General features: G+C 38.8%; 4 protein-coding genes across 11 annotated transcripts; 2 read left to right on the top strand and 2 right to left on the bottom strand.

Moving 5' to 3' along the window:
- Window positions 1-24,222: 24,222 nt before the first annotated feature.
- On the top strand, window positions 24,223-93,105 carry NGEF (neuronal guanine nucleotide exchange factor). Of its 2 annotated transcripts, none has more exons than XM_063306892.1 (16): window positions 24,223-24,392; window positions 38,531-38,864; window positions 42,670-42,799; window positions 53,977-54,219; window positions 54,886-55,028; window positions 62,723-62,997; window positions 72,949-73,109; window positions 74,180-74,332; window positions 78,274-78,403; window positions 78,851-78,925; window positions 81,080-81,169; window positions 82,224-82,387; window positions 87,734-87,889; window positions 90,264-90,343; window positions 90,820-90,924; window positions 91,328-93,105. In XM_063306892.1, the coding sequence occupies exons 2-16, from the start codon at window positions 38,600-38,602 to the stop codon at window positions 91,498-91,500; spliced, it is 2,343 nt and encodes a 780-aa protein (XP_063162962.1). In that variant the 5' UTR covers window positions 24,223-24,392; window positions 38,531-38,599; the 3' UTR covers window positions 91,501-93,105. The 2 variants fall into 2 exon arrangements, with proteins under 2 accessions (XP_063162962.1, XP_063162961.1); XM_063306891.1 differs by having other exon boundaries at window positions 38,528-38,864.
- Window positions 93,106-94,993: 1,888 nt separating this feature from the next.
- On the bottom strand, window positions 94,994-103,501 carry SNORC (secondary ossification center associated regulator of chondrocyte maturation). Its single transcript, XM_063307792.1, has 3 exons — window positions 103,496-103,501; window positions 97,984-98,227; window positions 94,994-95,555 (listed from the first exon to the last, which is right to left on the bottom strand). The coding sequence occupies exons 1-3, from the start codon at window positions 103,499-103,501 to the stop codon at window positions 95,446-95,448; spliced, it is 360 nt and encodes a 119-aa protein (XP_063163862.1). The 3' UTR covers window positions 94,994-95,445.
- Window positions 103,502-114,131: 10,630 nt separating this feature from the next.
- GIGYF2 (GRB10 interacting GYF protein 2) lies at window positions 114,132-212,128 on the bottom strand. 6 transcript variants are annotated; one of them, XM_063306882.1, is made up of 28 exons: window positions 212,043-212,128; window positions 196,209-196,266; window positions 187,829-187,958; window positions 177,791-177,886; window positions 172,310-172,418; window positions 169,632-169,743; window positions 168,413-168,453; window positions 148,769-148,948; window positions 145,406-145,623; window positions 145,159-145,321; window positions 144,882-145,094; window positions 143,729-143,913; window positions 138,830-138,989; window positions 137,876-138,042; window positions 128,838-128,929; window positions 127,396-127,503; window positions 126,597-126,691; window positions 125,747-125,847; window positions 124,938-125,096; window positions 121,799-121,957; window positions 120,925-121,158; window positions 118,899-119,021; window positions 118,487-118,687; window positions 118,157-118,365; window positions 117,239-117,393; window positions 116,504-116,664; window positions 116,035-116,182; window positions 114,132-115,185 (listed from the first exon to the last, which is right to left on the bottom strand). In XM_063306882.1, the coding sequence occupies exons 2-28, from the start codon at window positions 196,247-196,249 to the stop codon at window positions 115,118-115,120; spliced, it is 3,828 nt and encodes a 1,275-aa protein (XP_063162952.1). In that variant the 5' UTR covers window positions 196,250-196,266; window positions 212,043-212,128; the 3' UTR covers window positions 114,132-115,117. The 6 variants fall into 6 exon arrangements, with proteins under 6 accessions (XP_063162952.1, XP_063162954.1, XP_063162955.1 ...); XM_063306884.1 differs by having other exon boundaries at window positions 144,882-145,079; XM_063306885.1 differs by having other exon boundaries at window positions 144,882-145,076.
- KCNJ13 (potassium inwardly rectifying channel subfamily J member 13) lies at window positions 161,989-164,398 on the top strand. 2 transcript variants are annotated; one of them, XM_063306889.1, is made up of 2 exons: window positions 161,989-162,488; window positions 163,334-164,398. In XM_063306889.1, exons 1-2 carry the CDS (start codon window positions 162,011-162,013, stop codon window positions 163,951-163,953), a joined length of 1,098 nt encoding a protein of 365 aa, XP_063162959.1. In that variant the 5' UTR covers window positions 161,989-162,010; the 3' UTR covers window positions 163,954-164,398. The 2 variants fall into 2 exon arrangements, with proteins under 2 accessions (XP_063162959.1, XP_063162960.1); XM_063306890.1 differs by having other exon boundaries at window positions 161,989-162,252; window positions 163,334-163,454.
- Window positions 212,129-215,587: the final 3,459 nt, after the last annotated feature.

The following is a 215,587-nucleotide window of genomic DNA, read 5'->3' as shown; positions in this document are numbered from 1 at the left end:
ATTTCAGCATCCTTTTGTTTTACAAAAGACCTCAAAGGGATTCAGCAATAGGCCAGATTATTTAGGTGCCAAGATAACTACTATAGATTATTTTTGGAACAGTGTGTGATGATGGAAGTTAGAAAGATATTTCCCTCCTGTTGCCATTGCGCTGGATATGTGCCATCCAGCAAAATTATTATTCTTTCCAACCCAGTGGAACGTTGGAAAGAAACTATGAAGGGGTGTTTGAACTCTGAACACAATAATTTCCTGAAAACTGAACAGAATCAAATTTGGCGTGGAGGGAGAAACTGGCAAAAGAAAGATTGAGTTAACAATGGGGTGGGTCAGGCCAGGGCCTGCCCAAAAAAGGGCGTTGGGGGCTGAAACATTCCTCCAATGAATCCCCCTGGGACAGGCTCAAACTGTTGTGACTCCTCCATTCTAAGCTTCCCGTCATTCTTCCCTCCTGGTCATACAACAGGGAGCAGAGTTGCCCCATGCTTTCCAGTGCATGCATACAGACACGAACAGATGAAACACAAAAAAGAGCAGGAACAAACATACAGATGCAACATATTACTTTATAACATAGAAGAAAATACAGGTAACTCCTATGGCCACTCTTGACAGAGGATTGGAAAGATTTCCAGAAGCCACAGCTGTGTGGTTTCCCCATCTTGTTCTAAACTGTGCAAAATTTGATAGATTTAATGGGCCCCTTTTACCGATGAAACTAATACCTGACTTCTGCATCCACCCATCACACAGTCAGTACAATCTGGTTAATACGGCTCAAAGTAAAGATGGAAAGGGCAATCCAAACCACCACTTACTGTATTTTTCTTGGCTTGAGTAAAAAATGCATTTCTCACAGTGAGTTAATGCTATGAAGAATCCAAATGAAGACTGTTTAATTTCTTACTTGAGAGGTCAGGTGCATCATAATATTACCTAGATTTTGGATTGGGTTCAAGCACAGTATTGAGTTGGTAACATGAACTTTGGCTGATGTTTATCTAAAGGTTGAGGTCAAAGGCTGTACCTGCAATTCTCTTGCATTTGTTGCCAGACCTTCAGTGATACAAACTAGGACCAAGAAATGGGCAAGCTGCTTGACAAATGTGTTCCAAAGTGTATAGTGGGGGAAAAAAGCTTGTGCTATATTTGGTAAGAAAGCTGACAGGTCAATAGTATTTGCATAACTGTAAAATCTGTGGTTTCCTGTCTGCAGTGGATAGCAACTATGCCAGATACATTGTCCCAAGTGTTTCAAACAGGGGTTGCAAGGCATGGAGTAAAATTAATTTTAAAAACACTGAATGGTTGGGTTTTGCCATCACATCTATATATTCAAGGGCCTGTATGTTCTAAAAAAGTGTTTTCTGAACATCTGTACAGGGACAACAAATAAGGAACCTTGTTATTATTCTGTATTTTGAGAATAAGAAAAGATGTGTCACCTCAGGATGTCTTGCAGTTGCTGTTGTTGTAGTTTCAGTAGTATAAAGCTGTATCAAGTACTGTAGTAGCACAGGCCAAAGAGACGAAGTTCCATAAGGCTTCCATGGAGTTAGGATATATAAAGAAATAAATGGAATAGATCTGTTGAACAAACAAGTATATTAGTGTTTAAGATCTACAACCTTCTACTGTTGGCTGGTTGTATCCATAATCATACAAGGGGGTTCTTCGAACTAATATCTAAGGTATATATATGGCCTATTTGTTCAACCTTCTGAGCTGGAATTTCTTTTAGGTTTATGCTGTCCTACTGGCAAAACTGATTATGGCCTGCTGATTAGAGTACAAAAAGAACTGGATATCTAGTTTGATTTCAGCACAGGATATTGTGTCACTTTCGTGTGGCTTTACTTGTAGCCACTTATACTAAATGATTCTGTTTCATTTCATTTCCATATTAACTTTCTCCACTGAGATAACTTCCTGCTTTATAGATGGCTTATGGCAGGTGTTTATATTACCATGCAATCAATAAAATACATGTGATATTTTAAACACTTCCTACAATTAAACAACTATCCATTGGCCCACGGCACTTCATCCCATTATAGAATGGATATGAGGTTATATTAACTGACATATGTTTGTTTATTTATTTTATTTATTTATTAATCAAATTTATCACCGCCCATCTCCCAAAAGGGATTCTGGGCAGTTTACAATAAAACATAGATAAAAATATAAAAATATAAAACCCTATAATACAAATACAATAAATATAATAAAAACCTCGATGGCTAAAAGTTCTTTATGATTTGCAGGTAGAGCTGGGTCCATCTAAGAAACTAACCATCCCCAAGAATGGCTACTCTCCCTCCCGCCCCAGGCATAATTACAGAACCAGGTCTTTAGCTGTTTCCTAAAGTCCAGGAAGGAGGGAGCCAATCTCACTTCTGGGGGAAGGATATTCCAAAGGGCAGGTGCTATTGCAGAGAAGGCCCACCTCCTGGACCCCGCCAGATGGAATTCTCTTGCAGACGGGGTCCGTAGCATGCCCTCTCTACACGACCGGGTGGGATGGGCTGATGTGATGGGGAGGAGATGGTCACTTAGGTAACCTGGACCCGTGCCATGTAGGGCTTTAAAGGTGATAACCAACACCTTGAATTGGACCCGGAAGCATACTGGTAACCAATGCAGCTCACAGAGCAAAGGAGTGACGTGTGCTGATCTTGGGAAACCCAAGATCACCTGTGCAGCTGCATTTTGCACCAGCTGTAGCTTCTGGATACTCTTCAAGGGTAGCCCCATGTAGAGCACATTGCAGTAGTCTATATGGGAGATAACCAGGGCATGAGTGACCGTTCGAAGGGCCTCTCACTCCAGGAAGGGGCGTAACTGGCGCACAACACGAAGCTGCACAAAGGCCCTCCTAGCCACGGCTGCCACCTCCTCTTCGAGCAGGAGCTGTGAGTCCAGGAGGACCCCCAAGTTACGCACCGGGTCTGTCTGGGGCAGTGCAACCCCATCCAGAACTAAAGATGACAATTTCCCAGAAATCGAGGAGCCATTAATCCACAGCCACTCCATCTTTCCCGGGTTCAGCCGCAACCCATTGTCCCCCATCCAGGCCCCCACAGCCCCCAGGCACTTGGAAAGGGTGGCCACAGCATCACTTACTTCACCCGGGATGGAAATGTATAATTGGGTATCATCTGCATATTGATGATGCCTCACCCCATAGTGATGGATGATCTCACCCAGTGGTTTCATGTAGATGTTAAAAAGGAGTGGAGAGAGTACCGAACCCTGCGGCACCCCACAAAGGAGGGGATGCAGGCTGGATCTCTCGCTCCCTATCAACACTGACTGGGACCAACCCTGGAAGAAGGAGGTGAACCAGCGCAGAACCGCACCACCCACCCCAACTCCCTAAGTCAGTCCAGAAGGATACCATGGTCGATGGTATCGAAAGCCGCTGAGAGGTCAAGAAGAGCAACGATGGATGCACTGCCTCCATCTCGCTCCCACCAGAGGTCATCCATAAGTGCAACCAATTTCGTTTCCATCCCATAACTGGGCCTGAAACCTGACTGAAAGGGGTCTAGATAATCTGTTTCATCCAGAATCCTCTGGAACTGCAAAGCCTCCACTTTCTCGACCACCTTCCCCAAAAAGGGGAGGTGGGAGACTGGGTGAAAATTGTCCAGTATAGTAGGGTCCAGCGATGGTTTCTTGAGGAGGGGGCGCACCAGCGCTTCCTTAAAGGCTGCTGGGAACACCCCCTCTCTCAAGGATGTGTTTACCATCGCCTGGACCCAGGAGGGGCATGGGTCTAATTGGCACATGGTAGCATTTATAGTCCGAAGGATCCTGTCCACTTCCTCAGGTTCAACAGGATCGAACTGGTCCCAGATAACCTGGTAAGTACATTCCCTGGGTATCTCCTCTGACTCTGTCTCACACTTGGAGTCTAACTTGGTCCAGATCGGACCGATTTTATCCTGCAGGTGCCCCGAAAATTCCTCCACATGGCCCTGTAGATGGAAGTCTGACTCCCCTTTCCCTAAAAGGGATCGGGTAATCTTAAACAGGGCCGCTGGGTGGCAATCTGCGGATGCAATAAGAGCGGAGAAGTACTGGTGCTTCACCGCTCTTACCGCCACAAGGTAGGCCTTAATCATGGCTCTAGCTTGTGTTCAGTCGGGTTCAGCTTTTGTCTTCCTCCAGCGGCACTCTAGGCGTCTTTTAACCCTCTTCAAAACCCTCAGCTCCTCCGTAAACCACAGGGAGTGCCGGGTTTGGGTGGGCAGGAGAGGCTGCACAGGCGCGATCCTGTCCAAGGCTCCGGCTGCCTCCCTATTCCAGGCAGCAGCCAGGGCCTCCACTGGACCGTGCAGGAGAGACTCAGGTATAACCCCCAGCTCCCTCTGAAATCCAGCCGGGTCCATCAGTCGCCGGGGGTGGACCAATCAAATGGGTCCTGCCTCCCTGCGGAGGGGGGCGGCACAAGAGAATCTCAAGGCCACCAGGGCATGATACGACTATGACAAAGGGGAAAGCTGTAATTCTCCCCTCAGATCATCTTGCCACTGCTCCGACAAGAAAACTAGGTCCGGGGTGAGGCCACTGTCTCTAGTTGGGTCCTGAATAATCTGGAACAGGCCCATGGCTTCCATGGTAGCCATGAACTCCCAGGCTGCTTCCAAGGCCCGCCCCAGGGAAGGCAGATTGAAGTCCCCCAACAGCATAAGCCTGGGGAACTCCACTGCCAAACCTGAGACAGCCTCCAGCAGCTCAGGCAGGGAGGTTGCTACACAGCAGAGAGGCTGGTACAGTAGCAGCACTCCCAACTGTTCTCAAGAACCCAGCTTGAAGAACAGGGTCTCACACCTGGCCACTTGTGGAGCAGGACCCCTGACAACCACTAGGGATTCTCGGATGACAACAGCCACCCCTCCTCCCCTGCCCTGAGGTCACGGCTGATGTCAGACTCGAAACCCAGCTGGGCATATCTCCGAAAGAGCAACACCTCCTTCAATGCCCAGCCAAGATTCAGTAATACATGCCAGGTCTGCCCCCTCTTCTGTGATCAAGTCACATATGAGGGGGGCCTTGTTGTTTATTGACCTTGTTTATTGGCATTACAGACCAGCAGCCGAAAGTCAGGACAACCACGAGTCTGCTGTCCAGGGCCTGGGTTCGAGCACAGAGGGCCAGAACACGCCACAGGTAACAAGCACCGGGGGCGTCTTCCTCTATGATGACCCGCCCTCTGGCTCCCGTCAAATCGTCCCCTATCTGTCACCACCTCAATCACCTGTCCCGCCCTACAACCCCCGGGATCTCAAGGTCCATTAGCCCCCACTCCTGGACTCCTAAGATCGCTGGTTAAGGATAGGGACCCTTCCATTCGTTCACACAACCACACCACAACTCAATCACAGGGCAATGGTGGGCCCCCCCAGTGCACCAGCTCACGCTCTCAGCACTGGTAGAGCCCAACCACCGCCTACACTCACACACTGTGCCCCCCCTCAGCTTCTCTCACTAGTCAGCAGGGGGGCTACCTGTTCAGTGAAATACTAGCAAACAAGATAGGCTTCAAATTATTTCATTAACTTGTATGGACTACTTTATGCTGTAATGCAGAGAGGCTGCATTTCAAGAGAAATAGATCTAATGATGCAAATTAGGAAAGATTTCTCAGGAAACCATATTTCTCCACCATGTATTGCCAAACATGCCAATTTTATAAGAACTGATGCCCTTAGTTTAGAAGATAATGTACAACTATGCCCAACTAAAAAACAAACAAACATCTACTTTAACATCAGATGCCTTCTTCCTGAGACTTCTACTAATAATTTCATTCTACCTTGCCAGAACTACAAAGGGAAGCTATCCTTTTGCAATGGTTCCTAAGCAGAGACCTGCAAAAGGAGGTCATGGCCCAGAACAGAAATATAAGTTCTCCAGGTGCCTTGCAATGAGAAGTGGATGGGACTATCCCATCGTTCCAAAAAATTCATACAAGCATCTATGTAGGAGTTCAGGTCTCTATGGAGCAATCCTTTACATCACACATTTCAGCTGATAAGCCCAATATCAGCATCATGAGGCCTCTCTCTGCTGGCAGTCTCATGGTGGAAGTAAGGGAATGCAAATGTTCCACTGAAAAGAAAATATCAGTATTGGTGCAACCATTATATGAAATACAAATGAGATATATAAAAACATTATATAGTAACAGTGTTCACACATCAAACTAAGCCATTCTGTCATGCAGTATGATATGTGAACCTACCCATTGTGGTTTGTAAGACATGATTTATTACAGTATAGTTCCTGCTGCTATAGTTTCTTGATTCTTAACAAACCATTGTTAAAAGAATCCTGCTTTGCATGATGTATAAATGCTCTCTATAGCTGGACATAGTTATTCCATTCTATTCCTATTTATTCAGTTTTCATTGCCCTGATTCCGCCTAAGGCTACTAATAGCTTCTTTGTGTAAATGACACCATCTGAGCTTATACAAGGAGCTACATGTATTTCTGAATAAAGATAACTAAATAATCACACAACTGCCCTTAAAATATTGTGCCATTTCTCTTATATTCCTATAGAATCTGATTTTTGTTTTTTATTCTGCACACATCTTCCCCACATTTGTTTGCCTAAATGGCATCCCTGCTGATGCCATTTTTATTTAAAGAAATTGAGGAGGTTCCTCTGACCCATCGCTTTGCGTAGACAATCTCACACGAAGAGTATAAAGCGATACATTCAGGGTACAGGAAGAGCACTGTTTTAAGAATTTCAGTTTCTAGTCACAGTTCAAATATTTGCAGATAGATTTGGTTTACCTCAGATAAACCAGTACTGAATAATACTATTCAGTTCTCCCAACAACCCCTGTTCTCTTAGCATCCCTTGAATGATTACTCCATCCTTTTTTGCATGTTTAAGAGGTACATCTAATCCAGTGTTTGTCAATAATAATCCTGCTCCCACTTTCATTGTTTTTGTCTGTGATTCATGTTTAGAAAGAAAAAAGCAAGCTACAGAAAACAGTAATAACTAAGGTGAGAGAGCAATCTTTTGATTTCCTTTGGCAAATAAATTATTGTTGCTTAGGGAAAAAATGGAAATATCCAGAATTTTAATGTACCTATGATGGGAATAGTGTGTTCCCCCCAAAGCAATAATTAGTTAAAAAGACAAGAGTTCTTGGGGGATTTTTTTCTGCTTCAGATTTAATTTCATGGCAAATTGGTAATATTTTAGTGTCATTCAGCCTCATGCCACGTAGTTGCAAGGAAGCTATTAAGTTGACTGAAGCAGTCACATGGATAGCAGAGAATGAAAGATAAGAATAGACTAATTGATGTACAGAAAATTAGGGCTGCTAGTGACAGAAATATACAAATGGATATATTCATACTAAATTGGGGATATTTATGTTAAAGGCTTAAATAACTTTTGCTCAAAAAAAATGGGAAGCAGACTGGTACAGAGAATAATGTTATGGTTATTAAGAGACATACCACAATTAATGCTGTCTTCAAATTCTGCTTGCTTTTCAACAATTTAATACTGAATTTGTCCAAGCAAAGGCATTTGGATTTTGACTGCTGCAACAACCTGTCTGAAATACCAGGCATATTCTTACATCAAATGTAATATGCTCAGATTAGTATGAAAGATCTACAGTAAAAAAAAAACCCTGATCAACAACTAATAAAATTTGAGCTATTTGCACGATTTTGTTAGGTCTTGGCAGTTTTTTTCCATTTACTGCCAGTTCATCACATAGATAAGGACTAACTTTCCTGACAGTCTCATTTCATACCATTTGCCTTCTGATTATTATGTTTATGCTAGACATCCCTGTAATTGGTATTCCTGGGTCTGTAGCTCATATCTGGGTTTGTCTGTCTCATAAACCTCACTATAGGCTATGAATCCTCCAGCCAAGGACTTGCACTCCTACGTACAATACATTCAGATAGCAACAAATAAAACCTCGGTTCTATAAATACCTTGTTTTAGACATATTTAGTTTTAGAGGATGAGCGTCAGCAAAGAACACACTTAAGTATTCTTTTTTTAGTTGACTGAAATAATTTTGCAATGTTTGCACAATAAGCATGCAAGTTATAACAAATAAGTAACAGCAAGAAAAGTTACAAGCATAAGAATATACCTAGATGCAGATACAAGTGTCAGATGGCCAATTCTGCTTATAAATCACCTTGTAAATAGTTTGTTTCTGTTTCATAAAATTGCTAAATAACACCAGTAATTAGTGTCACATATCATGGTTCAACATTTGGTAGAGACAACACAGAGCTAATCAGTCCAAGTCAATTCTAGTACCAAACAGAAAGAGAAAAAGAAATATGTATCAAATACCATTCAGATACAACTAGGGTTACCAGATATCTGAACAGGTGAAGGAGGCAATGGACAATTGGAAAGAAGGACAAATGGGGGGGAAAAGGAGGACACGCTAACTGTTTAACTTTCTTGGCATCCATGACAAAAATTACAGTGAAAAACTGCCAGAAAAAAAAAATTAGGTCTACATGTGTATGAGATTATTTTTTCCAGTATCAGAAAGACTGGTTTTTCAATTGCAGGAATGTTCTAGAGAGGTTAGGAGGTCAAAGCCTAGACCTCATATGTACTATACATATAGTACTATGAAAGCAATATCAAATGCAAGCAAGCCTAACAATGTCATGTTGTCACAGGAAGAAAACACGGTTGTTGTGCCTTTTTCTAGGCCTACTATATCTGGGTTACAAAAATCCAGATGACTGCTAGAAATCATTAAAAAGATACAGAAAATGATAACACTTTCCTGCCAACTAGTTGTCACCCAGATTTCTACAGTCCAGATATGGTAGGCTTAGTTTAAATTTTATAGTAGGCAGAGACTTCCAGTGGGAATATGGCAGTCTGAACAGCTGTGCTCATGGGCCCTGTGAGCAGAGCTGACAACACGGCAATTTTTGAGCTTGGGCATGTTTTCCCTGAAGCTCAGGAGCACTTTTCTGGAGAGAGGAAAACACTCAGAATCACCCCATCTGTCCTTGGGAAGGCTGCTTGCAGCCAGAAAATTGCAAACAGCAATTGACTGGTAAGAGCAGCTGGGAGGCTGGGGTGTCATCATTTCCAAGCAGCGCTGTAGCCTTAAAGGGACATTAAGACTGGCCACCCCATTTCTAAAACACCCAATTTATTTTTCTGTTAAGATGCTGATGCTAGGGAGAGTGGAAGGCAAAAGGAAGAGGGGCCGACCAAGGGCAAGATGGATGGATGATATTCTAGAGGTGACGGACTCGTCCCTGGGGGAGCTGGGGATGTTGATGACCGACAGGAAGCTCTGGCGTGGGCTGGTCCATGAAGTCACGAAGAGTCAGAAGCGACTAAACGAATAAACAACAAATGTGTACCATATGAGAGGCTTTCTACAGCAAGAAGAAATGTGTTCTCTTGGTGCTTATTGTTATTTTTGTGATTAATTTCTTTTTTAAAAACTCTTTTAAGTATTGGATTTTGCTTTCCATCCAAATATTAAGGAAGGTTGAGAGTATGTAATCATCTCCCTGTTATTATTTTTGTAGTAAATTTGAAGATTGTAGCATTTTCCTACACACTGAATCTGCTTTTCTGAACTTTCAGCTTTCTGCTGCTACTTTCCCTGGGGAACTGCCTGTTATCATACTTTCACTTGTATAAACATGTCTTAGAATTTTTCTATTATCTCTCACTTGTGCTGGTTAAGTACCTAGGGGGCGCCATAATCTACTGCATGAGACATGGAGGATTTCAATCAGACTTTTTTGGATTTCCACCGAGACCTTAAAAAGATTCTTTTTGATTCCTGTCAAGTTTTTATGCAAGGCATTCAGGACATTGTGGAAAATATGAGGTTTAAAATGTGTAATATGATTGGGGATGTCATGGAAGAAATTGAAGAGCTTAACAATGATAGAAATGTTTCTTCTAACAGCGAGATCAGGGCTTCAGTTGAAATGGTAGATGAAGAGTGGATAGTCGAGTTGAAGAAATTAAAGGGACAGACTGAGTTGCAAGCCATTAGTGAAATTGATTTTCTGATGGAATGTTATGGAAAAGAAGAGGTTATTATGTATCGGAGGCTTTCTGTTGAGAAGTCGGATTTTTTAAGGGGGCCAGTTAGGCTGTTTGATTTCTTTATGAAAAAAGCTCTGTGTATATTGTAGGTAAAGGTAAAGGTTTCCCTTGACGTTAAGTCCAGTTGTGTCCGACTCTAGGGGGCGGTGCTCATCTCCGTTTCCAAGCCAAAGAGCCAGCGTTTGTCCATAGACACTTCCGTGGTCATGTGGCCGGCATGACTAAATGGAATGCCGTTACCTGCCCGCCGAAGCGGTACCTATTAATCTACTCACATTTGCATGTTTTCGAACTGCTAGGTTGGCAGGAGCTGGGACTAGCAATGGGAGCTCACCCCGTCACGCGGATTCGAACCACCGACCTTCCAATCGGCAAGCTCAGCAGATGCTTTGGTTTATTTTGAAGTGGGGTAAGGGTTTAAGAATATTTATCTGGATTGCTTCTAGGGGTTGTTTGACTTCATTCATCTTTAATTATTTGGATTAAGATTAATAAGGTAAAATAATAAATGCTTGGTTTTATGCTTAATATGATTAGGATTATTATAATTGTTGTATTATTAATCATAATGGCAGACAATTTATATGCTATTTAGTTTGATTCTTATCATAGTAGACAGAAAGGTATGGAATATTAGTAGGAAGGAAATAATTAAATAATTGTTATCTTTGGGGGGGAAGTTGATTAGGAGGTATATATATGTATGTATGTATGTATGTATATATGTATGTATATATTTCTTCTTTTTCTTTTAATATAAGGGGATGGAGCAACTGTATTTAGTGATTTTTATAATATGCCAATGGAATGATTTACAGAAATAATGTGATTTTGGTTTAATATAGAGTAAGGGATTGATTATGGAAAATTTGTTGTATATCCTTGATGTTAAAAATCAGAAGTCACCTCTTCTTGTAATCTTTTAAAAAAAATTCTCTTGTGTTTTTCACACTTTTTTAGTTTTAGTTTTTTCTTTTTGTAGTTTTTTGTTTTTTGTAGTTTTTATCTTTGTCTTAAATCTAATAAAATTCTTTTAAAGGAAGTTTTATAGTAGGCAGAAATGCAACAATTAAGCCTTTTTTTTCTAAACAAGACAATGTGAAAAGCTTCATTCTATATTTCAGACAATTCATATACATACAACTTGCCAATTGGTTTTTTTTAATGTTGGTTAATTAATCTCCATTGAAAAGATAAACCCTTTCTTCATGTATATTGAAATACGAAGCTGAAATAGGCTTCAGAGGCCACCTGCTCTGGTCAGTCTTCTGCACCTTGATCAGATGTAATTCTATTTAAATTATAGTCCCTATTCCTAATTTTGCATACATGCACTTATGAATTTAAATATGCATTCCTAGTTTATAATTCATCATAACACAAGGTCATATTTTATTTTAACTGACTTGAAAGAATAAGGCCATATTTAGGTGACAGAGAAGAGAGCTGAGGTAAACAATTCAATATACAGTGTGAGTTTGCTATTGAGCAAATGACTAGAACAGTGTTTTTCAAACTTGGCAACTTTAAGAAGTGTGGACTTCAGCTCCCAGAATTCCCCAGCCGGCATGCTGGCTAGGGAATTCTGGGAGTTGACGTCCACACATCCTGAAGTTGCCAAGTTTGAAAAACACTGGACTAGAACATGTATTTGCTATAAATATTCATTTACATTAAATTAAATTATTGAAATATCTGAATCCCACATCTGATGTAGGTCTGTACAATGCACATAAAACAGCTAGTTGAGTGACTATTAGTATGCTAACAGATTAAAAATACTCTTGATGTTATCTTTAAGATAAGGCTATCTGATCTGGGCTGCAGAAATCTAGATGGTCACAAAATGTCAACAGAAAGTTTGCTTTCTGTATTTGTTTCCTGCCTTTTTGTGGTCATTTATATTTTTGCAGCCCAGATCTGATAAACCTATGTAAGAACTAAGGACCAGGTATGTATATGGGGTGTGTGTGTGTTTTGTTTTGTTTTGTTTTGCTTTTGTCTGTGTTTGCTTGTGTGTGTGTGCCTTTGAGTCAGTCTTGAGTCCTCATGACTTCATAGACAAGTCCATGCAGTTTTCTCGGCAACATTTTTCAGAAGTGGTTTGCCTTTGCCTTTTTCCTAGGGCTAAAGGAGAGTGATTGGCCCGAAGTCACCCATCTGGCTTTGTGGCTAAGGCAGGACCAGAACTCTCCTGGTTTTTAGCCCACTGCTTTTAACCATTATACCAAACAGGCTGTCTAAGAATGTGTTACTCCAAGAAAAAGCTTCAAATGGTCCAGAATGCAGCCACACGAGCAGTTATTGGTGCCCCAAGATCGGCACATGTGACACCACTGTTGCACGAGCTGCACTGGGTACCAGTTTGCTTCCAGGTCCAATTCAAGGTGTTGGTTATCACCTTTAAAGCCCTACATGGCATGGGGCCAGGTTACCTGAGGGACCGCCTCATCCCCATAACATCGACCCATCCCACCCAGTCATGCAGAGAGGGCATGCTACGAACCCCACCGGTAAAGGAATTGCACCTGGCGGGGTCCAGGAGACGGGCCTTCTCTGCAGTGGCACCCTCCCTCTGGAACATTCTTCCCCCGGAGCTGAGACAGGCCCATTCGCTCCCAGACTTCCAGAAGAACCTAAAAACCTGGTTCTGCCACCTCGCTTGGGGTGGGAGAGGCACCAGTTCATCTTGGGTGTGGCTATTATAGATCTCTCCCCAACAAACAAGATCTACACTGCTGGATTTTATATTTTTTTGTCTATATTTATTTTATTTTTATAGAGTATTTATATTGTAATTTATGTGTTTTTAATTTTGATTGTAAACCTCCCAGAGTCCCCTTTTCGGGGGAGATGGGCGGTGATGGAAATTTGAAATATAAATAAATAAAATAATACACAAAATTAATCAAGCTGATTCTGAAATAGGTATGTGCTACAGCTATCATTAATTTTAATAAAAGACAAGTACCTAGATATAATTAAACAGATATATATGAAATAGATACTTTAAGATTCATAGTGGCATTCTATTTTAACATAAGATTAAATTAATCTCAACATTAATAGGTAAGAGAAGACTTTACTAGTATTTAAACAGCCATTGTGCATTTACGGTATATGCAGGCCTTGGCAATAATGAGTTGACCACAAGAGGGCATTCTGGTCTTTGCCCATATATGGAAAACTACCAAAATTAATTTAGCAAAGGAGGGTATGAGTAATTTCTCACCCAGCTTAGCTGATTAGTGGTAAGGTAATTCTGGACTTTCAACATTTGCAGTATAGCTTTGGTTGAAGGACAGGAAGCTAGTTCTGGTTTATTTGGATTTAATTTATTTTTATTATAATTGAATTTCTGAGTTTCCTTCTCCAGTGTCATATTTAGTCTGATTCTTTGTCTATAATCTGCTGATATTGATGGAAATGGTAACACTCCAGTGTTCATAACTAGGACAATGTCAACATAATACTAGAAGATGAACTTCTCAAGTTAGAAGTTATAAGGTATCTAATGAACTACTGAATAAAACTAGAGAGGAAGTATGAATTACACTGCTGCTTATGCAGTGGCAGGATTAAAACTGTAATGACGTCTAGTTGTTGATGAAAGGCAAAACATTAAAAAAAATTAAAATGATGCTGCAAAGATACATATACTTTTGGTACATGGAACATCAGAACCATGAACTAACACAGACTTAATGTTGTCATAGCAGAAATGTCAAGAATGAGCATTGATATTCTGACAATCAGTGGACTGAAATAGACTTTCACTTTTCATCAGAGTAACATCAAAGCTTCTACTGCAGAGAAGAAAACTGAAGAAATGGAGAAATGAAACAGCTTTCTTCACAGAAGAAATGAAACAGCCACCATTATTAACAAAAAGGGGTGCTCAAATACAATTCTTCAAATGATAGAATGATTTCAGTTTGAGTTCAAGACAAGGTAATCAGCATTTTATTTTATTTTATTTTATTTTATTTTATTTTATTTTATTTTATTTTATTTTATTTTATTTTATTTTTTTATCTATCTATCTATCTATCTATCTATCTATCTATCTATCTATCTATCTATCTAATTTATCCCTGCCCATCTCCTCCCATCGGGGGACTCTGGGCGGCTTACAACAATTGATTAAAAACCATAACCATAAATACACAAAATAAAATACAGTAATAGATAATACAAATAGAGGTAAAAATAAAGAATCCAAGTGGTGAAGAATCTAAAACAGTCCAAGTGTGGGAGGAGTGGTCTATAACAGCCATCCCCATGTAGATCTATTCCCCTCTCCACCCCAAGCGAGGCGGCAGAACCAGGTCTTCAGACTCCGCCAAAAGGCCAGGAGTGATGGGGCCAATCTCACCTCCGGGGGCAGCATGCTCCACAGGGCGGGAGCTACTGCGGAGAAGGCCCGCTTCCTGGACCCCGCCAGATGAAATTCTCTTACAGTATCACAATGAACTATGTCTATGCCCCAACCTCAAAACTAGAGGAAGAAGAAGCAGAACAGTTCTATGACAATTCACAGTACCTGGTCAACAGAACACCAAAAAAGATGATACGTCTATTATAGATGATTGAAATACTAAATTTGGAAGTAGGCAGCATTTGGAATATTGGGAATATTTTGTCTTTGGTGTAGAAAATTAAGCAGGAGACACATACTAGAGTTCTTCCAAGAATATTCACTGTTTCTAGCAAAAACTGTCTCCCAACAACCAAAAAGGTAATTGTGCATGTGGACATCATTGGATGGACAACACTGAAATCTGATTGACTGGGTACTTAGCAAGCAGAGATAAAGAAGCTCTATTCAATCAGCTAAAATAAATCTGATACAAAATAACAACATGATACAATCTCAGCAATATTACTCATAATAATGCAGTGAAAGTAGATAATACTTTAGTGGATTAGATTTGGTAAACAGAGTTTCTGAAGAATTCTGGGCTGAATTTTGTTTCATTAAAGATGAAGCAAACAAAAATATCCCAAAGAAGGTGAAAAGGCTGTCTGCTATAGTATGTTGGTGAACATTTTTTTTAAAAAACACACAAGTTCTCCTCTGCAAACCTCAATGAACTGAATTACGGTGGTATAAAAACATCACAGAATCTTGCAACAGACAGAATGCCAAGCTTGAACACCCACAGGTTTATTTGCACAAAATAGTGAACTGCAATTTTAGCTTAGCATGTCATTGTCATGCGCTGCCTGCCTCTGAATAATGCTCAGACACTGGTTCGATGGATCAGGCTCTGGTTTATTCACAGCGCAGTTACAGCGTCGGAAGAAAAAAGCTGAGAGTGACAGGAGCGCGCCGGTGCGGGGTTTAAATACCCCGCGCCGGTCAGCGCCCCCTCACTCGCGGTCACGTCACCCCCCTTTGTCCAATACGTTGCCCTGCCGGTGGGTGAGGGGTTGTGAGGCCCCGCTGGCGTTCCGGGATCGCCCATCATCGGGTTTTCTATTCATCCGGTGATTGCTGTCAGCTGGGCGATCTCCGTTGTATTGGCGCTGATGGCTTGGGTGTGCTCCGTGATCCGTTTAGTTATTGTTTGTTGGCCGTTAGTCGTTGTGAGTTGATGGCTACTTATCTTGAGCCCCTTCTCCTGTTTCCTTGCTATTGTCATGTGTGCCATTGCGCTGATGACTTCAGCTCAACGGCACTCATGACAGTCATGACCAAATAGTTAATGTTTCAGTATGTCATGTGAACATATTAGGTAATCTTGGGTGTGTCATGCAAACACAGTCACTCTACTTTGAAGCTTTCCAAGAGACTTCGAACAAGTCACTGTTACCTTAATCTTGTATGTCTTCTGCCATCTCCATTGTTAATATCATTTTTGGTCATTTGTTTATGGCATCACTAAACAGCATCTGGAAGACCACAAAGACAAAGGTAAATTCCCCAAGAAATTACAAGCAGAGGTGCAAACTGTAACCTGAACTATTATTGTAACACCTTATTGTGTCATGTCCCCCGTTGCAATGCATACATGCATCACAACGGGGAACATGCCTTTCCGGAGAAGGGAAGGAAAGAGGAAGGAATTAGTGATAATCCTTTAAGCACTAAAAACCAGACACCAATAAAAGACAAAGGAGCTATACCTTTGCCCTGACCCAAGAAGCCATCACCCTATCTCCCTGACACCTCTACATTACCCCGGGGGACACACCTGCACCGGACACGGGAAGAGGACAGAGGCGACCAGCGCTAATCCTCCTGATCGCCCATCAAGACTCCGGAATCGCACCCTGATCGCCCATCAAGACTCCAGATCAGGACTTTGAGACAATGGGGGGTGGAGAAGGGCCAGGTCTGCACCGCAGGTATTTACCAGCTACCTTGCACACCACGTACCCATTCCTGTCTTTTTCAGTGTATGCATTCTGTCCCCAATAAACCGGAAATCCTTAGACCTAACTAAGTGAGTCCGTGTCTCTTTGGGGATAAGGCAACCATCACATATTGTCTATTCCAACAGAAAACATTTTTGTTCTCTTTTGTGTCAGTTAATTCACCCCAAAAATCTCTCAGTTGTTCTCCACCTGACCCATACATTCTTTCAGTGTGTGCTTTAGTCAACTCACTTCCCAGATTTCTCTTTCTCAGATTTATTTATTTATTTATTTATTTGTCCGTCCGTCCAATTTGTCCCCGCCCATCTCCTCCCATCGGGGGACTCTGGGTGGATTTGGTGTCAGCTAGGCCAACATACCTGCTAAATGTCTCTTTTTGTGTTTTTGTCTCCATATGTAGCTGGATGTGCTTCTCTGTGTGTGTGTATGTATATATATAGATATAGACATAGATATATATGTCCTGACAAACTCATTCTTTCCCTGCATTGTTAAATGGGGGAGCAAGTCCTGTCCTTCCCATTACCTTTTCCCCATCTTTTGGTGGTAGGGAGCTTCTATAATCCTATTCCACTTCATTCTCTCTTTCCCCTACTTTTCCTCCTTTTTAAAATTTATTTTTATTGCATTTATTTATCTATCTATCTATCAATCAAATTTTATCACTGCACATCTCCCTCCCAAGGAGGGACTCTGGGTGGTTTACAAATAATTGAAATAATAACAGAAAAAGAAAAGAAAACACAGAAATAATTCCTCCTTGAGTCCTAGGTACCCAGGCACAGCTTAACCTGACTCACTCCTTCTCCGTGTCCTCCAAAAGCCAGGGGCTGTGCAAGCAGGATAGAAGTAGATTTAGGCAGAAAAGATCATGTGGAAACCAACAAGCAGCAGAGTTGCTGCATAGCCAAAGAGACCATTTTAGTCAAGGCTCCCCAAGGACATGCTGGATAATATAGTAAAGAAACTTGGGGAGGGGTAGGGTGATACAATTTTTCATCTATAGTCTCCCAGCAGAACAATCTAAAATCAGCCTATAGAATCAGTACGACAGTGGAGACAGGCTTAAGACACAATCCAGCCCTCTGTTTTTGTGTCTGCCACCACCTAAAAATGCATGGTGAAGTTTTCTTGCTGAGAACATTCTTCTCATCTTTCTTCCCCTATTATTCTGATGCATGAGCAGATCGGCCTAGATTCAAAGCATAACGAGGCTCCTCCACTTGGATCAAAGTTTCCCTTCTATGGTAGTCATAGATTTTTTTGTGTGGTGGCAGAAATGCCCCAGGATTTGGCATTTCAGAACCTTGAGAGAATGGCAGGTAGATGGGAATGTGGGGCAGGAAGACAGCCAATTTTCCAAAGAGAAATTATTCCAGGGTTCACATAATATGAGGGAGGGAGGGAGGGACGGAGGGAAGAGACAAACACAAAGTATTGACATGAATGTACTGAGATAAGACAGAAATTTTAAAAATGTTGTTAAAGCACTGATGAATTTTGTTACATTTTACTGTATCAGCATGGCATGCAGCAAAGAAAATTGAGCAATATCTAGAGGACATTGAGACCATTTTATCATTCAGAAGGCTCTACTATTGCTAGGGCACCATTTCTATCTATAAGATACCACTTGGACACAAAATTTAGGGGTGCCCTGGCCAACACGCACAAAACTCTGGACCAAAGCAACTTCCCTGCATATGCCCAAATTCTGATGCAGGTAAAAGATATTGACAAATTAAGCACATTCGTCACATTGTTTGCCTGAACTCATATTTAATGTAATTAACTGAAAAGGTGGGAAGTGACCACTAGTTATCTCATTTCTTTTGAAGCAGATGTGTTGTTCTGCTCATAAATCTTGATCTTTTGTACTATGGGTTGATGCATTTTTTATGGGAACTAATCTGAACCAAACTGAGTTAAATGCTACATCTTTATTTTTTATGCACAAGGAAAAATTCCATTGGGATTAAGTAACTCTGAAAACAGGCCAGGCATTTTAAATCATACTGAGACTAAGAACTCTAAAATGCATCTGTGATGGATATTTTGAATCAGACAATGAAAATGATTGATCATGACTAACTATTCCAATGATTTTTTTAAAAAGTATCCTCTTGTATCTTTGTATAACATTTGCTTTAATTGGTTATGCTCTTCTTTAGCTCCCTTTAAACTGTTTCCTTACTTTTTTAACGGGTATAATTAGTTTATGTTATGCCCTTAGTATAAAACCTTGTTGTCATTGATGATGAATGGTCCCTAATGTTGCTGTAAATAATGATAGTAATAATAATGTTCTAACATCACATAGACTTCAGCAAAGGATTGTTACCTTGTCGTGGTGCTGGAGCTTGAGCACCTCAATGATGCCATGAGCTCAACCGTGAAGGGCCACCCAAGACGGGAAGGTCATGACAGAGAGGTCAGACTAAATGCGATCCTGGGGGAAGGTAATGGCAACCCACCCCAGTATTCTTGCCGTGAAAACTAAATGGATCAGTACAACCAGAGATATGTCAGTATACCATTGGAAGATGAGACTCCCAGGTTGGAAGATGGTCAAAATGCTATTGAGGAACAGAGGATGAGTTCAACTAGCCCCAGACATGATGTCGCAGCTAGCTCAAAGCCGAAAGGACGGCTAGCAGCCGACGGTGCTGGTGGTGAATGGCGAATCCGATGTTCTAAGGATCAACACACCATTGGAAGCTGGAATGTAAGATCTATGAGCCAGGGCAAATTGGATGTGGTTATTGGTGAGATGTCAAGATTAAAGATAGACATTCTGGGCGTCAGTGAACTGCAATGGACTGGAATGGGCCACTTCACGTCAGATGACCACCAGATCTACTACTGTGGACAAGAGGACCACAGAAGAAATGGAGTAGCCTTCATAATTAATAGTAAAGTGGCTAAAGCAGTGCTTGGATACAATCCAAAAAACGATAGAATGATCTCAATTCGAATTCAGGGCAAGCCATCTAACATCACAGTGATCGAAATATACGCCCCAACCACAGATGCTGAAGAAGCTGAAGTAGAGCAGTTCTATGAGGATCTGCAGCACCTACTGGACAACACGCCTAAAAGGGATGTTATTTTCATCACGGGAGACTGGAATGCTAAGGTGGGCAGTCAAATGACACCTGGAATTACAGGTAAGCATGGCCTGGGAGAACAAAACGAAGCAGGACATAGGCTGATAGAATTTTGCCAAGACAACTCACTCTGCATAACAAACACTCTCTTCCAACAACCTAAGAGACGGCTTTATACATGGACTTCACCAGATGGACAACACCGAAATCAGATTGACTACATCCTTTGCAGCCAAAGGTGGTGGACATCTATACAGTCGGTAAAAACAAGACCTGGAGCTGACTGTAGTTCAGATCACGAACTACTTCTTGCACAATTTAGGATCAGACTAAAGAGATTAAGGAAGACCCACAGATCAGCTAGATATGAGCTCACTAATATTCCTAAGGGATATGCAGTGGAGGTGAAGAATAGATTTAAGGGACTGGACTTAGTAGATAGGGTCCCGGAAGAACTCTGGACAGAAGTCTGCAACATTGTTCAAGAGGCGGCAACAAAATACATCCCAAAGAAAGAGAAAACCAAGAAGGCAAAATGGCTGTCTGCTGAGACACTAGAAGTAGCCCAAGAAAGAAGGAAAGCAAAAGGCAACAGTGATAGGGGGAGATATGCCCAATTAAATGCAAAATTCCAGAGGTTAGCCAGAAGAGATAAGGAATTATTTTTAAACAAGCAATGCATGGAAGTGGAAGAAGACAATAGAATAGGAAGGACAAGAGACCTCTTCCAGAAAATTAGAACCATCGGAGGTAAATTCCAGGCCAAAATGGGTATGATCAAAAACAAAGATGGCAAGGACCTAACAGAAGAAGAAGAGATCAAGAAAAGGTGGCAAGAATATACAGAAGACCTGTATAGGAAGGATAACAATATTGGGGATAGCTTTGACGGCGTGGTCAGTGAGCTAGAGCCAGACATCCTGAAGAGTGAGGTTGAACAGGCCTTAAGAAGCATTGCTAATAACAAGGCAGCAGGAGATGATGGCATCCCAGCTGAACTGTTCAAAATCTTGCAAGATGATGCTGTCAAGGTAATGCATGCTATATGCCAGCAAATTTGGAAAACACAAGAATGGCCATCAGATTGGAAAAAATCAACTTATATCCCCATACCAAAAAAGGGAAACACTAAAGAATGTTCAAACTATCGAACAGTGGCACTCATTTCACATGCCAGTAAGGTAATGCTCAAGATCCTGCAAGGTAGACTTCAGCAGTTCATGGAGCGAGAATTGCCAGATGTACAAGCTGGGTTTAGAAAAGGCAGAGGAACTAGGGACCAAATTGCCAATATCCGCTGGATAATGGAAAAAGCCAGGAGTTTCAGAAAAACATCTATTTCTGTTTTATTGACTATTCTAAAGCCTTTGACTGTGTGGACCATACAAATTGTGGCAAGTTCTTGGTGGTATGGGGATACCAAGTCATCTTGTATGCCTCCTGAAGAATCTTTATAATGACCAAGTAGCAACAGTAAGAACAGACCACGGAACAACGGACTGGTTTAAGATTGGGAAAGGAGTACGGCAGGGCTGAATACTCTCACCCTACCTATTCAACTTGTACGCAGAACACATCATGCGACAAGCTGGCCTTGAGGAAAGGCTGGCATTAAAATCGCTGGAAGAAACATTAACAATCTCAGATATGCAGATGATACCACTTTGATGGCTGAAAGCAAAGAGGAACTGAGGAGCCTTATGATGAAGGTGAAAGAAGAAAGTGCAAAAGCTGGCTTGCAGCTAAACCTCAAAAAAACCAAGATTATGGCAACCAGCTTGATTGATAACTGGCAAATAGAGGGAGAAAATGTAGAAGCAGTGAAAGACTTTGTATTTCTAGGTGCAAAGATTACTGCAGATGCTGACTGCAGTCAGGAAATCAGAAGACGCTTAATCCTTGGGAGAAGAGCAATGACAAATCTCGATAAAATAGTTAAAAGCAGAGACATCACACTGACAACAAAGGTCCGCATAGTTAAACAATGGTGTTCCCTGTAGTAACATATGGCTGCAAGAGCTGGACCATAAGGAAGGCTGAGAGAAGGAAGATCGATGCTTTTGAACTGTGGTGTTGGAGGAAAATTCTGAGAGTGCCTTGGACTGCAAGAAGATCAAACCAGTCCATCCTCCAGGAAATAAAGCCAGACTGCTCACTTGAGGGAATGATATTAAAGGCAAAACTGAAATACTTTGGCCACATAATGAGAAGACAGGACACCCTGGAGAAGATGCTGATGCTAGGGAGAGTGGAGGGCAAAAGGAAGAGGGGCCGACCAAGGGCAAGATGGATGGATGATATTCTAGAGGTGACGGACTCGTCCCTGGGGGAGCTGGGGGTGTTGACGACCGACAGGAAGCTCTGGCGTGGGCTGGTCCATGAAGTCACAAAGAGTTGGAAGTGACTAAACGAATAAACAACAACAACATCACATAGAAGGTAATACAGGTAGTCCTTGTTTAGCTACTGCCTAGTTTAGTGTCCGTTTGTGGTTACAATTGTGATGAAAAAGTAACTTTGTGACCAATCCTCACGTTTATGACCTTCGCAGATCTGTAAAGCAAAGGAAAGCTGAAGTAAGATCATAAGCACAGTCATTCTTTCACTTAGTGACCACTTCACTTAATGACCAAGTTGCTGGTCCCAATTGTGGTTGCTAAATGAGGACTACATGTAGAGGGTAATAGAAGATAAAGAATCCTGAGAAAATGTATGAACATGCCATCTGAGAAAATTAAAAAATGTCAGATTGGGATACCAGTGTAATAGGAATTTTTTTCCATTTAGTCCACAAAAATGGAGGTACATAATAGCATTCCAATTTATGTTAATGCAGCTTATCCAGATTTTGTGCTCTGAGATTTCAGTGAGATTGTCCCACATTTATGGTCCATGGTGGCTACTAGATGATTATACCTGTATTTGTGGATTCATATATACATATCTGAGAAGAGCTCCTACAACAGAACTGCATGCATCAAGGACTCCATTAATGAGATTGAATGCATTTCAGCCCCTTGTAGACAAAAGATAATAAGCCACTAGAGTTTATAGGTATTGAGTGATTTCCTTTGGAGGACTATGGACAATGTATGTTGATCTCTTTCCCATCAACCAGTTACCTTTTCAGTAAAAAAAAAAAGCAAATTGCCAAATGCTGTAATTAACTTTAAACTCTTTTTAAGCTAATGAAAAGCTTTCTGCTATAGGCTGACTCTCCACTTGCTTTACTGAGATAAACTAGGAATGAGTCATTTGGAGATAGAACGATAGGTAATCCAACAAGTGAGGACAAAATCAAGCTCTTCAACATCCATTGATTTTTATTTGTTACTTTGCTAATCTTAAATTAAGGTGGTTGCAGTGATTCTTTTTAGTTATAAAATGCAAATTAGATGTGTGGGTGCACTAATAAAAGGATTCAGAAATAATCTGAAAAAGAATGTAATGACAGCATATTGAACAATGGAGCACTCATTTGGAATATTGTATTCCATTTGTAGTGTCACTTCTTATGAAAGAAGCATCAGTAGCTCCCAATTTAAAAAAAGCCCTGGAGCGTGAGTTATGAATATAAAGTATTGGTAAGTAATTCTTGAAATAGACTGACAATGGGACAATAACTTTAAAAAGGTATTTTGATTTATAACACAGCCTATCTTAGTGTAAATTCCTATGAATGGATTTTTCTTGCAAACTTTCATCTTTGATACAATATGGATTTCTGAATTGACCATACATGTAGTTTTTGCTCTGATATGTTATTTTAGTGGACATATTTTCAATACATTGGAAAAGGTGACCCAGCAATCCAACCATTCTTTTAGAAAATTCCATTCAGTGAATTTGTCAGTTCCATTCATCTCTTGCCCAGTTGATAGACATATCCAGTTAACTTCTTGACTTTAGGGCACAGGAACCTTTGTCCCCTTGTTGTGTAAGTCTTAAAAACTTGAACTGGAAATTCTTATGCTCTGTCAGTGTCAATATTTACAAAATAAATGTCAACAATTCCCAGAAAAATTGGGAGTAGCCATAAAGCTGTACAGGTAGTCCTCTTTTAGCAACCACAACTGGGACCGGCAACTCAGTCATTAAGCAAAGAGTCACTAAGTGAAACTGCAACTGTGCTTATGATCTTACTTCAGCTTTCCTTTGCTTTACAGACCTGCGAAGGTAGTAAATGCAAAGATTGGTCGCAAAGTTACTTTTTCATCACTGTCGTAACTGCGAACTATCACTGTATGAGGCAGTTGCTAAGTGAGGATTGCCTGTGTTAGAAAAGCAGTCAAATTCATTATGTTTAGTAGCTGTTGTATCTCACACTTCGCCTTCATCATATACAGTACCACTTCACTCTCTGATTCAGTCACTTTGCAATCTTCACATGTTAATACAGTGGCTTTAGGTTCTCACTCAGACATTATTTCGATGGCTTGACAAAGCCTGATGACTAAACCTTCAAGCAGCACAAATGATGCTTGGCATTGTGTTTGCATTAAATATGAATAAAAGAAACCTGTTGCTTTAAATCAAGCCTTCTGTGACTCTGGAAACAAAGTAAACAGTGTCTTGGTAAAACCTTGCTTCCAGACTCAGAGTCTGGTGACAGGTGCTCTGACTGAAGGTCATTGCTGTTCTCGAAAAGGATTTTTTCAGTCCAGGCCTCAGAACTTCACTGTAAGCTCCCTAAATCACTTTAAAGAGTGAACAGAATTTGCAGCCACACGTGAAAAGCTGTTGGTAGAAGATTTGGGCTGAAAGAGGGAACAACTTACACAGCAAAACTAGGTGAGTGAAAATGTTCAGTCTCTCTTGTGGGGAAAGCGATTGTGGGGGAATGAGAGTGCAATCTCAGACAGCCAGCAAGAACACAAATCTGGAAATTCAGACCGTGTCAGGGAAATGAAGGCACTGGCACTGTTTGAAAGCCACCAGGAGTTATTCCAGCAGTTGGAAAGTTAGCTAAAAAGAGAGAAGAGGAAGTCCACCACTGGGGAAATTAGTAGAGATTCAATATCTGCAAGCCAGTGATTTGTATGAATGAGGAAGCATGATTTCTGATAATAGTCCATCAGATATTGATATTTTGCATAGATGGAGCATAAGGAGATACTATTTTGTGAAGTTCTTTTGGGAGCCTCCAGATTTCATCCCACCTCACTACTTCAGTGGTAAACTGGAGTAAGGAGTTTCAAGGCCTGGGATGTCCACGTTCTACTTTTTAATCCTTTCAATCCTTTCCCTGTTTCTTTCATTTTTTTTCTTAGCGCAGAATATTTGTTACAATGGAAAAGGTGAAATGGTTGCATGACGGCTTTGGTTGAACATGAAAGGAGCCGTCCATCAAGAATAGTGTTTCTCAACCTCAGCAACTTTAAGGTGTGTGGAACTGAAGTCCACAATATCTTAAAGTTGCTGAGATTGAGAAGCACTGACCTGGAAGATCTTTTAAAAACACAACAAAGGAAGTCATTTCCCCTATTATGGATCTTTTGTTGCCCAGAAAGAAAAGTCCTCTTCCTAAATTGTCTAGCATGCTATGACATAGTTTATGAAAATGCCAAAATGAGAAATTCTGCTCTTTAGAAGAGTCAGTTTGCTTGTGTCTGTGTGTGAAATAAATAAAAATGGATAGTTCGTTAGGCAATGTTTTAGTGTCTGAGAGAAGGAGACTGCATTTATGGAGGAAAAGTGATTTTTGAAATTGAGTGTAAGGCAATGGTAAATACAAATGTAATTTTTGAAAGAAGGGCAAAAATGAAAACTTCTTACATTTAGAGTGCAATTGTATATTTTCACTTAACTTGGAATAATCACCTTGAATTCAACAACCCTGTAAATCAGCATCTTACTTTGAGTAAGCGTGTATTTCTGTTATTAAAATATTATTCACTTTAAATTTGATAGGCATATCAAAATACTGGTACTTTACTGAGTGAACAGTTTGGGATAAAGGCATACTGAGAACTTACTGTTCTGACAACTCCATGAATAATTTCAGTCCATACCGTTAATGTTCTCATAGTTAAATAACCTGAAGTAATGCATTAAGAAATCCACAACTTTAAAGGTACTCTGTTTGAAACCAAAACAGAAATTCTAACAATTGCATCCACCTGCCCAAGATCAGTTGACATTATTCTGGACTGGCTCATGGTCACTCATGCTTTGGTCACTTCCCAGTTGGACTATGCAACATGCTCTACCTGGGGCTGCCCTTGAAGACCACCCATAAATTACAACTGGTCCAGAATGCAATAGCTCATGCAGTATTGGGCACCCCCTGGTTTGCCCATATTACACAGCTGCTGCGCAAATTGCGCTGGCATTTAGTTTCTTTCCAGTTACAATTCAGGATGCAGGCTATCACCTTTAAAGCCCTGCATGGCATCGGGCCAGGTTATTTGTGGAACCATCTCTCCCTGAGGGTATCTGCCTGTTCCACCAGACTGAATAGGGTAGGCCTGCTCCAGGACGCTTCCCTCAAATATCACCTTCTAGTGAACCAAGGAAGTGTGCCTTTTCTGTAGCAGTCCATACCCCATGGAACACCCTTCCTCCTGTGATCCAGCAGACCCTCCATCCTTTTAGCCTTCTGGAATGCTGGAAAAAACTGGCTCTTCTGCCAAGCATTGGGAAAGGGTGAGGCTAGAGCCCAGGGATTAATATATATTGATATATTGAAAAGCATTGTTTGGGGCACCAGGTTCTGGTTTTACTGTTTTTTTTTGTTTTTTATTTTTGTTGCGAGCCACCCAAAGTTGTGGCACATAAGATGGATGGCCATATAAATAAATATCCTATTAACTATGTATTATACCCTTGATAAACTAAATTCAGACAGAGCATTTTAAATAATCCATTTTCCCTTGGAGCTCAGCCAACTCTGTTTCTTCATGTTTGCTAGAATGCTTTTAAAAGGAACATGTTTAGACTTGCTTTTAGGAGGCACAATTAAGCTATCATGCAGAAATGTAAACAAGCAGGTAACATTTGCCAACTATCTTTCTCTCCTGTTTCTCACCCATACTTTTTCCATCTTGCATAGCGATACTCATAACAAATTGTAACAATGTCAACATGACAACACACGCACATCATGCAAATGCTGCAATTATATACTTGTCTCACCTCTGATGCAAATACACAAATCACAGCCTTTGCATGATGAGGTCATCATGCACATGTCATCAGTTGTCCCTACCATGGTCTTCTGCAAATGCCTGTGGTCTTACACATCTCTTTGTGTTTGCAGCATCTTCTAATTCATTTATCATCATTTATTAATGTCCCTCTCTCTCTCTCACCTCTCTCCTGTATCTCTTTCTGTCTGCCCTACCTCTTCTATGCTTCATATTTGTGAGCACAGTTCAATGCTACTGATAGATGTTCATCACAGGACAATAGACCTGTTCAGGTGATATAGTAGAAGAAACTGCCTCAGAGGATGGTGAAGTCTCCTTCACCGAAGGTGTTTAAACAGAGGCTGGATGGCCCTTTCTCAGAGATGTTGTAGTAGTGGATTTCTCTACTGGGCAGAAGGTTGGACTAGATGGTTTCCAATGTCCCTAGCAATCCTGCAATCCAACATTTTGAATAGCAAACAGCACTGCCCTCTCCAAGTTGTGCTAATGACATCACTAAGGTTCTGGTCTCCATGCTTATAGGATAGCTGTTCAAACAAGAGAGCTTTTGCATATATTAAAAGGGGGGAGATGGGCGGTGATAAAAATTCAATCAATAAAATAATAATAAATAAATAAATAAAAGGTTTCCACATGAGCCGGCCCTTGATAGTGCAGTTAAAGTTTTATTATGCTACCTGGTGATGTGAACTGATGTTCAGTTTCATAGAGTAGACCTAGCAAAAGATTCAATGTTATACCCAGTTATAGCTTTTAAAACTTTAAATGCTTAGAACCTAGTTACAGAGGCTGTGTCTCTTATAACATGAGTCAGACTGGGCTATAAGATCACTTGAGGAAGTGCTGTTATGTAAACTTCTGGCTTCAGGTGAATTATAAGCTTCTGACTTTTTCTCTGAGGACTTCCTGTTGAAAAATGTACCCACCACAATTCAGTATCTCAAGGATCAAGACTGACCTTCCTTCCTTCCTTCCTTCCTTCCTTCCTTCCTTCCTTCCTTCCTTCCTTCCTTCCTTCCTTCCTTCCTTCCTTCCTGCCTTCCCTTAAAAATAGAAACAAAGGCGTTTCTTAGAGGTATCCTGTATAGTATTCTAAATATAGGTTTTTACTGCTTTTACCAATGATCTGAAGAAACATGAATTAAAAACAAGACAGAGTTCAGTTATGAACTTCCTTTTATGCCGAGGTTGAGCACCATAGGTTTTGACTTTAGGAAAAATGCTAGTCTGCTATTTGGTATAGAGGCAATCAGACTAACAATTCCTGCAGCGTGATGTTTTCACCAGACTATGCTCCAGTTACCAGATACATATACTGGCATATTTATTTGATTTATGTAATAGACTAAGCTTTGACAGATCTGTGACCTATGACTGGGTGATACAGGAGGTATTGGAGACTATGGAGGCAAACAGAAGCATATACATCAAATTTAGCAGATGGAAAAGAAAGAAAAGTGTTTTACATATATTTTATTCCATCTAGTTCCCAACATTTTGCACTGGGATGCTGGGGCTGGCTCCCCAGCCTCAAGTACAACAGTCTCAGAGTCCAATATGTTGTCCCTGAGATATCACGTGCTGACTGGACAGGCAAAGAAGCCTTCCTTTTACTTCATAGCCTGCAGGAGTGCCCTTTTCCTAGTTTGGAATAATAAACCACATTTCTTTCTCTGACATTGCCAAATCTTTATAGTATTGCCAATCAGGTGTTTATAGTAGTTTAGAAATAAATACTGTAGTCTCACCTAAAATGATTGCTTAAAAATCTGTCAGATTTTAAGGATGACTCATTTTATAGGATGAGAGGAGAAAACTTCTACAGAAAATAAAATGCATACAGGAGCCAAGATGCACTAGACAAGTCTTCCCCAAACTTAGCTGCAGATGTCAAATCCCCAAATTCTCAATCATGGCCATGATGGCTGAGGAATTTTGAGAGTTAAGGCTATATATCTTGTGGGTACTCAAACTGGGATGACTGGCCTAGAATCTCCTTGAGCCCCACTATCATGCCACAATAATGTCATGGGTCTGCATTTGCCCTACAGCAGCTTTTCTCAACCTTTTGACCCTGGAGGAACCCTTGAAATATTTTTCAGGCCTCAGGGAACCCCTGCACATTCAGGCTCAAATATAGGCTAGAAGTTACAAAATTATTATATTTGTTTCACGTATAGGCCTGTAACAGCGTGGTGGGTTTCAGTAATTCTGGTAGTTCTCAGGAAAGACAGAGCACATTCCAAGGAGGAAGACAAGATAAAAGGAGACACAGTCCAAAAATGGAATGTGGGAAAACTAAGAGGTTCAGAATACACCCGCCCTAGAGCCTTCCCAGGTTATTTTCCCTTAGGTTAGGTAGAGTAGCTTTAGTCTGGCAAGATTCTGTCTGTATGGTGTAAGCAAATAAAGAACTGAAGTTTGGCTGGATTGATTCTCTGAAGTTCTTGGGGTGTTCTTAAACAAAAGAATGAAATGTACCTCTTAAATGTGAAGTTGCCTGAATTTGAAATAATTTTTTAAATAAATCATGATCTCCCAGGGAACCCCTAGTGACCTCTCGCAGAACCCTAGGGTTCCACAGAACCCTGGTTGAGAAACCCCGCCCTAAAGGATATCTTGAGAATGGTAGAATGGACTTAGTCCTCACTACTGTGGGGACTAAGCTCAGTACATGAAGTTGGTGGTATGTCAAGATCAGATGATATCAGATTTACCAGATTCAGTAGAAAGTCCATATAAAATTTATTTCTGTTATGAATTGTTAATTGACTTTTTAATCAATCACATTGCTAATCTCATAATTCCTCCAAAGAGTTAATGTCACTTGTTCAAGATTACTGAACGAGTATCATGGTGGAACTAAATTTGAACTTGGAGTTCTGATGATTATATCATTCTAGATTATTCAGTATCATAGTATTGCAAACTACACTGCAAAAAGCTGCGAAGTCCCAAAGAAGTAAAATACTTTTTAAAATTATGGACTGGATTCTTATATTACAGGTCCTACGTATCGGTCTAGCACTAGATAGCAGCAAATAGTGTTTTCGGTATCTCTTCGTTGCCTTCTAGTGGTTTCCCAGATTTCTACAGCCCCCATCTGGCAGCCTTACTGTATATTGTGGATGTAATTATAATTGCCCCATGTGTTTACCTGCAGGAACTTGAGGTTGCTCATTGATATTTGCTGTGAGATTGGTAATTGTGTATACACCCATCCAAGTATGAACATGGCAGCCTTGAATGCTAGCAGAACATTTGAAAAGAACAAAAAACAGAAATTAGATGGGCAGTTTTAAGCTAACAGCACTGAGCAATTAGTTCCTTATTGTAAGTAAGAGGAAGAAGCATGGAATTGCTAGTACATGTTTTATTAACTGAAAACCTAGCTGTGGTTTTTTTTTCTGTCATCAGGGTGTGGACAGGATGATAGGTAACATAACAATTCATACTTTGAATTCTTGTAGACAGTTCCTGAACTCCTGTCAGAATAAGTTGATGAAAAAATATGCACAGGTATAGCTTGAGGAGTAAGGATAAAGAGAAATATAATTAAAATAATGACAGACACTTGTTAAATTTAGAGATATACATATGGCCTGTCTCTTTTAGAAAATAATACTATATTTATTGAACTATTGGACTGAAAAGAGATGGGGACATGAGAAGAGAGGGGGACAACTTTGTTTCTTATTTTAATTCAAACCAACCAAATTCATACTTCCTAAATTAACATGTGAACCAGAACACTGTCTTTCAGCATTTGCCCTTCTCCAAATTATGAGAGTTAATTAACTGATCAAAGTATGAGTACAAAAAGGCATGCAGCAGAAAAATGGGTAAAATATAACATCATAAATAATATAGTATATTAAAATAGCTTGCATATAGGTTATCTAAATTTTGTGTATTTTTTAATTTGTTATGATTTGCTATAAGCTTTTAGAAAAGAACACTGCTATTACCAGGAACCAGCATAGGATAGTCAAGAACAAACCCTTATGTCTTTTTATGTCAGAGTGATTAGTAGATCAAGGTATACTGAAGATGTATTGTACTTTGATCTCACTAAAGTGTATGACAAATTATGTTATGACAACCTTATTGACATGATGGATAAGTGTAGGCTAAATGGTATTGCAGTTCAGAGCATTTGCAACTAATTAAACATCTGTAACCAAAAGGAGCTTAAACATGATTCTGCATCAGCTTGGAGCAAAGTGTTGAGAAGGGACCCCCCAGGGCTCGATCCTTGACCTGTGCTATTTAACATATTTATAAATAATTTATGGAATGGAAGGAATGTAGGGATGTTTATCAGATTTGCAGATGACAGCAAGCTAGGGGAATACCTTAGAGGACAAAAATCACAATTCAAAATTACCTTAACAGGCTTGAACATTGGGCCAAACCCAACAGGATGAGGTCTGTGACAAGAATAAGGATCTTCGTATGAATAGGAAAAATCCAATAAATTGTAAGTTTGGGGAGATTTACCTTGGAGACTATGTCTGTGAAAAGAATCTACAAGTTCTAACGGACCTGTAGATAGCAAGGGGGCAAGTGTGTTACAATGCTGTGACACAAACTCTGTCCCTTATGCATACCCGTGTTACATTGCAGCGCAAGTACAAAAAGGCAGGTGATGCACATTTCATCATTTTGTTGTCATAATAAATAAGTATTTATTATCTGTGGGACCAACTAGAAATGTATGATGCAGCAACTTGAAAAGTCAGTAATCTTGGGCTGGAGTAATTGAACTACTGCATTCAGTTAATGGGATATAATAGATTTTTGCTAAACAGTGAGAGGTTCAGCTTGAGTTGTTGAGAAGGCAGCAATTGCATCAGTACACAGATGCACTGCTATTGGTTTGAAGCTGGTTTTGGAGGATGAAACTCCATTTTATTCCCTGCTAGTGCCATGGAGGCAACATAGATTATAAATAGAATGGGAGCCAGAATACACTGATGCTTAACGTTTTTCTGGATGGGGATATAAACTGACAAACTATCTTGGCTGTAACATCTAACTTGCATCAAGTAGCATCTCACTTAACAATAGCAGCCTCAATCAATGGAAAGATGTTTCAGCTTCTACCAGAATCTATCTCTGGGGCACTAGTCAAATTATGATTTCAGTTCATAGGAGCCATATAAATGAATCTGTGAAAAGGTAATATACATCTCTGCCAAATGATGTAGAATAACACTCTAAAATCTTCCTTCCCAAAACCTGCTTGTTGCTCCACAAGTTATTCTGCCATCCTGTTCAATCCAACAGTTTCCTGTGGAGGTGTTGTATGAACTGTTCGCTAATCACACTCAGCAAACTAATCAGCCAATAACTTACTGGATCAGTTATCCACTATATGGCACCTCCAGTCTCTGGGAATTTTCAGTAAAAATAAGGTTAACAATATGGGAACCACTAGTCAATATTTACTTCCAACAACTTAGCAACTGTAAGTTTAATTAGTCATTTCTGAAGGGGGAGATAGTGTTATGGCCCTGTTGGACTTGTCGTCTGATGGGGAGAATCGAGAAGAATTAGCCAGGGGCAGCTAGGGACAATAGTCTTGGTGTGAGCAATTCCAGTAGTGGTACAGTCAATGATTCCACTCTGGTTGAGGCAGTTCCAACAAGTCCCCAGGGTGCCTTGCCTGCCCCCACTGACGGCCACTCAGAGTGTAACATTCAGCCACCCAATCCTAAGCAGAGGGATGTGATAAAGATTCAATAAGAGAGAGAACTTTGTAGATCTGAGAGACTTGCCAAAAAGCAAGCCTGCAGAAGAGCCAATGTTGAAGAATAAACTGCCTCAGTTAAGTATGGGGTGGAGACTCAGCATGGCTGATTTATTGGCCTCACTCCCTGGGAGCAGACTCTTGAACAACTTTTCAAGCCTCAGCTCTGTCATATTTACATGTTTATTCCACCTCACTTTACTGGATTCCTGGTTTTGACCTGTGCCAAGCCTGTTGACTACATTTACAGTTACCAACTTAAGATATTAGTAAAAAGGATTCTTTTCTTCTTAAAGTTCAACTTGAGCTTACATATCACTGGACTGTGGCAGGCATCCAACTTGCTGTCTTGTTGGTTGGCAGCCAGCATTGCCAGCACAGAAAAGATAAGGAGTCACTCTGGAGCACTGTCTAGTTTTGGTTGATGGAATTATCATCAGTAATACAGTAGTTTCAGAACATTCTTCTCAATAATTTATACATAGCTGTTCTGCATGCAAAGATAGGAGATTTCTTAGATTTTTGTGGCTTGAAAGTCAATGAGTCCAGTTATTAAAGAACATTAACTACACCTACTATTTAAACATGAAACTAATTAATCATAATATATTGTTTCAGATCTATTGGGCCCCTCAAAAAATGTTTAAAAAGGAATGGACATTAGACTTCCAATAATGGTGATGTAAGAAATTTGAAGGCTTTTTAACTCATATGATTAGGTCTTGTTCTGTTACAATTTTGTTTTAGTTTCAAATTAACATGTTAATATAATATTGGGAACATATATTGTATTTAAGGATCTCAATGTGATGTTGAATTATGTTCCTAGGATATGCAATTTGTCATCTTATGAAAAGCTGTTGCACTATCAAACTTGGGGAATAGTAAAGAAATGTTTCTGTGTAACTGGAAAGAAAGTCACTCTCCTGATTTCAAGGAATGGATCCTGGATATGAGCTCGTTACCATTTAAAAACTTTTTGTGCTCTAAAAATGGGAAGATGTACTTTGTTGCTATATGGTTCAGATTTAATGATAAGCTCAAAGATTGAATTGATTTGATATAGATATGGATTTTTTAAGTGTTTTTGTTTTGGAAATTACGTTTAGTTAATTTAACCATATATAGGGTTTTTTCATTGTATTTTCACTATTCAGTCTAGACTTCTTACTTTTCTAGTTCACTCTTTTAATGATAATTTTTTTTTAAAAAGTATTAGTGGTTTGAATTAAACATTGCAGTTATGGTTCTGGGCTTCTCTGGGGTTTTTTTTTTTTCCTGTTTCACTAAAGCTTTGTAAGAATTTTTCACTGAACCTGGAAGGGAGGACCAATTATTATCTGTATATGCCTTTTTTTTTAAAATCCATTCAATCATGTCCAATTTTTGGAGACTGCCTGAACAAGTCCCTGCAGTTTTCTTGGCAAGGTTTTTCAGAAGTGGTTTGCCATTGCCTCCTTCCTAGGGCTGAGAGAAAGTGACTGGCCCAAGGTCACCCAGCTGGCTTTGTGCCTAGGGCAGGACTAGAACTCACAGTCTCCTGGTCTCTAGCCTGATGCATTAATCACTACATCAAACTGGCTGTCTATTGTACATGCCATATATGTTTTTATTAATTTATTAATATAGTCTTGGCTTTAATATATTCCAGATCAACCTACAGCTTAGACATAACAGTGTTCCTACATACATAAATACAAACATCATCTTCCCCTTCTCTGAACTCTTTCCCTCTTCCTTCCTATATCAGTTTTGTAATGCATTTTCACTATGCAAATTACCCCAATGTCTTATTTCATACTGCTTAACACTCTTGTATTCACTCCACATTCATTCAGTGCCCATTCATTCTTGATCCTATCTCTTCTTGTTTTATCACACACACTTTTTAAACAATCCATTCTGCATTCAGTTTCTCTTAACATACCCAACTCTCACTTCCATGTAACAAAGTGGGCAGAAGCACAAGCTTATATATAGCAGTTTTTATTTCTTTTGACAAACACTCATTCCTTGAGACAGATCACATGCTATAAACTAACTTTCTATTAACCTTTGGACATCTGAAAATGTCTACAATACATCAATTTTCCCCATCCCAGTAAATATTTTATCAGGATGAACACAAATTCATCTAATATTTGGCTATTTATACACAGTACAACTTGCAATTTTTGTTTCATTTTTCTTGTGAACACAACTACCTTGGTATTTCACACATTAATTTGCAGATCCATATGTCTCATTGCATCATTCTATCTATCTACCTTTGTGGCAAATCATTCAGGTTTTTCCCAGTCACATCATCATCTGCCTGCAAAAGCACACATACATTTACAACTATATCTAACACACCTGCAACATCACTACGAAGATTCCTTATTCATTTATCCATAAACACATTAATACATCCTTATCTTTCTCCCCACAAAACTGTGAATCATTCAGTAAGCATTCCATTTATTTTCAGATATGCTCTGTTTCTATCATACTTGAGGAATTGTATTGTATTGTATTAAGCAAGCACCTTTCAGTCATATCTCCTATATATTCTGCATTATTTCTGCATTATATATTTCTCCTCAAAAATCTCCCCTTCAATTATGTAGACCTTGAGTAGACTCTGAATTAAAGTGCTTGACAATGCCCTTCTCTGGTGTTCCTGTCTATCTAACTTAGATTCTATCTAACTTAGCTATTCCAGGGATCAAACAGTTTTGACATGGAATTTATTTGCTTAAAGTGAGACATATTGTCAGAATGCCACAAATGCTTTTAGCAACTTAACACTGTTGCACTCTCCAATTGCTTATTCCTTGTGCAATTTGCTATGAGACCTGCATTTGTCATACCTATCAACTATCATGGATTTTCTGAAGCTGCCATACCTTTCAAAGGCTGATCCTTCAGCAAAACCCTGCTTCAGATTAAAAAAAAAATCAGTAAATTTACTTTGAACTGCTTAATGTTGTTGCTCCCAGGTTCTATTTGTTTTTATTTTATTCCCCCTCTAAGTGGCTTCTTCTGGATATGCTCACTTGACATCCATTTTATCAATGGAGGGTTTATTTTTCTTCTTTTGGGACATGGATTGTTGGGTAGCCAGTTAAAGTCAAAGGGAACCAGATTACAATAAAAACAGAGGATTAATAACCTTAGCTACTTGTCTCCCATCTGTAATTTTGGACTGCAACATCCAGGATCTCAGAAGTTTCTTATTTGCTTGAGCTAGGAAAATAATGAAGAGATTTGTGAGCAAGCCAAGTTATCTTTGGTAGAGCATGATATTGAGAAAGAAGGGAAGTGGAGAGGAAGGATACTTTATCTTTTTTTCAGAAGCTGTGCAAAGTTGTCCGATTCTATTTGTTTTGTTTCATTCAGTTTAAGAGGACTGCAGTTCTAGTACCATCTTACTTGAGCAAAAGCCTCCCTGAACTCAAGTGGACTCACATCTGAGTAGGCATTGATAGGATTGCATTGTAGCCAAACATTTTATATATGAAGTTTTATATTGGCTAGAAAAAAGGAAGGAATGAGTTGTGGTAATCTGCTGCTGTGTTCTTTGAATGGTTATTTTCTTGTTTAAGTATCTGCATTGTTATATAGGTTTACCTGAGATTAAGTCATATACTGGGCTCTTCTTATCCACTAGTCCTTCAACTGGCATAAAGTATACCAGCATAGTGTACTGCCTGCAAATGATTGGTGAAACACATCACATTGTACACATGGTAAAACTGCTGTGTATTTAGGGGGAAAGCATTATTTTAAGAACAGACTAGCTATGGATGATTTAAGGCTGCCTGAGATATTTGCTGGGGATTCGTGGAAGGCAGGAAAAAAGACGTTTCTGGGGCGTGTTCATGCTGTGATTATGTGCTAGTTGGGAAAGGTCCTGGATCATGAACAGGCATGCAAAAAGTAGCTCTTTTTGAGGCTCTTGCATGGAGAGGTATATGGAGCTGAAGTGCAGAGGAATGGCGCACCTAATTGATATGTCTTATTTATTTTCTATCTCACCTTTATTATTTTTATAAATAACTCAAGGTGGCGAACATACCAAATACACCTTCCTCCTTCTATTTTCCCCACAGCAACAACCATGTGAGGTGAGAGGGCTAAGAGAGAGTGACTGGCCCAGCCGGCTTTTATGTCGCCCTAAGGCGGGACTAGAACTCTCAGTCTCCTGGTTTCTAGCCCGTTGTCTTACTGTATTATATTTTTCTGAATGTATAAATACTATTTCTTTAGGGCTTCAGGGAGGAAATGTGTATCTTGGGGGAGGGAAGGACAAAACAAATATGCTATGCAGGAAAGCATAATGAAATAACCATAAGCCTGTGCCTAGTTTGAAATGTTGGCAGGTTTGACTTATTCCTTAGTAGTCTTATCAGTAAATGGTGAAAAAGGGCCACCCAAAGATAAGGTTTCTGACTACTCCTCATTGGAATAAAAGAATATTTATTTGTAAATTAAATATCCATAAAATGCCCTAATAAGGGGGCACAGGATAAAAGGTTAGGAGGAAATAAAGGAAAAACAGGAAAAATTGAATAAACTGTAATGTAAGTATTTTACTTTATAGATGACAATCTGTTTGAACATTGCCTTTATTCGAAAAACTGCCTAGTACAAGTTAAAGTATAATGAAAAGAGAACTCAAAGTGCCCCCAAGCATCCCACCGAGTGCCCATCATTCCCCCCAAGATGAGATTAGCCCCAACCCTACTGGCATTTAGGAAATCCCAGAAAACTTGGTTTTTTAGCAGGCTTGGGGATACCAGAGAAATAGTTATCAATTAGGAATAGTAAAACATGAAGGGAGGATTTCCAGAGGAGTGCTAGCAGACTGAATGTATCTTTTTCCTTACTATTTTTCACACTTCAACTCATTTCTTCAACCATGTTTATCTAAGCTGAAGTCTGTGACCAGAAGTAAATCTAATTTGAGGGGATACTGTTTTGTTAGGGAATATATTTGTGATAATTATTGCTATTAATAATTTTGTTTTACTAGAAGAAAGCTGGCATTTGTGTTTACTTTGGGTTACACCCAGGTTCAAACACTAACAGCAAAACTCAGTCAAAGGTAGGGTTACCAGATATCTGAACAGGCAAAGGAGGACACAGACAATTGGAAAGAAGGACTCATTAATTGTTTAATTAATTAATTAAGGTCTTATCAATTTCAGGCAGCAACACAAACTGGCAGAAGAGAGGGTACAAAACAATTAAGGTCACAGAGCGGACCTTGTTAACTTGCTTTAGCACTTATTAGAGAACTGCTGCACTGTGGAGAAGAGCTGTTCAGGAAGAGATACTCAAAAAGCTGGACAATATTTGATTTTAAGGCTATGCCTACCAGATGGAGGACATGAGGACAAAAAGGAGGACATGTCCTCCTTTTGCCAGATGTCTGGTAACTCTAGTCAAAACAGACTTCCCTATCACTCAGGCCAACTTACTGTACAAGTGTATTATATACCATATAACCTTGCTTAAAAAAGAGAGGCATATGGCATAATATATGAAAGCTGGGAACTATTTGGTTTAGGATTTTAAATTTGGCTACCGAAATTGTTTCTACCTGTTTCTAACCTCTGTTTAGCTTATTTTTGTGCTATTTCTGTTTTTGTTGAAGATAGTCCAACTAGAGCAGAAATGTGTTTCTTCAAGGACCTTGTGTTTGAATATTGTAAAACATTAGTTGTAATGGTTTCCATTAAAAAGGTAAATTCTGTTGAACTGTAAGTTAAATTTTGGTTTTAATAAACAACTTTTCCATGAAAATGCAGTTCATAGCAGTGCAGATTATGGGATCAAGACAATCGTGAATCATATCCAGATCAATATTTTGAAAGCATTATGAGTGATTCTACTTTCAATTAATGTTTCAAATTATTAATGATCTTAAAGAGGTATGGAATAATAAATAGTCAAGAAGAGTATCCATTTCTAAATTGTTATCAAGGAACAATTTATTCTTCATGCAAAAATACATTTTACTCTCTTTTTTAATTCTAAAGCAGGGAGGTCTGATGGAATTTACAAAGTTTCCTCATCTGCTTCTGTGTTATTAAACAATACAATTAGTTGCTATGGAGACAGAAAAATTGGAAGAGGTACAACAATGCTGTGGGAGATCAGCCCATGGTATCCAGAAGGGTAGTCCTCCACAGGCTGTATCAAGCCTGGACTTGATCTCTGATGATGATTCTGAGGCATCTGACAATATAACTGAGAAAGAACCAGAGACACATTATATTCCTATCCGAAGAAATTCCATATATTATCGTTCTATCAGACTTCGAAACAGAAAGAAAGTAAGGAATAGTAAAGAAGTTCAAGCAGAACGTTTTGAAGGTAAGTAGATACCTAAGTGAATAGCCTTACTTCTTTTCCCACAGGGATTGAAAATTATGGGTACTAAGAAAGCAAAGCAGGGGGAATGAGACAATGTCCATCTACAAGGACTCTAGAATCCGGGTGCCTCCTTCAGATGTCTGTTGGACATCAAGTTACAGTAAGTCTGAAAGGGCAAAAAACAGGTTTCAAGAGAGAAAATCAAGCAAGGCAAGATCTGATAAATTTTATTTAAACCGAGTCTTGTTAATTTTGTCAAACCTGCAGCAATAGAATAGAATAGAATAGAATAGAATAGAATAGAATAGAATAGAATAATAGAATAGAATAATCTTTTATTGTCATTCCACTATACACCAAGGTGCACATTAAAATGAAATTCATTGCAATTGGCTCACAAAAAAATAATCACTATAATATATTATATATATTATATTATATTATATTATATTATATTATATTATATTATATTATATTATATTATATTATTACCATTCCACTCCCCTAATCATTATCAACAACCACAATATTTTATACAGATGAGGAAGCCTCACATCTTTACTCCAAAGTAGAAATGGGAATGTAGAATTGCATCCTCAAAAACCAAGCATAGCAGAATATAATTTAAATAACCTGGTTGATAAGTAACACAAATCCATGGGGATTTTTACTCCTCCACACCACAAAGAAAATATTATATTTAACATTTATCTACACAATTCAGTGATTCGAAATGTTTCTAAGTTAGCTAAAAAATGATTTTGTTCCTCCCGAGAAAAGTTACTTTGATGCCCACTTAAAATCCATTATTTCCCCTCTCACCAAAAAAGAGGGAAGAAGCCCCCTAAGAAGTAGCAGTATTTTTTCCTTGTTTGGGACAGAGGTTCATCTTACTCTGTATTAATAGCATCATTTGTCATAAATGACCAGGCCCATTCCTTATTCCAATGTGAGATATACTACGTAGATCCCTCTCTCTCTGTATTATTGTAAGCAGACGGCATAACACTAAAAACTGCCACTTAATATTCTGCTCCAGTCATCAGTGTAGTCTGTGGATAAAATAAGCTCTTCTGTATGCCAAGGCAGGCATCTTCTCCACCCTGTCAATGCAGTATGCTGCCAGGCTACCATACAGCTTCTCTCACTGAATCACCTGGACTCCAGAGACTCACTGCACCAAGGCTCTGACCTGCGTACAGCAGAGTCATTGCAATTGTAAACAACATAGCCCTTTTGGAGTCCAGTAGAAGAATCCATCTGGAAAAAAAAAAGCCTGCTCTCCAATAGGTTAAAACTGGAATATGTATAGCCTTCCAGTTTTGCTGTCCTACATACTCTCTGCTGTTTCTTTGTTGAATCAGTGCTTATTCACCTAAAAAGCTGAAGAGGAATCCATATTCTTCAGAACTCCTGACTTCATTAGGAGGCAGTGAGTCTCTCTCTGTTAATATTTATTCAAACAACTAAGAAAGAGTAAGTTTCATCCTTCAAATCTCAGTGGATTACTGGCTGCCCCCATAAGACCTAAACCTTTGACAAATGGGCAATCATTTCTTGCAGCGTTGGCTAAACTGAGTGGACAATAAGAATGGGTGAGCTTTTTACCTTTTAGCTAATTCTTTGAGAACATTGGAATATTGCTTGTTTACAAAACTGAATCAAGCTCTGTTACTGTACCATTGAAAGTAGGCATTTGGGTACTTTGGGCAGGAGCTCTGGTTTTATTTGTTTAGATTTATTTTTTTATGATTTATATCCTCCTTTCCTGCCAGTAGAGAAGCTGTTGCTCATAATTTGGGGATGATGGTAAGGGAACGTATGTTGCCTACTGGCAAGGGTTGATGCAAAGGAAGAATTATTCTCTCTTACAACTGAAAGTAACCAGTTTGGAGTGGGCAGGCTGAAGGCTAGCTGTAATAGCATGGTTAATCGGCCACTGGTTCAACTGCATCCTAGTATCAAGGTCAAAGGTCTCATAGTTCATGGGCAGCTGGTTCTGGATGTACACTTTTGTTGGTCAGAAATAAGGACAGACAGGACACATACAATAAAATGAAAATGTATTCTAGACTTATAGGATGAGATGTTGTATGTAAAGTAAGCAAGTCTAACAGCAAATAAAATTATGTGAGTGCTAAATTGAACATACATGTGTGTATTTTAAAAACAGTTGAGAAAAACTGAGTTTCTTTTTTACTAGTTTCATTTAAAAAGTTCATTTGAGCCTTATTACTTTATGTAACATATTTGGTGCTGCAATCATAGGAATGAACACACATCTCAAGAGAATCCTGCATTTTTAAGGCACTAAATCTTGCTTGCAGAATGTTGTATTCTTGTTAGAAAGGGTATCCACCAAAGAAGGTGTAAAAGTGGTGAGCAGCAAATGACCAACAAATGCATATTTAATTGCAAAATAAACTAACTATGCTAATAAATGTCCTTAAAATATAAAGTGCCACAAAGCATTTATCCCATGAATCAGATTAGACTGCATTTAGTACTTTAGCGTTCATTTTAATAAGGGCAGAATTTTTTAATGATATTGTCCTGCCTAGAGTAAGGCTGCCAGGCTGCCACTAACCAGATTAAAAAGTCAAGAAATCAATAACTAACATCAGAGCCAGCAAACAATTGGAGGCTTGTGTACAAGGTTCAAGGAAGATAAGAACAGGCAGCTAGGTTCCAAAAGTAGATTCTGTGGTCAGTTCAAGAACTGGAGAATCAGTGGACAGGGAAGACAGGAGCATGGCAGAAGACAATAATGAAATGATTCAAGTCTTATAAAGTTAGAATCATCCCAGCCATATTCCAATTGTCAGCTATTAAGGAAGCATCAGCTTCTTTGTGAGCAGCCAGAGGAGGATTTGTCTGGCTTTTGGGGAGCTGCTCATCTCCAGCTTTTGGCATGGGTTGGCAGCAGGAACAAGCAGGAGGCTTTTCAGTGGGTTTAGCCTATGTCCTCTGCTGCCATTGGACGAACCACATGGAGCAGCAGCCATTTTGCCAGTTACATCTTTGCTGTCAGTTTCTTCCATCTTGGTGGATTGCTGCAGCAAGCACCATCCCAAACTTTTTTTACAACCAACTTCAAAGTTTTTTTTCATATCATCTGGAGGAGGCATGACTGGGATGCTGGACTTTATTGCTATGGACTGAGGGGGTTTGGTGGGATTGCTGGAGGGGTCACTTTTCTGGGCTGCTGATGCTGTTTCTGCTTGGGTGAGGGGCAAGGCCAAACTCTGGGTTACCCTGTTTTGTAGGTTGGTGTGGCTCCTCCCCACCCAGTTGAGAACAGGATGGGCTAGGGTGGGTTGGGTTGGGTAGAGTGGGTTATAAATTGATGTGAGGTTGTGCAAGAGAATGGTGGAGTAGCTGATCTCTAAGCAAAGGGATGCTGAGCATGAGGCAGAAGCATCCCTGAGGCTGGTACCAGTCGCTGTTGGTATGGTTGATGTGTTGGGTAGTGTGCTGGGGCTCTGGCATAGGAGTGGAGCAGCTTAGGGAAGATTTGGGGGGGTGGGAAGGGGCACGCAAGGATGGTGAGATGAGTAGAAAGAGATAGGATGGAAAACAGTGGGCGGGCCACTCTAGGGGAAAGTAACCTCAGTGTTTAGTATCAGTGTCATCTTCCAGCCCCCTGTGGTCTGCCCCAAGGCCTGGTAACTAAGGCTTTAGTATTTTGGAAAATGTTGTATGAAAAGATGCATCAGCTTTGCCCACTGAACATAACTAGCATCTCCTTCTTGCTCTTCTTAATTGCAAATACTTACTTACAAACATTTCTTTCTTGAACTTAAAGGCTCACTCAAAAATAGTAATACCAAAAATGAGCTTCTGAACAAAGAGGAACTATTGCGTGTATTTCACAAGAGTCTGTCTCTACACGTAAAGCCGAAAATGACAGCCACAGAAGAACAATGGTTTCAAAGGTAAGGAAAAATAATATCTTATTTCCCTGAAAATACAGAAAGTAAAGTAGAAACGGTGAAATGATATTTCATTAAGATTAAAATGGATTTAGTCAATTTTGTTCTCCCATTTCTGTTTCTCTGTTTCTTTCTTTCTTTTCCTCTGAAAATATCCTCTTAGTTCAGTTCAATTCACTTTTATTTATTTAACCTCCTTGGCCAAATCGTTTGACTCCTCCTGTCAATCAAGACTGGTCTGTTGTCTAGCAGTGCAGAGTTTCAGATGGCGTTATGATAAAGAACAGATGAAAGCCGAAATAGGAGCCACAATTGTATAGGAATACTTTTTAAAGTATTCCTCCAGTTGGCCAGATGAACCCACAACAGATTAGGAAAGATACAGGTCTCTTCTTACACCCTTCTTACACTTGGTCACTAGTAGGGTTGCCTACTGCAATAGCCCAACCTTATCTACTGCCACTGGCTATCAATCAGCCAATCTGCCTGCCTGCCCATCCCTGTGCAAGATAAGAAGGCAGGATCTGGTTCTGTCTGCTGGTTGTCTGTGGGAATGATGGTCTAGGACAGAGATGGGCAATCCAAGGTGGCCTCCAAAGTGTGCAGGGCCAAAATATTGGTGCCAACTCTGAAATTGTGTGGAGAGGGACTTAAGGAATGTTATAGGTGCTTTAAGTTCTACACAAAGTAAAGAAGAACTAATTTTTCTCCATTTGGAGAAGTTTGAAGATAATATAACTTTTTTTAAAAATCGCCCCCCCAAAAAAATTACAGGCACATTTTTGATCCTGCCCACCCCAATTCTTTTTATTTTATTTATTTTATGAATTTATTCACCGCCCATCTTTCCCCCACGGGGAAGGATTCATTATTCTTGAATTCACTGAAAGATTTTTTTTTAAGTGTATAAATTGTTGCTCATTGCTGGTCTAGGGGCCCCAATATTAGTTTGTCCCAGAGGCAAAAACTATTTCAACTTCAATCACTTAAAATTGAAATTCAGATAATCAGATGTGGCTTCAGATCCTCACAGAGAATCAGAATCCTCACTTGCCTCACAGAAAGCCTCCCACTGATCTCAAGCCTCATCAGTGATAATGCGAGCAACTAATCTGTGCCGCCGGACTCAGTTCACTTCCCAGGCAGATCTGGAGGCATGTCTGATAATGCCCATGGTATTTGCTAAAGCAGCCATGCAGTCAAAAGTGCCCTTCTAGGGTTTTCCCACCCAGACACTTCCAATCGGATTCTGAGGAAAGAACTTACAAAGCAAGATAGAAATTTTCTTCAGGGTCAGAAATCCCTAGAAAGCTTATACTGTAAGCCAGCCTTTCTCAACTTTTTGACCCTGGAGGAACCCTTGAAATATTTTTCAGGCCTCAGGGAACCCCTGAACATTCAGGCTCAAATAAGGCCAGGAGTTACAAAATCATTATATTTGTTTCATGTGTAGTCCTATATATGTATAGGCCTGCATATGTAAGTATAGGCCTGCATATATGCTTTAACAGTGTTCTTAAACTAAAAATAGAGAATGAAACTTACCTCCTTAATGTGAAGTTGCCCAAATTTGAAATAATTTTTTTAATAAATTGTGATCTCCCAGGGAACCCCTACTGACCTCTCGTGGAACCTTAGGGTTCCACGGAACCCTGGTTGAGAAACCCTGCTGTAAGCTATACTGTAAGTGCCCAGTGTTGCTGCTGCTTTGCAGCTACAACAAAAAACAATGGAAGGGAGGAGAGAAGCAAGAGCGGGTATCAATAACTAGAGCTGCAGCTTTGTACCTCCCTTTGTATGGAGGGAGGTGGAAAAAGAAATGGCAGACCAGGAAGGGCAACGGGGAGCAGCTGAGGAACATGAACTGGCTTACCTCCGGCAGGTAAATCTCTCAGATAAGTTCTGAAATAGTAGCCTTAACCAAGGTAGGGAAACCAGACAGTGACATTTTGGGGCTAGCATTTCTCATAGCAGGTCATCTACAACTTTTATTTTTAAGTGCACTTTTCAATCCAATTTGTGACCATGGGCAGGAGTGTGCTGCCAATTATACTGAATTCCAGTCTGGATTGCAGTGGGTTGGCAGTAGGCCCAGGCTGGTGCTCTGCCCATGCTATAGCCCCTGCAGGGGCTGTTATTTGTTCCCTGCTTCTCGCCCTTCCAACCCTTGCTGGTTGGCCCCTGTGTGGGCGGGTATACCACTGCCATTCAAGGGCTTGTTCCCTTCTCACTAATCAGGGCCGCAACTGGGAGGGGCAAGCGGGGCATCTGCCCCAGGCGCCACACTGGGGGGGCGCCAAAATGAGTGCTGGTGGGTGCCAAAATGGGCACGGAATCCATGTTTGCCCCAGGTGACACAGAGCCTAGTTGCAGGCTTGTCACTAGTTCCCCATTCTTTTCCTTTGCCTTCCCAAGTCTTGGCACACATAGCTGCCTTCACACCCCCTTCCCACAGACCCTTTCTCTCCCTCTCCCTCTCCCTCTCTGGTGTTTTTGGATTTGGTTTGGTTTAGGATGCTCACAGTTTCCCAGTTGAAACTATGGTTGAATCTGTCCATGCGTTGTGAGATTAAGGAGTTCTCATCGTGTCTTCTGACTGCTAGTTGGTGTTCGTGGAATTCCAGAGAATTCCTGGAAGCCTGGCACTCAGACAAAGCAGCCATCAACAGACACATAGAGGTAAACAACATTTACATACCATTCAAAAGAGACAACAGAAAAGCCAAAAGACCAGTACACTCCCTTGCCAGCAATCAACACCCAGATATGCAAAAATCAACACTAGGATTAACACCAGATGAACCGTCGAACAGCACAATACACCCTAATCAAGGAACTATTAATTCAGGCAATCAACCAAGCAGCAAACAACAGCCCAATCAAAGAACTTCCAAGGAGAGAACAACACCCCTACCAACACAAGCAGGGCAAGCCACAGTATATAAACTGAGAGCAAGGCCCACTCCCTCTTTGCACTGAAGATGTTGCCTAGTCTGGCAATGAAATGTCTGCATGGAAACAACAAGGCTCAGAGAGCACCAAGGACTCCACAGTTCAACCCTGAGCTACAAATATTTGCTTCAATTCTCAGTATATCAGGGAGATTATGAGAGGCTTTTGGTTCCATTCACTGGCTAATATGTGGGTGACACCCATTCTCTTTCCATGAATACAGCTGAGACCAACAGTCTTCTAGTGCCTAAGCAGAGTAGTGCAAACTAGTGCCTAAGCAGAATAATGGATTGGACTGATGACTAATAAATGGAGATTTAGGGCTTGTCCTCATGTTTCCTTAACTGCAACATAAATATGCCCTGTTAATGGTTCATTTATGCCAGGTCCTTAAGACATTGCCTGAAGACACTGGCTTCCACAGAGGCATCTGCATGCGTGATTCCTGATTGCCATTTTCCAAACCCTGTGTCAGATCTTAAATGGGCTTCATGTACATGCAGGTTTCAATCTTTTTTTTAAGTGCTAAACAGAGGTCTCTGCCTAGGAGTAGTGGGGGGGAATGACAAAATTCTGTGCTGTGACAGCACAATGCATGTCCTGCCCATTTTGTACATACATCATGACATCATCTATGAAAGGGGTAGAGCTTGTGATGACAGCATGATGCTGCTTTCATCATTTTGATGAAAGCTCTCAATCCTGTGGATGTATCAGGTGCTTGATCTATTTTTAAACACAGGGTTCTGCTAGATCTATGTTTTAAAAAAACAGAACTAGCTCTTGAGCAAACTAGTACAAGATGGATTTAAATGAGGAAAGAGAGCAGAGCATGCTGCCACCTCTTTGTTGCTCATTCTGTCACCACTGAGTGAATTACAACTTTTCCACACTTCTGCCAACAAGGATTTGCATGGCTGTACTTCTTACCATTTTTATTTCTTTGGTTGGTGGAATGCCATTTTGCCTACTCTTCTCCAGCTTCGTGACCATCCATGGGCTACTTATGGGTGTTACCAACTACAAGGATGGAACTGGATTCACTGATAGTACTGCCATCTCCTTGCAACAGTGGTTCAAGATGGAGCGCACTCATTATTGATCTCTTCCTCCAACGCCACTTCCATGCCAGTAACTTCTTATATAGGCAACTTCTGGACATGGATTTAGAGCTAGACCTGTATTATACTGTACCCTAACAGGTCTGACTAAAATGTCAAGTCTTGTGTGAGAACAATTATTATCCAACTGAAGAAGCTGTCTATTGATCATCCTTAATCCGTATTCCCTAAACAAATTATACGTAAAACAAACAAACAAACAAGCTTACTTGTTGAGTTGTAAAACATACAACCAAATTCAGAGGTTATATTTTGCAACTTCACTTAATTTTTTCCCAAATAGACATCCCATTTTTATTTTCATCTGTAAGAAACAACGACTACAATATTAATTAACCAAATGCCAAATTAGTGATGTCATCTGGCCTCTCTCTCAAATCCTTTTATACATTGTCAGAATTTTTTGAGAATAAAATTGTCTTCTCACATCATACATTCTCTCTCAACTGCACATATAAAATTGTCCCAGCTATTTTACCTGTTTGACCCAGGTTTATGCCAAATGAAGTACAATAGAATAATTTTATCTTTAAAATTCTAACATGGAACATATTTTAAACCCTCCAATTTAATTTAAATAGCCATGGAAGAAGCTTTATAAGCATCCATTTGAAAAATAACTGAAGCTTGAAAAATATCTTTGAAGCAAAATGGATTTTATTTATTTATTTATTTATTTATCGTATTTTTATCACCGCCCATCTCCCCCACAAGGGAGGACCCTGGGTGGTTCACAAAAGCAATTTAAAATTCAATAAAAATCATAAATAATACAACAATCAATAAATATATAAAATACAGTCAAATCCAAGTATTAAAGTGGTTCACCCTGTTTCCCAACTCTCTGAAGAAACATGGGGGGGAGCATAGAATCTACCTCAACTCCAAATCTTACAAATGCAATAGTCACAGATAACCATAAACTCTGGCATAATTATTCTGATATGTTTAGATAGCATGATGGGACTGTTTGTCTATGAACATTAATATATGTCAGGAATTACACATGTGGAGGAAGAACTTGACCAAAGCAGAATCCCCTCTCATACAAGGATCTTTGTGTGCATATATCAGTATATGTGTTGTTTGAAGCAACAGGTGGTAAAACATGTTTCTGCCTCAGTGATAGATGTGCAGCCATGACACACATCAGCATTGGGAAAGGGTTAGCTGTATAATTCTACAATCCCCCTCCTATGTTATTTAAAGTTTGCATGGACGGAAGGAGATGTCATCTGCATCTCTCTATTACCTAAATCCTATTCCAGAAGGATTTGAAATGTTAATGTACCTGCATCCACTCTTTTGGATGAGGGGAACTATCTCTAAGAAACTAGTGAATCTGTGGAGGCAGATTATGTCAAAAAGAAGATAGCAGTAATTACTAGGGTTCTAAAATCCCAGTGATGGATGTGTCTTTATGTAGTTTAAACCTGGATGTCTCTGTATTGATGGAAAAGAGTGAATTCAATTCATAATTTTCATTTTATAAAAATAAATGCCCATTATATGTTAAAATAGAAAAAAAATGAAAATAGCTCATAATTGTGGAGTCCTTGGTGCTCTCTGAGCTTGGTTGTTTGCTTGTAGAGGTTTCATTACCTGACTAGGTAACATTATCAGTGTGAGTGAATATGGGGTTTGCTCCCTGTTTATATACAGTAGCTTGCCCTGCCACTGTTGGTGGGGGGTGGTTTTCTCCTTGAGATTAGGGTATTGTTTTCTGCTTGATTGTTTGGTGTTAATCCCTGCTTATTTGGGTGTTGGCTGCTGGAGAAGATGTGTTCTGGTCTTTTTGTTTCCTTCTTAGCTTTTTTATTGTCTTTCTTGAATGGTGTGTAAATGTGGTTTATCTCTATGTGTCTATTGATGGCTGATTTGTCTGAATGCCAAGCTTCCAGGAATTTCCTAGCGTGAATATCATGATATTCATGCAGGAATATTCCCTAGATAAATATCATAACTGCACTGCTGGAACAGACCTAACAGCCATCTAATCCACTATCTAGATACCTCTGAGAAACATAAAAGGAAATGAGTTGAGACTATGGAGAATCTCTGCCAATAAAAAGCAGAGAACACAGAAATGGGTTAATGGTCTGGGAGTAAATGGCAAACTGTATGAGAAAGAATTTCAAATTAGATATAAACCTAGATTAGTCTGTAGGAATACCCATTATAACCCTAACCCTACAGCTATCCTCTTGACTGCATGAAAATACTTTAGGGTACCATAAGTTGTTTTCAAAGTTGTCTATATGCCTCTTTAGATCTCTTTTTTAATACAGTAATCTAATGATGGAACAGTACATTATCCTGAGAAATCTGAATGATTATGAGTGACATCTCAGTAGGGCAGTCACAAGCAATTTTGGGGGTAAGTAGGCCCATTGTGAATGTTGAAAGCCTCTCAGTGATTGTTTCATCCTCAATCATTACATCCTTCTGGAGCATCTCTGTAGATTAGAACATGGGACAGGGTGAGACAGTAGGTTCCAACTCAATTTACGGGCAGGACTCAGAAGATAGTGTTACTAATGCGGGATGTCTTCTCTGATGGAGTTTTTAAAGGTTAATAAAAGAACTCCAAACAGCAAACTTGCAGAGTAGAAGCGTGAACCAAAAAAGGAACGTGCACATTAAGCTTAATTACATTCAGAAACAAATTCAGTCTTCACATAGTAGTTAGATGAAGAAAAATAGAGATAGCTTACTTTTATTCAGTAGATCTGGATACAAGTAGGCTCATAGGAGAAAGCACTTAATCATCACTGGATGGTGAAAAAGGGGAGAGCTGCATTCTGCAGCTCTTCCTGCTTGCATGTCTGCTCATGAGGTAATGGAGATTGTTAATCCCCAAGCTCAAGAAGGAGGAAGTGGAAATCAGGTGACCCATGTGACATCCCACAAGCACAATAGAGATGTGTTTGCTAGAGAGACCCCCTTATGCTTATGAGACAATGCTGAGTTGACCCCTGATAATTCCAACATTCTCAACTTCCTGGCCATGACTTTATGGATCATTCCTTGAAGATTCCATTTTGTCCCTGTCGTTCAATATCTTCAGGCAAGGTAGTCTGGTAATGGATGAGGTACCACCAATGTATGTATAACACATTGTAATGATCTGTTCTGTAAGATGGTGAAAATCCTAAACCAGGATAAATCTTGACATGAGCTCCAATCTGTTTTGCTATTTTCCCTCTAAATTAATGTTCTCTTTCATACAACTTACTAAAGGTCTCCTGTGCAGTTTGTTTAATTTTGTGTACTGACAAATTCAATGTGTTGCAAAACTGTGATACTTGTAGGATACTGCTGGAAGAAAGTATACAGTATGTAGGGAAAATTCTAACATCATGGTGAAACTGATTATGAAATTAATTAGATTGGGTTCTCTGATAAAATATTTTGAGATTGATTAGAGATGGTATGGAATGGAAATTAATGGACTATGCAGCCTAGTTTGCTTCCAGCTAACTGGCAGTATCTAGCACAACTGAGTAATCTTGAAACATTAAGCAGGATCAAAACTAGTTAGCATTTGGATAAAAAACCACCAGGAAATACTGGGTAATTCTCCCCTGCACTGCAGAAAATTTTAAAATAATTGTTAAAATTACATTTGGAATAATGGAATAATGAAGCCATGCATTAAAGAATTCCTGTTATTGGGCAATATAAAATACAGTAAGTAACTATTAAGCATGTTTCAGGGCATACATAAAGAGATGAATATGCATATTTCTCATGCATATTTGGTCTTGTAGTTGATGTTAAACCTATCCAAAGACAGATGCATGCCATTGTGCAGATCCCTAGTCCCTGCTCAACAAAACTCATTAAGTTTCAGTTTATTTGCTATTCATCCCCATAAATGTTGCTATCGGACGCTTCTCCAAGATTGGCCCTGAAACCCCTTTTGTGTTTCAGTCACTGACTGTATTTTATAAACCCAATTGCTACCCAGAAAACACATAATACTGAATAACGTGCAGTATTTGCCATGTTTGAAATGTGAGCACAAGGTGCAAAGCAACATATAAAGCTAGTTTTGTACAGCATATTTAATTTGGTTATGGAAATAATCTGTTTTCTGGATTTGAACAATACATTGATTCATAAGCTAATTGAATTGGTTTGGTTGCACAAAATGGTGAGCCACAAACAACTAAGGTTAAAAGTTACTAAGCTAAACATATTGTATAAACCCAGCCACTGTGTAAATGTGGGAGAAAGAGAAGATTATAAATGTCTCTCTCTTTCCCCTTTCTTTCTCTACATTCTACAGCAGTACAGTAATATGCTCCAATTGCTGCTGTGTTCCCTTCTTTTTTTACAATGTCATTTGTCTGCAGCCATGTAGATCTGCACCGAAATAATATTTTAAAATTAATTATGCTTGTTCATAGTGCATTCCTGCTGCAAACCCCTTGGCAGGCTGTGAGGCTTGGCTTCCCCTCCTTCCAGGTAGCCAAAACAAATTACTCCCTCAATTCCACTTAACTTCCCCTCTGAATTCCCACTTACTAGTCAATTTCATTTGTGATTGTTCATTCTCTATTCATTTTATAAACTGGATCTTCATAGCAAACTCCATGTCATGTTCACTGATTCAATGTAGTTTATACATCGTAAGGTTTCACATGCCATGGCGCTGAAGCGCATTTCTGTTTGGGAGGGAGCTGCTGTGAGACCTTGTACCAAGCTCTGTATGTGAAATCAGTACAATGGAATGTGTTTGGGTTATTTTCTCTGCTCAAGGATTTTTCCCGCAGACCATCAGAAACCGTTAGGAGCACCTGGGATTGTGAACTTGAGAAGATTCTACAGGGAGAGGGATTTCATTTGCACTGACAGTTTTTAGTTTGAATTTGGTGCGCTTTCATCATCCTCAGCTTTCTCTGTGATCCTGCATACTATTCTTTAATAAATCAGATATCTTTGAATTCCTACTCATGAGTCTGATGGTGTTTTAGAATAGGCAACCATTACACTCCAGCTTCACCTCTTCTAGTCAGTTTCACAGTGGGGAAAGAAAACTTCTGGACTTACAGAAATAGTGTGCACCTTCCACCATTATCCTACAATTGCTACCCATTTTTGAGGGAGGGTGAACAATATCAGGAAGATGGGTTGGAATATGCAACTTTTATTTTGTAATCTCTTATCCTTGACAGGATATGGCAAAAACTATTTTGGAATGTACTATTCTGCTTTGCCTAGGCCCTACTTTGAGTTCTGTGTCCAGTTCTGGGCACTGCAGTCTATAATGGCCATGGGGCAAGTTCAGAGGATGTCTACAAAAATGGTGAAGGGACTGGAAATCAAGTTCTAGGACGAGTGGTCAAAGGAACTTTGTACATTCTCTTTACAAAAAGAGAAGATATGATTGCGAACTTTAACTACTGTAGCCAAAGGGTTTTTGAATAGAGCAGGCAGAGGACTTGTTCTCTTGTCACCCTGAAGGGCAGAACCAGAACCAGGTTAGGAATTTCCTGATAGTAAAAGCTTTCAGCCAGTGAAATAGGTTGCCTCATGAAGTGTTCCTTCAGTGGACATCTTCAAAGAGAGGCTGGATAGCCAAAATTCTGTAGTGAATTCTGCATCAAGCAGGAGGCTGGACTACATGATCTTAGAGGTCCTTTCAAACTGTATGATTCTAAAGATATACAGTATGTTGCCTCCTCAACTCTCTCTGCCTAATGATAGGACCACCCTGGGCTGGCATGTTCCATATGGGCTTTTCACCAACTCACTGAGCTCAGAAAATGGTAGAGGTAGAGTTGGATTTGTGGCTATAAGGATTCATTCCTAGCAGACCAATATGATCTGTGGGTCTTTCCCCACTAATTGCCCATCCCTACCTTGACAGAAAACAATAGAGGCTTGACATTGGCTGTCCTTCTTGCCAATTCCTATCTTGACCTCCATGGCTCTTTTCCTAGTCACAAAGCCTAGCAGATTTTATACACCTTGAGGCTGCCCTTGGGTGATGTTAGGGTAGGGAAAAATTCTAAGAATGAGAGGAAAGGGGAAAATAAGGCTCAACTATAAAGTGGTGTCCCTCCAAAGGGTCAGACATGACTCGGTGCTTGCACAGGGGACCTTTCACCTTTTTCATAGATGACTTAAACTTTGTCTCACTTATGGGCTGGATTAAGATGAAGATGATGTCATGGGACAAGAGGAAAAATAAGTGTTACCACCACATGACTATGCTGTGGCTAGGTGCAAATGGAGATATGGACTATGATTTGCAGTGGTTTCAGTGGATCCCAGTCCTGTAAAATTCTGAGGATCTGTGCATCAGATCCAGGTTTTTGTGCTAGTTTTGCACCATGTTGACCATGCCCCAAGTGGTCATATCTGTGGCTATTAGAGCTCTTTTTTGGTAGACAGATGTTATCTGTAGTTTGACAATAGGTTCAAGTGTATCACATGAAAAACTGTGAGAATCTATTAGAATCCATGCCTCAGATTTACTTTTTGTCCCAGGACAGCTCCAGAAATAATCAGATCTGCGATTTTTATGGTTCTTTCCATGCAGATGAATTTGACTCTGTGTTTTGATGGTGCTTTCAGGTGGATTCCATGTAAAATCAACAATCTATTTTGGATCCATGTTTTCTCACCATGGTAGTGCCAACAAAGGTTAGAGGTCCATTATCATTATGGCCCATTCTTTATAGACGAATTTAGTTTGTACTTTGAAAGCAGCTCAGATGGATTCATTCTGGAAAATGAAAATACCTTAATGCTGGAGGCTCGGAGTTTGCTTCCCATATTTTTATTTTATTGAAACTAAACATCAAGTCAGGTCGGGCAGGAAGACTGGCGGGCGCTCAGAAAACTCTCCGACGACCCCCGGTGTTCCTCAAAGAGCGCCCTCTGAGTAGACCTTTAAACCTCTCCCGATTGCTTAGGAAGGCAGCTATTCAGAGAAACGGTTTCAACCTCCACTTCAGCGGAAGAAGTGGGTGCCTGGGAGCTGTACGTGAAGACAAGGAAAAGTGTGAGGGGGCGGCGGCTGCCTCTCTCCCCCGCCACCGATCTTTCACTCACTCTCTTCCTCCGCCCCCACTCTTCTTTTTCCCTCCTGCGCAGGCTGCTCCCTTCCTACCCCGGTTACCGTGGCAACTGCCCGGACTTCCCCGGTCCCGCGTCTGCTGCGGAATCGCTCCGCAGCAGCAGCAGCAGCAGCAGCCGCCCGCTGCCGGAATCGCTCCTGCTGCTGCCGTCTTCCTCGCCGCCTAGCATGGAGCTTCTGGCTGCCGCGCTCAGCGCCGCCTGCGCCCTGGACCACGAAGGATCCGCCGAGAGCGTGGCCGGAGCCCGCCCAGCTGGCAGGTGAGGGACAGAAAAGTGGGATGAGTTCGCGCGTCCTCCGCGGAGGCGCCCCTTCCGCCCCAGCCTCCGCGCGCGACGCCGCTCGCTTCTTCCGTCCGGAGCGCGAACTCCGGCTGCTGCGCCTTTCAGGTAGAAGGACGCCGAGCGCCAGAACTTCAGTTTGATTTCGGGCCCGACTGACTCCCGCAGGGAAAGCGGTGGCTGACCGCCCCGATCCAGCTGGCTGACGGCAGGTCTCCCCGGGCTGTCTCCGACCCTTGGTTCTCTTCCTAAGCCCCTAAAGGGCTTGCAAGAGTTAACTCCGCCGCCTCGCCCCCGCTTGATCACCTTCCCCCCTGTTTCGTTTGCCCGCATCTAGCGCGGTTATTTTTCTCCGCGAAGGAATACGCGCGTCCTCTTTCTGCCCTGGGGACCAGAACGAAGGACTTCTCCTAGTTAAGGAGAGGACTATGCATCTTAACAGGTAGACTCGCGAAAGGGCAGCGAGGGGCGATGGCGGAAGCCCCAATTAACTCACTTTGATTTGCCATAATTCCGTAAGCACTTACCACGCGGCTAGTCCCTGCCGTCGGAAAGCGGGGTTTCCGGGCAAAGACCAGGAACGGTTCCACAGAGGTAGTGACGCTCCCGCGGTGTTGTTTTCCCCCCTCTCTCTGTCTACCAAAGTGAATCCCCTTCCATGGCGGGGCCAACTTCTTTTCCGGAAGAGACCCCTGAGCAGGCTGACTGCCCGGCTGCCTTCCCCGAAGCGCTGCAGATGATTCACCCCATGACCACAGACTCTTGGAAGAACTTCATTGAGCAAATAGGTAAGGTCACCTCCCATGTAATCCTGAGGACTGCAAGCTGCATTGGAGTGGGCAGACATATTTAGAGGCCCGGATGCCCTGTTCTTTTTGAGAAAAGCAGTTTAAGGAGAAGGAACATTAAGAATGGTGAAGTAGCTGTAGAGGAAGGGATAGGTAACATTTGGTTCCAAGGATGTCGGCAGGGAAGGGCTCAAAAAGGTCAAGACGCTGACCACAGCAAATAAGGGGTGGGGCCATGATTGCATGGTTGGGGCTTCAAAAATTTACCGTTTTTGACCTGCTCCCCCCCCCACACGCACACTTTCTTTCTCTGAAGTGCCCCAGTGCTGCTGTCACAAATTTGCGCAGTTAAAAATTTGGACTCCTGTTGGATGGGGATGAGGAGAAGCAGATTCTGAATGATTGTTTTGGAGCAGGACAATAAGGAGGGAAGGAGATAAGCCTCTCCCTCAGGTAGTTCTCTGGTCAAAGCTGCTTTTTTTACAAACAAAACTGGCTTTGAATGTTCTAGAATGAATATTAACATGTAAGTTATAATTAGTCTGAATTTGTTGCTGTACTAAAACTATGACAGAAGAGGTTTGGCTGACTGCATTTTTATCACTTTTAACAAAACTGAACAGTACAATTTAAATACAATTTTAATGGCTGAAGATAGTTAATTTGTATTATTAATATGCACCAGAAACACATTGGTAATAATTTAAAAACAGTTTAAATATAGGCTTCTCTTTTATACCAAAAGGATCATATTAAGTTCATTCATATCTAACTTCACTGTCAAGCTCAAAATAGTTATCCTATCTCCCCTTTTTCAGTATTCATTAATGCTAAACAAAATATTGATTATTAAGTCAATTTTCAACAAGTATTGAAAATACATTATTTCCCTTGAACTACATTTTTTAGGTAAGTATCATTCCATATCATAAGATGTCTAAAAGCAATTTCTCTTTTTCAGTTACGTGTGGGAAGCTAGCATGGTTTCCAAGATACAATTTCTCCTACTGCTATTTTAATCTTACTTTGACTAGTGTTCCAAAAACAAAGCAATTGCTGCATATACTTACAGTTTGCAAGAAAACCGTTTCTTATGGCCACTTTCCCATGACAAACTATGCATGTTCAAAGATTATGGACTAAATATAGTTCAGTTGTATGTACAATATTAGTGCTATGCACCGATCTATACAAGCAACTTCTGAATTAATTTTTATGACTTCAGATGTCAATTCAACACTTTATAAAATTGAAGAAGACAATTATTTAAACATTGCTAAACTTTAAAATGGAGGGAACATCACAAGTACCTAGCACAAATTGGAATGACTTTAGAATGAGTCTGTTTAGGAAGTTGTAACTGACATTTTGATTTGTTTGAAACAGCATTTATTAGTCTAGAAGTGCGAGAGACACATCTTCACATTTTCGGTGATGCATACTGCAAGATTTCATTCTCTTATAGAGCAGGGCCAGTAAAAATTCAATACCATATTTCTGCAATTTCTGAAGAATGAATAGAGATGGTGATTGATGATGATTATGGTGGTGCATGTTTTACTTGCATTCAGTGTTTTCAGTGGTCTTTGATGTTAATTGTGAAGGGGGTTCTGATATTTCTGCAGCATTTCATAACATATGCAAGGTTGATCCTACATTGTTTTAGCTTAATTTTTGAAGGTATTAAACAGGAAAGTTACAATTGCCTGTGATGGATATTTATACAGTTTGGCTTGTTTAAATAATAATGTTTCATTTTGGCTTTTTTAATGTAGTGGTTTTGTTGCTTTATTTGGTATTTTGCTTTGATGGGCAGAAGAGCAAATAATAATGAATTACTTCATACCTTTTGGAATTGTGAAATCTTAAAAGAGTTTTCAAAATATAATTTTCTTTCATCAATGTGTTTATGAAGTGCTAGATCAGATTACACATGAATTTGATAGATGGGAACAAAATACGGCTGCTACGTTTCACCATCTTCCTATTATATTGTTTAAATAATTCAATTATACCACTTTATGGAGAGAGGAAGTCTCATCCCTACTCCTATCCTGTGCCAGAAAAATAAATTCTCTTTTATGTAAGAGTAAGAATGGTGCAATTAGAGATGTAATTAAAAATAATGAAATTATAACTTTTTTGAAGACAGAACAGAAAAAATGGTTTTGGATGTTGGTGTTGCTTAGTTACAGTTACAACTCTTTTGTATGTAAGAGAGAGTAAGACTGTCTGGAAATATTCTAATCCTAATTTGAAATAATTTCTAGGAAACGGCCAACCAAATTCCATTTCCCCAAATCAAATTTTATCCTTTTATGCTTCTCTCTGATTTTTATCCCGTCTTTCATTCACACACATCCTGAGATGGATTCATATAATATTCTAAGCTATAATTTACTTTTTTATTCCTTTTTTTCTTTGTGTTTTGTGCAAACCCAGCCAACTGTGCTTTATTCAATGAAGCATGGTTAAACTGAACATTGGCATGAAGTGGAAACCAGTTTAACATAAAGACTGGAGTCATACAAGATTTTTAGAGCTATAGGATGTGGTCTGCAATAATCTGGAAAACCACCAGATGACAGGAAAGAATACAGAAAACATTAACTTCTGCAGCCATCTAGGTATCATCTGGATCTTTGCTGCCTTGATCTGGTAGCCCTAGGATATCTGCTTCCTTGCTAAGCTTACATGCTGCTCTACTCAACAACCAATTCCAAGCTGCTTGCTGACATAAATACAGTAATAGGGTTAAAACATAACTAGCAAAGAAAATCGGCATAATGAAATACCCCATTGAATGAAATTGCCCCATGGAGCAATCCAGATCCAAATCCAAATTTTGGTCCCCAAGATCACCTACTGCAAAGTGAATCTGCTTGTCCAGTAAGAATTGGGAAGAGATCCTGCTAAAGACTTCCATTTATAGGGACCCTACAGCAACAGAGCCATTCTTAATGGTTATGCCCTTCTGATGGAACAACCTGTTGTCATATGTAAGAGCTGCGTCCTCGCTAATGACTTTCCGTCAATAAGTAAAATTGTGGCTCTCTTTGAGTAGGACCTGCAAATGCAGGAGGAAGCCCAGATTATGAACTAGCTCTCCACAGAGAAACATGACTCTGTCCAACACCAAATTTGGAATGGAATTTCTCTGGCATTGGGGGGCTTCCACACGAAAAGTCACTCAATCTTGCTGAAATTGAGCCTTAATCTGTTTGCTCCATCCCAAGCCTAGCACATTCCAGGTATCTGGAGAGAACCTCAGCTGTTTCTTGCAGGGCTCCACAACTCCAGGCCCTTCATCCTCTTAGCCATCTTTCCCCAAAATAGACAGTTGGAGACTATATCAAAAATTGCAAACTGGCAACCAGGGCAGTTTGTGAAACAGAGGTATCACATGGGCATATCAAGGCATGCCCATCACTGCCCACACTCCTGTATTCTGGACCACCTGAATCTTCTGGGTGGTCTTCAAGGGGAGCCCCATGTAGAGTGCATTGCAGTAATCAAGCTTCATTGTAACCAGGGCATGAGTAACTGTCTGAAGGGCTCACCAATCTAGGAAAGGGTGCATTTGGTGCACATGATGAAGCTGAGCAAAGGCCTTCCTGGCCACAGCTACCACCTGCTCATCAAGCAGGAACTGTGAGTCCAGGAGGAGCCAGAAATTGCACACCACTCTTGAATGGGGAAGCGCCACCTCATCCAAGATCAACGTTGGAATATCCTCAGATCTGGGCAGTCCAAACACCTACAGCTACTCAATATTGGTAGTATTGAATTGAAGATGGCTTCTCCTCATCCAAACTGTTACTTCCCTGAATGCTTTCACCAATGAAGAAAGGGCACAGATCCTGGAATAAGTGGGGAAGCTACTGTAATGGAGAACCCTATCCACTTTCTCAGTACCTTCAGGCTCAAACTCATCCCAGATAACCTTGCAAATTGTAGATTCTGTCACATCTATTGGCCTGCCCAAGTATTGAATAGATCCAAACCATTTTATTCTCCAAATTGGGTTGGATGTACTCCTGTCTCTTGTAAGTGGCACTCTAGGAGTTCTTCTGTTTCCTCTCTTGGAACTGCTCAGTAAAGGAGCACCCTGAGTCTCCTAATACAGATTATTTCTTTTTAAAAAAAACTTTCTTTTTCTTTTTCTATCCCACCTTTATTATTTTTTATAAATAACTGAAGTCAGCAAACATACCTGATACTCCTTCCTCCTCCTATTTTCCCCACAACAACAACCCTGTGAGGTGAGTTGGGCTGAGAGAGAATGACTGGCCCAAGGTCACCCAGCCAGCTTTAGTAGGTCCTCTGTCTTCCACGTCTTCTGCTGATCGGTCCCTGACAGAATACCTGTCCTGATAGATTCTTAATTCCTTTGCTACTCTTCACTTTTATTCAGTTTCCCCATCCAATCAGCAGATGATTGGTGGCATAGCTCTCAGACTCACTTGTTTAATGCTTAGAATGATCATGTTATTGGTCCATCTTGTTATGAGACCACGCCCATGGATTTAGTTTTCTGGGACAACTTCCTATTTGCTGAAAACAATAGCTGTTCAAACTTGAGTGAGTATAAAAACCTGACCCCCCCTTTCAAATTTGAGGGCCCTTTTTATTTTTAAAATTTGTATTACAACTTTTTTAGGACTTTGAGTATATTTTTATGAGGCTTCCACCTCAATAAAGCAGAAACCATGCCACTCATTTTTGACAATTATGGTCAGAATGGCTCCAGAAAACTACAGTTTGAGGGCAGCCCTACTGACGTAGATTATTCATCCTAGGGCCAGTAGTATCAAAAATTCACTTGTGAGATTTGATTGACTGATTATGTCCCATCAGATTGGCATCAGCTGTTACTAACCACAAAGATTTTCTGTCCCTAACCTGGTCCTAACAGTGCACCCATCACTATTATAACTGAGTCGATCCACCTTGCTCTTGGTTGTCCTTTTCTCTTTCCTTTCACCTTTCCCAGCATTAGACCCTTCTCTGGAGAGCTAGGTCCTCGTATAATGTGTCCAAGGTAAGATAATTTGAGCCTGATCATTTGTGCCTTGAGTGAGAACTCTGGGTTAATTTGTTTGATGATCAATTTGTTTGTTTTCTTTGCTGTCCACAGTATTCTCAGAAGTCTTCTCCAACACCAAAATTCAAAAATATCAATACTCGTTCCATCCAAGTTCTTCAAAATCCAACTTTTGCTTCTATAAAATGTCACAGGAAATTCCATAGCCTGGGCTATTTCTGATCTTTATAGGTATAGACACATGATACCTGTATATCTTTCCAAGGCCTTCATGATTGCTGTACCAAGTGCCAGTCTGAGATACATTTCTTGAGTGTTTGTTCTTTTACTGTTGATGGTTGATCCTAAAATTCAGAAGCTATCTACTACTCTGATATTTTCATTGTTAATTATAAGGCTGGTTGTTGCACTGGTTGTTATTAGTTTGGTTAAATATATTGGTTGTTATATTTAATCTTAGTTTTTCACTGTGCTCTTAGACTTTTATTACCAAAGCTTGCAGATCCTTGCATTTTCTACTATCAGAGTAGTGTCATCAGCATAGCACAGATTTTTTTTGTGTTTCTTCCTCCCAGTTTTAAAACCACGCTCATCTTCTTCCAATCTAGCTTCCTTAATATATATTGAATAAAAATAGATTGAATAAATAAGAGGAGAGTACACAACCTTATCTCACTCCTTTGCCAACCTGGAGCCAATCTGTTTTGCCATGTTTTGTCTGTAGTGTGGCTTTCTGATCTGTGTATGGATTTCCATGAGGACAATGAGATGTTCTGGTATTCCCATTTTTCTAAGCATATACCACAGCTCAGCATGATCATCACAATTGAAGGCCTTTCTATATTCAGTGAAGCATAAACTGACTTCTTTTTGGTATTCTTTGGCTTTCTCAATTATCCAGCATGCATCAACGATAATGTCTCTTGTTCCTTGGCCCTTTTTAAAACCATCTTGAACATCTAGCATTTCCCTTTCCATGTAGGGCTCTACTCTGTGTCAGTGATTCTAAGCTTCATTTTGTTAACATGTGAAATTAATAATATTGTACAATAGTTTGCACATTCTGTTAGGTGTCCTTTTCAATATTGTAAAGTAAATTACAATATATATTCACATGAAAATAAAAAATGTAAGATTTGCATCATTTATACACTTGAGTCAACCTGAGCTGTATGTTCTGCACTTCTTTTTCTGTTATGTAGATGATACAGAGCTCATTCACACATCCTGTTTGCTGTGGCATGAAGTTGATTTGGCAGCTTCTTTTGAGGGATATGTCCTTATGATGTCATCTCCATTTTATGCCCAACTCACTGCTGAGGCAATCTAAAGACCACTTTGGTTAGAAGTGGTGTTTTCCTTCTTCTTTCAACACAAAATGTTCCACAGTTGCAATCTAGGGTGCCACATGGACAAATCTGAGAATGATGTGGTCAAGGACAGCTATCTGCTCAGCTCCAATTGGACCACCAATTGTCTCAGCACTGTGCCTCCATTTCTATTTTGGCTTTGGTTGCATGAGAAACAAAACACCTGATCTTTTTCTCCTTACCACAGAATGTCAAACTCCCAGGCAGGAATCCTGCTATTTGGTGTGTGTGCACTGGGGAGATTGTAAAGTAGGAAGAACACAAGAGACACACAAACACACACAGACATGAAATATGAGTAAGTGCTACCCTAGAGGGTAGGAGAAAGAAGAGACTCTTTGCCTGTTCAAAAATTATTTCTCTTCTAAATTGGCTTCAGAAGAGAAAAAGGAAAGAAAGGCCCAGAAACACAATAGAACTAAGAGTGTTCTGGTTCACAATTCTTTCTACTTTGTACTTCAAATCTGCTCTTCCAATGGCTCAGGCAGACTTTTTCTGGGAGGGAAGTGTTGTTTGACATAGGTATAACTATCTATTTCTTTGACAAGACTATCAATCTCCAAGGAGATTGGTAATCCCATGAAATTTATTTCATAGATGCTCCCATCTAGAGGCTGTCCAGGCAATATTTATGAAAGTATTGTATTTCCTGGGAGCTCAACAGCCATCTCAGAAGAAGCATTCAAATAAATAATAGAAGTTAAAGTCGAATACATAAATACATATATTTTTAAAATACAGAGGCTTATATGTTGCTCCAGCTGAAGGTAATTCCAGAATTAATGCTTGAATTCCACCCCACCCACCCACCCCCAAACACACATTTCATGATTGGTTTTCTTGCTGGTGGGTGATCTGGGGGGAAGGAAAATTACAAAGGGGAAACCAGTGATCACTGCCCTGAAACCATCTCACATTAAATTGCCTAAGAACAGGAACACTGCCCAGTCTTGTGGCTGAGACATGGTAAAGGTTGGCTGTGGGGGCAGCACAGTTTATGCTGATACACTTTCCTCCAGTCTCAAGGATGAGAGAAGAACAAATTGATGCGGCCATGAGGAATAGCCCTTAGTCTCAGAGTCCATATAAGTACTTGGTAGTGCACTACCCTACAATTTTCTCAAATTGAATTAATTTTTTCTAGATGTACGGTGCCTATAATTTGGTTAGTCCCACTTCTGGATTTGCCTTAGGAAGGGATATTCTGAAACATCTGCATTTCACATGCAAAAATGTTTCATGTAATTTAGTAACAGTCTATGCATTCTGTGACTTTCTAGGTCTCTTGTATCAAGAATATCGGGATAAATCCACGCGTCATGAGATTGAAACTAGGCGGCTGCAGGATTCTCAGACAGATACAGAAGAGGGCTCAGCTGCTGAAGAGTCACCAACAGAAACTGCAACTGCAAATGTGTTAGAAAGCAAGACTGTCCCCCAGATTAACTTGCTCAGGAATTCCACATCTAGGTTTAATTTATGGCAAGATCTTCCAGAAGTCAGAAGCAGTGGTGTTCTGAATATTCTCCAGCCAGATGAAATCAAGCTTCAAGAGGTAATACCAACTTAAGGGGAGGATGGTAGAAAGGGGAAATGCTCTGTTGACATTTTCATGAAAATAACTATTGGTTGACTCAGTTATGTCAGTTACAAATATTTAACTTACTAGTTTTTAGTAAACATACTGCTTTGTGCAATTTTGAACTGATTTCATCATGTTATTTCTAAAAAGTTAAAGGACATTCTGATCCTGCTCAGTCTTGGCTCTAGCTGTTATAGCAGGACTGAGCTGCTAGTGAATTAGTAACATCAGTGTGTAGAAGTCTTAGGTTGTTTTAGAGGAAAATCTGCTAATAAAAGAAAAACAGATAAATGGACATTAAAGTGGCTGAAAAAAACCCCAGATGCATTTAGTTTGCATCAGTTGTGTGTTGTTTTAATCTAGTGTTTATAAAGAACTCTGGTAAATAAAAAGGACTTTTTTGGATGGATTGACAAATTCAGTAGAAGTCATTGAAGGCCATTCACCCCAAAGCATTTTAAAACCTTGTTAAATGTTAAATTGTTGATCTTTTAACTAAAATATATAACTTATTACTAAAACACTGATCCATTCTTTCATGGGACACAATCTACCTTCCTATTTTGCAAAGAAATCTTAGGAAGCCCAGAAAATTATAAATTAGAGATCAGAGCCTGGGTAGATTGGTAGAAAGCATCATTAGGGTTTTTAGTGTATTTATTCATTAATATCTGTCTCATCCCACCTTTTGGATTTTTAAAATCATCTTATGATTGAGAACACACAGAGACATGATTTGCTTTAGCTTTAATTTGTTGCAGAAGCCATAATGGGCTGCTTCACACATAAAAGTCAGACAGTATGGTCAACAAATTTTAATGGCTGGATTTATATGTCATACTATGCCAAAATGAAACAAGAATTTTGTACTGTGAGTTAGGACATGAGCCCAGCCTATGGACACAATGCTAAGTTAGGTATAGCATTACAAAAAGTCAGTTGTTTCCCTCACTCATGCAAGCTTGCATGCATTCTTCCCTCTTCCTCCCCTTCAGTGTAGCCAGGAGAAGGAGATGGGAACTTCTGCTTCCATTTCAGTTGGTTAAATTTAACAGTTGGCTAACTGGTGTTATCAACTTGTATGCAGAACACATCATGCGACAAGCTGGCCTTGAGGAATCCAAGGCTGGAGTTAAAATCTCTGGAAGAAACATTAACAATCTCAGATATGCAGATGATACCACTTTGATGGCTGAAAGTGAAGAGGAACTGAGGAGCCTTATGATGAAGGTGAAAGAAGAAAGTGCAAAAGCTGGTTTGCAGCTAAACCTCAAAAAAACCAAGATTATGGCAACCAGCTTGATTGATAACTGGCAAATAGAGGGAGAAAATGTAGAAGCAGTGAAAGACTTTGTATTCCTAGGTACAAAGATTACTGCAGATGCTGACTGCAGTCAGGAAATCAGAAGACGCTTAATCCTTGGGAGAAGAGCAATGACAAATCTCGATAAAATAGTTAAGAGCAGAGACATCACACTGACAACAAAGGCCCGCATAGTTAAAGCAATGGTGTTCCCTGTAGTAACATATGGCTGTGAGAGCTGGACCATAAGGAAGGCTGAGCGAAGGAAGATCGATGCTTTTGAACTGTGGTGTTGGAGGAAAATTCTGAGAGTGCCTTGGACTGCAAGAAGATCCAACCAGTCCATCCTCCAGGAAATCAAGCCAGACTGCTCACTTGAGGGAATGATATTAAAGGCAAAACTGAAATACTTTGGCCACATCATGAGAAGACAGGACACCCTGGAGAAGATGCTGATGCTAGGGAGAGTGGAAGGCAAAAGGAAGAGGGGCCGACCAAGGGCAAGATGGATGGATGATATTCTAGAGGTGACGGACTCGTCCCTGGGGGAGCTGGGGGTGTTGACGACCGACAGGAAGCTCTGGCGTGGGCTGGTCCATGAAGTCACGAAGAGTCGGAAGCGACTAAACGAATAAACAACAACAACAACAAACAACTGGTGTTAATGAAAAGAAACCATCACAGTTTATGAAGCTAGTTTGCTTTTACTAACAATAATTAAATGTAACTAAGCTTTGCATAGTTTAGTTTGGACAGCTGTTCTTTTTTTAAAAACGAAAGCTTCTGAATTTCTTCTCATAGATGCTCCAGGGAAGAAAACTAGAATGCATGAGCTGAAGAAAGACTAGGCTTATTTTTAAATCTCTAAACCAGACTATAGCATTTCTTCACATGTGAAAATTCCTTTCAGTGAATTCAGCCTAGGTTTTCAGCATTTTATTTTAAACAGTCTAAATTATATTCCTTTTAATTCTAGAGGCAGAAGGCAAAATGAGAATATGTTGTTTGTCATGTTCATTTTGTGTTTACTCAAATATAAAAGGCATCAGAAAAATAGGTCCTCATGGACCTCCTGAGTAAACTGGATCTTACTTCAGATCCAGCTGATGGGTGGGTGTGTGGATGGATGGATATTTTTTCTGGAGTATGTTAACGTGTAAGATCTGAAAACCAGGTTAGGGGCAGATTGTCATGGAGAACATCTATCTATGTGGTTGCTAAGAATCAATGTTAACATTAAATGAAATATTTCCCCTGTTAATGCTGATCTAGAGGACTTCCGCTCTAGTGATTAAGAGCATCAACCAGCCTGCACTGTGATGATGCATCATTAATGCAGGCAGGCTGTATATCACCACTATTCAGAGATAGCTGAATAATGGTAGAAGTTGCTAATACTTCAGTCAAAATTATATTCGTATAACCATTTGCAATGAGTGGGGGCAAGGTTAAGAGAGCAAGGATTATGCCATTCCTGCAAAGGAATCCATGTGCTTGGATGGAGTTAGAATATGATCCATGTATGGATTACTATTATTTTTATGCTGCTTTTCAGGTTGGCACAGCTCCCAAAGCAATTTACAAGCATAATGATCAATTGTAAATAAATATACTATGTATTATTTGACATGAAGAATATTCTAGTATCCTTCCTACAGAGTTTGTCAGTGGTAATGACCCTGTGGTGGTGGGAGGGAAGGAAGGAGTAATTCCTTTGTGATGGTTGTCTTTTTTCATCCCTCTCTCTTCAGGAATCTTTCCCTCAGGGCACATGTTAGTAATAGCCTTGGGGAAGGAGAAGAAAGAGTCCAGTTGAGTAGGCTTTTGTGGGTTCTGCAGTGTAAACAGAAGGAAGGACTGATTAATTGCTTTTTCATCCATTGAAAAATATACAAAAATAAGGGAACTTTTGTGGGTGGAAGGATTTGATTTTAAAAGATAGCTCAAGGAAAAACATTAAACCCTTATCTCCCAATGGTACTGTTGCAAACAACTGTGCAGAGAGATAATAACAATCTGAAGAAAACAATAAAATATTTTAATATTAAATTCTATTATAAATAGAATTTCGTTTCATATTAAATATCCCACTCTTGTTGACTTATATATAACGTGTAAGGATGTATGTGTAGGAGTGTTTACCATGTACTTCTCTCCCAGTGCCCACAGAATTCATCCTAGATAGCCTTCCTTACATAAGCCATAAAATCAGTGTTACATTTTTAATATCAATTAATCCAACTGATTTTTAGTGGACCTTATTGCTAGGTATGTAAGGTCCACTAAAATCAGTTGACTTGATATTAATATTGATATTGATACCTTACTACCAGGCATGAGAGCCAATTTGGTGTAGTGCTTAAGGCACCAGTCTAGAAACCAGGAGGTTTGGCCAGTCACTCTCTCCCAGCCCTAGGAAGGAGGCAGTGGCAAACCACTTCTGAAAAACCTTGGCAAGAAAACTGCAGGGACTTGTCCAGTCAGTCTCTGAGAATCAGACACAACTGATCAGGTTAAAAAAAAAACTGCCAGGCATATTGTCAATTGTAGCCATAATCTTCAAATCAACTCCATGTCAGTCAATGACAACTCAGAGTTGTGCTGATTTAATAACTTTTAAAGATAGTTGAATTGTTTAGGAATAATAAGAAGCCCTCTGTTCAGTGCTAGCTTTGGGCTTAACTACTTGGCTTTATATTTTGTCTTATCTCAACTGTAATATTCTGTTTAGCAATGTTCAGCTATTTTAAGTTCAAAATCTGGGAGATTTAGAAAACATTTTTTTTTTTGCATGTGTCTTAGAGGCAGTCTCAAACATTTTTGGAAGTGGTTTGCCATTGCCTTCTGCCTAGGGCTGAGAGATTGTCTGGCCCAAATTCACCCAGTGGTTTTGTGTCTAAGACAGGAATAGAAAGGAATAGAATTCACGGTCTCCTCTTTCTAGCCTGATACCTTAAACCACTATACAAACTGGCTTTCATTATAAAATTAAGCATGCTAAATTTGTTTGCTTTTTTTATGCCTACAGACTGTAACCAGGGCTGAGCTAAAATATAATTTAATTTACATAGCATGAGCCTAATGCTTATTTCTGGTTTGTCCTGCAGTTTTGTTCTGTTTGCAAATAGTGTTAAAATAAAATATGGCACTTTGGAATTAATCTGAACTAATATAGATAGAGAAAAGGGTATATCAACATCAAGTCTTGTAATAGGAGTTTCACACACACACACACACTATTATCAAATTGCAAAGATATAGAATGTGGAGTAAATACAAGAATGTTGTTTTCATTGGTATTCCCCATTATACAAGACATGTTGTTCCAGCCTTAAGCATTTGTCAGATAAGATGTGACTAAATAGGGCCGATGATACTTTTAAGTAACCATCATTTGAAGGCAATGGGAAACCATATCTGTGTTGTTGCAGAGACAACTCTTGAATGTGTCCATGAAGCCACCAAGGGTGGGATTTGAAGAACCCCATCCTCTTTAAATAATAGTTCTAAATAATCTACCAAATAGAAACGGGAGAGATGGCAATCCTGCAGTGGGCCAAGAAGACTCTGTGTAGCACAGAGCACAGGACTGTGATTAAAGACTCTGGGAACAATGAGAAACTAACCCTGAGAATCAGCTTTACTACAGTGGCAGCTAAAATGTAGCAGTAGAAGCTTTCTCTGAGGGCATTAAAATCTCTTCTGGACTTTCCTAGACTTGCTGGACTGGGAATTATGGGAAGGGCCCTGGGCCTTGCTTTGAAGCATGATAGGTAGGGATCTGCAGGTCTGCTGTGTTTGCTTTGCACAGGGTGGTTTCTCAACAATTACAGCAAAGCCTTTGCTTTTTTTACAAGAGAGATGTAGGTACAAATAGCAGTTTCTAATACAGTATAAATACACTTTGGGTGGTAACTTCTAAGAAAAAGAAGCATCTAACGATTCTTAATTATGAATCTGAACAGGAACTGCCAGTGATTCAGGACAAGCAGCATGGGGACTTTATCTCTCTTGTCCTGAATCAGATCCCATTATCTTCCCCATGATCTAGACTGTCCCTGACCTTTTTTAGGAACTTGCATGTCTACAGCAAGTTTCAGCATTTTCCTCTGCTTTAATCCTATTTGTTGTTCCTTTTCCTGCTTCTGCTGACTTGTTTTAGTTCATCTCTCCAAATATATAGATATATTTGATAGATGTTGGGTTCCAGTCAAGCTGGAATCGGTGGCACATTCTTGCAATACATATTTTCACTTTTTGTTCTTTTTAATCTGAAGGTGAGAGACAGAAAGTGAGAAACAGAGTGAGATTTTTTTTTCTTTCATTAAAGCTCCATTTTGTCTTTTTTAAAGTGCTGTAAGGAATTTTGATATAACAAACAAATGTAGGTTTAAAGACCTGCTCTGAGGTGATTGAATGGATCAAGAACCCTTCCCCAGACAAGTAGTCCTCAGCTTATGTTCATTTGTTCAGCGACCATTCAGAGTTATGGCGGTGCTGAAAAAATTGACATATGACCAGTTCTCAAAGTTCTGGCCATCACAGCACCCACGCAGTCACATGATTGCTATCCAGGCGCTCATGTGCCTGGCTCGCAATTATGACATCGCAAGAGTTGCGGCCACGTGATTGCCATTTGCAACCTTCCCTGCCAGCTTCCCACAAGCAAACTCAATGAAAGCCAGCAGGGAGGGTTGCAAGTCGCTCCAGTAAGTCACTCCCACTGTTTCTCCTGCCTGCAGCACACCTCCACCCATGCACAGCCTCCGCTGGCCCTGGAACTTCCACCTCTTCCCACTTCACAATTTGCATGTCTTGGGGTTACAACAGCAACCAAGACTGCCCGGGGTTGCCATCACTAAGCAATGTGGTCATGTGTTATCATGCTTTACAACCACGTCGCTTAGTGACAGCAATCCCAGTCCCAATTGCCATCGTAACCTGAGGACTACCTGTACATCTTTTTTGCATCCATGATTTTAAAGTTACTTACTCTTCAAGTGACTTTGCCTGGTGTGATCCTTGGGTCCACCTGCACATAACACTGCTTCCAGGTAAGCTGAGGCTCAGCCATTACTGAATACAAGTAACACTGAAAGAGGCCACAAGTAAAGACAAAGCATGGAATGGATACTCTATCTTCAATCAATGGAAGAAGAAATTGCTTAGAAAACTAATATATTCCTTTGGAATTAGGGATGACAGGGTTTATCTATCACTATCAGACAAAAGTAGACAAATGTCTATTAAAATATTATGCTAAAACTGCAATGAAAACTTCATATTTTTGCTTTTTTAGGACTTGCCAAACAGGTTGGGTATAAGCCAAAAGTGTTCGAGGAAGCTATAACTTTACCTTTTCAGTAAATCTTGAAATTATGCTAAGTGCCAGTTGCAATAAGTGTACACTGTAGCAGGTTGACGTATTTTAGATCAACATAAGGGGGGAAACACTAATGGGATAATGATAAAAATGACTATATCACTGATGGATATCTTTAATTATCTTGACATCTGTTGAGCATCAAGTACAGAAAAAACATGAATCACCAGGACTCCCTTGTGCTAAATGGGAGTGATTTAATGATGCAGAAAATAGAAAGACAAGCTAGAAGAGATATTACTCAGGTTCTTGTACCATGCTGACAAGAAGGAAATGACCAAGGATGTGACTATAATGGAGGCGGCTTGAAAAACTGCCTAACAATTACATGAATTTATGATTTAATTACTAGCATGTGAAAATATTTTTGCAATGATTCTAGACAATTACATTTAATTTTCTTAGCATTATTCTGCCCTCGGGGCAATGCCAGAGGTATATTTAGTCCTCTTCTGAAAACCTAAGTAAGTTTTATTGAAGTACATACCTGTCATACTCTGGCCACATATATTGACTTTTTGTCCTAGTGTTATCCCTCACTTCAAGAGGAAGGTGAGGATTTTTTGGCTTCATTGGAATATCTTTAGAGGCATATATATCATTAACATTGGAATGAAAAATTCCACAGATTGTTTCATAACCATTGCAATCGTGTAAGAAGCTAGTTTGTACAACATGTTTGCCCCTAATTAATCATGATTTAATAAAATCCTATGTTTTGGGTTTGTACACGATACTGGGCAATACATAAACAAACCATATGACTAAGTCTATACATCTCTCTAGGATAAAATGTGGTTGGCTATTTTGTGGTTCAGTGTGTCATGCAAATGCAGCTATTGACTAGGTTAGCGTTTTTAAATGTTATTTACAATTGTTCTGAGTGGTTTACAGGCATATACTGTATATGTACGTATAAAATTCCATAATCACTTATAATTCTAAAACAAAATAAAAACTAATAAAACTAAAATCTCTAAAACATTAAAATTCTAAAAAAAAACCCTGTCTTAAAACTTAAAAATCACAATAGCAGAATAGTTCAACCATGACTGAGCTTTTTAGGGTAAATTGATAATTGTAATTTAAACCCTATTTGAAATGTTATTGTTTTGTGCCAGCTTTTGGCATTCCAACATTTTTTCAGTGTGTGGTTATGCATAGTGTGTTTCTGAACCACAGAATATAATGATGACAAGTGTCATACAGGCTATTATATTTAGCTGTTTGACAGTGTCACTGAATGTTAACAAAGTCTTTGCGTTGCTTTCCGTATGATTGGAGGGGGAAGAGGGAATGCATCCCCGTTGCCATAGAAACTAGGCCATCATTCCTTGCCTTGCCATCCTGTACTGGTAGCTTCATTGCTAGGAGCAAGACTTTTGCTTTGATTCATTTCCAGTTATAGACTTCCTGCAATAGAATGTAGATGTGACTTCATGTTTGGATATACAACCCATGGACAACAATGCAGTGTAAATAGATAATTTCCTTTCTGAACATGTAACTCAATGCACCTTTTACCTGAATCAAATAGGATTATTTATTAAAATTGTTTTAAAATGCTCATTTTTATGTGTACTAGGACAGTGTATATAGAAACTATGTCTAAAAAAAGTTATATCAGAATAAATATTTGTATAATAAAACAATGAAACAAATGTAAACATCTATAAGGCACTTAAAAGAATGTAGCTTAACCAGCAGAATCTTAGTTTTGCCCATAAGTAAAACATGTCTGTGCAGTCTTACAGAAATAATGCAAAGTCTGCACTAGTTACAATTTTCTGACAAGGCCATTCACCAATAAGGTGTACCACAAAGAAGATTCTCTCTCTTAGGACTACCAGATCTCAGCTGCAAAACTCCAGACAACCACTAGACTGTGGGAAAAAGATACAGAAAACTCATTCTTTGCTTCCATTGAGTACCCCTCCAGATTTTTGCAGGCCAGAGCTGATGGCTGTGCTCTACCTGTCACATATACTTGAAGAGGAAATCTACTGAAGGTGCTAGGTAACGGCAGTCTGATACAATGGAGATGTGCTCCTTGACAGTATAATACAACTAGCTACCCATGTTCAGCTGTATTAGGCAAAGAGAGTGGTTCCCATCAATGTATAACTTAACACAATGAGGTATATAAATAAAGGGGAATGTTTTTATGATGTTCAGGGAGGGAGAATAGCTTCATGTTTCAGTTCAGTACTGGTTATTTATGCTGGTTGTGCTGAAGTAAATCAAAACATATTTATTTGTAATCCATTTCAGAATGTTACTAATATAATTTGAAGTGTTAATGAAATGAGACATATATATTTAAATACTTAAATACTTTTCTGAAAAGGGTATCAGCTTTAGAGAAACTTTCCCGAATATGAGCAATCTTCTTTACTTTGCCTCTCAGATGTTTTGCTGTCTCATTTTGTCTATTCTGTTATGAAACAGTATTCCCATACTAGGCAATTAAGGAACTATCTACTTTATGTGAATCCATGATAATTGAAACTGGCAATGATGCTGAAATGGAATGTTTATCTTCAGTCTATTTCATACAGTACTGCTTTTTTCACAAGCAGTGTTTTTTCACTTTTACAACACTGCTATCACTCCCTTTCCCCTTCCAACTAATTACTCTGTAATTCTTATCAATGTACACACTGGCATTTTTTTCTATTTAAAGTATAATGAAAAATGCAAAATAACGGAAGTCTTGCATTCTAGGACTATAATATCTTCTGTTGAATGATTTATTTTGAGAATATTTTCAAGTTGTAGCCCACAAGAAAAAGTATTTTGGCCCTCTTGTTCTTTTAAACCTACAGACTTTGATTCAGCTGTAACTGTATTTTGCTTAACGCTCCCAACAGGATGTTCTGTTTCATCTGCATAGATGAACATCCACAGAAGTCAGTGGAGCACGTGCATCAGCTGGCTATAAGTAGAGATGCCATTCACTGGACCAGAATAGCAATCTCAAAATCTGCATATTTCCTCCAGTGTGCATAAACCCATTTTAGCAAGCTCTCATTTTTTCAGCCAATATTTGCATGGCTGTTTCATATATGTATTTTCAATTTCTTTTTATTCTTGTGAACAAGACTGCCTTGATAGTGAATGAAATAAATATTCAGATATTTGTTAACTTTCACCCTGTCCCTTTGATGAAGAGTTAACTAACAATAATGGAGGTTTCAGAATCACAATTTCATAATACAGTTTTGGAATTCTCCTGCAGGCTATGTTTGAACTGGTCACTTCAGAAGCCTCATACTACAAAAGTCTGAATTTATTGATCAATCATTTCATGGAAGATGAGCGGTTGAAAAAGATTTTGCATCCTTCAGAGGCTCACATCCTCTTCTCCAATGTCCTGGATGTCATGGCAGTCAGTGAGCGGTAAATCTTTTAATGGTTGCTATGAGTAGAGATTAAACTTCCCCATCTTTTCCCTGAAAGGGACAGATAGCGATTATGATTATTTATACCTTCCTGTATATGAGTTAATATGCTTTCTTAATAACATAGTAAAAATGTATGATATTATCCATAATTGCTTGTCTGAAATGGTATGATTGCTAAATCCTATATCTTTTGCATCAGAACAGCCACATGAGAAAACTGCATGACACTCTATGTGTTTACCAGATTCTTTACTGCCATTATTATGTGGGTATCAGTCATAATGTACATTAGTTCATTTCTGCACCTATACATATAATAGGATTATACATTCCTCATACAGCTACTTTCATTATACAGCAACATCTCTTCTTGGGAATCAGATGTCTGGCCATGGGTATGTGGTCACATATGCATGCTGTTCTCCCTGAAGTGGGGGCAGAAATCTTTAATTTATAGAGAACAATGACAAGAATTGGCCAATAATAATAATAATGAAACATTCAGCAAATTCTTGGTAACATTATGTTTTCAACAGTCTATCTAGGGTCAGGTATATCTCAGCTTAAAAACTGGACCATCAGTATCTTTTGTCGATGAAGATTCTCAGTCATCCAGGTGGAATTGTCTGTAGGTTGAGTCATGGCAACTGGATTTCTTTCTTTTTGGTAGAAACATTTCGCTGCTTGTCCAAGCAATTTCTTCAGTCAAAACATATACAATATCTTTTGCTGATATTGTATAATACGTTGTTTAAACCTATTTATAAAATAAAGTGAAAATGACTGGACAGTCATGCTTTAGTTTACAGTAGATAATGTTTTTAAAAAAGGAATGAACTTTCAGATATAATACTCACATGGCTCAAGCTATTAAAAAAATAGATTTCATTCAGCAATGCAAATAAAAATGAAAATATTTTAGAGTCTATACTGATTCTTCTCCCTGGAAAGAATTGAAGCAAAACACTGAAACTGAAGATTCTGTAGCAATCTTTGCTTTCTCTTTGTTGACTATATCCATTTGTTATACTTATTTGAATGATTAATTCTTGATTTCTCATTTAGATTCCTCTTAGATCTTGAGAAGCGGGTAGAAGAGAACATTATAATCTCTGATGTCTGTGACATTGTCTACCAGCACACTATCAGCCACTTCTCAGTATATGTAACTTATGTGTCTAACCAGACCTACCAGGAAAGAGCTTACAAGCAACTTCTGTGAGTGTAATCTCTCAAGCATGGCTTGCTAATGAAACAGTTCTACTCCAGCACAGTGACTGGACAGCTTTCTGGGTCTTAATAGTTTAGCCCATAGGGGGGACTTCTTTTACCAGTTTTGAGGAACTCAAGTCTGTTCCTAAGGTAGAATTAAGTTCTTACCCTGTAATCCATTTCATACCAGAAAAAGACAGGAAGACATGTACCTGGGGAGAAAGAGGGCTATTACCTTTGTGTGTTGTTCTGTCCCTTAGTCTGCATGGCACAATTTTTTATAACATACGATTATTATCAAGAGACTGTATCTCCTCGACCTCCTTTAATCTTGGCAGGACACCTTTCCTTCCTACCAATTCATGGAAAGAGAGAAGCTCTTCTAAGTGGTGAGCCCATGAAGCTATGAGGTTCTTTTCATTGCAAGTCTTCTTTGTGACTGATAACACATCTAATTTTACTAGCTTAATCAAGAACATTGGAACAGACCATAAATATTGCAGATAACACTAGATTTTTAGAAAAAATTCTTCATTACATTAAGAAATGAACTAACAATTGTGAGCATGCACATAAAAATAAGAAAACAATATAAATTGATCACAGTAAGCAGAATTAAAAATACTGCTTGAAGCTTCCCTAATAATTACAGCACCTTGCTCACCTTCACCCCTCCTGAAAAGGTTTAGGCAAAAACATTTAAGGGACAAAAATGCCCAATTAATTCATAGGTTATCTGCAATACTAATTTAACAAGATGTATCCTGGTAAGGTCAGGAGTATTTTTACCAAAGGCATCTAAGAAAGGCTAGGCAGAATCATGTCAAACATGTACAGTTAAAATGCCAGATTTAGCCATTCATAGTGGTTCATGCTGAAGTCCTCTGTACCAAATATATTCAGTAAGGATAGCTTTATATTTCAGTAATTAGGTCAAATTGAGGCCCGGGGAAGGGTATAAGTTGGCTAATTATTATATAGCATAACACTTTAAACATAAACTTTCAAAGGCTACATCCAACCATTACATATTACACACAGTTCTGGGTGGTAATTATGACTGAATTTATCAGCAGAAGCGAGAATAGGCTATGGGGTTATCTGAAGGTGTCCATATCTGTTTTAATTACTTTCTATAGACCAGAGTCATTTGCCCTGCACTTTACTGCATATACCTGTATGAGATACACTGTCTTATTTCGATATCTCTACCTAACTTCTGCATACTCTTCAGGAATGTTGTTGTTGTTGTTATTGAGATATCAGCTTGCTGCTATTTGTTTTGCTTATGATGTAAAGAAAAGAGCTGCAGGATACAATACATATACTGTCTTTGAACCACTTCATATTAACAGTGAAGTAGAAAAAAATATAAAGCGTATTAGCACAAGAAAAACCGCAGCATACTTTCTTATTTATTTATTTATTCATTCATTCATTCATTCATTCATTCATTCATTCATTCATTTATTTATTTATTTTCTATCCCACCTCTATTATTTATACAAATAACTCAAGGCAGTGAACATACCTAATACTCCTTCCTCCTCCTATTTTCCCCACAACAACAACCCTGTGAGGTGAGTTGGGCTGAGAGAGAGGGACTGGCCCAAATTCACCCAGCCGGCTTTCATGCCTAAGGTGGGACTAGAATTCTCAGTCTCCTGGTTTCTAGCCTGTTGCCTTAACCACTAGACCCATTCATAATTGGATATTATATTAATATTTCAGTAATGAAAATTCAATCATTTAATAAAGTTTAGGGTGTATATATATATATATATATATATACATACATACATACATACATACACACATTGTTACCTTATGACAGAAAAGGGGCAGTCTGAAAAGAATATTTAAAATACGTAGAAAAGAATAATGAAAGCAGAAAAGCATTTGCCTAAACACAGATAAAAATAGTAATAATTAGTCCAGGGCTATCTGCTTTTATGCTGATTTTGTATATTATTATTCTTACTATTATTATTATTAAAATTTGTATGCTGTTGAATCATTCTGATTCTCAGCAGCTTACTACAGCTCTCTCTTGAGAGAGTATTAACCATAGAATTATAACCATAGTGCTACTTTGGGAAAAGTAGCAGCTCACCAATAGTGATGACTGATTTTCATTTTATATACTCCCATTTTATATCCAGAGGAAGAGAAATAAATCTTTAAACCAAATAATACTCTGTAGTGTCTAGTTCTTAAGCAATTGAGCTGTATTATGAATACTGGGAAGCTGTTACAAGCACATTTCTGTCCCTGCCTTTCCAACTACCGTTTCCTCCTGTAATTCAAGATTAAATTGCTCCTTAACACGTATTTAATAGCAGGGAACGGTAGTCCTTAGAGATCTGTGATGTTACAGGATGGAAATTATTCTTGGTTTGCGAATAATTCTTGCATAGGCAGATAAATTCAGGAATGAATACCACTGAAAAGAAAGTGGACTGAGGTAGATAAATTTGGTTAGCATGGTGTGGGACTTCACTCCTTGCATCAACCTGTGTTCAGAACATTGAAGAACAGTGCAAATCATTAGATGCACCAACTGTAATTAGGTGAGAAGTAGTGCATTCTCTAAATTTCTTACTATGCCTCCATTTGAAGTTGCTCCAGCAACCAAAAGTTAAGCAACAAAAACAGGGATATAAAGTCAATAGGAAATCTTTCAAAGAAAAGATTTAATGATATAGAAGAAAAGATATAATGGATGTTCAACTCAATGTGCTTCCTGCTGTATATGTGTTGCATGATTATACTCCTTTCCAGGTCCAGGGCCAAACTGGCCTGTGGTTTGTTCCATCTATTCCTTCTCTTCTTTCAGAAAAAACCCATTCAGTAGCTCATCTGGGTCTCACCAGGTCCAGGATTCACTTGAGTCAGAGTTCACTGTTTGCCTGAATTGTCTTCCAGTGTTGATGGTGCAACATGTGTTTAAACCTGTAAACCAGGAATGCCCAATCAAAAACCCCTGATAGCCTGGGATGCAGCTTCCAGAGATGCCCAAATTGTTATCAAACTGTAATTTTGAATGTGACTGAGGAAGGAAATTAGTAAATATGTGATTGAAGAATAAATGCTTGTCTATACTTCGTTTTACTTACATTTAAATATAAATTAATTTAAATTTAGTTTTGTTCCTGGCCCACCCACTATTTTTTTGATTCTGGCCCCTGGCATGCCGTTCAAAGGCCAAGTGCAGCCCTAGCTGGAAAGAGCTGTTGTGCACTTTGGCTTTAAACCAATAATTTAGATTTAATCTTTTTATTCCAAAGGCTTCCATCTATTGTAGTTCATTATGAACACAAAGTTCCTTTACAATGCTGCCTTTTCTTGGCTGTGGAGAATCCAATAATGGGGGCTTCCTTGCAGCATAAACAAAAATTGTGTGCTGCTTTTCTGTACTACTGAATCACACTAGCAATATCACTGACACTGGTGGACCCTGAGCTGCTTCCCATCTGGGCCAGGTGAGTTCTTCATCTTGACATTTCCAGCTAGGTCTCCCTTGGTTAAAACACTTTATAGAAAGCCATCTTCTATGACTATATGCATTTCACCATACCACAATAATCTGACTGTGTAAAAATGTATAATTATGCCTCTGACTCAACTGCTTGGACACACACTCCATTCACATACACCCACACACACAGCATATGCAGCTAAGTCTGTATGTGCTACACAAGGGAAGCCATTACTCCTGCTTGCACATAAAAAGTCTATTTTTCCATTTCCCAATATTATAAATAGACTGAACCATAAACCAACAATCAGAATGCTAACATTTTTCCACCACAATTTTCAAAACAAGACCCAAGCCAAAGGCCAGGAGTATTGAGGAAGGTAGTGTCGTGGATTAAAAGAATCACATAGAGCAGGTTTAAAACAAAAGGAAATAACAAATACCACTCTCAATCTTCCTATGTTGTCAGCCAAGACAAGCCAGCTTTCCGGGAGGTGATCTCACAATTGGAACTGGATCCAAAATGCAAAGGCCTGCCTTTCTCATCATTCTTGATTTTGCCTTTTCAAAGAATTACTAGGCTGAAGCTGCTGGTACAGGTATGACAAAGTTATATTCTTCTTTTCATTCCTATGTGGGTGCTGCCTGTGAAGGAGATCACAAAATTCAAATGGGGGAGGAAAACCCAGTAAGGAACATTCATGGGCATTAGGCTGAGTAGAAGTAGATCTGTAAACACTCTATTTTGTGAGGACAAAGATGGTACTACTCAGTCAGCACCATATTCTTACACATGTACTCAAGTAGTACCTGTTCAACAATAATATTGACTTACCAGTTCATAAAATCAGTCAAGAACAGAGGGGATAGAAGTGTGTGTGTGTGTGTGTGTGTACACACATACATACATACATGCATACATTCTCTCTCTCACCTGGAATTGGAGCACATACAGAAAAACCCTATTAAAAATGTCCTGCTGTGTTATCAGAACTAGGTGCAGAAGTTAATAACATTAAAATAATTTTTTCCTGCTTCTTGTGCAGAATATCTTGAAGAAAGTGGAAGAAAAATCTGAACGTGAAATCACTGCCCTTGAGGCTCACAAGGAACTGGAAATAGTAAGGTTTTTTTTTGGTTTTTCACTTTCCCTTTTAGACAAATGCAGTTTTAATGAGCTGAAAGCCAGGAAAATGGCTGATGTAATATTTATAAAATTCTTCACTTCCTTTAGTTGACCTTAAAGGAAACTATTCAAGCAAGTGTATAAGCAGGGGTTGATTAGTGGTGATTTGACAAATTGTATACCTACATATGTGAGAATCCTTAGAGGAAACTTGTTTTCTGAGGAAAAACAGATTCAGACTTTAGGCTCCAAAGCATTTGTCAGACACTTGAAGGTGATAAAAATCCATGGAGAGCAGTTAATTTAATTAGCTGCCACCATTCAAGGGCTGTTAGTAGGTCAGATTTACATCTAGAAGTGCAGAGTTACTTTTATGATCCCAAAGTTGTTGAGTCATGGCATGTATCTTTAAAAGTGTTTCATTTCATTTGAACTCGATATTTTGGAACCCCCTGAGCATGTGTGTTGTCTGTCCAAATGCATATGGGCTAGGCCAAATTACAAATTTTACTATTAAGCTAAACCAGGGTCTGATAAGAAAGGAAGTATGAAGGTACCTGCCCTCCCTTAGTCATGCAGGATGGCAACTCTGCCTCCAGTCTAGTCCATCCATGTTGAGACAGAAAGTATACATATGGCCTACACATGTAAATTAAAGCTAAACACTCATTTCTATTTAAAAAAATGTTGTAAGCGACTGTGTGATTTTCACCATACACAAAAACCAATTGTGACCTTACCTGGAGTGGGAGTACCTTATGACAGTAACTCATGTGCTTTGGTTGGAATACTGCAATTTGCTCTACATGAGCTGCTTTCAAAAACCACTCTGACACTCTGCTTGGTTCAAACTGCAGCAACCCATGTGCTAGCTGGTCAAGATGCTAGAAGCACATTCCACCTGTGCTGCTGGCATTAACATTGATTGCCAGTAAATTTCCTGCTGCTATTTAAAGAACTGGTTTTGACCTATAAAACCATATACTGTATCACTTGGTATCTCCAGGACTGCCTTCTTTAACTAGAATTAACCTATCTGATACAAACATTGCTTGTAATCCCCCATTGTCAGGACATTACAAGGGCTGAGACCAGAAGAGAGTCAACTTTGCTAGCATTGTGAAAGCAAGTTAAAATGGAGCTCTTCTGAAGGGCTTTGATTAGTTGGATACCATCATGGTTTTTTATATAATTATTCTCCATTTTAGTTTAGGTTTGGTTGAATTATTTGCATTGTAGATGTTTTATGCATACACCACTGACAGTAGCATGATTATCTCAGTATAACAACTGAATATATAAATAAATAAAATATTCTTGTTTTGGCATGGCTCAATAATGGGAACTAGATTGGAATTTGACAGCATCCCAGTATGTTGAACAGGTACATGCCAAAAGTTGTGTAGCAACTAGAAATATATCTTTAAAACCATTCGAAAATTATTCTTTTGATCAGCCCTCAATATCAGTGGGACCAGGTTCTTAATAGTGTATTAATATCTTAATAGTATATTAAGACTAAGTATATAAGTCTTATAGCCAAATATTTTAGTGCAGTTAGATTAGTCTGCCCATCCTGTTTGAATGAAACATTAAATTTTAGAGACATTATAGCTTTTTATGTGTCGTTGCCCAAACATTCTATTACCTGTGACATTATTAAAGTCATATAATTAGAGAATATTTTAAAATGTGTCTATTTACACAGGAAAAAAGAGTGACCAATCTGTAACAAACCTAGGTTAGAAGTCAGACCCTTAAACAGAAATACAAAAAATAACAGAAACAAAGTTTCCCTTGAGTTGAGCTCACCTCCTGGTAACTTATAAACATATCCATGTTATTTATTTGGCAATAATATTGGCAGTCTTTAATAGATCTCAGGGACTTTCAATACCACTCCTCCACTCCTACATGCTGAATGAGCTGGCAGGTGCACCTACAATTTTAGTTGAAGCAAGTAGACAAGGACTTGCCTAACCATAAGATAATCTAAGTATTGTCATACTTAGATTGCCCTATGTTGTTTGCTTATTGCTGTTCCAAAGAGTTGGAATGGTCCCTTCATTTTATCTGTGGCATAAGCTCCAAGGCAGGATCTTAGGACAAGGAATCCTATTTCTGAGGGTCTCTTATCCTTCTCTTTTAGGTGGTGAAAGCATGTAATGAAGGTGTTAGAAAGATGAGCCGCACAGAACAGATGATCAGCATCCAGAAGAAATTAGAATTTAAGATCAAGGTATAAATGCAAGCTGGTAAATTATGATGACAGAGGAGAGAATTGGATTTTAAAGGACATGTAGAATTTGATGGAAGCAGATTATCTGAAAAATAGGATTTGGGGCTGTGGAGGAAAAGCCTCTTTGCTTGATGGAGATAAACCATGATCTGACAAATTTTGATAAAAGTATGAATACAAGTGTTTTAGCTTTCACTAAGCAGAACATTATTTAGACCTCCTTCTTTTCTTGGCTTACATTACAGAAGGACTGGCTAGATTGAAATGGCTGACATTCATACTGAATAATGGATTGACGATTCAAGTCTGTCCTCTGCTATGGAAGTTCACTGGGTGATTTGGGGCCAGTCACTCTCCCTCAGCCCAACCTATCTCACAGGGTTTTTGTTGTAGGAAAAAATAGAGAAAGGAATGCCATATATACTGCCTTGAGTTCCTGGAGGAATTATGGAATGAAAATCTAAAAAGCAAACGGATTCAGAATGTATATTGAGTAATTAAAAAAACTATTGTGAAATTCTAGGGAAATGGCCTAACCATAAACCCTCCAGAGGGCACTGTTGCTTGTTCAAATCTATGTTTCTTCAGATAACATCCCAGCTAGTTGGCTACATCCCATATAACTTATATCCTATATCATTCTTTCGCATTTATGAGAAAGATCTTCAATAAATAGCAGCAGTAATAGTAGCAGTGTTAGAAACTGACACTGTATTCCACCTCTTAGAACTGTGTATCTCTTGTTAATATGGGCTGCATCCACTCTAGGGTAGAGATAGGTATTAGTCCTTCAGTGCCATTTTTGTAGCTATGGAGACCACAGAGTCATGGTATTGAAATATGGAAGCAAATCAATTGTTAACCAACAAAACCTCCAGGTAGGCCACACACTTTCAGCCCTTATGATTAGGTTATCATGCCCCTGTTATACCTATTATATCTCTTGAAGGACCACAATGCCAAAAGGTGCTAGCCCTTGTTTTAAGAGGACCACTTTCCTTTCTTAGTGGTGAATTCCGATTAATTCTGACCTTTGTTTTCCTTCCGTCATTAGTCTGTGCCCATCATCTCTCATTCCCGCTGGCTGCTAAAGCAGGGAGAACTTCAGCAGATGAATGGCCCTAAAACATCCCGTACGCTACGTACAAAGAAACTCTTTAGAGAAATCTACTTGTTCCTTTTCAACGATTTGCTAGTACTGTGCAGACAAATTGCTGGGTGAGTGTGAATTAGACAAAATTAACAGTTTGGGAGAAATTATGTTTCATTAGCAGTTAATGTTTTATTAATTTATTATTTGTTTATTTACAATATTTATAGCTGTCCACCATCCAAAATATCTCATGTTACTACAACTTTAGCTGCAGGTATAAAGTGTTGGACAAATCTTTTTAGCTGTCATTATTGTTTTAAGCAAATTTGTCCTCTAGAATGATATCCCCCCTGGAGATCGGTACTGCTCTCAGTTTACAGATTCTTTGCAAATTGTTAAAATCCTAGCTGTTCTTCCAGGCCTTGGGTTATCACAGTGGTCAAACCCCTTGTGGGGTTCCTTTTGGTATCTTTTTGGCTTTTGTGTTATATGGTTGCTTCTTCTGGTCAGTTGTATTCCCTTTTCTTTGATGTTATTTTCTTTTTTATACTTTTTAATTGTAAGCTGCCCAGACTTCTTGTGCAGTCAGGTGGCTTCAGAATTGAAATATTAAATTAAATTAAAAATAAATTAAATGCATATGCTTTTATAATTCTAGATTTTTAAAATTAAGAATTGTTACCTCTCCTTTCATTTCACAAATCGTGTGGCAAAGTGTCTTTGAAAAATGGAGATTTGCAACAGAGAAAGACTGGTTAAACCTCTCCTGTTGCTCCTGTTACTTCTAAATCCCACTGCACAAGACGAAATGGAAGTGATGGATTTCCCTTGTCTGCTACTCAAAATTGTCAGTGGATTTTCACATCAGTTATGTAGTTTTGGAGCTTAATATAGAGAAATGGGAGATTTTTAGAGATGGGAAATTTTTAAAAGTAATACTTTCTGGCATTTGCTCATTGAAACCTGGTGAGGTAGAGAACTGTATTGAGGATCTGACAGAACAAATTTATCCTTGCAGTTGGTCATCCCATTGTAGTCTTTGGACTGGGTGAGTTTGTAGGAGGTGGAAAGAAATTGAGATTAATATAATCTTACCTCATTGTGGTCAAGAATCTAATTCTATCTGATTTTGTGTATATCAGTGGTTTCTACTGACAAACAATCAAGTGGTCCTTATTTTTGCTCTCATTTGATCCTTTTAAAAGTGGTTTTCTTATTCTATTTTTCATTCCTCTGCTCCCATCCCTTCCCTCTTCTTTTAATAAAATACTTTAATATTTTATTTTGTTTTAAGAAAACAATCTTCCAAATATACATCACTTTTGAAATTTATACATTACTTATTGTTAATTTTTATTTCTATCTATGTAAATAATTTTGAACAATATGTTGTTGTGGATGTGTGTCTTACTTATGTTCTTTTGTTTGTGTTCTATTCCCTTCTCACCAGTCCCAGTTTAGTCTGTGTGTTGCACGTATGGGTGTTAATATATAAAATAGAGTCATTTGAGCATCACCAGAGATGCTGAAGATGAGCCAGGGGTGGAAAGTGGGGTATTGCTTAAATTGCCAAAGCACAGAGAAGCGGGAACGTCAAAATGCACTTAACTTGAAAACTTGTGCGCTGATTCCTAGGACACGTGGCCCAATTTATATCTGGATTGTGGTCTAACATCCCTTCATCTGTTATCCCATTCTAATGGAAAACAAGTTAAAGGCACTTTAGGTGCTTTTATTTTTTGAAACTACATCATAAGTAGGAGATTGGACTCATTTCCCCAAATCAAGTCAAATCAAGTCAAATCAAATCAAATCAAATCAAATCAAATCAAATCAAATCTTTACTAGGGTCATTGACCAGTATATGTTTCCCCAAATAATGCTCCAGACACAGGAACGAGTGCCCCAACCCCCTCCCACCTCCCAGAGCAACACAAGGTTTGTTGTTGTTTATTCGTTTAGTCGCTTCCGACTCTTCGTGACTTCATGGACCAGCCCACGCCAGAGCTTCCTGTCAGTCATCAACACCCCCAGCTCCCCCAGGGACGGGTCCATCACCTCTAGAATATCATCCATCCATCTTGCCCTTGGTCGGCCCCTCTTCCTTTTGCCCTCCACTCTCCCTAGCATCAGCATCTTCTCCAGGGTGTCCTGTCTTCTCATTATGTGGCCAAAGTATTTCAGTTTTGCCTTTAATATCATTCCCTCAAGTGAGCAGTTTGGCTTTATTTCCTGGAGCATGGACTGGTTGGATCTTCTTGCAGTCCAAGGCACTCTCAGAATTTTCCTCCAACACCACAGTTCAAAAGCATCGATCTTCCTTCGCTCAGCCTTCCTTATGGTCCAGCTCTCGCAGCCATATGTTACTACGGGGAACACCATTGCTTTAACTATGCGGGCCTTTGTTGTCAGTGTGATGTCTCTGCTCTTAACTGTTTTATCGAGATTTGTCATTGCTCTTCTCCCAAGGATTAAGCGTCTTCTGATTTCCTGACTGCAGTCAGCATCCGAAGTAATCTTTGCACCTAGGAATACAAAGTCTTTCACTGCTTCTACATTTTCTCCCTCTATTTGCCAGTTATCAGTCAAGCTGGTTGCCATAATCTTGGTTTTTTTGAGGTTTAGCTGCAAACCAGCTTTTGCACTTTCTTCTTTCACCTTCATCATAAGGCTCCTCAGTTCCTCTTCACTTTCAGCCATCAAAGTGGTATCATCTGCATATCTGAGATTGTTAATGTTTCTTCCAGAGATTTTAACTCCAGCCTTGGATTCCTCAAGGCCAGCTTGTCGCATGATGTGTTCTGCATACAAGTTGAATAGGTAGGGTGAGAGTATACAGCCCTGCCGTACTCCTTTCCCAATCTTAAACCAGTCCGTTGTTCCGTGGTCTGTTCTTACTGTTGCTACTTGGTCGTTATACAGATTCTTCAGGAGGCATACAAGATGACTTGGTATCCCCATACCGCTAAGAACTTGCCACAATTTGTTATGGTCCACACAGTCAAAGGCTTTAGAATAGTCAATAAAACAGAAATAGATGTTTTTCTGAAACTCCCTGGCTTTTTCCATTATCCAGCGGATATTGGCAATTTGGTCTCTAGTTCCTCTGCCTTTTCTAAACCCAGCTTGTACATCTGGCAATTCTCGCTCCATGAACTGCTGAAGTCTACCTTGCAGGATCTTGAGCATTACCTTACTGGCATGTGAAATGAGTGCCACTGTTCGATAGTTTGAACATTCTTTAGTGTTTCCCTTTTTTGGTATGGGGATATAAGTTGATTTTTTCCAATCTGATGGCCATTCTTGTGTTTTCCAAATTTGCTGGCATATAGCATGCATTACCTTGACAGCATCATCTTGCAAGATTTTGAACAGTTCAGCTGGGATGCCATCATCTCCTGCTGCCTTGTTATTAGCAATGCTTCTTAAGGCCCATTCAACCTCACTCTTCAGGATGTCTGGCTCTAGCTCACTGACCACACCGTCAAAGCTATCCCCGATATTGTTATCCTTCCTATACAGGTCTTCTGTATATTCTTGCCACCTTTTCTTGATCTTTTCTTCTTCTGTTAGGTCCTTGCCATCTTTGTTTTTGATCATGCCCATTTTTGCCTGGAATTTACCTCCAATGTTTCTAATTTTCTGGAAGAGGTCTCTTGTCCTTCCTATTCTATTGTCTTCTTCCACTTCCGCGCATTGCTTGTTTAAAAATAATTCCTTATCTCTTCTGGCTAACCTCTGGAATTTTGCATTTAATTGGGCATATCTCCCCCTATCACTGTTGCCTTTTGCTTTCCTTCTTTCTTGGGCTACTTCTAGTGTCTCAGCAGACAGCCATTTTGCCTTCTTGGTTTTCTCTTTCTTTGGGATGTATTTTGTTGCCGCCTCCTGAACAATGCTGCCAACTTCTGTCCAGAGTTCTTCCGGGACCCTATCTACTAAGTCCAGTCCCTTAAATCTATTCTTCACCTCCACTGCATATTCCTTAGGAATATTAGTGAGCTCATATCTAGCTGATCTGTGGGTCTTCCCTAATCTCTTTAGTCTGATCCTAAATTGTGCAAGAAGAAGTTCGTGATCTGAACTACAGTCAGCTCCAGGCCTTGTTTTTACTGACTGTACAGATGTCCGCCACCTTTGGCTGCAAAGAATGTAATCAATCTGATTTCGGTGTTGTCCATCTGGTGAAGTCCATGTATAAAGCCGTCTCTTAGGTTGTGGGAAGAGAGTGTTTGTTATGCAGAGTGAATTGTCTTGGCAAAATTCTATCAGCCTATGTCCTGCTTCATTTTGTTCTCCCAGGCCATACTTACCTGTAATTCGAGGTGTCATTTGACTGCCCACCTTAGCATTCCAGTCTCCTGTGATGAAAATAACATCTCTTTTAGGCGTGTTGTCCAGTAGGTGCTGCAGATCCTCATAGAACTGCTCTACTTCAGCTTCTTCAGCATTTGTGGTTGGGGCATATATTTGGATCACTGTGATGTTAGATGGCTTGCCCTGAATTCGAATTGAGATCATTCTGTCGTTTTTTGGGTTGTATCCGAGCACTGCTTTAGCCACTTTACTATTAATTATGAAGGCTACTCCATTTCTTCTGTGGTCCTCTTGTCCACAGTAGTAGATCTGGTGGTCATTTGATGTGAAGTGGCCCATTCCAGTCCATTTCAGTTCACTGACGCCCAGAATGTCTATCTTTAATCTTGACATCTCACCAATAACCACATCCAATTTGCCCTGGCTCATAGATCTTACATTCCAGGTTCCAATGGTGTGTTGATCCTTAGAACATCGGATTCGCCGTTCACCACCAGCACCGTCGGCTGCTAGCCGTCCTTTCGGCTTTGAGCTAGCTGCGTCATCACGTCTGGGGCTAGTTGAGCTCATCCTCTGTTCCTCCCCAGTAGCATTTTGACCATCTTCTGACCTGGGGGTTTCATCTTCCGATGGTATACCGACATATCTCTGGTTGTACTGATCCATTTAGTTTTCACGGCAAGAATACTGGGGTGGGTTGCCATTACCTTCCCCAGGGATCGCATTTAGTCTGACCTCTCTGTCATGACCTTCCCGTCTTGGGTGGCCCTTCACGGTTTAGCTCATGGCATCATTGAGGTGCTCAAGCTCCAGCACCACGACAAGGTAACGATCCTTTGCTGAAGAACACAAGGTGAATTGGGCTATTTTCCAAGCTGTGGATTCAGCCACAAACCAGGTCATCTTATTCTTGCTTGTCCTTAAAATAATATCCCTAGGAGTATCTTGCAACAGAGAAGGGTTTTTCAGAGTTTTATTACATCCAGATACCCTTTAATTTATAGCTGAGATTAAGTCATATATTCTTCTAATCTTCAAAAATATTTTATTCTGGTTCATCTCTGACAAGTATATTTTGTCTGTTCCTCTGTCCCATTTTAAAAGGATAATTAGAACCAGCCTGTGACTAGTTAACCTTTTGTTATTTCCCTCAGTGACAAATACCAAGTATTTGATTCTGCTCCTCGAGGGCTTCTTCGAGTGGAAGAGTTGGAGGACCAAGGACAGAGCTTGGCCAATGTATTTATTTTGAGGCTGTTAGAAAATGCAGATGACCGTGAAGTCAGCTATATGTTGAAGGCATTATCCCAGTGAGTACAGCAAGTGATACAAGTGTGAATGTGTAGATTGTGTGGGTGATCCCATTCAGTTTGCTCCAGTTTAATGGATTATGGGCTTTTAGGTTTTCCAGGATAATCAGTGAGCAAGTTACTTGTATACAACTCATCCATATTCCATTTTTTCATTTGCATGCACGCACAGAAATCAATTCAGAAATTGCTCAGTGTATAAATCTTAGCAGAAACTACCTTGTAATTTATTTTTATCACTAAGATTAGTTCCCCTTGGTAATATTCAGTGTGATTCTCTGTTTTACAACTCTCATGATTAGGCATAGAAAAATATAGTCTCTATTTCTTGTGCAGAACTAGAATGGATTTGTTCCTCCTCCTCCAAAACAGTGAACTAATGATAGGGTCATGATTTTTTTCATACTGAAATTAGAAAACCAAATTATTTTTTTCTCCTTGGTGGGAGCATTTCATCTTCATTCTTGAATGCATGGTCCCAGAATATTCCCAAAATAAATATAAGATGTGCTAAGGAGATGATATTTTTTTTCTCCTTTTTGGCTACAGAGCTATTGTTTAAAGGTAAATTGTTTTGTGGGCATCCTATGCTCAAATGAAGCTAATCCCACCCCATCATCTTTGAACCTCAAAGTAAGAGGTCATAGTGGGGATTTTCAGTTTCTAAAATCATAATTAAGCCTTGACTATATGGAATAATATTGATCAGTGTTTCCATTGCATCAGTAGAGAATCATTTCACAATCAGAAAGTGAACACACAACATCAATCATATGTATAATCAGTGGGGTCACACTGACCTTACAGTGTTGAACTGTAATCTTTTTTGCAACATCCCATGCTTGGTAATTCCATACCTCTTCAGGAAATGATACATTCTAAAATACATTCACATATTTAAAGCATATTGATCTTCATATTACCATATTAACAAGTAATGGATATTAAACCAAACGGGGCAGTGGTGGGACAGGCTTGGATCCTTTTATTCATTTTACCTTTACAGAATAGTGAGACAGCCAGACTTTCCTTTGAGGTGGACAAAAATATTTTGTTGAATTAATCCCATCTTAAAATCATAAGAAACATACCTGATACTTTTTGATCACCATTTATTTTTTAATAGGGGATACTGCAACTCTTTATTTCAGATTTTTGGCAAATAAGTCATATCCAAAATACATTCCAATGCTGACAATAATTCAGGAGTTTTGGAGGCCGCTAAAGCATTTTGATCCTTTTTTTTCCATGATAGTGGACCATTTCATTTTCTGATGGCCTGCTTCAAGAAGCAGGTAGAGCATATTATGTGAGATATGGGTATTCTATAGATTTAGTCTCATATATATGACTATGACCATGTGGTCACTATCTAAATATTTATGCAATTCTGTAAAACTCCTTATATAACTGAGTATGTTCTTCTTTAAACCTGTGCAAAGCACTATTATGTACAGTTTAATCTTAAGTACTGAATCTTTTAGCACTCAAGTACTTGCATTTTATTGTTCTATTTTATTTTTATTTTATGCCTACTTTAATTGGCATGTATTTCCATTCAAGCTATATAAATTAAGTTACCTAACCACATGCTTACGGGGTAGGGACCATAGTAAATATGTTCTGTTCTGAAATCAAAGTATATGCACTTTATAGTCAGTCTTTGTTCTTCTTATTTATATATTAGTTACAGGTCCCTGGTATCATATCTAATTTGACACTAGGAAAGGGAAATCACTGCTGTATTTTCAGAAAACAATGCATACTTTAAAAGCAAGAGTTGAAAACTAAGATGACTATGATAGTGGAATTTGTATTTTTGTAGTCTACCAAATATTTCCTAAATATGGTCAGTTTTTACAGAATTTTGTAGCTTTGTATCAACCCTTATTGCATTACATTCCGCAAGGCATTCTAACAAATGAATCACTGCAGATGAGTCATTGTGCAGGTGCATGACATTTTACAGACTTTGATGACAAGGGGAATGATGAAGTGCACATGGATTTCACCTGTTTGTATGTGCTGAAGGGTGCAGTATTAAGGGGAAGGCTATGTATGAGGCAAGAAAAATACTTTGAATGAAGGAGATTAACAGAAAACAAAATAATAGTAGAGTAAATAGGTTCTTGTATAGCATATGGTCACTGAAACTTATGGAAAAGAAGCCATATGAGCCTTCTGATTCCTACATGGGTGGAAGGATTCCTACATGGGTGGAAGGAAATATCTTTTATCAAAACAAAATTAAAATTAAAATGTCCAGGTTGGCTTGGCAGGAACATATAATTGTAAGAGCTGCATGATTCTAACCTTCACAAATTTGTATGGAAAACACTGACTGCTGTCTTCTCTTCCTCTACATGTCACATAGAAGTGAAATGAAACGCTGGATGATTTTGCTGGCTCCAAATCGACGAACCAAGTTTGTTTCCTTCACATCCAGGCTTATGGGTAAGGAAAGTAAGGGAAAAAGAAGGCATGACAGGTGCTATCCAAACAGGTCTGAAAAGCATGCCATGCTTTTCTTCCTTTATTGGGTGTTAGCAATGTCAGTTGCTAACCGGATATAAATCAGGATGGGTATTATTGATTGAGAGAGCCAGCTTGGTCTAGTGGGTAAGGTGCCAGACTAGAAACTGGGAGACAGTGAGTTCTAGTCCCACCTTAGACACAAAGCCAGCTGGATGACTTTGGGCCAGTCTCTTTCTTTCAGCCCTAGGAAAGAGGCAGTGGCAAACCACTTCTGAAAACCCTGGCCAAGAAAACTGCATGGAGAGAGAGAGAGAGATCTGCATGCTACATTTTGCAGCAAGTTTTTCATATAAACCAGAATTTCATTAGCTCCTAATTCTATTAAAGATACCCTTGCAGTTTCCTCTCATAAATGACTAGCAAGATGAACTAATTTGTTTCTTTTCCTTTAACAGATTGCCCTCAAGTACAATGTGTCCATCCTTATGTGGCCCAGCAGCCGGACGAGCTTTCACTGGAATTGGCTGATGTCCTGAACATTCTGGAAAAGACAGATGATGGTAAGAGCAACAAGACTTATGCAGAGTCATGTCCCAGTTCCATTATAATGGAACGCCATTTTGCCTGCATGATTAAGGACTGTGGACTGCACTATGTTTGAGCATTTCTCCAATAGTGGGCTGTGGCCCAAGGAAATGAATGAGAATAAGTGTGTAATTTGTCATACTCTTATTTACACACTGCAGTAATATTAAAGTATTTCAGTGCCAGTGAAGCTGAATTCTTATGTTTCCATTAGTTGTAACATCTGCTTCACACTTAAGGCTGAATAACCATCTCCACTTAACACATTCAGATTTTAAAAAATACTTTCTGCACATTGAATTGAATCATTAAGCCAATATTACTTTGATCTCTATTGGTATGTTTCTTCCACCATCACTATCTTTTCTTTTACTTCAGGCTGGATATTTGGGGAACGTTTGCATGATCAAGAAAGAGGTTGGTTCCCCAGTTCTATGGGTGAAGAGATTATGAATCCCAAGATTCGATCTCAAAATTTAAAGGAATGTTTCCGAGTGCACAAATCCGATGACAGTCAGCGGAGGAAGATGAGCAGCAGGAATAGACAATGATCATTGCTTAGTCATCTGTTCTTCAGAAGCTACTTATGGCAGAGACTGAGACAATGAAATGTAGTGCTTGAGAGAATGCATATGAATCATCTTTTGGCAAGTGAATCCTTTCACCTATGAACTATTGGGCTTCCTTGCATTCTCATTACAAGCTGGATAGCATTTCTGAAGACAGACTGAAAAGAAGTGAGGCTGTCATGGGCCTGTACAAATGTAGAAGCTGTAAATGTCTTTCCTAATGTACTGCAAACTCTGAAGATTGTAAATTTGTTAACTCTGCATGGTGAGGAAACTGATCACTCAAGCAACTGGGAAAACTATGTCAAAGTCCATAAACCTAACAACCTGGTTCTTTAGCATTCCATCCAGTGGTACAAAAAAGCGCAGCATTTGATTTTCTTATGGAAAGATAATGAAGTTGTGGACACACTACAACTTTGAAAAGCTATATTATAAAGTGTCAGCTTCCATATTTCTATACTCAGGAAGTTTCTTCTAGGAATTGAGTTTGAACAGCTCATGTGATAAACCAGTTTCTTTTTGGGTTTTGGAGAGAGATGGGGGGGGGGTAACAAAGTGATTAGAAATTACAATGTTATGTAGTTAAAATGTACCACAGTATTTATTTACCTGGGTCCCTGGGTTATGAACTTCCAATTTCTAGAAGGTAATACTGAAGCATGCAAGCTACGTTTTCTAAAATAAGAGTCAGTTGGTTGCAGAGGCACAAATGGGAACTCAGGTTACCATTTTATTTTGCTTTGTAGCCTACACTTCTCAAAATGATGTATGCCAAACCACATTAATTGACTCTCAATATCAGCCCTGCATATTCTATTTTATAAGAACCATTACTCCCTGTAATCACTAACTGCACTTATCTAAATATAATTATCTAAATATAATTATCTCATATACCTACCACTGGCAACTACAGATAGCATAGCTGTGTTGAGCAGTGGTGCCAGAATGGAGAGTGAATTTAGGGTTTTGTCCTAAGCAAATGCTGCACTAAACTCTATAGGAGAATGAGACAATATCCCATGAAGAGATTTCTCTGCTTGAGTCTCTTGCACATACTTAAGTATTTGCATATGTTGAAAAAGAAGTAAAAGAAGAGCAGGGAAGAGTATGTTTTCACAGTCAAATAAGCTATTCATAACATTTCACAAAGGTGCATCATCTGAGAAGCTTAGATAACTCATTCAAAGTCAGAACAACCAAGTTCTGTATCTTGCTCCTTTGTTCTGCTGTTATATATAGATAACAGCCAATGCCCATGCAAAGAAATTCAGTGGGGGGATGCTTGAGACAAAAGAGGGATGTTTGTATTAAATGTCTCCAAAGTTGTATCAAACTAACAGAAATGTGTTTGCACATTTGTTGTGCACTCTTAGCAAAGTGCATGAAGTCTGTACTTTAAACCTGTGTACAGGAAAGCCTTGAGCCAGAAAAACAAGAAATGTCTTCTCATTTAATACAGAGCCATAACCAGCATCAAAATCCTTCTAACTTTGGAAAAGCCACATGGGCAGCTGTGGGCCCAAGCCTAATAGATTAAAAGATTGTAAAGCACTTTGCATATTAAATGTGTTATAGAAGCAATTATCAAGAAGTATTTATTTATATACTCCTAAAATAGTTTATTAAATGCCCTTTCTACAAGGCGCAAATATAAACAGTCTCAATTTGCCCAGAGTTGAGAGGCTTTTGAAAAGTTGAAGCTGCTATATAATAAGAGAGACCATTGGTACAACTGATTCTGTACTATCTATTCTCATCAGTAACACCATATCCCAGAAATAAGAGCTTTCAGCTTGAAAGGACAGAGAGTGAATCTCTTATTTTTGGAAGCATGTGAACACTTGTAATTTGTAATCATTAGATTAGAAAAAACCTCACCCACCCATATTTCTAGGGCTACCAGATTTGACAAGCAGAATTCCGGATGGCAACTAGATGGCCACAATGAGTTTTCACATTGTTTCACATTGCTTTAACCAAAGTAGAAAACGGGTATAACCCCCTCACCCCCCATCCACCTCCCACCCCGTTCCAAATAAACGAAGAGGGGAAGAAATGGCAGAAAAACATAAGACATTCCTGGCCAATTCAGCCTAGTGTAGTTGTCACCATTGTTGTTCAAGCATGATCCTAGTGCTTTACTGCTACCAAAAACTGAGCTTTCCAAATTGCATTAAGGTAATTTTTTCCTGATGAGCTGTACTGATACATGACTAAAACCACAAAAGTGGCTGAGTTTTGGAGGGGAAAACAACCATTTCTCGCAGATGAGCCCTCACCTACTCTCCTGTCCCATAATGTTAATCTAATACTGGTCATGGTTTTGCTTATGCCTTTGCTGTGCCTTTTAAGTAGTTTACTTGCAGAATAATAAAAAAATAAAATTGTATAAAAACATGAAAGTATCACCCAAAAGATGTAGGCAGTGCACAAGTCAGTTCCTATAATAAGTTGGACAAGTATATCTTTATGAAACGATGATTTGGTAATGCTAGCTGGACATGGAAGTGTAGCCCAACAGGCATTAATAGGCATCAGGTTTGGGAAGAATGATGCAAGCGGTGGAAGAAAGCCATCTTTCAAAGGATCTCTTGTTATATATTAATAAATATGTGATATATTAATATTTTAGAGAAGGGATGAGGAACCTATGATCCTCTGGATGTTCAGCTATAAATCCCAGAATCCATGGCAGTTCATCAGGCTGGCTGGAATTGATGAAAATTGGGAGCCCAACAATTGCAATCCAAATCAACATACTTTCAGAACAATTTGAGATTGAATACTCTGAGAAGCTATTCCAGTGTCTAATGAAGCACAGATAATTCCTGGCAGAGAAAGCTCTTCATATATTGAAATAAGTGCTAACTTTAGGTCAGACGATGTGATGTATAGAGAGATAAACAGCCAAATCTATTACTGGAAAGTTTCAACTCCTTTTAAGTCTACCTGTGCAAAAGCTTAACTTGTGCAGCTGCATGACTCATAGGTGTGGCTCTAACCTTACAAGCCAACTACCCTGTATCGCTTGACTGAGCCTGTGACAATATGCTACTCCACAAGCCCCCAAACTAAGTTGGTCACTTGAGAGATGTTAGTAGAGGTTCACATTGATGTTTAAAGTCAGAGTAGTTACACTATTATATATTATTGGTCAAATAAATAGAAGTGCATGTTCGTAAGGGCATGCAATAAATGTTATACGCAAATGAAAGGAAAAGTTTTTATAAAGGTTTGTACTAACGGTTTTTTTTACCTTAGTGTTCCCCATCTCTCCCCAAAATTATATCCAAATATTTTGTATATGCTGTTAACAAAGCTGATGGGCTTTGTTAAAAAAAAAAAAAAAAGCCAGAGCAAAAATGGTATTTAGAAAAAAAACAAGGTTTGTTTAATTATAACAGAACAGTATATAAAACCAGGCCATCTGAAAATAAATACAGAACAGCTTGTTCCTACTCCCCAGCACTAATATTTCAGGAATCAAAAGCTAAGCCACTGGTTATGGTTTTATTTTTGCTATAGCAGTCAAGCCTTCATAGTCAGTTTGGATCTATGCTTTTGAGTGCATGCATGAACGTAATGTGGCCTTTCAATAATGCATGTGCTTCACCATATTTGGTGGTGCAAACATCTTCTGGTCAGGAACTTGATGCTTGCAGCAGCTTCTCAGTCAGTCTAGATGTACCTCCCTCCCTACGCCCAACTGTGCAATCATTAAACTCCATATTTTCAAAGCCCTTTTGTCTAAAGGGGAAGAGGCACAGTGGCTGTGGTTCAAGGTGGCTTAAGGGCAGACTGCCCTCGGAAATGCAGGTGTGCCTTTGTTCTTCCTGTTCTGCCCACAAAATATGCAAGCACAGAGGAAAAAGGGAGATTGGACAAGAGTATACTTAGGGAGGAAACCACTTTTTATTGATTTTAGGAAGCAGAACATTTTCGTAGAGTGATGACAATCAAGGCCACAATCACAGACGTGCCCAGCAGAGCAGCAATCACTATGGCACCGATAGCCCCAGGACCCAGAGACCCTGCAGTTGAGAAGAGATGAAGGAGAACAGAAGAGTACTTAGGTATGGCATGTACAGAAAACAATACAGTAGTAAATTAGTTAAAAATGATATATATACAGTCAAAGACCAAAACAAATAATTTAGTAGACTGCTAAAAACTGCAGTTGCAAGAGGAGAATACAATATCCCTGCAATTGCTCAGCAATACTGAATCTAACACATTTCTACCATATTTGCTAAACAAGTGGCTGATACCTACCTTTAAGGGGGGGGGGGGGAGGGCCACAGCTCTTCCCTTCCACTTCCTATACTTGCTAAAGAGTACAGTAGCAGGGATAGAGAACTCCAGACTGATATGCTGCATTCCCATTCAGCACCAGGCTACCCTTGGTAGAGCTAAAAAGCTAAGCAATTGCTGTCCAAGAATAGGGATCATCTGTGTGCGTGTAAAGGAGGCATATGATGCATATATAAAAAGGGGGGGAGGGTTCAATCACATGGTTATGGTTGCCCTTTTGACCCCTTCTGCAGACATCCCTGATCATCTTGGAAGCCCACTGCTTTAAAATAGACCCCCAAATTGAAGGAATATTCTGGGAGATGGAAGAATATTCTGCATCATGCCAAGATAACTGCAAATATTTTATTCAGATGTTTTATTATTTAAAAAAATCTGATACTCTGATTCAACTGAAGTTGTAAGATCTTGCCTTCTAACTCCCTGAATTCAACCTGGCAAAATTTAACTGCACTAAATTTTGCAGTCTTAAACTAGAGACGGAATAACGTAAAAGTTGATATATAGATGAGATATGAAAATAAAAATAATTGGATAACTTTTGTTCTGTTTATGTCTCTGTGTGCTTAATGCTGAACCAGTGAGTCAGAGCAGGAGTAGAGTTGAGGTCCCTGACCAAGGCCAGATTACAGTTTGGATGAAACTTGTTTCTGATCAACAAGACAGGGCTTAGTTTGTGTTGCATTTGAGAGCCTCACACTGCTCTTTGAAAATACAAAACTAGGAAGGAAATTTGCTTCTGTTTTCAGTTACTCATGGCTACTTATTATGATTAAAACTAAATGCACTGTGGTTTATGTTAAATATACTTTAAAAAGCAAGTCAAAATAGAGGACTGTGTTCCTTGTGTTTTTATCGATCCATACTGGGGTACATGCATTTGTAGGTGAACTGCTGTAAATTTACTACAATGGGCACACATTTACACATGTGCACACACCTCGCACTATTCCCTTTTGGGGTAGGCAGCACTATTTAAAGCACAGAAAGATAGTAAGTAGTTACAAGCAAAATAAAGGCAGGAAGTAAGACAAAGGCGGGGGGGGGAATCTAAATAGTTCCCCCCCAAAAAACTATTCATAATAGGGAAGAGCTGAGATTCAAATGGGAATTGGAAGAGCTCATGTTGCAGCTGTTAACAACTTTTATTAGACACATTTATGGAGATGTGAACAGATGCAATATGCATACCCATGCACACTCAAAATCAACTTTCCCCCTTCAAATTAGCATTGATGTATAGCACTAATTCACTATGCCTCTCCATATCTTTCTGTCACTGCATTTACCAGTTCCATGCACTGATTCATGTATTGCCTTTTATACTTTAAACTCTCAGCTAATTTTCTTATGAAGGTCATATTCTGGGGGTGGTCCACTCCCTCCCCCCAAAGGGTTGTTTTATGCAGAACACCATGTTCAAAACAACTTGAACCACTTCTAGTCTGAAGAATTTACGTCTGGAAAACTGACAACTGACTACTTGATGGCATGGTCTAAAGGAGGTGCAGCATGGTCTGAACAAGAACCTTCCCTTGTTCTTCAGAGCATTCTGTTCCCAAACCTCTTAAGTTTTTGCACGTGCCTACTAGGTCATCAGGGGCACACTTGCCCCACATGCAGCACTCCTTGTTAATGGCAAGGACACAAAATCAGTCAGATTGGGTACCCTTTGGCCAGAATTCTACAAGCACTACCAAAGCCCAGTTTTAACCAGGTATGGTCCCACTGTTCTATGCAAGCTAGGATCTCTAAGGCTGGTTTGCAGACAAACATACTGTTGCCTGCATCCCACCAACTAAAAGATTCATGTTGTGTGCTTATACCCAGGATAGAAATTTCAGGAAACAGTTTGCCCCTTTTAACTATCTCCCCCAAACCATTGCAAACTTAATTGTAATAGAGGAACAAAAGTGATCCTAAAGGCTCCCATGGGCTTGATATAGCCAGCCAGGCCTCTTTATGTAGGTGATCAGTGGAAAAGAGAAGTGGTATATGTATGCTCTGGACCCCCTCAACAATAATACATGGTTTCATTCTTCCCTTCATGGGTATGTGGCCATAAGGGGATGTGTAAGTTCCTCAACCCTTTATTAGAAGGACTGACGTGATGTCCCAATACTCAGCCCCGCTGCCAAGCACAGATACCATTTCCATTATCCAGCTGGTGGAAGTGGGTTGTGTCCTCTAGTTCATAATCAGATGTATATGGTGGAAATCCTGTAGAATCTGAGAAGCGAGCAGGGGGGCTGGTTTCTAAAGGTCCTCCACCTGATGGCAGCTCTGGGGGATCATTCCACAATGTTGGGATAGGTCCTTGTGAGTATTCTGCTGGGAAAAAACATACAAGACAGTTAGTCTTTTGGCAATCCAGAGCAGGCCAATACCTGTGCTAAAAAGTGCCAGCTGAAGCTGGGCACAAACAAGCAGAGAAAGTGGATAGGCAATTTCTCTGAATTTCTCCAAAGGAATAAGACCTTCTTTGATAATTCCTCAAGGTAGGCTTCTCCTTTAGCAGTAGCAGTAGCACTGTTACAGAAAAAGCCCTATGGGAGGAATTCCCTGATGATGCTTTCACTGAGGAAAAAAAAAAGTAGGAAAATTTGTTCTGCCTGACACTAATCCAAGCCACAATCAGAAGTACTTCAAAAGCATCTTCCAACAGGCACCAGGAGAACCTGCTGCAAAACACAGAGAGCACTGTCCTCTGCTGGATAAAGTCTGAAAGGCTGTAACTTTCAGCAGCAGCTAAGGCTTCTCTTTTAAAGCTCAGCTCAGTGACGCCAATCTCTGTCCCGGGAACCTTCGTTCACATTCTTTCCTGAAAGCTGGCGATTTGCACACATACAAGACCATAAAACAGTGTGCAGATGAACTCTTCATAGGCAAGAAGATAAAAGAAATAAAGAGATTCGAAGGGGAAAACATGGCTGATGTTCAAGTCTGCTTGATTTGAAATGGATTTTTGAACAATCTGGTTATATTTTCTGGAATTGTTTTGTGTGTGCTTTAAATTTCCAGACGTTTTTATTTTATCATAATTTTATATCACATGTGGGTTATTTGTATTGTTAATTATTACTTGAGACCAGGAGTTCTCAGCCTCTGCAGTGCTGTGTCCCCCTAAAATGATATATGAATATATGAACTTGCTAACCTCCCATGAATAAAATGAATGATTTCAGGAGATTAGAGTTAGCAAATAAATATACTACTTACTTTTAATAATTAAATATTGATGTATTAAATAAGATAACAGCTTGCAACTTTATAAAACAAATCCGTTAACTGGAAATCAATAGTGAAAACTATCACATTTAAAACTTTTCTCTTAAAATGGGAAGAATGAATTTGCTTAACTTTGTAGAGTGGTTTGCCCAGCAGAATGGGAGCAAATTCCAGGTTTTCCTCTTTGCTTCGTCTTGGTTTGTCCAGGCAGAGTAGGAGTGAATTATGGCCACTGTTCTGTTTTGCATGCACAAGCCCCCCAAATGTGCAGCCCTCCTCAAATTTGCTTGCCAGTCCCCAAAGGAGTGCAACCAGAGTATGGGAATCCCTGGTTTACACTACATAATTTGTTTAATTTTAAAAAGGCCCAGCTGCATTTAGTTACAATTTTAGGCAGCAAGTGGAAGAAAACCAGGGACATATAAACTGGAAACCATCAGATGCAGATGTCGGGTCAGGTTCAAATAATTTTGAACAGAATTTCTTCCCCATCCCAACAAGCAAAGGGCCATTAAATGTAGGCATCACACTAAGGAAACATTTTTCAATACTTTTTTTTCTTGAGCACATGCTGTGATTAATAGCAGATTTGAGCATAATTCTTATACTGGAATGATTAACAGCACCTAAAAAAAGGCTTTTAAAATGAAACAAAATATTGTGGCTATGGGTATGTATCTTTTGTTGCCAGAGATTGTCAGTTTTTTACAGTTTGTTAGACCCTCTCCTGACTGTCCTCCTGAGATATCTTCTCATCTAAGATTCTAAGAGAACAGCTTCAAACAGATGCATGAGATTTTGCATAGCCCCATTACAGGTAACTACTTCTTACATGACATACACATGGCAGGGAAGATGCACATTCCCAGTTACAAATGATAGTGATGTGTATGCTGGAAAAAGAGTGTTTGAGTAACAATGCAATTATTGCACTGAGAAGACAGGGAAAGAGGACTGTGTAGACAGGCAGATTCAATGGGCAAAATGCACATTGGAGCACCCAACACCTCTGGGAACATCTTAAACCAAATGTTTTTTGCTGGGATCAGTGTAAGCTGTGGAAGGCAGCTGCACACATGCAGGAAAAGCCAGAGTTCCTTTAAGTTATTCGGACGGGCACCACAACCCTGCATCTCATATGACCCTTTGAATCTGAATCTCTGTCCAGCCCTGTTAAAAACCCTCAATAGACTTTGCAGCTAAACATTGTTTTTGTTGTGTCCAGCTCTTGCACCATGAAAGACAAAAGGCAATGCTTGTATTAGCCCTTCTAGCTGGGAATTGGAGTCAAACACATTTGGGGGGCATCAGGTTGGGGAAGGCTGACAAAAGGGGGAGCGACATTTTCAGGAAAGGGAATCACAGATAACAACTTAATCTCAGTTCAGGCAATTGCAGTGGGAATTAATTTTCCCTGCCAGGATTTCTGTACATGAACCCTTATTCCCAGTTACTGACCTGCAGTGTTTCTGTATTGGCTGTGCTAATCATGCATGTCTGATCTTTGCCTTGCTTGGGGAACCCAAATGAAACCAAGGATATGACGACACATGTTTAATTTCTAGTAATTTTTTTTCCCACATGGGGTCCTACTTCTTGTTCAGCGCTGCTTTCTCTCTCCAAAGAACTTAAGAAACTTGATGCTTTTCCATGCAAAAGCTATTACCGCTGTTCTAACGGCTTTTGATTTGCTAGATTAGATATATAATGATGTTTGATTTGATTTACCATCTGAAAGTCTCTGCTTGCTGACAACGTACAGTTTGAAACACTCATTAGAAAAAACACAAGCCAAAACCAGCTGGCCCAAGGAAAGGGCAAGCACCAGGTACACTGTAGGATTCATGGAGCCTTTGCCCTAGCATTCTCTTCCCTCTTGACAGTGTTAGCTTGCCCCTGCTACAGCAACTTCATCTGCCAGGACAATCAAGGCAGGACACATGGTACGGGAATGAGGGAATACTGGAGGCCAGACTTTCCCCCTATGATGCCTCCCTCAGGTGAGATTCCAAGAAAATTACATTTCCTTTGATGCCACAATTCATGTCCTGTTTCTTCCCCTAAGCACCTCTGGAGAAACTGAAAAGCCATTTCTGTTTATATGTGGGTGGACCCAGAAGGCAGGAATCAAAGCTGATTTTGTTAGGCAGCATGAAGCAGAGGCCCTAGCAAGGACTAGAGACATTCTACAGGGCCCTGTTGAACCTCTGGAAATACCACACCCAGCTGAAAACTGGAACCGCCAGTTTCCAGTTTAACACATAACAAAGCCTGTAAAAATATGGCCCAGATCAAAGGATTGCAGGAGTAGCCAGCATCATTCTGTGTGTGGGTGCACATTTATGTGGACAGACAGATCCTCCCAAAGGGTACTTTAGTTGATCAGCAGAATTGTACCAAAGAGGAGAATAAATTAGGCCACTGCTTTTTGTGTCTTTTTGAAATGAAATGCTATTTCTAAGGTACCTCACTGACAAGAGTAAGTTTAGTGCCACTGAGCATAAAAAACTAATTATATAGATTAATGTATATGACACAAGTATGGGAATTATAGCCATATAACAGGTGTTTTGGACTTTAATTCCCAGTAGCCTGAGTCAGTTATATCCATAGCAAAGGGTTTTAGTAGTTGTGCTCAAAATATCTGAAAAGCACTAGATTATCTATCCCTGCCATAAGACAAGAGACAACACAAAAATTTTGTGATAATCTTAGACAACAATGCTTAAGCTAATTAATGAAGTTCTACTACCCCTGGTATAAACTCACTGTTAATTTATCTCTTAATAAGTGCTATAGACTCACAGTTTGAAAACCAGTTGCCACGTTGGGGAGTTCTCTAAAGCATGTCTCAGAAGGGAGGGAGGGAGGAGGGATGCCATATCATCCAACCTATCTTTTTAGGATCCTGCTGCAATATGGTGGTGAGAAATGATCTACTTCCAGTTGTCAAGATGCAAAAGTTCTACATCAAAAAGTCTGCTTTGGCAGTACACATAGCTGTTAGGGAATAGGATTTTTTTTGCCCTCTGAAAACAATATGGCAGTACTTTGACCTGCCTTGGCAAGATAGCCAATGTGCAAGAATTTGCCCTGGCCAACCTGAATTTACATAGAGATAAAAGGACATGTCAAAGGAGTCTCTTTAAAATTATTCAGCATTTCCAGTTATGCTACCCACCGAGGTACATATGATTGTCAGGACAGACCCTTTTCTCTGTGCCACAGCTTATGAACTAGAAGCCTTACCAGCCTTTAGTGTAATATTTTTTATTGAAGTTGGAGTGATATACATGCTTGCCTGGAAATATAGCCCACTCCATCTAGTGAGACTCATAAGTACATATACAGACAAGGAGATATTTTCAACTGATGCTGGGGAGTCCTTGGTGCTCTCTGAGCCTTGTTGTTTTCTTGCAGACATTTCATTGCCAGACTAGGCAACATCTTCAGTGCAAAGAGGAAGTGGGCCTTGCTCTCAGTTTATATACCATGGCTTGCCCTGCTTGTGTTGGTAGGGGTGTTGTTCTCTCCTTGGGAGTTCTTTGATTGGGCTGTTGTTTGCTGCTTGGTTGATTGCCTGAGTTAACAGTTCCTTGATTAGGGTGTATTGTGCTGTTTGATGGTTCATCTGGTGTTAATCCTAGTGTTGATTTTTGCATATCTGGGCGTTGATTGCTGGCAAGGGAGTGTATTGGTCTTTTGGCTTTTCTATTGTCTCTTTTGAAAGGTATGTAAATGTTATTTACCTTTATGTGTCTGTTGATGGCTGCTTTGTCTGAGCGCCAGGCTTCCAGGAATTCTCTGGTGTTTTTGGATTTGGCTTGGTTTAGGATGCTCACCGTTTCCCAGTTGAAACTATGGTTGAGTCTGTCCATGTGTTGTGAGATTAAGGAGTTCTCATCATGTCTTCTGACTGCTAGTTGGTGTTCGTGGATGCGCTCTGCTAGTCTTCTGCCTGTCTGTCCTACAGAGTGGCTGTTACAGTCTTTGCATTGTATGTTACAAATAACTCCTGTTTTTTCTTCTTGGGCTATTGGGTCTTTTGGGTTGCTTAATAGGTTTTGAAGAGTTTTGGTTGGTTTATGTCCTACGGTGATGCCATGTGGTTGTAACAGTCTGTTGGTGGTTTCTGAGATGTTTCTGATGTATGGCAGTGTTATCCTTTTCATAGTTTCCATTGGTTGGGTTGTAGTGGGTTGGGTGGTGAGTCACTTTTTGATAAAGTTGAGTGGGTATCCATTTTGTTGGAAGATGCTATACAGATTATCTTTTTCTTTTTTCTGGTGTTCTGGGTTGCTGCAGTGTGTAAGTGCTCGTTTGAATAATGTTCTTACACAGCTTCTCTTGTGGGAGGTTGGATTGTTACTTTGGTAGTGGAGCACTTGGTTGGTGTGGATAGCTTTCCTGTAGACTTGTGTTTCTAACTTACCGTCATTTCCTCTACTTATGAGGATGTCCAGGAATGGTAGTGAGTTGTTTTCTTCCTCCCTTGTGAATTTTATTCCATTAAAGATGTTACTGGTTTTGTGGGTTTCTTCCAGTTGTTTCTTTTGTATTATGACAAAAGTGTCATCTACATACCGGATCCATACTTTGGGTTGTATGTGTGGGAGTGCTATCCTTTCCAGACGCTGCATTATGATCTCTGCTATAAGTCCTGAAATTGGTGATCCCATGGGTGTTCCTTTGATCTGTTGGTATATTTCTCCACCATATTTGCTTTGATTCAACTGATGCTCCTGTTTACTTCTAAGCAAACAAACAGGGATTAATCTGACAACCATATTATCTGCTCTATCCACTTAATCAAAATTGGTATGTGGCCCTTGAAATATTTCCAGAATTGAATTGTAAAAACTTCTCATGAAACTTAATGAAGGAAACTTAAAGAAACAGTCATTTGGATGCCTTGTTTGATTGGGCCTGTACAAAGTTGAGAACTAGTTTGGTGTACTGATTAAAGAAACTGGATTAGAAATTAGGAGACTGTGAGTTCTAATCCGGCTTTAGGCACAACTGGATGAATTTGGGCCACTCTTTCAGCCCTCGGAAGAAGGAAATGGTAAAATCATTTTTGAAAATCTTGCCAAGAAAATGGGATGTCTTGTGAACTTGTTCAGGCAGCACCAAGAGTCAATAATGACTAGAAGGCACAAAAAACAAAACAAAACAAAACCCCACCCATAAAGATTATCCCATTAGGTTCTGAGAGAGATAATACTGTCTTGGAAGAAAAGGCAGGAGCAAAACGACTTCATTGTGCTGTGCAGGGCACCTTGAATCAGGTCCTTTCTGATTCTGAAATGTTGGCAGGTATGAAAATTATGATACTGAATTGGCCATCTCCATCCCTTTAAAGATTCCAAATATGACAAATAAGTGGTAAATTCTGATAATCCCCAATTGCTGTCTTTAGCCTTTGGAGGAAATTTTTATTCAATGGTCTGCATTGTTAAAAAACAGACGGCCTTGGCAGATTCTGCTGAATGTATGATTAGGGAGAGATTTTTACAGCCATCTGAATAATGTAGACTGGGTAAAAACATGCTGTTCTTATGTAAAGATATACAAGCTATTTTTTATTCATGGATTCAGAAAATACCAACCTGCCTTTGAGTCCCTAGCCAATAAATGGAAAGCACAGGTACTTCCATGTCAAAGCAAGCACGCAAGCAATGCCAGCAAGAAAGCAAGCAAGCAAGAAGCAGTGAAGAAGAAAGTGGCTATATTTTTATTAACCCCGCCCCCCAGTTAATTATAGCATTTATTGTGTTCAGCTGGCCATTTTCATGGTACACAAAGCTAACGCTATTTTGGCTAGCCCAAAGGCTAGAAGACTCATTCCAAGAACGTGTCTTTGAAACGCATGTTCTGTGCATGGGAGAGCAGCACCGAGCCAAGAGGCCCTGTTCCTCTGCTTGTATGTAGCTCATCACCAATCTCCACCCTCAACACTGCATCTGAAAAACTGTAAAATGCTTTCAGGAGACTGAACAGTTTTAGAAGAACTGAAAGACATCAACTCAAATTTCAGACAGGTAATCTTCTGTTTTCCATCTAATATAAATACGAAGGAGCTGTATAAAGAAGTTTATCTTGGGATAAAGAAGACTGCAGATTTTCTTGAAAATGTCTCCGTTAATAGGGACAGATGTCTAACCATTTTATTTTGTTTCATCTGGATCTAATTACAAGCTTAAACTACTTCATGAAAGTGATTCACAAAATTTATTTAATGAACTTCAGATAGGATATAATTGTTCCTACATTCTGTCCCCCCAAATTTTAAAAAGGTAGCATGATTTCCCAGTTGTTTTTTAAGTAGACAAACCTTTGTTTGGCTTAATCTCCTCTCCATAAAAATCTCTCCCCCCCTCACTTCATAAAATGACCTAGACCCTCCCCAACCACTTACAGAGATCACCACCCCATTTACTGCACAATGAAATTAAATGAATTTATATATGAGCAACTCCTGTACCTCACACCCCTTCTCACAACTTGCAGTTCTGTAGCATTCACAAACGCTTCAGAAATGGCCTCTTTGTCGCTTTCTTAGCATTGCATTCTGAAGAAATTGAAGCTGAAGAAGCAAGATGGTGCCCTGGCCCCCTCAACCATGGTGTGTTTGGGAGGGTCTGTGGAACAAATTTCTACAACCCCTTCTTCCTCTCTTTTTTACAGTAAATTAATCACCAGTTATTTAATATTCTCCCTTTCAGGGTGAAGCAGCTGTTTCAGTCAAATGGTGTGCTAACATAGCAAATATGTGCTCTCCCCCCGCCCCCGCATCTCCAATGTTGTTTGAAGCTACCTGCTTCACCCTGCAGGGCTGGCTTCAACAATCACTGGAAGCAGAATATCGGATTGCCCCCTCACCTGAGCGTTAGGCAGGAATTTGAAGTAACTGCCACATTAATGAGCGCCAGTTTGGTGTAGTGATTAAGGTGCCAGGCTAGAAACCGGGAGGCCGGGAGCTCTAGTCTGCCTTAGGCATAAAGCCAGCTGGGCGACTTTGGGCCAGTCACCCTCTCTCACCCCTAGGAAGAAGGCAAGGGCAAACCACTTCTGAAAAGCTTTGGCAAGGAAATTGCAGGGACTTGTCCAGGCAGTCTCCAAGAATCGGACACAATTGAATGGATTAAAAAAAAATCACAGTAATACTGTTTCAATGCAGAGTGCCTTTTCTTTGAATTGCCTTTAGCTTTCTTCAGATTTATTGATACTGGGAAAGGTGGCTATGATAATTAGGAAAAAGATCTATTTGTTTTGAATAATAGGTTTACTAAATATGCAAAGAATCAAGAGTCAGCTTTTGGTCCAGCAAATCTTTCCTCCTTAATCTTAGAAGGGCAGGATGGGAATTGGGATTGTGTCTTCTCAGAATCAAGAATACAACCCTCTGCACATGGTTAAGCATTTTTATGTAGCACTAAGCCCACTTACCTCAAGGCAACTGTGGAACTAAGTCTCTATTAGCCCAAAGAAAGTAGATTATTCCAATACTATTTTATTATTTGCCTGATTTTTACATGTGCATGACTGAGGAAGGGAAAAAACTGCACAGATGCTTGACTCAACTGCCTCCATTTCTCCTTTGGGGCTGACTTGAATATCTCCTGCCTCAGTTTGGAGGACTCTGCTACAGAAAGTCTGAGCGATCAACAGAGAAAAGCAGGGACCAAAGCGCTCTTGGAAACCAACAGGGGGCTGTCTGGATTCAGGTAGCTGCCATGGGCATGTGGCCAGTGTGTGGATGAAAGAAGCCCTTTTTCAGAGGCACAAGGGAAGTCTGTGGTGTAACCCTCAGTCCAGGGCCTGCAGAGAGTGCCATGGCTCTCCTGAAAGTTAAACAAAACTTGTTTACAAGAAACCTGTCTATAATGCGCATCTAGGCATACCGCCATGCTGGCCCTGCCCTTTTCATCACTCTGTTTGGGCTTGGCATCATTCCCCCCTGCCCCCCAGAAGCAAGTTGGAAAACTTTATTTTAAAAAAATCCAAAACACAATGGGCAAAGAAGTACTCTCCATCATGCATATAACTATATAACCTAATTATCACTGATCGTTATTACTGATCATTATTACTGATCATTGTTCAGAACTCCATGCAGATGTGCACTTGTGAGGTTGCATGCTTCAGTGGCAAGTACACATGAATTAAAATTAGTTAAAAAGAACCAGTTGGTAAATGCACGCTAATTACATTACTATATTCCAATGCTGCCTGAAAAAAACAAAACAGAAAAACTGCAGACAGATAATTCATTCCCCTGCAAATAGAAGGATTTTCCATTTAACAGTGGAATCACTCAGTATTAAAAGCATGTACATGAGACCTATATTAGAACCTACAGCATACAGGAAAAATTCTAGAGCAGATCATAGAGAGATCAGTGTAAGCATCTTGAAAGCAAGGCAGTGGATTGCCAGAATTTAACCCACATTTGTAAAAACCAACAAGTGCCAGATTAGCTTTATCTGTTTTTCCTTAGACAATTTCTTTTGCAGATTATGGAGATCCTTTACACATATTTCAGCATAGCATTTGACAAGATACTTTTTATTACAGGTTTCCAACTCCTGGTTGATCTTAATTGGGTTTGGAAGCTAAGAAAGGTCTTCTACTTGGACAGAAGACCACCAGTAAATACCAAGGCTGTAGGCTAAATTAGGAAGTCAAAAGGCATCCTGAACGAAGGCAATGGCAAACCATGTCCATATTGTTGTGAAGAAATTTCATGACTATTTTCCTTGTGTTCACCAGAAGTTGAGAATGATTCAGAGTGCCTTTCCTTAACAAGAACAACAAAGTTCTATTCTTCTTGAGTGTCTTCTAAATTTCATTTCATTGAAAGAAAAGCACTCCCATTCATTATCAAATATTTAATGTTTTGCAAACAACTTTGTTTTAAAAAATGAAATGTCATAATCTTACAGAGCTGAGATTTCTTTTGTGTACTTAATTCCCTAAGTGAAAAATAGAGATCATAGCCTTCTTTGTTTAATAGCAACACGTCCAACAACTTCTTAAATACAGAGTCCTAATAGTAATAAGACAAATGTGCAATGCTCAATAAGAAATTGAGCAGTTCAACGCCTGCAGAGCTTTGAATCCAAATGAAAAAAAAAGATACCTCTATTAATATATATTTACTATGATATTCTGGAAACTCTTCCATATTCTTTTCCCACTTATACTTGTAGCTGCAACATTTCCAGAAATATCAGCACAGCCTATATATTTTGCACTAGATTGAGAACCCTGAAACCAGAGTCTGCACCAAAATTCTTCTCTAGTACACAAGCAGCAAGGGACTATAGTTCAGTGGTACAATACATATTCTTTTATCTAAAGAATCCAGGTGTGATTCCACCAAAATAATCCAGGTAAACAAAACACAAGCATCAGTGCTAGAAAATATTTTTGTCTGAAATCTCCGAGAACTACTTCAAATGAGAAACAAGAGACAGAGCAAGCATTAAGAGTGCCCATTATTTCTCCATACATGACTGTGTTATCTGAATGTGGATCCTGTTCAGCCAACCGTTAAATTCAGTTAGCTGGCCAACATTATAGCCAAAATTACTTTTTTCCCCTTCCCTATCTATCCCCAGCATTCTGCATTTCTTTTCCAGGAATAAATGGATATGAATATGGATATGGGTATGTGTGTATATGTATACGTATACGTGTGTGTGTATATACACACACACACACACTTCTACACTTAACGTTTTTCACAGTAATACCTGTTCCTACATATTCTTATAATATTGAATCTGATACTTGAACTGTAACTTTCACAGTACTGAGCAAATGGGAGAAACTAACCCATCCACAAATTAGTTCTGCAGTCTATTATTCAAACTAAGCATCTTGGAATATGTCTACTTCTCATAATTCCTTCTGCTAACCATGTGGAGAGAAAAAACCCAGGAATGCCACAGAAACCTGCATGTGGATCATACATCTTACTCCAACACTTGGCTCAATTTTGAGGGTTCAGAAAACACTACCACTCTCCACAGGTAAAGAACTAGAAACTTCCATTAAAAATGTGGATAATTCCTGTATGTAAAATTCTCTAGTCAAAACCATTTCCCATGCTTATATGATGGCTTTTTCTCTATACACCCGTTAACTCTATCAATAAAGATTGAAGCAGGGGTTCCACACAGCCACAGTCTCTTCATCAAGGCTTAAAAGCCAAATTATGTTCCAGCTGACCAAACTAAAACTAGCTACACAACCTTGCTCTCCTGCACATGTAAATTTTAACCTTATCCACATTTTTATTATTGTAAGTTGTTGTCTATATACTGCCTTTCTGGAAAAGAAATTTAGAATCCTGGCAGTGCACAGGAAAAGGGAAAAAAAAGTTACCTGTACTATAATGTTGGCCAGAAAGAATTCAACTTACCAGTTGTTACAGAAGGAATCAGGGCTCCAGACAGAGTCAGTAGGATGAGATGAAATATCTTGGTGTGGGGCATTGCCTCTTCAAAAAATGAGATGCTTCTGGGAATGCTCAAACTCTCTAAAACCTTAATCAGGAATCAGCCTGCTGAAGCCAAATCAAAACCTTGTCCAGTCAGCTCTCAAATCTCTACACATGTAGACATACACATATGCAGAACTGCAAATACTCTGCAGCCTCATTTACACATGCAGAATTGGACTAACTGCCTTAAGCCAGAAGGCAGTTTCACCTTCTAACAATTTTGTCTTATTTCTCCACCCCCAAGTTCTACAGTTGGCCCTTGGAAACTCAATCCTCCCCCAGCAGAGTAAGACATACATTAATTGGCAGTTAGCAGCAAAACCCCAAAGGCTGCACTAGGCTTCCAGTAACTGGACTACACATCTTAAGTTTAGGACAGCAATGAATAACACTATTCATGAAAAGTTCTATACCTAAAATAGGCACATGTTTGCATAGGGTGTACTGTGAGTGTGGAGAACAGAAGGATGGCAATCATAACATTTAAAGTAACATGTTAGAAGTTCCTGAATTCAACATAATCTAGTAATGCAGATTGGGTTTAAAATATATTCCAGGTTCAGATATCTGGTCCATATTTATTAACTGTCCTCTGATTTAAATTCTGGGCCTTTTGTGAAAGGCAGTTTCCTGTTCACTAAGGGGTAACCACTCCTAAATTCTTTAACCAGAAAGAATCATATTAATGGTGAGGGGATATTTGATTGTTCCAGAAATATTCAGTGCCTGGAAAAAAAAAGATCCCCTATGTTCAAATATGTATCAGGAAGTATTTTTGAAGAAATCAGAGGTAGAAGTCAAATTTTCATTAGGAAGAAAATCACTGCAGGATACCTACTTACATGAGCTCTTAGAGGATCAGGCACTTGGAAATTATTTGCAGCAATGAACCAGCCCTAAAATTTACATCCAAACAATAGTAAAATTATTTTTGTTCAGCCCATTTTACTGGAAAAAGTATGCATTGTTCACGTAACATTGTTTCATTCCAGCTTTATTTTTTATTAAAGTATGAAAAATTATTTTAACAGCCAATATGCAGTCTTGATCTGACTTCAGTTTATAGAATTTAGTTTTGAAAAGTGGATTGTTCTAAATTGCTATATAGAGGCACAATGGTAGCTTTTAAATAAATGTTACACTATTTATTCCTATAAAAGATCAATGATTTTGTTTTATAACAAAAGTAAAGTGAGTAATAATAGAAATGGGAACTTGACCTAGTTATAGTTTTAGTAATCCCTATCTTGCCATTTCTTCATAGATTTCAGGATGGTAGACATGGTTTCCTCTTTCCCTTGCCAATTTTGCATCTCAGCCCTAGCTCAATACCCAATCTCCTACACTAATTGCCAAGTGATAAAGGTTTCCCTTGACATTAAGTCCAGTCGTGTCCGACTCTAGGGGGCGGTGCTCATCTCTGTTTCAAAGCCGAAGAGCCGGCGTTTGTCCGTAGACACTTCCGTGGTCATGTGGCCAGCATGACTACACCGAACGCCGTTACCTGCCCGCTGAAGCGGTACCTATTCATCTACTCACATTTGCATGTTTTCAAACTGCTAGGTTGGCAGTTCGATAAATCACTACTTGAAGATTATCTTCAAATAAATTCAGATTACCACTTGCTGAGTGGTAATTTACACTGGTATACATATAAAAGCCTGGTAACTTTTGCGAGGAAAAACTTTACTGTATTTTTGTAGTCAGTCTGAAATCCAAGGCAAAAGATTCTCTCTACAACTTGGTTCACACAAACTGTTTTGATTCAAACTATTTGCATGTGAAACTGCAGACTTTTCCATTTCATATGTAAAACTACTGTTTCAAGCATTTTGGAAGTGCTTTGGGTTTGAAACACTTCCAAAATGCTCAAGAGAGTCTGTTGTGAACTCACAAAGTTTCAGTCCTGAAATGGCTAAAATAAAAATTTTCCACTTCCCTAACTGCCGTATTCATTCCTTTGGCAATTGCTCACTTTTATTCACACCTGACCATAGTTGGAAAAATGTGAAAAGATTTTGCTTATTACCTGGCAACACAGAGATAGACAACAATTAACCTAGCATAGCCTGCCACTGCTGTGCGTATGACAATCTGGTGAACTGATTTTTTGAAAAGGTAATATATAAACTTATTTGCTATATTGGCATAAATTCAAAGTGACTTATAAAGTAAAAATAAATTATAATATTCTAAAAAGCATGGGTAAGGAACTGCATGTTGAACGCTCATCTATAATCACCTCGATGTCCTGCTTATCAAGTGACAGGCACCAAGAGTTGTTACCATCTAATTATCCATGCATGTACATATACACACAATCACAAACCATTAGCAGTAAAGGTCACAGTACAGCCTGCAATACCATCATCTGAACATCTGTGATCTGGAGCATTATTCCCTTTTGCAGCAAGGTAACACTTCTGAAATGAGCTACACTAAAACTATTTATATGACCCAGCACCACTGAACACAGTAACTGAAATCCTACTTAACAGTTGTATCAAACTTCACGTTTATTCTAGAGGGTTTTAGTTCAAAGCTCAGTTTATCCTTGTTCAGGGAGAAAGCTCAGTTTATCCTTGCGTGATGATCAGTACATTAAGGTACTAGGCATGAAGAACTGTGTTTGGATCATTGTCACCATCAGTGTTAACTCTGCAGAGGAGAGTTGCGTTTAAATATTAAAATCTGTCCAAGCTACTTGAAAAGCTTCTAATAAAAAAAAACAGCTTACGACAGTCCCAACCATTACAGCTCAAGTTGCAAAAATCCATTTTTACCAGAATCCTGAGATCACCAACTACAAATGATGGCTCAAAGGAAAGAGCCAATTGCTTACTGGATTCCATGGGTTCACACAGTGGAATGACTTGTACAGATAGGTACCAGTCTATTCTATCTGATTTAAGTCTGAGATCTTTGCCAATTGAATGCAAATCAATAGAGTTCTATTTAGAGATTTCAATCTGTCATCTGTCTCTCCATGAATTACGTTATACAAAAAAAAAAAGGCCTTCGAATAAGGCAGTTGTTTCCTGAGCTATCCATGCCCAGTTTTTACTAAAATGAATCCAATTTGGAAATGGCTTCTTATATGCTCAGAATTATTTGTATGCAAGTTCTTTGACTAGCAAACTGGTCCAAGAGCAGGACTATATCCCTATTTACATAATTTATTTACATAACTCACTTTAAAAAATTGGAACTTATATGGAAGAGATTATTTCAGCTGCAATTCTAAAAGAGTTATTTGGGAGAAAGTCTAAATTCAGTAAGACCTACTTCTGAGATGAGATGTACAGAACTGTTCTATAAGGCTCTATCAAAAAGATACTCGGTTACAATAACTCAGAGGAAGGAAAGGTAAGTGGGAATTCTAAAATGTTTTATATGAAGTTTGATATCAATCTGATTTTATTAATTTCCTCAACTCATTCCAAAACAGCCAATGAAATCTAGCACAAAAAAAGTGTTAAGCTGCTGCTTATGTCTACATTTAAGAGTCACATAAAATCATCTGTTCCCAAAAGACAGCATATTTTAGATTTAGAGAGCCCCCCCCCCTTTTTTTGTTTGAAAAAAAGCTGATACAGTACTTGCTGTTTTGATCACACTGGGCATATTAAGGTCTCTATTCTACATGTTTACAGCTGTAAAAAGAACTGCCCAGACTTGGTCCTCTTGCATAAACAAAACAAGAGTATGAGTAAGTGAATGTCTTCAAATGGAAGAAGAGTGAATCTTTGTCAAACATTTGCAGCCTTGATGTTTATTTCCACCTCTAAAATTATCAAGTAGAAAAACCAGCAACATTCCTCTAGGACTACAAAATAAAGCAACTGCTGTCTCTCCAGCTCCTGTGTACTTGCTTGTTAATTGAGGAAACAGGTATTGGTAGCGCTTCAAGGCTACGCTCAGCACCACAAAAGATTGCCAAAGCTGGCTTTGACAAAAGCAAACAATATGTGCTCAAGAGTAATACAACCAGGTTTTATTTTTTTAAGTTCTTGCTTTTTACCCTCCTACTATGATGAGTTCAGAGAGAATGTAAAGATCTGTTGTAAACATTAACTACCCCCTCTCCCCGCTTCATGAGTTTACAAAGTAATGGAGAGCAGGAGACAAGATTTGTGACAGGCTTCTCTGTGCTAGTAGATCCAAAACTATATACAAGTTTGCACTCACCTCTATATAGTTAGTGTACAAATTGGCATTTGGAAGGAAGAGAAGGAGAAGGGGTGAAAGAAAATCAACTGAAATAAAATTTAAAGTAAACTATCCAGAAGCAACTTCAGATGTTTTCTTCAGGTGATGACAGAAAAAAATCTTCATGCAGCAACTTCCCTGCGCAAGTGGGAGACTGGAGTAGGGGCCGAGGGGGGTGTGCCTAAAACCAAGTGCGCTGAGTTCTGGAATATGAACGGGAGAAGATGGATGACATGAATATGGGCACAGGGAAAGTAATGGAAGAGTGTACTATGTAACAAAGACCAGCACACTGAATTTTATTCATGTGATTTTTTTTTTTTTTTACAAACACAGACGCTGCCAATGCTCAAATTCCTTGTCTCATTTATTTCACTTTGAAGGCGACAGCTCCCTGTTCCTTGGCGTAATGCTGCTGCAGAACTTACAAAATCCTGAATCACCATCATATGTAGCCAGATTTCATCTGGCTACATTTCATGTTCCAAAGGTAGTGTCAAATTCTCATACAAAGCCAACTGATGAAGATACATGTGGTAAAGATCCTATGTGTCTCTGAAACGAGACAAATTCATAGCAGAAGGGTCCAAAATAACTGGCCCAATCACTATGGAGGAAAGAGAATTACAGGAGAAATTCAGCCTGAAGTGCCTCCTCCCACAACTTGAGTCCCCAGTTGTTCAAGAAGGCTGGATGTGCTGAAGCCTGAACTCAGGTAGCTTTGACATCACCACTCAATGAAGACAGACTTAAGCTTCCCCAAATGCAATGTGCTGAAGATAGGCTGACTGGGATGTGCAATGCCAGACCAATCCAAGCTGAATGCTGCCCACCACAACAATCTTCTGCTTTTGGCAGTTTTACAGTTAGCTTATGAATGCACCTCCTGAAACTGGAAGGCATGGAAGTCAGAATCTGCATGGCATTTTGGTTCTGAATGACATCTGTTAACCATGAGCTCTCCACCATGATTGCACTGGCTTACTGTTGTGAGAGTGATGGCAGAAGGGAAGGAAGCTACTATATGTAGACCTCCAGATGGCTTTCCAAATAGCTTGGGAGAAGAAATCACTCACAGTGCTTTGAATTCAGCCTCTTGAATAAATCTTCTTTTCTGCCTACCCAGTAGAAAAACCAAAGACCAATATAAATGAAGGTGGCTGTGCAATCCTGGGCAGAAAGGATTTGTTGAAGCTAGAAACAATAGCCTGAGATGATTGATTCTGTGATCCATTTGCAAGGCAAAGATGACTGCAGTGAAGAGAAAGGACTCTGTCCAGCAGTGGAGAATGCATGGTTAACAGACACAGGAAAAGCCAGGCGAGTTGCATTTATTCAGTAGTCATCCAAAGTCTCTATTTCTCCCATATTGAGCCGTTCTGATGAAGCATTGACTGAGAAACCTGAAAAAGACAGATTGGAGTTTATCAGTTCACAGATGGATTATGTTCCATACTTCCCAATTTACAGGTCATTTAACAGTCATGCAAGATTACAGACAGTAGTTAAGGAAAAACTTTCTAGTATATCAATCCAGTACTTTAAAAACAATGATTCATACAATAAAAATATTATTGAAGAATTGTCTCTGTAATCTCATATTTTATAAGAAAATACTGTACATACACACTACCTACTGTTCCCTAGGAATCTAACAAATTAAGAGAATGGAATATATGAAGTTTAAATGCACAGATACGTACCTAAAACTTTAGCAGCTTACTTTCTTGCATACTTCTGAGGGCAGAAGTAATAAAATAACCTATGGGGCAAACCCTGGGGACTGGAAGGGTGCTGACTAGGCAACAGCTAAATCAAGTTGCAATCCCAAGAGGAGAAAAAACATTTAGTTATTACCAAGCCTTTAATCTTAGTTTCTATTTCCCTGTGGGAGTAGGACTCCATTTATTTAACATACCGTATTAAATTTCTGGTTTATTGCAGAAAAATGTGCAAGATATTTAGAACAAGGATGTCACACCCAGAAGACCAGTCTGGTATAGTGATTAAGGCATCAGGCTAGAAACTGGGAGACCGTGAGTTCTAGTTCTGCCTTAGGCACGAAGCCAGCTGGGTGACCTTGGACCAGTCACTCTCTCTCAGCCCCAGGAAGCAGGCAATGGCAAACCACTTCCAAAATCTAGCCAAAAATACTGCAGGGACTAGTCCAGGCAGTTGCCAGGAGTCAAGACTGACTTGAAGGCACCTCAATGTTACACCAAACAAATTCTATTTGAGGTTCTAAAACTTACCTAACAAGCTGGGATCTGCACGAACCATTTTTTGTTTCTTCTTCTTTTTTCCACTCTGCACTGCTTCAAAGCTGGACTGCTGGTTGTTGCTCTGATTAGTTTGAAAGACTGTATGCAAAGAACTATGGTTCATCCCCCATACAGAATCCTGGAACATAAAGAATTTTAAGGTAAAAATGTGTACTTGCCTAAAAATCATTCTCCCTATTGTAGGAATGCATCTGAACATACTTTCTTATTCTATCAGTTAACTGATAGACATTTTCCATACAACCCTGCTTTACTCCATTTCCTTTTTATCTGCATACAGTTTTAAGGAAAGCTTCACGATTAATAGCATCTATATTAGCACAGTGTCAAATATGCCCTCCTTTTAAGAACAATTCCACATCCATTTGAGGCATTTTTCTCTCCCACAATAATGCTTACTGCTGATTTGCAACTATTCCCCAAAGACAGAAATATGAACCTGCTGCTGCCGTTGTTGGTTGGCTTTTTGTTTGGCACGGCGCTCAAGAAACTGCTTGGCAAATTCCTTGGCTTCGGGGGTGTCCCCAAGATAAGCTCTGATGTAATCATGAACCTCATAAGGAGACTCCACTTCTTTCAGGAAAGAAACAAATGTGGGAACTAGAACAAGCAGGGAGATGAATTGTGATATATATGTAAAGAATGTAAAGTACATGGACAAGAGTTTTCCAGTCTCAACTATATGATAAACTTCCTTAAAAACTTTATGTAAAACAAAATTACTGTTGCCTGCAGAAAAATAAAAAAAACAAAAACTGTCTCCTATAGTCACTGAGTTATATAATAAAGAATTTACTTGTTAATCAAAACAACAGTCTTAGAGGGCCTCCTAGCTGGCTACTCCTACTCATTCAACTTTTCAGCAGTGATGTAAGTCAGTGCTTCCCAAACTTTTTCTTTCATTACCCAAAACTGCTTACCAGAAAGTCCTTTTTACCCAATGCTAAGATCTACAATTCAAACATATAAACTGTATTATGCATCACAATTTATATATCCGCTCCTCAAGAATACTGAGAAGTGAATATTAGATCTTCTACAATTTTCCTGTTTTTATTTGTACTGCAAAACAGTATCATGGACTTACAATGCAATTAGGATGTGGTTTCTTGTCACATGTGGTAGCATGCATGGTATACATTCTAAGATGCTTGTACTTTTTACTACTGCTTACCATCCAAGTTGTTAGCTGTGTTGAGTGCATGAAGCATTTGTTCACACCACTGAGTGAATCCATCCTGAGGTTTATTAACTCCCTGAAACAACTTCAACAACTTTTCTTCTTCTTCTACCTTCTTATTATGCCTGCTTGTAACACCTATAGATTTACTGGGACACAGAAAAACACTATCACTGCAGAATATGAGGAAGAGGTATGCAAGTATGCAAGTTTAAAGACCAGAAAACTCCAGCAACCCATCAATTATCTAAGAAACCCAAATATGGATCCACAATGAAATATAAACTTAAGAGGTACGGCCAGCTGGACTTACTGTTTCCTATCTATCCATTTGTTCTACTCATACTTGACTCCATACTGGGCTGGGCTATCCTTCCCCCTGCCTGTTCAGTGACTGCTACCTTCCACCCTCCCATCCTGAAAAACAGATGTCTCTTAGAGATGGCCATGGCAGAAGCCTTGCCCTGAATGCATCATTCTGGATATGTTTGGACCCAACATATGTGCTGAAGTGGGTTGTAAGCCACACAGAGTTTGGTATTAAGATGGGCGGCTATACAAATGTTTTGAGTAAGAAGTAAAGTAAAAGTAAAGTAAAACGAGTGCCATGCTGGCTGCAGCCACAGGAAAGAGCTGGACTGAGCTCTTGGAAATGCACGTATCACTCTAGGAGTTCTTAGGACAAGGGTGGATAGCCCACTGCATGTAGTGGCCTTTCATCCTGCTTAATACTTATACCAGCTACCTATACCTGCTTGATCTTATACCAGCTAACCTAAAGTATGATGAAGTAAGCAATCTTGGCTGTGCTACAGTTTGATGGAAAACTTTCATCCACTATTAACAACTTATACGAAATGCTTGGGCATTGTCTAACAGAAGAAAGGAAAGTTCAATCACATACATTCTTACCTGATGCTAGCATTGCTCTTGTTTTTATTAGTTGCATTACGAGGGCCAACTTCTTTGACTGCATCATCCCAGAATCCCATGTTTGAATTTTTTGTATCAGCATTACTCCAAATACTACTGACAAGATCTGATGCCCACTGGCTGCTAGGATTTGTGCTTAGAGAGCCCCATACTGAATTGCCAATGCTGGTGTGCAGATTTGAATGTTGCTGGGGAACAAAAAAAGGATGATGCTGTTCACTATTTTCAAACACAAGGAAACACTAAGTATTTAAATCTGTCCTGACTTCAATGACAAATTATAAAAATTAAAATTTAGGAGCTACTCACTGTAGTGCTGCGGGATCTGCTCTGCTGCTGCTGGTGCTGGTGCTGCTTCTGCATCTGCCTTGCCTCTTCCTGCTGTATTTCCAAGAGAGATTTTGTAGTGCCGGCAGATTTGGCAACATTTCCCCAACCAGACAGTTTTTGTTGCTGCTGCTGCTGTTGCTGCTGGAGAACTTTCATTAGTTCACGTTGCTGACGCCTTTGCTAGAAGAGAGTCAATGCAAAACATGACTGAAAAATATAACAAGAGTGCCCTCCAGTACCCAAAACTCATATTTGCAAGCAACAGAAGCAGAAAAGAATAGAATCAAATAGTGATGTCTTTCCCTATGCACATCCCAGGCTCAAGAAAACAAATGTCAAAGTTCTCTCCCAGCAGCTATCCAAACCTGTTGTTTGAAACTATAACATTTACCTCTTCTCGAAGCTGTTTCTCTCTCTCTTCTTCAAGCTTTTGGATTTCTGCTAATGATAATGTTGTCTGTGACTGACAAGCTCTGGAACTGGATTGTTGACCCCATGTTGAAGAAGAAGGGAGCTAGGAGCAAATGTACACAGCAGATGTACAACAGAGACAAGAAATACATCAAAAATGTGATGAATACGGAAAGAGGAACAACAAGGCTGCTGGTACTAAATTAACCACAATTTGATTAATCCTCCCTTCTGCTTTAGAGTTGCAATCTTTTCTGTCAGACACCCAAGCTTGAAGCTCAATATGAATGTTATATTACCAACAAAGAGAAATAATTTCTACAGTAGTAAGGTTCAGATTCAAAGGTTCAGGCACAGAGATGTGTTTGTAAAATAAATGGATTTTATTCAGCTTAAATATCCCATCAAAAGAAGAGAAGGAAAACAGCTAAAGAACCAACAGTTCAGAAGGGGAAACCATGAAAGATGCATTAACAAAAGTAAGATGAAGAGACCATAGAAGTATTAATGAGACAGAGCCTTTGGGTGAACTTTTTATCTAGAATGATTAAATGTGAAGTGGTTTGCCATGTGGAATAACCCTGAAAGACCACACATCAAAAGAACTGGCCTTAGTATAGTACCTGAAAATACAACATTGCTTATTATACACAAATATATATTTGGTGGAGTTGTACATTTCTTTGCTGATCAAGAGTAGTACAGATTTTGAGTCAGAAAAGAATTACACTCTGTCTTTAAAATAATTACATGATGTGAATTATATAGCTTTGCATCTTTACCATGAACTATTCAGTTTCTGCTTCTTACAGAGAAGCAAGCATTAAAGAGAAGCAAGCATGGTGGCATTAAAACCCACTGCTGCGGTTATTCTAAATGTTGTACAGGTAGTCCTTGCTTAGCAATCCTAATTGGGACCAGAATTTTGGTTGCTAAGTGAAGCGGTCATAAGGCAAAACATCACATGATCACGTTGCTTAGAGACGGCGGCTCCAATAGTCCTGGCTGCGATCGTTAGGCAAGGACAATGCCATCGTTAGGCAAGGACCTCACGCTTCTCCTGCCCTGCGCAAACTGCCAGCTCCGTCCCGCTGCCTCCTCCCCATCTGGGCCCAGTGAGCTGCCTTTGGCAGATGAGGCTCTGCTGCTCTGATGTGCTTGCCTCTGCTTCAACTCCTCTCACCCATCTCTGCCTTTTTAGCCATCCTGCATTCTGCCACTGCCACCTACCCATGCTGCCCCGCCGCCCCTAGCTGACCTCTGTTGTCCTCTTCCTCCTGCTGCTACTGGCCCTTCGTGACACCTTGGAAGGTTCACTAAGGACCAGCAGCTGCCTCAGCCAGGAGCGTCTCATCAGCAGTGGGAGGCAGAAGATGGTGAAGGTCAGCTGGGGGCAGCAGAATGCAGGTGGCCAAAAGGGAGAAGATGGGCAAGAGATAAGTGGGTGGGGAGAGTTGAAGCGCATGCTGTGGTTGTAAATGCGGGTGGGCTGCCAAGGGCCCAAATTTTGATCACGTAACCATGGGGGCCCTGCAACAGCTGTAACTTCGAGGACTGGTCATAGCTACCATTTATTCAGCACCATTGTAACTTTAAACAGTTGCTGAACAAATGGTCATTAAGTGATGACTACTTGTAAACTCATTTTCCTCTCCCACATTTAGAGTTAACACACACTGCTTGGCAAGTCTACAAGTTTTTGATTAGGGAGTAATGAAATAGTACTATCTGCTTCCTTTCTGGCTCAAAAGAGGCTTATTCTCTAGCTATAGCTTTCTATCTGGAAGACAGAAGTTTTCGCTGGAATGGAAACAAAGAACAGCAAACAGGCAGTTCACTGAAGTCAGACACATATATGTTATGGTTCCACAGTTAAAAAAATACAAAAGGACATGTTCCAGCAACGATTGTACAGATTTTGCAGAACTAACAGGATGAATATCTAGTCTAGTCTCATAGAAGTAATTGGATAACAATAAGAAAATTACATTGGAAAGTACTGGTACCTTCATCTGTGCAAGTTGCTGCTGCTGTTGCTGCTGCTGCAATCGACGCAAAGCTTCCTGCTGCTGCTGCCTCTGCCTCATAATTTCTTTTTGGCGTTGGAGCTCCAGCTCTTTCCGCTTCCGCTCTTCCTCTTCTTGCCGCTGCTGGGCTGCTTCTTCTTCCATGCGCAATCGGTTTTCTTCTACCTGACGCTTGGCCTCTTCTTCACGTGCCCATTTGGCAGCCTCCTCTTCCTTTCCAGATCAGAAAAAAGCAAACCCTCTAAAATTCTAGATTAAAATACTTACTTTCAAAATATTTCAGATTACACAGATCTGTAGGTATTCTCTGCTTCAAATAATGCAACTTGCTGCAAAACATAGTTATTCAATGGAATAGAACTAATTTCAAATAATTCAGTCAAGCAGTCCTCAAAAATACATTACGCCCTTACAATTAGTTATATACTCCCCACCACCACATTAACTCTGGGGGACTTAAGCTTATAAACAGATACAACTCCTAAAAAAATAAACCAACAAAAAGTAAACATGACAGTACACCTAACAGGGAGAAAAGAAGCATACCTGAACTGAACAGACACTGCACACCAAATGGGCATGCCCTGACATCCCAGAGCATAGGGGAAAGAAACAGGTTTTCAGAGCTCGTTTAAAAGCTTGCACAGTCAGGGTAGCGTCATCATTTATCAATTTTGAATTGATAAAAACCCTTGTGTTTAATAAATAACAATCTCTCTTCTGTTTCATCTATAATGGCCTACTAAAAATTCAATCATCACTGGGGAGGGAACATGCAAGTATCTATTGTCATGAAGGAAGCACAGATCATCAGGTCTAGTCTTTCTGAGCAGATCAGCATCTTTCTTTTCACCTGTTTACGAAGCAACTCTTCTCGCTGCCGTCTTTCCTCTTCTTCTCTTCTCCTTTCTTCCAACCTTCTAAGTGCTTCTTCCTGTTGTTGCCGTTCCTCTTCCTCTCGTTGCCGCCTTAGTGCAATTTCTTGTTCTCGCTGCCGCCTCAGAGCTTCCTCCTGTACGCAGAAAGAAAAGTTAGACTACACTGCTGGTACTTAGTAAGACTGTATATCCATGTCTCTGTATTTGTACCATGTTCATATGATTAAAAGAGTAAGAGATCCTCCTGATCTAGTTGCTCATAGTCAAACCTGAAGTCAGAAATCTCTTTTCGACTGATGAACACCCTGTAGGATCCTGAAAATCTGTGTTGTTATACATCATTTCTGGGCTTGGACTGATGCAGTAGGGCTAATATGTGATTCTCAGCACTGATGCTGATTAAAGCTTTCCTTCCAGGGTTAATGACAGCTTGGAATAACTACAGCACATGGGGAAGAGAATAACCCCTCCCCTTTGGTGTCAGTTCTGTTCTCCCGTCAGCAAAAAACAAAACCATTTAAATTTATTTAGCTTTTTTTAGTTTTGGTTCTTAATTTAAATGTTACCTGTGCATTATACATTTAAAATTTACAAGCAACATGAATATGCTGAATATTGTAATATCACTGTTCTAAGATTATTTTTTTCTTGTAAATTCATATATTTAATACATAACTGTGGCAGTATCTGCCCACCCTGATGCCTCAATCCCTAGTATGTGGCACAGAAGTACCTGCTGGTTGTCTTCCTGTTGCACAAAATGTTTCAACAGGAAAGAACTTGGTCCCTTCAGAGAGAAGCACTAAGGATAGAGGAGCTGATGGGTAGAAGTACAATGAGTCTTCTTTGACCATTGCTGTTCACTTCATTCAAGCTTATGGGATCATCATCATCATCATTTAAGCTAACAAATTTTATCAGAAATCTCTGTCTGCCTATCTGGTCTACCTTTTGGAAAGAGGAAACCTTGTAACTATTATGTAATTATTACATTCAGAATATAACTAAATAGAACACAAAAAATGCTTGACTATAAGATTTTTTCCAGAAGGTTATGTTGTAGTTTTTAGTTACATCCTTTAAAAAATACAAACAGAAGATAATTGGAATGTTGATTAAATTATTGCTTTTCAATATTTGGATTTTTTCCATTTAATACGTAATTCTATTATTCTGAGAATATTAAACACTTTGCAAGCATTCTATATTTATTTTCTAAGAATGCAAAGAGAAAAACCAGCTGTGGGATTCAGATGTTTAACATCTAAAGTAGCTACTGTAAGCTATGGAGATCTGGAAAATTTAAGTTCTTGGAAGATATTCTAAACACCTTTTTCAAAGCAGTGTTTGTGAAACATCTTCAACTTTAATAGAGCTTGTTCACAAAAAACCATGGCAAGAAAGAGGGGAAAAAACAGGCAAAGACAATTCCTGAAGCTTTTACCATCTGGACTTTTCCCTCTCTTCACTCCTCCCCTCCCCCACCCCGGCAAAATCTCCATTACTACCAACTGCCCTGCAGAAAGGATCCCAAAAATCTTCCTTTTATGTTCACAGGAAATAAACATACAAGTTTGTTCTTAACATTTATGATATTATTAAAAACACTTTAAGGAGCAACTTAGTGCTTTAATTAAAGTATATATAGAATTATGCTGCAGGAAATACTATGAACAAAAATACAAACAAAGCAATTTTCCTTACCAAGTCATTTGAGTTACAAGAAAGATACTGTGGTATAAATAATGTTTACTGTCCAATAATTTTCAAGAATATTGATCAGATTTAGTTTAATTATTGCTCAGTAATTATTATCATTAAAATTTCAGTCCACAGATGCAACAGTACAGATGGGATTGTATAAAAAATCATTTAGAATAATCTGTGATAAGATTTAAAAGCTATCACAACCTATAAGTCTGTAATAATGATATTTATTGAATAATATTTATTCTGAAAGTATGTAATAATTCTCAGTTGGGAACAGGAATGGATAAATCAGCCAGTTTCAATTTTACTTAGATTTTTCATTTCAACTTTTATTTCTAAGATTCTTTTATTTCATACTTCCCCATCGATTTGCAATTTTTAAAAAGATACCTGTATGAAAATTAGCAGGTTCTTCTACTAAAGTATGTATTTTATGTACCTAATATAATGAATTTTGGGTATGTGGATTTTTTGCATTTTTGATGGGGCCTCTATCTCCAAATTTGGAAAAGATGGGTTTTGAAATGTAATTATCTTAGTTCATGCATTTATATGGAATCATTCTTAGGATTAATTTATCTGAATAATCATATACTCCTTTATAAGCCTAGCCAGCATTTAAAATGTTCAGAAGTGGCTGGTGGGAACAGAGGTAATTACAAACAGAAGTCAGGTTATCTCTGTATCTGGCTCAGGAAAGAAACCTTTATTAGCTTCAACACTCACTACAATTTTGTGAAGTGCTCAACAAGAACAATAAAAACTTTCTAATGCTGAAAAAAAAAGTAAAAAAGAAAAGAAACCTTTAATCTGGTAAGATTCTGTGTATGGTAGAAACAATAAAGAACTAGAGTTAGAACTTTGACTCAGCGTTGTTACTTCACCGACTGCCCTGACAAAAGTTGAAAGACTGGGCAAAAATTGTTCAGAATTGTTGGTTCCAGCAATGGCCTCTCAAGGAGTGGGTGTACTACTGCCTCCTTTAAAGCCAGAGAGATCCCCTCCCTCAAATAAGCCAACATCACATGTCAACCCAGAAGGAGTATGCATCCAACAAACATGTGGCTGGGCTCACAGTCTGAAAGACTGTCCATTTCATCAGAAGTCACAGGATCACACTTCTCTCAGGTAAATCTGCAAGACCATACCCCAGGAACCTCAATCAGACTTGCCCTGTCAAAGTTCAGTTCTGAGTAGATCTGAACATCTTTATCTGCCAGATAGTTAAAATATTCTTCACAGTGGCCTTGTGAAGATATTCCTGTGGCTTTACTGACATAAGGTAGAAAGGTGAAAGAATAAAATTAAATTCTAATTTTTCTTTCTTTCTTACAGACATACACTATTGTAAAAATGGCTTCTTTTTTTAACAATAATATTTGTTGATCATATCTGATATGTCACCTGTTTCCTTCGAGCTAACTCCTCCTCTTCTCTTCTTTTCCTTTCCTCCTCTTGTCTCCTAATTAGCTCTTCCTGTTGCCTCCGAAGCTCTTCCTGTCTTTTACGCTCTTCTTCTTCTCTTTTGTCCCTTAATTCAGCTTCTCTCCGTTCTTGCTCTAGCTGAAATAGTAAGAGCAATACTGGAAATGATAGCAATAGAATTATGTCTATAAATAACTGCATGATTCTTGCTAGTATGTGGTTTTGCTTCAACATCCTTCTCCATAAATACAGTAGAGAATGTCCTCCCAGTACTTTGTCTTTATCATCTGCATTACAACTATGTCTGCTCCAGAATTAACTATTCCTTAGTTAAATGTCCAGCAAGAAAACAAACAAATGGATCATTGAACAAATCAACCCAGAATTTTCACTTGAGGCATAAATGACCAAGCTCAAATTATCCTACTTGGACACATTATGTGAAGACCCAGCTCTCTGGAAAAGGCTCTAATGCTGGGAAAGATGGAACAAAAGAGAAGACAACCAGCAGCAAGGTGGGTGGACTCAGTTACAGTGGTAACAGATGCACCATTGGAAGACTTGAAGGACCAGGTTAGGGACAGATAGTAATGGAGAAAATCTATCTATGTGGTCACTAAGAGCTGACACCAACTTGATGGCACATAATTAATCAATCATTAAATGTTGCACCTTAATTATGGCAATTTGCACCTGCCATGTCACAGTAAACTGCCAGAAAAAAGATGGAATAGAGGTGGCAAGTAAAAAAGTTCATGCTGTATAGTAAAGTATATACTACTCCTTACCTTTGCAGCTTTCGCCTTTTCAAGCTGCTGTAGCTGTTCTAAAGCTGGTCCCTGAGCTGCAGTATCGATCGGGAGATCCCAGACACTACTACCTTCCCAGACTTCAAAGTAAACAGAGGAAAAATATAGACTATAGCTGTGTAATGCATATAAATCAAGTAAATACAAATAATGAACATTTAAATTGGAAATAAACCAAGACTAGGTTAGCAATACTATGTTCTCTAACCAATTACCTGAAATTTTAAGAATATTACAGTACATAATTTTAGCAAATTCTTATATTGGAAACCCTTTCCATTCCTAAGGATTGGGCTCCTAGGTGGACTAAAGATATGGAAAGTAAAATATCCAGCTGGATTTCTCCAGGAAACAATGGAGGAAAGGGTTATTGTTAAGCAGAATGCTGAGACAATGATAGAAATCTATAAAGACAATAAAGATGCAGAAGAAATCAAATAAAAGTAAATAAATATTTGTAAAGCATTTTATATTAAAAGGGACATATAAAAGCCAACAAGCTGAATAAGGTTCATTTCCTCTCTTTAAACTGCTTAAGGTGTTATTTATATACTGTAAGTCTGAGACATCTACATGTTAACTAGGTAGCTTCTAAAAGCAGAACATGATCTTAGTGACAAATTTTGGTTTATTATATCGAAGCCCCACAAATTAGTTTCAAAACTACTTAAAATTATGGTTGCTGATCTTGGCTTGTTGAGGAACCGCAAGCCACAGCTTCAGATCTTATGTTACTTGCAATTTCACTAAAAATTTGGTTTTATAAACAATACTTTAATATTATATCTAAATGTATTCAATATCAAAATATTCAAAAACCGTTTCCTACCAGTAGTTTGTGGAGCAGTTGACTGAAGTTCCCAGATTGAGCTAGTGTCTGACACTGACCTTGTTACAGGTGGCACCATGTTCTGTTCAACTTTTCTGTAACATAAAGACCGAGAGTAAACATGCTATCTCAAAACAAAAGTTCTGTTGTTTTAACACAGTTCTGCTTTTTTTCCATCCTCAAAACCAGTTTTAAGGTAGTACTTCTCTGTATTTTCCTTAATAACAACAGGGTTGAGCAAAATCTAGAAGTTTCATGAAAATATTGATAATTCTCACTAGAAATTAAGTACAAAGTCTGCATTATTGAAAATAAATATAGGAAGATACAAATGAATAAATATAATGGTCCACCTAATACCAGATTTCTAGTAGGCTTTTTTTTTTGGCCATTCCATTTGAGGAAGCCTCAGAAACTTGATGGTACTGGTAAATGGACTGCATCTAGTACATGTTACCCTGCAGAAGCTTCAGTGGAATGAGGATATAATATTCAGCAATTCTCCTTCCCCAGAAATAGCCCTTACCAGCTCACATGCTGATCCACACAGCTCTCACAGCCCCCTGAACACCAGAATATGAAGAATTGTTGGGAGAAGGGGAATCCCAGAAAATTCCACCCATCCCATTCAGTTGACAAATTCTTTACCAGATCAAAAAGCATTCCTTCAGCAGAATGACATTGGTAGCACACAAAATAAATAATATAAAGCATGTATGAGACAGGTGGCTGCATGCAAAATATAGAGGTATGTTTGTCAGAGAAAATGTATCAGTGGCCTTGGAACCTGCATATTTACCTCATTTTAAGTGCCTGGAATTGTTGCAAAAGGAGAGCCAGCTGCTGCTGCTGCTGAGATGAGACAGCTGCTTTTTGCTGTTGTGCCATCACCTGTGCATATTGTTGTCTTGAAAAGAGAATGCAAAATAGTCACTCTGACTTACAGAATTTTATTTTAAAAACCTTCATTAATACATGCACATATAATCTGATTTTGGAAACACACAATGGGCTGGGTCTGAATAAATATGGGTACCCATAGGCTGGCAGAAGCTGATATCTCTACTTCCTCCTTTTTATTTTTTTCTATTTAACAAATTTATATGGCCACTCAACATAAACACTGTGACTTACAGAATTAAAATCCACAATACAAAAACCCATCAACCCCCCACTTCCCCACAGCAGCCACCAACACAATCAAATCAGCCACTTGATCAGTTCCGTATCAACTTGGGGTCCTCAGGACCACTGACAGAACCACCAGACCAGTGGTCTTCTGGGTCTTCCAGAAAAGTATCAAGGTGGGGGCCAATCTTATCTTCAGGGGAATGATATTCTATAAGGAGGGAGTGACCACAGAGAAGACCCTTTTTCGTGGTCCCATTAGATGTACTTCCCTCATTGATGGGGCCTGCAACCCTGCCTCCCTGGTCTGGTGGGCTGGGTAGATGTAACTGGGGACAGGCAGTCCTTCAAATAATCAGCCCCAAGCCATGTAGGGCTTTAAAGGTGACAACCAGCACCGTGAATTGGACCCGGAAGCAAATCGGCAACCAATGCAGCTCCCACAAAAGAGATGAAACCTGTGCAAATCCAGGCTTGCGCAAAACTATGCAGGCTGCTGCATTTTTGCAGCCCTCAGAGAATTAAGAGGACCCTGCTGTATGTTACGGGGTGTCAGGATGGAAGTCAGTTAACTGGTACCTTAGGGCACTACATTAATGGAAAGACTAATGTGACAGCACAGAGCTATGTTGGAGTCCTGAAATATTCTGAAGTTTCCTTTTATTTGTCATGTTAACAGTACCTAGGCTATTTCATTATCATCTTTATATTTCTCTTTCTGAAAAGATATAAGTACTTAAAAGAAGATAAGTTATTTTAAATTATTACAAAAGGGTGAGACGATCCTCCTCTAGGTTGGTTATCTATTCTTTAAAATTTGTATTATGTACAATGTGTTACAGAATATTCTTCAGAACATTAACTCCCAATATAGTTACTTTAAAAAAACAATGTACATGTCATACAAATTGCATTCCCCAATTTGTATGGTAAAATAAGAGCAAAATGTGTACTTTGTGAAAGAAAAACATTAAATAAGTTTTAATCCTTCAAAAAAAAAATCACATATTGATGTGAACGAATACATACAAAACTGATTCTGTTCCAGAACAATTAATAGATGTGAGTCCAGACCATTGAAAAAGGACAACACAGATCTTTTTATAGACTTACTGTAACAAAAATTGCTGGTACTGCAGATGCTGCATTTGGTACATGGCCGTAAATTCCTGTTGTCTAGTCAGACGTTCTTGGTCCAACTCACCCTGTGGGTATAAACAAATCAGTAATCAGACTTGGAGGAAACTGTACCATCTGTTTGATCATACAGGTAGTCCTCACTTAACGATCATTCATTCAGTGACCATTCAAAGTTAAAGCAGTGCTGAACAAATGGTACTTATGACCAGTCCCCAAAGTTATGACCGTTGCAGCACCCTCACGGACACATGATCAAAATTTGGGCACTTGGCAGCCCGCCCACACTTACAACCACATGGGCATTTCAACTCCCCCCACCCACCTCTCTCTCTCCCATCTCTGTCCTTAGGCCTCTCTGCACAGCGGCACTCCTTGGAAGCAGCTCTGGCACTGAAGTAGAGGTCTGGGGCCTTCAGCAGTCTCAGCCGGCCACCACCGCCCCCAAATCTCTACTTCAGTCCCAGCACCGCCGCCACCAAGGAATGCCACCTCAAGCCTTGCGCCGCAGCCAGCCACCCCAGCGCAAAGCCCCAGCTGCCCTGCCGCCCTGCACACCAAGGCCCTGCCATGCCCAGCTGACCTTCACCATCTTCCTCCTGCTGCTGACGAAGTACACCCAGCCTGGACCTATGTGAGGCAGCTGCTGGCCATGCCAGGCCTTCTGTCAGGGTAGCCTTGCTCCGAATAAGACACGGACTCACTTAAAGGGTTTAAGGATTTCCGGGTTTATTGAAACAGAATGCATACGGAGAAAAAGACGGGAATGTGGGTGTGGTATCAGGGTCTCCCGTTTATACCCCGGTGGCGGACCTTGTTCTCCTCCACCCCCTATTGTCCCCCAAGCCAGGTCCGGATAGGTGATTAGCATTGGTATGGGTCCGACGATGGGTGATTCGGGCGATCTCCGACGTTCCCCTTTGTCTCCTTGCCTTCGTCCGGTGCAGGTGCGTCCCCCGGGTAATGGGTGGGAGTTCCCCCGATCTGTTAATGGTTTCCAGATCCTGTCCGAGGTGCGCTTCCATTGTCCTGATGATTTATTTATGGGTTTGGGTGCTTAAGGGATGATGTGTGTGTTTAAAGGATAATGGTTATCCCTTCCTCTTTCCTGATGTGCATGTTCCCCGTTGTGATGCACTTATGGCTTGCAACGGGGAGCATGACATGCTGCCCCCCTAAGAGAATTCTAAGGTGCCGGTTTGTTCGGGTATGCTTCGTGGAAGCTTTTGACCAGCCGTTTTGCTGAAACATTTTACGCTTGGACCCACTCTGGGTGTGGAAAATGTCGCCATTTGACGAGGTACTGTAGGGTGCCCCTTAGTTTCCTGGAGTCTAGTACCTCCTTAATTTCAAAATGTTGTTGCCCATCTATCATTATGGGTGGAGGCGGGGGGGTTTCATTGTGCCATTTTGAAGGGGTGGCCGGTTTCAGTAGGGCACAGTGGAATACTGGGTGTATGCACCGCAAATTGTGGGGTAGGTCCAGCTTGAAGGTCACTGGGTTGATAATTTCTATGATTTGGAACGGTCCAATGAATTTGGGTGCCAATTTCTTTGAGGGCTGTGGAGACTTTATGAACTTAGTGGAGAGGAAGACCCTATCTCCCACTTTGTAGTTCGGTTGTGCCACCCTGTGATTGTCTGCAAACTTTTTGTATGTAGCTTGCGCGTCTGTGAGAGCCAGCTGGATGACGGGCCAAACCGTGGCCAGTTGTGCCGCCCAATCATCTGGGGAACAGGGCGGGGTGTCTGGTTGGGGCAGTTCCGGGATTGGGACGAAGTCTCTGCCATAAACCACTTTGAATGGGGTGTGACCTGTGCTCTGGTGCACTGCGTTGTTGTAGGCTACCTCTGCAAAAGGTAGCAGGTCCACCCAATTGTCCTGTTGATAGTTAATGAATGATCGTAGGAATTGCTCCAGGGTGGAGTTAAGAATCTCCGTAGAGCCATCTGTGTGGGGGTGCCAGGCCGTGGACAGTGCCTGCTTGGTCTCAATAAGTTTTAAAAATTCTTTCCAGAACCTAGATGTAAATTGTGTGCCCTATCAGTCACCAAATGGGAGGGGGCGCCGTGGAGTTTATAGATGTGGGTAAGGAATAGGTGTGACAGCTGTTGCGCGGAGGGAATGGACGCGCAGGGTATGAAGTGTGCCTGCTTGGAAAAATAGTCTTTAACCACCCAGATGACCGTTTTTCTTTGGCTGGGTGGTAGGTCTACAATGAAGTCCATGGAAATTTCCTCCCAGGGACAGGAGGGGCTTGCTACTTGCTGCAGCAGTCCTTGGGGCTTCCCCACCTTTCGTTTTGACATGGCGCATGTGGGGCAAGCAGCGACATATTCTTTAACGTCCTTTCTGAGAGTAGGCCACCAGAATTGTCGCCTGATTAAATGTAATGTTTTGACGAACCCAAAGTGCCTGGCCGTCTTGTCATCGTGGGAGCGGTTTAAAACTTCCGCTCGCAATGTCTCTGGCACGTACAGGTTCTTCTGTCTCCAGGCTAGACCGTTCGTAACAGATACATGGTGTTTGTTGGTTTGCAACCATGTATCTGTCTCGAGGGCTTGAACGAGCCGTTGTTGCCAGTTCGGAGAAATTGACCTGCGTCTCCCTCCGTTCGCGGGTGTTTGTGCTGGGGTGCGTTGGGTTCTTGTTTGGCTGCGCATGACAGCAGGGCAGCCCAGCTGTGTGTCGGTCCACATAGTACCCACAATGTCCGATGCCTGGCTGGCATCCTGAGGCCATCGGGAAAGAGCATCTGCTAGGAAGTTCTTCCTCCCCAGTATGAACTTTAATTTGAAGTTAAACCGGCTGAAGAATTGTGCCCAGCGTACTTGCTTTGGGCTGAGGCGTTTTGGAGTGCTGAGAGCCTCTAGGTTTTTGTGGTCTGTCCAGACCTCGAAGGGGCAGGAGGCCCCTTCCAGAAGGTGCCTCCATGTCTCTAGGGCTGCCTTGACTGCGAACGCCTCCTTTTCCCACACGTGCCATCTCCTTTCCGTTTCGGAGAACTTGCGGGAAAGGTACGCGCAGGGCTTCAGCTGATTGTCAAAATCCCGCTGAAGCAGGAGTGCTCCGATGGAGAAGTCGGATGCGTCGACTTGCACGACAAAGGGTCTGGTGGGGTCGGGGTGTTGCAGTACTGGCTCTGCTGTAAAGAGGCTTTTGAGGCGTTTGAAAGCCCTTTGGCAATCAGCTGTCCAGTTCAGGAGCGCCCCCGGGTTCCTTGATTTACGTGTGTCTCCCAGGCCCTTTGTCCAGAGTAGGTCAGAGGCAGCACAATTTCTGCCAGCCCCTGGATAAAACCCCTGTAGAAATTTGTGAAACCGAGGAAACTTTGGAGTTGCCTCCTCGTGCGCGGGTGCTCCCACACCAGTATGGCTTGGACCTTACTTGGGTCCATCTCGATCCCCCTTGCTGAGATTCTATAGCCCAGGTAGTCAATTTGGTCCTTGTGAAACTCACACTTGGAGAGCTTGGCGTATAGCTCTGCCTTGCGGAGTTTCCTGAGCACTTGCTTTACTAAGCATTCGTGCTCTTTTTCGGTCTCTGAATATATTAAAACATCGTCGAGATAGACAAGCACCCCCTTAAATAAGTGGTCGTGCAGGACCTCATTAATTAACCGCATAAACACTCCTGGTGCCCCCAACCCAAATGGTAAAACCTTATATTGAAAAGACCCCAGCGGGCAGTTAAATGCCGTCTTCCATTCGTCCCCCTCCTGTATTCGTATTCGGAAGTAGGCTTCCCTCAGGTCCAGTTTTGAGAATATCTTGCCCTTTGCCAGGTGGGCAAGAATGTCCTTTATTATGGGTAGGGGGTATTTATTTGAGATGGACGCAGCGGTCAAACCGCGGTAGTCGGTACAGAGCCTCAGTGACCCGTCCTTTTCCCGAAAGAGGATAGGGGCTCTGACTGGTGAGTTTGCGGGCTCAATAAAACCCCGCACTAAATTTTTATCGACGAACTCCCTTAATGCTGCCAGCTCCTTCTGGGTCATCGCATATATTTGGGGCTTTGGTAGGGGTGCGCCAGGGACCAGTTCTATGGTGCAGTCTGTTTTTCTATGGGGTGGGAGTTTGTCAGCCTCCTTTTCGCCAAACACATCGGCAAACTCTGCATATCTGGCTGGCAGACCCTCCAGGTTCGCTGCCTCCAGACGCATCGAGGTAGTCGCTGCCCTCCCCATTGCAGCACAGGGAACCCGATCCCCTGTGGGTGCTTGATAGCGCCCATCCGAAAACGTCATTTCCCTGGTTGTCCAGTTCATTTGTGGGTTGCGTTGCACTAGCCACGGGATCCCTAGGATGATTAGGGGTTGGCCCACTGGTGCCACGTTGAAGGCCACTCTTTCCTTGTGGCTGCCGAGCCTCAGCGCAACTTTGTCCGTGTATTGGGTGACCGGCCCCCCTCCCGCTGCTGATCCATCCAACTGTGTAAAAACAATATGGTTCTGAAGTGGATAGCAGCGGAGGTTTAGCGCGGCCGCCAGGTCCGGGTGCATAAGGCACTTCGAGCAGCCAGAGTCAATTAGTGCCCAAACTTTTTCCGTCTTTCCCCCGTGGGTTAGGGTGACTTTCACATATAGGGTGGGACAATTTTCACTCACCCCGAAGTCGTCGCGCCTCTTGTTTTCTTCCACCTGTTCTCTGGCGCTCCTTAGGGCAGGTGGCTGGCGTTTTCCACCGGTTCGTCGTCGTCGCTTTCCTCTTCGGTGCAGTAGGGGAAGTCCTTTGCCGCGGTTTCACCCATCGCGACTGGCATTTTCCTGGGTGCTGGGGTTGGCTTGGTTGGTGCCTTCCCCGAGCTGTCCCTCACCTTCGCTTTCGGGCAAGCCACCGCCTTGTGATCCTCCTTCCCGCACCTGAGGCACTGACCCTTGGCGAACCGTCGGTCTCTTTCCTCCTTCCAAGGTTGGGGTCTCAACTTCGCCGGTCCTGCAGCTGTGCGGGGTCCTCTCGCTGCCTCTGCATGCTGCGCTTCCCTTTTTGCTTGGAGGAAAGTGTCCTGGGCGTCCTCTGCCTCTCCTGCCAGCCGGATCCACTCCACCAGAGTGTCGGGGTTATTTCTGCACAGTGCCCACCTGAGCACATTCAGGTTGAGACCCTCCTTGAACCGCTCAACGAGGATGGACTGGGACCATACTTCGACCTTACCGGCCAGGGCTTGGAACTCCATGGCATAATCTGCCACGGAGCGCTGTCCTTGTTTGAGGGTTTTCAGGGCTCTTTTTGCCCTCTCCCTTTCCAGGGGGTCCCTGAAGTGCAGTTCCACTGCCCAGAGGAATTAATTGCAGTCCTCGAGTTCCGGGGTGCCTGCCTGGCATAACTGGACATACCAGTCGACGGCCCGTCCTTTTAATTTAATTGCTAAGGCATTTACCTTGCCTTTCTCTGTTAGGAAGTAGGGGCCCCATTCCTCCATATAGTTCCTCGCATTGGTGAGGAAAAAGGAGAGTTTTGTGGGGTCCCCATTGAACTTAACGCCGAAGTCCTTGATCGCCGCTCTCGGTGGGCTCCAAGCCGCATCTGGGCGTCTAGGTGTGCTTCGGGCAGTCGGGGCTCCGTGGACTTGACGTGGGGATTCCCTCCGTCGGGCGTCGGGTGGTGTTGGTGCCATCTCTTGCTGGCTCCCGCTTCGTTCCGGTCGTCTCGCCATCGGGGTGGGAGGGTGGGGTGCAGCCCATCTGGCGGGTTCCTGGAAGCGGACTCTACCTGGCGCTGCGTCGTCCTCTGGACCTCTCCTCCGTCTCTTCGGCTGGTGCGTCTCCGAGGGGGGGTAAGCGGTGTCGGGCATTTGGTGCCTGGTCCTTCCGTGTCCCGGCTGTGGAATTCGTATGCCTCTGCTAACCTCTGGAGCAGCTGCTGCATCGCCTCCAGCTTTTCCTCGACCGCGCTCAGCCTTGCTGCCGTTCGCGAGCCCTTCTTGGTGCGGTCACCCCTCCGCTCTCCTTCGGTTTCTGACGCTGTGGATGATGGGACGTCCCGTGGTTCCTCCGGGGTTCCGGGCGATCCGGATGAGGATCCCCCCATCTTGTCGATGGTGGCCCACGTGCCATGGGACTCACGGGTGGTGTTCGTCGTTGCTTCCCCCTCCGAACTCGATCCCGAGCTCACCTGGGTCTCACGCCGTCGGGGCCTTGGGCACCTTCCGTTCGTGGGGATGGGAGTTTCGTTGCCGGTTGCTGGGTAGCCGCCTCGCCGTGAGATGAAGTCTTCCATCACTAGCTTGGTTCCCTCACAGATTGGATCTGCACTGGTGCTAGTGGAAATTTTTTTTTTCGATTCCCGTCTTTATGTCAGGGTAGCCTTGCTCCGAATAAGACACGGACTCACTTAAAGGGTTTAAGGATTTCCGGGTTTATTGAAACAGAATGCATACGGAGAAAAAGACGGGAATGTGGGTGCGGTATCAGGGTCTCCCGTTTATGCCCCGGTGGCGGACCTTGTTCTCCTCCACCCCCTATTGTCCCCCAAGCCAGGTCCGGATGGGTGATTAGCGTTGGTATGGGTCCGACGATGGGTGATTCGGGCGATCTCCGACGTTCCCCTTTGTCTCCTTGCCTTCGTCCGGTGCAGGTGCGTCCCCCGGGGTAATGGGTGGGGGTTCCCCCGATCTGTTAATGGTTTCCAGATCCTGTCCGAGGTGCGCTTCCATTGTCCTGATGATTTATTTATGGGTTTGGGTGCTTAAGGGATGATGTGTGTGTTTAAAGGATAATGGTTATCCCTTCCTCTTTCCTGATGTGCATGTTCCCTGTTGTGATGCACTTATGCCTTGCAACGGGGAGCATGACACCTTCTTCCCAGGGCCACGCACACCATTCTTGTGATGCTTCGGAAAGCTTCTGAGGCCTTCGAAAGCAGTGCAAGCAGCTGCCTTGCATAGGGCCAGACTGGGTGCACTTCATCAGCAGCTGGAGGAGGACAGTAAAGGTCAGCTAGATGTGGGGAGTGCAGGCCTGTGGGGACTGCTGGGACTTTGCGCTGTGGCAACTGGCCGCAGTGCAGGGCTTGAGGCAGCACTCCTTGGCAGTGGCGGAGCTGAAGTAGAGCTGGGGGGGAGGGGTGGCCAGTTGAGACTGCTGAAGGCCCTGGACCTCTACTTTAGCCCCAATACCACTGGTGCCAAGGAGTGTCGCTGTGCAGGGTGGCCAAAAGGGAAGAAATGCGGGGGTGGGGGGGGTGGGGGTGAGATAGGCAGGTGGGGGAATTCAAGAGGAGGCAGTCCCTTACCTTACTGAGGTTCGGGGCTGGGAGGGACCAAGCTGGGAATGGCTTGGATTGTGGTGGGTCCTTGGTGGGATTTGGTTAATGATGGCAATGGGGGACTTCCAGGATTGCCATTGCTAAGCAATGGGGTCATGTAACGTCACATTTTACGACTTCATTGCTTAGTGATGGAAATTCTGGTCCCAATTGCTGTTGTAACCCAAGAACTACCTGTATTAAGTATTTCATTGGGAAGGCAGGCTCAGCTTCAGTTCATTTTCTCTAATATGTCAGCCACATGTAAAATGGTATACACTTTCACAAATAAACAGAACAACAGTTTCATAATGGCAACTGAAATTCTACAAGAATAGCTGAATTCTGCACTGTATTCATTAGGCAATTTAAACAAATATGCAAATACTTGCTATTATCTCTGATTTAGACTAATGCAATGCTCTTTAATTGGACCTAATCTTGAAAAGCATTCTGCAAAATGTGATGGCCAAGTTGTTTACTATTACACACCTTACTGGAAATATTACACTGTCTCTTATCAAAGGCTGCCAATTTGTTTTTGGGCACAAGCCATCTCCTCTCAAATAAGGATTAGTTGCCCTTCTTTAAAGATCTGCTTCAGAGAGACTTTTCTGACATGTAAAGTAAGACTATGCTGGTAGGACTACAAGAAAGATATTTTCTGTTGTGGCACTCAACTGTTGAATTTTCCCATTAAATAGCATTGGCCTACTTTGTTTATTTGCAGACAAGTTGTTAAAGTGGTTTGGCTCTATATTGATTACTTGAAATGTATTAACTGCATTGTTTTACTAAATAATTTCTCTTTTTTTAAATATTGCTGCTATAATAAAACAAATTTGCCTCAGAAGTACTTTTTGAACCCAGAGCCAATTCAGAGATACTTGCATAAAAAATAATATTACAAATTAGTTTATTCAATGAAAAGTAGAAGAGAATGCAAATTATTTCCATATTATTTTCAAGAAAACTACCTGATATATTCACATAGTCACCAGGAATAATCAAGCGAAGTGACAGATCTGAGCCCAGATAGGCTGCATTTGCCTACATTATCTATATATCCCCTTCCTGCAAATCTTGACAAGGGCCATTACAGCTCATTTTATTTATTGATTTATTTTTCAGATTTTTATCACTACTCATCTCCCCTGAAAAGAGGGACCCTGGGCGGTTCCCCAGGGAACCTCATAAAGCTAGAAACACTATAGAAAACTCAATGGCCTAAGAATTCAATTCCCAGCAGGGGGTCTGAATCACATAAGATCAAATACTAACTGTAATGGTTGCGTGTTCCTGATGAATCCCCATAAGGACAAAACTAGCTGTATATGGTGTTCAAATAATGTGTAAATCCATAGAAATATATATTGAAATAGTGCCCCCTCTAGGGTGTGGAGTCATGGAGCCTCTAGTATGAGGGCATGATGTAAGATAACAGATCTATCTTTCTAGTTTGAGAACTCAAGTAAGGAAAGTATATACCACTCATAGATATTCAAGCTAAGCATTTTTTACTTAAAAACCTACTGAGTAACAGTTCTGAAAATCAGTGAGAAGGAAAGCTGACTCTGCCTTAATAGCAAGTATTATGCATACATCTCTCTTGGTCCATTTGAGGCCTTTTGCACCTCTCTATTAAAAATAAATTTTGGAAAACTGAGGCAGTCTCCCTAAAGTCTACTACAGCCCAAAAGCATATAAATAAATTCCAATAATTGGCATGTCTTGTCTAATTATTTTAGTTATTCCATTTATGCATTTACCATATGCAGAGGTGATGCTGGCCCTGGAGTGAAAGGGACCCTGCCCCACATTTTCATGATGTCTCCAAGTGGCTGGAAGCTGTCATCGCATGCTCTTTTCACCAATAATGACATTGTGAAATATCCAGCTTGGAACCACTCTGTCATCTCCTGATTACTGAATGGACCTGAAAAATTACCCACCAACATATATACAAAGTTGAAATCCATGGAGATAAGAGGGGGAAACATCCATTCAGTGTTGTACAAACAATCACAGACCAATGCATGTAAGTTTATTAGGGATCATTCTTAATATTTTCCCATTTGTTTGTTTGTTTGTTTGGGTGCCTTTGAGTCAGTTTTGACTCCTGATGACTGCCTGGACTAGTCTCTGCAGTTTTCTTGGCAAGGTTTTTCGGAAGTGGTTTGCCATTGCCTGCTTTCTAGAGCTGAGGGAGAGTGACTGGTCCAAGGTCACCCAGCTGGCTTTGTGCCTACAGCAGGACTAAAACTCCCGGTTTCTAGCCTGGTGCCTTAACCACTATACCAAACTGGCTCTTTGCCATTTAATATACATGCATATATATTCATATCTTCACTTTTCTTCAAGGAGCTCCAGTAATATACACAGCTCATTTTGTGTTCACAGCTTCGTGAGGCAGATTATCAAAATGCATGATTAATCCAATGTCATCTGCTAAGCAACCCTGGCTGAACGGAGTTTTGAACCAGATTCTCCCCAGTCCTATTCCACATTCTAATCGCTACCACTACACTGGCTTTCAGAAGTTGGCTAGACACACTACAGTTGCTGACATGTTCAAGACAGTGATGGACAATAATCTCCCCAATGGAAATACCATCCATCCTTCTATCCATCTATCCTGTATGTGATTTCTCTTAATGTTCCAATAAAATAATAAAACAGAACAGAACAGAACAGAACAGAACAGAACAGGAATGAAGACTTACCCTGAATTTCTCCTTGTGGATCTTTGTAAAACCATTTTTGCATGGACTCATGGTGTAATGGTACTAAAGTACCCTTTGTTCTCTGCTCTTGAAGTTTGGCTGCTAATCTTTCATCATCCAAGGCACTATCTTGCAAATATGCCACCATTTTTTCTGCTTGCTATAATTAGGAGAAGATACATTAAATGCTATGAAGAATACAGCTGGTAAGCAATCACTGAAATATAGTGAAAATACCTTTGTAATTAATACATTTGGGGGTACAAAAGAAAAAAAGCTATTTCAAATCCTCAAGACTGGTCTTACATTGCACATAGATAATAGGATGTTCAATGAAAATTGGTCACATGATCAGTGAGATCAACAAATGAGTCTCTGTATTAAAAGGCAGTTTAAAAGAACGTCTTGTTTGTTGGTCAAGAGTAATACAACAGTGATCTCAGCAGATAATAATTATGCTTTAGATCTTGAATGTGAAGTACTTATTAAATTAAATTTACTGTAAATCACACATCAGTGAAAGGAACTTTGAGATCACCTAACACCAAGCAGGGAAGTCAGCTGCATTAATTCAGTTGGCCACACGAAGAGTTCCATTTACAACCAAGTAACTAGGTTATCTTCATGGTGATCTCTGTGAGTCACAAATGTGACTCAAAGTAAGTGAAGAAAGGCCTACTATGCTAAACACTACATCCCTCCAATATCAGAGGTTTAGATGATACACTGGATCAAAGAAAGGTAGGCTCACAGTTACTACAAACACAAACTTCTATGAGAGGAGATGAAGGGAATGGTAGCCATTATTTTGATAGGCTCTGACTATTACTATGAAGTAAACTAGAGAAAAACTCAAAGCAGGGACCAGAAGGAATATTGTTCGGTAGAGGCAAGCCACGTCTATCACGCTTCACTATATCAGATTAAAAAAAAAAGGAATACCTTCCATTGGAGGATAAAATAAAGAAATGGTTGCAAGGTACCTCTTTGAAAGTTCAAATGTAAGAGTAATCCCAAAGAGTATGAACCTTACAGTGAAAAGGTTAAAATGCTCCTTTTTAACATGGTCTCCAAATAATCTCTATTTAGTTACATAAGATGATCTTGTGAAAGACTCCAAGAAAAAAGAAGAGACTCATCTACCTGAGGCATAAGGGAAGGTTAAGGTGCTGGGGCTAGACTGAATGGCAAAATGCAAATCTAATATGCAAGATCATCTACTGATAAAGCAGAGGAAGGTATGATCCAGCACTATGGATTTATAAAACTAGCAAATTAGAGATCAATAAATGCAAACTATTTATCCTCAAGCAAGACACTTTCAAGAAGTAATTAAGATAATGAAGAATCACTATAGGTCTGAAGTCCCTTTCCTTTTTGTCAGAATGGTGAGATTACCATGAATAAAAAATGAAAGTACAGTCTTCAGAAGAAATGCTTTCAATTATCCTTTTTTTGTAAGTTGAGACAGACCTCCTGGTACAATTCCAGAAACATCCTAGAGCCAACAGTGGATTCAGATAAGGGTTAACCAAGAATTCAGTATGATATATTTAGGAAACAACAGCTAAACCGCACAGGCCATTAGTTATAGAGGCCCATGTACCATGAAAAAAAGATGACTGCTCTCCAAATGGAGGATATGGGGAAATGCCATGGTCAAAGATGCTGCCAGAATCCTTGGTTCTGGCACCAAGAGCTCTGGGCAATATGAACACTCCATTATGAAAGGCTGGCAGTCTTTGGTTTGGACTTAGACTCTGACGTGGAGGGGCCAGCCAAGGTGCTTGGGGCTTGGCCTTGTGGTATGATCTTGGATAAGTTTGAACCAGTAACTCCTGAGGAAGTGGACAGAGTTCTCTGTGCTGTTAGTTCGGCCACCTATGTGTTGGATCTGGGTTCCTCCTGGGGTATGAAAACAACCAGGGACGTAACCAATGGTTGGGTTCATGCTATGGTGTTGGCCTCTTTGAGGGAGGGGGGATGCCTTCAGCCTTAAAAGTGGCATGGTGTGCATCCTCCTCAAGAGGCTATCCTTGGAGACAATGATTTTAAATAACTACTGCCCTGTCTTCAACCTTCCCTTTTTAGGTAAGATTGTTGAGAAGGTGGTCGGACAGCAGCTGCACAGAACTTTGGATGAAGTGGATTATCTAGTCCCAGGGTTTAGTATGGAGACAGCCTTGGTCACACTTGTAGATGACCTGTGGTAGAGCCAGAATAGAAGTGATGCATCCATCCTTGTGTTCCTTGAACTTTCAGTGGCTTTCAATATCACTGACCACAGTATTCTTCTGGACTGGCTTGCGGGTCAGGAATTGGGGACACTGTTTAACAGTGGTTCTCTTCCTTCCTTCAGGGCTGGTTCCAGTCAGTGTTGGTTGGGGACAGAGGTTGTTCGCTAGGCTCTTCTGTGGGTTGCTATAGGGCTTGACTGACCCTCCTCCTATTGAACATCTACATAAAACTGCTGGGTGAGGTCATCTGCTGGTTTGGAGTTTGGTGTCATCAGTATACTGATGATACCCAATTATATGTTTTGACCCAGGCTGCCCAAGTGAGGCTGTCAAAGTCCTGTCCCGGTACCTGGAGGCTGTGAAGACTGGATGGGGAGGACTCATCTTCAATTCAGTCTACCAAAACTGGTTGTGGGTATTGGGGCCACCTGGTTCTGGGGATATTATTTTTACCTTTATTTATATTATTTATTATTGTATTTTTATACTGTGTATTTTATGGTTGTTGTTTTTAATCGATTGTTGTAAACCACCCAGAGTCCCCTGATGGGAGATGGGTGGGGACAAATTGGATGGATGGAGGGATGGGAATATATATTTATATTTATATATATTCATTCATTCATTCATTCCACCCTTGACCTTGGATGGGGTTGCACTTCCCCATTTAAGGGTGGTGCGTAATTTGGAGGTCTCCATGGTCTCACAGCTCCTGTTCAATGAGCAGGTGGCAGCTATGATCAGGGCAGCCTTTGCACAGCTTCATCTGGTAAGTCAGTTGCACCCTTTCCTGGATCAGGAGGCCCAATTATTCATGCCCTAGTCACCTCATGGCTCAACTACTACAACACGTTCTACATGAAGCTGCCCTTTAAGACGACTCAGAAGCTTCAACTGGTCCTGAATGCAGCAGCATGGTCAGTTATGGGCGTGTCTCGATATGTCCATGTAACACCTCTGTACTGTGAGGTGCACTGGTTGTCCATTTGCTTCTGGATGCAATTCAGGGTGCTGGTTATGATCTATAGAGCCCTACAATGAACAGGGCCTAGTTATCTGTTGGACTGCCTACTTGCAAATGTTTATATACTACAGCTAGCACTTCAAACAGTGCTCAAAAATGAAATGATTACAAGAGAAGCAATAGTGATACAGAAGAGGAAAGATTACCCTGAGTAGTTCTCCTGACATGATTTTATTCAACAACAATGGCTACAGTATAATAAACTCCATACAGTATATATGCATGTGGAGAGAGATCCAGAAAATCAAATCAATACTTAAGCTTAAATTTGGAAAATGTTATTAACTATTTTTAACTCTTATTTGAGGTAGTCACAATAGCAGCATACAGATTGAGACTATTATAATTAAATATAAATATAATTTAAAAGGATATATCCCATAAGGTAAAGGCACTTTTGAAAGTCAAACTTGACTGATTACACAAACATATTGGCAGCAATTCTAAAGCTAAGTAGTGTTTTGGGCTCCCTTCCTCTCTTACTAGTCTAACTACAGTTCTCAGATTTCCTGGAGGTCTCTCATCTAAGTGCTAATCATGTCTACTTCTGCTTAACTTTACTATGCTATTGCTAAATATGTTTCATTATTTGTCAATATTATATCAAAACTTAGTTTTTAAGTCTTTTTTTTGAACCTTAAGTCTCTATTTTAAGTAGCACAAGTATAGATGGCTTTTAAAGTCCATTGCAGTGACATCAGTCACAACTGTTTAAAAATCAGAATCACTCTGCATTGAGCATAGAAAAAACACCATTCTCCCCAAAGTTGCTACCTTTCTCATACCATCTAAATTAATGAAAGTAGGATAATAGCTCAATACTTTATTTTCTCTATAAATATTTTGGTTCTATATCAAGATTTCATTGTATAACATTATTTAAATTTTTCCTTGGCTCTTGGAAATCTAGAGTTGTTTTTATATGACAAATGCTGGGCATTTCATTATTTTTCTGTCAGAGGGCCCGGAGTTTCAATTCCTATATGGCTACTTGATTTCTAGTTAATCCATTCACTGTGTGAGATACTAGGGGATATATATTGTAATATCAAATCTGCACTGACTGGGTCTTGATGTCTACATCTCATTCTAACATGGAATTTAGATATAACTTTGAATTGTAGATTAGCCTGAAAAAGAGAATAAACTTGCCTAACAAGCCAGCCTGGAACCTGCATTTCATCACTGCAAAAGCAGGAGATACATCATTCAGCCATAGATTTGGGACAGCCTGACTTACAGGATGATCTAGATACAAACAATTGGATGGAATGTTTTATGCATCCTTTATGACTTTTCTATTCTTTTTTCCTGAGGCAGCTCATGTTTCCAAAATGTTGTACTTAAGGATTGGGGGATCTTTTGCAAGATGTGTGGTGCAGCATATAGTTTTGCTGTTGAGACAAAGCTAAATGTGCCCAAGGAAGAGTGTATTTCTTGAAACCATGCTATCATCTAAATGTTCCTTTTGACCATAATCACATTCTATTTACAAGATTAAGAATATAAATAGAAAAACTGTGGAATAAAACACTCATATACACTTAATAGATGCTACTGCTTCTAATTTCCCAGAAAATGTAGCTAGTGGAAGTACAAATTAATTAAAAAATTAGTAATTCACAATTTTTTTTTTACCTGTTCTAAATGTTTGAGGCCCTCTTCATCATCGGGGTCAGTAAGAGCATTTCCCATACCAGGAGCAGCTATGACTGATGCTTGAACACACCTTAAGGCAGAATTTGGGCTAGAATCTGAAGGAGGGATAGGGGAAACTACTTCTGGAGGAATTTGTGGCAAAGACTGGACAGTAGAAGGTGCATCTAGCAGGGGGAAAAGAACAGATACAAAATTATTTTGTATAATATTACATAACTCATCAGGAATCATGCATTCTCTTTTCTATCATCTTCATGCCTGCTTCCCCCACACACATTTTTTTATCTTAAAAAAAGTACAGGGGAAAAAAAACCTTTTGAGCTTCCTACACTTAACATGCTCTGGCTGGCTTTCATGATACTGACTGAATACTGTGTTAGGTGCCTTGGTTTCAGAGTTAAGATCTATAAAATAAACATTTTATACTACTGATGGGCCATAAGCAATCTGCAGGCCAAATCTGGCTCACAGTTACTTACTACTTGTTTAGAAGAGCTGTGAAGACCTGGCTCTTCTCCAAGGCCTTTGGTGAGGGAGAGGGAGACCCCTTGCTTCATCACGCTTACCATCTTTTATCTTTACCTTTTATTGCTTTTATTGTAGTTTCTTTGATTGTTGTGAGCTTCCCAGAGTCACTGAGAGTCGGGCGGCATACAAGTTTTGTTATTATTATTACTATTATTATTAGGCTCCCCATCCACATATGTCCTTGTTTAAAAAACACTTGTATATCTCTCTACAGCTTGCTTTGGGAGACAGGGAAATCTTCCTGAGGCATAAAGCCATCACCAAATAATACACATACAGAATATGCATTAACCAGCCTATTTTTATTTTATTTATTTAAAAGATTTACACAGCCAGCCTCTCACAATTTGTGACTTTTTTGCAGTGCACGTCATCTATGAGTATACTAAAAAAAAACATGTTAAGTAGGAAGGAGTTTTGAAAACTCAATCCAGGAGTGAAGTGCTGCTTTATATCAAAATTTGAGTAACCTGTTATAATGAAGCAGTTAACAAGTTGGTAATCTTTCAAAAGTGCTTAAACCATCTTGTAATCTCAGATGGTTCCAATTCTGTCTTTCAACAATATTTAAACTTGTCATATCTCACACACTTATTTTGATTACCTTCTCTATTGGGCACTTTAGCTGATGGAATATCCTCCATTTGGCTTTCTTCAAATTCTGATTTTTCTGTTGCTTCTGGAATACAGTCTTCTTTCTTTTCAGTCAGACTCGTTGACAATTGGTCCTGTGGCTGTGGTTTTGGGGAGGTACCTGACCTGGTGGATGGTGAAGATTCTTTCACTGTTTCTTCTGTTACTTCTGAAATGAATAAACCTACTTAACTGATTTGTCAGTCTGAAGCAAAAGATGAAGCATAAACCTGATAATTCCCTCTTACCTGCTATTATTCGCTCTGTCTTAACCCCTTCCCTCAAATGGGTCTTATCTAATTCTTTGGCTTCTTCATTATGACTTTCTTCTGAATCCGACAGATCTTCCCTTTCCTCTGTAGGATGGAAATCCATTTCCTGTTCCTCAGGAATTGGTTCCTTTTGAACTTTCTATGGATGATACACACATCAAAATTTATACTACCAGCTATACATAGTTCATGTCACATATCAAATCAACAGAAAGTTCCTTACCTTTAAGGACAGGAATGCCCCAGATGAGTCAAAAGTTCCCATTTCCTCCTCAGCATCTTCTAAGCACCATTCAGGAAGGTTATCCCTATCATCCTCCATACTGCCACTGCCACATCGTACTCTTCGGTAACCCCTTTCATCATCTCGGTCTCGAAAATCAAATTCAAATCTTCGCCGTCGTTCCATGTGCTCTCTCCAGCCTGCAGAACGAGGGCCGTCTAAGGGGGGCGGGAAAGTAACTTTACAAAAGAGTTCCATAGGGCAAGAACTTATTTGGAAGGAGAAAGGGATAGAGGAAAAGAGGATAGGGAAAAGAGAGGACAAAGTGACAGAACTTCAGAACGCCACTACAGTTTATGGTCCACTTTGAAAGAAGCAGTTTATAAAACATTATCTCTGTACCATTCCAGAAAATGCTACCCCATAAAATACTATTGCCTGAAGCCATATTAATATAAGTAAAGGTAGTACTTGTTCAACAACCACTTCAGTGAACTCAAACTTACAACAGCACTGAATGAGTGGTAGTTACGACCGGTCCTCAAGAGTTCTGGCCACTGCAGCACCCCTGCGGTCACATGATTGTGATCTAGGTGCTTGGCCCCTGGCTTGCAATTATGACATTGCAGAGTCCCACAGTCACAGGACTGTGATTTGCAACCTTCCCTGATGGCTTCCCATAAGCAAAGTCAATGGGGAAGCCGGCAGGAAGTTGGAAGTTGTGGTCACATGAGGTCCTTGCTTAACAACCATGCAGTTCTTGCTTAACAACAGCAACCAGGACTGCCAGAATTGCCTTTGCAACGTGGTGTGGTCACTTGATGTTGCACTTTATGATGTCGCTTAGTGATGGCAATTCCGATCCAAATTGCCGGCATTAACCAAGGGCTACCTGTATAGCCTAACTCCAACTTACTCCACAAGAACTAAATCAATTAAATTCTGAGTTAATTTCCCAGTAGTATCATTTAGTCCACAGAATGGTTAACCCTTATTACCTATTTAGTCATATGAGACAACCTCTGCTAACAGGATAATTGACATTATGAAATCTGACAACTTTCATTTTATGGAGATTATCAGAAAATGTTTATACATTCCTCTGAGATCAGAAACGTGTATTCTATCATTCCACAAAAGTCTACTCCAAGGAGAGGGCCACTTCTTTCTGTCTCCTAGCTAGCATTCCTGTTTCTTTTGGAGTTTGAAATACAGTGCATAATTTGTGGTTTCTGATTCTATTATGAAGTCCTCCTTACTTTGGGAAGAGGTAACCTGCCAGCAAAAATATTCTGTGAAAGGTATGTAATTGATGTATTTATTTCAAAGCTTTGCTTTGAAGTTGACTGTGCAACTGTGACTTAGTTTGCATACAAATCAGGTAGGGGAGGGGCTGCAGATTATATTACTGTATAATCTAGGAAAGAGATAAATTCTGAGGCAGGTCAACATCTATGATCCTGTAGTTTTGAATATAGCAATATTCAATGTGTCTAAACATTAGCCACAAACTTTGGTAACTCAATTTATGGTCCTTAAAAGTGATAGCTTACAATTTGTCATCCTGATAGTAGTGGCTTTTGAGTTATATTAGTTAAAAATTATCCATTCTTGTTGACTAAGGGCAAGACATGATTAAATTATCTTATAAAGAACAAACATAGTTGAATGTATATTGAATTACATGTGCTTGAAGTGGTCAATAATTACATTGCTTGTAGTGAGTAAAATCTGCACTTATAACAACTTATTCTTTTATTACTTAAAATCTGTTTCCTCTCTACAGTGTTTTATGAAGTGGCTGCATAGCTAAAGATTAAGGATTTATATTCTATACTTTGACACTAGCTTCCAAATCAATGCTGTGAATATATAACCTTAAATTCAGTTAAAATTTTACATCTTGTAAAAACTGTACTAGAATGGTAATTAAGTTACAGATATAGCGGGCATACCAAAGGCTTCCTAGCTTGAAAATCTGGAATTTATTTCAATCTGAGTTTTAATATTTGAGAGGGAAAAGCCTCCTTCCTGCTTAGAAAAAACAGCTCATTCTATCATTACTCATACAGTGGTTATTTCAATTCCCTACAAGGTATGTGACAGCCAAACCGATATAGCAATCATTAATTAATATGTTAACTAGTACAAATCACTGTTCTGTTTTGTATCACTCACTATCTTTCAGTCTAACACTCCTCACATGTTGTACACCGCCTTATGCTCCCTAGAAGCCAGTGGGAATAAAAATGTTATGAAAATTCCCCTTTTAAATACTACTTAACTACTTTCAATCTCATAGCATAGGAAGAGAAACAATTTTATAGCTGAGGGTACAGAAAACTCTACTTTGATCATAACCACTTTACATTATCTCCATTAAACAAGAAATATAACATTTAGAAAATAAACTTTTTATGTGCCTCATAGGCATGGAACCTACTAAAGAGTAAGACGCTATATTAGGGATACACAGCTATTCTGATCTGTGGTTGCACTGTTGCACCACCACACTGCCTCCTTAACTGAAATATGTATTTTTCTGGGATCACATGACTACCCTGCAAGCCAAGAAAGGCATGTCTTCTTTAAGCATCGTTAGGGTTAGTAGGCCCATGCAACAGCCATACTGTAGATCAATAACATTATTATTAACAAAATTAATATTTAGGAAGGAAATATATCCAGTTCAAGTCCCATTATCAGCAAGGTATGCTAAAATGGTTCATACCTCAAAGAGAAACTGGAAGAATGCTTTTAATGTTCTATATAATGCAGATTTCCTATGACAAAAATGTATCTGCCTCTTTTCAAGTAGCAGAATTTTTTTCAGTATTTTAGCCTCAGGACCTTTCTTTGATATTTAGATTTTAATCCCTAATAAATGAGATTCAATGTTTGTCTTTATGCTAAACAAGACAATGCTAAATAGATTACTCAAATCCTAAGTAAAGCCTTCACTTCTGATCATCATGAGGTACTAATTCATCACTTTAAAATACTATTTAAGCTAAGGAAGATTGCTGCTTTACTGTGCATTTACTGATTGTATTTGACGTCAGGAAGAACACAATGAACCATTCTCTATCAGAAGCATTCCTTTTCACACCAATCCAACAGCTGATTGAATATACATCTACCTCAGGATCTAAGGTAAAATAAATGGATTTGAGAACATCTGAAAGAAAATGAATTTTAAAGGTAAGAAAGCAATTCTTATTGCCTAGTTATTTGCAAAATGTTAAGACAAAAATATGATTTAATCCTCCACAAAGCTGCCAACACAGTCATATTTTTATGATTCTCTTTTTCTCTGTTCATTTCCGATTTTATTGACTTTTATTAGCCTGAATTTCCTCTCACCTGGACTATGAGGTCGCCACCTCTCACCATCCCTTCGTGAACCAGCAAGTCGCCAACCTCCATCATCATCTTCACCATTTTGTTCTTCCCTGAATATGCGCCAATTCTCACTTTCAGAGCGTATAAATTCATGTTTCCTTCCTACTGTTGCAGTTCCAGCATCTTCAAAATTTGGTCTCACTAAAAAATAGGTTTTTAAGTGATAAGTATGTATATCATGAAGGGAATTTGGAATATAAACTAGAAGTGTACAATTACCACAAAATCTTTGGCTAAAAGAATAAAAGATCAAATGCACGTTTCCTTGCATTTGTTTTAATGCTCAACTACTTTATCTTAAGGTAGTTTTCATTTTTCATGGGGCAAAACAAACTGTGAGATTTCATAAAACAGTTACCACACAGCTGTAACCACTTAGAAGTGTCAAATGTTCACTGCAACAAGCCCATTGAAGAGCATCTGCAAAGTCTGTTTGCATAAACAGCTGCCACCTGAAGTTTACTGAGATTGCTTTACCATAGTTCAGAAATATCAAGATACTATTCCTGGTCACAGTTAAGTTTACAATGGCACAAAGATTCTGTTGTTTTTTGTATGGGAGGTGTTTTTAAGCGCTACATCTAGTTTCTGTTTAAAATACCTATATAATATTATTCAACATGGTCTACTTGCTAGTTCAGTCTAGTGGTTAAGGTGCTGGGCTAGAAACCAGGAGACAGAGTTCTAGTCCCGCCTAGGCATGAAAGCTGGCTGGGTGACCTTGGGCAGTCACTCTCTCTCAGCCCAACTCACCTCACAGGGTGGTTGTTGTGGGGACAATAGGAGGAGGAAGGAGTATTAGGTATGTTCCCCACCTTGAGTTATTTATAAAAAATAATAAAGGTGGGATAGTAAATACATACATACATACACTAATTCAAATCTAGAAACAGCATTTCTAATGCTGTGCATCTGAGTCAGCTACAAGAATTACTATATAACTTGTATCATTACCTGTAAAATGCTGCATTTCAAATGATATAGCAGTAGCCTAAGAATAAAGAGGGTGATTTTATATGGTTCAGGGTATAATTTACTTATGGGTAGGATTGTAGGGCATTGAAATAGTCACGATGGAGACTTGTGTGCATAAAAATAGGAATCCATTAGTTGGAGAGAGTTGCATATTATGCTCCAATGAATGCTGGTAGTGGAGGAAACAGAAATGAGTTTTGTGAAAATTGTACAACATGCTAAAAAATGTGATCCACGAGGAAAATAATTATTTGGCTATGACATAAGTGGACTTGGAACAAGATGAGAGAGTACAAAAAAAGGGTTAGTCAGAGATCCAAGAATGAACGTAAGTAACTGTTTGGTTAGTATCTGCTTGGAAAAAGATCTGTTTCTAATATGTGGTTTAAGCCCAAGTCTATTTATGCAAATACGTGAAAAAATATAAATCTAAAACCATGACTGATTTAACTGTTTATGATTAATGATTAAGAGAATTAGTGAAAGATACAAGAGTCATGAGGTTCTGAATATGGGACAATCTTTTGGTAGTAGAGATCTTGCAGAAAAATGGACATGGAAGAAATGGAAAGAAGTGACTATGAAAGTACAGTGACTGCAGGAATAGACAGTATGGGTCCTGTTTGAAAAAGTATTACAATGCTGATTAATATCCCAACAGAATGAATGGAAAGCAGATGAACAAAATGTGAATGTGGAAACTGTTTGGAACAAAGTGAAGACTGCCACAGAAGTATACCATTGGAAAGTATGAAAAACGGTATTTGGTGGAATGAGGAAGCGAAAGAGACCATGGATGAGAAAAATGTATATAATAGAATGACTGCTGCAAAAAATAATGGAAAAAAAAGGATATGCATAATGCAAGATAGTTGCAGAGAAAGTAGTCAAAAAGAGCATGGGATGGTTAAAAGGAGCAAAGAAAATACAGGGGGATTTTGATAAAAAATAAAATTGTTTTGGAAGTAGGTGAAAAGGGCTAAACCAGGAGAATCCTGGAGTAAAAGGAATTAATAAAAGTGATGAAATGATTTGGGCTGAAGCTGAAGAGAGGGAATGTTGGAATAAATATTTCAGAGATCTGTAACTGAGGTATCTTGTAGAGTGGAATTGAAATGAACACTATAAATGTTAATGTTGAAGAAAAAAAATTATGAACAGGAAGCCATAAATGCTGTGAGCATGCTGAAAAATGGTAAGGCTGCATCTGTAGACAGTATAACTAGAAAGACATGTTAAAATATGGAAGTGGTTTGCTTGTGAACTGGTTATGTGGTTCATTTAACATATCGGTGAAGGGTGCATCTTGCCTGATGATTGGAAGAATATTATTGTTTACACAAAGGGAAAGGTAGCAAGAATGAAGCAAAAACTACAGGGAGATTGGTTTGATAAGTATGCCTGCGAACTCTGATTAAGAGGATAGAAGAGGTGACATTGGCAGAATTCTGATAAAAGGGGTACAAGATGTGACAATGAGCAAAAATTGAGAAGAGCAGTGTAATTTTATGCTAGGGAGGCAGTACACAGACCTTTTTCCTTCTCTATAGCAGGTCACTGAGAAATGAATGTGCCAAAAAAATTATGTTTGTTGATTTAGAGAAAGCATATGAAAAAGTAAACAAGCTTGAATTATGGAAATTTTTTTCACAATGTTGGTTGATAAATGTGGTAAGATCAGTATATGATGGAACTAAAACTTTCATGAGAATGGAATAATTCAGTTAATCACATTTCATCTTATTCAGTTAATCATATTTCATTAAAACTAAAAGAAATTTGGGATGGGGGCTAACATACCCATATTTAAAACTAAGTAAAGCACTAGATAGTTAAGTCACATTGAAATTACTGTAATTTACTTCTGAATAAAAATGGACATGACTGACTATAAGGCTCTTAGTTGTGTGACAACATAAATCTGTTCATCAACAGTACAGAAGCTTTAGAAAACAAATGCAGAAAAACTAGTCTGGATGAAGTAATTTTTCAAAATCTATTTAATAAGACTCAGATGTATTATGCTGTGAAATTAATAAAAAAGTGGAAGGCCAACAATACCTCAGTGATTAATTAACTTTAAACACACATACCTAAATTTCTGTAAATACACATGAATTTTATATTCCTAGTATGTTCATTTTATTGGGTTTAGATTCCTTGGCACAGTGGTTGGTGTTTGGCCATGATTTCCCAGGATGAAAAGAAAAGAGAAAAAGATCTGTGACTTTGCCTCAAACTAATTGACTGGACTTCCTGAGGAGAAGGAGCAGTTAAAGGGCACCTGCATTCCATGTCTGACCCAAAGCCAGTGATGGTGTTTATGGAAAAGTTCAGATACAACAAAGACATCCAGCCAACAAAGTCTACAGCTATGTAATTTGAAGTTTTAAAAGGACCAACTTCAAAGTACTGTATTCTGGAATACAAACCTTTGAGAACTTGTTTATTGAAGGTTAAAAAAAAACCAAAAAAAAACTAGGATAGCAATATCAACAATATTTCTATAAGATATACAAACACCCATACTGTTTTCCACTATAATAAAAAGGAGGAGGGGTTTCCTGACAAGTCTCTTGTTTTGGGATAATAAATAGTATTAACCCAAGGAAATGTAAGAACAACAAAAAGCTGTAATACTGTGGAAGAACGTCTTTTTTCAATGGGAAAAGTTTATTGTACACCTATGAATCTATGCATACAAATATAGTTACTGTAACTGTAATTTATAAAGTGCATTCAGCCACATTTTAACATATATCATATCAATTTTGTCCATTTCTGTTCCTGAATAGATAATCACAACTTTTCAACTACACATGCTTCTCTGTAGAATTATGGGGGACAGGGGTTGTTCTGTAGTATAACCTAATTCTACGCAATTTTCATATCTTGCACAATAACCAAGCCCTACCACACATATAGGTCAACATTTCATGGTATTTCCCAAACTTGATTAAAGGTATTAGTATGGAACTAATTGTAAGGATATACGTAAGGGAAAAGAATACATTATACTGAGAAGTCAGGGAAGAACTAAACCTGTTGTAGCTCCATACACTTGAGTGAAAAGTATCTCCCTGTCCCTGTGGTTACAAAAGTTATTTTGCCTGTCTCAGTTTTACAGTGTTATGCCTCAACATGTATTAACACATTTGCTACTAATGAAATAAAGAATTAATTATTTATATTTTGTGGATATTTTTTTTTTAAGGAAATACACGAGAGAGATTTCAGTTTCTAAGTAGCATTATATTGGTCTACATTAATAATTTTCACAGCGGGTCTTCAGTAGTTTTATTGCAAACAATCACAGTCTTTGTTTCTCAGATCCTCTTACATCTGACGTTCAATCAAAGTCCCCACATTAGCAACTAACTAAAGAAAAATGTGAAACGCTTTATAAAAGTACCCTGACAGATCATGCAAGTGGTTCTAGATTGATAGGGGCCTCACTGTAGCTATTTCTTTACTAGTCATATTAGACTTAACTAATTCCAGGTAGCATAAATTCTAAATACCACACAAAACTATCTCAACAAATCACGCAAATGTTTCTAGAAAGTAGACATTATGGGCCTCATCTCAGCTTTTTTTTTTTTACTAATCAGATTACACCACGCTAATTCCACACAGTATAAAGTCTGAATACCGTAGATTTATTCACTGTAAAATTGTGCTTCACTTTGCTTATAGCAATTACGTTCCATCCCCATAATACTTCTGTATTACATAACTGTAAAGATGACCTTACAAGCAATGTTGACTTAAGGGGCAAAATATAGAACAGTTAGATACAGGTCTTGAATCTTTAGGTTACAAACTATTTAAAAGTAACAAGTAAATTAAATCTGTATCAATCTACAAATGATATGATTTTTCAAGTTTAAGACAAAGGTATAAAAAAATTAAAAGGAAGAAAGTGAAACGGAAAGTATTTCTTCACCTCAACCTGCCTGCCTTTGTTTAGAAGAAAATATTTTTAGGAGTGTGAACTTTATGAACAGCACCTCAAGGAAATGAATGGAAAACAGTTCTGAGGAATGTCATTCCTTTGAACCAGCAAGTAAAGCTTTAAGTAAGATTATGCAAACTTAAAAACCCCATCCTGATTAAGAGAAAAAATGCACCCCTTTCTCCAAGTAAGGTCTTGTGGATTTTTTTCCACAGCAGCTAGTCTATTGTTGGGTAAAGAAAGTTATAACAAATCAGCATTCTTTTCCACATGACCACAGCTAATTGGCCCCCCTGCAGATGAAATGACCAATCAAATCAGCTTCATATGAAAACCAACCCCCCACATTATATACTGTGGAATGAGATTTGTAAGCCCATTCTAAACAAATATCCTTCCAAACTAGAAAAACAGGTTTTTTTTCTTCCTTCCTTTTGGACCACTGCATACAGACAGATACAAGATAGTTTGGTGCATATTCCATATTCAAGATACCCACCTTTCTCCCTTTCCCTGCCAGATAGATAAAAGCTACAAAGAGACGGGTAAGTACAGAATGCTAACAAAACATACATTGTATTAATTTTTCCAATTCTGTGTTTTAGTTTTTCTAAAGGAAAACTTACGCGGTTTAATAATTATTTCCAGAACCAAATCCTATAAAGAAATACACTTTCTCTGTAAGTCATGGCTATTGAAAGCAATATTTGAATAAAACAGAGCTTTCCAGTTCTACCAAAGTACAAAACAGATTTTAGCTGTGCAGTTATCAAAATTGATTACCTGTATTAAGTTGACATTATATGATAAAATTGCCAGCGAAACCTATAGCCTTGTGAGCAATCTTCTATGGTAAGATGTAAAGTATACAGTTCTTAAATAAAAGATACAAACACATAAAATTATTTAACAATTATACGATTGAATATTGGAAATGTGACTCTTTTCAGAAAAGCCAGGATTTTATACAGTATAATAGTATTTTAATAATTAATTTTCAAGTTCCACCATCTGAAGTTTATCTCCAAAGGACTGAAAAGCTTTACATTTTTATCTGAATTTCAATATAACATGTCTAAAAGAAATTAACCTAGCGCAATTTTTTTCCCCTGAATCCTTCCTATTTCTTCCATTTTCAACAATCAAGATAGTAACTGGAATGACTCTGGAAGTTTCTTACCACAGGATATCATTTTTACTCTGTTGAATGTAAAAAGCTGGAAGATGTGATGCAAATTTGAATTAATTTTTGTTTAGTTATTCAAATAAACTCATATTATTGTCCTGAAATATATCATACCAAATCTGCTTCCAGAAAACTTTAAAAATAAATCTTCAAAACTTTTTCCATTCATCTCACACAGATCATCTGTACAGATCATCTGTATATCTTAAACCATATTGATGTTTAAGAAACACTGAATATATATTAAAATTTCTTGCTTGAACAAAGCAATCACTTTCTAGAAGATACACAGCCAGAACAAGACAAATTAACTTTGCACATATCTTAATTCTGCATAGGAACATTTTCTGGGGGAAAATTTAGAGCCTCTAGAGAAAAAAAGGGTTTTAAAATTTGGCAAGGTTCTATGTGAATTGTCATGTATGAGTCTGATGGTAAAAGAGGATTGGTATAATATTGGTTATACTACTGAGTTTGCAAATTTACATACCTTTTCATATAAACTATATATCTTACCTTTTTATTTAATCTAGAATATTAGAATGCAGAGACTACATTTTCTCAGCTATTCTAACAGAGATTTACCTTCTAAACATATGCTAAGGTCTTATGTTCTGCTTTACCATTCTCACATCTATTCAACACCAAAAATAAATGAATGAATGAATGAAGGCAATGAGAGATGTATCATGTATGACTAATGCTGTATGAATGTACCTTATTTACATTTTAAATCTATGTACCAATGGAAATGAGATATGTTTTTGAAGTATTGAGGCTATTTCTCACTGATTTGCACCAAGTTATGATTAATTCTATCTCAGCAAGAGCAGTATCTGGCTGAACTTGTCTGTGCTCTGAAACTCAGTGAGGCTAGCCCTAGTTAGTGTTTGGATGGGAGACCACCACTGTGTAGAATGAACTGAAATGCTGAAAAAACTTCCAGGAAAAAAGCACTGGCCAATACTGTTGGTTAAAAAGAACTGTATGGATGTAGTCACAGGAACTGAACTCAACTTGGAGACTTTATGTTTACCTTATGCCTACCTCTATACTGTTTGCCATGGCTCTTACACTTTATAATGTACCACTTCACATATATACCAGGAAGTGAAAATAATTCAAAATGCAATATATGATTCTGTGAAGATCTCTCTCTCTGGGCACAGACACACATTTCTGGTTTTATGAAGCATGATTGTTTAACACATGCAGTGTTTCATAACAGCTGAGCAGCACCAAGAATGGTAGAAGGGGGTGACAGTGGGAGGGGATAGGACCCTTTGCCTACTTCTGTGTTCTAGCCATATGACAAGCCATGTGTAGTATCAGTAGGTTTTAGTATAAGGTGGCTTGTTGGGTGGGAATGGCGGTGCCACACAAACACTGAGCAAATTTTATTTTACAGTGAAAATGTACAGTATTATGTATTATGTACTATATACAATGCAATGCAACTATAATATATTCAGAATAATATGACAGGCTACAAATAAATGACATTTACTGTAACACTCTATATCCTTAAAAGTTTGCAGTAAAATTCCACTCCAAAGCTATGGTTTTAACTACTCTTTGTTAAGAATGATGAATTAAGAATATGGTGAATTATTCTTCTAGTAATAGATCAAATATCATTTTCTTCGGCACAGCTGATAGTGCTGTTGATAAATAATAAATTCATTACTTAAGATACTGATGTGATATTCTGACAAGAACCTGAATATCAGAGTTAAGCTGGAACTACTATAGATACTGAAAATATCATTATTATAGCAACTAACATTTTGGAGACGGAAAAACATTCTGAGGGATAAAATGGAATATTATTACATGCCAAGGAAAACATAATTTCATGCTATGAAAAATATTTGCTTCAGAAAACAGAGTAGCATCTAAATATAATTTTCTTTTCAAGGGAGCAGTTTAAAGATATTTTTAAAATCTCATTTTGTTAGCAATGACATGATGCAAATACTTTGAATATGAGATGCTTCAAACTTTTATAGAACAGCGGCTGTGTTACTATTTCTCTTAGAATATTCTGCTTTCTGATTCTGAATTATCTAAGCCTATTTAGCTGCATCAGTAAAGTATGATCCATCATTCTTGCTTCAGATTTCTGGACTCCAGTTTGACTACTATACATTAGGTAGTTTGTTGACACATCCAGTTTCTGAACAAACTTACAGGAAACAAAACACATATATGCAAAGTCCAAAACTGTTTACAATTATTCTGTGTAGAAATTCTTTTTTGCTTTATTTATAGAACCATAAATATTTAGCATTTGATCACATGTGAAAATTTTCTGAACTTTCTCTGGGTGTGAAACTTAAAGACAGAACTGTAACATCTGCTTCCAGTGGATCATAGCTTGGATCCAGATCACTGGGTGCATAATGGGACTACTGGAAGCTGCCTTCCTTGCTTAGAACTCTACTTACAGCCTCCTTTCCTATGAAAAAATCTCCCCTAGTAATTGGATGATCCTGATGAATGGCACTGATTGTACAGGAGACAATGGGCGAGTGCGGAGAAAATAACTCAGTATCAAAAAAATGGGAGGGGGAAATAAATAGGTAATTTGAACAGTGGAGGAAAATACCAGGATGATTCCCAAGAATCTGAATTGGGAATAATTACTTTAAAGAGGCAATCTGGTACCAGTACACAATAACATGCTCATTTCCTTAGTGCCGTTAGGTTTGCTGCCTTTTTTCCTTAAAAAAAGCATTAAATTAGAAACTGGTATACTGCAAAGCAAAAACAACCTCTACTATTATAATACTTAAGATGAATGGCTACCAGGTCAGCCATTTTGTAAAAAGGAAAGGCCTCCCCCACTGTAGCCATTTATGCCAGTCCTTATGGCCAATTCGCAAAATTCCAAATGTGCCTATCTGTCAAAAACTGTTGCTTACCCCGATTTAATTTATTCATAAATTATTTTGGGTCAAGTGAACAGTGAAGTATTTTAGTTTGTGGATACTGCTCAATTATTCATTATGATAAAATAAATAAACAAACAAACAAATAAATAAATAAATAAAACCGCGAAGAGCCTTTCCAAACTAAATGCGTAAGTGACAAAATGGCAGTGTCATTTAAAGTAAATATGTATATAACAAAACAAAGCGCCAGTGTGGTCTAGTGGTTAAGGTGCTGGGCTAGAAACCAGGAGACTGCAAGTTCTAGTCCCGCCTTAGGCATGAAAAGCCGGCTGGGTGACCTTGGGCCAGTCACTCTCTCTCAGCCCAACCCATTTCACAGGGTTGTTTTGTGGGGAAAATAGGAGGAGGAAGGCGTTATCAGGTATGTTTGCCACCTTGAGTTATTTATAAAAATAATAAAGGCGGAATGGAAAATTTTAAAAAAAAGACAAAAATTCAAATTACATATCTACTCCACAAGCAAAATTTTGAGATCATGGTAGGATATTTCAAAGAAAGTATTAACTGTCTGCCAAATGAAAATGATGGAGAATTTTTGTTAAGGATTTTTAGGACTGAAAGTAAAAAGACCAGTTCCATAAATCTATATTATTGATAAAGGTGCAATACTGTTGGAAAGGTGCAGTTAAAGTTATTTGTATCCCCTTAAATTAAGCTACTGAGATGACTGAAAGCTTTGGGGGAAACCCAGCAGTGGATTAAGACAAGAGAAAATTCTGGATTATTCAAGTGTCTTTGTTTCTTATATTTAAAGTACCCTTCTGTCATTAATTTGCTTCTGGCTCCTACTGGTGAATTGCAGAATTCTGCTAAACTTTTTATAGACTCTGCATGTCTGACGTTTGCATTTCACTAAAATATGTGTTTTTTATAAATAGAGAGGCAAAATAGATAACAGAACTCTTGCTCCTTTTAAAACGGCTCTTAGAAACTGTAAAAAAAGGGGGGGCATTTTGTAAAAGATATTATCCAATTATTTATCTTGCTTCAATGCTGGCAAAGTTGCACTGACAGTATGAATGTATGTACACATACACATTTTCCTCCAAAAGAAAATTCCTAGTGCTCATCTCTGTCCAGCCCCTCTCCCTTACCCAATGTATTAGAAATCCAAATCCACGAAGATATGTAAGACTTTTTTGTACATGTCAAAAATAGAAGACTTTAAATGAATTTCTGAACAGAGAATCACTAGAATATCACAATTTACTTAACGGTTCCTAGGAGTTAATGAAAAAACGTTACTATACTAAAATTTATTTTAGTAAGGACCCTGGCGTGTATCTCCAAGTCCTATAAACTGACATATGTAAAAGCAGCTTACTGGTCTGCTTCTGGAAATGAACAGCGTGTGAGTCTGCCTTACCCATTCTTGGCCTGTCATGTCCGCTAGATAAAGAAACAAGATCTTGAACATTTTGTTATGTCATATATTAATTTCTCTACACTTACGATAGCTAGACTGAACCCAATGAGAATCTGTTAGTAACAAAAATGCACATTTTAATTATTCTGAGTCACCTTAATTTTAAAATGGGTTTTTACTAGTTTCTGATTCCATTTTTCTCCACCACTTTGAGCTATTAGAGAAAAAACAGAACACATATTTACTAAATAAATAAGGAAACCAGGGATGTTTCAATTTTTACAGATGAAGTGATATTCAAAGGTGTAATTTAAAATATAGTTGATGAATTTCAGAAGTAAAATTACAAATACTTGTCACAAAGTAGCAGTACCCAAGACACTTTTATAAAGTGCCCTAGCTAGCTATAATTCATGAGAAATCACAACAAAGAGCACAAGAGCCCTAGTGGTCTTAACTAGATACTTCTATTGTAACGCAATACCCACTTTATGGAGATTGTTCTTTATTTCTGATAAGAACTTAATGGAGATGGCTTGTTTAGCTCATTGAATGGTTTCCAGATTCCATATCAATTTAAAAAAACATTTAATCTCATATTTCATATAATTAAACACTTTTAAATTCACACCCAATTTTTCTGAATTGAAAAAAGTTTCCTTAAGGGGGCTTGTCTTGTTCTCGGATGAAACTGAGGCACAATTTTAAAATCTGCTTTTCTGCACAGAGTTACTATAGCATAATATATAAAGAGACTGTGCTGTGGATAATTAACCTTGCTTTTGCTACAAACCTAGAGCCCTTTATCTGTAATATAGCAGTAATAATATTAACTTATTTTATATAGTTGCAGGTAACAGTCTGAGGTACTGTATTAATACACAAATAAGCAAATAAATATTGTTACTATTATTTTCATTGTCCCATCAGATTATCAGTGAGCCATGATCTTGCCTTCAATATTCCCAGCTACAGACCACTGACTTTTACGGACACATATTCCAGTTTATGGGATCTTAGGAAGAATTTTTAATCATCTTTGACACTCATGTAAGACTGAATCTTTTTTTGCGGTTCTCGCAGATCAGACTACAAAAAAGTGCTTTATGAGAATATGATGCAGTGATGGCATTTAAACAAATTACACATATTTTGCATAGCTACTTTATTCCCTACCTTTAAAATTTTATTTGTATATAGTGGAATTACTTTTCATAGATTGTTCTATAAGGATTGTGAATAATATGTTAAATCATGTTTGCGATCACATTATGCCTATATATAGGCTTACAATGTAATTTAGATCTACTGAACGTAAGAAAATCTTTCATGTTCAAAACTACAAATAAGATTTTTTAAATATGAACATGTCAGAAAACTATGTACAGCTTATGTTCAAAATAAACTATTCTGTTCTTTAAAAGAAGGGACAAAAGAGAGAAATGTATGTTCCAATAACTGATGGGCACTTCTGGTTTAGTGTAGCACTGCAGAGGGAAACAGAGAACAAAATATTAAACGTAATCATATTTCAAAAGAAGTAATCATGGGGAAACAAAACAATGTGATCTACAGGGTACTAAATATTTGGGAAATGTGGTAACGCCTCACCAGAACCTCTGATTTTGAGTTATGGCACCTGGATCACAAGCAAAATCCATACATTTTACTGTGTCCAATTATCTATTTATTTTTACTGTGTCCAATTATCTACCCATATATTTTACAAACAATTATCTATTTACATGGAATTTCTTGCCCTTCTCATGCATGTGTGTCATTCATATACCTAACAAATGATGACAAAGTGGAAACAATATTTGGTTAGCAGGTTTACTACAGTTTAGCAACAAGAGGCCATGACTGGATATTTCATATATTTCTGAAACTATATGTGCTCCTTTTAAAAATGTGAATGAGCTTATGCTATAGAAGATTATGTTCAACATCTACAGGTCCCATAGAATGTAATTTGCTTTGAAAACCAGACTAAACATTAAACATTAAAAAAATAAAATATAAGAGAAGCCTCATTCCTGTTTCTCTTTGGCAAATTTGGAATTTAGCATTGGCATTTTTTTCCTCAGGACTTCTTTATAGTTTATATAATTGCATAATATTTTCCGTATTATTCTCTGTCCCCTTTTTAATACAGCTTTACATCAGCAGTGGCCTGAGTATGTTCAGCAGAAGAGGCTACATCCCAGGTACCACAATTCTAGACAATAAGAATATCATGGTTGGCAGCAGTGAAAATGTAGATAGAAACTCACAGAAGTTTGTGAGGAAAATTTTATGCAACAGGTGTGATATGACAGCCTTAAGATTGCCACCAAAAGAGTTATATACGGAACAGAATTTATATTATTACAAATAGCTATAATAGAATACTTTGCTTCATAAACACATTACTTAATTCCAGATGATGCACACTTGCAATACTCCTTTTCTACTTTGGAAATAAACTTTCAGACACACAAGTAAACCTAAATTGGCTAACATTTCTAAATTATAGACAAGTCTGAAAAAGTCATCTGACATTTAGGGTTTTTAAAAAAAATTTAAATTTTGTTTTTAAGGTACCAATTATTCCACTGTGACTAACCTGGCTCTCCAAAGTTAATTTTCTCAGAAGTGCATGTTTTAAAATCTTCCCTGGCTAGCGGCACGTGGCACCTCGTCCACTGCCAATATGTCAGAAACTCTTGATCATCATGTGAATAGATAAACAAGTGTCCCACAGTTTTTTACTTTTCATTTTCAGAAGATGAGGACAGAAGTGATAGAAGGCAACAACACCAAACCTAGTGCTCCTCTGCTGGCTCAACGGTACCCAAGAATGGTCACTAAAGATGGCCACAGCACACTCCAGATGGATGGTGCCCAAGGAAAAGGACTTGCATACTTAAAAGATGCTTGGGGAATACTAATGGATATGCGCTGGAGATGGATGATGTTGGTATTTTCTGCTTCTTTTGTCCTCCACTGGCTTGTTTTTGCAATTCTCTGGTACTTCTTAGCTGAAATGAATGGGGATCTGGAGATTGATCATGATGCCCCACCTGAAAACCATACTATTTGTGTAAAGTACATCACTAGCTTTACAGCTGCTTTTTCCTTTTCACTGGAGACACAGCTCACTATCGGTTATGGCACAATGTTCCCAAGTGGAGACTGTCCAAGCGCAATTGCTCTACTTGCTATACAAATGGTACTGGGTCTAATGCTGGAGGCCTTTATCACAGGTAAACAGATCTTACTTCATAACTGTTTCAATGGTATGGTTTATATGAAAATTCTGTTGTGAAGTTAGATAAGAGAAACAAGGAAAAGGCTATGCCACTGACTATTCCCAAAAATACAATTATTTTCAGAACAGCTTGACAAGCCATATTCCCATTTTATGTCAGTAAAATAATAGTACAAAGGATTTTAAATTAGCAGTGTTATCTATTGTACAGATGGGGTCCACCCCCACAGAATTAAATGGTTTAAAACTAACAAGATCCAAAGCAGCTGTACAAACAAAGAAAATCCTACTTAGTTCAATGGGACATTTCTCTGTAAATATGCTTAGTACATCTTTTTTTTAATCTAACAAGATGATTATTTGAGGGCTTTTGAACCCAGTATATACCATAAATACAGGTAAGCCTTATTCTATAAATTCTATTGCATATCTGTATCTTTTTCTGGTCAGTGTCTGTAATGTTCTACTATACATATATGGATTGTAAAAACACACAATATATTTATAATAATGTAAAATGAAACCATAACTAGAAAAATGACATTTTCATATTACCATAAATTTTAAAAATATTTTACCATAATAAAATTTATTGCAACACAAATCTGCTGAGACAATACAACACATTCGCTTGAAATATTACATCACAGAAAATAATAGCTCTTGTCCTAAAAATAAATGTTAAATCATACTTTTATCAACATTTAAAACTGACCTTAATTTGTATATCTCTACTTCAAATAATGTGATGTACTAATCTGTTTAACTGTGCTTAGTTTCTATCAAATAGCACCCCAAAATTACATTTATATGCATTATTTAAATTCTCTTTTTATTTAGGTGCATTTGTAGCAAAAATTGCCCGACCAAAGAATCGAGCTCTCTCCATCCGGTTCACTTATCTTGCAGTCGTAACACACAAAGAAGGAAAGCCATACTTAATGTTCCAAGTGGCTAATACTCGCCCAAGTCCACTCACCAGTGTTCGGATTTCTGCAGTTCTTTATGAAGAGCGTGAAACTGGTCAACTGCATCAAACTACTGTGGATTTCCATTTGGACAGCATCACTTCTGAAGAGTGCCCATTTTTTATTTTTCCCTTGACCTATTACCATTCTATTACACCGTCAAGTCCTCTAGCCATTGTTCTACAAAGGGAGGCTCATCATCATTTTGAGCTAGTAGTCTTCCTTTCAGCCACACAAGAAGGCACAGGGGAAACCTGTCAAAGGAGGACATCCTATCTCCCTTCAGAGATTGTATTACATCACCACTTTGCTTCTATGCTAGCTCGAGGTGCCAAAGGGGAATATCAGATCAAAATGGAAAATTTTGATAAAACAATCCCAGAACTTCCAGCAGCAGACACTAAAAGTTCAAAAAGGACTGAAATGGAGATTCGCATCAATGGACAGCACATTGACAGCTTCCAAATCTGTGAGACTCAGATGACAGAATAAACTGTGAATGCGTGCCAGTTTTTAAAAAAAAAACAAAATGAAATACCACTATCATATCAATGCCATCTTTATCCTCTCTATTTTATGTTTGTTTTATTCTATGAGTACCTTTGAGTTCAGAACAACATGCAGAATAAAGAGCATAGTATCCATGTTACTGGATGAGCCATGGAACTGCACCAAAAAAACAGTCAGGGACAAGAGCCATTGCACAAATCCTTACAAAACAAAAAATGCTACCTGCTGAATTCAATGGACTATGATTAAAACTGCACTGACCTAAATAGGAGACTTTTGAATTCAGAGAGCTGTTCAAGGAATCTAATTAAATGCCATGAGGGTGAATACTATGGCAAAATGGACACAACTTTATTAAAAATATCTCCACTAAAAGGAATGTTCACCTGAAACTCCCAAGGTCCCACAGGTTTCTCAAATCAACCTTCTCTTGTATACAGTTACAACAGAATATGCTGATGTTTAAACATGCTATGAAGAATGTTGCTAGTATTTTCTGTGGCACTGAAATTGCAATCCTGCTGTGCTTGTTTATTAAGGAAATTCACAAGCATTTGCCAAATCTCTTTGTTCCAGCAGTTAAGAACAAGTTCAACATCCCTAGGCAGTTTTGTGATGAAAGTGAACGATAAGAATTTTAAGACACAATGGACTCTACTACTCTGCATTGGGACATTAGCAGACATCAGGAAACTATCAATCTGTATTCTTAATTCTCCTATCAAGAACAATTCTTTTTCTGTCTTGCAAAATAATCCTGTCATCAGAAAGATCCACTACTTCCCACATTTATTTATCTTTCCATACTACTATGTTCATAAGTGCAGAGATAAACATTTGACTTTACAAAATAACTGTGCAAACATGAAATCTAATTATCAGACTTTAAATATCAGACTTTATGCCAACTGATTCATGATTATTACCAGAACAGTTTATCAGAACTAACATTGTTGCTGTTTCTAAGTTTAAAAGGACCATTTTTGTGGCTTCTCAACGTTTTTTTTTCAACCAGAGAGATCAATAACTTCTCTGTATATACACCTAAGAAAAACTACAAAGCATCATCAGAACTTCTCAGAAAAAAAAATGGTATAGGTTTTCTAAGTTTTACTTTCAAATGGCTTTGTTTCTAACTTGTGGTTATGAAGAGCTTAGCTTTTGCTCTTGAACTTGGATAAATGTATTTATATGTATATACTAGTTCTGCTGTTGAGATTTGTTACCAATTATAAAGTACTTTTTACGAAGCTTATTCTTATTCCCCCAAATCTAAGGAATGGTTTTGTACCTGACAATTATGGATGCTATGGTCAACTGAGAACATGGTAGAGCTCTGGACAATTAATTAATTTCATAATGATACCAGCTATCAATTCAAAGTTTTTAAGGCATCGGAGACCCCCAGTGTTTTACTAAAGTTACTAATGATATTCTATGTATGTAATGTTAAAAATAATCACAGCAAATTCTCAGGATGGAGAAATGTCTTTTACAATTGAAGATAAGGGAGATGGGAGTCATGACAAACTATGCTTTAGGAAAAAAATATACTCTGGAACATCACCACAATATAGTACTAGACTCGTATGTTCTCTTACACAGTTTTGGAAGTAGTTTTGCCCTTGTCTGTGCTGAGGCTTTAATCTTTTCATTCACTGGGTACTGTGATCATGACTTAGCCCAACGCAGAGACCGAACAGCTATAGTAATTATCATTTTGAATACTCATTAAATTGCATTTGTACTTTATATTTTTGTCCATCACTTTAAACAATTGTCTCCCTTCTATCACACTGTTAGGATCATAAAGCATTTCACTTTTAATCTATTTGCCCAATTTTTACCACAACTCCAGCTTAACTACACTAATTTTCTAATATTATTTTACATTTTACTATGTTCTGTCTAATATACTTAATATGTAGAAAAATGAAATGCAAACTTTCAGTCTACAAGTAAACAGCCCTGGTAAGAGGTTACATGCTTCCAATTTCTTATACAAGTAGAAGCATTAATTTTGTTTGCCTCAAAAGTCTTTTATAATTTAAATATTAGTGAACAGAAGCAAATTGTTCTTGTAATCCAACATTAACAACTTGAGATATTGTTCAAAAGGTTTTATAGAAAAGTGCTTATACTGAAAACAAAATACGTACTGGGTTGGACAGCTTCAGCATTAACAAGTACACTAAAAATGGCAGTCAGATTTCAAACGAAAAGCAAGAATTTTAATTCTAATATCAGCTTTACTAACTCCAGTGATACTCGATCTTTAATGCATGCTTTGGAGATTAGTGCAAATAGCCACAGGTATTTATATAATTTTATTCTGTTACTGAAGCTGGTTAAAATCCAAACTCAAGCTTAAAGTTTTACTGTATTGGCTTTGGGCCTTGTGAATTTGCAGATTAGCCTACTATACAGGACTAGTGTGGGAAAAAAAATCAGAAAAGGAATTCTAAAATAAAACAGCCACTGTACAAAGCCCACTAATATCTATAAGAGGCATATTTTTTTTTTAAAAAGCCACAAAAGAATTCAGGATTACACCTTTAAATAATCACAACATACTGCATTTATATGAAATTAAGATGACCTTGGATTTAAGACAACACTTCCCACAAAGGAAAGATTACACATAAAAATCCTTTACACTGCCCAGCTTTCTCAACTTGTCAAGCAGGATTGCCAACTGTTACTGAAGGCAACATAAGGAATTATTTTCCCAACAAATGTGTCTATGCAATAGAAATTTTATGGGTGTCCATATGTGCATGACAGAAACCACATCCAGTAAAAGGCAGAGCCAAGATAAAAAATTAATCTTAAATATTTATTAAAATTACTTGCCTGTAAAATATGATACTCAATTTGTAAAATTAATTGATTTTTTTCCTGCATATATGTAATACACAGAAAAAAAGGAACAATTTCTGGAAATCTGGCTCAGCAAGCATAAAACTATGCATGCTTACTCTATAGTAAACTCCACTAAGATCAATGGCTTTTACTCCCACATAAGTATATACAGAACATCGCTATACTGGGGATAAATCTGTTAAATCCATTTTATTCTATGTATGCCAGGGAAGATATCCTTTTTCCCACTTACAAAAAAGACACAGATTAATAATAGGCCTCTGTACTTGGTTGCATGCACAAGGAAACATGCATACTTATCTGTAATAAGTCCCACTAAGCTCAGTAACTTTTACTCCTTGATAAGAATATGTAAGAGTATGCTAGTCTCTTTCTCTTCATGCATCACCTCCATGTGCCTACAATGGACAATCTCTCTTTCCATGACGATTTTCTTCTGACTACTATAAGGTTCTTGATTTGAGAGTCTTCACTTGCCATGACAGTGTCTACTTACCCTATAATTCAGAACAGAGCTAGGTAGACTTGTCTTCATTCTCCCTAACAGGATAACTGTAGTTTCTCCCTCAATCCTGTCTCCATTTCAGCCACTTGCTTTCATTGGTTTCTTCTTCTTATTCATTAGATTTAATGGTATCCTTGGCCCTCCCTCTGCTGACTTTCATTCACATGTAATTATTAATGGAAAAATCCTCACATATCTTTTGGATAATATGGTACTTAGTCCAGTATTTATTACAGAAATCTTAAGAGTGATTTTTTAAAAAATCAAATATTATACCAAGTATTTTATATCCTCCTTTTGTTCAGGTTCTCAAATTAGCATACATAATATTTGTCAGCCCTATGTTTGACTAAGAAACAAATGCCATATGGGTTTAAAACTACTTTTATTAGAACAGCCATAGTAACAGAATCTTAAAAGTATGAATATACTTCCCTCCTCCCTCACTTTATCTTCATGTAAATAAGGGAGGGGCCTGTATGAGGCATTTTCTTAAGTTTGTTTCTTGGAATGGGTTCAAACTGTGCTTGTCTAATTGTTACCTTGGTAATGGATCTTCCTGTTGTCTTTCAAGGCCATTCTCTATTTCCTCAGCCTTTCCTCTTGTTTTTTGCATAACTACTACTCTGTAAGGTAGGTCAGGCTGGGAGGGCATTACTTGCTCACAGTCATCCAGTGACTTTCATGGCTTAGAGTTGACTAGAATGTGAGGCTCTCCAGTGACAAAAATTCAGTGCACAACTTCAGTGCAACTGTGTCCCCCAAACAGACTCTTCTCATTCTTTCAAGTGACAACATAAACTATTTCCTTAAAGGCTCCGCAGCTTAAACTTCCCTAACCTGGGCATCCTCCAAATGTGTCAACCTACTCCCAGAATTGAAGTCCATGCATCTGGACAGTGCCCAGATGGGGAAGGTTGCCTGTACAAGGAAATTGTATTGCTGAGTTGGGTAATTTCACACACAAATACATGAATTCAAATAACATCAACTGACTACGGAGAATATAAACTGTTATACCTGTAAAGTTTTCAAAGAAAAGATCCCACATACCTGGTTCTTTTCTGCCTGTTTTTTCAAATCTTCTGTCTCCCCTAAAAAAATTTAGAAAAACAAACATACAAAAATGCTTTTTCAGGAAAAACACTTCATTTTCAAAACTTAGAAGAAAATTCAAGATAGAAATTCAAGAATGTATAGGGACAGAATAATGAAAACTATTCTGGAGATGAACCTATTAAAACACATGCATTATATTAATTTGTTCAATCTCTAGTTATATTAAACAGGCTCTTATAATTAATTCATATTGTCAATACATTTTACTTCATATTAATGCAGAACGTAGATACACACACACAGGTTTGTGTTATCTGCATGCTTGTATAAGAAAAAAATATAACCAATTTGCAGAACTCTCCACCAATTGCCTTTTTCTTTATATTATTTGAATCATTTTTTCAATACATTGTTCTGTCATCATACAATTTGTTTGTTCGTGTGCACTACAGATTCACATGACATATCACAATGCTACAGAGATATCTGCTACTGAAACAAATCTAAAGCCCTTTGAGTTCACATGGTAGGTTGTTGAATACCAACATACATTTCCAGCATGCCCAGCAACTCTTAGCAACTTCAATTACTGTTCATGCTTTTAGTTAAGCATGGAAGCAAGTATTAATCTATGATCCTGAGAAAACCATCAACCAGAATTTTCTCTAAATTTTCCAAGAAATATCATTTTAACATAACTTTCTAAGTCATAAATACTACCTAATATTTTTCCTTTTTAATGTACTTGTTTAAGTAAAGAATATTTGTTTACATATTGTTTATGCAATACATATTACAAAATAATCTGGGTCTCATGACTCCCTACTTCTTCAGAATAATAAGAATCCTAGGGCTATTTCCAATGTTAACTAAGCAAAACTAGTTTATTATGAATATACTGTGTGATGGGAGCTGCTACCAATGTTGATAATATATTCATTCATTTCTTCATTTATGATTTGAACCGTAGTCAAAATACTCAGTACAACATATACTAAAGTAGATAAAACACAAGCTATAATAAAATAAAGCATACTTTAACATACACAAATGGAGGCACACACTGGTCACATTCTGATTTAATAATTTAAAAAATATATTCTTGGAAATATATTACAAAGTCCCACCAAGGCATGAACATCAAAGCACAGCCAGGACTGCTCCATTAAAAAAGCAAATTATTTAATTATACTGTATATGATTTTTGAATTACCTTTCCTCCCAGCTCTGTGACCTATGCATTTCTCTGCCCCCTCCTCTTCCAAATCCGCCTTCCACATCATCAAAACTTCTTTGGTAGAAAGCACTTTCTCCTCTACCTCTGCCTATAAGGTAAAACAGAGCTGTTACCTCATTACCTTTCCTCTGTAATAAATATGCCTAAATATTTGTTAATTTGTTAAATTTGTTAAAACTGAAATCAAATACTCTTTTAGAGGATATACAGATGAGACATATTAAAAGGTACAAATGTTCTATTTATCATAAAGCACAAATTTAGAGCAGCCCTATAAATAAGTCCACTAAAGTTAGCAGCCTGCAAATAAGTATAAATATATATAAAAGCCCACCAAATTTAGCAGAGGAAGGGCATGAACATATAGTTCATGTCCACCAGCCCACTACATTTTATCGACACAGGTCTTCCTTAATCTGGTGCTCTCTGGATATAGTGCCTCAGCTCCTAGAAGTGTCCATTTATTCAGAAAGCACCGAAGTTGGGAAAGTGTGTCATAGATTCCCTACTCTAATAGCCTGTGTGATTTCTATGTAGATATTCTCCATAGAGAAACAGACAGCTCAGTTCCTTTTCTGTCAATCTTTTCATTTGCTGAATGCAATGTTACCCAGCTAGCATACGTGAGAGACAATCTACCACTGGGTCATGACTGACAATTTATCAAAGAAAGGTATTCGTTGGCCCACTGACAGTGCTGAGATCTGAGCACTTCTCCCACCATGATTATCCACTTTTATAAACATTTTCAATATATTACTCTTCCAGTTTCTCAACTGCCAAAATCCCATCTCATTCTTCTATCTCTGATGAAACAAACAAGTAAAGCCAAGTACTGCAACATCAATAGCTCAGCATTTAAACAAAACTTTGAAATCAACTTTCTTCTACCTGACCTGATGTGTGTAACATATATGATTTACCTTTAAAGAATGGTAAAGCATCATAGTTATATTTGTGGTATTGAACTCAATATGAATAGACTTAGAGAAAGAGGCAAGAAAATAAGCATGGGTGAGGATGGTCTGCGATCAATCATATAAACATTCCTTTGTGTAGGAGTAGACAGATCCAATTATGACAATGATGTCCTGAAGTGAGTGGGGTGATGGTGCTGCAACTTCATAGGAATAGAAGTTGGATTTTAGGCTGTTTCTCTCTTTTTTTCTTTTACATTTTATAAATTTGTTAGACTTGTTAGATGCTTTAACAAACATTTTATTTTCTGCTGAAAATTAGGGAGAAGCTGTTCTGCTATTCAGCAGTTTGCTGCCAAACTTCAGCAATTAAGTACCTGGGGTGGGCACTAAAAGCTGCAAAAAAGGAGTGGGGCTTCATACAGCAAAACACTTGTAGGTTCCTCATATCTGCCTTATTGTTTTAAGTTGCCCCTACTCTCTCCATTATCAACCAGAATACAGCCAGCTAGAAAATTAAACAGAAAATATCACTTCTCTTAAATGTAGGAACCCTGGCAGGATCATCATCTACAACTCAGAACTGACTTCAATTGAACTAGTTATATGCTTTGTAAATACATAAATAAATATAATAAATTGAGTAGCATCAGTTGGGCTGACTAACCCAGGAGAAGTGGCTACCATCAACATCAAGTACTAAATTTTTTGCTTTATAGTAAGATCTTTTAAGACAGAAGCAATTTATTATAAATTAAACACATTTTCTCCTTTGATCTCAAACAAGATACTTTATTTTTATGGTAATAATTTGAATTGTTGTAATTACAATTTTGTTGTACCATTTCTTCAAGGAATCAGTCACATGGCCTTTTAAAAAAAATCTTGACATTCTCGTATTAAAAAAATAAACTGTTGGACAAATACATTTTATAATGTTTGCAATATTAAAAAAATCAAAGATTTCTACCCATATAGCATTTAACTGTCCTCACTGCTAAACTGTGTGAATGTTATTTCTTCATGTCTAATAATATCCCCTAGAAAGATTGCCGCTAAAAAACAGTGAAGCATGACACTATAGAAAGACCACAGATTTGGTCTACTGAACAGCAAAAATGTTGTTGTTAACAGTGGGGGCAAGCCTTGAGAGCAGGACACCCAAAAGGAATTCAAGGAATATATAAGAAACAATTTTACAGTTAGCGTATGCAGACTGATAACTGAATCTAACTGTTGCTTCCATTTTTCTTTCAGCTTGTTGAATTAGTGTCATACCTATTCTGTAGCTTTTTCAAAAAAATATGCTCATTTGGCACAGCAGGTTTTAGATGACTATGCTGTCCAGTGAAATGGCTCATTCCCGAGTACTCAGGAATACTTTTATGACATTCCAGTTATAAAGCCATCTCATTTTCTCTCTATTTCTAGATATATTACATGTTTAATATTAGTAAATTAGAACAATGGCATATTGGCTAGAAACATTATGAATTACCATTCAGAATTATAGCACTCATCTTTTCTCATACTACAGACTTTTAACTCTTCTATTACCAATGTTTGGGGTATATTCTATCTCTATTGGCTTACATTTTTTTTAAACTTTTTGTTCTCTCTTTCATTCAAAAGAGAAGAAAACCTATGGTATATTATAACACAGATATCCCAAAATCTTTGTTCAATTCATTAAAAAGCCCATAGAAATAACATTTTATGTTTACAAAAAAATCTCACCTCGACCTCTAGAGGAACTTCGACCTCGAGGAGCCCCTACCACTGTTCCTCCTCCTCGTCCCATCAAGCGTAGGACAGCAGCACTATTTACAGATAGTGAAAAATTTCTCTGCCAAAAATAAGAAATACGCAACAGAAACATTTCTGAAGGTTATCATCAAATTAAATCGTACTTCTTACTCCGCTCCAATATTATTCTGCAACTGAAAATACAGTGAAGCATCAAATCAATATTAGAAAAGTAATTACTAAAGCAAATTAATAATGACTGCTGATGAACTATTAAACTTTTTAATTTTTTTAAAATTTATTTTAAACCATTTGAAGACTAAAATAAATTACCACGCAAAAGAAAAAAGAATATTAGAAAAGACATAGTGGATAGAAGATAAAATATAAGTAAATAAACAGAATTTACAATTGTCATAACATTTAAAACTAAACTCATATTATCTTGGGAATAATTGCAAATCACTGCAAAACTCAAAATATTAATATTTTATTGATATCACCACTATTTGTCATTATCTGAAATAAATGCATATGATCTTGTTTTAAAAAAAGGAAAGAAAAAGAAGAAAAAATAAATAATATAAATAAACAATAAGTAAACAATAAGTAAAAACAATATTGAGTTCTAGATTGCTTCCCGTTGTACCCAACTGGTGATTATCTCAAATTATTTATAAACATTAAAATAACTGAACTTCTGGTTGCTTTCCTTCCATTGCCAGTTATCAGAACGACTATTTGTATGAGGGTCTAAAATGGAGGCTTTGATTCAGTGGTACAGTACAAAGAAAACAACTTAAAATTCAATTACCGCCATCCATTATAAAGTAGCACTTATTTACAAACATATACATACAAACATATATACCACTTGGATGGCCATGTAGTTATGATCTTTTTATTAAAGAATGGCATACACAAAATCAGGTGCAGTGCTAGTGTGATAGCCAGTGTAGTATAATGATTAAAGAGCTAGATTGGAAAAAGGCCAATTACATAAAGTTCTTTGGAACCAGAATGATATGAAGGCATGTATCATATGAAATGTGCTTCCCTTGACTGTGTAATGTGGTAATCAAAGTACTGGATTGGAACTGGAATTGAGGAAATTCAGGTTCAAATCCCAACTCAACCTTGGTAACTCTGAGCCAACAGCCATCTTTCAGGCCAACCTACTTCTCAGAATTGTTTTGTGAAGGTAAAATAAGAGAAGACCCCCAGATCAGTCTCCTTGAGCTCCTAGAAGCTGAGATACCAAGTGAATAATCAAGTAATGACAATGTAGTGTATTTCAAATAAACTTCAGTATTTTAGCATGAATTAGCACAACTGAATTAGTGTTATGTTAATAAGTCTTGAGCTTAATCATCCCTATTTTCCTCTCCAATATGCACCAAAGGAAGAGATTGGAAACATGTTTCATAATTTAATTTAACTGCAATTTAGATTAACACCACTTTGGTGTGTGGTTCAGACATCAAACCAATTAGTTAAAAAGTGAAGTGCAGGCTTTCATTTGCTTCCCAATTAAGTCAGAGAAAGAAATGAGAGAACCCACAGTTCTTACAGGCACATTTATATAGTACTAAATTATGGTTTAAGGCAGGATTGGGCAGCCAATGACTCCCAGCCTGATATCAAAAGCCCCTTACAACTAAACAGCTCATACCTAGGAAGGAGGGGACAAGAAAGAAAAAAGAAAACTCATCTATTCTGGCTTTGTCCATGTTTATTACAGGATTTGCTTCACCTGATTCTTTTTTTTTTAAACATGGCTGGTTTAGCATTAGGTCCAAAACAATTCAGTGAAATACAGGAAAATCTTCCAAGTTTGTTTATATTTTCATTATTCTAGAATGGTAACAACAACTGTCTAGCGTTGTTCCCTCCTATCCCACTCATTCCCTTCAATGTGCTACCCCTTGATATTTTACTGCCATTTATTAAAAATTATAAGCTTCTGACCTAGACACTACAAGAAGAGTTGTAGTTGAATGTAAAATACTCTTCTGTGTTCTATTTGAATATGATTTTTTTAAGGCTCTTCCCATGGCCATCACCTATTGCTATTTTCCTATCTATTTTATATGGTCTCTTGAAATTCTTTTTCCAAAAGCAATACTGTGTTATTGAGGGTGAGAGGAAGAAACCTTCAGGTTCAATTTTTGGTGAAGAAAGAAAGGAAATCTTCTAATGAATAGCTTGAACTGGCAATTTGAACCCACTTCTCCTTGGTCTTCATCTAACACTCTATTCTCCATGAACCGTAAGTTGTACTAAAACTAGCAAATTATCACTTTGCCCAATTAATTGGTGTCTCTTTTGAGATCTTGCTCCTTCCACAACTCATTAAAACAATTTACTGCTTTTTGACATACATGGCCATCTGATGCCTTCCTTCTGTAACAATAGTTTCAGTAAATTTATCTCAAAACAGCAATAGAGAACATGCTAATTTCAAGAATTAGCATAACTGAGCCAAGAGTCCAAGCAGAGTAATGTTCTCTTTGCTCATTCATTACAGGTGGTCCTTGGTTAATGACCACTCATTCAGTGACCATTCGAGCTTACAACTGTGCTGAACGAGTGGTACTTATGACCAGTCCTCAAAGCTCTGGCTGTCGCAGAGGCCCCGCAGTCACATTACAGTGATCTGTACAGTGATCGCTTGGCAACAGGCCCAGATTTCCAGCTGTTGCAGCACCCCCATGATCACATGATTGCAATTTGTGACCACAGGACAAGCTTTGTGACAGGCTCTGTAACAAGTAGTCAAGGAGGAAGCTGACAGAAAGTTGGAAGTCATAGTCATGTGAGGTCCTTACTTAATGACCTGTGGTGATTCGCTTATCGATGGTAACTGGGGACTACTGGAACTGCCGTTGCTAAGCAGTGTGGTCACATGACATCGCACGTTATGACTGCATTGCTTAGCAATGGAAATTCTGGTCCCAGTTACTGTTATTAAGTGAGGACTACCTGTTCAAACCCCAAGGACTAAACACCGATTTTGCTTTCAGTGATGTGGGTTTTACAAAAAATTTGAATGGGGATTCATTTCAGAGAGAAAAAAGTGGATACAGATTAGACCAATCTCCATATGTGAATGTTCAGTTTGCATTGGAAAATTTTTCTAATGCAAAACTACATGTAAAATATCCTAATTTGCATGAGAAAATCTGCATCATGTAGAGTGGATTTATTTCTGCAAAAAAAGAAAAAGAAACACTAGAAAATGTTCCATTCCACATCACTGTTTGTTTGCACCTCTTAAATCTATATTCATATTTGATTCATTCATTCACAGACAAATTCGTTGTCTCTCATATCCTGGGCTCCTGTAATGGTATGTGGAAATGACTTTGGGAGACCGGGTGAAGAGATGTTGCCTAGGGAACAGTCAGATTAGAGGAAGCATAGCCCACAGCTGCATAGTGGGCGGAGCAAGAGGCTCAGGAAGGACCCTCCCTAAGTTATCAGGCTATATAGGTGACAGCGGGAGAATTGTACTTTCAGACTTGCAAGATTCTGTTAATGTAGCCTTACAATAAAGTAGAATTAGCTGATCTGGTCATGTTTACTGTCTTGTCTATCTGGGGAGGCTGACCGCTCCCTCCTATCTTCTGTGGAGAAATTAGCCAAACTCCAAATGATTTTCCCATAGTTACCATGCATGAAGCATAAACTCTTACTTCTGGTGCATGTGCTAGTCACTTAATGAATTAATGACCCTAATTAAAAGGGGCTTACTTTTTACAAAGTGTAAGTATGCCTGTTAATGAACTCCCTCTATTGCATGGTTTGTATGTATTTAATACAACTCTTCCCTTATACCCACTGACTGGTTCTCCTCTAGAAGCCCTTCAACCAGAAGCCAAGGTATTTATTTACAGAGTTCAGAAACATGCTTTCAAATGAACGTCTGAACTGTAATGCTGGCAACTGTAACGCTAAGCTCAGCAATCTGATGTTTTTTAATCAGGTCAGATGAAGCAGAGGGTATACCAAACTTAATCCTAGAATCACTAATGAGTTCTATAGTACTGTTAAGGGAAGATTTATTGGATCAGAGAAACATATCCTGGAAGACTTAACCAATTCTAGAAATGCTGAATTAGCTTTATAGGGCTACAGTAAGAGTGCTTTCAGATCAAGAGATGATTTTGAATGTTTATACAGCATCTGAAAACAATGCATTTCATCAACACTGGCAGGTACATCAGTTATGCCCTTTCCTTGGGAAGGTATAACATTGCCAAATTAATCCACGCTTTGAATATCTCCAGATTAAATTATTTTAATACACTGTACCTAAATCTCTCTGAAAATGCTCTATAAACTTTAGCTGGTGCAAAATACTGTGATGAGATAGTTAAAAGATTAAAACAATTAACATTTTAAAACTGGCACTGAAATAAATTCTAGGTTATAAGTATATTTTTGAGATCAGTTCCTATTGATTTTGACCTACAATTAGATTACCAGATCTGGACTACAAAACTTCAGTGATTCCCGGATGACACTGGTCCTCTGCAGTTTTTGCAGCCCAGATCCAGTCACCTTATCTAAAAGAACCTAGAAAATAATGTTCCAGAATATATGGGAGTCAATGAGTTGACCTTTTCACTGAGCTATTTATAGAATGTGCTACCTTGAGACATTATGCAGCAACTAGATAGAATGGGGCCTTTTTAAATGTGACATGCCAACTTTGGAAACCCACTCCAGATAAACTTGGGTGGTACCTCATGCTGCTTTTGTTTAGTTACCCTGCAGTGCTTTTTCAAATGAATGAGTTTCTACTAGTAGTAATGTTAGAATAATAATGATGACAATTATAATAATAATAAAAATTCATTATAATTACTAAAATTATTGTTGAATTTATAATGACTCAGAATATATTTTTAAATGTGAGTCACCTTTGGTAAGTAATTGGAAAGGCAGAGAAAAGTGAAATAAGTGAAATAAACAGTAAATCTAAGCTATATTGATATAATGTCATCTTGTAATTTATCGTAACAAGACTTACTATGTAGAAGAATGAGACTGCAAAGCTAGAACACTCTCTCTCTCTCTCTTTTTACTTTGTGATACATTAATAAGTTTAAATGAGAGGAAAAACCCTTCTATAGATCTGAAAATGGCATTAAAGACTTCTTAGATCAACTCGTACATTTGGAATATCATTTAAACTTCTTTAATATGGGCCAATATAAAACTTGCTAAGTGACAGTGGATATATTTAGAATATACAGGAGTACTTACTCAATTTTTAAATTAGAAATTATTAAAGTGGCATACACTATCATGCATGATAGTAAGGCAAATGTTTTATAGCTGAATTTATTACTAACCTAAATGGTAAATGTGCTATAATGAATGAATAATCTACTTTTCTTTCATTAATTAAATTCAATTCTCATGAAAAAAAACCCAATTTTTATTTTTATTTTTTTTGAAACTAACCTGTTCTTCTTCTGTAAAAGGTACTAGTGCCAAAGGTGGTAGGGGCTCCTCTTGTAGAATGGGCAGAAACTCCTTATCCAGAAGGTCTGAGGGTATCTAAAGGGGAAATTAAAAAAAAAAAAAGGAGAGGTTGCTGACCTGTAACAATAGTTCTTTGAGTGGTCATCTATACCATCATACATATGGATTCTACTGCTGAACAGGAACTTGTTCATACCACTTTAGAGCAAATGGAAGGTTTGAGGGAAACATGCCCCTACTCCTGGTGTGCATATTCTAATAATTTAATTCCTATTTTCTCCTGAGTTCTTAACAACTACCACAGCAGGTAAGTAGGGAATAGAATTGACAACAGAAGAAAACATAAGTAATAGGGGAAAAGGTGGGTTATGTGACTGCACAGATGACCACTCAGAGAGCTACAGTTTCAGGAAAACAACCTATCCTCCTACCTTGTGGTCTCTGCTAACAAAATATGGATGAGTAGCAACCTTATTTGCTAGGCAAAAGGGCAGATATATAAGAAAGAAATTATATCCATGAAATATAATGACTGTTTTTATTTGCATACCAAGTCAACAGTTTCAAGTAGAGGAAGAGTTATGACAGAATGATTATCAAAGCTCTCTGGCAGAAAAGCCATGGAGAACATGATGGCTGTGTCTAAGTATTTCCACACTGACAATGAAACATTCAAAACTTGCTGCAAAAGACTCACTTTGTAAACTATTTAGAGAATATGAGGAATCCCATAAACATCTGCAACAGATAGTGTGTGTTTGTGATTCACAGAAAGATCTTATCCTGTCTAGATAGAAAGCCCTATATAGCTTCAGACAGTAAAGAGAAATTTCTAGTAGTATAGACAGTATTGAAAAGAGGCTGGAGGGGCAATATCCTGATTCAAGTGAAAAGTCAAAACCACTTGGACAAAGCCTTTTTTTCTCTAATTAGAGTGAAGTACAGCAAATCCACACATGAAGTGCAGAGTGTACTGGCAGAGAAATGGCAACCAAGAATGCCAGTGATCCAGATCAGCAGTCTGAGATTAAATGTGGTTAGGGTTAAAGGGTCTGGAAATAAATAGATTCAAGACAACAGAAAAGTTCCCTTAACTGCTGGGATTAGTTACCTAGGCAAATAACAGTTTGAGTAAGACTTTTAGAAAGCTTTAAGATGTTTGCTGAACATGGAAACCCCAACAACAGAATGGGATGTCGACAAGGCTCCTAAATAAATTCTGAAGAAAGGAACAGAGAGGCTTTCTGCTTCCAAGGAGAATAGAAACTGGAGGATATTCTGCAGCAAGTAAACAGATGATCCAATGTTGCACTTATCTGCAAAAGCCATAAAGTAAGTGCATTTCATTTAATAAGAATGAATGTGATTTGCTGCACACCAAGCAAAACAGATTTCTCTAGAACTTCCCAAATGTTGCAATAGGCTAATATGGAAACCTGATACAGATGTACTGATAAATAACAACAGAAGGCCACAGCTGGCAAGAGAGTGCAAGACAAAATCTACTGTCCCTCTGCACTTAAAAGGAGAAACGGAAGAAAATTAATACGAGAGAGAACTAATTCATCTGGTTACAGAACTTAATGCTCTGACATTTTTCTCTAAACGTGAAGACATCTATCTATGGCGTTTATCAGCACTGGTGGATATGACTTAGCTCAGAACATGTGCTGATATTCCCCTTAATGACCAGATGAAACTATTTGGGATATTGGTGACAAAGGCACTAATCCCACAGATTATATTCCTGAAGTACACAAGGACCAGGCCTTCACAAAATTAGGCTATACAGAACAACCTGGGCACTACAGCTGAATAGTACTAATCAGAAGGTATAGTCAGCCTTTCTTACTAAGACTCTGAGTATATTTATGAGCATCTGTTGCTTTCATGAAAAAAATGTTATGTATGCATTAGAAATCATTTGTAGTGAGAATCCCCGTTCTTCAAATGTTATCTATAACTATCAGAAGAGAAAGTCAGAGAAGAAAATAAGGAACATTCCTGTTATGATTATATTGCTCTGCTGCTAAGGGTTTGCTTTAAAAGGGAGTAGGAGTTTAATTCCCAGAAGAAAACATCAATTAAAAATAAATGAAAGTACACTGAATTCAAAGTCAAGTGAATTGGCTGATTACTGAAGTGCATACCAAGAGTCCTGAAGTTCTGAGTTCATTGTTTTAAGTATGCATACTTTAAATTAGGATGGCCCCGACCCTCCTGGCTTCTCATAAACCCAAAAAGAGCTGGCTCTGTGCCAGGGCCTGGGGCCCCGAGTGTATGCAGGGATCCATTTCTTGCTTAATTTAGGGATTATAATGGGTGATTTATTCTCGGTTGCTATTTTTTTAATTTTTGTAATTGTAATTGTTTTTATTTTTAAAGTTTTGTTTGCCACCCAGAGTCACTTGGTAAGATGAGTGGCCATACAAATTGAATGAATGAATGAATAAAATTGATCAGTGTGAACCAACAGTTCTCTTCAAAAAGAAGCCAGTAGTTTAAAAAAAAAAGTATCAACACCTGCAAAGTTTGCAGTCAAAATCAGGTCCACTGACACAATGCTTATTAGTACCAACCCTGATTTACAATTTCTGAAAATTCCATTATCTCTCATAGTGGAAAGCCTGGGCGATAATCAAATTGGTAAGCTGCAGTGTGAACTATGGCTGCTTGGTAAAAATACAATGTGATGCTAGGATTTGAAGAGTTAATTCAGCAGGTGAAGACACCAATATCTTCAAGAGTGTACTAGGCAGTATTGAAGAAGTGATATTCGAAAGTATCTGTGAATAATGCAAGGAAAATGTCAATATCATCAGCAGGGCAGCCACAAGGGGATTCACTCTCAATGATTCACACTAATATTATTTAAAGTTTTCTCTGTAAAGCTACAATAAGGACCGTTATCACAGCCAGGATGAATGATAGGGTGAATGTCACCACAGTAGAAGGATGTATGACCCAGCAAGTTCTACTTTTGAGAACTCAAGACATAGTGCAATATAAACAGATGTAGTATGAAAATGGCAAGTGACAAGATCAATAATTATTATAATATACAATTCCACTCCAAAAGCCCTTGAAACCTGTAATATTCTGAGTCCTCTCAAACAGGTAGTCCTTGCTGTACTATGGTAACTGGGACCAGAATTTTTGTTACTAAGTGATGTGGCCGTAAAGCGCGATGTCATGTGACCACGCCACTTAGTGACAGCAGCTTCAGCAGTCCCTGTCATTAACTGAATCACCATGGGTCATTAAGCAAGGATCTCACGTGACAGCGACTTCCAACTTCCTGCCGGCTTCCCGCTTGACTTCGCTTGTTGGAAGCTGGCAAGGAAGTTCACAAATAGTGATCACATGACCACAGGATGCTGCAATGGCCAGAACTTCAAAGACCAGTTGTAAGTATCACTCATTCAGTGCCGTTGCAAGTTTGAATGGTTGCTGAATGAGTAGTCGTTAACCGAGGACCACCTGTATCTAAAAGAACCTCTGGCTTAACAACAAGATAACACATTAGAAGGCAAGCAGGAATACTGGTAATATGGATCTCCTTCCAGGTATACCAAGCAGAATGACCATAGTCCAAAGACCTAAGAAAAAGGTGAGAAAAAACAGCCCAAGAACAAGAAGAGCTATGAAATGATTTCACAAGAGATGACCTGAGTTACCCTGAGTGATAACTGTGCTGCGTAAAATGGTACAGGTGGTTCTTTGGATTTCATCTTCAGAAGCAGATTCAACAGAAGCATAACAGCATCAAGAAGCTGTACTAGGTGGGATCCTGTGGACAGAAATCCTCAAGCAAATTGGAGCACAAATGAGTTGCAAACTTCTTTTAAAAAAGACACTAGCAATACAATTGCATTATCATTAAAATGAGGAAAAATGGAGAACTGCTTAGGAAACCTTTGTGGGTACATAGGGAATTTGTGATTGAGCTAGAAATGGAAGATGGGTGTAATCATCAAGAAGGTGTACCAGCATGCTGCTAATCTCTGCAGAAAGTCAGAAAGGCTGAAGTGCAAAAGAAACCTAAGTTCTTAAGCTAAAAATAACTAAATTTTTGGCTACGCCAATAATTTTTAAAAAAGGAAGAGGTGAGTCTGCTGCTAGGAGAAGGTGACAGGATAGAATCTGGTGATGGGCAAAGGACAGAATTCTTCAACTCATACTTAGCCTCAGTCTTCTTCCTATAGGGTAATTTTCAAACAATACAAGAATAATTGACAAAAGGAGGGAGTGACAATCCGTATAAGTAAAGAGATGGAAGGGAGCATGTTTAAGAATTCAGGACCAGACGAATTACATTCAAGATCTTGAAGGAGCTTGCAGACGTCATGTAGAAACCCCTATCTGTGAGAAGTCACAGAGAACAGGCAAAACACCAGAAAATTTGAGAAGGGCAAATAATGTTCTGATCTCAGAAAGAGAAAAAAGACCTAACAGCTACAGAGCTACAGAGGTTTGTTGATATTGGCCATAACTCTGAAACAAATGCTTAAGCAAATGCCAATCAAACCTGACCTCCTTTTCCAATAATCAGATAAGCACGGGAATGCAGTAGACATTATATACCTTGACTATAGCAATGCATTTGACAAAATTTAACATGAGATTCTAGTAAAGAAAATGGCAAAATGTGGAGTTACCATTAGATGGACAGAGCTAGTTGAACAATTGTACTCAAGGAGTATTCATCAATGGCTCCATGTCAAGCTGAAAGGAAATACTGAGTGGTATACCACAGGGTTCTGTTCTAGGCCTGTCCTGTTCAACGCATTTATAAATGACTTCGATTAGGAGTTAGAAAATATCACTATTAATTTTACATGATACAAAATTAGGAGAAATAGCGAACACTTTAGAGCAGGGTTTCTCAACCAGGGTTCCGTGGAACTCTAGGGTTCTGTGAGAGATCAGTAGGAGTTCCTGGGAGATCACGATTTATTTAAAAAATTATTTCAAATTCGGGCAACTTCACATTAAAGAGATAAGTTTCATTCTTTTGTTTAAGAACACTTTTAATGCATACATATACAGGCCTACACATGAAATGAATATAATTTTGTAACCTCTGGCCTATATTTGAGCCTGAAGGTGCGGGGCTTCCCCGAGGCCTGAAAAATATTTCAAGGGTTCCTCCAGGGCCAAAAGGTTGAAAAAGGCTGTTTTAGAGGATAGTGTCAAGATTCAGAGAATGCAGACAAGAAATAACAATGGACAGAAGTCAACAAGATGAATTTCAACAGGGACAAATGCAAAGACCTGTATTAGGTAAAAAAAATCAAAGGCATGAATATAGGATGGAAGTACCTATATTGGGCAGCAGTGCACATGAAAAAAGAGCCAGTTTGATGTAGTGGTTAAGGCACCAGGCTAGAAACCATGAGACCAGGAGTTCTAGTCCCTTCTTAGGCATGAAGTCACTGGGTGGCTTTGGGCCAGTCTTAGCCCTAAGAAGGCAACAGCAAACCACTTCCAAAAACCTTCCCAAGAAAACTGCAGGAACTAGCCCAGGCAGTAGCCAGGAATCAACATTGATTCAAAGGCACCAAAATAAACAAAACACATGAAAAACATCTGTGTATCTTGGTAGATCACGAGCCAAATATGAGCCAACAGTGTGATGCAGTTGCATAATACAAATGAAGTCTGTGTGATGCAGCTCTGTGATGCAGAGGTATAGTGCCAAGAGCAAGGGAAGACATTATTTCTCTCTATTTATCATTGGTTAGGCCATAGCTAGAATACTGCATCCAGTTCTGGAACCACATTTTGGAAAGGGCATCAACAAACTAAAATGTGTCCAGAGGCAGGCAAGCAACCAAGATGATAAGGGAACTAGACAGAAAAACATATATGGAATAGTTGGGGAATACAGGTAAGCTTAGTCTGCAGAAGAGCAAACTGCAAGGAGACATGATTGCTGCCTCTAAGTATCTAAAGATTATCATGTAGATGGCCTGGCAGAATTGTTCAGAGCTGCTCTAGATGTCAGGATAAGAAATAATATGTTTAAACTACAAGGAAGTAGACTTTAGTTAGGCATCAGGAAAAAATTCCCAATAGTAAGAGCTGTTCAGCAACAGAACAGACTGCCTCAAGAATCTGTGGACTGTCTTTCTCCGTAGATTTTTAGATAGAGGTTGGATGGCCATCTATTAAGGGTGCTGTAGTAGGATTCCTGTAATGGATAGAGGCTTGAACTAAATCATCTTCAAGGACCCTTCCAATCTTTCCATTCTATGTTTCAATAATCTGTTATTTCAGCAGACAAGTATTCCAGGCCACCAGCTCTGCTCAGCTGATCTGCAAATGTCATCAATAATGGAAGGACTGGTGCTGCTGATACAAATATCTCTGTTACTGTGTAACGGATTTACCTTTATGAAGTTCACTTTTATTAACCCAAACTGATGAGCTCTTTAGTTTCATGTGAAGCTGAATTAAAAGAATGCACAAGCCTGGGGTAAATCTGTGGGCAGACAAGAAGCACTGGCATTGTGCCAAACATAAGAAGCAATCACATTGCCTTCCTTAAGATATAATAGATGCCCTAAGGTTCTGATATAATAGAAATCAAATGCCTAACAGATACAACAAAATTAGGAAGAAACAACAAAGTAATAAAGAAGAAACCCATTAAATCTCTAATGTATTGCTGGAGATGGAGCCTGCCTTTAAATAAAGTTGTGGAACAGTAAAGGCCCATGTCATTTCCTTTGAGAATGCACATTGGGAATGGAGAATACAGCTTGCCGAAATTTACTGTGTCTTAAAAACAATCTGAATAAGGCTATATACATATACACAGCCCTCAGTGTGATGTACAAAGAATATTAAACCTAAAACTACAGACTAGTACTACTGTATGTTCATCTCTATACACCACATACAAGGGAAAGTACAGTACAATGACATATAATGTTAAATAGTAATCTAAATGTGTAAGAACTGCACCATAACAAATTCCTTTTGGGTAGAAAGAAATAATTTAGCATCCTATGGTACTAGAAACAGCTTAAATAGCAATAAAGATTTGTTTGTTTAAAATACAAGTTGGTTAAAAAGCCTGAGTGAATAAGTTCTTCATCTGCTGCTGGAAACATAAGGAACAACAGGGTAAGCCTCTTGAGGAAAGGTGATTCTACTGATACTGACCATCAAAAATAGAAGTAATAGTTTTATTTGTATTTAATTTTCCAGCTCTCACTATTTATAGAGACATCTCTTGGAACTAAGCATTTATCACAGTAAATTATGAGCTTACTTTCCATTTATTATTTTTTACTATGGTACATACTTTCTAAAATAATACCAACCTCAAACTTAACATAGAGACTTCTTATATCCAAATTCCATCAGATTGTAATAAATATAACCCTTAATGGAATAAGCTCTTTACAAGAAATGAGGATTTATGTGTAAACCACCTTTCACAGCACTAAAATACATACAATTGAACATGCAGAGGAAAGAAAACTAAAGTAGTGAGATTAGAAAGTGTACAATTTAAGTTCTTGTAGATTAAAAAATGATTTTTTAGCATTACTTGAGAAATCAATCTGTGATTATTAAGTAATTCTCAATATGTTCTGAAATCTAAACAAATAGAAGTTCTATTTAGAAGAAGAAACAGAAACTAATCTGGATAAGCTATCTTTTTATGATGAAAGTGAGAGAAATGTGCAAAGGATGTGTGTTAATTAGGATACATTTAAAGTCTGTAAGAATAACATGGAAAAGTAATGCTGGAAATTTGAGAAATTATTGTGAGAGAAAAAAGAAGGGCAATGGATAGGTCAAAATCAGCAGTCTGGGATTGTTTTCTCTTTATGATAAAATTTAAAGAGAAATAATTCGCTATCCTAGAAACTGTTCCATCATTCATAAAGATGTACAGTTAATTATTATTCAGAATGAAAGGCATGACAGCACCAATTAGGAAAACCTGGTTATCAATAATGACAAGTTTGGATATAGCAGTGATGATGGTGGGAAAAGGACCACCAAATACATGCACATTCCTTTTTTTAAGAATCAGCCAGTGACAAAGAAAACAGATATGGAAAAAATGTGAGAACTTTAGAAAGAAGAATATAAAAGTATGTCCAATACAGCAAGCAATACTTCAGTGTGAAGGAGACATTATCTAACAGAGCTAGTCTTCAAAAGAAATTGTCATTTGTACTCACATATAGGCATGATTATTTTATACCATGATAGAAATGCACTATCATCTCAGGAAGTTAGGTGGGAATTACACCTTACACAACACACACAAAGGTCAAACAAATAACATCAAACAAGCCCAAACAATTTCAAAACTGCTACCAATTATTCTAGGGAAGGGACAAATGTTTAATGGTTGAGGAGTTTAATGACTGAAGTCTACAGCTGGATTCAGACATCCTGCCCAAGCAATGACTTAGTTATCAACAATGTGTCATGTACTTTACTCTCCTTGTCCAGTCCCAATTTATGTTAACTAAGAGTTATTATCACAGCTCTTCCTCAAGATTCCCAGGGACTTTTATCCAGTTCAGTGAAGTCATGTAATACCCAAGTGTACTTTGATTCTAGGATCACTGCTTAAGAGTGCAAACCTAAGCATGTCATTTCCTATTTCAATACCTATCACCTAACACTATTATAGTGGAGGCATCACAATCAGGCTTCTATCAACAACATTCTGCATAGACAAGGTAAAAAAAACCTGGACTATCTCAAACACATGTTATACTCTTTGGAGGTGTTCTCCCTCCATTGGCATGTATGGTGAAATATCATTTTTATGGGAGAAGATATTTCCATTCCTATCTCATTTGCCAGAGGTAAATAGTTCAAGTTTTTCATGGCAGAACCAATTCATCTCATCTCATCTCATCTCAACTCATCGAAGGTAGCTTTTCCTTTGGTATTCCTATAGGACTTATGCTAGATAGCCATGTGGGCTATGGCCCCCATTTTCATCCATCACTAAAAAGTGGGCCTCCGCTCAGAGAGAGATGCATCTATTCTTTAATCACTTTATCAAGACTTTCTTCCAGAGAAGCTTGCTATTTACTCATGTGCATGAACCACAGGGACCATGATGAAGAACTGGATATTTTCCTGTAACTACTGTTCTTTGAGTGGTCATCTGTGAATTCACACAACTAGCTCTTCTATCCTGCTTGGTCTTAGGTGAACTTAATGTTCCACTGTATTGAACTGTTGGGGTTTGGCATGAGCCACCCCTGGTCAAATGATAAGTATAGAAGTGTAGTTCCCACCAAATACAGATTTGGTAACCTCTCCAGCCCTAGAAAATTTAAGTGGGTTCTGCTCAAGTAGATAACCCATGTGAATCCCCAGAAAATCACTCTAAGAGCTGCAGTTACAGGTAAGTAACAAGTTTGTGTGAGACCTCTTAGTGAGCTCTCTGGGCAGTATCACTCTATGCAAGAAGGAACAGTAGTGCAAACTAGTGATGGCCGCAGCAGCGCCAACCCCCCCCAAAAAAATTCATAACTGTAAGTGGATTAGTCCACATATTAAAGTAATCAATGTAATGAAGAATTAATGGAATAAGAGAGAAAATATGAGTGACTAAATCCAAAGATTCTTTTCTTTCAACAAAAAGGAGGACACATTTGATCCAACTCAAATAATTTACTAATCTTTTCATATATATTAGCTAAAAAAAGCACTATACAAGTTTTACCTTTAAAAACAAACAAACAAAATTATGGCAGATTAGAGGAACAGCAATGTCTTGTCTCCCATTATAAATGCAAGCCAGTTCATGGACATCTTTAATATACTGAATATATAGTATATAACGTCTCCTGATACTAAAATTTCAAAAGAAGTTAACAAAACTAACCTTTTCAGTAGTTTAATCAATCATTTTTAGCATGCTTATGAGATTAAGGTAAGCGTTTGCTCCTATATTGTATTAATATACCCTAATAATTATGCAGAGATTTCTATTCAATCAGATATGACTATTTTCCCCCTACTTACCTTATTATCTTTCAGGAAAAGTGCTAACATTTCTTCTCTCCCATAACGATAATCAGCTAATTTATACTTTGGCAAAGCTGGAGAGAGAGGAGGAGATGTCACACTCCCACCACTTGACAGAGCTCGAAGCCTAGAGGGAAAGAAATCAAGGAAACTAGATATTTTATACATGTAATTCTCTAGTCAGGACAACTGAGCTGAAAACTCATCTCACACAGGAACCCTTTTTCTTTTTGCCCTAGTTGGAATCACATGAGGCAGGCTTATGCTTTGAGTCCTTCATGGGCAGTTTCTGTAGGAGCCTACACACTTTGAAACATTCTTCCTGCAAGGTATGCTTCGTTCCTCCTTCCTTATTATAAATATAGTATAAATTGTATTATTCTAATGTGCCTTTGGGCTAAACTGGTTGTGAGCACTCATTTTGGGGAGGTATGCACACTCTATTTTTCATATTAGAATTACTGCTGTTTTCAGCTTTATCCTTGCTTTATCATTCACCACCTAGAATCTTAATTGACTGGGCAGTCTATAAATACTGCTAAATAAATAAGAAGTGCCAGTGATAGTGTACCACATACCTAATTATCCTTCCTGCGTGATGGAGAAGTTGATCACCAGAATATTTTTGGCATATTGTAAGAAGCTTAGAGGAAAACTAGGGGCTACAATAGGTTCAGAGTCTGTCATTCTTAAACCTTGCTGCCATACAGTGGTTTGCAAGTGCAAAGAACAATTGTATTTCTGTGTCTGTTCAGTAGATAAATAGCATTGCTTTCAATAAAGCAGAAGAATCATCAGCTCAAGAACAAACATGCTGATGCTGCAGTGATCTCAAGCTGAAATGGTTTGGCTAGACTTATGCCCAATTGCTTAGTATGGGTGAAGAACATAACTCTTGCTAAACAATTCTTTAAACGGTAGAAGGCTCCAAACAGGTCTCTGTGCAGACGTATGATCCATGTGAATCAAATACACCATGGCAAAAAAATTATAATACTGGAGGGTTACTGAAAGGCTTCTTGCCCAAGCTTCCTCATATCTGTCATCAAATCTGTTATACTGTATTCAATTTGAAATGCTCTGTGATTAAATATAGAATGGGAAAATATGAAATGTGAAGTTGCTAGAACTCAGGGAGAGAAAAGCAATGGCTTCAAACTATGAAATTGGCTGTCAGTCCACCAGGACTTCAGACCTGCTTTTCCATTCATATTAGTTTTACAACTATGCTGTATGGCAAACTGCTTCTAGACCTAAGGAAGCCTCAACAACACTCTGTAGTATGGAAGACACTTGAAAAACAAGAGTTACAATGAGTCCTTCAAAAAAATCACTACCCTTTTTATCAAGCAATAAGATTAAACTGAATTTGAGTTTAATAGTGATGTACTAACCTGCTCACTTCCCATCCATTTCCATGTTGTTAAATTCTATATCTCGGATATAACTTTTTAAGCCTGGCCATAGACACAGGAAGATTACTATACTCTAGATTGATTGTGACTCTACAGGCTTCACCATTACAAATGAGCCTAACAAAAAGCTGTTTTATCTATGCATATTGACTCTTAAGATTAAAGGTTAGCAGTAAGAGCTCTCAACAGCATCTTGTAAGAGTTAGAGACTAGCTGAGCATGCAGAAAGCATTCCACAGAGCTATCTTCTTCCCTTCCTTTATCTAGCTATTTACCTTCACAGCCTGATCTTCAATGGACTGCAGTATTAAAGCAGCAGGTTTCCATCCTGCCTGCTGCTTTCCTAGCATTTGAAGAAAGCAGAATATAGAAGCCTGGGCAAACCTAAAATGTATATCAAATCAACTATCCCAAGTATGCATATCTGGTCCACTACAACTAAGATCTGCACAGTAGAACCACTTTTAGTCTGAACTGTTAACTTGAATACTGGAGGTAAGATCAGGTAAGTTGTCTTAACTGAGCACAGTTCTTCAATAATAATGTTTCAAGCTTTGAAATAATCATGTACAATCATTATTTCAATTATTCAGATAATTCTCCAAACAGTAGTTTGGAGAACCAGGTCTCTTCTATAAGCTTTTGTGTCCTTCTTCTCATGCTTGGATTCCCTCTTCTGTTTCAATGCTGTGCTAAACACAATCTCCTAAATTGGATTAGAAAATAACACAATAAGCATGAGTGCAGTGTCTCTCTGTAAGAGGAGTTGCTCAATCTTACTGTGCTTTGTATTTTAACAGACCAAGAACTACATAATTTTGTGACCTAAGTATATCATAAATGCCCTCATTTTTTAAAAAGCCGATTAAACCATGAATTACATGCAGCAGTTTAATTCATATATGTCTAATTTAAATTAAACTGTGGATTTAAAGGGAGTTTTAATTGGAAGTTCATCGTACAGACTGCTAACCAAAAAAAGGTTACAGAAAAAATCACATTGTTTTTAGTTATGGTTAAAGTACACCCACTGAAATCAACAGGATATTTAGTTATCATTCCATGTTGTCAATGAGTCTATTTTAATCATAATAAATAAGCTGTTACCATTTTGGGTCCTGATAATAAAATAAGATATTAAAGATAATAAAATCTTCTGAAGCCTCATTATAGACATTAAATAAAAGTGGCCAACTATTGTTAAATAGTACAGTAACTATAATTAAAAGTCTCATGTGACAGTTCCCTCTTGTTACTGCAAGAAATGAAGAAAAGTTTAACAAACAAACTGGAATTGTATCCTATTAATTTGCTGCCGCCATGTGGCCACTGTTTTCATGACAACCAAATAAAAATAAAAGCAATGTTCAATTATTTGTATATTATTTCTCTGTATATTCCAACATGCAGCCTAGCTATTTTATTCCAGCCTTGACGCTTTGGGATACTCTTCCAGGGTAGCTTTATTCAAAGGACACTATAATATTTCCTTATTTATTTACTTACTAGGTTTCTAAATTCACCCAACTCCATGTGACTCTGGTTGATGACAACAACAACAAATACCCCCCTCAGAAACCCACATAACATTAAAACATGTACAAAATATACATATAAAATACAAAATATAAAAATTGTGACCAAACACTATAACAGAACAACCAAAAGGGGACTACACTCAACTGGCCCCTATTGCCTGGGGGGAATTATCTAAAGCAGCCTTTTTCAACTTTTTGACCCTGGAGGAACCCTTTTTTTTCAGGCCTCGGGGAACTCCTGCACATTGAAGTTCAAATATAGGCCAGAAGTTACAAAATTATTATATTCGCATCATGTGTAGGCCTGAATATATGCGTTAACAGTGTCCTTAACCAAAAAAAAAAAGAATGAAACTTACCTCTTTAATGTGAAGTTGCCCGATTTGAAATAATTTTTTAAATAAATCATGATCTCCCAGGGAACCCCTAGTGACCTCTCACAAAACTTTAGGGTTCCATGGAACCCTGGTTGAGAAACCCTGGTCTAAAACATGATATAATCAGGGTTGCTCTGTTATCACATTAGACCAACCAACTCAGGAAAATAAGTAAAGCGTTTGATGCAGTGCAAATGTATTTCTTGCCACTGTCATCAGACAATCTCAGTGGAGGCTCAAGAGTACTGGTGAAAAACAGTAGACCGCAGCAGAACAGAAAGGAAAGTTCCAAGTGCACCAGAAGATCCTGGACAATAACTGATGATACTGAAACTGCTGAGAGGTCCAGCAGGACTATAACCCACTTCAGTTCCTGCACAGGTCAATCATCTAGATAACTAAAGTAATCCAAGTGGGATCTTTATAGGGGCTGAAGACATTGCTACAAATAAGTATGCTAGACACTGAACTTTACATTTCACTTCATTTGTTTTTAATAGAATTCCTTAAAAAGACAGGTAGGAGGGAGCTTAGTGGACACAAAAGGATTTTCCTGGGGCACAGCCATGCCTGCAGATACTACATTGCTTACCCCTGAGGTATATAACAAGTGGTGATATTCTTAATTCCAAGACCAGCACAATGCAACAATGGTAAAGGACCAAAAAGCAGTCACAGCAGCTTTGTCTTTACACTCGTTTTCCAAAACAAACCAGTTTCCTTATAAATAAGAGACTGAAATACGATTTACCTTGGGTTTGGATCATAATTAAAAGAAATCTGGTTTGCATTAAGTATGGTTTGCTATGCTACACAGTTCATACAAAAGTACATTTATTATCAGCAAAGGAGATAGAAACTTGTTCCAGAAAAGGGAGGACGGAGCTTGCATTCCCAAGGTTGATTGCTGATTTTCAAAGCAGAGTTTGCAGGGAGCCAGTTACATCTGTACAAGGCCAGTACATTTATTAATAACAGATGGAACAGAAGAGAACATGGAAAATATCCTGTAGAACTGCAAAATATTTATTTTCTGAACAACACATAAAGTATGCAACTCTGCCATGAAATAAATATATTAAAAATACAACACTTAAAAATTTATTACATGAATTAGGCACTTCATTATACAGACAATAATCTTTAATATAATCCAAGAAGGTGTCTAATCTCCATTGTGTCCACAGACATACAAGTCTTAAGAAGTGCATAATGGTGCATTTAATGTATAAGTGATGTTTGGGTAAACCCAAAACTTCATAGATACATCAAGGGGATCTAAACTAAAGAAATTGATTAAAAAAGAGTTTTGAAGCAGTGGAATAGACATTTCAATCCAGTGTGTAACTATTATTTTTAAAAAGAGAGAAATTGAATGCTAATATAATTGAAAAGGGACATGAAAATACAACTGCCAATATGGTTTGCCATTTGATAGATCTTTAGTGTGACTACAATGGAAATATTTTATATTGCTTGGTATAGTTAAGTGCCGTCAAATCAAGTTCAACTCCTCTGATTGTATGCCTGCCAACTTGACCTTAACCTGCTTTTATATTAAAAGGCAACACACACACTCTCACAGAATCTGAAGGAAAACAAGAGTATCCTGTCTTTAATAATAACTGGTTGTTCTTCCAAGAATTTTATTTTTCAAAATTTATCATTAGAATTATATCCCACCTTTAATTGTGCAACTCAAGATGCTCCCATCTTCTATTTTCCCCACAACAACCTTGTGAGATGGATTGGATTGAAAGAGAGTGACTGGCCCAAAATCCACTCAGCCAGCTTTTCAGGCCTATGGGTGGACTAGAACTCAGTTTTCCAGTTTCTAGTTCAGCATCATCACCACTATACCAAACTGGCTCTTAATTTCTTTAATAGGGCTATGTGAAGTTTTGATGGCATGCCTCAACTCTGTAAAGCACCAATCAAATCACTCTATCAAAGTTGTGTAAAATGAAATGGGGACTTGCTTAGAAGCAGCAAATTGAATCAAGTGGCTTCAAAGAGCTTCTTTATAACCATTTAAAATGCTTTCAGTGGGTTTTCTGTTACTTCTGGGGTTGTTACAGACCACACATATCACAACTTCACTTATATATTTGAAGAACGCTGAAAAGGGAGGGGGGGCTGAATGGTGCGACGGACTCTCTGACGATGATTCAAGTACCAGCCAATTAAGTTTTATTATCTTATTACACTTGCTGCCTATCAACCTTTTTTTAGGATAGCAAGGCTATTATTTGGACTTGATTCATTTTAGGGCTTGACTTTCTCAGTTTTCAGCTTTTTAATGTGTTCAGCCATAAACCCTTCCCTTCTGCTTATGAAATGATACACTTCTTTGTGGTTCTGCCAGCACTTCTGGGAATTCAACAGCTCTCAGCTTCACTCAGGGCAAATAAACTGTGATTCATCCTTGGATCAAACTTTACTTTTAAATTCTGAATGACTGGGACAGATGTAAGTCTCTCAAAAAAGAGTGAATAGGTGCCAAGGGGCTGACATAAAGATTTTTAAGAATAAGGGATGGTAAGGTTATGAGTGCACCTTGTGTGCCAGCCTCTTTCTCTGTGATCTATTTCTGTGGAATTGTATCTCACTACATCAGCCTGCTTTTGCCGCCTTTCACTAATAACTAAAATAGAGCAATGTCAGCAAGCCATAATCTTGACACAATGGAATACTGCCACTAATAAGGGGCCAAGTTTGCCAACTAATAATGCCAACTCTTCTGGAATTCTACAAACCCCAATGATCAGCGACAGTAAAGCTACATCACTTGTGAGGAAAATGCAACTGTCATTCTTCCGACTCCTGTCCAAAAGACGACAAACTTGGCCTATATGCCCTGCATATCCTTGGCCATCAAAGCCAGTGTCGGCCAGAATACTACCACTAATGGGCAGCATAAGCTAGCTAACCAGCTATGCCAATCCTAGTGGTACCCTAGAAACTCAGAAGCTGCAAAGAACTCCAACCCTTAAGAGCAATTAATGGTAATTTATCAGTGTCATCCTAAGACTGGCACTCCAGAAAGCCTACAGAAAAGTCAGAGCTTATTTTGTAATTACAGGTGGTCTTCACATAACAACCACTCATTCAGCTACCATTTGAACTTAACAGCAGCACTGGAGTAGTAATTGTGACCGGTCCGCAGAATGCTGGATGTTGCAGCACCCCCCATCACATGATTGCGATCCAGGCGCTTGGCACCTGGCTCAGGATTATGACGTTGCAGACAGCTATGGTCACATGATCATGATTTCTGACGTTCCCTGCCACCTTCCCACAAGCAAACAACCCATGCGGTCCTTGCTTAATGACAGCAACCAGGACTGCTGGAACTGCCATTGCTAAGTGGCACTGTCATGTGGTATCACTCTTTACAACCATGTCACTTAGCAATGGCAATTCTGGTCCCAATTGCTGCCGTAAACTGAGGACTACCTGTAGTTTTAAAAACTTGTATTTTTCAGTTGGAGTATTATGCTTTCCCTCTGGTTTTGTACAATTCAGAAACTTCGCTGAACAATTAGGAGCAGTGATATCCTCAGGATTCTGCTAATTCCATTAGAATTGTGAAAACAGCATTGTGCTGCAAGCTCTACCTCTTTTGTGTGTGCATGAAATATTACAATGCACCAAAAAAGGGGAGGGGCTTCCATTACCATACTGCTACTTTTGTTAGTCTGTACCCCACTCCTGGAGACACCACTGATTTAGAAGCTTCTGTGTTCTTTCTTCACCTCTGTTTTAAAAGAGATGTGAGGCACTATTTCAAAAATGTATTGCAATGAAACCATTCAAAATATCCACTGAAACTAATGCACCCTAAACATCCTATGATTCCTGCTATTTTTATCCCATTTGGCCCAAAACTGAATCTGGCATTATAGTCTAGAGAAGATTTTTTTTAATCCAAGTTTGAACTGGATCAAAGACAATCAGTGTCCCCCCAGAATCTCTTTGCAAACTTGAATCATGCCCTTTTGGTATGTCAAATTTCAATTCAAATCAAATCAAGCCTGATTCATAGAGTTCTACTCTTTAATCTCATCCATCTACTTACCTGTCTCTTCTCTTTCTACTTCCCTCAACCTTGCCAGGCAAGCACTTATTCTTTATCATCTGTTCAAATCATATGCCCATAATATTTAAGGCCCTGCTTGCTGATTATCGCCTCAAGTAATCTCTTTTTATTTGCAGTGATGCGAAAGAAGGCCATCATCCTATTGTGCATTATGTGACCTTTCAGAATGCACCTGACCAACCATTGTGCAGCACAAAATGCTTGATTAGATGGACAACTGGCTGATCCAGTATGGCTCTCATCTGCTTACGAACTACCGTGAAGCCAAAAACCATACTCAGTTTTATTGTAATTAGATCTAATACAGACCTGACTCATCATCCCCCCCTTTTTTTTCCAGATGATGTACAAGCAACAATGAGAAGCAAACACAGAGTGATACACCAATCTCACAGGTTCTCCTATGTTGCAGAATATGGCAGTAAACAGCAAAGTGAACATCGATATTTTCTTCAGGTAAGAAAGGCAGAAAAGAACTACATTTAGTTATATCACCACAGAACATGATAAAAATGATTTGAGATTTCTCCAATATAACACAACAGAATTCAAACTAAAAATATGATTTGGAATTGTCTCCCATCTGATATTCAGGGGGCCCTACTCTTTTAGCCTTCCGAAAGGCCATGAACACCTGGCTCTTCCTCAGGCATTGGGCTAGGATGAGGTTGAGTCAGGGGGTCAATAGTGTGGTTGGTTATGGTGCCTTGGTGGGAAGGGTACAATGTGTTTTATGTTAAGTTTTTATTAGTTGTTGGAAGCCACCTAAGATCACTGTGTGAGATAGGTACCCATATAAATTCTTTAAATAAATAAAAGCAAATTTTAAAAAGTTTCAGCATCTCATGTATTCCTTCCAAGCAGTCATTTGTAGCAATATATTGATAAACCAGCTACTATCAACATTCAGTGAAAATCTTTTGGGGAGAGACAGACAGACAGTCTTACCATTCAGGCCCAAAGTTAAGTGTTTGAGTTTCTGCTGCCATTTTTGAAAAGTATTAACCTGAAAAAGAAAACACAAGATCATGAATATGTAACTTCATAATAAGAGATTAAAAACCAAAACTACACACAAACATGTCCAACTGCATCAATATTAAAAGTAGATATTCTCACAGTAAGATAAGGGAAAAGCAGAATGAGAGCTTGCAGTTCTTCCTTTTCATAAAAGAAAATACTGGCAACTGACTCTGCAGATCTGAGGAGCAGGGCATGTGGAAGAACTACTGTTTAAAGTAGCAAAAACAATAAATGCACAAAACACTGTTTCCACTAAAAATCAATCTTCCAATTTTCAATATTAGTAATGATGCTCATTTTAAAAGAACTCACATTAGCTTAGAAGAACCTAGCATTACTCCCAGCACCTTGTATAACAAACACATAATTTTTGTTTGCTACCAATCCAATTCTTCCCACCTTAAAACTTGGGGTGGGAGTGGCAGACCATGTTTGTTATATCATCTTGAGCTTGGAGGAGCAGAAGTAGTGAACCTTTTACTCTCTTTGTGTTCCAAAGCAAAGCACTATAACATAAGACAAATCAGAAGAATAAAGAAGAAATGTCCCATGCTGTGTGGTTGGGACAGACTCTTGGCTTTGCTGTATGTATCTGTAAAGGTATAATTACAAATAACTGTCTTTATTTCACACACTTCACAAATGGCTCTTGATCTACTAGCCTATGGCCTCCAGAGTTATTTTTTTTTCCTTCTAAGACAAATAAATGTAACAAATAATATAAACCACAGGGATATATGAGTGCACTGGTAATTCATCATACAGATAGAAGCAGTGCGACTCTGCTAAATACTTTTGGAGAAAATATTCTATTGTATTTTTCTCTGAGAAGTAGTAATGCTCAATTAAACATTACCATTTATTACATAATACCCCCTTTCTCTCATACTTAAAGAATATTTTTATTTATTTATTTATCCTGCCTTTACTATTTTTATAAATAACTCAAGGAGGCAAACATACCTAATACTCCTTCCTCCTTCTATTTTCCACACAACAGCAACCCTCTGAGGTGAGCTGGACTGAGAGGGAGTGACTGGCCCAAGGTCACCCAGCTGCCTTTCGTGCCTAAGGCAGGACTAGAACTCACAGACTCCTGGTTTCTAGCCCGTTGCCTTAACCACTAGACCAAACTGAATGTTATTACCTTCTTTTGAATATTCCCATGTCAGTTAGAATATCAAAAATACATACAAATACCATATATATTGGCTGGGTTTATACACTGTGCTAAGACGTAAGGAATTTGCTTGGGTTTGGTTGAGCGTACCATTCTGATATATTCAATGTACTACAGTCAAACAAATCATCACAGGGCTAGATCCATAGAAGTATGAATGGAACTCTGTCATGCAATAGGGTTTTTAATATATATCAAATATACAGGTATAGATAATCTTCTTACAGTTATTCACATTGTGATAACTTTCTAGATTACCATAGTATTACATACAATGGCTCATGGGAATAGTATCTTGTTCATCAGAAATCTTTCCAAAACAGAGAAGAGTATAAAGCTCAAACATCCACCTGCTGTTGGATCAACTAGATAAACTGAGGATATTCTTCGTGTACTACCACCAGGCTGCCCAAAAGCCATCCTGACTTAGCTGATAGAGATGGTCTCATGTGTGCTTGACGTTATCATCCATTCTGCTTGGGATTTCATGGCCTACATGAAAACCATGGGTCTATTACTTAGGGAAGGACACATCCTTTACTCTGAAAGGCCTTTTGAAGACAATGTTGCTCATATTTGTGCTGATATGAACATTACTTTTGATACACTGTATAGTGAGAAATCAGTGTACCATGAGTTGGGGAAGCTCTACTCATGGTCACTTGTGTCTTAGTTCCCTCTTGGCTGGATTACTACAATGTTGGAAGAATCCCCCTCCTTAAATGGATATATTTTATTGAATATTGCTTTATATTACTGCTTTTATGGGTTTAAGTATTTTTATTTTATTGCTGTTTTTATTGCAAACTGCCTCAAAATATATGAATGTGTTATATAAATATATTAAATAATAATAATAGCCTAGAAACCTCATTTGGCCCAAAATAGCAGAAAAGTTATTAACTGGAATGGGCTGATACAACCGCATTAACATTTCTTCATCTGCACTAGCTGCCAGGCTATTTTCAACTCTAAGTGCTGATTTAAATGGAACTCACAACCAAGAAGACCCTTTCCTTTGTATTCACCCACCTCACCTTCTTGGTGGGGTATGCTAGAATGGTGCCTGCATAAGGGCACTTGAAAGTCTGATCAAACTAGTGGTGTCTATGTTAAATAGAATGGTCAATATTGTTTTTCAGTTACACAGGTAAAAGAATAGATTTTAGTTAAAACTTAATGTTGAAATTATTTAAGAATATGGTCATTTGTAGATGACCCAAATCCTTCTGATACTACATACCAGATTTTGCAAAGGTTACAACATTACATTTGCTGGGATGTCCGCAGCTATTTTTCATTCTTTCTCTCTGAATCTACAGTTGTAATCGAAATTATTCAACCCCCATTGCAAATCAGGTTGATTGTCAAAATGTACAGACTTTCAGCTGTTTGCAATGAACAAATCAAACAAAAGCAATTTCATCATCACGTTTATTACAGTCCTAAGGTCAGATACAATAAAACCTATACAATAGCAACAATCTTACATTAATACATACAAATGTGTATGTATGTATGTGTGTGTGTGTGCATATATATATATATATATATATATATATATATATATATATATAAAACAAAAGCAATTAATGTACTTCAATCCAAAATTAAGAATGAAAATACTAAAATGAATTGAAATAAAATACTATGTTAAGAAATTCAAAATCCAAGTGATGGTGTGGCATATTGTGCAGATGGTAGCACAAATCTGGGCAACCTGGGAGGATATTTTTGGGTCCTTGTAAGAAAGAAGTAACATTAGATAGAAGTCCCTGCCTGGAAATTTCTTCAACGATTTATTTATTTATATTTTATTTATTATTCAAATTTTGCTACCGCCCATCTCCCCCGAAAGAGGAACTCTGGGTGGTTTACAATAAAATTAATACTATAATAATAAACTATTAGAATCCTATAAAAATAAAGCAATTTACAGATATAAAATACAATATAATAAATATAAAATCCAAGAGGCCATAAAAATTCTAATCTGGTGGGACGGGCTCTAAGGCGTGAGCCACCCCCACGAATGGCTATCCACCTTCCTGCCCCAAGCGAGATGCCAGAACCAAGTCTTCAGGGCCTTCTGGGGCCTGCCTCACCTCTGGGGGCAAGATGTTCCAAAGGGCGGGGGCTACTGCAGAGAAGGCCTGCTTCCTGGACCCCGCCAGAGGAAACTCTGTTACAGACAGGATCCATAACATGCCCTCTCTGCTTGATCGAGTGGGGTGGGTCGATGTTACGGGGATGAGATGGTCCCTCAGGTAACCTGGCCCCATGCCATGTAGCGCTTTAAAGGTGATAACCAACACCTTGAATTGGACCCGGAAGCAAACTGGCACCCAGTGCAGCTCGCACAGTAAAGGCGTTATATGTGCCCATCTAGGGGCACCAAAAATAGCTTGCACAGCTGCATTCTGGACCAGCTGAAGGTTCTGGATACTCTTCAAGGGTAGCCCCATGTAGAGTGAGTTGCCGTAGTCTATATGGGAGATGATGAGGGCATGAGTGACCGTTCGGAGGGCCTCTCGCTCCAGGAATGGGTGTAACTGGCACACAACCGAAGTTGAGCAAAGGCCCTCCTGGCCATGACTGCCACCTGTTCTTTGAGCAGGAGTCGTGAGTGTAGAAGAATAATGTATATATAAGGATCTGTGTAGAATCTTTATATAGGGAACAATATAACAACATATTGTCATGAGTACTGATGGTGAGCAGGAGGGGGCCCCTATCCAGGGGGGAAAACACATGCGTAGTAGTGAGGAGTTAAGCAGCCATTCAAAGAGACACAGAACAGACCTGCTTTGACTTTTGGGGTTTATCTGTCTGGGTTTTTCCCATGCTTCTTCAGTTTGTTAGGATTTTCTGTCTTATGTTGCAGTAATAAACACTAGAAATCTATTCCTCGTCTCAGCGTGGTTTCCTGACTGTTAGGACACATATGGCCTAGGGTTTCTACTGAGCCATCACCACATGGACATAGTCAGAGTACCCTTAAAACGTCCAAAAAGGACTGCTTGAGGGCAGTGCATCCAGCCTGGCTAAAGTGAAAGCTTTACGAAATTTCAAAATTGTGATAAATGATAGATAAGCTGGAACAAACCCTTCTGGAGAAAATGACAGATATTGGGGTGTAGCACCTTAAATTTGTTTGGAGATCTATATCCCAGATTCATTGTTTCAGGGAGGATCTAGCATTATCAAATCCTAATAAGCACAGACTTTCCATAGACAAGCCCAACAATTTAATTTTGTCTAAGGCTTTTTTTTAGCCAAGATGACTTAAAATGATCTCTAAATATTAATGGGGTAAACCTATAGGAAACATAATTAACTTTAGCCAGAAGGTAAGAAGAAGGAACCATGCTCTGGCATCCAATGAAACTATACCTATTTCTACCCGTAGGATGGAATTTTTGATACTCTTTGGTACCATCAATATGGCTCTAATAAACTTATTCTGGATGGTTTCAATAGAATTGAGCTTAGCAAGGGAGCAGATTTGAGAGCCATAGAGAAGCTGAGGGACTACCTTAGCTTGAAAAACCTTGCTAGCTGCAGGAATATAATGGGCTCCTTTAGAACGGTAGAATTTTATAATAGCTGATGCGGTAAGCTGTGCAACACTTGCCCAGTACAGAAAATGAGCGTTCCAGGATAAGGAAGCATGAAACTCCACTCCAAGGTACTTATAGGTGTGCACCTGTTCAACTGGAGTCCCATTTCTTTGCCATTTGTGAATCTTATAGTGGTGTCAGGCAAAAACTAAAACTTTAGTTTTCTCATAATTTATTAAAAGTTTTTGATCTGTGCAAAATAAAGGTAGTGCCCTAAGTGCTTTTCTCATTCCCGCTTGTGAGGTAGACATAATGACTACATCATCAGCATACAATGATGCTGGAACTGCACGATCAGCCAAAATAGGTGGATGATGGGCTGGAACAGCAAGTGCTTGAATTATTGGATTTAGATATAAATTGAGAAGTAATAGAGCTAATATGCAGCCTTGTCTTACACCTCTATAAGTTGGGACAGCTTTAGATAAATGTCCCCAAGGGGTGCTTCTAATTTTCAGGGAGTTATTTGAATAAAGCGAATAAATAAAAGCTAGCAGTCTTTTATCAATCGTGGAATGTCTCAGAATATCCCACAATCTCTCCCTTGGTATTAGATCAAAAGCTGACTTAAAATCAACAAAGGTTGCAAAAAGGGAACCACAAGGGGGATAGAATATTTTTCTGCCAGATGGTAAAGGACCAAACAATGGTCTAGCGTTGAACGTTCCTCTCTAAATCTGGCCTGTTCTTCAGCAATAATATTTTCATTTTGTACGCAATCCACTAACTTTGAATATAAAAATCTGGCATAAAGTTTATTTATTGTGTTTAATAAACTGATAGGCCTATAATTTGTAGGGTCAAGTCTATTTCCTTTATTTTTGTATATTGGTACAACAGTGGCCTGATTCCAGTCAGATGGAAATTGTTCTGTGTTATTAATGCATGTGAACAAGGTGGCCAAAACTGGGGCCTACCAGTCTTTATTTTCCCTTATTAATTCTGGGGGGATAAAATCACCTCCAGATGCTTTACCTGGTTTTAGTTGGACAATAAGATCTTTAACCTCAGCTATGGATACTGGTGGCCAATCCGGGAGATTGTTGCAGGAGGGAATCACATCTGCAATTACAGTAGATTCCCTTTTAAATCCCACCAGAGATTTTCTATAGAGTTCAAGTCAGGTGACTGTGATGGCCACTGTAGAATCTTCCAGGACTTCTTCTGCATCCAAGCCTTAGTGGAATTTGAGGTATGCTTGGGATCATTGTCCTGTTGGAAGGTCCAATGATGCCCAAGCTTCCTTACAGACAGCATGACATTTTCTCCTAGGATTTCCTGATACTTCAATGAATCCATCTTGCTGTCCACACGTTGCAGGTTTCCAGTGCCAGAGGATGCAAAGCAACCCCAGAGCATCACCGAGCCACCACCATGCTTAACTGTAGGCAGAGTGTTCTTTTCAGCGTATGCTTCATTCTTCTTCCTCCAGACGTACTGCTGACCTATCGGGCCAAAAAGTTCCAGTTTTGTTTCATCATTCCACAGAACAGAATCCCAAAATTCTGTGGGTTATTTATATGATTTTGAGCATTTTGGAGCTGATTTTTCTTGTGCTTTTGGGTCAGTAGTGGTGTACGACTCAGAGTTCTGGCATGGGAACCTTCTGTGTTTAGTATGCACCTTACTGTGCTCACTGAAACCTCAGTGCCTGTTGCCACCAAATCTTGCTGCAGGTCTTTTACAGTCACTTGAGGGTTTCTCCCAACCTGCCTTCTCAGAAATCTGGTTGCAGCTATTGACAGCTTCCTTTTTCTGCCCTGTCCAGGTAGTATAACCACTGTTCCTTTAACTCTGAACTTGTGAACTATGCTTCCAACAGTGTCTCTAGGAACATTGAGTGCCTTCATTTTGTATCCTGTTCCTTGTCTGTGAAGGGTGATTATCTCTTTTCTTACCTTTTTGGACCATTCTTTTGACTTTGCCATACTGTATTGCTAACAAGCAGTCAAACATGACACTCAACAAACCTGTAGCCAGTTCAGGTTTCATGTGTTCCAGCTCAAGCATACCTGGTGCAACTAATGAAGCCCTTGATTAGTTGCATCAGGTGTGCTTGAGACAACACCTGTTTTGCATACTGTATGTGTGCTGTTGTGACAGATTCTATTCAAGGGGTTGAATAATTTTGAGCCTGGAGAAGTCATTATAAGTTGCATTTTCAGTTGAATTTGGGGACACCACTTGAAGCTTTCATTGTGTTGAGCTATTTCAATTGTTTTTGTTTGATTTGTTCATTGAAAACAGCTGAAAGTCTGTACATTTTGACAATCAACCTGATTTGCAATGGGGGTTGAATAATTTCGATTACAACTGTATACTGCCTATCCCAGAGATCTTTACACTCTTGGAAGAAGGGAAAAGGTAACACTAATCACATGAGGAAGGTAAACAAATCATAATATTAAGAGATGGCATGAAGTGTTCCTTTTTTAGTAAAACAATCATAATCAGATAGTAAGTGGGGCTCTTTTAAACCAATCCTAATGGTTCAAGAATTGGATGGCTCTTCACAAGCCCCAGTCCTGAAAGAGAACTCAGAGCAGAAAAACCAATCAGAACCTAGAAAGCAGCCTGGACTTTCACAGAATAAAAAAGTGCTGAAGAATCTGCCAACAGGATAGAAGAATCCGCATATGCATTTTCCCTCTTAGACTTCAACAATGTGCTCTAGCTTTCAGTATCTTCTTATCAATTCTCATTTTGATATGTGAGGGGTCTGGCTGGCCACCAGCAATTCCTGCACTTGCATTGAGGGCAGTCCTTGCTACATTAATCATTCTGAATAAAGAAAACTGGGCAGGCACTTTAGTGTTCTAAGGGTGATTATTACTGTGTATGTGAGATTTAACAATCAAGTAAATTTAAAAGTAACTGTTAAAAGTGTCTTGCTGTGGGCAATACTGCGCACTAACATATCTTTCTGCTATGGGTGTTGCAGGGTAATGATCTAAAGGCAGGGGTAGTCTTTTAATCTGTCCCTCTTGCTGGTACGCTGGTAAATTATGTTCAACCAAAAGCAAAGGAGCAAAAACATTCTATGAAGAAAGAATACAAACAACTGAAGATTATCTTAACCATTCTGTTTCTTTGAGTGAATGTTTACACTCTCCTGTACAAATCTACACTAACCTGAGCATGGAGACTTCTTAGAACAGGAGGACACTAAAACACTCTCCTAGCAACTCTCCCTCTTTAACACACATGCCTCTCTGTTAACCTCACTGAAAAAGCAGAGCAATTGACTGCAGATATCCTTGGGTAGATCATACTAGAACTGAGGAGTGCATGAAAGGGACAAGTACATAGCTGTGGAATAGCCACTGACCATGTCCTCTTGACTCTGAGATAGGTATACTTACTGGACATGCAATTTTCAATAGAAACCAAGAACTGACCAGCCCATCAGAGACAATATATAAATGTTGATAATCACCCACATACACTGACCAAATACCACACCGGGAAAGTTAAAATACAGCTCTATTTAACTATGGGAAAAATAAAAATCTACAATTAAATCTGTCAAGAATGAGGTATTGTACGCTATATTATTATTAAGTAGAAACTAACAGATTTAACATTTATCCTATTATTGTCACCTAGGGAGGCTGCAAGATAGGACAGTGGCGATTTTTCAATAGCAGAGAGAGCTCTGCAAGAAGAGGAAGATTTATGCATCCTGGAGGCCACATTAATGTCCACAGAAAGTAAGAGTAGCATAAATATAATGTTGGTGATAGACTTTGAAATGCAATATTCTGGGAGTAAGAGATAGCTATGGATTTGGGCTCTTAACTACTTTCAGTTCTCTCCCATAGCTCCCAATGCTTTTCAAGCCTGCATAGTAGTTCTAAGCAAAACCCAAAATTTTAAGGACTGAATGACACTCTGTGGAAGACCTGCAAAACCATGAAGGGATGTGCAGTAGAATAAGAAGAAAGGTTCTTCTCTTGACAATCAAACCTGAAAGTCAAAGGCTATAAATATATGGTATGACTGCAATCAGAGGACTGGTTACAGTTTTTGTCACTGCATCTGAAAAAGAATATTGTAGAACTAAAAAAGGTTCATAAAAGGCAACCAATATTATTAGCAATAAATCATACTGCATTTTTCTTTACCTTTTAATCTTAAATATTCTTTGCAACTATCTTTTACTATGTTTACACATTATACAATATTTTTCTCATCCTAATTTTTGCAGCATTTGCTTATATGCATTTTTTTCCTCCTCCACAGGCTTTTTCCCCATCATTTACTAAGTATCCTTTTCTATATATCCCATCACAACTCCACACACTTCAATAGACATTCTTGTTTTGACTAATTGTTTTCACTCTATTCCAAACAGCATCAACATTCTTTTTCCTTATGTCCACTTTCCATTCATTTTGCTGGGAGAGTAAATGATTAAATTTTTTTTCATATAGACTTACTTTCTCTTCCTGTAAGCCATTCTACTTTTATTCAAGTTTCTTTCACTTCTTTTCATTTCTTCCATGTCTATTTTTCTTGAAGAGCTATTCTTGAAATCAAAATAATAATCTGTCCCACATTCAGAACCTCTCATCACCCCTGTATCCTTCACTAATTCTTTCAAACTGTACCCACAGACAACCAAATCTATCCCACTCTTAGATTTATTCCCTTTTCAGGTAATCATAAGAATTGATTTGTACAGAAAGAACAAGCTTCTTTTTCAACAGATGCTTATTCTTGAGTTTCTGAATGGCCGATTTTTTTCTGTACTCTCATCTTTTCCCCACCCATTCATTCATGTTGTCTAAAAGAATTTTTTTTTTCAAGATTGTATTCATTCACAAAGTTCTGCAATTTGGGGGATCTCATCCCTAGTTCTTCTATTACTACCATTCTTGATAGCATAATATACAACTGTCATCAGCCAATTGATTCTTACTTTCATGTACACCCACAACAATCTAGACAACACAGGTACAATATCATATTGTATAATACTACTGTATTAAGTAGTAACATTCTCCTTTTATAACAGACAACTATAATTTGGCAGCAACCATTAAAGAGGGCATAAACTCTCCAAAGGCTTTGGGAAACTGCATGCAGCCCTCAGGCTCTGGGTTCTGCACCTCTGAATTAATGTGACATGTTACTAATGAAACTTTTAGTTTAACAAACAAACTGTGGAAGGGGCTATCACTCACAGAAGGAATCAAATGGGAGCAATCAAGTTTGTATGATGTGAAAAGAAAGCCAGTATAAACAAATTTTAAAAAAACCCTTGCTTACAGCCTCTTCATGAAATTGTTAAGATAAAATGTAACATACATTCTCTGCAAAACCAAATAAAAAGATTGTCTCTTTAAAAGGACTAAGGATCTCCCCAAAAATATTTTGTGGATCTTAGCATACCATTAATCTAAACCAGAGGTGGGCAACTGTAATCTGCATGCAGTCACCCAGCTATCTCTGCATCCCCTAGACTAGAGCCATACAATATTATAACATCAAAATTCAGACACCAATTGCTGAATAACAGCAGAGCAATTTTCTGCTGATTCTTGGAAGAAAATGAAAGAAAACACATACATTAAAGCTCCAACAGAATTAACATCCCTATAAAATGTTAAAACTCTCCCAAAATACGACGAATGCACAGTCTAGAGTTAAACCTATTTGTGAAGAGGCTTGAAAAATCGATGTCCGTCAAGATCCCAAAATTGTTTTATTTTCCCTTTAAAAGGGAAGACCCTTCACAGGGTCACTCATGCTCTGGTCACCTCACAATTGGGTTGCAATGCTTTCTACATGGGGTTACCCTTGAAGATCATCCAGAAGCTACAGTTGGTCTAGTGGTTAAGGCAACGGGCTAGAAACCAAGAGACTGAGAGTTCTAGTCCTGCCTTATGCATGAAAGCTGGCTAGGTGACTTTGGGCCAGTCACTCTCTCTCACCCAACTCACCTCACAGGGTTCTTGTTGTGGGGAAAATAGGAGGAGGAAGGAGTATTAGCTATGTTCGCCGCCTTGAGTTATTTATTAAAAAAAATAATTATAAAGGCGGGATAGAAAATAAATAAAAATAAAATAAAATGCAGCAGCTTGAGCAGTAACAGGCACTTCTCACTATGCCCATGTGTCGCTGCTACTACACAAGCTGCTTTGGGGGTTAGTTGGCCTCCGGGTGCAATTCAAGGTGCTGGTTGTTAATTATAAAGCCCTTCATGGCATAGGCCTGGTTATATGAGGGACTACCTATCTCTCATTGTTTCTGCCTGCCCAGTATGTTTGGGCAGAGCAGGTATACTCTGAGTCTCTTCTATTAAATGTTGCCATCTTGTGTGATCAAGGAAGCATGGCTTCTCTTTCACTAATCCTGCCCAGTTGAAAAGCACCTTACCACAGATACAGATGGCACCCACTCTCCCAGGCTTCCAGAAAACCCTTAAACCTGGCTTTGTTCCTAGGCCTTGGGTTAAAGTATTTGTTGGGTCCCTGTTGCGTTTTTGCTGTGGTTGGTTGTTTTTAGTCCAGGCTTTCTCATTTTGTTTTACGTTTTTAATTGTTTTAACTACGTAATAGATTTTGTAAGCCACCCAGGGTCTACTGGATTGGTCAGCCATTTCATGGATAATTTTATGGATAAATAAGTAAATAAAAATCAGTACTTATAATCACTCAACAGACATCACAATCACATTTTCAATCTAATCTATACTTGTGGTACTAAAATTGTTAAGAGTTTTAAAAGATATATGCTCACTGTTGCACCCTTCCTGGCTTATGGTATCAAACTGGAAGAGCCTGGATAATTGTTTGGATTATCAATACAGGTAATCGTCGCTTAATGACAATTGGAACTGGAATTTTGGTTGCTAAGCGAAGCAGTCATTAAGCGAATTCAACCTGATTTCATTATCTTTTTTGTGTTGGTGGTTAAGCAAATCACTGTGGGTATAAAGCAAACCAAGGGTCATTAAGCAAATCACGCAGTTCATTTGTTTTGTTTGCCAGAAGCTGGCCGGGAAAGTAAAATATGGCGATCACGTGACCATGTGACGCTGTGATGGTCATAAATGCGAATTGGTTGCCAAATGCCCAAACTGTGACCAAGTGACCACAGGAGATGCTGTGATGGTTGTAAGCATGAAGACTGGTCATAAGTCAGCTTTTTCAGCACTGTTGTTGAACTGTCTGAACTGTCACTAAATGAGTGTTTGTTAACAAGGACTACATGTACTAGGCATGACAAAACAAAGTTTCACTTTTTAAAAATGAGACCATAATTAGTATTGTATTTAGGAAATTATTCACAATCAGCAAAAGTGAATGAGCATATGAAGAATGAGCAATCCTAAGGCTTTCAAGACAAGCCATTACAAGACATAGTTAAGACTATTAATCCTTCCAGTCATCTCACTGATATTGTTAGGTCATTATATTTTATCAAACTGATTACAATATCTTATGAACAAAGAAGAACCTCTTAAATGTTTACATTCAGGGTTGGACATATAGAGTTCCATAACAGACAGAAGCATGTTTAATGGCACAGATGCCACATTATGGTATTTAATAGGGTTCAATTATTGTAATTTACATTTCTGTACAAAGCAGATAAATTAAATGAGCGAACTATGGAATAGTGTCAAAGTATGCTCACTTGGTATGGAACAGTGTTCATTAAGAACCTAAGAATATTTTCTATCCCTATCAAGTATCTTGAAGATATATTCAAAAAGATATTTAAGATTTATAGAGCACTGGACTGGCTTTATGTACTCTTGCAGAAATCTACAACTGTGACCATGTGGAACATTAAGGTGCACCTAACATCAACAGGCTTCTCGAAAGTAATAACAATAGATGGAAGTTTTGGCTAATATAGCCTACTTTCAACTAACTGAAGAACATTAGCTGTGCTTTTAAAATCTGAAGGTTTGACTGTTATAACAAATAAAATATACTGGATTAAGCACTGGACTATTTAAAAGCTGTTATCAGTAAGTAATATTATAATCTAGCAGTTTATGTGGAAAGACAAAAGTACATTTAATTACTTTTATGCGTGAACATGTTGTCAGCTTGTTTCTGAACCTAATTTAAGAAGCTAGCATTGGCTTGTAAAATAACAAGGATCTATATTCCTTCAGCATATTCTTTTCATCTCTCTCTCCCCTGTCTTTCAAGGTTCACGGGAATCTTTTAAAAGATGAGATATACATCTAACTAACTGTCATTGTAAAAAGAAGCAATGTTAGCTTAACAGAAGAGATCTTCATAGTCCTCTCAGAATTTTGAAATTCCTTTTAGGATAAATAATATAAAAATAATAACCTACTTGTTCAGATGACACATGGCATATGTAATTTGTCAAGTATTACAAGGTTAATGTTTTATTGCTAGAGTGGCACTGGGATATATCAGGGACCACCTTGCCAAATATGATTCTGCCTGCCTAAATGTCTAGAGATGGCCTGTTAATGGTTCCTCCCCCATTTGAGCTTAAGCATGGATCAGGTCTTCTCACCCCCCACACTTTGGAACACATCCTTGAAAGTACACTTGGCCCCTTCTCTCAGTTAGATAAAGACCATTTTGTATCAATGGACCTTTGGCCTGTAATATGATAGTTTCCATCTTCTGTATTGTAACTGGTATTGTGGTTGTTTTTAATACATTTGAGATATTCTGTCTCTGGCTTGCTCCTTATATGCTACCTAAACTCATTGATTACAGCAGTGTATACATATTGTCAAATAAATAAAAAGACAGTCTGCAGCAGACTTTCAATTTACTGTGCTTTTAACACTGTATGAAGATTGAGAAAATACAAGTAAACATTTAATGTTTTAGCTTTGCTACGAAGAATTTAAAATAGATTGAGCATGAAATAATATAATCCAAATAGGAGTTCCTAAAATAGGTCTGAAGCTGGATTGTTCAAACCGTTCAGTTTAAAATGCCAACTTCTAACCATGGATTCTAAACTTGCTTAGCTCAAACACATTACAGTTAAAGCTCATCTCAGTTCCAAATCATGACACAGCAAACTGTGATAAGCTGAAACATAAGGAAGCACTTCTAATCTTCCCCTTACAGCAGTAGAAAAGAAGAGAATAATGTTTATTCACACTACTCACTACACTGTAGTTTGTCTGTCCAGATGTAGCTAAATATCTCATACACGTGCAACTGCTATGTGGGAAAAAATGGCAGATATTTAGTAGATCTAGCTTTGCACTTATCTCACATATTTTACATTCAAAGGGAACCAGTTTCTTATGCATGTTCTGATATTTTCATATGACTCTCCTTTACCAGGGAAATACAACCTGCAAGAACATTCCAGCTTTCGAGCAGCATGTTTTAAAAACCATCTAGTTCTCTCACTGTTCAACCAAGTTTTGTCATACTTTGTTTCCAACAATTGTACTGCCTCTGTTCCAAACCTATTTGTTTCCCTGTGTCATGTTCTTGATCATTATTTAATCAAAGATAGACTTTCTTTCAGCAATCAGTATTGCTAAGCCTTTGTGGCATATTCCCTATAAGCTCATTCAGTGTGCTTTATAGTTATCACACTGCCACTATTATCACTGAGACCATAAATTGCTATTTTCTAAAATTTGGGTGACAACCTTCAAGAAACATATCTATTCCGCCTATGCGTAATTTTACACCCATACCTTGCTGTCACTTCCCAGCTCGATGGGCTCATACTGTACTATGCCAAAACATAGTTTGCTTTGTTTTATTTTAGTGTGTTGTTTGAATCCATTCACTGAGATATGTAAGCTATAGTACATGGTTTTGTGTGAACCCAGCCAATTAAGGTTAAGTTAGAATCAAGGATAATACAATGTGTGAGCTAAGTCTATGCCTACCTTACATTAGCTTGAACGACTAGTACCTAATTGAAGGGAATGATTTTCCAGTTAGTCTCTTCCAGAATGTATGGCAAATTTAGCCTAACAAGCTAGTAAGCAGTTATTTATTTCTGTTGCATTATGAGAATTCCAAAACAGGGCATGTGGCATTTAGTAGTTCTAGTTCTTTCACAAAATCTATTAAACTCCTAAAATTGTAGACACAATACATAAATTAAACATACAGAAACAGTAACTAATTGTAAGCACAAAGCTGTTTTCTCGTTTTGAGAATTCACAAATACAATCTGTATTTGCTTAAAGAATTTATATTTCCAACATTCATGTACAGTATTGAGCACAATTGCTTGTCATTCTTCTGACCTGTATTCTGACCATTACTGTATGTGGTAAGAGCTACAAAACATTACCAGCTTCTCTACAATCACTAGACTAGTGCATTATCAAAAAATCCACAATCATCCATTTACACCCTACTACCTAACTCACAGATACTGAACGCCATTCTTACGCTCAACCAATTGGTCAACAGTTCCTCCTTCTCCGACTTGGTAAAATATGTACTTGGGAAATGAGAGATGCTTTCCTAAACTAACTAGACCCAATCCCACACAGGAGAAAATAGCACAATTGTGTTATGAGTTAATAGAAAACATACAGCAACTGGGAATATTTACACGCTTCTCTGTGATTGCAGAGCCAGTTTCATCCACCCAGCCAGACTTAGAAATTTTATCAATATGCCGCATGGAGACGGAGAGGCCCGAGTCTGCTTGGTGTTCCGCCAGAGCCAAGTGAGCCTTCACCTCACCAAAGCTTCTTTTCGCTCACCCGTACCCTACAAACTATGTAATAACTCATGCCATAGCTGATAAACCCCAACGCCAGTCTCATGCCCATTTCGCCCGTTTCCAGGCGCTTCCTCGGATACGAGACATATGGGAAGCCGGTGCTCAACGAAAGGCCTAGGTGTGTTCAGGCCAAAAAACATGGCAATGAGCCAAACACAGACCGGGAGAGAAAAATGAAATCTCGACAATAAGTCGCGCCTGAAAGAGAAGGCAAAAGCCTACCAAGACCCAGTTTACCTGAGGTCGCGGACGGAGAGTCTCTCGAATCCAAAGCCAATCCTCGGCCCCAACAACACAAGATGGCTGCCGCGCCACCACGCAAGGTCATGTGACCTCACTGCCGTGGCCCCGCCCCCTTTCCGTAAGATGGGTAAGAGGAAGCAGCTCGCGGAGTAAGGAAGAGCGTTCGGATGTGGGGAACTGCGGTAGCTTGTCGAGCTTTCTTTTTCATCACCGTTTAATCCGCGCAAGAAGACGTCTTTACGACACAGGCGCGCTTCAACAAAACCCTGAATAATAAGTCGTGACTTATGCTCCGTAGCGGCTGGATTCACATAACACACTACGGCAAATCAAGGAAGCCGATTATGGTTTAGCGATATGGTCATATTGAATAATTCCCTCTCCTGAAGAGGCGTCGTGTTCTTTATATCCGCAAAAGATTTTTTCAGCCTATCAGAATGCCAAAAAATGAAAGTCATGCATGTCTGATATTTTCTGAATTTTTATTACTTTGTATTAGGATTTAATTTTCATTGTAAACTGCTTTGAGAGCCATATGGATATGTTTGTGTTCAGCACATAATAAAGGATTGTCACACAGCATGCCACACCGGTCTTACATTTATTTTATCGGAAAAGCACAACAATTCTAAGAGCAATGTCCACCAGATATTTCCAAAACAGTTCAGTAATCATATATGGCAGCTGCAAATTACAAGGCTCAACCCGAATGTTGGTGATCCATTCCAGCAAAACTTCTATCTAGTTGTTCCTGCTTGGTTTCTGTCTTCAAGCAAGAACAAGAACCTATAATTTTACTTCAGGACAGATGGAGTCAGGATCTCAAAAGTTCCCACACCTGGTTACACCCAGTTTGCCCACTGAAACTTACTATTTTTTCCTGTCATCAGTGCAATTGCCAAGTTGCTCCCTCTTTACAGACAAACTGTGGGATTACAGCTGTTACCTCTTTTCTAGCATGCAATCTTATTTGCCACAATGCATCTTGTTTGCACATCAAGAGTTGTACTGTTGGGTAAGGTTTTCTGTCCTCTCTAGCATTATTCTTTGTGCTGCAGAGGGGCAAATAGATTCAGAGATGTATTGTAGGAGAATTAGGAATGTTTGAAATTACGAACATTTTAGTTATGGCATGTTCACTTATTATGCTTAGAAGCCACGGGCTGTGTAACAGTTCAACTGTGTTGCCTGAGTTCATAACTGCATGAATCCAGGAATCTTGGTTTATAAGGTATAACAACTGAATTCAATTAGCATGCTATGTTAAAGGCAAACCATATTATGATTTGCTCTATGTACGAACACGGTGTTACTGAAATACCTCAGCATTAGAATCTCCAGTACCATGTAATAGATACTCCTGTCTACCTAAAACGTAATGTTGCAATAGACTGCCTGTTAGACCCTGAAATAAAAATTAAATTCTCACCACTGGTTTTTACTATTTTTTTCAATTAATATTGTATCCTTTTCTAGTAAAAAATTCTTACTTCTTTGCTCAACTATCTTAATGCATTGTGTGAGTTACCAGTTTGATAGGCTATTCCATAGCCAAAAAAAATGGTTTATCCCTTCTCATCCTGACATTGTTTTGTTTTGTTGTGTTCTCATTTAGATGATAACAATGTGTATAATTTAATGGAATTATAACAAAGAATATTAATCAAGAATATTGATTCTAAACCATTTCAAGGGCATATGTATTTTTTCATTGTGGTTAGCATACACCTACAACTGAAAGAACATTAAAATACCATACAACAGATTTAATAAAAGCAGATTTGCATTAACCAGTTTGAATATTTTTAAAGTCTAAAGAGAAAATTAGGTACAATAAAAACAAATATCTGGCATCTTTCTAAAAGCATTCCAAAGACTGCCACATTGCAAAAGGCCCAAGATTTCCCTAATCTTAGAATTCACAACTCTCAGGGAAAGCATTGCAGATGACTTCTGCGTGGGTACTTGGAAGAAGGTAGCTTCATATTGCTATATAGTTCATCTTTCAGTTTCAGTTTCAGAACTGAAAGATTCCCTCTTTCATCTTTCAGTTTCAGAACTGAAAGATGCCCTCCATATGGTCAGTCCAGCTTGTAATCTAGTACTGTGTTTTGACCAACTTTTTTTTGAAAATCAGAGTCCTTTCAGACTGGAGTGGCATATAAAACCAAGTAAATAAATGAACAAAACAATGCCTAAAGGATACATTGCAGTAATCTAAATATTGCAAGAGTTTTAGGTAAATGCAATCAGATTCTGCCTAATTTATTACAAATAGAATACCAATCTCAGCTGATGACAGGAACTAAATGTCACTTGTATTTGTGTTCCTTTTCTGTCTTTGATCTATCAATAGCACATCTTTCACTCCATTTAAAATGCATTGACATGCAATTTGGTCAGGATGTTGTTCATTTTCTATTTAGCCTTTGCTTACAATCATCAGTGTATTAGGTTTTTTCAAAATATAGAAATGAAACTAAATGCTCTTAAAAGTGTTTGCCATTTATATGGATATTTATATATTTATTGTTCATGGTTTTTTAGGAGCTCAAAGCAGTGTGTGTGTGTGTGTCACCTTCTCCCATTTTCCCCCACAGCAACAATCCTGTGAGATTGGCAGGGCTGAATGTTTGTGACTGGGCATAAAACACTGAGTTTCTGTGGCTGAGGATGAATCTGGGCCTCCTGGTGCCAATCTGATATCTGAACGACAACATTACATTTGCTGTCAGTTAAGAGATTTATGCAATCTTTCCTCCAGGATCTCAAGGGGACAAACACAGCACTCCCTCCTTCCATTTGTCTGAACAACTCTATGAGGGTGGGCTGCAAATGTGCGACTTGCCCAAAGTCACCAGTGAACTTCTGTGGCTGAAGGTTGAAGACTGAACCTGGGGCTCCCTGGTCTTAGTTCAGCATCTTAACTGCTACACTGCATTGGCTCTCATATCTCATCTGGATACCATATAAATAATTATAAATAATGGTAAGGTCAGTACAAATATCAAGGATTTCTTCTACCCTCTGCTAAACAATTTTTCCTCACCTTAAATTTCTCTTCTTTCATTTTGCAGGTATTTAAAATGGTAAGCACTTGCACATTCGTAGCTTGCTTTCCACGGTGTAATTATATCACTGATGCATGCCAGTAGCAACCAATCTATTTCCCTTTCCTCCATCTTACAACAGCTTCCCAAATGACTAAAATAACTGCTGAAAAACTCCCCTCCCAAATATAACTATGTAACATCGTTACCCCATGTTATTTTACTCAAGCAAAAAAATCAAATAACCAGAAAACTGGTCGTAAGATGGAATAAGATTTAAACTCTTATTTTATTTTAACCATGCAGCAATATTGCTTCTGCAGTGGGATACAAATTCTGTAAATAAATATGGCATAGTCAAATAGAAAAGTTTTTTTGAACACTATTTAAAACTTCAGCAAAAGGAAAATATAACTTGCAAAGACAAAGAGGAACTTTATTTGCTCCAATTGTTTCTCCCGTTCCATTTATTGATTGGTATCTATGACC

Source organism: Candoia aspera, chromosome 6 (genome assembly GCF_035149785.1).
Source record: "Candoia aspera isolate rCanAsp1 chromosome 6, rCanAsp1.hap2, whole genome shotgun sequence".
Taxonomy (NCBI): domain Eukaryota; kingdom Metazoa; phylum Chordata; class Lepidosauria; order Squamata; family Boidae; genus Candoia; species Candoia aspera.
The sequence above is the reverse complement of the archived record's forward strand: the minus strand, read 5'-3'. Positions and strand labels throughout refer to the sequence as shown.

What these genes read in the sequence shown, in the direction of transcription:
- GIGYF2 (XM_063306882.1), bottom strand. Translation starts at nt 196,249, where the DNA reads ATGGCAGCAGAAACTCAAACACTTAACTTTGGGCCTGAATG. An exon ending in GACAGAGCGAATAATAGCAG is followed by an intron (nt 145,095 to 145,158) that starts GTAAGAGGGAAT and finishes TCAGTTAAGTAG; the next exon opens with GTTTATTCATTTCAGAAGTA. An exon ending in TAAAGTGCCCAATAGAGAAG is followed by an intron (nt 143,914 to 144,881) that starts GTAATCAAAATA and finishes TCCCCCTGCTAG; the next exon opens with ATGCACCTTCTACTGTCCAG.
- NGEF (XM_063306892.1), top strand. Translation starts at nt 38,600, where the DNA reads ATGGAGACAGAAAAATTGGAAGAGGTACAACAATGCTGTGGGAGATCA. An exon ending in GAAGAACAATGGTTTCAAAG is followed by an intron (nt 42,800 to 53,976) that starts GTAAGGAAAAAT and finishes CCTCCTGCGCAG; the next exon opens with GCTGCTCCCTTCCTACCCCG. An exon ending in CTGTGCAGACAAATTGCTGG is followed by an intron (nt 82,388 to 87,733) that starts GTGAGTGTGAAT and finishes TATTTCCCTCAG; the next exon opens with TGACAAATACCAAGTATTTG.
- KCNJ13 (XM_063306889.1), top strand. Translation starts at nt 162,011, where the DNA reads ATGAGGACAGAAGTGATAGAAGGCAACAACACCAAACCTAGTGCTCCT. An exon ending in GCTGGAGGCCTTTATCACAG is followed by an intron (nt 162,489 to 163,333) that starts GTAAACAGATCT and finishes CTTTTTATTTAG; the next exon opens with GTGCATTTGTAGCAAAAATT.
- SNORC (XM_063307792.1), bottom strand. An exon ending in CCAGCTGGATAATGGAAATG is followed by an intron (nt 95,556 to 97,983) that starts GTATCTGTGCTT and finishes TCTCAACTGCAG; the next exon opens with GGTCTCTGGGTCCTGGGGCT.